Here is a 288,358-nt window from a genome sequence, read left to right on the forward strand (position 1 = left end):
TGGCCATTTAAGTTGCTTTACTACCAACACAAAAATATCAATATTCTTCAGGGGAAAATATGAGAATCTCAGGCTGCACAACCTAACATTCCAAATATTCCGATCATAATAAAAAACTGTTTAACAAGTGAAGAAACAGGAAAATGTCACCCAGTCTCAAGAAAAAAAGATACAGGAAAACAACCAAGAGATTACCATAATGTCAGAAATAGTGGACAAGGATTATAAAACAGCTATCACAACTATGCTTAATGAAGTGAAGAAAAATATGCTTGTGATCAAAATGATAGAAAATATCAGCAGAAAATATATATTGTTATCTTTTTTTATTATGTTCAGTTAGCCAACATATAGTACATCATTATCTTTAAAAACATAATGGAAATACCAGAATCAAAAAATACAACATATAAAATAAAATTTCACTGGGTAGGCTTAATAGCAAAATGGAAATGAGAGGGGAAAGATTCTGTAGACTTGAAGATAGAATAACTAGATTTATCTAATCTTAAGCAAAGAAAGAAACAATATTGGAAAAAAAACTCTGTAAAGATTTAGAGACTTATAGAATGACACTTACAGTTCTGACATCAATGTCACTGGAATTTTAGAAAGAGAGAACAGAATTGAGCAACAAATTTGAATATATAATGGCTAAACATGTCCAAAATTTGTTGAAAAAGTCAAGAAGGTCAGTGAACCTGAAGTAGTATAAATACAAATAAAACCATGCATGGGTACATTATAGTAATATTTCTGAAAACCAAATGTAAAATCTTGAGATAAATAGGAAATGATACCAGATGGAAACTGGGATCTTCAGGAATGAAGGGTGATCAAGAAAAATGATAAATATCCATGTAAATACAATAGGCTATTCCCTCTTAGGTTTAAAAAATATGTTATGAGGATTGAAAGCAAAAATTATAACACTATTTGATGAAAACTCCAATGTATGTAAATTTAATATATATAACAATGACTACAACATACAGCAGGGAGTGCATAGGGACCCCACTCATATGACAGTAAGCTTTCTACATTCTACTGCAAGTGATAAAATATAAATTATAGCTCTATAGTTGTGAAAAATCAAGGATGTTTATTTTAATCCCTAGAGCAACCACTTGAAATTATTTAGAAATCTACTGAAAATTCAATAGGTAAGTTAAAATGTAACACCAAAAATACTCAAATGATACAAAAGAAAGCAGGAGAGGAAAAAACATGGAAGCAAACATAAAAAGATAATAAAATTGCAGACTTAAATCCATGTACACCAATAATTAAATTAAATGTAAGTGGTCCAAAAGACAGAGATTGACAGATTACATAAAATTTAACGCAAACCCCAACTGTGATGGTTAATCTTTTGTGTTTACTTGATTGGGCAGAGAGAGCCCAGATCAAACATTTATTTCTGGATGTGTCTGTGAGGGTATTTCCACCTGAGGTTAGTCTTTCAATCTAGGGACTCAGTAAAGTAAATTGTCCTTCCCAGTGTGGGTGGGCATCATCCAATCTGATAAGAGCCTGAATAGAACAAAAAGTGGAGAGAGGAAGAATATTCCTTTTTCCCCCCTGTCTTATTGCTGAAGTTGGGACATTTTATTTATTTTTTTAATTGAAGTACAGCTGACACACAAGAATCCATTAGTTTCTCGTATATAATATAGTGACTCAACAACTCTGTATGTTATGTTATGCTCACTACAAGTATAGATAAGCTCTTCCACCATAAAACACTATTACAATACCATAGACTGTATTCCTTATGCTGTTTCTTTTGTCCCTGTGACTTACTCATTCCAAAACTGGAAGCCTACGTTTCCCACTCTCCTTCACCCATTTTATCTGTCTCCTACTTCCCTCCCCTCTGGCAGCCATCAGTTTGTTCTCTGTAATTATGGGTATGTTTCTGCTTTTGTTTGTTTATCCATTTGTTTTGTTTAGATTTCACACATAAGTGAAAGCATATGCTATTTGTCTTTCTCTGATTTATTTCACTTAGCCTAATACCCTCTAGGTCCATCCATGTTGTTGCAAATGACAAGATTTTATCCTTTTAAATGGCTGAGTAATATTCCTGTGTGTGTGTGTGTATGTGTGTGTGTGTGTGTGTGTAGCACAACATCTTTATACATTCCTCTATTGATGGACACTTGGGTTGCTTCCATGTCTTGTCTATTGTAAATAATACTACAATAAACATGAGTGTATAAGTCTTTTAGAATTAGTGTATTTGTTTTCTTTTGGTAAATACCCAGTTATACACAACTAATGAATCATTGAACAGTACATCAAAAACTAATGATGTACTGTATGTTGTCTAGTTGAATTTAAATTAAAATAAGTAAATCCTTAAAAATTAAAAAAATTAAGTGTGTATCTAGCCAAAGAGCTTCAAATATTTGAACAAAAACTGATAAAAATAAGGAGAAATTGACAGATGCATAGTCACTATTGAACACTTCAACACTCTTCACCCAGCAGCCAGTAGAACAATTATACAGAAAATCTGTAAGGACACAAAAGACCAGAATACATTATCAACAATTTGATCTAATTTCCACGTATAGAACACTTCACCCAACAACAGGTTAATACATCCTTTTCAAGTGCATGTGGAACATACACCAAGAGAGAACATATTATGGAGCACAAAACAAACCTTAAGAACTTCAATAGAATAGAAATAATGCAATGATCCCAACAGAATCATGGTAAAATTCAATAACAACGATATCTAGAAAATTTCCAAATACTCAGAAATGACAGAAAATACTTCTATATGATTGATGGTCGAAAAGGAACTCTCAAGAGCAATTTTAAAAAATATTCTGAACTGAATGAGTGAAAATAAAAACACAATACGTCATAGCTGTGGGATGCCATTGAAGCATCACTTAGAGGGAAATTCATGGCAGTTAATGCTTATCCTAGAAATAGGTAAGAACTAAAATCAGTAATTCCAACTTCCACTTTATGAAACTAGGAAAAGAAATCAAATTAAACCCAAAGGAAGCACAAGAATGAAATGATTAAAAAAGTAGGCCAGAAATCAATGAAATTAACAGAAAAGCATGAGAAAATCAATTAAACCAAAGCTAATTCATTGACAAGATCAATAAAATTGACAAACCTCTGACCAGATTGACCAACACAGAAAGACAGAAGACACAAATGACCAATACCAGTCATGAACAAGAGAATCTCACTACAGGACCTACAGGCATGAAGAAGAAAATGAATACTGTAAAGGACTTTGTGCCTTTGATTCTTCAACATAGATAAAATGGATCTTGAGTAGTCCTATATTCATTAAAGAATTGAGTATACAGTTAGTGCATAATCTAGGCTGGTCAGAGGGAATTTATTAGAAAGGATTACACTACAGAGATGACTACTACAAGTCCTTTTGCTATTTCTCTCTTATTCAAGAACTGACATTTTGTTAACTAGCAGGTTGTACATTAAATCTTTTTTATTGGTGAAATCAACACCATACATTTAGGATGAATGCTAGAAATGGGATTTTATTTGTAAAATTAAAAGTATTCAATATAGGGGTACCTGGGTGACTCAGCTAGTTAAGCATCAGACTCATGATTTTGGTTCAGGTCATGGTCTCAGGGTTGTGAGATTGAGCCCAACGTTGGGCTTTGAGCTGGGCATGGAGTCTGCTTAGGATTCTCTCTCTCCCTCTCCCCTTACCTGCCACCACTTACAAGATCTCTCTGTCCCTAAAATAAAAGGTATTCAGGGGTGCCTGGTGGGGCTGAGTTGGTTGGGCAGCTGCCTTCAGCTCAAGTCATGATCTCAGGAGTCCTGGGATTGAGGCCCACATCAGGCTTCCTGTTTAGTAGGGAATCTGCTTCTCCTTCTCCCCCTGCCCCTCTCCCTGCTTGTGCTCTCTCTCACTCAAATAAATAAAATAAAATAAATAAAAAAGTATTCAATGTAAGTGGATTAGCTAAAATAGAAGACACTCCATATCTTCACATGAACAGGTTGTAAGAATACCCCAAGGGTTTTGCCCTATACTCCATAGAATAACACTAGTGACTTGATCCCCAATGGGTCCTGCGCTCTGCTATTAGTTTAGGAGGATTTCTGACTGTGTGAAGCCAATGAGAAAACTACATACTATATCTTCCACAAGGATGTGCTCAGAGCACTTAAAAGGACAGAGATCTGGGACTTCATCAAGCTTATAGAAGAGGTTTTATGATGAACTATACTTACTACACTAATGAATAATGTCTGTATGAGGCAGAATTTTATTTAATTTTTTTTAACTTTTTAAAGATTTTATTTTTTTGAGATAGAGCAAGGAAGCAAGAGAGAACGGGCAAGGAGAGAGGCAGGGGAGGAGGCACCCCATTGAGCAGGGAGCCCTATGTGGGGCTGGATCCCAGGACTCCCAGATCAAGAACCAAGCAGAAGGCAGACTCTTAAAAGAGGGAGCCACCCAGGTGCCCCGGAGGCAGAATTTTATATAAGTCCTTGTTTTTATGGTAATCTTGTAGTGAGAATACAGAGGAGTAGCTGGAGCTCACTGCCTCAGACTTCTTTACCTACCATCCCTATATACCAAATCATACATGTACATTACCAACTGACTTAGGTCAGTATTAGCTAGATATTATGCTAAGCGTTTTGTGTTCTGTAACTCATTTATTCCTAAAAGTGATGCCAGGGGATGGGAACAAGTCATATGATAAAACAGTAAGGTGAGTAAGGTAAGGCTCAGAAAGATGAAATGACTTACCCAAAATTATACAGCAAGGTCAGGGACCTATGCTGTCTGATTTCAGTGCTCCTGTTTTAATCACTCCACTCCATTCCACTACCTGCTGTTTTGTTCAAATTCTATTTATTTATTTATTTATTTATGAGAGCCAGAGCGAGAGCAAGAGAGAGCAAGAGAGAGAGAGAGAGAGAGAGCACGAGCAGGGTGATGGGCAGAATGGGTGGGAGAGCGACAAAGAGATGCTGGGCTGAGCACAGAGCTTGATGCAGGGCTCAAACTCACAGCCCTGAGATCATGACCTGAGCCAAAACCAAGAGTTGATGCTTCATCAACTCAGCCACCCAGGAGTCCCCCACTACCTGATGTTTTAATCATCTCCTTGGAATATACAAAGTCGGATAGATGATATCAATAGGAATCAGCCTTCTGTGGATCTGAAGACAGGCTAAATTTACAGTTCCTGGATATTAGAGGTATGGGGTCTCAGTTGTAGATAGCTTAATATGGCAACCTGATGACACTTGTGGTTGAGGGTTTTTTTTATTTATTTAATTTATTTATTTTTATTTTTTTTTTTGACAGAGAGAGATCACAAGTAGGCAGAGAGGCAGGCAGAGAGAGGGAGAGAAGCAGGCTCCCCACTGAGCAGGAAGCCTGATGCGGGGCTCGATCTCAGGACCCTGAGATCATGACCTGAGCCGAAGGCAGAGGCTTAACCCACTGAGCCACCCAGGAGCCCCGAGTTTTTTTTTTTAAATAACACCTTTATTGAGATGTCATTTACATACCATAAAATCTATCCTTTTAAAGTTTGCGATTAAGTGGTTTTTAGGATATTCGGAGTTGTGTAGCACTTCTCCATAAGCCCTGGTTGGGGAAATGGATTCTTTGGTATTTGCGACATTGGTCAAATTTTGATTAATGGCCTATTGTTCGGCCATCTCCTCTGCAAAGAGTCAAGCCCTGAATGTTCCACCAGCTTCCTCCAGCCTTGGTCTTTGTGGAAGTCATTCAAAGGAGCATTTAGGGTGGTTCCCTGAAACATGAGCATTTTTTCATTTTTCTTTTGTCAGCTATTAACTAGCCCTGCCCAGACCTCCTACAGAAAATACATCTGGGAGGTACACGGAAGAGGCTCCGCCCTACCCTGCCGGCACGAAAGTATCTTGAGTATGGAACTTGCAAAGAGATTCAACTTTCTGTTTCAATCATTTCTTCTGGATAAAACATTTGTTCCTCCTCTGAGGTCACAACCAGGTTAACCAGCAATTCACTATGAATGAGGCACTCTGTCCTACACATACAGTCACTACTACTTCTAAAACATGGTTGATGTGATGGATAAAGCACAAAGCCTTCTAACCGCGTGGCTAAATTCCTAGTAGCTTTTTTTTTTCATAATGTATTTTCTTAATTAGCAGATAGAAGAAGTACAACTACTCTCATGGGATAATCAGAGACACTTTTGATGGACCAAAGAAGTCATGTGGACTCAAGAAAGTGGAGGGACCAGTGAGTTACAGACTCTTCTTCACAGGGTATCAAATTTTCACTCGGTAGGGTGTCAACTGTTCATCAGTCATTAACACAATGGTCTTAATTCGCTGGATTGCTTCTGGGTAGCCCATGAAATAATTCCATTCTAAAAGCAGAGTGGGGGTCAGAAATGGCCTCAAGCTGGTCAAGGGGGCTAAGAAGTTCAGCATTTGGAGGGCCATGTATGCTTGGGGGAAATCGATGCTTTTTGTACTGATGACAGTAGTCAGAGTCTGACAGATTAGTGTTTGGTTGGTACCACTCCAAAAACCAAACCCTAAATGTTCTTGTGTGTTGGAAGACACTTGGGGGGGGGGGGAAAGGGTGGTGAGCATCAGGGATGGAGTCTAAAATGAAGGAGACGGATCCCAAATGTGTGATCAAGACCACTTTTCTTCATCTGTTGGGAGGGCAAGGAGATGGTAGTATCTACCCCGAAATGTTAGCAAATGACTTTAGACTTCCTTTTCTTTGGAGCTTCTCTCTTCCCTTTGTTCCTTCCCAGAAACTCCTCCCCTGACACTTGCTTGCAAACCTTCCCCATCCCATCCAACCCCGAGTCCCACTTTCTATCCAAAGCCAATCAGCTTGAATTGTCTTCTGTTTTTCTGGAGGGGTTCCCTCTCCAAAGTTGCCAGAATGTCTCAATATTCTTGGAGCTTGTCCTCAGTTTCCAAAACTTTAGGGCGTCCCATCAGCCACAGTTCTGATTTCAAATGCACACTGACCTTTTCCTTTCAACCAAACACCCTCCCCCTTCCCCACTGCATTGCATCAGAACATTCTAGAGCTTGTTGTATTGCTCCAGGCATCCCCCAGCCTGTGGCTTGGGGTTAATATCTGGTCCTTTCCAATCCCACCCCATGTGATTGTGTCTTTGTTTCAGATCCAGGAGAGTAATCACACTCAGACTGGGTCTCCACTAGCCAAAGCAAAAAAGACATTTGAGGAAACAATTGGCCTGTCCCTGCAGAAGGGGATTTTGGGTTGTCTGAAAACCGGCCAATTGCCTCAATTCTCCTCTCTACCTGACATGACCTCGGGGCCATAAGTGGCTGCTTTCCTTGGCACTAATATGGTCAGTGCACAATGACTTCAGTTGCTTGAGAAGAGGCCATGTCCCAAGAGAGAGCTAATTTTCTTACAGTGAATTTTCTTAGAATTGCAAGAGAAAAGGCTCTTGAGAACTGGGCTACAAGCTTCATTGTCTGCCTCTCTCCAACTTCTTTCTGAGGGCCACTTAATGGCATAGGCAAGGGGGAGGGGGATGCTGAGGTCCCCAGGCTATAGTCAGGTAAACAGGTATGGTGTTCCCAGGGAATGTAAAACTATAGAACTAACTACAAATTAGTCAGACCTTTATTATCACCATTTTCCAGTACTTCTGAATGGTGGCAACAATCAAATTAATCCCTTGGGTGCCCCTCTGTGGGTCCCTCATCCCTTCAGGAGGGTCACATCTCAGGCTGAGCTTTCAGGTAAGGCTTCGGATTCATACTCCTTTCCCCCATCAATATTTCCACCTTGCGTTCCATCCCCTCAGGACTCCGCTCTCGACCTTCTTAGGGAAGAATTTGGAATTTGAAGGAATTTCTTTATAGGGGAGGACATGCAGTGGGTACCCAGCTCTCCTTTCCAGGAGTACCTTGTGTGGTAAGGGGAATCACCCACAGAATCCATGCTTCAGTCCAATGCTTATTCAAACTCTTTCGAAGCAGGGACTCCCTGTTTGCCAACAAAATATAGTGTGGAATCCCAACTCCTAAGTCTTCTTCAAGCCTCTCCTTTAATGTCATTTCCTCAGGGATTTCTGATTTCTGATAAGGAAGAGTCTTGATGACTTACACTGTCATGGCCCCCTTGGTCTTGCCCTTTCTTACCATCCTTGAGATTATTCTCTGGTAGATGATGAGCTCTGTACAGGCAAATGCCAGCTCTACCTTGTCTACCGCTAGAACCCCAGAATCAAGTGTAGTACATGGCCCTTTCTGGGTGTGCCAGACATGAGTGAATACCCGGAAGTGTTTCTGTTACTACAGCCTGTGAGTAAATGAACATTGGAAATAGCCATGTCACATGTCACACCGTGGGCTTTTAGTGAAATTATGGTCAACCACCCCCCTCCAGGTCATTTTTTCAGAACAACAGAAAAGGGGTCAGTCAGGTTTTCCTACCCTGTGGTCATGTGGTGACATTTTAGAACAAATGGCTGTGGCCACCATTCCCAGATTCCGGTGGGAAGATTTCTTCCTCCTCTCCTTGGCACTAAAATCAGATTCTTGCTCTTAACTAAAGCCTGGTGGAAGTCCTGTGAGGACACCCCCTCTCCTTTTCTATACGAGGACCCGCAGAAGTCTTCTCCTTTTTAGTTATCCCAGGTTGGCACTTATTTCAAAACCAGGCTCAGGATCTACTTTCTGCCTGAAATAAGTCAAGCCTTGGCTCCTTTCCCTTTTCTTTGAACGACTGGAGTTCAAGGACAAATGGCTCACTGAATTTTTAAAAATGGAATTTACTGTGCACTTGCTTTGTGCCTATCACAATCATGAACACAGTACATTATCTCATTTAAGTCCCACAAAAACCCTTCGAAGCTAGGACTATTCTTACCCATTTTACAGACAGGGAATCAGAGATTGAGAGATGTAATGTGGGGGGGCACCTGGTGGCTCATTGGGTTAAGCATCCGACTCTTGATTTCAGCTCAGGTCATGATCTCATGGGTTGTGAGATCGAGCCCTGGGTCGGGGGGCTCCACGCTTAGTGGGGAGTCTGAAAGATTCTCTCCCTCTGCCCACCCCTCTCTCTAAAATAAATACATCTTAAAAGAGAGGGAGAGAGATGTAGGGAACAGGGAGAAAGAGAAAGAAATGTGAACTGTTTGCATATGCTAATTCCCTGTGTTCTCTCGGTTCCCTGACAGCAGTGGGCTCCTCAATAGGTTTGACTCCAAACTTCTGTGATTTTATTATTAACTGGTGATTCTTTGAACAGAGGTGAGCCTCTTGACTACAAGACTGCAGATGGCTTGAGCCCTTCTGCAGTGTTTTCTCCCCCACCCCTCCCTCCTGATGAAGCAATCGCTCTCCTCAGATACGTTCCTGAATTTCAAAATTCACTGCTAAGTGTCCCCTCTTTGGACTAGCATATGGCCACAGCCCTGTCAGTGCTAATGCACAGCCTGCATCACAGGGAGTTGTCAACAATGCTTTTAGAGGAGCAGCCCCTCCCTCCTCACCTCCTCATGTCTCCTCCCCGTGGAAGCTTGGAAGCTGCTACTTTCCACCATAAACAAACCGAAACCGGGGCATTTTAGAGAAGTAACAAGTTCAGAAGTAAAAAGGAGATGAAAATAGAGAGGGAGGCAAACCATAAGAGACTCTTAACTCCAGGAAACAAACTGAGGGTCGCTGGAGGGGACAGGGTGGGAGGAGGGGATACCTGGGCAATGGGCATGAAGGATGGCACTTGATGGAATGAGCCCTGGGTGTGAGATGCAATTGATGAATTACTAAATCCTACCCCTGAAACTAATAATAATAATAATAATAATAATAATAATAATAGAAGTAAAAGGAGAAAGCTGGAAAGCAGGAGGAATGACATAGGGTTATTTTCAAGGGGAGGAGGTAGGGACTGTAGAGACTTAGGTGCAAACCTGTGTATGGCTTGCTTATTTGATCCTGCTTACTTCCTCTCACCCCCTCACCCCCAACACACACACACACACACACACACACACACACACACACACACAGCCCTCCCTCCTACTGTCTCCATTGCTGGGAGGTTTTCACTGACTCCAGCCCTCTGCTTGTAATTTTATAATTGGGGAATTCATTTTGTGGGTAATAAAGAGTAATAAAGTCTTTAAAAGTGAGAAAGTATCTGAGGGTTGAGCATCTCTCACTCACTTCACTCAGTGTTTCCTCTCTAAGGCCCAGACAGCTGCCCTGAAGGGATTCAGGTCTGATTGTCGAGGGAGGTCCTTAGTGGTGGAGCCTGGGGTGGGGAGTGGTCCTCGCCAGGGCCAGGCGGGCCTGGGTCTGGGATAGCTGGACACAAAGGGTCAAATAACAGCTCCAGACTGGAGAGAGAGTGCGTGATGAAACAGGGGGCTGTCAGTACAAACAGAGTCTCTGACATTTTGCCTCCAGCCGGCTCTTCACCCCCCTCTCCACTGCCCCACCCAGACAGGTGAAACTCCTTGCTCCCTCTTCTCCACTCCTCACCACCCACCCTTGCCCCCAGGACTGAGCTTAAGCAGGTACTAATTAGTACTATATATATAACTTGCTTATATTCAGGGTTCAAGAGGCTTGTGTGGACTGGCCCTGGAATCTAAGCATCAAATAAAATGATGTTTCTATAAGAAAATGTTGGATTCTAACCTGTGGGCCAACACTTCACTGCCAGATTGGGGACTGCTTAAACAACCAGGAGGCAGTTCAGAACTCTTGTCTAGATAACTTGAAGCTGGGCCTCGGGTTTCTTGTATGGTCCATTTTGCCAAAGCTCCATACACACCACGTTGGAGGCTAATTATTCTCACACACACACACACACACACACACACACACACACACACACACACAGACATGGATAGAGATATAAGTATTGTAATATGCACGATGGCTATTCCAAATATTATATTGCAATATAGATAGTCTTTGTAGAAATAAAGATACTATTTGTCATGCACAACATTGAAACCTTAGCAAGAATCCTTCACAGCTGTCCACAAATGTGGACATTTTGATTGAAGCACTAAAAACAAAAAACAAAAAACAAAAAACAAAAAAAAAACTATATGTAAATCTGTTATCTGTGAGTTATTTTAAGAGATGCCTTATGGCAAATCATTTTTCGAGGCAAACAAGCACTTTTCCATTTGCATCTGTTAGCCACATTTTATTCATTTTTCTTAGACCGGGTGACAGAGAAGATGTTCTGAAGGATTGCGTAGCCCCTGGATATTTAAGTAATCTCTGGACTGCTTTCTTTCTCAACCAGAGAAAGAATCTCACTAGATTGGCCATGCACTTGGCAAATAATTATTGAATGTCTGAAAGTGCTGGCCACTGGGTCTCTGGACTCTCAGTGCTCCCTGGTCTAATCAGGGAGACTGGGGCTAAGAAATGTGATATTTTTATGCACGCAGTTGACTCTTGAACAACATGTGTCTGAACTGTGCAGATCTGCTTCAACATGCAAATTTTGCATTGTACAGTACTGTGGATGTATTTTCTCCTCCTTAGGCTTTTCTTAATACTGTTTCCTTTTCCCTAGCTTCCTTTCTTGTAACAATCCAGTATATCTTACATATAACATACAAACTATGTGTTAATCAACTCTTGATGTTATTGGTAAGGCTTCTGGTCAACAGTAGGTTCTTAGTAGTTAAGTTATATGCCAATTTTTGACTGTAGTTGGGGGCTGTCCCCTGTAACCCCAAGTTATTAAAGGGTCCACTGTAACTGCATGGAAAAGGTGAGTGCCCTTAATGTCCTCATCTTTAAAACAGGGCCAATAATGTGACCTACCACACAGAGGATTAAGTAAGAAAATACACATGTCAACAGATCGTACTCCAGAGACTGGCAGGAGCTAAGTGCTTTGGTTGTTATTTCATAAGAGCATGGGGCAGGGCACAACCAACTGTGCCTGAAAGAGGTGGATAAGGTCTGAGATGAGCAATTTGAGTCTTAAAAGATGAGTAGGTATTCATTGAATAGACACATCAGAGGGAGCTGGGTGCAAAAGCACAGAAGTACTAAGGACTTCTAAGTACTAAGTTCTTGTTAGTACTTCTTAGTACTAAGGACTTTGTACTAAGTACCAAGTTCCAGGAGAATGAAGTGGGTATGGAGGGAGGACACAGTACATAAGGAGAAAGGATAAATGGTAGCAAATTAGGAAGGGAGCAGGTAATGCTCCACAGAGGAGGTGACATTTCGACTGAGTCTTGAAGGATGAGTAGGAATCTGCTGGGCAAAGGAGAGGGAAGAACATTCTACCGGTGGAAGGGCATATACAAAAGCACAACACTGTACGCGTGTATGAACAATTTGGGAGACTGTGTACTGTCACTGAAGCTCTACATTTAAGGACTCCTGTCCCCCACGGAAAGGTTTCATGGGTGTCTGAGCTTGTTTGGCTGAGCAGTGGGGTGGGCCCCCTGAAGTCAGTCTGTAGGAGGGATTCAGTGGGGAATGGAGGCTCTACATGGAACCATAAGGAAGAGGGATTAGGAGGACAATCTCACGTCAGTCTTAGAGGCTTATGCTCAGCACAGCCTCTGCATCCTGGCAATGAAAAGGCTGGAAATGGAACTTGAAGGATTCATTTCCATGCAAAAATCCAGGAGACCTTGAGGCACAAGAAGACCCCTGCCTTGGCCCACATAATACACACTCAAGAACTATGTGTTAAACTGGTTTCATGGAAGGTGGCAACATAAAACAACACGGGTGGGGAGAGAGAAGGGCATTCTCTCCATTTGTGCCCAGGATAAGGTGCCACTGGGGAAGACTGAGGATTCCAAAGCAGCAGCACCACCACTCCGCTGGCATGTCTAGGCCTGCAGAAGGAGCCCCCACCAGCCATATCCCAGTGGGCAGTGGTGGGGCATATCAGAAGACTTATGGTGGTGGAAGCAGTGGGTGGCCCACATGAAATGACCTCTGGAACTTCCTGGGAATCACCCGGGTGTGGAGACTACGAAGAGGAAAAGATCCTGTAGGAGGAGAGAAGGACAAACACCAATAAACATGGGCCACACCTAGAAGACCAAATTGCTAGGACTGAAATTTGGATGCAGGTGATCGGGGCAAGGGAAGAGTACCAAAGGGAGTCAGGGTGTCTGCTTTGAGTTCTGTGTGGTTCCCCCACTGGAGGTGGAGTAATGTGGGGATTTAGAGTCCATTGTCCAGAAGAATGTTTGCTGGGTTTTATAAGGGTGGGGTGGGGCAAGCTGACAGAGATGAGGGGAACTAGGTACAGCTAATGCACACAGTACGGGTTGGGCAACTGGAGGCCAAAATTCAGACGAAGCAGTAGGTCAAGGATTTGGGTTTCCAGGCTCGGCATGGGGAAATGGTTTCCCAAGCACCTCCTACACCAGGATAACAACACTGCTTTCCCCATTACCTTCAGTGTTTTCTTTCTATAGGGTCTCTCCCTTCAGTACTCACACATGGCTACATATCTCCCATATTCAAAACAAAAACTTTCCAGGGTGCCTGGGTGGTTCAGTCAGATGAGCATTTACTCTTGGTTTCCACTCAGATCCTGATCTTAGGGTTGTGGGATTGTGCCCCCTCACTGGGCTCCATGCTCAGCGGGAAGTCTACTTACCCTCTCCCTCTGCCCCTCTTCCTGCCTGTGCACACACTTTCTCTCTCTCTTCCTGAAATACAGATATAAATCTTTAAAAATCAAAAACAAACAAAAAAAAAAACACCCCGAACTTTCCTTGACCCCGTATCTTCCTCCAGCTACTTCCTTCATGTAATCTCTCCACTGTCTACAATGAAGCTTCTCCAGAGTGACTCTAACTTTTGTCTCCAATTCCCCATCTCCCTATTCACTTCTGGCTTCTGCTCCTATCGTTCCTCCAGCACGTCACCACCAATGACTTCTGTGTTGCTCACCTCAGGGCACACTTAAGCGTCCCTATATTATCTGATACTTCAGCTTTCTTGGCTTCTGCTATAGCACACACCTAACTGCTTTAGGGGTTTGAGGCAACTTGGTTTGGATCAACATAGATGACAAAACTCTCACCTTGCCCCCTGTGTAGCAGACTGAAATTGAGGCCGTCCTGAAACCCAAGTCAGTGGCCTTCTGTCCCCCCTTCTGTCCCCAATCTCTTCAGTTGTCTGGGCCATGGCTTTCCTGAACATCCATGGTCATAAATGAATGTTCACTGATCCCTTGACGTGCACTGGCTAAATTAAGCCTCACTGCGGGATTGCAAGCAAAAGGCAATAGTATCATAATTATCCCTGTTTTATAGATGGGGAGACCAACACAGCTGGGAAGTACAGAGCTGGGATTAAAAGCATAGGCAGTTTGACTGCAAAGTTCCCACTCTTAGTGACGTTGCCACAGTGGGAGAGAGAGAGCATTGAGCTGAGTGTGAAACAACCCCCTGATCGCCTGCTACAGGGTCCAAGGTCAACACCGACCAGGGACTCAATTACTCACACAGCATTCCTGCAGATGGTTTTTCAAAATTAACTTTTTTATTAATTTAAAAATCAAAAAATATGCCAACTACATAAATAAGTACCCTATTTAGGTACATGTCTTGTGAGAAGAACAAAAGGCTAATACTGTTATGTTAAGTTTACTCTTACTTGTTTACATGAGTTAACTATAAAATGGCTACAACTGATAAATGGTGCTTATGGTCTTTGTTGTTCCAAGTGTTTATGATACAAATAAATACACAAGAAGAACCACATCCATTCCTCTCCTAACTACAGGTGACTTGGCCTCTTCTCCCTATGCCCTACTGCCTACACCACACCGAACACTGGAAGGTTTCTCTGTTGGCCTAGCCCAGTTCCCCGGCTCCTGCTTCACAAAGCACTTTGGAAAGGTGTGTCCCAGCCCCTGAGGGCAGAAGTCTATCTAGGGAAGCTCTCTGGGTGTTCCCTTATGGTTGAGCTTTCAGAGAACACCTGGGTGGGAAGGCTTTGGGGTGAGTCATCCCAAAGGGGAAATTACCACTTGGCCTGAGGATCCAGTTACTAGTTTCCACACTATGGAAATGCTGCCACCTCTGGGAGGGAGGCAGCAGCTACTCAGCAGCCTCCTCCCCGGTAATGCTCTCTGGCCTCTGAGCCCTGGATGTCCTCCCTCCCTTTCCTGTAGAGCATAGGTATGAAGCGTTGGTCCCATGAAGGCCTGGGCCACGAGGCACCCCTGTATCTCTTTGAGAACAGACTCCTTTATGCCAGGTTGCCATAAAGATTTTTACATTTTTCCCTATTGGTGTCATCGACTGTAAGGAAAACAATGCTCCTCTCTCTTATGGTCATGGAGTGGGAAATACATGATGTCTGCGTCCTTGATACTTCTGAGTACTCATTAGAGTTCATTCATGCCCAGCAGAAGGGATGAATCTAGAAGGCAGGCTTGAGATCCTTGTGGAGAATTTATAGTTTTGCCACAAAGATGATGTTTAAAGCTAGGCCTCTGAACAGAGAAGTTCTGCTCTGGTATCAAGCTGCAAATAGACATTTTCTGAGCAGCCTTCTCCAGGATTCATGACTCAGATCCCCGCTCGCTGGGTGAGATGAGAACGGCAGGAAGGTTTAAAACAAAGATCCTTGTCAGAATGTCCACTTCCCCAAATGAGCAATAATTCTCCTAACTGAACAGCCAACCTTCAGAAGCTTGTGGGGACTGAGCCCCTTTGCAAAGTCAAAATGAACTCCTGTAATTGGAGAAGAAGGAAAACTGCCCCTTTAAGGAGCTGCTAGAATGTAATCATTTAACCTAAATTTTGGACTATAGAACTCTGACCTCAAGAAAATTAGTGAATATTGAGCTATTCATCGGGGACTCCTATTGACTTGAAAACACAGAAGGTTGCCTTGTTGACTTTCAGTCACCATTTTTTTCAACAATTATTTTTCTTCTGCGGAGTCAGTTTCAGAAGATTTTACCCAGTTCTAACTTCTTTACGGGGGCCCCGAGGGCTCAGGGAGAAAAGAGAAGTGGTATCACTAGGGAAAAGTTATTTACAGCTTCAAAGTCAATGTGGTCATGAAATGGTGTTCTTATTCTTCACCCTGCCACCATAGTTGGTGACTTCAGCAAACACACTGCTGACCCAAGGGCAGAACTTTCTGCTTGCAATTCCTTCTTTATCCTCCTGGGTACCCACAACTTCAAAGCTACTTGGGAGCCAGGTGAGGGAAAGGAGGGGAGAGACTATGCTGGCTTTGCCTCAGAAGAAAGGCAGCAATTTAGTCTCTGTGTGTGTGTGTGTGCGCGCGCGCGCGCGCGCGCGCGCGCAACCTTCCGTGTATGCATGCGTCTGTGTCAATGAGGATGGGGAGTTAATTTTTTCTTAAAAACACAAGACATCCTAAAATTCAAAGAGTATAATTTCATACACATATTTTCTCTGTACTTCACAACTTCTACTAAGCAAATTCTCGTCTCTTCTCTTTCATTGGAGTAACTTCCTAGATAGAAACCCTAGGGTTTTGTTTACTCTTTAACCTGTAAAGAAATGTGATTCTCCCAGAAACTAGAGCAGTGCTGTGGTGTTCTATTCCTCTTCCTTTCACAAATAATTCAAGACTCTTCTAGTCTCCTGGCAGGAGGTGTCTGAGGACTGACACACCACTCCACACAGAGGAGCGAGTTATGCTGTGCATGGCGTGAATAATGAACTGCATTTGAGTTTGGGGTTTTAGGACACTGTTGACTTAAGCAAAATCAGCCTGCAGTCCAGCTGCAGCTTGAGTTTTCTTGCTTTACCCTCTGCAATACCGTCTGTCTCATCTAACAGTGGCCCTTTTCAGACCTCTCCAGGTATAAAACCTTGACCAAATCTTCAAGCTCTGTTCTGCAAACACGACTTGAACACATCTGGCTGATCTGAGCTTCTCCTTCGGTGAAGATCTTCCACTGGCCTACAAAGCAAACACAGAATGGCCCAGACATATAAGAGGAGGACAGAGCCAATGAGGAGTGTAACCAATCTAGCTGATCCTTACCCACTTGGTCCCTGGGGGGTGGGGGGATCAGAATACAAACGTCAGGTGGTTTCAACAGTACAACCCCCCAAAACATGTTTCTGGGACAAATACAAAAAAGGGCCATAGAGCATTCATTTCAACACGCAGGATTTGTAAGAATCCCAAGAATAATACCTAACAGCCTCAAGAGTCAAACCCAAGTATTATTCTTGGAGTTTTTGCAGTGTATGTAGCATTTGAGAAATGCCCCACTATCAGGTTGTGAGCTAATTAGGTGGCCCACTTGGCACCAGGTCAAATAAAGCAGTACCTGTATGTTACAGAGGTTTTGCTTTTCGGAGGGCAGATACTGGTTTAGGGAACTTGATTATTTACTGCTCTTTTCTCTATTCACGCTACCTTTTGCTAACAACTGCCCACCTCTGTTTTATTCTATGCTCACATGCTGTCCTTACACCCCCTTTAGCACCCCTCAGTCCCCTCCTGTGGCTATCCCTCCCATTCCCTGTTTTCTCCTCTCCCTCCACAGATGTGCCCATACTTCCAGCCTGTTCTTACCAGTTTGCCCCTTCCCCATTCCATCATGCTAGTTGAGCATATATTTTTGAGTTCACACCCTGTGCTGACCACTGGTAATCACTCTAGATCATCCCTCTTCTGGACCAGTCCTTCTCTGACTTTCCTGATCCTCGAGTGTCAAGATTGTCCTTCTTTCGCTGTCACCTTGCCATGGCAATAATCTTCGTAACAAACTGCCCACACTGGATATCCTGCTCTGTCTTTCGATTCCTGTTCTTGTGGTGTTACAACCTAGGGAACTCCTGGTCCAAGGTCAGTAAGCTTCTCTTCATCCAGAATCTATTTTCAACCTCTTTTCTTTCCCTGGCCACAGGAGATCATGTCCCTCTTTGCTTACAGACTCAATGCCTCTGTTCCCTTTCTCCCCTGGATCCTTCACTTTTCTCTGTTCTCTCCAACTCAGTGGGAAAGGAAAGAAGGGTCGGGCAAGGAACCTGCTTCCCCCAAAGTCCTGCTGTGTGCCAGGATCTGATGGTCACATGACAGAAAGGGTCGGGCCTCTTTTTCTTTGTCCCCAGGTACCCCTGCTGGATCATCTCAGTGCCCACTTCCTTCAGTTGCACACAGCTGGAGGCACACACTGTCTACTTCCACTATACACCCCAAATCCTGTTGTGGACAGAGAGTTCATTTCAATCATCTTTCAAGCCCCACCCTCCACCCCAGTGCCCAGCACAGTGTTTGCTCACGGTAAAACAAAAATGTGTTCTTTGAAATTAATTGGTAATTTCAAAAGTCACATCACTGGTACCAGATCCTAGTCTCTGCCCCTTTTATTCCTAACTCACATGTAAGGACTCCCAACCCTCAGTCTGAATTCTCCTCCCTCCTGTTCAGTTTATCGTCTGTAAGTCTCCTACGTAATAAACAAGTGACCTCATCAACCCTATTTCCAGCTGCCCATAGGATAAACTCTGCTCAAATGGCCTTTAAGCATCTTCAGCTAAACATGTTCCAAGTGAAATGCATTTTCCCCCAACTACCTGCTTATTCTCCATTGTTTCCCATTACCGAATTAACACTATTCACCCTGTCTATAAAGTTGTTATTGTTGGGAGTCATTCCAAACTCACTTCTCTCTTTGTAGTGATGCTCATGATTTAACCTCAGAGGTGTCCCTCACAGTGACCTCTCCTTCCCTGCTGACCAACCTAATATAATGTAAGAGTTGTTTGTTTGTTTGTTGTTGTTGTTGTTGTTGTTTTATGGTATAAGGGCTTCCTAATTCAGAGTACCACCAACTACTTAATCACTGAGAGTTCACTTTTCACTCCATACAGTGGGCACTCCATTCTGAAAAACAGACCTGCATGCATTGCTCACTTGCTTAAAACCCTCCCCTGGGGTTCTCACGTCTGGAAAGCAAGTCCAACTTCTCAACATGGCATATTGGGCTCTTCGGAACACGGCTTCATCAAAGTATAAGTATCAGACAGATAAATCTGTCTGATAGCCAAGAGACATCTTCCTGAAGCACCATTTTCATCTCGCTAGGCCATTTGTGAGTCTACAGCAACTACCCATGCCACTTGCCTTCTCCGTGAACTTCTCCCTGGTTTCTTCCAGGGCCGCCCACCCCCACGTTTCTTGTTCACTCCTGTCTGAGTCTTCTCTTAGGCTGCACCCTCTCCCTGAATGGATTTCCTGACCTGTCGCCCCATCACACCTTTCTCTTTCAAAACACACCTCCTCCCTGAAGCCTTCCTTGACTAAGCCCCCTGGCTTCCTCGCAGATTTCCCTGAGTACTTAAGTATTTAACTCTTCAGAACTAGACTGATTCATAGAGAAGGCATTTTCATGTTCTGTTTTGCCCACTGGCATTCCCTTTGGATAAGAATTCTGGGTCTTTTATTCCTTCAGAAGTACTCCCCCCTTCCCCAGTGCCTAGCAATATCTAGTCCTCAGGCTCCATCCTGCATAGAAAGAGGGAGAGCTGCAGGTATTCCCCAGTGAGTGCCTGGATGCTTTTAAAGAAACAGGACAACTCAGGGGCAGTTCTAAAGAGCTGAACAGAGCTTTGTTGCACTGGGATGTGTTCTCTTTCTCTCTGTCTCTCATCCCCACCACCAGAGGATTCATCCTTCCAGATGGGACGTCTCCACAAATGAACCAACCAACTCCGGAATCTTGTGAGCTTTCTCTGATGCTTTGGAGACTCCAGGGTTAGCAGTGTTCATTAAAGAGAGTCAGGAAACCTAAACTCAAGGAAGCTTATGCTCAGACCACATCTGGATTTGTCTTCACCAGGTCCAAGCTCACATTCAGAGACCCCCTCTGCTGCTAAGTCCCCCAGAGAAAGAGACAGAACATCTTCTGACATTGACCCTGAGCCTGTTGATATTCACTGAGAATGAAAAGAGACTTTACTGGGGGCTCTGCTCCATGGAAGTCTGGAGGCATTTTCCAGGGGGGAGTCAAGAAACACAGGGTTACCACTTACTCAGGGTCGTCCTGGTCACCAGCTTGAAGTGATGGAGTTCCTCAAACATCCTTTTGGAGATCTTTTCAATATGGAAGTGCTGGAGGATGCCTGGGGCCAAGTGAAAAAGTGGGGCAGGTGGTCAGGCCCTCTCTATCTGGAATTACCACCCCCTTTTTCTGCTTGGGTTGAGCATATCATCTCATTACAGGGGCTTAGGAGTATCGAGCTGGGCTGTGTAATGTGCTTAACCAGGAACTTGGATGGCTCAAGGGTTATAATTGACTCCATCTGTTTCCTTGGCTCACTGGCCTCTCCTAGGTTCTCCAGAGAATAGAGATATTGAAGATAGTATTGCTGACCATGGGACCCCCTCCTAGGGAAAGCCACATGAATTGAGCATGGGTGCTGGTGGTAGCCTCTACCACCAAAGGTGGAATTAGAAATTCTGCCCTTGCTCCCATGTCCAGGTAGATTATGTCCCTGCCAAACCACTGGACTGCCCTTCTGGCCAAGCAGCAAGAGCCAGCAGTGGGACTGTAGACAGGTTGTTTGTGTAAACGGAGAAGCCATCCCTGTTCCCAAACTCACTGAAAAGCATATTTTCCTTTGGGAAATATTCAGAGCTCCTTTAGGTTTCCCTTGCAGAAAATGGGCAAAGTCAAAATAAGGGGCGGGGGTAGCAGGTACCCACAGTTTCAACTTTGCCTGAAAAACGTTTATTGGAATAACACCCAAATGGAAAATGGCCTCGCAATGAAGGAGCAACAAGTTACCAGCCTACTTAATCCTCAAGAGGTCTAGAGAGGCCACGTAATTGTAGCCTGGGTGTTTCTCTGCTCACTAAGCACAGCCTTTGGCTGCCCAGCACTGAACAAGAGGTCACTGAGACACTACACCAGCATGCTGAAAAACATCCACATGCCTCCAGGGAGTGAGAGGTGTGGAGAAAAAATAGTGGGTCCACTACAAGGAAAGCCAACAGAACAGGGTTTTAGACCTAGGTGACCAATTCTAGAGGAGTTAGGGAGTTAGAGCTGGAAAACCAACATTCCTTGGTATAGTCCAAAAATAAACACGGATGAGAAACACGTGTGTTCAGCATTTTTTCAGGGGTGGGGAGGAACTCACTCTTTCAGGCAAGAAAGGTTGGGAAAAGGAAGAGGAAGAAGCCCCACTAACACTCGGGCAGTTGTTTTTCAAAGAATGGTCCAAGTGCTTAATTAGAATCACTGGCTGTTTGGGACACACTGAGGTGCTACCTAAGGCCTACTGAAGTCACATCTCTTGGATGGGGCCGGGTAGCTATATTGTAGACCAGCTACTTGTATGATGCGAAAGCAGAATACAGTTTGAGTGCTCTCGAGCCTTAGGCAGGAGAGAGGAGAAAAAGGATGTGCATTATTTCCCAACTGAAATCTTACCTCTTCACTTGGATTCCTAGAAAAGCTGACCAGACTAGATCAACACTAGCCTTATATCTGCGGGATGGCCTGAAGAGCTATACCATCACAAGGAACACAACACAGCCCGCTATGGCAGTCAGTGTGAGTAATCAGGAAAGGAACTGGATGAACATAATGACTGGGATTGTCCCTTCAATGAGACTCTAAATCTTCTTGAGAGTGGGGGCAATGTTTTCAATGTATCTTACCCCAGACTACAGAGCATGATTTCAGAGATGTAGCTTCACACAACATGAATGGATTTTCATGTTGGTTGAGCTTCATGTTGGAAAGAATGGTAGGCTATAGTCTGGTTGGTGGTGACCTTAACTGCACATTAGAATCACCTGTGGAGCTTCAAAACACTTACACCAAGGCCCCATTCCTGGCCGATCCATCAACGTCTTTGAGGGTAGGGGCCAGGCTTTTGGTATTTATAGAAACCTCTCCCAAAAGATTCTGATGTGCAGCTGGGGTGGAGAAGCACTCCTCCAGCCTTTGTTGGTGTGAGAAAGACAACAAACCCTAAGGGTCAATGCTTAGCTTTTTGGACAGTTCATGACAAAAGTTAAAGGCCATAATCACAGATGTGTTAGTCATGTTTCTGAGCAATCAGGAGAACTGAGCCAAACAGAGGAAAAAGTTGAAGCAAAATTAAGGTGAGTCTTCCCCTCCTTCCCTATTCCCCCACCCCTTACAAAAAAATTAACAAAGAATCAATATTGTCTTGCTCACCCTTTCGAATGGTCCAAACGTGGACCTCTACCTGAGATGGTCTCTCTGTCTCCAGGGCTATTTTTCTGGTGGTCTCCCCATCCTCCATGAACACAGACTCATACACGGGCATTGTTTCTTCTCCACAAAAGTAGCCCTTGCTGTCAAAGTTCTGGCCTGGAAGTTCTTCTGGAATCAGGAAGCAAGCAGAGGTTTTCCATGGCTTTCCAAAACCAGAAGTGAACTTCTAGGCATTCAGATATCTCGTTATTCATAACACCTCACACTCATCAAATGTGGACAGTCAACAAGAACATTCTCACAGAGATAAAAATCCCACCCATATCTCCTCGGCTCAGTTTAGGCTGCCCTGTAACAGCCACAATGTCACAAAAGGACACATGACCTTTTAGGTAAGTCCACATGGTGACAGAATGCATAGCTTCACAGAACACTGACCCACCAAGCAAACAAGATCCCCCCACTGCCACAGAGGAGCAGACCTCATGAGGAGGAAGAATGTCGCCAGGTACAAATCTCTGAGGCACTTCAGGGTATATAGGATTTTCCAGGTTGGGTCCAGATCATGGTCTGTTTAGCTCATGTTACCAACAGAGACCCAGGAGATAGGCTGACAGAGCACCTTGGTTAACTTCCCTGACATCACTTAGGTATACTTAGAAAACATACATGACACTTATGTGCATATACTTGCCCAAAGGATCTATCCGAATTGGCTTGACATTTCTAAATGCTCTTTGATTTGTTTGTAAGGGGAACGATAATACCGGATCAACACCAGCGCCAAAACCTAGATGTCAGATTAGTCATATGTACACTATGCCAAATGAACGGTTGGGAGACATACTCACAAAAAAACTGGTCAAATCCCTCAACTATGGATCATTTACTGTATAAACTAAACTGTTGGATTTCGGCTTCCAGGCATAAAGATACCAGCCCCCTCATACTTCCTATTCTGCTCTGTCCTCCTCTTTCCTCAACTCCCAATAAACAAACAAACAAACAAAAAACACACAAAAAGACACAAAAAAATCCCAAAACAAAATAAAACAACAACAAAAAAAGTTTCTCTCCTGGTTGGTTATCCTTGAGTTAAGTTTCCTTGCTGGCTTCGTGATCAGCACCCTCCTCAGCTGGGTCTTTAAAGTGTACATTCAAATCAGGAACAACAAAGAGAAGCCAGGACAGTCCCAAAACTCAGGAGTATGTGCAGAGGTTCATCTGTAAGATTCTCTGATGAAAGCACTGAGTGCCAGGTGCTTTGGATCTGTGACTCCAATTAGGGAGACTCGTTGTTAGCCAAACGTATGCATGTGAACCAGAGGTTGGAATCAAATTGCTATTGTGTGTCCCTTGCTGACCTGATTAGCTTTCCCACCCCCACCATCACTTTGGCAGTGTAAGGACAAAACCAATCTTCTCTTGATGATTCCAGGTTGGACTTCTCAGTTTGCAGGTCCTCCTAGAATCAAGCTTCCTTTCTCCTTTTTTCCCTTTGTCATTATTTAATTCTCAGTGGGGCCAGTCTTTTTTGGGGGATATGTTAGTAATTAAGGGATGGGTGCTAGCATTTTTCAAGTGGGAGAAGTGAGTCTCTGGGTGTACAGAGACCTCTATGTTTTTTTTCACCTTTAAAATGAGAGCTGAGTTCATTTGTTACATTTCTTGCACCAGGGGCACCTGAATGGCTGAGTCTGCTAAGCACCCGACTCTTGATTTTGACTCACGTCATGATCTTAGGGTCATGGGATGGAGTCCAAGCACAGAGTCTGCTTGTCCCTCTCCCTCTGCTGCTCCCCATGCTCATGCTCTCTCTTTCTCTCTCTCTCTCAAATAAATAAATAAAACCGTAAAAAATTTTTTTTGCATCAACTTAATACTGACTACAGCTCTAACAGCCATGTGATCTCCATGATGGCACTGTAAATACCTGTGATGTGCTAAAAGTTCTCCCAGTGTCCCGAAGAGTCGTCTTGCACCACTCCCCTCCCCAAGAGTTTAATTTACTCAGCAGAAGGGCTCTATAAACAACAAAATCCATCAGTGACTCAACCCTGGTTGGCATTTGAAAATATTAAGAGTAAACAAAGTATGACTTTCAAGCTACCCAGTGGACAGCATCCTCCTCATTCCACACCGTCCACTTCAAGGTGCTTTCTGATCTTCCATTCGCTCCAGGTTCCCCTCGTTTCATTTCCTTCCAAGGAAGGCTTCTATGCTTCAAGTCATTTCTGTCCATTTCCGCTTCCTTTGAGAATGCTCATATACCAAGATCTCCAGAACCAAGAAATTGAAAAAGCATTTCTCTATGGAGGTGGAGATGACTGGTGACATATTATTCCTAACCAGATAACTTTTAAGTCTCAACAGGGGCGTTTTCTGCTGTAAACCAAAAGGAGCGTGTAATTATGGGAATTCCAGATGTTGGGGAGGTGCGAGGGTGGAGAGGAGTTGGGGAGCCTTCAGGAAGTGGAAGTTCTCCACAATCCTGTAGGTGGCCGCTGGTGCACAAAGCTAGGCCAGTCTCTACCAGAACAAGGGCAAGTGAGAGAAAGAAAACTCTCATCCTTTATTTTGGCCCTCAAGTATGACTGGAGGAGCCTGCAATCATTTGTCAGAATGAAACTTTTGGCCGGATCATCAGTGAATTCTACTTATCTCTCTTCCCTTCTCAACACAAATAACTGAAGTTCCTGTCTGCGGGTGTCGTGATCTTCCCCTTTCTCATTCCTTCAGGGCTTTACTCAAATATCACTTCTTCAGGGGCACCTGGGTGGCTCAGTGGGTTAAGCCTCTGCCTTTGGCCCAGGTCATGATCCCAGGGTCCTGGGATCGAGCCCCGCATCAGGCTCTCTGCTCGGCGGGAAGCCTGCTCCCCCCCCGACCCCGCCCTGCCTGCCTCTCTACCTACTTGTGATCTCTGTCTGTCAAATAAATAAATAAAATCTAAAAAAAAATATCACTTCTTCAGAGAAGCCTCCCCTGGCCACTCTTTTGAAAGTCCCCACCCTTCCCCTTCACTGGCCCTTGATCCTGTTTGGTCTTTCTTCACAATACCATCCCAACCTAAAATCACCTCATTGCTTCTGTTCATTGTCTTTCCTCTTCCACTAAGTTGTAAGGATGATGCTGGCAAGTGGCCTTAGTCTAGCTTGTTCACCTCTCGGAGTGCCTATAACTGTGTCTTGCAGACAATAGGCATGTAATACATATTTCCAGATCAAATGCCTGAGTGAGTACATGTTTCCTGATGTACTGAGGTTTCTGAGGAGCTGGAGCAGGTGCCCTGGCATCTGTGGCTAGTGATTCTCAGTAGGCAAAGTGACTATCAGGCATCACTCAATTTGCAGACACCCCTGTTTGCCTCACTGAGAGACTGGTACACAGAATGGGACAGACACTGTCTCCTGCCATGCTGCTCTGCAAGTTGCTCCACATCCCCAAGTGGAGTGGCAAAGCAGCTCTTCTAGAGAGACTAGTTTGGTCAATCAGATTCTTCAACGTATTGTCTGTTGGCATTCTGGAGGGCAGTTCTTTAAATAATAACTTCTTCTTCTAATTACTAAAGTAATACATGTTGTCAAAAATTTGAAAAATGCAGATAAACCAAAAGAAGAAAATGAGAACCACCTATGGTTCAATCATCCAAAGACTGTCATCATTAATAGTCTGCCATATGCCCTTCCAGCCTTTTATCTTGGCCTAAGTGTATTATAAACACTTTCTAAAACACAAGTGAAATCATAATGTTGTTTTTTTAGCGTGCTCTTTGTACTTAACCAATCTGTCACAAACATCTTTCCATGCCATTAAATCTTGGTCTACGATGATTTTTGCTGGCTGTATAATATGGCACGGTATGGCTAGACCATCATTTATTTAATCATTCTTGTTCTGTGTTCAGTTGAACTGTTCACTTCTTATTTGAATTACCTGTATCACTAAAGGCCTAAGCATAGAATGAAATGGGATTTGGTCTGAAGGGCCAAGATCAAAATTGGAATGTTATATAGTGGGGATGCTCAAAAAAATATATGTTGGCTAAGTTCATGGTTGCCTACTGATCATGAGGAATTGTGTCAGCTCAAGGAATTTAGCCATCTGCCTACTTTGAAAAAGTTTTGGCTTTTCATCTGTGTTTACAAAACCGCATATAGGTGTAAGAAATGATAGATAAATTCATGTGCAAGGAACAGACTCACTCATTCACACCTAGAATATTGGAGCTGGAAAGGCCCTAAGAAATCATCCGCTCTAACCCTCTTGTTTTGCAAAGGAGGAAACTGAAGCTCAGAAAGGTGTAGGGACTTTTTCTAGGTTACATAGGGAACCAGTGGCAGAGCCGAGATTAGACTGCTTGATTACCAATCCCCAATATTGTCAATCGCAACACTACAGACTATATTTTTACTCTACGTCATAGGCATTAAAGCCACTATTTAATTTGCTTTTTTTCTTATCAGTTCAATATTTTATACTGGCCTGGAAAAGACAATGGGCTGTAAGTGACCTGAATTCGAAACCTTGGTTTTATTATCAATTTGTGTGACTCAGGGCTGGTCACTCAATATGCTTCAGTTTTATCTTTAATAGAGCAATAATATCATTATAAAGTTGTAGTGTTGGGATGGGAGCTTTGAGATTAATTGTTCCAAGCTTTCCATTGTACAGATGAGGCTGATGAAGGCCAGGGAAGATTTGTCACATTTCCAAGGTCACACAGCAACTTCGCTCAGGCCCAGAACCCACGCTCCTTCCACTCTACCTCACCTGTCTCCAACCCTGTCTCAAAAGGCTCATGGATGCAATTGTGTTTGATGAGTTAAACAGTGACATCAGTGACAGGTTCTACTATTCTTCTGTACAATCCTCATAAACTACTATTATGAGTAGTAGTAGTACTACTACTACTACAGTTCTACTGTTCTTCTGTATAATCCTCATAATCCAATTTCTCTGCAATTTAGAAAAGCCAGGCTGAAGTCTGGCACTTAGGGCTACGTGGGCCCAAAGGTGTGGTAGACACAGGCACACCCCCAGTCTATTTCTGAGTAGTAAGTTTCTTCCAAGGAACCATCTTATCAGCCCTTCAAGAGAGGGGAGGTTGAGGTTCATTGTTAGAGCTGGTATCATTACAATGTTGTGGCAGATTGATTAGGTTTCTCGTGGTCAAAGAACACCGAGAAGGACTATATGGGGATCTCAGTCAAGCAAAGGCAGGGCTTCCAACCAACGCACCTTTTGCCTTTTTACCTGGACACACCTTGCAGCACTTCCCATCTATTTTTTGAGGATACTTGCAGGGGTATCGATTGGGGCAGTGGATTTTCTTACACTCTTGCTTGGTGACATTACAAGTACACAGCACACACTCCACAATGCCAAATGCTCGGAGGTTTGGGTGCCAGGACTCGCCATGGGAGTAGGTCTTTCCATTGGAAACACACACTGGAAGAGAACACAGGACTGGAAATTAAAGGCTAGGGAGCCAAAACAGGTCCCTGTGCTCAGAACCCAAGATCTGAACCCCTTAAAACATCAGGCATCCTTTGTCCTTTTCATGGCTCAAAGATGTATGTTGACAGAGCAGCTTCTGTAACCAAACACAAAAACCAAAGAAAACCCTCCAAAACAAAAAAAAAAAACAAAAAACAAAACAAACAAACAAACAAACAAAAACAACCAGCTCAGTTCCTGTTCTCCTGTTAGTGACTGTTCAGGTCCTTTAGCCTTCTGCCCTGGGTACCTGATGAAGAAACTCTAGTAGAATTTAGCCTTAATACCAGCAGTTTTACAAAAGATCTCTATGGCCCAAGTAGATAGGCTTCCTGGCATGAAAATTTCCCAGAGACGTTGGCTGCCCAGGGAGCCTAGCTGCAGAAACTATTGCTCTTCTCAAAGGGCCAGTATTTCCAGATCCTGAAGCAAATCCTTCCAAAATATCCCAGGCTATGAGAGTCTGATCCACCAACATAGATGGGTATGGAGCTAATGGCACTGGCCTCCCATCTGGCATGAGAAGGAAGGCGCTAATATAAGATCTAGAGGGAAAGGATCATGAAAGAAAGAGCCTTCCATGCCTCTAATCTTCAGCAATATCCTCTGGTCCCCACTTCACAGTGGCTGTAGAGATTCCATGGCAGTGAATCACTGCCTAGCCTAGAGATAGCCTTTGGTGGTCTTACATCTGTTGAGCAGGAAGTGAAGTCACAGGATCCATGTTTTCTAAGGTGCCTTGGGAGAGCTGTAGGCTGAGGGGCTGATGAAGGGAAGGGGCCACAGGAACATCCTCCCATGCAAACCAACAAAAACTTGTCCGGCTCCCACTGTAAGGCATGGAGCTAGGCTCCAGTATAAGAACTCTACTGGGCTTAAACGGGGAGGGCTGAGAATAAGTTCTCTCCCTTTTTGAAAGTGCCGAGACATTCTGGAGATTTTAAGCCATGACTGGGACTGGGTGTGTTTCTCATTATTCCCATCACCTCATTATACCCAGCGAGACCTGTCGGCATCCCGATCAACAACATCTCTAGTGTGGGTTGTATCACTTGAGGCTGGGCTAGGCTGGGAGAAAGAGCCCCACTTGGGGCGTTTCTAGGAACTGACTGATTTGGCCACAAGACAATGGCCTCAGAAGGATGAATCATTGGGCTATTTCTTTCTCATCAAGTCCACTGGGTCACATTTGGAAATATGGATGATGTTGGCTGCCTTTTCCTGTCCTTTGCAAGTACTGCTAGAGTCCTAGGCACTCTAGCAGGTCAATCCATGCAAAGATTTCCGAGAACCTGAGAACCTAAACAAGAGAAGCTCCCAAACTTACAAGGAGATAGGACAGGGAGTTGACACATGAACTGTGAGGCTCAGGGGTAGGGATGGAATCACGTGACAGCAGGCCAGATGTGTTTTCTTTCTCCTGTCCCCAACCCTCCTCTCTCCACGGAAGACAGTGACCCTCCCTTCTAGAAAATGTGATCAAGGTGGGCACATAGTCTGCTTCAAGCAAATTTAGGCTGGAGTCAAGTTCAAAATAGCTGAGTCCTATCACTTCTCCTCTTTGACTTAAGCAGGGGACCAAGCAGATGCATCCCAGAGGAGCACATCTGTTAGCAGGAAAGCTAAGAAGGACAAGCAGGACCCCCAATGTTATATAACCAGCTTTCCTCTCCCCTAAACATTTCGACTAAGGAAACAATCTAGACAAAGTGAGAGCCTACACTCTAAGATGCAGGAGTGGGAGGTCAGTGCTTTAGAGGGAAACACAGCCTTCTCCCCACCAATGAACTCTTGATATGATTTTGAATCATGCAGCTGGGGCATGAGAGTGGGGGGTGGGCACAAGTGATTCTCCAGTGAACTATAATAGAAAGGTCAGGAAAGAACCACTGCATCCAAATCAATGGGAGCAATGAAAAAATGTAAACCAGCTGGGCCTTTTGTAGGACAGAAAAAATCAAGGGATGAGCCTCTGCCCTAAAATGAAGAGGCTTGTGGAAATTATGGGATTTAGGATTTTCAAAGTCCATTACCCCACAGGTTTTTTTCTTTTTTTTTTTTTTAAGGCTTTGAAATAATTTCAGAGCAAATGGAATCTACTGGAGACAATTTCGGATTGACAATCAAACTGCATCTTTACCCCCTACTCCCCTGCATTTCATAAGTTCATATTGGAATGCCTTGGAATTTAAAAATAATACATTTCAAATCAAAGCCAGATCGATAGTAAATATTTCCAATTCTTCTAATATATCACCATTTTTTATTAAGAGTTTTATTTTGCATGTTCTTCTTTTAAGCCTGTTAGTTTCAAAAGCCATTCAATGTTTTTTATCTGTAATCTGAAATTTACATCTAACTCATAACAGATGTGATCAGCCAGCTTTGGTTTGACCAGCTTTGTTGAGATTTATAGTAGGAGCTCTTTGTAACGGATTGTTTTTCACCCGTGTTATTCAATCATTTGGTTTAATAATTTATTACTTTTAACCCGTTCAGGGAACTGGCTTTGATTTGTTTCTCCTTTAAAGGAAACAAAACATGTTTGTGGTTTCATAAAAGGGAACCAGCTGAGCTCTTGCTCTGAAGAGCTGGTTGACATGATGCCTAAAAAAGTAAGAAGCGGTCAATTGTTTGATTGAATTTCTCTTCCCCACTCCAACCCCAGCTACTGGGGTGGGGGTGGAGGCCGGGGAGCTCTGCGCAGGAAGGTCTTGGGCCACGGACATGTGTGGGTGCCTGTTTCAGCCAGCTGGTCGGCTGAGTGGGGCTGCATGTCTGTGTTAACTTGATCAGTCCTTCTGGTGCTTGGCCAGGATGTTTCTGGATTTCTTACTGGGTTACTCATTTCTAATGACAATCGCCTCATGTGAATTAGAATCTCTAAGCGTGGGGCCCGAGAATACGTATCTTTAGCAAGGGGCCTGGGAAGAATCCCGGGTACCCTGAGGAATGAGAATCACTATTTCCAAGGTGCGGAGCTAAGAGCTTCCAAAGCGTCTGGCGCTGAGTACCTGTGAATATCGGGTGCCTAATGGGAAAACAATCTCTCATTCCCTTAAGGATCCAATCAACTTCCCCCAAAGACCTGCAACCCCCTAGGGCAACTGCAAAAAGGCTGGGGGCTGTGTCAGGTTCACTGCTTTCTTGCCTTTCGATCTAAATAAAGACAGATACACCGGAAGTAGAAACTAAGCTCTTCCGGGCTGTGTTTAAGGAAATCCTGACAGTTTCTTGGAGTCGCTTGTCCACAGTTGCTTGGAGGCTTGATGATAAGTGATGCTCTTGTGACTGTCTGATATACATGGGACACCGTGCCCTTTCTAGGTCCAGCCCTCCAAAGATGGTGGGGAGAGGGGAGGTGGGGAGGTGGAGGTAAGGCATGGAAATCCTGCTGTGGATATGGTACCGAGGGAGTGTGCTCCTTACCCTGTCCGTGCTTGTGTTTGTTGTTGATGACAATCTGCACGATGGTGCCCGATGCTTGCTGGGAATCCATAAGAGCTCCTCGGTGGCTTCTGGCCCCAGGAAAGCGGGGCAGACCTCCAGCCTGTCGGCTTGGTGGAGAGTCATAGTGAGAGCGGTGGTAGGAATGTCTCTGCAAAATGACAAGGACGAACTCAGTCCCCCAAAGCCACCAGAGAGAAGGCAGGAAGGGACTGACACACACGGCTACAGCCCTTTCATGAACTGTAGCGATGACCTGAGCTCTGATCCTAAATTAACTACATGTCCACCCACACCAGTAGCCACATGAGGATATGAAGGAAGAGTAGCTTTGACGACACGCTGAGATTTCTCTCTCTCCTTCCATGAGACTGGGTGAGCATCACTGACAAACCTCGGAGGGAGCAAACAGCCAAAAAAAAAAAAAAAAGGGAAATAAAGTGTTCTTCTTGTCCCCAGGAATCTCATGTGTAACAAGTAAGGTACTAGCCTGCAACACAAGGTGGGACAGAGGCCACAGGAAAAGTATCAATTGCTGTGAAAAGTAAGAAGAGAAAGAGAACTGGTGGGGGAGGGTTTGTGACCTGGGCCATGATGGGTGGACAGAATTTTTTTTACAGGCAGAATTGGTGAGGAATATTCCAGGCAGCCATTTCCAAGTTGAGAATATGTAGCAGAGAACATAGAGTCCATAAAAGGGAACAGTTGAAGGATAGCATTCCAAAAGTGGGTTGCAGCCAGATCATGAAGCACTTGAAATGACAGGCTAATAAGGGGTGAGAACTTTATTCAGTAGGTGACAGAGGAGAAGGTGTGGAAGCCTTTGAGGGCTTTTTTTTTGTAAAGCAGGGAAATAATCAGAACTGTGTTTCCAAACATTGATCCCTAATCATGTATAGGGTGGACTGGAAAGGAAGAGATGGGACCTAAGGATAGTCCAGATAAAATGCACTGAGACTCTCAATGGAGCCAATGGCATGAGATCATAGGGCAGAGTACAGATAGATATCCTGGACATTTTGTAGGATAACTGACAGTATATGAGAGTACCAGGATGTTAGCCAGAGGTGAGGGTTTTGTTTTGCTCTCACTGCTAGATCTCTAGCCCGAAACAGTGGCCAGCATGTAGAAGGGGCTCATTAAACACTCATCGGATGAATGAATGAATGAATGAATGAATGAATGAATGCTGTGGTCCCTAATGAATGCTTAGAGTCCTGTAGTCTAAATTATAGAACCACTGCTCTCTAGGCAAGGGTTCGATACATGATGAACCCACCAAGCTCTTACCCACCCCTCTCCCAGGAGCTGAGGGAGCATGAAGGCAGAGGAAATTGGAAAGAATGAAGACTAGACCCTAAAGCAAAAAGCCAAATAAATAACATTGTGTTTTGGGGGCAACTGTTGGGGTAAAGGAAGGGTGACAAACTAAAAAATCTTTTGCAGGCTGTTAGATCCTTATATTCAGTGTTAGAAATGACAGGGGAGGGCACCTGGGTGGCTCAGTGGGTTAAAGCCTCTGCCTTCGGCTCAGGTCATGATCCTAGGGTCCTGGGATCCAGCCCCACATTGAGCTCTCTGCTCAGCAGGGAGCCTGCTTCCTCCTCTCTCTGCCTCTCTGCCTCTCTCTCTCTGCCTACTTGTGATCTCTGTCTGTCAAATAAATAAATAAAATCTTTAAAAAAAAAGAAATGACAGGGGATCTTGGACACACGTGTTGCAAATTGAGCTTTGGGAATCATTATTATTCTATTGGTGGGGGAGGCATTGGTGGGAGAAGGGGAGAGAGAACAGGAGCTGGAGTAAGAGAAAAAGAACATAACTCTCCAAATCTAAGAAGACTCCATGCTGGTACATCACTAGAAAATCTCACACAAATAAGACTTTGCATCAATTTATTATCATGTACACAGATGGGATTCTCAGTGCAAATATTTTTCATTCCCACAATGGCTTATATGTCTTTTTCACTCACATTCCACAAAGACCATTACAGATTGTTCTGTCCTTTCTGGAATTTGGCAAAGTTTTGCCAAAGGAACACAGAGATGACAGTTTGGCTGGTGGGTGTCCTACCGATGATACTAAAGGGAGGGAGTTCAACGGGGCTAGAAATTGCAAGAGAAAAGGTCGCTGACCCAGGATGAGCAGCAAGTACAAGAAGTTCTCTGATTCATGAGGGTGAGAACAAAGTGAAAAGCTGTTCTTTGGTACCAGGCCTGAGACCCTGGACATAGGGTAAGGGCAGAAAAAAAGATTCAAAACACAAACAAACAAACAAAAACCCTCAAGGATTTTGATCGTCTGCCAGAATCTCACCTTGTTTAAGGCTTTTGTTTTATAGACAGAGAAACCAAGGCCAGAGAGGAGCAGGGTTTTATTTAGGGTGACAGTGAGGATGGAGTTTTTGGAGATGGCAGGGGAGTAGGGACGGGGTGGGGGCAGAGTGGAGAGGAAGATGAACAGGAGGAAAAAAGGAAGGAGAGAGCGGGAGAGGGAATGTGTGGTCAAGCTCAGCGGGCTGCAAACATTTGGCTAAAAGCTGCTTTGAGGAAAATATCAAAGTCTGCTAAGACAGGGTGGCTCAGTTGGCTAAGCATCTGCTTTCAGATCGAGTCCTGATCCCAGGGTCCTGGGTTTGAACTCCGCATTGGGCTCTCTGCTCAGTGGGGAGCCTGCTTCTCTCTCTCCCTCTGCCCCTCCTTGTGCTTTCTCTCTGGGTGTGGGGGTGGCAATGTGTGATCTGGATTTGAGGGTAATGGCTCTTTTAAAGTTGTTCTCCTAAACAAAGGAACAGAAGAGGCTTACCAGAGACCATTCTGACCTTTTTCAGGGAGAAAGAGAAAAAGACATGAACAAACTGGAGCTTATCTTCAAACCCAGCTGTGAAGAGCCTGCTTGAGAGAGCAGGTCAAGTCTAGTCAGGTAGAAGTGGCCATGTAGCTAGGCTTTGTTTTATTCTGTTCTGTATTTTGGCATTATTTGATTTCCTGACTTGAAGTGCTGATAATTCTCTCAGGCTTTTTTGTTTGTTTGTTTTAAAGATTGTTCTGTCTGTCTGTCTATCTTACTTAAGACCTTTCTACACACAACGTGGGACTCAAACTCACAACCCGGAGATCAAGAGTCACAAGCTCCTCCAACTGAACTAGCCAGGCACCCTTCTCTCAGGATTTTGAGGTGGTTCTCACACACTTTTTTCCTGATGGTTGGACAACCCCCATTACTGCAGAAAGTTCTCTAGGAATTTCTTCCTTACTTGTCCTAAGAGGGAAGGGTTATATTGGCAGAGACAGGAAAACAGAACAGTTCAGGAAAAGTCTTCGAAGTGACTTCATGGCTGTGAATCTAAAGTTATCACAAAATAAAAAGTTTAATTTAAAAAATGTCTTCAGAGGGGCACCCAGGTCGCTTAAGTTCCTGCCTTCAGCCCAGGTCATGATCCCGGGGTCCTGGGATCGAGCCCTGAATCAGGCTCCCTGCTCAGCCCTTGGCTGCTCTCCCTGCTTGTACTCTCTCTCTCTCTGTCAAACAAATAAATAAAACCTTTAAAAAAATGTCTTCAGAATGTGTGGCAATTCACACGGCCGTGAGCCTGTTATAGCTTCATCACTGGCCCCCTGGGACCATTCCTGTCTGGGAGACACTTGGGCCAGTTTCCTTCCCAAACCATTGTTCTGACAATGTGAATGAGACATGGATTTCTATCTGTTTCCTATTGTTTCTATCCCTAAAGCTTTTGCTTTTCTAATGGTTAATCTCTGAGTAATCTTTTGGGGACAAAATCAGAGTTTGGCTGTCATCCAAAACAAAATTCTGCTTGCTTTCATGTTTTGGCTTTCCACCCTGCGTCTACTTCTCCCTCCCTACAACACACACGCGCGCACGCACACACACACACACACACACACACACACACACACACACACACACACCCATGGTACCCGGACCAGTAAATGTGAAATTATGAAGCCGAACAGAAACCAGTTTAGGATTTTCCAAAGGAGCCATAATTGAGCCACTGGTTCTCCTTCGTGTACGCTTCATAAAACTTAGTAAAATGGATGGTTTTCAACCCACTTGCCGAAATAGAGCCATCACCTGTGTTCCTATCGAACTGAGGTTTTCCACGGTTCCCTGTAAGTAGGAATGCTCTGTTAAAGTGACAGGCTACCAAATTGGCAATGTGTTGTTAAGGTTGCCTTTTTTGATCCCATACAGACAGTTGGGCCTGCAAAGGATATCCAGAAGGGGTTCTCCTACCTTCTAATTTTTGGCTGGTCAAGAGGCAGCTATGAGTTTGAAGCACTTCTCTCTTATATGGGACAAATTCCCAAAGCACATTAACATTCATGAGAAGCCCCTCACACATTTCACTCCACCTTCCACATCCCTTCCTTCAACACGTATTTCTTGGGTGCCTACTAGGTGCCAGGTACATATTTTTCTATTACTACAGATAGTATTTATTATTCAAATCACATCCCACAACATCTACCCCTTTGGGAACAAAGGAAAATATTTATTTATCATAAAGTGGAACCATCTGGATATTTTGGTCTACCGGGCCCCAATGTTTGTTTCTAAAGATAGGTCTTGAATTCCTTTGAAAATCAATAACTATTTCAAGGCATTCTGAACCTGACCTCTTTTGCTACAGGAAGTATGGGATTATGTTCAGCCCGATCTCCAGCAGTTTCGGAAGAAGGACGAGATGGAAGGACAAAGGTGGCGTTGGAGGCAGCATAAAATGAAGTCAAGAAGAAAGGCGCATTAATAGCCTTACCAGCAGGAGGCAGCATAAAATGAAGTCAAGAAGAAAGGCGCATTAATAGCCTTACCAGCAGGGGGACGCCTGGGTGGCTCAGTTGGTTAAGCCACTGCCTTCGGCTCAGGTCATGATCCCGGGGTCCTGGGATCGAGTCCCACATCGGGCTCCTTGCTCAGCAGGGAGCCTGCTTCTCTCACTGCCTCTCTGCCTGCTTGTGTGTACTCTCTCTCTGACAAATGGATAAATACAAAATCTTTAAAAAAAAATAGCCTTACCAGCAGGACCTTCGAGCTGGCTGCAACACTTAACATTGGGGTCCAAGCACCCAGCTTAAGGTGCCTGAGACCCAAATTCAGGGAGAATGGCACGTGGTTGGTGGCCACGAATTTAGTCATTCTCAACGTCCTCCCACAATAAAAAATGAGGGTGGATTAAAGGAGGAAATTCACAACACAGAAGATGGAGACTGGCATCATCTGTTAGGATTTGGAAGGAATCTCACTTCCTATAAAGCAGATACAGCTAGATGGAGAAAAGCTTCTTAAATTTTTTTTACGTTTTTATTCAAATTCCAGTGAATGAACCTACAGTGACATATGAGTTACAGGTGTACAATGTAGTGATTCCACACTTCCATACAACACCTGGCACTCATCCCCTCCTGAATCCCCACCACTTACTTTACCCATCCTCGGGGTCCTCGGGAACCTGCAAACTGGGAAGCCCACCCTCTCTTGCAGGAGTGCTGCTTGTTTTGAGATATCCATAGTGTTGTTCTCTACCTGACCCACAGGTAGAGAAACAGAAACAGCAGTGTCAAAATGACAGGACCAGAGAAGAAAGCACACAGATATTGCTTCAACTTGCACAGAAGACAGAAGCAACACTGGGAAGTTTATATTGGCCATTTTATTAGGTTCCCACAAACACCTTTCTCACACCTTCCTTATCCCTGGGTTTGCCCCATAATTCCTTAGGCTCTGGACTTTTACACAATGCTTGTTGAGAACTAATTTCACAAGTTAAAAAAAAACATTTAAATGTTATATACGGCAAAATTAATTGATGCTCATTGAAAAACATCCGATGGAGGTACCTGGGTGGTTTAGTCATTAAGCATCTGCCTTCAGCTCAGGTCATGATCCTGGAGTCCCAGGATTGAGTCCCACATCAGGCTCTGCTTCTCCCTCTGATCCTTACCCCACTTGTGCTCTTTCTCTCAAATAAATAAAATCTTTTTTTTTTTTAAAGAAAAACATCGAATGATACAGAACAGAGAGAGTAAAAAATCACGCTCTCTCTTTCCCCCTGCCCACTTCCACCCCTCTGAGATTACCACTTGTAATGTGTTGTTATATGATCTATCCAGATCTTTCCATAAGTATTCATTCATGCACACGCACACACTTACAATTTTTATATAGGGAAATGATAGTAGAAGTTGTATCTTGCACCTTGCTTTGTTTACATAATATATCTTGGGGATCCCTCCACTCGAGTACCCTTCAATGTTCTGCATTCTTTTTAACAACAGCACCGTGTCCCACAGATTGGGTGTGTTCAACCAAGCCCCTATTGCTTACGTTTGGGTTCCTTCCATTTGTTTTGCTCTTAGGAAAATAATGCTGCATTGAATGTCCTATACATTTTTTTTTGGTACCAGGGTCCAATGAATGTCCATATATGTACCATGAGCACCTTCATACATTTTGTACACTTTCATAAATCCTTCTGTATGATAGATTCCCTGAACTGGAACCTCTCCTTTTCAGATTTTAAGAAGTTTGAGATATGGCTGTATTTTGACATATGTTTTTGAGAAAAGGATGGCATTTTGTCAATTACTTTGAAATACACAGGGACGAGAGATGCTGTTGTATACACAGAGAGGCTTTTTATGAGGTTAGCACTGACAATGGAAATGAGATGCTGCACGGTGGAGAAATAGTATGCAGCCTGCTTCCTTTTCTCTCTTGCAGCTGTGTGACTGAAAGCCTAAGGCTTAGGAAAGGCTTTATGGAGATATGTCCATGGTACCCCTGTCACACTTGATCTTAACCAAAAGGCCGAGAAGTGATCATAGTACCTCTGTCAAAGGATGGACAGACCTACCTTACAGTCCCACAGAAGGTCCTCACTACTGAGGACAGAGGTAGTCACCTACTTTCCTTCCAGAAGACAGAGATTTGGCAAACCATCCCGAAAGGCTACCAACTTTGGATCTAGATGGCAGGTACCTAAGGGCTGGGGCTGTGATTTCTTTGTGTTCACATCCTGGCCCTAGTCATCAATTATACAGTGTACTTAAATGGCTGGAGTTTGGTGATAATGCTGTTTAATTTTCCGAGGAAAGGGAAAGAGCAGTGGTGTTAGAAATGGGCCCTTTTATGGAGTTGCTGGGATAATAGCCATGGAGAGAGGAAAGTTTGGCCTGGTACTGGGGAGGGTTGAATTATTTGAGCTATTCACACTTACTGCTTCTCTGTTGGCAGGTTGCCGGAAGATATCACCATCAGAATGTTCCCACGACAATTCTCCATCCCCTGTTTATTCCAAAATAAAGACAGAGTCATACATACTTAGAAGGGAAAACCATCACCCTTGTGACCTAGCCACATTTTTGGTTCTATGATCCCAAATTTCTCCAGACATTTTAAATGTAGTTAAGATGGCCATCCTTCTGGGCACCCTGGTGTCTCAGTCGGTCAGGGGTCTGATTCTTGATTTTGGCTCAGGTCATGATCTCAGGGTCACAGGATCAAGGGCCGCATCAGGCTCCACGCTGGGTATGAAGCTTGCTTAAGAGTCTGTCTCTCTGCCACTTCCCCCATCTCTCTCTGTCTCTGTCTCTCTCTCCTTCCTGAAAAAAAAAAATGGCTGTCCTTTATAAAGTGACCTGGAAAGATTTCTCTCTGGATCTGTCTCAATTTTCAAAAACAACTCTGAAGAAAGTTGTCACTTTTTTAAAATTTTATTTTTTTAAGATTTTTATTTACTTATTTGAGAGAGAGAGAGAGAGAAAGAGAGAGAGAGGGAGCAAGCACAAGCAACAGGAAGGGGCAGAGGGAGAGGGAGAAGCATGTTTTCCACTGAGCAGACAGCCAGATGTTGGACTCGATCCCAGAACCCCAGGATCATGACCCGAGCTGAAGGCTGTCACTTAGCTGACTGAACCACCCAGGAGCCCCATCCATTCACACTGTACAAAATTTGGGAAACAAAAGGGAAAATAATCACTTTCCATTGTGATATAGCCATCAGCCTCACTTTTGCTTACTTTATTCCAGTGACAGTTCAGTATCTTGCAGTTCGTACTTAACTTGTGTTTAAACTACCCTTCTAAAATGAGAATTTCAAGGATTTGGTCTGTCATGATTTGTTAAATTCATCCTGATGTCTCTGAGAAGTTACGACCTGGTCTGAAAGTTAAGGTTAATCTTGTGGTGGCTGGAATGTTTACCTAACCAATATCCAGGTTGTACTCCTCTGTTTTTGCCCGAGATACCTTCTTCTGGGTCTGTGTGTCCATTCTCTGAAGAGTTAACACTTACCATTGCCTCATTGCCAGAGTAACTTCTTTTGGGAGGAAGATCCTACCTTTAGCCTTGAGAACAACATACCACAGACAGTGATATTCTTCAGCCAATTAAAGATCACAAACCACAGGATAATTTCCAAGGATATTACCTTGTGTTACTGATGACCAAGTGAGTCGATGGGAAGAGCTGGGTCTTACTCTCAGTATCAGTTAAGCCATGTATTTCACAGGATAGCAGGAAATATCAGAAAGTATCAGCATGAAGAATTTTCTATTTGAATTTACCCCATGAGCTTTTAAAACCCACTTGGACATAGTAACATGTTACTGGTTCAAGGAGATTGTAGCACTGAGGGAAAATAAGGTAATATCATTGGCTTTTAGGACTTACAAAAGACCTCAAAATTCCTTTGATAGCAATGTTATAAGGTAGTGATATATAATGATGTTATGGCCTTAACCCTTCATGATTTAAAGATCATCCCATGGAAAAAAATTATGAACCATCAAGATGCACTTGGGAGAGAGGCGTCTGGGTGGCTCAGTCAGCTAAGCATCTGTCTTCTGCTCAGGTCATGATCCTGGAGTTGCCAGATCAAGCCCCACATTGGGCTCCCCACTCAGTGTGGAGTCTGCTTCTCCCTCTGGCCCTCCCCCCTCTCTTGTTCTCTCAGAGCTTTGAAAATGGCAAGGAACACACTGAAGACAGCCTACAAGGTGTGGCTGGAGTAGAAAGTTCAGGTGTGAAACAAGAGAAATGGGGATGGTGGAAAGAAAGGAAGAGGGGTGAAGAGGAAAGGGAGGCAAGGAAGGAGAGAGGGAGGGGGAGACTGGTCGTTGATGTAAATAAAGGTGGTAAATAATTGCTGTGTAGACTTCAGAAAGAGGCTGAAGAATTCACATTTTATCCTGTAACCAATTTTTATGTAGAGGTTCCTACAGTAAAAGATGGTGATGTGTGGCAGCTTCTCCTGGCGATGGAGTGTCTCCTACCTGGGGGGCAAGTGGAATCCGGGAGGCTGTTTGTAGTAACATGTGACAGGCCCTGAGAATCTCTGAAATCACGGGGAAGGGGCAAATCAGACAACTTCAGATAAAAAGGCAATGTTATGATCCTGATGGGAGATTTGATAAAAGAGGAGGATGGCAAAAGAGAAAATAGTGTAAAAGGATGCTATGGTGGTGGGGGGAGGGGGGGACACATGGGTGGTGCAGTTGGTTAAATGTCTGACTCTTGATTTCAGCTCAGGTCATGATCTCAGGTTCCAGGGATTGAGCCCTGCATCTTTCGGGCTCCATGCTCAGAGGGGAGTTTGCTTGAGGATCCTCTCTCCCTCTCCTTCTGCCCCTTCCCTGTTCTCTCTCTCTTTCTAAAGTAAATACATAAATCTTTAAAAAAATTTTTTTAATCAAAAGATGCTAGGCTTGCAAATCTGAACAGCTGGGAAATGGCACTGCCCTTGAAGTGAATGAATAGGGATGAACTTAAATGTACTTGGTCCCTTTTCACTGGCAGTGTGGTGAGTCCAAGCTTTGTCACAAGCCAGATGAAAATAGGGGACCCAAGAGAAGACTGGAAACCAGAAGAGATTCACCAGCAAATGGCAGAACAAAATGGAAAAGCCATGGAATGTGTTTTTGGGCCCAATCTAAGTAGCCCAAAGAGAATAAATCACAAAGGAAAAATGAGAGAAGAGCTCTCGCCACCAAACAAGTCCTTCACAAACATAGATTTAATGGTTGGTATTGACATGGAAGGTTTACTTAGTGTGACCTGTTGAGAAGTTCCATTTATTGCATTAAGGCCCTAGAGTCTTGAAAGGGCTTTTAGATAGTGTCCTGAAATACTGAGAGTCCAGGTAGAACCCTGAAGCAAGTAGTCCCTGTTAAGTGAATGGAGCGATCAGATGGCATGGGAGTGGATGACTAATGTCCTGTAACCTAAGTTCGGAGAAATGTGTCACAACGCCTAAGCTTTTATAGGCACACGTGCGTGCCTCAGTTGAAATCATTTCACTTCAGTTAAAAGCTCCTGGACCATTACTCCTGTACATATCCTCTCAAGTAGAAATGACTACTATTTTGGTTGCCTCTGAGCTTCTGATGCCATCAAAATGGCATTCTCTAAGCTGGAGTGTACTATATGTAAGGAGTCTTCTTTATCATTTGAACCATAGTTAAACTGGAGGAATCTTCTTTGGCATTCACATTTTATTCAGCTGTGACCTGGGCCAAATCTGTCTGGATTGCTGATAATAGTTCTGTCTGTTTAGCATCTTAGGTACTATAGTTTAGATATATCTCAGATATATCTAAGGGACAAAATACATCAAAGAAAAAATTAGCAGCAGTGCCCTAAAAACTATTCTGTTGCTTTTTTTTCCTCCCTGATTTGCTGGGCAAATTGTCTTGAGTGAGAGGGAACTTCTTTTTTTTTTCAGCCAGGGCTTTATCTGAAAAAAAAAAAAAAAAAAAAAAGGAAAGAAAGAAAAGAAAAAACAAAAACAAAACAAAACAAAAAACCCCACACTGATTCTAATGGAGACAGATGGATTCTAGTTAATTCCGAGAAGCAACAAGATGTAATTTTAACCAATTTTTAAAACCAAATGAAAAACAACTCTAGTGTACTGTATGTCAAACAATATTCATTTAACCTTAAAAGCCACATGTGTTGTTTATTCAAACCTCAATTATATTCTGAGTGGTATCCTATGGAGCTAAAATGGCTTGGCTTTCTGGTAATGAAAGAAATGAAGAACAAGCATTTCAAAAATGGTCAAAAGCTGGGCTACAATTCAGACTGTTTATAACTCCCATTGCTTCCATTAATCTCTGGTTAGCTTGAGTAGGTCACAGAAGTAAACCCTGTCCTCTCGAGAGGACTAAGTGTACAATGAGATTATTAGAAACCCATGAAGATAAGCCTCAGAAAGCAAAACTACGCCAGCATGTGGTCACATCTGAACCACATACAACATCATACATAACGTGTCCCATAGGTCCCGATGGATCTGGGACAACCCACTTTCATGCTTTTTTCTGGCAGACATAATTATTAAGATGGCCCTCTCACTTTCAAAAGTGTCTTGGTTTGGATGGGAAGATATGTAGTCACTCTAATCATAAGGCACATGGCAATGAAATGAATCCCCGAGACCAGGATGAGGCGGCGACATGATCCCTGCGACAAGGGAAAGTGATCTCTGTACTTTCAGAGGAACGCGTCGAAATCAGCAGAATCAGGGAAACTAGTTAAAGGGCTTTTGAGGGAAATCAGGAGAGTGTGGAGAGGAAGAAAGTGATCGTGACATCTCCACCTCCTACGTGCCAGGTTCTGGGGTGGACCACTTGATAGCCGGGACATAATACTCAAGCTGGAGATGAAAGACAGAGTAGAAGCAGATGACTCGATGGGGGTCCTCTGCCAAACATCTAATTCTCTAAATTCTGTTGAGAGGGAGCAGGCATGCTGAAATTTGAGTGAAGCTTTGAAGAACTCTGGTAGAAGGATTCCCCACTGGTAGACCTTTCAGCTAACAACGATATATAGTACTACAAGAAGTCCTCCGGTGTTTTGTAGATGGTCATGTGTTCTAGAAAATACTCTGCTGTCAAATAAAGCACTTTATTGTTTGGGCTGTCAATACAAGCTCTTAGCATTTTCAACAAACTATCTGCTTGAGAAACACAAAGACACAGACAAGGGGGAACTCCTGCCAAGAGTAGCTAGCCAAATCTGAAGAGGAGTACAAAAGCATTTATCCAGGAAAGTCAGAAATACATACTTTTTAAAAAGAGCATTATGGGAGTGGCCAGTGCTTGTGAGAGCCAATCATGAGTGAGGCAAAAGAGAAGCTATTAGCTGGATGATACCCACAAGCCACACTCTGCTCTTTCAATGACTATGGAGATCCAAGCTGATAGTTAGAAATGGGGTCTTTGAGTCATCCCAATAAATCTAATGGAAGCGTTACCATATCAGGCCCTGGGGAGCAGAGTTGTCACGAAGTCTGCTCCTTCCAGTAGCCTCAGAATTCAGAGTCCCCACAGTTGCTCCACATCCCCAAGTTGAGAGGCAACAAAGCAGTCATGGCTAAGAGAACAGCCCACACCAGCCGGACTGCCTGGGTCCAAAACCTGGCTCTGTCCCTTTTTGCCTGTGTGACTTTGGGAAAGTGATGAACCTCTCTGACCCTCAGTTTCCTTATTGCTAAAATGGGGACAATACAACCTAGCCTGGAGAGCGGTGGGGATGAAATGGATTAGTGTGCGCAAAGAGCTTAGAACAGGGCCTAGCCCACCAAGTGTTATTCCCCCTCTTCTTCCCATCCTTTCTCTCTGCTTCTTCTTCTTTCTCCTCAAGAGAAGCTCAACCCTGGGGAAAACCCAACTTAAGGAGTTCCATGAGCATGCATGGTAGCTATGAAGGAAAGGCTCTGGATTAAACAAACAAACAAACAAACGAAGCCCAACAGTAAGAAAAACATTTATGCCTGCACGTAGGAAAGGGAATCCTTTCATTTCGAAATCATTCCATTTTGAAAGCCAGGGTCTTGGATGCAGGGGGAAAAAAAGGCCACAGGGATGTTTTCAGCTTGTTCCTTCTGAACTGGCTAAGATTCTCTCCTAGTCATCTCCTTATTTTCCTCTTTGTCAAAGAGGCATTTGAGGGGCACCTGAGTGGCTCAGTGAGTTAAGCCTCTGCCTTTGGCTCAGGTCATGATCTCGGGGTCCTGGGATCGAGCCCCGTATCGGGCTCCCTGCAGGGAGCCCGTTTCCTCCTCTCTCTCTGCCTACTTGAGATCTCTCTCTCTCTCTGTCAAATAAATAAAGTAAAATCTTACTTATAAAAAAAAAGAGGTGTTTGAATTTTTACGAAATCCCTTATTTTTTTCTTGGCTCAAAATGAGGCTGAAGAGGACAGATATCTGCTTCATTGGGAGAGAGTGCAATTTTATGGTCCTAACATGGAGTGGTCAAAGTCCAAGTACCCCCCCCAAAAAAAGAGTCCTGAGCTACCACATCCATACATGGGAAAATAACAAGCGGATGGAGAAGGGAAGCTCAGAGATCTAGCAACGTTTACTGCTGGTCAACCTAGGAATGAATGGAAAGCAGTTAGTTTAAGGTCCTTCTATCCACAGATACTGCATTAGCTACCTGGCCTTATATCCAAAAAAGACCGGGATGTCTGGCGGGAGTAGCGGACATGGGGCTGGTTTTAATGGCTAAAGCCAAGGTGTAAATGGATGTAGTCATTCCAGTAATTTGCTGGAATAACGATCCTAGTATCCATTGTCTGCTTGCCCGGGCTATGGAGACTTGGAGTTGGTAAGTTCTTAAATTTGTAATGAAGGTAATATTGAAATCTGACTTCCCCTGCCTAACATAGCTCCTTTTGCTCACATTTCTTTTTTCTCTCTTTATGCTGTTCACTTGACAATTCAGACTAAGTTCTAGAAATACTGGGGTCTAGGCTCATGAAGGCTATTCCAATGAGAATAATGGACACAGGCAGGTGTTTCTGGGCAGTCATGGCACCCCCTGGAGTAGTTAGAAGGACAGGGCTGAAGAAGAGTGACTTTAACCTGTGAAGAAATACTTGCTCTGACGTGCTCGCTGGGAATTCCTTATTTTTACGGTAGAACCAGATGCCTAAAGACATGAAAAATGCTGCAATCCCAGAACAGGATGGGGGCATTTACAGCCAATTAAGATTTGGGGTTATTCATTTGTTAAACTCAGTATGAAAGTCAATGCTGTCTCATCCATGGTCTGAAGGGCTTTCTATGAAGAAACATACTAGACATAAGAGACATGCCCAGAAGGAACACAATGACCACCAAGGTTGGGAGTTCTGGGAGTATCAGCAAGCATGTGAAGATGAATTCTGAGCACAGGGGAGAGAGAGAGAACAAAAACAAGCTGGAAAGTTTCCATGGAAAAAGAAAGCCCCTGGTGGGGATTTAGAAGAAGAGAGGAAGGCCAAGGGTGGGATATCTCTCAGATGATCCTTTCTTCATGAACATGAATGGTTCACCTAAGAACAGGGTTCATTAACAGTGGTCAGACTCTTCTGTCACTCTGAAAAGATCAGAGTGTTTCAGCACAGTTTGAAGTTTAGGAAGGAGCACAGCAACTCAAAAACCAGAAACGATGGAGTTCATTTTTTTTTTTTGAGAAATGTGTCTCATTAATGATATTTCCTTCCTTATCATTATGACCCACTGATGGTTGTGTTCCTGCAGAAAATGTGGACCAAACCAAAAACAACGCTAGACCAATACATGAGTGTCTATATTTGGAGGTGCTGTTATTTTCTCCAGTTTTGTTTGATTTTGAGAACTTTGAAAACTTGGGTAGATTTTTATGATGTTAAAAATAAAATGAACTACCTTGTGCATCACTTCCCTCATGATCTCTGTGTTCCAGCCAAGATGGCATCACAGGTGTAATTTTGCTATTTTTATTGCAAAGAGAAATCACGAGTCTTAGGTACAATGGCACTTCTCTTGAGTACTGACAAATTGCTTTTAAACAGTTGCTTCCGTTTTCAGTTACCTCGTGGAAGTTCATAGAAATAGCTCAATTTCATGAAATGAGATTCAGTTTCCTCCTTTGGCTCTTTGCAAACGTGTTGGATAAATGAGCTTGGGTTGAGCATGTTAGGAGTTCAGTCATCTCTCCTGCCTCCCTAGGACTACACATGGAGTGCTGTCAAGAGCTTTTCATGGCTGTAGCTCTTTCTTTTTAATAAATCAACCACAAGAAATGCTTAACTCTGTGCTATGGGACACAGAGGAAGAAGGTGTTCCTTTTCCAGTTAAGGAAGAAAAACCCATGAAACAATGGAAAATACAAGAAAATATTTAAATGTTGGACTCTATAAACCAGACTAAGCCCTGAAAGTGGTCCAAGAAGGAGCTCAAGGAGGACTCAAGTTACCGGGTCAGGCTCTTTTGAAGGGGTACAACTCAGGCTGGGCTCTTGAAAGATGGGTAGGGTCAAAATCTGTAGAAGAGAGGAGGGAAGCTGTTCCAAGCTTGTGGAGGGAAGCTATTCCAAGCTTGTGAGAACTAAGAGAGGCACATAACAGGAATGAAAGTGGGAAGGAACATGGCATATTTTAGGACAAAGAGAACAGCCAGCCTGGAGTAGAAGGTGTGTGTGAGTTGGTGTCAGAGAAACGAGGATGAGTAGTAGGTTCAGGGATGGTCAGCTTGCTTTATAGAGTGCCTTTAAAAACAATCTGCGGACATTGGATAATGTGCTAAGACATGGTGGACACTGACCAACACAACCAAGTAGTTCTGTAAGAAGAAAAGCCTGGACTAGAGTAGTATGCACATGTACAATGGAGGAAGGACAGTTATAGACACTCCTACAGCCTGAGGTGGCCAGTTTCACGGGGAAAGCAGAAGTCAAGGATCCTGGGAGTTTAAGACTGCCATTAGCTTTGTCCTTAAACTTTGAGTCCCTCCTCTCTCACAGGCAATGAAAAGGAATGTGGTGTGTGTTGAGGCTGGAGAGACAGTCCAAGGAGTCTTCTTTCACCTCCCTCACAAGGTCGACCCCTCTTCATTACTGGCTTTTCCAACCCCTTTCCCTATAGCACGTGGCACAGTTGCCATTTCGTATCTACTTGATATTTGATATTATTTGATATTATCTATTTGATAAATGTGTCTTCTGCACTACAATCTGCTAGGCGAGGTCCCCTGTTCGTTTCGTTCACCATTGTATCTCCAGCACTGGGTACTTGGTGGGTGCTCCAGAAGGGTGAAGAAGGGTGAAAGAAGGTAGGTATTTCTGCTTTTTCAGCCTATAGGGAGCAGTGGGACAAAGGTGTCCCCTGCTGGTTCTGAGCGGGTAGGCTGAGGCCATGATGGGAAGAGCTCGGCAGTGTGGTTATTCTTCTAGGATTAAGTGCCAACATGTCAAGCATGTTCTCTCTCCCCATCTACTCCCTTGCCTTAGGAGAGGTCCCTTGTTGCATTCCCATGAATGGCTCCCACCAGGGAGTGTAAGAGTTTGGGACTCTAGAGCCAGGTTGACAAGCTTCAAATTATAGATCTGCCACTCACTGCCACGTATCCTTGGGCCAATCACATAACTTCCCTGCCTCAGTCTCCTTATCTGTAAAATGGGGTTAATAATTGTTCTAACTTTGTTGGGAGGATTAAATGAGGTTATCACACACATCAGTGCTTAGACCACTGCCTGCCACAGAGTAAGTACTACGTATGTACACTGTCTAATCAGGTTTGGCTCTTAATACAGCCAAAAGCCTACCTCCCCCCAAAACCTCTCCTTTGTCTAGAGTCCAAGTACATAGCCTGCCCCTTTGCTTTGGCAAGATAGGCAGGAGACAGGAAACAGAAATGGTAAGTGGTAGAGGGAAGCAGGAGGAGGGTGGGTTTGGGTTTGAGGCCTGCCTGCCCAGAATGTGGCAGTCGTACAAGATTTTTCTTCTGATCAAGTTTCCCTTCAGGTTCCAGCGGCTGTTTGCATGCCACTTCCAGTCCAGATGAGATTTGCTCAAGTTCCAGCAAGGACATGCCCCCTGTCAATGCCCTTTTGACCTGCCTCAAGCCTCAAGGACAGGTCAAAATCCCTGAGGCTGTGGTTGAGATCCAGTCTGCGGCTAACATTGCCACATGACCCAGGAAGAGAGACACGTACCCGTGTCTGTGGAAGGTGCAGAGAGCCTGTTTCCGTGCGGCCCTTTATGTGAACGTCTGCAAGTTCAGCACTCAAAAGGTTATTTCTTCTGCAGTACTTTTGCTGCAGTTAGGGTGGTCAGCATAGGGGAGAAGGGTGTCTGCATTCCCTGCTGTGTGAGTAATATGCTTATGCAAGACAGACCTTTGTAAAAACATCGTTTCAGCAGGAAAAAAAAAATAACGAGGTGCTTCCAAAATTAGCACTTCAAAGGAGATTCAATCACATTCTACACAACTGAAAGATGTAAAGAAATTAGGGGCAGAGAGAAAAGCATCAGTTTTATGAAAGCAGAGAACTGAGCCTTCACAGGGAAAGATGAAAGCGAAGGATTTATTTCGGCTGGAGGAGAGATCTCGGAGAAAGAACTTCACGAATTGGCAGGTGTGTGAAGGGACCGCGCATGATCAGTCGGAGCTCGCTTTTCTGTGTCACTTCTGAGGGCATCATAAAAGGAAAGAAATTTAAACTGTGACAAGGGTCGTGTTGAGAAGATGGCGAGTCCCAGGATCTGTTAACACAAGAGGGATGAGAAATGAAGTTCTATGTGTGGAGATTAAAGAAAAAAAGGCAAGACTATCAGACATAGAGGAGAGGGTGCAATCGTATTAACCCTGGGCTAATAAATACAATAATATTATATATGAAATATAATCATTGTCTCATATGAAGCAATAAGTGTGTATAAGACTTTCCCCTAGATCTCCACATCATCTCGGTTAATTTTTACAACCTTTCCATGGGTGACACTTATTATAATCTCCATTTTCAGGGCTGAAAAGAAGCAAAAAAACAAAGTTCTATGGGGACAAGCAGATTGCCCAAGGTAACATCACTAGTAGGCGGGAGCTCCATAACATCAAATCTGAGTCCTTGTGGCTTCCGGGTCTATGTCTGCTGCCCCACACATGTCTCCCAGAGGCAATAACACGTCTTTTGGCAATTCCCTTTCTCTTACAAATTGTTCCTCAGTTTAGATTTCTCACCGTATCCTTTTCCCCAAACAGAGTAACCTCAGCCCAACAACTGGATTGTTATGCAAGCAACTACGAACACCTCCGCTCCGTACAGACTCTCTTCCCTTCGGAGCAGACTCAAATGACATTGGGGCAAAGATGGTTAGGGAGATGAGGAACAAAATACCCATCTTTTCTGGCTTAAATGTCGTAGCTGTACTGGTGTACAGACACACACACTGTGAGAAAGCAGGAGAGAAAGATCCAGGGTCTTCTTGGAGCACAAACAAAACTAGGCTGTGGCTAAATCCACACTGGCTTGTCAGGACCTCTGGAAAGAGCATAGGAAAAAGGATGAGCATACACTGGTACTCGGAACAAGGTCATTTCTTCCTTTTTTTTTAAGATTTTATTTATTTATTTGGCAGAGAGAGAGAGAGCACGCGCGAGTGGGCACACACGAGCAAAGGGAGCAGCAGGCAGAGGGAGAGGGAGAAGAAGGCTCCCAGCTGAGCAGGGAGTCCAATGTGGGGCTCGATCCCAGGACCCTGGGATCATGACCTAAGCCGAAGGCAGAAGCTTAACTGATTGAGCCACTCAGGTGCCCCAAATTCATTTCTTCCTTGAAGAAATATTACTTACAGTGTCCTGAAGGGCAATGGGGGAGGAAAAACCAGTTGGGGATCAGAAATGACACCATGTAATTTCCTACTGACCATGAACCAATGGACAGCAAGTACCACCCCTACCACACTCTATCAGTAATTCAGAGGCAGAAAACACAGGAATAATATCATATGTTAGTTGTATCTAATTCAAGCTATAACTTTGGCAGTATTTCCAAGCTAGCATGCATTCATTCAAAGAGTGCTTACTCTGTACCTAGAGCAGGGAGGGGGAAGAAAAGATGAACCAGGAATAGTTCCTGCCTTAAGGAGCTCAGAATTGCTATGGAGAGTAAGACATGGGTACACATAATAAATTTAAAAATAAAAAGGTAACAAAGTGATTAATGCTACAGGAGCAGCACCCAGTAAAGGCTGAGGAGTCTCAGAAAGGAAGGAGGTTTACTCCTAACTTACAGGATTAAAAAAACAAAATGCTTTCGGAGGAGGTGGCAGATGGGCTGGTCTTTGGATAAGCAGGATAAACAGGAATTCGGGCTGGAGAAATGAGGGATGGCAGAGGGAAGGCAGAGAAGAGAGAAAGGTCTTCCATCTAATATTTATCATAATTCACCCAGAGGACGGCCTGTGTCAGAATCTGTGGAGGCAGTGTTTGAGCTATGTCTCGAGAAACCTGTAGGATTTCCAAAGGCAGAAATGGAAGGGAAAGGCTTTTCCAGAAAGAGGCAATTTTCCCTCCTCTAAGGTCCAGCTGTACATGTGCGGTTCTTAAATAGGCAGCCATTTTGTTCCCTTGACCTCCCAGTTCCTTCCCATGAAATGACTGTCACACATTCGTCTCAAAGTTGGTTGCCCAATGGTTGGAAGTAGATACTCTGACCATTCAGAGAGTAACATTTGTTACTTTTCTATTGCTTCCAGGATTCAGACTTTTAATATGATAAATTTAAGTGGACTAAAATCAAACAGAAACCACTATTCAGGGCTGCCTCCAGTCATCCATTTGGTCTCAAGAATGGATTCTCAAAGAGGAATCTATGGACCACCAGCCTCTGAGTGGACAGTGGGGCCTGCTGACATGCACATACCAGGACCCTACCCCAAAGCTGTTGAATTACGCAACTGTTGTCTGATGCTCTGAAAGTTCTCCAGGTGATTTTGAAGCACACTACAGTTGGAGAAATCTTGAGGGGGTAGAGTGAAGGCACAAAGACAAGAGAGCACAGGGACACTGGGAGTGGAACCTGAGGTGTGTGAATCGAAGAATGTGGGCCTAGAAAGCTAAGTTGAAGCTACTGGATAGAAGGCCTTCACTGTCTGAGGCAGGGGTTGGTGTGTACCCCTGGCAACAGGGAGCCATTCTTTTCAGCAGCAGAGTAAAGTGGGGAAGAGCCTGGCATCTGGACTCACTAACTCACTAACTCACTAACAAGGCTATTAACTTCTCTCTGCCTCAGTTTCATCATCCATAAAACGGGAATACTGATCATACTCATCACACAGGGTCATTATAGGAGTAAATGAGTTAATGTCGATAAAGTATTTAGAACTGTGACTGGTAGGGTGCCCAGGTGGCTCAGTCAGTTGAGTGCCCGAATCTTGATTTCGGCTCAGGTCATGATCTCAGGGTCATGAGATCAAGCTCCACATTGGGCTCCACACTGAGCGTGGAGTCTGCTTAGGATTCCCTCTCTCTCCCCCTCTGCCCCTCCCCGCACCCATCCCACTTGCATGCTCACACACACTCTCTCTCTCAAGGAAAAAAAAAAACTGACTGGCCTTAGTAAGTACAGTATGTATCAGCACAAATACTTTTTTTTTTTAAAGTAAGCTCTATCCCAACATGGGGATTGAACTCATGACCCCGAGATCAAGAGTCACATGCTCTAGCAACTGAGTCAGCCAGGTGCCCCAGCACAAAGACTTCTGAGTAGAGGTGTAGTATGGTTAAGGGTATCTTTCTGCAAGATGAAGCTAGCAGTAGTGTACAGGAGTCATCTACCTATCCCCTCTCAGTAAATCGTATCATTTCCCCCACCTCTAACTCAGTGCTTCTCAAATTTGGCTGCACATTGAAATCACCTCCCTCACCCTCCACCCCCAGCCTGAACATAAATCTATCAAGGTAATTCCAATAAGCACCCATGGTCAAAAAGCAATGCCCTAAATATATTTCATATTGATCTGTTTCTCATTCTGCAGTCCTCACCCTATATAAGACGTGGTGCTAGGTCATTTTCCTGCATGATCTCATTGAAACCTCATAAGCACTTGGAAGTAGGTGCTAACAACATTCTCCCTATAAAGATTGTTAGAAAGGCTGAACGCACTGCTCATGATTATCCAGCTAGAGAGTAGCAGGACTGGGCTTAGAGCCAAGGCAGCCTGATTCCAGAGGCTCCAGTCTGAACCACTATTCTCTACTGTGTCCCCCAAAACAGGCACCTGCCCTCTCACATAAGACAGGCTACTGCACTACCCTTCTTCCTGGCCTCTCCCCTTGCTTTGCTGCCTCCCTCTAATCAAGTGTAGATGCAATAGCCAATGAGGTCTTTTAAGACATCCACTGGTTCATGTTATGCCCTGCTCACAACTTTCCAGCGGCTTCCCAAGGTACTTAGAAACTGAATACAAATGCCAGCCCACAGCTTTGAAGGTCCTATATGGTCTGAGCCCGGTTCCCTTCTCCAGCCTCATCTCCAGCCAGGGTTGACTACAATCACTACAGGCCAGCTACAGATCCTCAGATGCCTTGAATGCTCTGAGCTCTTCCTTGTGTAAGGCCCCCGAATTTTCTTTTCTTCTGCCCAGAATGCTCTCCCCCCAGGAGTTTTGCATGGATGGCTCTTTTTCATCTTCCAAGTCTGAGCATAAATGTCACTCAGAGAGGCCTTCCCAACCACCTGATATAAATGCTGTCCTTATTTCCTATCTTATTTCCTATCTTAGTCCTTTATTTTCTTCATAGTACTGACATTGTTCCAATTTTTATTTGTTTGTTTATCATTGGCCTTCTCCGGTAGAATTTGAATTCCGTAAGAGCAAAGAAACAATCTTTGCTGCTATGCATGCCATGTACGGTTGTAGAGGATACTGCACAAATTTGCTGCACCGAAGGGGGTGCATTCACAAGGATTTTCTGGCAAATGGTTGCAAAATCTCTTAAGTAAAAGGATTCTCTTTGTAACTTGCATAAAGATGCAATATAGTCTGACAGTGCCCTGTATGTTTACTCTACTTGCCAGTATGTATCTAGCTTCTGGCACAGAGCTGAACTTAGAGTAGATGCTCAATAAATATGTTGATTGGATGGAAGGAAAGACGAAATTAGAATACTGCTAGAGGGCAAGCCAGAAAGGAGAGGGATATAGAAGACAACTGATAGATTTAGTAATTTGAGAAGAGGAAATAAAAGAGAAATGAAAGGTGATTATTCTTGATCTTCGAGAGAAAACAAATGGCACCACTATTAAAGATAATGGAAACCAAATAAGAAAACACTAGCTTGAGAAAACATCGGTGACATTTTGGCTATAATTTGCGAAAATGATGCCTTCTGCCTTCCATTTTGCTTTTCCTGAGTTTGTCACTGTTTGACTGTGGGGCTTTAAAGAATCTATCTAAATTTGAGGTTTTAAAGACTTTACCTAATTTGCCCTGTGCAGTCTCCAAAACGTCAGGGCTTTGCAAAGCCCGTTCTTCCTGTTAAGGTTGTGCATGGAAATGGCTTGCATTTCACACGACAGTAACATGGAGGCCTGGCTAGAAGGGATTAAGGCAGAAGCGACACAGACACTCACTTTCTCCATAAATGATGCTCACTCTCTCTCCTGCCACACACCAGGGCAATTTCTTTCAGGTAGTGGCCCTTAAAATCAGTGTTTCCTTCCTCCCTTTGGTGAATGGACTTAGCTTCCCCCCAACTCTGCTAAAATCTAAGGCGACCATGGAAAAATTCCCTTGCTTATGACACTGGCCAGGCATTTCCTTCTCCACTAAGTCCTGCTATCCAGTATGGCAACATCCCTCTGTCTTGGGATCTGGGACACATACCTCTGCACAGCCGGCAACAGGAATCAGGAACGGAGACTGGGAACGCACAGGTTAACTTGGGGCAAGTCTTGAGACCACAGTACACATTCCCCTCCTGCCAAGGAGAAACAGAATTAAAGGTCAGGGGGACCTGGGAATAAGCATAAAGGCTTCTTAGCTCGGGACCTGGGATGAGTAGGGACTCGAAACATGGCACTCCTTCCCAGTGTTCTCCCATGGTTAGTTCTAGACACTTCCTAAATGTTATTATGCTTTATTTTCTTCTGTTTACTATTTCTTCATGCCAGAGACTATGTTACTGAAGAGTTGGCCCTCCTTGTTGGGCCTCCTCATCTAAGATGGTACAAAGCGGTCCATGTAAGGGCCACCATCGGCCTGCCAAACCCCCAAAAAGGTCTTTTCCCTCTCTTTTCTGTTCATTGTATCCTCTGGTTCCCAACACACCCCAGCTGGATATTGGGATCTCAGGGAATGCAGATCTGCATGAGAGCCACATTTTATAGTGCTCCAAACCAGGGAGGTGAGCTCTCTGGGGTAATATAAAACTATACAAGATGATCTGAATGGACAGTTCCATTCAGCACAAGGCAAGGGAGAAGAGCAAATTTACCTGCTATGTCTGTCTTTACATAGTTTCCACTCCCTAAAGTTCTATGTTCCAAACATCATTCCTTAAACCTTGTTTTTTTAAAATACCTTATTCATTTATTTGAGAGAGAGAGAGAGAGAGAGAGAGAGAGAAAGAGAGAGAGCACGAATAGGCAGAGGGGCAGAAGGAGAGGAAGAAGCAGGCTCCCTGCTGATCAGGGAGCCCAACGCCATGGAGCTTGATGCCAGGACCCTGAGATCAGGACCTGAGCCAAATGCAGATGCTTAACCATCAAAGCCACCCAGCTGCCCCTAAACCTTGTTCTTAGAAAGATATTACTCTGGGGCTAGAAAGGTCCCTGAAAAGTCATTAGTAAGGGAAGGCCACAACCAAATTATCCCAAACTACCGAGATACCATATTTTTACTAAAAGTCACCAAGGGAAGAGATTCTAGAACTTCCCTCTGCATGCAATCCAGTGTTTAATGCCCTTACAAGCAAAAAAGTTCCTACATTGAACTTCATTCCCTCACACTTCAGTTGAAACAGCCATTTTCTTCCATTTTCTGGTTCCACCTCTTATATTTTCTGGACTGCACAATTCCATGAAGATATAATCAATATACTTTATTCCTAAGGTATATAAGGTTCTTCTGACAGGTTAGGTCAGAGGAATAATCATGTTTTGCTGACAGTGTTCTCACTGCAGGGCATCAGCAGCAAACTGATTGGGAGAATACATCAGATGGGAAACAAGAGATAGCCCCATTCTTTTGTGAATTGGACTGAGTGGCCTTAGATGGCACCAATGACTTTTCTGCCCCTAGCATCCCCAAGGCTTCAAACAGTTGAGTTCTTTTGATGAAGGCTTTGCTGGGGTCACCATTGTTAAAAGGAGGACAGATCAAGACCATCAACTCACATTTGTGCATTTAAACAGTCCTAACATTTTAATAAAGACCAGGATATGACTGTGTCTGATTTCTTTCACATAGGTCAGGATTGTTCAGGGCTCATGAAAATCAGGGAGTCTGGACTGACAGGATTAGGATTTAAATTAGGATTTAAATGCAATTCACCTTGGGGTGTCCTGGGTGGCTGAGTCGGTTGAGCGTCCAACTCTTGCTTTTGGCTCAGGTCATGATCTCACGGTTCGTGAGATCGAGCCCTGAGTTGGGCTCCATGCTCACCGGGGAGTCGGCTTGAGATTCCTTCCTTCTCCCTCTGCCCCTGCCCCTGCTTGCTCTCTTTCTCTCTCTCTCAAATAAATCAATTAATCTTTAAAAAAAAAAATGCAATTCGTCTTCCTTCCAAACACCTTATAGTGTAGGCTTCAAGTACAGGTGTAAGTACAGGAGGAGCTCTGGTGTTGGGGTAGGGCTAGCAGGGACATTAAGACACCAGGTCTTACCGAACAGCTGCACTGGGTACACTGATTGGGTTGCCGGTTCTGAAAGAGCCCTTCAGCCACGAACAGCTCACCGTGTTGGTAAGTGGTCCCGTTGTACTCACACGACTTGCTGGTCACCTTATTGTTCGCCGGTGGTAGGGAATCTTCTGGGACAGGGTGGAGAAAAACCATACCAAGTATTGGCTTCACTGCAAAGAATTTCATAAATCCCAACAGCAGATGGGGCTGTATCACACAGAGGGAGTTAAAAGATAATCCCTGATTCAGTGGCTGAATGGCAATGGGCATGACCATCCATCTATTCTTTCATTTGCTGAGCATTTATTGAGCACCTATTGTGTGCCAGGTACTATGATGGACATGAGAGAGAAATCGGAGAAGGACAAGGACCCTGCATTCACGGAGCTAAGAGACCAGGTGAATGACATGTTAACTTGACCGCAAGGACGGAGTCCTTTCAGAAGAGGAACCATCAATTATAACTGCCTTTGTAACTTTACCCCCTTTCATGTTTCATATCGCTTGGTGTGTGCTTGTATGCTTAATCTGGCCTCTGGAGTCCCTGCCTTATTTTTTTTAATGAAATATGGTTGACATACATAGTCTTTGCTTATTTTTAATTCCATCACTAAGCTCACCCTCTCCTCCCACTCTTTTCTACCTGCTGAAGTCCTGTCTGATTTTGAAGGCTCAGGAAAAGTCCCTTTTCCTCTATGAAGTATTCCCTAACAGCTCCAGCCCACGACCTAGCCCTCTCCAGACATGTGATTTCTGAAATACACAATCCAGCACTTGAATGTTACTGTAACTCCCATTTGTGACTTAGAGTCGCCTAGCCAACAATTTACGAAGAGATTTCACATACGTTTTGATAAGGGAGCCTCATAACAACCCTATCAACCACGTAAATCAGATCCCTAACTCCATTTTTCACTTGAGGATAACAAGACTCAGAGGTTGACTTTTCTGAAGTCCCAGATGTAGTAAGTGATGACCCCAAATTCCATCTTTTTCTCTCAACCTAGGTACACATGTGTATGTCCTGCTTTTTAAGGACTGGGTTGCTGCCTTATAGAGTTCCTCTTCTCTGTGGTGTCTAATGCAGGGTTGTCATGGAGCAAAATATTAATGCACCAATGCATTTGATGAGTTGATTCTAATCAATGGTCTCAAGATGTCTTTTTACACACTCAACGCGTGCACACACACACCCAGCAATGAACAAGCCCCCAGATTAAACTCATCGCTAATGTACAAACAATAGATATAAATGGGGCTTGGAAAGTACCCGCTGTAGAATAGCAGAAAAAGAGAAATCAAGGGAGTTGTGTGTTTCATTAGGTTAAGGCTTAGACAGTTAGACCATCCTTTCTTTCCCATTAGTCAAAAGTATGATGCAAATGAGTCCATCTTATGGGTTAGTTATACCTCAATACAACCATTTAAAACAACAGAATGATGCTCTGGTTTCTCTTGAGATCATATAAATCTTTCATTTTTTGAAAAAAACAGAATGAAATTATTGTTAGGATATAGGTGAAAATTATAAAGGGTAATGGTAATAGCAGTAATAATAATAATAGCTCACATTTACTAAGCCCTAATTAATATACAAGGAACAATGGTGAATGCTTTTCCATACGTGATTACATTGGCTTTTACTAGTAACATTCTGAAATGGACACGATTATGCCCATTTTGCTGATGGGGAAACTAAAGCTTAAGAAACCAACTATCTTGCCCCAGGTCTCACAATTAGTGAGCTTCAGTAACACCAACTTCTGAACTGATGTCTGACTGATTCTAGAATCTTCCATCCTTCCCACTATCAAGGTTTGATATGTTACCATATCAAACCTGTAACAAGGGAGGGACCGTTTAATTTAAAAACCAAAACCAGTGGAACATGAAGGCTGAGTTGTACCCCTAGAATGTTTTGGCCTACAATACCCAGGAAACTGATACCACATTTACTCTGGCTCCAGCAATTTGTGTAACTAACTCAATTCTATACTTTGCTATGTAAATTGATCTAGCTGTGAGTTCTGAGTAACTCATTCCTTGGGTATTAACTAATTATTAATGACTTCTCACAGAATACAAAAGTAGTTCCTTAAAAAGAAGACTTAGGGGCACCTGGGTGGTTCCATTAGGTAAGAGTCTGACTCTTGATTTTTTTACTCAGGTTATGATCTCAGGGTGGTGAGATCTAGCCCCACGCTCAGCAGGAAGTCTGCTTGAGATTCTCTCTCTCTCCCTCTCCCTCTGCCACTCCCCTCACTTGCATGTTCTCTCTCAAATAAATAAATCCTAAACAAAAGAAAAAAAAAAGAAGTCTTAGCTTCTAGAGCATGTTTAACTCTCCAGTTGACCCTAAGTGCATGCTCCGGCCCACAGGTACCAGACAGCTGCAGCTGGTACACAGGAGTAAAATTCACTGGAGAAAGGACAGGGGCAGGCCCATTCACCCCTCCGGGCTCTAATTATACCAAATCTCAGTATTTTGTGGTGAAGGAAAACTGGGATGACCTACAAAAGAATATCAACCATGACTCTTACAGGAGTCGACAGATCTTTGGAATGCCAAAAGAAAAAAGAAGGTTGGAATTATTTTGCTACAGAAGAATGTGGATTGATTTTTGAAATGGGCCTTCTACCAAGGGATCGACGGGGAAGCAACTGCAGGGTGAGGTTTTCCAGTGGAATCATGATCTTGAGAGTCTTTCTTGCAACAGTCTTCAGAGTAGCCTGGCATAGAGTCTATTAATCTACCCAACAGGAGATGGGGAGAAAGCAAAAGATAGAAAGACAAAACAGAATCAAAGAAAAAGAAACCAATTATGAGTATGCTTACCGCTAGTTTTACACAATACATTTATCTTAGTATCTTTCCATTTACTCTTATTTCATTCTTTTAATAACCCTAATAGAGTGGTGAGAGAATTACAGAAATGAAGTTATTGATATCCCAAAAGATGTGGCCCATGCCACCCAGATATTAAACAGGAAAGCCAACTCAGAAATAGTTTTCCTGTCTTGAAGTTTGTGCTCTTTTTACAGAGGTGGGTGTTACACACTGGCAGATGGAAAGGAAATGAAATCCATACCTGGAAGAGATATCTGTGTTTCCATGTTTACTGCATCCCATGCTCATTGCAGCATTATTCACAATAGCCAAGGTAAAGAAACAGCCTAAATGTCAGTCAGTCAATGAGTAGATAAAGAAACAGTGGTACATACATACAAGGGAATATTATTGAACCTTAAAAAAGACATCTTGCCACTTACAACAACATGACTGAACCTGGAGGACATTATGCTAAGTGAAATAAGGCAGATACAGAAAGAAAAAAAATTGTATGGTCACATTTTTTGTGAAATCTAAAAACACATTGAATATATAGAAGCAGAGAGTAGACTGTTTCCTTTGCTGTGCAAAAGCTTTTGATCTTCAACAAAACCAAAAGACAACTGACAGAATGGGAGAAGATATTTGCAAACAACATATCAGATAAAGGGCTAGTATCCAAAATCTATAAAGAACTTATCAAACTCAACACCCAAAGAACAAATAATCCAATCAAGAAATGGGCAGAGGACGTGAACAGATATTTCTGCAAAGAAGACATCCAGATGGCCAACAGACACATGAAAAAGTGCTCCACATCACTCGGTATCAGGGAAATACAAATCAAAACCACAATGAGATACCACCTCACACCAGTCAGAATGGCTAAAATTAACAAGTCAGGAAATGACATTTGCTGGCGAGGATGCGGAGAAAGGGGAACTCTCCTACACTGTTGGTGGGAATACAAGCTGGTGCAACCACTCTGAAAAACAGCATGGAGGTTCCTCAAAAAGTTGAAAATAGAGCTACCCTACAACCCAGCAATCACACTACTGGATACTTACCCTAAAGATACAAATGTAGTGATCCGAAGCAGCACATACATCCGAATGTTTATAGCAGCAATGCCAAAATAGCCAAACTATGGAAAGGACCTAGATGTCCATCAACAGATGAATGGATAAAGAAGATGGGATATATATATATATACACACACACACACACACACACACACACACACACACACAATGGAATACTATGCAGCCATCAAAAGAAATGAAATCTTGTCATTTGTGACGACGTGGTTGGAACTAGAGGGTATTATGCTTAGCAAAATAAGTCAATCAGAGAAAGACAATTATCATATGATCTCCCTGATACGAGGAAGTTGAGAGGCAATGTGGGGGGTTTGGGGGGTAGGAAAAGAATAAATGAAATAAGATGGGATGGGGAGGGAGACAAACCATAAGAGACTCTTAATCTCACAAAACAAACTGAGGGTTGCTGGGGGTAGGGGGTAGGGAGAGGGTGTTGGGGTTATGGACATTGGGGAAGGTATGTGCTATGGTGAGTACTGTGAAGTGTGTAAACGTGGTGATTCACAGACCTGTACCCCTGGGGCTAATAATTCATTATATGTTAATAAAAAATAAAAAATTATATTAAAAAAAAGAAGCAGAGAGTAGAATGGTGGTTACCCCGGGGGTGGGGGAAATGGGGGAGATGTTGGTCAAAGTGTATAAAGTTGCAGTTACATAAGATGAATATGTCTAGAGATCTAATGTATAGCATGATGAGTATAATTAATAATACTAGATTGTATCCCGGACATTTGCTAAGAGAGATTTCAGGTGTTCTCCCCACAAAGTAAATGATAACTATGTGAGGAGATGATGCTAATTAGCTTGACTTTAATAATCATTTCAATATATATAAATATGTATATCGAATCAGTATATTTTACACCTTAGACATATACAGTTTTTACTAAAGAAAAGATTGTTTTCTTAAACTTGGAGGTAGGATCATGGAGTCAAAAACCCCAGGGTGGGTAACCACTTTCCCTAACCTTGCCAAGTCACTTTACCCCTTTGGGCCCCAGTTTTTCTAAGAATGGGATGTATGGAATTGTTGAATCATTATATTGTACACCTGAAACTAATATAGCACTGTATGTTAATTATACTAGAATTAAACATATACACGAAAAAAGGCACCCCCAAACTTAGTGGATAAAAACCCCAAATCACCATAATAATAAATTAATTAAATGGGCATGAACACAAACGCTAGCTGTATAGTAAAGTGGAACAGCAAGGCCCTTCCATTCCCAATTTAGAACACAAAGTAAAGAATGCACACTCCTGGAAATAAATAAGAAAAAAGTAATTAAATTGGAGAAGTGACTTGTAATCTGCAGTTTTACTGAATGAAAATGGGTAGTTGCTTCATAAAAAAAAAAATGGGACATGAGACTCAAATCTCCTCTTGCATCTTTAGAATGGGCCAACACAGCATGCAGGGTGCCACCGAAGCAAAGAAGGCCACCTGGTACTCTACCCTCTCCCTTCCTAGATTTTCCAAGGTGGCTGGGCTTCTAATCAACTATTCCTGGAACACATTCGGTGTTCCTGACTAAATACTGGAAGAAAATCAGTCCAAGGCAAGCTGACCTCAGGGCCCCTCAGGGCAATGGTACTCTGAGGAGGAGTGGGACGAGGACATGGTGGGGTCAGCAGACAAGGGCGAAGTCACGTGACTACAGTTGTGCTGGGAAAAAAACTGTTCCTTCCCTCCTCATTAGGGATGGTCTCACATGTAGCAGAACTATCACTTCTGGGGGGCTTGGAAAAACGCTCCCCTATCCTCCCTATCTCTCCCTTCTTTTGAACTCACTGGTGCCTAAAATGTCATCACTAGAAGTCCATTCCTTTGGGATAAATGGTTGCCTTTTGCAATCAGATTTTTATAATCCCAGTATTTCTGTGAGAGGTTACACATGGTCCAGAACATCTCAGTATGAATAACTTTGCCACAAGTTTGTTTTGTTTTGTTTTTTTGCTCTTCAGAGAAACTGGCAAATTTTACCAAGAAGTCTGTGGTCCTATCCCACTTCCTTTGGTACACCATTCTCTCCCCTCCTGGCACTGGCCTTCTTCCCAACCTCCAGAACCCAAAATCCTCATGCTGGCTGCTGACTTCTCTACTCTCCCTACCCTCAAATTTCTATTTTCTTAGCAGGCCACTTCTTGGCAAGTCAGGAAGGCTGCTTGTATGTCAGGAGACAAATCAGCTCCCAGTGTTTATGAGAGAAATGCAAACCTCTCCAGAGCTTCCAGGGATCAGTTGCCAATCTCCTGGACTCCAAGTCCCTCCCTTCTCTCGCCCATCACTACTGTTACTTGGGTTCCTACTTGACACTTGATGGCTGAGCCTGGTGCTAATGTTTCCAGTCTGGTTCTCGGTCATTCTGCTGGTGTGGTCCCAGCACATCTGCAGACCATGTTGGAGGTGTGGTGGAGAGGGAATTTAGAGATGACGATAGAAGGCTTGAACTAAGAGTTTGTCTTCTCTTTAATTATGATGATACACACACAGAACACAGAACCATATAGTTCAAAGGGTTTGACCCTAGATCTCAGAAACATGAGAAGGAACAGGCCAAAGGAAGGGGCAAGGAAAGAAGTCCTGAAATGGGGTGTTGCTTGTAGGCAGTGTTTTCTGCTCTGTCTCACATCAACGCAAACAAAAAGAATCGAATCTGGTATCTGGGGTCTGCAAACATTAGGCAAAAAACCCAGCTTTGGCATGTCTTTGATCTGTGACCTTGGGAAGGTTACTTGATCTCTTTGTGCCTTGGTTTCCTTGTCTTCAAAATGAGAATGCCCTCTACCTTACAAGACTATGAGGTTTAGAGATCACTTATTTTAAAAAGCCCCAAAGTATCCAGTACATAATAATGTCCACAGTAAATGGTAAGTGGTGCTGGTATAGAAAGAAGGACCACAGAAGAACATAGAAGGATTTCCTTGCTTCCATGGATAACTGGACAGTTAATTAAATGGCGATTGCTTTGTGCTTATGTGTACGGTAAGCACTCTGGGGTTAACAACAGTTAAGAGACTATTTTCCTTTTTTCCCCCCTTCTTCATTTAACATCTGCTTATGGGGGATTTGACTATACCCAGCACAAACAGGTCCTCAAGCTTACCTTGACAATAATTGGTACTTTGCTGGGTTGGAGCTGCAGAGGTAAATAAGACATAACCCTGACTTCAAGGAGAATCCTGCTTTCATTGGAGGGGCTGGCATTAAAAGATGTTAATTGCTAACATACTTAGATAACTCATAAGCCTTGAGGCTGGGAGGTCAGATTATCACCAATTGCCAAACAACGTCAAATGGGAAGAAATGTCACCTGCATCACGAACAATTTAGGTTAGACACTAGAAAGTAATCCTTAACCGTATTTCTCATTCCAAAGTTCAGTTTGGAGAGTTTCTGTTGGAAAATAAAAATCCTACTTGAAGGCCAAAGGCTAGACTAGGTGAATATTTCGAGCCCCTTCCAACCATAGAAAATCAATCCTACCAAGCTGGTCACAGTTCTCTACTCCTACTCGTGGGACAGATCCTAGCTAGGACTCTGTGTTCCCAGTCCGACCACAATGAGATGGTTCTCTCTTCCCGACACTATTCAACACCTCTGGACAGTGGGAGCTAGTACAGCGCTTTCTGAAACAAATTATTTTAAAGCATATAAATTTGGGTCACCTTTTGGCCTTGGCCCAGATGGGAAGAAAGCAGAAGACTAAGGGTGCCATGGGAAACCACTATGCTCCTTCAAGAGGTGCTGCCGTAGCAGACGGAGGGACAGCTGGGTGCTGCGTAAAGCAAGGACAAAATAAATCCTGCAGAACGAATGCATCCCAAACAGTGGCTGTGTCTAGTCCCCTTCCAAATAGGAACAGGTGCTCAGCCTCCGAGGCCATTTGGGTTCAGGTGAGTTGTTCTCTGGAATGCTAAGAGCAAAGGTACTGCTTCAAATGGGTCCATCAGCCACACCTGGGATGCCTGCTATTTAGATTTCTTCCTTTCATTTTTTTAGAAGATTTTATTTATTTATTTGAGAGAGAATGAGTGAGAGAGAGCATGAGAGAGGAGAACGTCAGAGGGAGAAGCAGACTCCCCAAGGAGCTGGAAGCCCAATGATTTCTTCCTTTCATTGCTCCAACCCCTCTTACCTCTCTTTGCCCTTGGCCTCTCCAAGGGGCAGCTTAACTGCACCTGCTTTCCTGGGGCAGAGACCTAAGATTTCCAGATCTTTCTCCAACTGTCCTCTATGGAAACTTAACTCTTCTCTGGCCCATCACATTGAGGTCTTGGTAGTGAGGATTGGGACCTATCTATCTCCTTAATTCATACCAAGGTGCCAAGGGAAGACAACTTTTGGAAACAGGTTGTTTTTCTAGATAATGAAATCGTTATGTGGGCTTCTGGTGCTTTACCCATAACGAAGCTGTAGAGCATGAGGCAAGAGATACAGAACCTTCCAGAACTTAGGGCTTATGTGGGGGAGATGACTGAATACAGCCTCCAAGGTCTGTCCAACTGGGAGGAGAGGCCTGACTTCAGTTTCCCATTTGGGTCCAAATTCCAGCTCCACTATTAATTAGTTGCCACGGATTAGCTTAGCAACTCATTTCACATTACTGAGTCTCAGTTCCCTCATCTATAAAATGGAGCTGATAACAAGATCTACCTCATACGTTGCTGTGAAGCACCAACAAGATAATGTGCTAGCCATAGAACTGGGTGAGTATTAATGCTTAGTAAATGCTGCTATTGTTCTATTACTATTAGCTATAAAAAATAGAATTTCTGGAAGGCAGGAAGTAGGTCGCTAAGAGAAGAGATGTGGGGCTGCCTAATCTTTACGGCAGGTGCTTGCATTAGACTGAATGTCTATGTTCTCCCTGCCCCACAGATTCATATGTTAAAAACCTAATCTCCAGTATGATGGTATTAGGAGTGGGGCCTTTGCAGAAGACAGGAATAGACACTTTTCCAAAGAAGGTGCCTAGGTGGCTCAGTCAGTTAAGCATCTGACTCTTGATTTTGACTCAGGTCATGATCTTAGAGTCGTAAGACTGAACCCCACATTAGGCTCTGTGCTCAGCATGGAATCTGCTTGAGATTCTCTCTCTCCCTCTCCCCCTCCGCCTTCTTGCACTCTCCCCCTCTCTCTGTCTCTCTCTCTAATAAAAAAAAAATAAAATCTTAAAAAAAAAGGAAGATGGGGCACCTAGGTGGCTCAGTTGGTTAAGTGTCTGCCTTAGGCTCAGGAGCCCCCACATTGGGCTCCCTGCTCAGAGGGGAGTCTGCTTCCTCCTCTTCCTCTGCTCCTCCCCCTGCTCATGTGTGTGATCTCTTAAATAAATAAAATCTTTAAAAAAAGAAGACCTACAGATGGCTAACAGATACATGAAAAAATGCTCAATATGACGCATCATCAGGGAAATACAAATCAAAACTACAATGAGATAATCACCTCACACCAGTCAGAACGGCTAGAGTGAACAACACAGAAAACAACAGATGTTGGCGAAGATCCAGAGAAAGGGGAACCCTCCTACACTGTTGATGGGAATGCAAGCTGGTGCAGCCACTCTGGAAAACAGTATGGAGGTTCCTCACAAAGTTAAAAATAGAGCTACCCCATGATCTGGCAATTGCACCACTAAGTATTTACCAAAGGATACAAAAATACTATTCAAAGGGATACATGAACCCTGATGTTTATAGCAGCAATGTCCACAATAACCAAACTATGGAAAGAACCCCAATGTCCATCAACTGATGAAGGGATAAAGAAGTGGTACGTGTATGCAGTGGAATATTACTCAGCTACCAAAATGAACAAAATCTTGCCATTTGCAATGATGTGGATGGAGCTAGAGAATATAATGCTAAGTGAAATCAGTCAGTCAGAGACAAGTATCATATGATTTCATTCCGATGTGCAATTTCAGAAACAAAACAAAAGAGTGAGAGAGGCAAACCAAGAAACAGAGTCTTAACTACAGGGAGCCTGCTGATGGTTTCCAGAAGGGAGGTGGGTGGGGGTAAGGGGAAAATAGCTGATGAGGAGGAAGGAGTACACTTGTTGTGATGAGCACTAGGTGTTGTATGGAAGTGTTGAATCAGTAAATTGTATATGTGAAGCTAATAATACATTGCATGTTAACTAACTGGAATTTAAATACAAACTTGAAGGAGAAGACAAAAAAGGAGGTGGGGCCTTTGGGAGGGAATTAGGTCAAGATGGCAGAGCCCTCCCAAATGGGATTAGTGCCCTTATCAGAAGAGACCAGATGGGAGGGAGGTGATCTCTTTTTTCAGCATGAAGGTGGCTACCTGTAAGCCATGAACTTAGGTCTCACCAGACACCACATATGCTGGCCATTTGATCTTGGACTTCCCAGCCACCAGAACTGTGAGAACTAAATGTTTATGGTGAAGCTACTCAATCTCTGGTATTTTTGTTCCAGAAGCCCAAGCTAATACAATTGTTTTCCACTGCCCCTTAGAACTTCTCGAAAATGGCCAGATTCTGAGTGGTGACTAGAAAGTCACCTCTGAGCCATCACATTCACCAAGAATCCTCTTATGCCGGTACTCTGGGCTGACTGGCCCTTCCTGGTACAGCAGAGCTCCCAAAGGTGGCAAGCCTACTCTGTCCCTAAACTCTCTTCCACTTTGCTCCACCAGAATGCCCGACATGGCCCCAGGTTCAAGCATTAGTCAGAAAAGGGCTTTGCCTTTTTCAGAGGTTTAATGAGTTCACACTAGAGAGTACCAAAGACTGGAAAGGAGTCCCCTGATGAAGAGCACACCCATCATCACACCCACAGTGTGCTACCACTTCACACCCACTGAGGATGGCTATCATTAAAAAAGAAATAACATCAATTGTTGGCGAGGACATGGAGAAATCAGAAGCCTCATCCACTGCTGGTGGGAGCGTAACAGTATAAAGTGGTGTAAAATGGAAAACAGTCTGGCAGTTCCTCCAAGTTCAATATAGAGTTACCTCCTGAACCAGTAATTTCACTGCTGGGCATGTACCCAAGAGGAGTCAAAGCTGGGACTCAGATTAGGTATGCAAATCTTCACAGCAGCGATATTCACAATGGCCGAAAAGTGAAAACAACACAAGTGTCTATCAATACATAAAACGATCAGTATATCCATAACAGCACAATACTATTCAGTTAGAATAGATCACCCTCGAAAACATTAGGCTGAGGAATAAAGCTAGTCACATAATGTCTGTTTCTGCTTATATGAAAGGGCCAGAACAGGCAAATTCAGAGAGACAGAAAGTAGATCAGTGGATGCCAGGAGCTATGGGGAGGGTGGGTGGGGGGTGACTGCCAGTCGGTATGAGGTTTCTTTTGGGGATGAGGAAAATATTCTGGAACTGGACAGTGGTGACAGTGGTACCTTGTGATGACACTAAACCCAACTAAACCATACACTTTAAGAGCGTAAATGGTATGTGAATTATATCTCAATAAAGTTGTTAACAATAAAACGAAACCACTAAACATCCTACAACACGGACACCAGGGCTAAGTATGGGAGTGGGGCGGGGCCAGGACAAAATGAAGGTGCTGGTCAAGGTGACAGGGAGGCAGGCAAAGAAGGAAAGGTAAACGAAAAAGGAAAGAATCCACAAAGGGGAAGGGCTGGGGTGCGGTGGGGTGGCGAGCTCAATCCCAAGTCATAGTTTTGTCTGGTGTTCCGTGGCCATGCCACGGGGTACCCACCTTGGGAGACCGGGCAGGTCTGCCAGACTGCCGAGTGTAATGAGGGGGTGGGGTGATGGCAGGGAGGATTTCCCTGCTCAGAATCTTCAAGAAGACTGGATTCAGGCCCACAACTTCTGCAAGATTAGTGGCCTCCCTACTCGCGCTCCCCAGCCCAAACCCCAACACCCACCCCCTACCCCCCATGGGGGCCCAGGCCAGGAAATTCTTGCAGCAGATTCAGATCACTTTGCAGCTCAACACACAGACACAACACTCTGTCCCAAGCAAGAAGGTGCCGAGTGAGAAGAAACAGTCATCTGCTGGTCCAGCTGGAGAGCAGAGTGGAAGAAAGTGCTGAAAGCTCACGCCCTGGTATAATCCGTGGCTTTCCTCCTCACCCGGAACCCATCTGTGGGCTGTTTTTCATCCCACTTCCCTTAATGTTTCAGCTGTTGGCAGTCAGTAGCTGACCCTGCCTGGATATGCCCTCTTGTCAGACAGATGCCAGGAAGGATGGCTTGAGGAGAGGGTCTGGGCCCGAGAAGACAACGTCTCTCTGCAGCAAACATTGCTGGCAGCCTGGGCACCAGATTGGGGGCAGGGGGGAAACACACCTTCTTGGCTGGCTGGTACCACTGACTTGCTCCATTCTGTCTGCTTCTCTAGGTCTCAGTTTTGAAAGAACCTGCTTGCATTTGTGAGTAGGTGTAAATATTCATCAGGGGCAAGCGTTTCATTTGCTTCTACTTCACAGGGCAGGAGTCAAAATACACAAGATTACATTTTTTTGAAACGGCCCAGGGAGACAAGAAGCAATGCCCAACATGGCCGGTTGATGAGGATTATCTCCGGTTTACCAAGAGCATTCCATCGAAAGGCAAAAAGACAATTATCCCTGAGTCTGCTCCCATGGTCCAGGGTCCAGAGCTTACTATAGCTCATAATGGTTTGGCCAACTCCAAAAAGGCCCCTTGGTGTGTGATTTGCCGCTTTTCAGATAGCAATTCTAGCCTTGAGGTGTCAGTCACTTGCCTATGGACAAGCGTCCAAGGCTCGAAGCTCTACGTGGGTAGCAGCCCCGTGGCAAGGACCCAGCCCAGGGAACAAAGCACATCTCAAAGATCCATCCCCTTGGCTCAAGAACACTCTACTTCAGACCAGCTGGGCCTTGGCCCCGCAGTGCTCCTCAGCAAATGTGTGCTGGCTCACACTAGACCCCACCACCTCCCCCGGACTACACTTTGCTTCCTCATATTTTATCTAGCCCTCTCTGTTCACCCCACATGCTCTGATTTCCTGTAGCAGCTCCAATGGTTTGTCTGTACCCTACAGTCTAACCCCTGCTAACGAGGGTACTGTTTGCTAACTGATCCAGAAGGATAAAGGAGGCAAGACTTATGTCTTGACTTCTCTGTCTCCTGCTGGCTCCAGCCCTGGAACAGAGGAACAAAAGTTCACATAGTAATATAAGCTCGTAGGTTGCGAGTCTATTATTAATTCCCTTAAGACATATATGCGTCCAACCAGGAACAAGTTTATTCTTCATTTAAGTCCCAGAGAGCCAGAGAGCTAGAAGCAGGACTCTTGAAAGGGCTTCTGAAGGGAGTTACAGAATTTTGTGTATGAGGGTATGTGCATTCTACCAAGAAGAGGGTCCATGGGTTCCATCAGCTTCTCTGATCCCTAAGAGGCGCCTCTGTTAGTTTAAGATAAAGGGAAGAGCCTTTGGGGTTCACCTCAGCAGCATGGGAACTCTGTCGGCAATTCAGTTCCCGTTCTTGGGTTCCAGAGCTCCACTTGCTCATTTTCAGCTTTCCGTGCGTTGTGGAAAGCTTCCCATAATCCAATCTTTAGAAGGAACCACTATGTTCTGTCCTGTCAAAATGTCCTCTGCTTTGCTGAACAGCTTTATTATCAGCTCCATTATTCAGCTCATGGACCATTCCAGTCTCATTACATAAGCCTTCTTGAGTTGCCCGTGTGTATCACCACGAGGCAAGTGGAAATGGCCTCCTCTCTCAACAGATGCTGATGAAGCCCAGAGTTGCCAAGGGGACCCTCCCTGCCAAGTAGAGCCAAAGAAAGGACTCAGGCTTAATTTTACCTTGAGCCACAAAATGTGAAGGCAAAGGAAGCCTGCTAAAATCCAGTCCAACTGGGGGAAAGGGAAAACAAGTTCTTCTATTTTCAGGGGCTAACTCTCAAATCCCAAGTCTTCATCTGAATTTGGGATTATGCAGTCCAACAATAAGAAGACCCTTCTTCAGTGGCTCTGATAAGTTGTTCTTATTCCTATGCTACTCTACTATGGATTTTAAAAATTTTTTTCTAATTACCCAATGGTGTAACAAGTGGACTCATAGTTGAAATGGGAATGGGAAATCAACTAGGCCACATAACACCTAATTGTTAATGACAGGTTTTGTGGTAACATGTCACTCCCTGCCGTCCCCCTCTTTCCCCTAAATAAATTAAGAACGAGTTCTACTATTACTCTGTTAGTTCTAATCCTTCGGGAATAAGTCTTTTTTTTTTTTTTGAAGGTCAATGACCCTTTGAAATGAACAAATTAGTCACTACCCTCAAGCAGTATTTACAGAAACAATGTGAGGCATCTGGCTGAGACAGTGGGGAGTGTAGTCAAGCATTCCTTTGTATTGCCTACACCAGCATTTCCCAAGTCCGCTCTGCAGAGCACTCCTAGTCCGCAAGATGTCCTGTGCAAACAAAATTCTGTGCTTCAATAAAGTTGGGAAAAGATTCATAGTCTAGGTTCACAATATCCCTTTCAGCGAATTGATGGATATCCAAAGTCCCATAGTAAAGGACTCTGTTTCCTTACAAACCCACATTTTCTCCAACTGAATTTACCGAAACACTTCAATATTATTTTTTCCTTGATGGAATAGCTATGAACATCCTGGGAAATAACTAGTTATTTTGAGGATCTGCATATCTGCCATCTTGTGGACACCAGACACTACTGAATTCAGGACCCTGCTCCCACTCAGTCACTCAACCTTCGGCTAAGACCTAAAGTGTTTCTCCCTAGCCAGCTGTGTAGTATTTCCTAAGCCTTTTCTTTTTCCTTCCCTTTCCTTCCTTTCTTTCATTAGTGAGTCCTGTAAAACAAGAAAAAATGCCCCCTAGTGAAATACTGTTAACTTGAACCATACAGTTTGGCACTTGTGACAATGGCCCAGTGACATCCTCCCTGGCTCAGGCACCAGGGAGGATGGACGTCAAGCCCAAGAGTTTGGATTTTTCTTGTAGAGGAAAAGAAGCCAGTGAAGTGATTTCAGCAATGAAGTTACTCGGTGAGATTAATATTTCTGAGAGGCCAGTCTAGGATGACTGGAGGAGAGACCGTAGGTTGGGAGGCAGAATATGTCATGAGGCTAGAGAAAGGACCCATTGTTATCACATTACATACTCAGGGAAGAAAAGAGGCATTCAGTACTTGAGGATTAATTGAGAAAACGTATCCCCAAACATGGTTTGTTGTGTTTGGAAAAGTGTTAGTGGCAGGCTTCAGAAAGTGGTCCCTGGAGGCCATTGGCAGAGGCTGAGGGAAGGTGGTGGCAGACAAAGGTTCCAGGCTGCTGGAGAAAGTCGGAGTGCTCTGAGGAGAAGTCAGTCCGCCTCTTCCTGGAAACCAAAAGAGGCAGTTCATCTGCCTTGTCATGGAACTACCAGAGGAAAAGACAGGGTATCCTGTTTCCCCCTCAAAGGAAACCCTTTAAGTATGGAAGCCGAAGTCCCTATGTGGCCAAGGGTAACATAGGTAAGAGTGTACAATACGGAGAATGAAAAGGAAGTGTTTAGGGAACCTATATTCAAAAGAACTGCACCCCTGCTTGCCGTGGGTGGACAACTCTTCCTCAGGAAATGGATGCGTGAATGGTGAAGAAATATCAAAGATCCCTTGCAAATTTCCAATTGGAAACTGGGATTCTTCTCTTGACAGCCAGATGTCCACAGGATGGGCCCTGCTCCCACCCCATTTTCAAGTGAAGTGATTATGGGCAATGGTGGTTGTAGGGGTCAGAGGCTAAGCAAGTAGATAAGGTTTGCTGCCATCTTTGGATTTACCAGGATTGGAAAGTTATTTATGAGATTGGATCACTGCTTTGGGTCACTGATTCTCAAAAGTGCGGGGGAGGGGAGTGAGTCCCTTCATTCTCAAGAGGATCAGGGTCTCTGGTGGGAGTGGTTTCAAGGTTCACACCCTGGCCCAGCTCAACTTGGGAACCACGACATCACAACAGATGTCACCAATGTGAGTGTGGTATGAGCAGATACTTCAGAGGCCGAAACGGATCTACCAGCCATGGTTCCAATAACTACAGCATCAGTATCATTCACAACTGGAATTTACTGATGTGTGCTTCTCCTGAGCAGGTTCTATGTTCAGCACCATATAGGTTCGTGTGCATTAGCTCTGTTCTCTGGAATGCCACCCCAGGAGGAGGTAGGTGTTGGTATTATCTCCCTTTACAGGTGAGGACGCTAAATTAAGGAAGTGATTGAACTGGAACTGGAAGCAAGGTGGTGTCTAGCTCCGGAAGTGGAGCTACACTCTATTGCTCTTCAGATCCGTGCTGCATTGTTTGAAAGCACAGCTTGGCTAAAATAGCCACCCACACAAAACCCTGTCTGATGCTCGAATTGCTTCTCTGAAGTTCCCCTCTCTGAAAAGAACCCCTTGCCTCGCTCATGCTGACGCTCACACACTCTCTCTTTGCACAGAGGAGGTCTAACAAAATATAAGGATCGAAAGGAAGCACATGACCACCTCATCTCCAGTGAACCTCAAAGGGTTAGGGCCGGTGTGCAGAAGTCAGTGGGGGAGGCTACAACCCTGGGCTGTGCTTTCTTAAGAATGGTAGAAAAATTTTAAAAAACTGCAGATTGATTACTTTCTTAGTCACCTGGCCAATGAAATAATCTGGCAACAGAACAGGTCCCTCTATGGAATCGGAAAATGGCATCAATGGCCAGCTCTGCTTCGCAGAGACCACCCACCTTCTACTCAAATTGTGGTGGGGGACCAGCAGCATTAGGGTCACCGGGGAGCCCATTAGAAATGCAGAATCTCAGACCCCCCACCCAGCCCTATCAACTCTGCATTTGCTTTTCAACAAGAGTGCCAGTGATTCGCAGGCATGTGAAAGTTGGAGAGGCGCTGCTGCAGGGCTTCGGGTTCTAGAATCCATCTTCTTTCTAACCTTCGATAATACCCTAGAAATGGAGTCAGCTGCTCACAGGTTCATGAGGATTGAGAAGGCTTTTTCTCTTCCAGTTCTGGACATATACACGTGACGTTCGTTCCACACTGCCTCATTTTCTGCCCCATGGGAGCAGACGTGCAGGTGATCTTAAAACTGTGCTCCCTGCCACCCCTAACCTTTGTCTCTAACTGCCCTCTCTATGAGAAATGGCAAAATACATTTAATTAAACACCAGGATCCTGCGGGAAGTGAGGGTATGCATGCAAGGTCACCAATACTTTCAGACTATAGCAATGGTTCTCAACTGAGGACAGTTTCCCTCAGAGGACCTATCTGGCAGTGTCTGGAGACATTTTGTTGTTATTGTTACAAGTAGGGGCCAGTGCCACAGGCTTCTAGTGGGTAAAAGTCAGGGGTGCCACTAACCAACCACCAGTGCACAGGACAGTGACTAACAACAAAGAATTCCCTGACTCCCAAAGAGGTTGAGGATCTCTGGACTGGAGGAAATCATAAAAGCAAATGATCTGACCCATAAATATTCAATATAAAGCCAGGGAGAAATGGAACTTGAAAGGGCTTTTTCCATTCTGACCAAGAGCTACAGGTTGAACCCAAAAGCTCTAGCTGCCCTCGAAAGAGTGATGTCCTCCTTTGGCTTACAGAGTTGACCCCTTCTTTGACCAGAGGTTCTTCTCCAAAACCACCATATAATAGCAATGGCTCCAAGGCCACGATACACACTGAAAATCTCTTTCAAAAGTATTACTCTTCAAACTCAACATTAAAGGAAATGGAAAAAAAAATATCTTTACCTATTTTCTTTCTACAAGAAAAGGCAAATACCATGAAGTAGTTAAAAAAACTCAAATAGAAAAAACATGAACCAAGAAGTAACTATAAGAAATAACAACCAGGGTCAGCTGGGTGACTCAGTCATTTAAGTGTCTGCCTTTGGATCAGGTCATGATCTTGGGGTCTTGGGATTGAGCTCCATGTCATGTTCCCTGCTCAGCAGGGATTCTACCTCTTCCTCTCCCTCTGCTCATGCTCTCTCTCTCTCTTTCTCACTCAATCAAATAAATAAATAAATAAACTTAAAACGTCTAAAAAAAAAAAAAAAGAAACACCAAGCCATAGAGTTAGTAGAATTATTGAATGTGAGCATTAAAATGATTGAGTACCCTGGTAGCCAGGGCAAAAAGTCCCCCTTTTAATGTCTGCCTTTTAGTTTTTTTAAAGTGATTTATGACCAGTCTAGGATTCAGAAGGATTTGCCTGAGGTCACTGAATGTCATCTTTTTTTTTTTTTTTTAACTTTTCTTCTGCTAGCACACACATTCCAAACCACTGTACCAACAAGAATATAACTACCTTCACCTACGAGTTGAGGCCATGTGAAATACACTACAAAATATGAGATCTGGGGGGGGGGGGGAGGGTTGGCCTTTACCTTTATTTATAATACATGTTCTCTGAGGGCAACGTTATTCTCTCACTCCACCAAAGCCTGTGATGCTCTGTGAGTGACAAGCATTTCATTATGAGCAGGGTGTTAGTCAAGACTCCAGTCAGATACTTGGCAGCTCAAGCCCTTCCTAGGAAAAGTCACCCTTGCTTAAGACAAGTATACAGTAGTACACACATGTTGTGTATACACATGCTTAAGATAAGTACACAGAAGTAGACACATGTTGTGTATACACCCTTGCTTAAGATAAGTATATAGTAGTGTACACATGTTGTGTATATACATGTTGTGCTCATCAAACCCACTTTCTTTCTCTCCACCCATCCCTGCCCCCAACACCCAGCTACATTGCATTTTGCAGCCTTGTGTGCAGATAGTGGGGTGATCAGAATGCACTCTAGTCAACAGAATGTGGTGAGAAATGACATACATGTCTTTGAAACCTGACCTGCAAGCCTAGTTCACAACCCTCCCTTTTTTTCCCCTTGGCTGAGGGTCACATGCAGACAATCCCATGGAGGACTCCAAGACCCTAGAGGATGGCCAGTCCCCTACCCTGAAAAGGGCCTAGACCCCTGAATGACTACATGGAGCAGAGCCCTCCCTCCCCAAAGCCTGCCTCTGTGGTGTTTAACCACTGAGATGTTGGGATTTGAGAGCAGTTAGATCATCTTGACTAATTTTTTGGTCCTCACAAATACATTCCTTCCTCCAAAACTATGGGATGTAAGTTTTGCTTTAGCCTAAAATATTGCATTAATATCACTCTCTACCATTCACTTTTTTAAAAGATTTTATTTATTTATTTGACAGAAATCACAAGTAGGCAGAGAGGCAGGCAGAAAGGGGTGGGGGAAGCAGCCTCCCCGCCGAGCAGAGAGCCAGATGCGGGGCTCAATCCCAGGACTCTGGGATCATGACCTGAGCCGAAGGCAGTGGCTTAACCCACTGAGCCACCCAGGCGCCCCTACCATTCACTTTTTACCTCCCACTTCCATCTTGACAACTGCCCTCCATAGCTCTAAGGGCAGGAACCTCCTAGAGTCAATGTGCTTCGAACTTCCACTCCGATTCAAATTCCCATTAAAAGCAAACCAAAGTGAAATCAAACCCAGAAGCATGGGAAGTCCAGCTGTTCTCTGGCCTGCTGCTCAGTGACAGTCAATCCTTGGATCCAATGGCATGTAGGATCTAGTTGGAAGGCCTGCCTTTATGTTCAGAGTTGGTCAACATAGCATTTTAAGGAATAAGTACTGTCCCAATACTTCTAGTTTCTAGGATATTCCCTTATGTGTCAATGTCAATGACCAGCAGGAATAAGAAAGCCAGTCAGGCTTGGGCAAAGTGGCAAACCAGCCAGAAACCTAAAGGCTGGGCAAGAATGGATATGAAGAAGAAACCTGAAAAAAAAAAGTTCTTAGAATGTGTGGTAATAAAAAATAAATAAAATAAAAAGAACGTGTGGTACTCATTAGGGCTATTCATCAATATTCTTGTTCTGCTCCTTTCAGACACATGAAAAAGCATTGTGTTTCCCTGTCCCCTGAAAGTCAAAACATGGCTGTGTGACTTGCTCCAGCCAGTGACACATGAGCAGAAGTAATCTGTGTCACTTCTGGGCAGAAGTCTTTAAGAGCCAGGGCCAAATTTGCTCTGTTCCCTTCCCATGCCATTGGAACTAAATTCCAGATGGCAATGCTCGGTCAGCCCCAGGTCCCCAGATGAGGTAGATATGTGCCAATCTGAGGTGCACATGCACTTTGAAGCCACTGAGATTGTAGGTAGTGACGGCATCATAACGTAGCCTATTCTGATTGTTATAGGGTATCCGATATTTGACAAAGAATGGGCTTTCATATTCAAAATGGGAAAGATGAAATATACTCCCACAATTTTTAACATCTCTTCCCGCAAAATGAATTGGGGGAAAGAGTCACCCCTTCCTCAAAGTGATGGTCAAACACCCTAACAGGTCTTACCTACCAGTTTGACTCGGCCTGTTATGTCTAGAAGAGGGGTCATGGGCCGAATCTGACCTGCAGTTTGTTTCTGTAAGTAAAGTTTTATTGGAACGCAGACATGACTGCTCATTGACATATTGTCTATGGTTGTTTTCAACACAACAATGGAGGAGTTTTTGGAACAGAGGTCTACAAAGCCTCAAATATCTGCTCCCTGGACCTTTACAGAAAAAAGAAAATTCCTGTCCCCTGGTCTGGAAGAAGCCAACTGGAAAGAGAGCCATGGAGTGTCTGGAAAAGAAATCCTTCACACTGCCACTCAGAGTAAAGAGTACCCACTCCTGGCAGCTCTGTAGCCAAGGGTATACGCCAATCAAGAGTTGGTCCTAGCAGGACTGATTCGGTGCTTCAGGCCTTCTCGGAGATAGACAGAGGGAGCCCTGCCACCAATGAATTCCAGTAAGCACATCTTTAAAGCTCTGTTGTTTACCAACCCCTCTCTCTCAGTATTAGGATGGGGACAGGATCTGAACAAAGGATATACACAGTATATGTCAGGATTAGTGAACCTGACAGTCCTCAGGATGACTCAGTGGAAAGTTGCTTAAGTGCTTGCTCAAAATGATTCACTGCCTGGAGATTCCATGGCAAATGAGATTCTTAGGCTAAACGGGGTGGTACGGTCCGTCCACCTCCCTGAACTTAGCACAGAGCAAGCAGGCCGGCCCTATGCAGGGGAGCAGGCCCTCAGAGGGTCTGATGAGGGTCTCAGCCTGCTGGATGAATGTTAGCCTCTGCCATGGCCACTGGCTGCCCTCTGGGGGGGGGGGGTGTATATGGCGTGGCTGGAATGCTAGGAATCCTGGACTGGCTTAGCAGGGACTCCAGTTGGCTTGGCCCTTCTACATGCTCCAAAGATTTTCTCCAGTGTCCTTGGCATCCAATGACTATACTTGGGCTTAAGATTTTAGGGTTGGGCGGGTCCCTGGAAGCCTTCTATCTCAATACCAGATCGCTCCTTCATTAGGGGGTACCAACAAACGGGCTGGCCATTCCCCTGCAGATGGGACGCAGGCCATTTGCTTCCTTGCTTCAGCCTGGCTCTTGGCAGGTCCGCCTGGAGGAACCAGCTGCTTGGCCACAACTCTGCCTTTGGTGGCTGTTAACAGGTTTCGCTTCAATTCAGCTATTTCTGGGTTATTGTTGGTTGGCTCTGGGTTGGGGACAAAGGCCTCGGGTGGGAAACAGAGAGAGAGGAAAAGAAAGGGGAAAATGCACACTTTTCTTCGACCTATGAGTTGAACTTTCTACTTGTAGCAGTCGATTCTAAAGTCAGCACTGTGGACTGGCTCTCTCCTCTCAGTTTCTAAGGTGACCAGTTAAGACACAGTTCCCAAGTCCTGCTAGTGGTCCCTGGAGTTCTAGGTGATTGTGTTTTGCCAGAGAAAAGTGGAGAAGGAAGAGAGTTATGGGCCTGATGTTCCTGGTTACCATCAGGTCTAGTGAATTCGGAAAGCAGATGGGTCCCAGAGCACAAGTGCTACAGGATTTTCATCGGCCTGCCAGGCATGTTCCAAAGGTTCTCTGGTCTATAAGGGAGTACCTGCATGGGCCACGGCCAAGTCCACAGAGCAAAGGCCCCGCCTCCCTGGGCTAAGACTGCATGAGCACTAGCTGACTCCAACACCCTGAAGGAGAGAGAAACAGATTTTTCTTAGAAAATACAACTTAAAAAAGAACAGACACCAGGAAGGCCTAGAGAATTAATTTGTTCCATCAACATTTGATTCATCCAGAGCCTACATTGTGCCTTGGCAAATCAGGAAATAGAGATAGACTTGGGGTCCAAATGATGTCCAAATATCAGGGCATTAATCTCTGTCATCAACAGTAAAGAGAGTGGAAAGGAAGAGGGATATTTCCTATTTTTGAAACTCATCTGCAAGGGAGATGAGGCAGAAGCACAACCCAGGAAGCAGGGAGCCCTGGGTTCCAGGCTCACCTACTTGGAACCTACGCTGTGGTTTCAGGTAAATTATAGAGTCTTTCTCCATATCTCCATTTGACAAATGTGAGCGGAGGGAACAGGACAAAAAAAAAAAATCTGTTCAAGACATGATTTTCTGTGGTTGTAGAGTATATCATTGTTGTCCTCAAGAAGTTTATGACCTAATTGCAAGACACTGAGCTGATGCGTGAAGGGACAAAATTAAAATTTAGTGCAACAGGAAAGAATCCAGTGAAAGATACAGAGCCATGCTATCTACAACAATAGGTGCTAATTCTGTGTGCCTGTGTGCATTTAAAATTAATGGACATTAAAGAAAATTTTCAGTGCAGTTCCTCAATCACACCAGTCACATTTCAAGAACCCAAAGGCCACATGGGCTGCCATCCTGGACAGGGCAGATAGAGACTAAGTTTGATCATCACAGCAAGTTCTACTGGACAGCACCAGTATAGACAACCTGGAGCCAAAAATAACCAGAGAACACAGGACTTCCCCTCTGCGCCTTCTAGGCCTGGGCTCATTGTGGCCATCCAGCTGTGACCGAGGCTGTCATTCCCAGATGGCGGGCTGTGCTCTGGCCCCCATTATTGCCTTGCTCAGAGAACTCAGCTGCTCCACGCTTCCTCCCCTGACTCCACTCCTTTGATCTTTTCCCAGGGCCTTTAGGAAAGCCAATAGCCATCCAGTCCTTTCATGAAAAATTCCCTTTCAAACAGACCTATGAATAATCTAGACAATTCAACAATGTGTGCATCTTTTAGAGGTCCCTGGGCTATGGGCCCAAGAGGGATGGGGTGCAAAGCCTGACAAGGACCAGTTTGATTGGTCCGTCAGCATTGTATTTATTATTTGTATTTATTATTTGGCCAGGATGTAGGATAAAGTCCTTACATGCTCCCTCCGCAGCACTATTAATAACATGAAAAAAAATTATCCCGAGTAATCCCAAAGACTGATTTCAAATCAAAACAAAGCAAATGAAGGAAAGCAAAACAAAAGAAGAGCAAGACAGGCACGAGGGCTCCCCAGGGTCATCCTCTGGCGCATGGGATGGGTGTGGGTATGAGTGCGAGGGTGGTGAGACTGTGGTTGTGAGGGTCACATGTGTGTGAGTGGGGATGGTTGGGGAGGTGGGGGGCTGGGCTGGCTTGGAGGCTTGCAGACAGAGGGCTTTTCGGCAATCCTGACTCAGAGGAGGAGTCTCCACTTCTTTTGGTGGGGAGAGGAGAATTTAACTTTTTTCCAACAACCTCATGCCCCATTCCCCTGAAAGAGGGGCAGGGAGGACAGTGTCCTCACACAGATAGTGGGAACAACTGCTATTTTAACAATCAGATTTGCTGCCGGCCCCCACCCCGCACCAGGGTGCCAGGAGAAAATGGAACGGTCTTAACTGCAAAGGGTACAATTAAAAAAAATCAAATAAATAGCTGAAGGCACACTTGCATTGAACTTGTGCCCAATGCAGTGTCAATCAACAAATTTCCACTGAACGCTGGACAAGCCAACCCATCTTCCAAAGAGAACACAGAAAACATTGCAAGTTCAGTTTGGGGGCAGCTGGATGATCTTTATGTATCCTGTCTCAGTTTTTTTCCTCCCTTTTGCTGCTTCCCTTCTCCAGCTAAGACTTTTGTTTCTTCATCCAGCCCCTCCCAAGTTAATTTCTTTCTAATGCATCTCTCTGGCTCTGCCCCTAAGTGCTGTGGTTCTTCCATTTTGTGCTCCCACACATGAGGACAGACCGTGGACCCGGGCCTCCAAGGCAGGTCTGCACAACCTGTGAAAGGCCAGTTTCCCACTTGCGTGTGCAAAGAGGGGAGATGAAGAAGGCAAATCCGAACATACACAGAATAACACTATGGCTCCCCTGGAGAAAATTTACATTTTGGGAAGCCCTGTCCTAAGACATTACCCGGTGCCTGGGGCAAGGATATGGCCTAGCTAAGGCACAGATTTGAAACCAGCTGGATAGAGCCACTAAGGTTCACATCAAATCCTCGTCTCCATCCTGGCCAGCATGTTCTCCCCTCCCCAGACTGAACGGTGCGGCCCTGCACTCAAAAATAACAAAAGGAGCTGGCATTTGTTGAGAGCGGGCTACGGGCCTGGCTTGGAGCTAAGGTCCTTCCATGTATTAAGGCACTTAATCCTCGTACGGGTCCTTCGAGGTGGGAACTATGACCCCCACACCTGCTCATACACATATCATCTCACCCGCTCACACACGCTCCTCATGCGCTTTCACATTCGTGACGAGTGTGTGTCCACTGAGTGAAGGCCCGCTGCACTATCTCCTCAGGGCTTCCGCCTTCAAAGTCCTTCCCGGAAGTCTCTCCCCAACATCTGGAATTCTACGACTTGTGAGTTATTTTACAGAAGTATGGGCCTCTCTGCTGCTGCAGGGCGAGTGCCCCTGGAAAGGGTCACCCAGCCTTGTTCTCCTCAGGTGTTAGTGACTCTCTGAGCTCTATGACAGCCGAGGGGTGGGGACAGACGTGAGGATGTGGGGAACTGAGAGAGAGGAAAGGGAGTGCAAAAAGATGCCTGGGGACACTAGAGACAAACTTCATCTATCCCTGATGTTTGCAGTGGGCTGGTGTCTAACTAAAAGACATGCGAAGCCCTTGGAGACTGGGTCACCACCAACCTGACCATACAAGCATCCTCCCTCCCTCACGGCCCACACCCACTCCAGACCCTGTCCCACATGTGCCTTCACACATGTCCTTCCCTTCCTCTTCCTCCATCTGGAAGACCTCCATTTGTCTGTCAGAACTTAGCTTGAGTACTGACTTCTCTCTGAGGAGCATGCCTCCTGGCTCTTGGAGAGTGTCTCTCTTCCTTCCCTCTCTGCCGCCCAGCCCTGTCCACACCTCCACTCAAGTACTCATCACATTGTGTTGTAGTGAACTCATTAGGCCTGTCTCCTCAACTAGCCTGTGGGTTCTCGGAGGCAGGGACTGAAACCTCAGCACCATTCATGGGACCTGGCCCAAAGCCTGTATTCAGTAAACGTTTGTGAAACGAATGAACAAGTGAGTGAGTGAGTGGACACAAACCACCAGCTTCTGACTGGGAGGAGATTCACTTCCCTGGGCTTCTCTGAATAAGGCTACTGTCCAGTGTTTCTCGATGGGGTCACCACTGCAATTCAGATGCGACATGTCTCCGCTGTACTGTGTTCCGGCTCACTGTGGAATATTGAGCATCCCTGGTTCCTGACTACTAAATGCCAAGGACATTCCCCAATCACTGTTGTGACCAAAATAGTTCCCCAAGATTTCCAAAGCTCTGGGATAAGGGCAGGGAGGCGCTGATCCTCCTGGGCTGGGAAGCGACACTATGGCGATAGTTCTCTTCTCTGATCCTGGTGGTCTGAGAGGCCCCCTGCAATAAGGTCATGCTGTGCTCCAGCCAGAACATGAATTCATAAAAGAGTAGGGACTGGAGCATCCATGGCCTGCTAACAAGAATTATGACAGCCTAATCAGCACTTGACAGTACAGAGCGAAGAAACCTCCTCAACGTAGTTTACAACTGAAGGCAGGGGGCAAGGTCAGGCCTAGCCAAAAGGAAAACAAACAAACAAAACAAAACAACCTAGTCAAGCTTTCAGGGCAGCCCAGGGATTGTTACCTTGTCTCCCAATGCATTCTGGGCCTGACCCCATGTTTCTGCTGAATGCCCACTCTGCCTTGAGAACATCAGCATTACTAAGCAGCACGCTAACTCGGGGCACCTCTGAAAAGAGAATCAGAAGGAAATAGAAAGGAAAAGCAGAGGGGCACCTAGGTGGCTCTGTCAGTTAAGAGACCAACTCTGGATTTGGGTTTCGGTTGTGATCCCGGGGTCCTGGGATCAAGCCCTACACTGGAGCTTAAAGATTCTCTGCCTCTCCCTCTGCCCCTACCCCCTGTGGCTCAGTGGGTTAAGCCTCTGCCTTCAGCTCGGGTCATGGTCTCAGGGTCCTGGGATCGAGCCCCGCATCGGGCTCTCTGCTCAGTGGGGAGCCTGCTTCCCTCTCTCTCTGTGCCTCTGCCTGCCTTTCTGCGTACTTGTGATCTCTCTCTCTGTCAAATAAATAACATCTTTGAAAAAAAATAGCAGAAATGGTGCCACTTATTTTACAGCTTCTGCTTGACACTCATTAAACCTCTCACCGATTTCCCTTAGACTCCCCACAACTTCTCCCTAAGGCTGGAGACATACAGTCAGTGTCTGCTTATGCCACTGCTGTCACTGAGATCTCTGGGAACACGTACCAAAATGCCCGAGTTTCAGGCTTTGCCCACATTCCCTATTCCTGATACAATCTGGGGACCTGGGGTTCAAATTCCTTCTTTTCCCTGCCAGACACCACCTTGCTTATACATGCACCTCTCTCACCTCTCTATACTTTCCAAAGCAATCTCCACATCGACTTTGTCTTCACTGTCAATGTGAACTTTAGTGGAAGGGAGGAATTACCACTCTCATTTTACAAGTTAAGTAAATGGCCGCCAAGAGGTCAGTCACCCCTGTGCACGTTCCACAGTGAACTGGAGAAAAAGCAGGGTAAGACCCCATCTCCTTTCTGGCCCTGTGCATTCCTCCCCCCATGATAGCACAAAACAGCCTCATGGGGTGGGGGGAAGGGAATGTGGACCCCACAAAACCAAAGATCTCCTTCCTTCCCAAATGTGGTTTTGATTCTGAAAGCCAGATGGGTCCTCTGGTCAGTGACACAGACCTGAAGCCAGATGGCTTCATGTAGATGCCTCCATACCGCCCCACTACACGCTTCAGAAGACAAAGTCCCAAATGCCGGCAAATCCCTTCTGATTAATTCCAAGGGCATACTGGGAGGACAGAGAGCACACTCTTTGTCCAGGCTTCAGTACTGACCTGCTTTGGGGGCGGGAGGTGGGGAAAAGACTGGACCGGAACAAAGGAAAACAAACCCAACACCAAGGAGATCAAAATAATGTAAATAATGGAACAAAAATCACAGATCCCAAACAGTCATATGCGTAAACACAATCCTATGCTTAACTGTAACATTTAAAGGTTTTTGGGTCACTGTTTGCCCCCAATCATAATCATCCAAAGGAAAATGAAATGGTAATGCCATTTAAAAATACAAGATGCTGGGAAATATAACTTCTGTCGCTAAAACATAAGTATACAGCTGAATTGGTGGCTTATAAGGCAAACAACCTTGTAACTACCATGCGGGTCAAGAAAGACAGTATTGGGAACACACTAGAAAGCCCGTTCTCTCCCCATTGGCAGTAACCACAGTCCTGAATTTTGGGACAATCATTGCCTTGTTGTTGGTGATAGTTTTATCACATGTATGTACCTCCTTAGTGAATATAGTTTAATTTTCCCTGTTTTGAACTTCATATTAATCGAAATGCATCGTACACGCTAGTATATGTACATGTGTATGGCTTTTACTCAATGTTAAGCTTGAGTTGTTCTATGTTGACTTTTAAAAGACTTCTGCTCCCGGGGCACCTGGAGCCCTGCCTTCGGCTCAGGTCATGATCCTGGGGCCCTGAGATCAAGCCCCATGTCAGGCTCCCTGCTCAGCAGGGACTCTGCTTCTCCCTTGCCCTCTGCAACTCCTTCCTGCTTGTGCTCCCGCTCTCTCACTCATGCACTCTCTCTCAAATAAATAAATAAAATCTTTAAAAAAATACTTCTGGAGGATCCCCTTATCCATGCCTAGAAGTAGAGTTGACCTTTGAACAACACTGGTTCGAACTATGAGGTCCACTTATCCACAGATATTTTTCTGATAAATATGGTAGAGCACCATACATGAATTTTCTTTTTCTTCTGATTTTTTTGTAAGCAGACTCCACACCCAGCATGGAGCCCAACATGGGGCTTGAACTCACAACCCTGAGATCAAGGCCTGAGCTGAGATCAAGTGCCGGACGCTTAACCGACTGAACTACCCAGGCGTCCCCTTATGATTTTCTTTTTTTTTTTTTTAAAGATTTTATTTATTTATTTGAGAGAGAGGCAATGAGAGAGAGCATGAGCGAGGAGAAGGTCAGAGGGAGAAGCAGACTCCCCATGGAGCTGGGAGACCGATGCGGGACTTGATCCCAGGACTCCAGGATCATGACCTGAGCCGAAGGCAGTCGTCCAACCAACTGAGCCACCCAGGTGTCCCCCTTATGATTTTCTTAATAAATATTTTCTTTTCTCTGGCTTCTTGTATTGCAAGAATACAGTATATAATACATGTGACACACAAATATATATCAATTGACTGTTCCTGTTCTCAGTAAGGCTTCCAGTCAACAGTAGGCTCTTTGTAGTTCAGTTTTGGGGGGAGTCAAAAGTTATACACAGATTTTCAACTGTGGGGCATCAGCACCTCTAGCCCGTGTTCAAGTTCATTGTTCCATGGTCAGCTGTGCTTCTTGGGACTTGACTTTCTTATGCTAAAAGCCCATTTCTGCCCACTCCCCACCTTTGGAGGTAGAAAGAGAAAGCTGATCAGTATCCTTAGGACCCATTTCTCTTTCAGAAGATTGGTGAAGTCCCTTCAGTCTTTCTTTCATGGAGCTCAGTAATTACCCTTTTTCTCCAACATTGCCTCTCAGGTTTGATGCTCTGATCCTTTAATAATCTTTCTAATAAAATCATACTGAAAGGCTCCAGACGTGATTTCCCTCAGAGAGCCATCTCAGAGGACATCCTTTTGGAAAGGCACTTCTCCAGATAAAGAGAAACAGGGACACAGTTCTACCCCTATGGATTTCTCCAAAAGATGACAAAAACTGCCTGTCCTCAGCTGCTAAGAGATAATATGCTCTGAAGTTCCCCAGGAAATGTTAATAAGGAATACATCTGTCTTTCAAAACCCCAGGCCTTCAAAGAGTCATTACTGCCAGTTCCTGCTTGTCGTGGCTGTCATTGCTCAAGACCATGTGGTCTCTGGAGTCTTCCTCAGCCGAGGAAAAGTACTCTGAAAATTGACATCTGCTAGATGCTTCTTGGTTGTCTCCTGACTTCAGCTGCTCCTCTGTACCACCAGCCACTTCTGAAATTTCTTCTCAACCTACTTCCCCATTTGGAAAAGGAGACACACCACAACATGGATGGACCTTGAAGACACAGCCCTAAGTGAAAGGCGACAATTCCACTTACAGGAGCTACCTGGAGCAGCTGAATTCACAGAGACAGACAAGAGAATGATGGTTGCCAGGGACTGAGGGAGGGGGAATGCAGATTGGTTGCATGCCGACAGAGTTTCCATCTGGGAAGACAGAAACATTCCTGAGATGTATAGGATGATGGATGCATAACAACATAAATGTACATAATCCCACAAAACCGTACACTTGAAAGTGGTTAAAATAGTAGGGGGGCCTGGGTGGCTCAGTCGGTTAAGTGTCCGACTCTGGATTTCAGCTCAGGTCATGATCTCAGGGTCCTGAGATCAAGGCCCAAATTGAGTTCTGTGCTCAGCAGGGGAGTCTCCTTGAGATTTCCCCTCTCTGTCTGCCTCTGCCCCCTCCCCCTACTTGTTCTCTCTCTCTCTCTCTCAAAAATAAATAAATCTTTTTTTAAAAATTTTATTTATTTATTTATAGACAGATTACAAGTAGGCAGAGAGGAAGGTAGAGAGAGGGAGGGGGAAGCAGGCTCCCTGCTGAGCAGAGAGCCCTATACGGGGCTCGATCCCAGGACCCTGAGATCATGACCTGAGCCGAAGGCAGAGGCTTAACCCACTGAGCCACCCAGGTGCCCCCAAAATAAATAAATCTTAAAGAAGTGGTTAAAATGGTAAATTGTTATGTATATTTCACTACAACAAAATTTTTAAAGATTTATTTATTTGAGAAAGAGAGAGAGAGAGATTTGAGAGAGAGAGAGACAGAGAGAGCAATTGAGACCATGAGCGGGGATGGGAGGGGGCAGAGGCAGACCCCAACACAGGGCTCAATCCCCGGACCCTGAGATCATGACCTGAGCCAAAATGAGGCATCTTTCACTTAACTGACTGAGTCAACCAGGCTACAATAAATTTTTTTTTTTAAATAAAAAAAACATTAAGAAAGAAGAAAGGAAAGAAGGGAAGGCGGGAGAGAAGCAGGGAAGAGAGAGGGAAACAAGGAAACAGCTAGGAAGAAAGCAAGCCAAATTTCCCTGCCTCTCTTTCTCAACCCCCATTTTTGTCCTATTGGAATAAAAGAATACACCATACAAAAGGTATAATGGTGAGTGTGGACTCTGATTTGGCCTTAGATCCCTGAGGGTATGATCTTGGGAATGTGAAATAAAATCAAAGCTGCAGGAATTTGCTAAAGGAAAGAAAAATCGGGCTTGCGGGGACACTTACCTTATCTTGATGTTTTAAAAATAACCTCTACTCCCAAGTTTGATGTTTCACACTTTCTCTCCAATAAAAAAAAAAAATCTAACCGACCTTCTTCCACCCTGTCCTGTCCACAACTTTATTTATCCATTTCTTTAAAGACACAGTACATATACTTCATAGTTTCTCTCCCATTCAGGGAGCACAACCCTAAAAACAAAACAAAACAAAACAAAAAACCTGTCTCAGCAGCCACATATCCACTGCTGAACCACCTCCCACTCTCTGGGTCTCAGCATATAGGTGGCAAATACAAGAGACGACATGTCAAGACATTTATACAATAGCCTGTTTTGATGGCCAAAAATGGAGTCCTGTGAGGAGGTGGATTTTGGAACAGATTTCAATAACTGACACCCTAAGTCTGCCAGTTTCTAAAATCACTTTTAGGGAATAGCTGACGGTGTAAAACTTTAAATACAAAAATCAGATGAAAATCATTGTAATAAAGACTGTTATTTATCTTAGTGGCTGCAAATAATCTGGTAAACCTTCTGGGTTATAGTCATTTTGCATCCAAAACCCTGGAGTGAAACCCTTTGGCTCTAGGCAACAGATAGCAAGGATATTTGGTTACTTCTAGAACATATTGGTTTTACATTAACAACCCCAAAGTGAAAAACTTGAGAGCTGGCAACTCATCCTAGAAACTACTGTGTCCTCTGCCACAAATAAAGAATTTATCCTTGATATTAAAGAGAGGCTTGGCGTCCCACGGGACTGTGGAAAACATAGAGGCTGACTCTTTAGCCTCCCGCTGCAACCTCCACACCCCAAAATTCCTCTGGGTACCTGGGCTAGTGGCCTTGGGAATCTCCCCCAACCCTCCCCCACTCTTTACCATCAAATTCTGCCCTCTAGTTTCTCCGTGCAGATGAAGTTGAAAAGGTTAGTAAGAGTTAAGTCACCACTTTCAAAGACAGAAAAACTTAGCAGGGATCAAAGCCTGAATTAAGAAGGTGAAACGGGGCGCCTGGGTGATTCAGCCCATTAAGCATCTGACTCTTGAATTCAGCTCAGATCATGATCTCAGGGTTGTGAGTTCGAACCCCATGTCAGGCTCCACACTGGGCTTGCGGCCTGCTTAAGATTCTCTCTCTCTCCCCCTCTGACCCTCCCCACCTCTTTCTCTCTCTCTCTAAAATACATAAATTAAACTTTAAAAAAAACTTAAAAAAATTAAGAAGTTGAAGCTGTAACAATGATAGCATTTTTGGTGTCAGGCAACTTGGCAGGGAAATGGGGAAGGAGAGCAGAGGTTGTCGCTGCACTGGCCAGACAGGACTTGGAATTGCAGGTGACAGGAAATTGAAGTAATAATCACTCAGAAAGCATGCTCTGGTTTAAGAAGGCAGCCTTGCCACCAGGAAGAGGGCTCACTAAAGGGCATTTCCCTAAGCCTTTCCTTAAAATACCCTGGATGTGACTCTGATTTCGAATGAAGTTGAAAACAGACTAAGCTTGAAAACACTGATTTTATTTCAAACTATGTTGATTGCTTTTCCCTTTGAGAGTTTCATTTGTTTATCAGTAGAAATTCCTGGGCTAATTCCGAGAAATGCCATTCATTTCTTGCCAATAACAAGTCATGGACAATGGGGGGGGTGGGGGGGGTAGCTCCCTACGGAGGGTCCTTCTTTCTGGACAGGAGAGCCAGGGGGTCTGAATGTGGAAGGCTGCAGAAGAGGAAGGCTTTAGGTGGGAGCTCTGGGAAAGCAGGGGGGCTGGCCAGATGGAACAGTATGCACATGTAACTTTAGGGCTGGTCTTGGGAAAGTGTCATGCAGACAAAGTACATTTCTGGGGTACTCATGCTCCCCATTATCAAAGTCAATGTTGTTGTATTGCTCCTGGCCCTGTGCCTATGCATAGGGTCCTCTCCTGCAAGATCTTGCACAGCACTGCTCTCTGTAGGCAGTGCTCTTGATCTCCTTTATCAAGACCTTCCCTGGGACCTAAGGGCAGTCCCTAGTCCATCTGCATCAGAATGAACTAAGGTGCTTGTTTAAAGTGCAGAATACCAACTGAATCAGAATTTTTAGTGTAAGGCCTGGGAATCTGCATTTTATCAAATCTCCCAAGGTACTCCTTTACACAAAAGTTTGAGTAACACTAGCTTGGGGTCTTGTTCTAAAAGGGTTTGATACATTTAATGAACTTCTCCAAACTGAGATACTCTATATACTAATAACTTATTGCTAGAATATAAATACCTTCTGTAAACTAAATGGCATAATCCAAGACTTCTTAAAACATATACTAAAAAACACCAACTCTTCAAAGTGCCTTACAGAAATAAAGCTGAATAAGTTTGAAAAATATTGCATCCCATACACCTGTCTTATAGAGTCATAATGCATATTAACATATTAAAGGTTCTGAGAAGTCCTGCATTACAAGCAAGCTATTTAACTTTCCCTCATTCATAAACTCTCACTTATCTGCCTATATCAATGTTTTCTTTAGTAAACTCTATTATCATCCCATTAAACTGTGTTCTTTGCAACAAACTTTGGAAAACATTACTTTAATCCAGAGGAGTGACTATAATCATAGAGGTTTCTTTCTTCCTCTCTTCTTTTCTTTTCTTTTCTTTCTTTCTTTCTTTCTTTCTTTCTTTCTTTCTTTCTTGAGAGAAACAGACATAGTGAGAGAAAGCATGAGCAGGAAGGAAGGGGAGAAGCAGATTCTCTGCCAAGCAGGAGGAGCCCGATGCGGGGCTCGATCCCAGGACCCTGGAATCATGACCTGAGCCAAAGGCAGATGCTTAACAAACTGAGCCACCCAGGAGCTCCAATGGTGGATGTTTCTTAAATATAGAAAATAAATGAAAATTTGTTTGGGACAATGGGGCTTCTCAATATCCCTTGATGAAGTGTCACCTTCTTTACCTTTATGTGGGGCCAGCATTGCTTAATGTCCACTGAAAAAAAATAGAGGGGTTCTACCCTATCATGAAGCAAAGGCATAGTTTTCCTAAAAGTCTTGTTCTTACATGCTAACAGGAAATCACATTCTTTTTCTATTTATTTATATATTTATTTATTCGAGAGAAAAAGAGAGACATAGAGCTTGGGAGTGGGGGAGGAGCAGAAGGAGATGGACAGGCAGACTCTGCATGAGTGCAGAGCCCAGTTTGGGGCTCAACCTCATGACCCTGAGATCATGACCTGAGCTGATATCAAAAGTTGGGTGCTTATTAAAAAGATTATCCACCATGACCAGATAGGATTCATCCCTGGGTTACAAGGATGGTTCAACATTTGCAAATCAATCAATGTGATAGAACAAATCAATAAGAGAAGAGAGAAGAACCACATGGTTCTCTCAGTTGATGCAGAAAAAGCATTTGACAAAATCCAGCATCCGTTCATGATTAAAACGCTTCAAAGGATAAGGAGAGAGGGAACATTCCTGAACTTCATAAAATCTATCTATGAAAGACCCACAGAAAATATCATCCTCAATGGGAAAAAGCTCACAGCCTTCCCGTTGAGATCAGGAACACGACGAGGATGTCCACTCTCACCACTCTTGTTCAACATATTATTAGAAGTCCTAGCAACAGCAATCAGACAACAAAGAGAAATAAAAGGTATCCAAGTTGGCAATGAAGAAGTCAAACTCTCTCTCTTCACAGATGACATGATTCTTTATATGAAAAACCCAAAAGACTCCACCCCCAAACTACTAGAACTCATACAGCAATTCAGTAACGTGGCAGGATACAAAGTCAATGTACAGAAATCAGTGGCTTTCTTATACACTAACAATGAACATACAGAAAGGGAAATTAGAGAATCGATTCCATTTACTATAGCACCAAGAACCATAAGATACCTGGGAATAAACCTAACCAAAGAGGTAAAGAATCTGTACTCGAGGAACTACAGAACACTCATGAAAGAAATTGAAGAAGACACAAAAAGATGGAAGATGATTCCATGCTCTTGGATTGGAAGAATAAACATTGTTAAAATGTCTATACTGCCTAGAGCAATCTATACTTTTAATGCCATTCCGATCAAAATTCCACCGGTATTTTTCAAAGAGCTGGAGCAAATAATCCTAAAATTTGTATGGAATCAGAAGAGACCCCGGATTGCTAAGGAAATGGTGAAAAACAAAAATAAAACTGGCGGCATCACGTTACCTGATTTCAAGCTTTACTACAAAGCAGTGATCACCAAGACAGCATGGTACTGGCATAAAAACAGACACATAGACCAGTGGAACAGAGTAGAGAGCCCAGATATGGACCCTCAACTCTACGGTCAAATAATCTTTGACAAAACAGGAAAAAGTATCCAGTGGAAAAACGACAGTCTCTTCAATAAATGGTGCCGGGAAAATTGGACAGCTATATGTAGAAGAATGAAACTCGACCATTCTCTTACACCGTACACAAAGATAAACTCAAAATGGATAAAAGACCTCAACGTGAGACAGGAATCCATCAGAATCCTAGAGGAGAACATAGGCAGTAACCTCTTCGATATTAGCCACAGCAACTTCTTTCAAGATATGTCTCCAAAGGCGAAGGAAACAAAAGTGAAATGAACTTTTGGGACTTCATCAAGATCAAAAGCTTCTGCACAGCAAAGGAAACAGTCAACAAAACAAAGAGACAACCCACGGAATGAGAGAAGATATTTGCAAATGACAGTATAGACAAAAGGTTGATATCCAGGATCTATAAAGAACTTCTCAAACTCAACACATACAAAACAGATAATCATATCAAAAAATGGGCAGAAGATATGAACAGACACTTCTCCAATGAAGACATACAAATGGCTATCAGACACATGAAAAAATGTTCATCATCACTAGCCATCAGGGAGATTCAAATCAAAACCACATTGAGATACCACCTTACACCAGTTAGAATGGCCAAAATTAGCAAGACAGGAAACAACATGTATTGGAGAGGATGTTGAGAAAGGGGAACCCTCTTACACTGTTGGTGGGAATGCAAGTTGGTGCAGCCACTTTGGAGAACAGTGTGGAGATTCCTCAAGAAATTAAAAATAGAGCTTCCCTATGACCCTGCAATTGCACTACTGGGTATTTACCCCAAAGATACAGATGTAGTGAAAAGAAGGGCCATCTGTACCCCAATGTTTATAGCAGCAATGGCCACGGTCGCCAAACTGTGGAAAGAACCAAGATGCCCTTCAACGGATGAATGGATAAGGAAGATGTGGTCCATAGACACTATGGAGTATTATGCCTCCATCAGAAAGGACGAATACCCAACTTTTGTATCAACATGGACGGGACTGGAAGAGATTATGCTGAGTGAAATAAGTCAAGCAGAGAGAGTCAAGTATCATATGGTTTCACTTATTTGTGGAGCATAACAAATAACATGGAGGACAAGGGTAGATGGAGAGGAGAAGGGAGTTGAGGGAACTTGGAAGGGGAGGTGAACCATGAGAGACTATGGACTCTGAAAAACAACCTGAGGGTTTTAAAGGGGCGGGGGGGTGGGAGGTCAGAGGAACCAGGTGGTGGGTATTATGGAGGGCACGTATTGCATGGAGCACTGGGTGTGGTGCAAAAACAATGAATACTGTTACGTTGAAAAGAAATTAAAAAAAAAATTCTTGGTGTAAAAAAAAAAAAGTTGGGTGCTTAACCGACTGAGCCACCCAGGTACTGTACTGTTGAGTGTTCAAGGACCAAGTGTACATGGAGAAGAACAGAAATAAAGCATGGAAGACAGTGAAAGGGTCTAAGATGTAAGAGAGCAGACAGTATAGACATGGAAGGGCTAGTGATCCACTGTGAATATTTCTGTGGATAACTCTTAACAGCTGGTGTGAGAATACAAACAATAAAATAATAAAGTACAACTCCTGCTATCTGGAGACCAATATTCTAGAATCCTCAGGGCTTTGGATAGCTCTGGAGCCGGAAAGAGTTTTTTGAAAATGCATCAATTTTGGGAGATGGCCCCCCACTGCTCACCTTGCACACTATCATCATCATAGCTGCGATTAAGAAGAAAGAGCATGATAGTTGGCCATGAACTTTATTTTTTAAAAGGAACTGACCCTTTTCAATAAAATCAAAGGGAGAGGTGAATAGAGAATTCAGAAAAGAACAAAAGTGGAGAGAGAGGGGCGCCTGGGTGGCTCAGTCGGTCAAGGATCTGCCTTGGGCTCAGGTTGTGATCCCAGGGTCCTGGGATCAAGCCCTGAGTGGGGCACCCCACACAGTTGGGAACCTGCTTCTCCCTCTCCCTCCACTCCTCCCCCATGCATGCACATTCTCAAATAAATCAATAAAATCTTTTTAAAAAGAGAGAGAAGAGAGAACAATGGAGATCAGACACAGATGATGGCACAAGCCTCACTCAATAGCTATGATGACGGCCATCAGCAGTTACTCAAAGAGATGAACCAAAAGACAATGGGGTGGCTCTAAACTCGGGACAAGATTCCTCAGTCAGTTACATGCATAATTACCACACAACTCAGAAATCCCACTCCTGGGTATATGCCCCAAGTACCTAAAAACTTACACCACAGAAAAACCTCTGGAGTTATGTTCATAGCAATGCTATTCCCAACAGCCAAAAGGTGGGAGCAACCCAAATGTCTGTGAGCTGCTGAATGAATAAACAAACTGTGGCAGATCCACACACTGGAATATTACGCAGCCCCAAAAAATAATGAGGTACCCATACACGCTACACCATGACTAAATCTTGAAATCATTATTCTGAGTGAAAGCAACCAAATGCAAAAGGCCATATACCATATGATTCCATTTCCGTGAAAAGTCCAGAAGAGGGTAGATCCATAGAAACAGAAAGCAGATTAGTGGTAAGCAGGGGCTGTTGGAGGGAGGGGATACTGACAGTTTAAAGTGTTTCCTTTTGGGGTGGTGAAAAATTTCAGGAAGTACATTAGTGGTGATGGTTGCACAATATTGTGAATGTTCTTAATGCCACAGAGGTGTACACTCTAAAATCAGAAACGTTAGGTTATGTATACTTTACCCACCATAGAAATTAAAGAAATCCCCCACCTTGAACTTTTGCTCTTAAAAAAAAAAAAACACCAGAGAGAGCAAAACAGGACCGTTTACTTGATTGTTATAACAGTGGAAGTCATAGACATGGACACAGAGTCATAGAACAGGAAGAGGTACACAACATGTAGGTAGGTCAGCAACTAAAGACAAAAAAAAAAAAAACAGAATTGGAGTGATCGAGTGACCAGCAACCGTCACTGGGAACTGTCAAAGGCTAAATGCCATAAGCTTACCTCATCTTATAGAGGCTATTTCCACTGTGGTATAGATTTGTGTAATCCTAGCTTGTTTGGATGCATGTGGTAAATAAGAGAATGCTACTGGCATAAAGTAGAAACTGCACTGGTTCCTACGTGAGTTTCCCCGCACATTAACACACTGCACCACGGAGGGACAGCAGCTGAAGGCCAAGTACGTGAACACAGCTGAAATCAGCAAACCATGAAAAAATACAGTACTCTCCAATTCCCATTCATCCCACATTCTCCAACTTGGCTCGGTTTGGCCATATGCTCTGCCTCTAAGTGCTTGTAACATGATTCTCTCTGATCTCTGGGCATTTTTCTCCTGTCTCTATAACTCAGCAGCTTCAACCCCTCCTTAGTCCCTCTTCCCTCAAGCTAGTGTCATCATTTAAAAAGGTGAAGTCAGTACTTACTGTAATTTTCTTTTATTTATTAGGACTCTAATGTGCCCTTTTAAATCATGCTAGTTTTTTTATTAGTATAGTTCTTTTTTTAAAAAGATTTTATTATTTATTTTAAATAGAGATAGCAGAACAAGAGAGAGCACAAGTTGGGAGGAACAGAGGAAGAGGGAGCAGCAGGCTCCTTGCTGAGCAGGGAGCCAGACTCAGGGCTCCATCCCAGGACCTGGGGATCATGACCTGAGCCGAAGGCAGATGCTTAACCGACTGAGTCACCCACATGCCCTTTTATTAGGATAGTTCTTTTGTTAGTACTCTGGTTACAAAGTTGTGTAAGTTTCCAGTTATTTTCTCCGATCTCATTTGTTCCTTAAGCCTTGTTATTTTTCAGAGTCTAATTTTGCAGAACGTGAAGATTTTCAGAAATGAATATATAGTAGCCATTCTGGAAAACAGTGTGAAGTTTCCTTAAAAAGTTAAAAACAGAACTACCCTACCACCCAGCAATTGTACTATTATGTATTTACTCAAAGGCTATGAAAATACAGATTTGAAGGGGCATATGCACCCCGATGTTTATAGCCACACTATCAACAATAGCCAAACTATGGAAAGAGCCCAAATGGCCATCAACTGATGGATGGATGAGGAAGATTTTATATGTGTGTGTATGTGTGTATGTGTGTATATATATAGGGGTGTGTGTGTGTGTGTGTGTGTGTGTATCTCACACTGGAATATTACTCTCACACTGGAATATTACTCAGCCATAAAAAAGAATGAAATCTTGCCATTTGCAACAATGTGAATGGAGCTAGAGAATATTATGCTAAACAAAATTAGTCACAGAAAGACAAATACCATATGATTTCACCCATATGTGGAATTTAAGAAACAAAACAAACAAACATGGGAGGAAGGGAACAGAGGCAGACCAAGAAACAGACTCTTAGCTACAGAGAACAAACTGATGGTCACCAGAGGGGAGGTCGGTGGGAGTATCAGTTAAATGGGTGATAAGGATGGAGGAGGACACTTTTGTATATGTGCTGCCAAAGACATCACAAGGAGGAAACTTTTGATAAGCATGGGATGCTTTATGTGTTAAATCATTATATTGTACACCTGAAACTCATATTATACCATGTGTTAACTAACAGAATTTAAATAAAAATTTACAAAAAAATTCTTTAAAATTAAGAAATGCATATAGCGTATTAGAACAGACAGGTGTGTATTTGCCAGCTAGCTCACAACCCAACTTCTGTCCAGACACAAATGGCATTGGGCTTCCAGCTTCTCCCTATAGGAATACACAGACTAGGGTGCATTACCGGAGAGGTCATTTCTTTAAACTCCCTTGAATTTAAAAGACTATGGTGAGGGGTGCCTCTCTTGGCAAAACCACACCATCACTGTCCCTTAAAACCATTTCATAGAACTAAATTTGTTCACACCTAGCCAAAAGGGAATGCTGTGGATTAGGTTGCTGGTAAGAGACCAAATCAGATATTTTGGCAATTTTATAATAGCACTTTAATGACCCAAGAATGCTGGAATACCCCCAAGGGAACCCAAATTTATGAATTCTGAGTAGCAAATTCATTAAGAATGGCCATTAAAAAAATCTTAGGTAGGTAGGGGCACCTAATTGGCTCAGTTGGCTGAGCATCTGACTTTTGATCTTAACTCAGGTCTTGATCTTGGGGTCATGAGTTTGAGGTCCATGTTGGGCTCCATGCTGGATGTGGAGCCTACTTAAAAAACAACTTAGGTAATATCATGATTTAGGCTCCTGGTCACTATGAGTCTTCTTTTCATAAAATTATATATAAAGAACAAAAGGAAAGCAGTCATGTTCTTTCTCTTCTCCACCCTTCTTTCTCTCCACTTCCCAAACAAAGATATGGAATTTCATTCCTATAATCTCCCCTTATCACAATTTTAGAGGATCCTGTTCATAGACTGGGATGGATTTAGTGACCCTTCTAACTTCTCTGCAGTCTTGACTTTGCCATTAAGAATGTTCTAACCTCCATGGAGCACCAGCCTTTTTGGGCTTAGTAGAGCACCCTGTCATATGGGACCAAGACCCGACTTCTGCCATGAAACTCGAGGAAGTGCTGATGAAAAAATTTTCATTTTCTCTTAATGGGAATCAGTATGGATTTCTCTCTGGTAATTCTGGGAAAGTAGTCTGCAAACTTTGATTGCCATAGTTCAACGGGAGCTGTAGGAGACAACCTCAGTTACAAGTGGGGACTTTGTAAATTTTTGGAGTGGGGAGTTTAGAGAACAAAACCAGGGGAAACACAGAAGTAGATGGGGGGGGTCCTCTATCTCTTCCAATGGAAGATGAGCTCTAGGTATGTCCCGCAGGATCCTCCCACTGAATCCATCTCTAACCACGTGGATGCTCCCTGAAGTCAACCCTGCTGTAGGACAGTATCTAGAGCCCACACCTTGGGCATATGGCTTCCTTATCTGTTTTCTCTTTTTGATACAGAACCCGCTCATCATCTTGACTACAGATCTCCTATTTTTAAATGAAGATATTTTCATCATGGTGCCTCCCCTTGGGTTAAGACAGAAAATCAGAGCCCCTTCCTTTGACCAAACATTCCGGTGTCCCTGAAGGCATGAGTTTCCTCATGCCTAATAATCACTGGGGTGGAAGGAATACAGGGAGTCATCACAGCCATTGCCCAGTCTCAAAGCAGAACTGTGACAACTCTCAGATGGGTGGATACCTTTTTACTTACAGAAATATGTTGTACAGAGGCTAAAATTCTCTTTAGTCCTTTATACTAGGATTGAACAGCCACTGTGTCCCAAAGTTCATCATTTTACCAAACTCCATTCTTCTCTGCTATGGTTGAAGATTTAACCTTCAACCTGTTTACTCTTGTTTTATCTTCAATATAAAGAATAGCTGGTCTGCATTCCAGTTCAATATGGCAGGGAGAGACCAGGTGAGAACTCCTTGCTCTTTTCCCACCAAAGAGTGAGGGGAGAAATGGAAAACTCACAGTTTTATTTAAAAAAATAAGTAAATAAACAAGTGGGTGAGTGAGTAAATAAATAAATACAACTTTAAAACTGCAAAATCAGGCTCAGAAACAAAAGGAAACTCCTTGAAAAATAAAACACAGAAGGAAAAATATAGAGATAAACAGAGGCCAAAGCCATGTGGTCCACTGGTGCCTGGGACTGGATACAGATAGCCGGGCAAGAACTATGGACTCCAAGTGGCTTCTCATGTAAAGGTGAGGACTAGGACCACACTCCTCACATGTAAATAGGGGCTGACATAACTCTTCCCACCTGCAGCTGAGATCCCAGTCCAAGACCATTATCAGGGACTAACACTGTACAAGAAAACAGAAGCAGAAATTGACCATCCAAGCAAGAGGGAGCCCAAGCTGTGACACTAATACATGACCTGGTTAAGAGCTAAGTGACCTACATGGCCTGTAACAAACTTCCCCCCAAGAAGGAAGGACATATGCAAGAGAACCCCCCAGTACACACAAAGACAATGAGCTTTTAAACAAAGATTTTAGAAAAGAAGGAGAAACTAACAACTAAGAAAAGCTGTCAAGAAACCAGTAAAAGTGAGAATTCACACCTGAAAAATATATAGACATGGAAACAATCTAAAATGGACTCAAAATAAATAACTCAATATCTTAAAGAAATAAAAAAAGAAGATTCCAAGAAACACAGGTTTATAAAATAGCAATATAGAGATATTTAAAAATGTATCTAAAAACGTGGGGGGAAATACAGTTATTGAAAATAAAAGAAGAAACAGAACCAAACAGATGGCCTAAATAGGAGGCATGAAAAAGCTTGAGAAAGAATGAATTGGAGGACAGAACTAAAGTAATATATCATTACGGGGAGTGTACCAAGATGGAAAATGCAAAGGAAGCATTTAGAGACACAGAGGATATAGGCACCTGGGTAGCCATCAGTTAAGCATCTGATTCTTGGTTTCAGCTCAGGTCAGGAGATCAAGCCCCACATCAGGTTCCATGTTCAGCATGGAATCTGCTTAAGTTTCTCTCTCCCTCTCTCTCTGCCCCTCCCTGCCATGCTCTCTCTCTCTCTTTCTAAAATAGATCTTTAAAAAAAGAGAGACACAGAGGATAAATTAAATGAGCTGCAAAAACGTATACCAAAGGCAACTTAGAGAATGAGGAAAAAAGAGGGGTAAGATACAGTTTTCAGAAAAATAATGAGTAAAACTGAAGAGAAATTAGTCAATTGGCTGAAAAAATCATGTACTAAACAGGCTCAATGAAAATAAATTACACATCTATTTATTTCATCGTGTGCACCAAAGAAAGAGAGGAAAAGTTAAAAGCTAGAAGAAGAAAACAAGCTACCTACAAAAGAACTACAATCAAACAGTAGATTTCTTATCCGCAAATGGAGGAAGTCCACAGACTTATTTGTTAGTTTCTTCTAAGTGCTAAGGGCAAACAAGCATGCACCTATAATTTTATACCCAGCCAAATTATCACTCAAGGATGGGGGCAAAATAAAGAAATTTTGCATATAAGGATTAGGAAACTTTGGTACCATTGCTCACAGAAAGAACTGGCAAAAGTTAGAGTTAACAAGAAGGAAAATGAACTCACAAGGAAGTCACTTGCAAGAACAAGAAGGAAAAGAAAATGAATGATTATTTCTATACTCCATAAAATGGGGTTTCTAAGTCTTACAATTTTCTCTTTTCTGCTATTTCTGATCTCAATTCCTTTAACACTTTCTTTTTCACTCAAAGGAACTGCTGGCTTCTACTTTCTCTTTTTCTCAATACTTGCTTCCTATTCTGTAGCTGGTATAGGTGATGGCTATATTGCACTCTACACTCTTCCATTCTGTGCTTTGGGTCTGGGTCATGCCTCAACTTCCTCCACAGGGAACAACAATGTCTACATAGTTTAGATAAATTCCTATGGCGTTAGACCACTGTTGAAGACTTCCAGGGGGAAAGAAGTGGAAAAAATCTCCAGATCGCCCTTTTAAACCAGAAATTTCTCTCCCACCTACCAAACCCTTCCTTTGTAATCCAGTTTAAGTAGAAGAAGCAAAGAAACACATATAACAGCAGTCAGCCTTATTTGGGGATTTATTCCAGAAGCCAACTTTCAGTTAAATCTTATGCCACATCAGCCTCTTACATTTGAAGCATATATTATCATTACCAACATTCAAAATGATAAACGTGTGACATGACATGATCTTTTGTCATCTGGGAAAGACTCCCCTGTGTTCATCAGAGTGTATATACTGAGGTAGGAAAGTATAGTTCACAAAGGTAGTGACCAAAATGGTTTGGGGGCTTCTTCATTAAATACCTCCATTCCTGTAACTGAAATGTTAACTGAATTTTCACTGAACCATATTCCTAGCCCCATTCTTACCATTGCTGCCCGGACACTTTTGGTTACTCTCTTCCAAGTTCCGAAGGTTCCTTACTACTTAAAAGCACCACCTATGCCCTAGACCAGTGGTTTTTCATGTTTTTAAGGTCATGTATACCCCCTTTACAAATATAATAAAGCTATGGATTCTCTCTAAAGCAATTTACACGTATACATAGTTACACCAGAAACAAAACAATTTTAAAGGGTTCACTGACCCCATAAAGCCCACCCACAGACTCCTACTCCAGAACGTCCATCCTAGAGGGAAATAGGATCAGCTTACAGGACTATGAGGCTTCTAATGTTCAGAACCTGAGGCTGTCACCTAGCTTTTTCTAGGACTACTGTCCAGCCCACAGGCATTCTCTTAATCATTCCATGCTTGTATGCCTCTGGTGTGGGAGCCGGGCCCCAGTCAGATGTGAACAAAGTGTCACTGAGGGAGCCCCTGCCTCAGACAAACACCCTAGCCGCAAACCCTCGAAGTAGACATCCTAACAGCCTTGTGAAACAGTCTCTGCCCGCCTTCCCCTTAGATTAGCTCTTAACAATGTGTACATAATAACTGTGCAGTCTGGACGAGGTGACTTTTTAGCGGGCAGGCAGCTTTATATTGTCATAAACCTCACTGGTTCAGCTCCTTTGATTTATGCAATCCCAGCACTAATTGCTTGAGACACGTGCCGCCATGCTACAACTCCCCTGGTGCCCACTGCCCATGGTAGGAAGAGGCTGTTTATGGCACAAACTCTCTGGGCCACGATGCCCTTCCCCCAACTGACAGCCACCTTCAAATGATTAAAAGCCCAATGAAAACCTGTTACTGGGTACCCAATAACTTATTAGAGCCTAGAATGGGCCTCGCTTGGGCTATAAACAGTATTTAGGGGCCAGCGTGGGCTGCCTGAAAGTGTCCTATTGTTATTCCTGTCTGGAAGTTTCGCTTCTGGGGAATTAGGCAGATGGAGTGGGTTGGGGGGAAGAGGGAGGAAGGAGAGCCCCAGCTGGGAAAGAAAGAGACGATCTGGTTTACCTGGGCAGCGCGGGCAGCACAGATGAGGAATATGCACAGGGGAAAGGCAATGGAGGCTTGGACATCTGACTCGGCTGCAGAGCACATTTCCATTCTGGAAGAGAAGGCAAACTATGAAAAAAAAAATAAGTTCTTTCAGAAGTTACCTGCACCCTTGCCGGTTTGGGGAACATTCATGCAGAGACTTACCCAGACAGTGAATGATGCATTCCCAAGAAGCTGAAAGAAATCAGCATTTTCTTCCCTTTTCTCATCACTAGCACCTCTGCTGGGTTGGTTGATAGCTTACTGGCATATTTTTCTAAACCTGGGGTCACTCTTGCTCCAGTTTTCAAAGCCTCCCTCCAACTGTGGAAGGCCCTTCCTGGCCTGCCTTTGTGGTGTTTCCACCATTTCTGGCTCCAGTCACACATCCACAAGAGCCTGGTCTAATTACAGGATCACCTGCCCAAGGCCACAGAAGGGAAGAGATAATGAGCGATGGTCCCCTGAGCTGCTAGCCACCCCTGGGCAAGGAGACATCGCTGGCACGTGGGTCCTGGATTCCATATAACTCTGCCTTGGTCCAGCAGGCTGGGTGCCTTCTCTCCTCACTTCCTGTTTCTGTTGTAGGCTTTCTGAACACAAGCTAGGCTTTGGAATTGAGCTGATTACCTAGCATGTCTGGGTGGGATGACTGAGTCCCTGCCCGACTTACAATTAAAAGATTCCTAGCTCTGACAGCTCTCAACCATGGCTAGATCAAAGGAAGGCTTTTGAAATCAACGTTGCATTAGCATTTCCATGCATAATTCATTCCAAGCAAGAGTGACTTGTATCTATCATGCTTTTGTGGGGGAAGAGGGTGACAAAGAGGATGGGGAAAGAGAAGATGCTTAACACTGGAGCTGTCGACCCTGGGATCTTATTAACATTCTCATTGCCCCGCAGATGGCAAAGCTTAGCCCCTAAGGATTAGCTCTCCATTCCAATGTGTTGGCTCAAGAATCTGACACAACCATGTCATACCAGACAGCTAATCAGTCCCCAGATGCTCTATTTAATACTTGCTCTAGCCATTTAAAGACACAGGCTTCTTTTATCCAAGGCTGAATAACCTTACCATAAACCTCTTTTTTTTCTCATGGACTTTCTAGAATATGTTTTCAGAGTGTTGCATTTGGAAACACCACAAAGCCTCCTCCTTTGTCACACTCCTGAGAGCCAAGTGGTATCATCTTGAAGTGAAATCACCAAGCATATGAGAAACCATTCCTTCTGGCTGAGGCCTACACTGATGCCTCCTCAATGCCTTAAACTGAATTCTGTTCTAGACTTAACAGATGAATAAAAATAATAGCTGTAATCATAGCACAGATGAAGATGCAGACAGCAGTTAATATCTCTTGAATGCTGGCTGTGACCAAGCACAGTTTTTGGCGACTGAAATGTATTAGTGAATTTAATCCTTACCACAATCCTATGAAATACATAGTATCATTATCCCATTTTAAAGAAAAAGAAGCTGAAGAGATCTCAGAGAATTTAGGTAACTTGTCCAGTGTAACATGGCCCCTGGGCAGCAGATCCAGGGTCAGAAACATGGTCTGCCTTGACTCCAGAGCCCAGTAGCCTTTTAACATTACTTTCTACTGCCTGAAAGTTAGGTTTCCACATGCTTCAAATTCGAAAAGTCCAATTTTTTACTTAACTGGCAAAAGAATCTGGCATGCAAGTGAGTGCTTGTGTACTACCTGGGCACTCAGGAAGAGTTACAATTCTTCCACAAGGTCTCAAGTGAGAGGCTGGTCTTGAAGATTCTTTCCATATGCTGGGAGTTCTCCATTCTCAAGGCCTGGCACAAGGCTTCCTTACCCAATTGGTTCTCTACCAGGGGTCCTTTTGCTCCCCAAGCAACTTTGGCCATGTCTTGGGACATTTTTGGTTGTCACAACTGGGACAGGTGCTATTGGTATCTAGAGGGTAGAGGCCAGGTGTGCTGCTAAAGATCCTACAATGCATGCGACAGCTCCCACAACAAGGAATAATCTGTTCCTGAATGTCAATAGACCAAAGGCTGAAAAACCCTGGCCTAATACAAGATGGTAGAGGCTTATTCAGAAAGATGAACCACAGCTGTGTTCCTGGGTCAAGGCCATGGAAAGAAATTGAGAGCACTTCCTTTTGCCTATTGCAAAGATGACAATAAGTGTCCAAATGCCCTTCTGACTGTCTAGACAGGAGCCAAGGCCAAGCCAAGAGAACACTAATGGTCACCAGGTACAGGCCAATGTTCTGCAGCCTCGATCCTAATTACTGCTACTGGCCCAGACAACATCAAATACGCTCTCCCAATGAACTGGTATATGATCTGTCCTAATCTCTTTTCTAAAGACCAGCCTTGAAAATGATCTTCAAAAACGATTTTGTCATATAACCCAGGCATTACATTGAGTTCTATTTCCCCTCTCACGCTATCAAACTATTATTCTATCTTCTCCCACCACGGCCCATATCTTTTGGCTAGGAGACCATAAATATCTGTCCATAGCAAATACCTAGAGATCCCACAAAAAATCCAGCCAAACGGCAACAAGAGGAAAAAGTCAGGAGACCTTTATTTATCCTTAAAAGCTGCTTCTCCCTAACTTCTTTTAGGCTTTCACCACCCCTTATTCCTGGCCATCAGGCACTGGAAGGGCCTCTGCATGCCGAGGAGCAAACTGGGTATCACACTGTACCTCTGAGCAGATGCAGTTGACACAGTAAACCAACCCATAAGGTTCCAAGTAAGGATGCCATCTCTCGCCCACTCTGTACTTCTTGTCTTGAAACACACAGTATGTCTCTGAATCTGTGAGGAAGGAGATGGAGAACATGCCTGTTAGACACCATGGACAAAGTCATAAAATCCAGAGGCAATCGCACTTTCCATCTGTTTTTGTGTTACGTCAAGAGCAGAGGCACAGAGAATGTTTCCAGAACCCCTCCTATGGGTGCAGTGTTTCATATGCTGCACTTATTCAATCCTATGATAATCTGGTATGGTTAGGCACCACTGTTAGTCTCGTTTCACAGATGAGGGAAATCAAGTCACACAACCAGTAAGTAACTGACAGGAGATTCAAAACCCAGCTTTGCCCATGTGAAGCCAAGATCTGGGTTACTGCTCTGTTACAATGGTAAGATAAGGAAGCATGCTGTGTGTCCTTCTGGAAAAGGCTGTGCTCCCTTGCTGAGGAAAAGCAAGCTCAGGTCTGAAATGCTGATCTAACTTTCTCAGAGCTGCCTGGAGATGGTGTAGGAGTCATGAACTAAGCATATTGTATTAAGTTCTTATAAATGGCTTTTGCCCATGCATGCTAATATCATCCAATCAGGAAGCAAATGTTGGGGCACCCAACTCTTGGTCAGGCCCTCCGCTGACTGCTGGGAATAGAATGGTGAGCTAAAAGACCCACAGTCTTTGCTCTCCTTCAACTTACAGATTTTTCTTACTTAACTACTCTCAATTTACTCAAAAGCAATGCCTCCTGCCCCTTTGATAAGGAGCAATGTTGATAGGCACAGCTTATCTTGTGCTACAATTCCTTGAGCACACTATGTTACTTGCATGTCTTTACACGTCTTATTTCTCCATTAAAGTAAAAGTTCCTCAAAATCTCAGCTTATCATACAGTTCAGCACACTGTGACCAATAAATGTAATCAATTAGCAAACAACTGGTCAATGAATTTCCAAACTATGTGATTTGCCTTCGAATCCTATCCACATCTCACCTGCTTCCCATCACACAAGGTCAAAGCAAACTAAGACTCTTCCTGTAGCAAACACATTCGTTTCCTCCACTCTCCAGTGCACATTTCTCTGATGATCAAAATTTTAAGAAAAGACAGCTAAGCAAGAAACTGGGAGAAGATGTATTTTTAAAAGATTTTATTTATTTATCTGAGAGAGAGAGGGTGAGAGAGAGAGAATGAGAGTGGGAGGGGCAGAGGGAGAAGCAGGCTCCCCACTAAGGAGGGAGCCCAATGTAGGGCTCGATCCCAGGACTCTAGGATCATGATCCCAGCCAAAGGCTGACACTTAATGGATTGAGTCACCCAGGTGCCCCACGGGAGAAGATATTTCCAACAAATAAAGAATTAATATTGGGAACACTTTCTCATCATTTAAATTAATAAGTAAAGGGCCAACCAATCCAGCAGAAAAATGATCTATTCCTCCAGGACATGAATAACAATTTGGGGGAAGAAGAAATGGGAAACAGGCAATAAACATGAAAAGATGCTCAGCCTCACTAGTAATCAGAGATTCAGATTAAAACTGCATTAAGATCATTGTCTCAAGTCACTTACTGCTTTGAAGACCCTCAATGATTTTTTTTTCAGCTACCTGCAAGATAAATTCCAATTTACTTTTCAAATCTTGATTTCCAACTTCATCAGGATGATGAGCTGGGAGTCAGAAAATCTGGCTTTGAATTCTTTTTTTTTTTTATTGTGTTATGTTAGTCACCATATAGTACATCATTAGTTTTTGATATAGTGCTCCATGATTCATGGATTGCATATAACACCCAGTGCTCCATGCAATCTGTGCCCTCCTTAATACCCACCACCAGGCTCACCCCATCCCCCACCACTCTCCCTTCTAAAACCCTCAGTTGGTTTCCCAGAGTCCATGGTCTCTCATGGTTCGTCTCCTACTCTGATTTCTCCCCCTTCATTTTTCCCTTCTCCTAATGACCTCCATGCTATTCTTTATGTTCCACAAATAAGTGAAACTCTAACCAGCTCTAGCTGTGTGACATTGGGCAAGTCATTGAAACTGTCAATCTTAAAAAATAAAATAAAATAAAAATAAGGGTGCAGGGTGGCTCAGTCGGTTAAGCAACCGACTCTCAATTTTGGCAAAGGTCATGATCTCATGGTCATAGTATCAAGCCCCACATCAAGCTCTGCACTCAGCGTGGAGTCTGCTTAAGATTCTCTCTCTCCCTCTCCCTCAAACTTACCCCCCCTCAAAAAGAGAGTAAAAAAATTAAAACATAAAAAATAAAAATAAAAAAATAAACTGTCAATCTTAGCTTTCAATTCCTGTGAAATACAGATTATCTGTTTCTCAAGGAGAGTTTGGAGGATTAAACGAAATTCTCTGTAAATTATAGAGTACTGCATAGGGGAACCTAGGTGGTTCAATCATCAAGCATCTGCTTTCAGCTTGGGTCATGATCCCAGGGTCCTGGGATCGAGCCCCACATTAGGCTCCCTGCTCAGCAGAAACCCTGCTTCTACCTCTTCCACTGTCCCTGCTTGTGTTCCCTCTCTCTCTGTGTCTCTCTTTGTCAACTAACTAAATAAAATCTTAAAAAAAAATAAAGTACTGTAAAATGTAGAGCATTATTTTGTATTAATTATTTTCTTTTTAGAAAAGAAATACACACTTAATGTAGAAAACTGGAAAACATTCACAAAGTTCCAAAAAGAACAAAATAAAAATATAAATGTGTATATATGAAAATCATTATACACAATTCCAGCAGGAGACAACCACTTGTAATATACTGGTAACTTAAAAACAGCCTGTGGGTTGAAGAAAAAAATCAAAAGGGAAATTGAAAAATAGTTTGTACTAAATGAAAATAAAAACACAGCATATCAAAACCATTGGGATTCAGCTAAAGAAGTACTTAAAGGGAAATTTTTATCACTAAAGTACCTATGTTAGAAAGGGTGGAAAGTCTCAAACCAAGAAACTAGAAAATGTAGAGCAAAATGAACCAAAAGCAAACAGAAGAAAGGAATAATAAAGAAGTCAGTGAAACTGAAGATAGAAAATCAACGGAAAAAAAATCAGTGAGACCAAATCTGTTTTCAATAAAATCAATAAAATTGATTAACTTCTTACAAAAGTAGCAAGGATAAAAAGAGAGAAGATGAAAACTCCCAATATTAGAGACAACAGAAAGCATTTTATTTTATTTATTTTATTTTTTTTTAAAGATTTATTCACTTATTCGACAGACAGAGATCACAAGTAGGCAGAGAGAGAGAGAAGGAAGCAGGCTCCCCGCCGAGAAGAGAGCCCTGTGTGGGGCTCGATCCCAGGACCCTGAGACCATGACCTGAGCCGAAAGCAGAGGCTTAACCCACTGAGCCACCCAGGCGACCCCAGAGAGCATTTTAAAGAATAATAATAAAGGAATATTATGAATAACTTTATGCCACTTAAGTTAGCAACCTATATGAAACAGATGAATTCTTTGAATGACACAATTACCAAAGCTCAATGTAGAAGATATAGATAACCTGAATATTCCTATATACATTTATTTGTTTGTTTGTTTGTTTGAGAGAGAGAGACCACACAGAGGGAGGGACAGAGAGAAAGAATCTAAAGCAGACTCCCTACTGAGTGAATAGCCCAACATGAGGCTCGATCTCATGACCCGGAGATCATGACCTGAGCTGAAATCAAGGGTTAGAGGCTAAATGACTAAGCCATCCAGATGCCTCTTTTATATCTTTTAAAGAACTTGAATTTGTAGTTAAAAAATTTTGTCACAAAGAAAACTCCAGGGCCAGATGGCTTCACTGGTGAATTCTATCAAACATTCTACCAAACATTTCAGAAAAAAAAAAATCAAGAGGAAGGATTACTTCCCAACTAAATCATTGATGTAGGCATGACACTGACATGAAAACAAGATTAAAGTTATTACAAGGACAAAAATAGTACTATAGACCAATATCCCTCCTGAACATAGATGCAAACATTCTCGATAAAATTCCAGTAAATTAAACCCAACTATATATATATATATATATATATATATATATATATATATATAAATGATCCATCCATGTTGCTACAAAAGTTGGGTATTCATCCTTTCTGATGGAGGCATAATACTCCATAGTATATATGGACCACATCTTCTTTATCCATTTGTCCATTGAAGGGCATCTTGGTTCTTTCCACTGTTTGGAGACCGTGGCCATTGCTGCTATGAATATTGGGGTACAGATGACCCTTCTTTTCACTACATCTGTATCTTTGGGGTAAATACCCAGTAGCGCAATTGCAGGGTCATAGGGTAGCTCTATTTTAAATTTCTTAAGGAATCTCCCCAAAACAATTCTGACAAAGTAAGATTTGGGAGGACATATATGGTGTGATTTCATGACTTAATGTAAAATTATATTTTTCAAGGCAATATGTTTTTGGCAAATTTTAGACAAATATATCAATTGAACAGAATGATGAGTCAAAAAATAGACCCGCACTTAACACAGTCAATTGATTTTCAACAAAGGTGCAAAGACCATTCAATGAAGAAACAGTATTCTTTTAAACAAATGCTTCTGGAACATTTGGACAGTCATATACAAAACAAGAACTAAAATAAATCTGTAACTCAGACCATATACAAAAATTAATCCAGGATGGATCATAGACTTCCGTGTAAACTTTAATATCTTTAAACTTCTAGAAGAAAATGGTGAAGGCTATCTTGGTGTTATTGGGTTAGGCAAAGACTTCTGAGCTATGACACCAAAATCATAATCCATAAAAGAAATTTAAAATAGGGCCTCGTCAAAATTAAGAACTTCTGCCTTTGAAAGAGTGGTAAGGGATGCCTGGGTGGCTCAATTGGTTAAGCGTCTGACTTTGGCTCAGGTCATGACCTCAGGGTCATGGGATCCAGTGCCATGTAGGCTCCCTGCTCAACAGGGAATCTCCTTGTCTTTTTCTCTCTGTCCCTCCCCCTGATTGTGCTCTCTCTCTCTCTCAAATAAAATCTTTTATGGGGCGCCTGGGGGGCTCAGTGGGTTAAAGCCTCTGCTTTCAGCTCAGGTCATGATCCCAGGGTCCTGGGATCGAGTCCCACATTTGGCTCTCTGCTAAGCAGGGAGCCTGCTTCCCTCTCTCTCACTGCCTGCCTCTCTGCCTACTTGTGATCTGTCTCTCTGTCAAATAAATAAATAAAATCTGTTAAAAAAATCTTTTAAAAAACAGTGTAGAGAATAGAAAGTAAAGCCATGGGATGAGAGAAATTATTTGCAAATCATATTTCTGATAAAAGACTTTTATCCAGAATACATAAAGAAATCTCAAAACTTGAAGATAAAGAAACAATCCAATTTTTACAAAATGGGAATATAACTTGAACAGACACTTTACCAAAGAAGATTCACAGGTATCAAACATATAATTAACCAGCAGGAAAATGCAAATTGAAACCATTTTCATGGTTTCATCATGAAACCATCACAATGGCTAAACTCAAAAAAACCTAACCATAATAAGTGCTGGTGAGGATGTGAAGCAACTGGAATTCCCCTTTGGTGGAAACGCAAAAGAGTATAGCCATGCTGGAAACAAATTGACAGTTTCTTATAAAGTTATGCAGAATGCTTACTATACAACCCAACAATTTCACTCCTAGGTGTTTTTCCAAGTGAAATGAGAACATACACGCAGTTCATGAGAACTCTGGCCCTTTCATCCGCTGATGCAGGTTTAATAAAGTTGTTGATGAAATATTATTGATCAAATGTCATTAACCTGCATGTAAATTGTCCCCAAACACTGCTAACATCTACATCAATAAAATGTTCATCATAACTGAATAAAAAAATATTCACACAAAAACCCGTACCTACATGTTTAGAATCGCTCTTTTCATGGTCCCCCAAACCTAAAAGTACCTCAAATGTCCTTCATCTGATGAATTTATAAACATCCACACAATGGAATATTAGCAATAAAAAGAAATGAACATAGATGAATCTCAAAGGCATTATGCTAAATGAATAAAGCCAGACTCAAATCCCATATGGTATAATTCCACTTCTTTTCATTCTGGAAAAGGCAAAACTATAGGGACAGAAAACAGATCCATAGTTACCAAGGACTGGGGTGGAGGAAGAATTTTAACTGCAAAGGGGAACAGAGGACATCTGTTGGGTGATGGACTCATTTTTCTATCTTGTTTACAGTGGTGCTTACATGGCAGAATGCTTGTGTCAAAACTCACAAAACTGTACCCTACAGAGAGGGTGAGTTTTGTTGCATGTAAACTGTACTTTAATAAAACAATTTAAAAAATAGAGAAAAGAAAAATCATATATAATTCCCCTACCAGAAGATAACCACTTTTAACATTCTAGTAAGGTCATGCCCATTTTTCCCCTTTTTAAAACTAACAGACTTTGTTTCTTACAGCTGTTTGAGGTTTACCAAAACATTGAGCAGGAAGTACAGGGTTCCCATATATCCTCTCTTGACTCCACCCCCAAATACCTTGTTATTGACATCTTCAGTTAAGTGTGGTACATTTGTTACAATTAATGGACCACTAGTGAGATATTAACATTAACTAAAGCACATGAACATGCACTTTGTTTTGCACCATGGTATGTGTTATGACAAATGTATAATGATACATATCCACAAAGGAATAATTTCAGCACCCTAAATATCCCCTGTATTTTGCCTTCTCATCTCCTCCCTCTTCTGCCCCCCGTCCTGAAAACCACCAATTCTTTTTTTTTTTACTGTCTTTATAGTTTTGTCTTTTCAAGATGTCATATAGTTGGAATCATAGGGTGTGACATCTCTTTAAACTTGCTTCTTTCACTTAGAACTATGCATTTAAGGTTCCTCCCCATCTTTTCATTACTTGACAGCTCATTTATTCTGTCACTGACCAGTATTCTGTTATATGGATGTACAGCTTATTTATCAATTCACCTATTGGAGGACATCTTGGTAGCTTCCCATTATTGGAAATGGTGAATAAATCTGCTGTAAATGTTTCTGTGCAAGTTTTGTGTGGACATGTTTTCAACTCACTTAGATAATGCCTAGGAGTATGGCTGCTGGATCACGTAGTATGGCAATGTTTAGCTTTGTAGGAAACTGCCCAATGGTCTCCCAACATGACTATACTATTTTACATTCCCACCAGCAGTGAAAGACAGTTCCTGTTGTTCCACACCTTCACCAGGATTTGGTGTCCTCTGTATGTCTGGGATCAGCCATTCTAATAGGTGTGTTGATTTAATTGGTAATTTCCTAATGACATACGATGTGGAGCATCTATTCACGCACTTATTTGCCACCTGTATGTCTTCTTTGGTGAGGTATCTGGTTAACTTTTGGCCTATCTGTTAATTGCATAGGTCATTTCCTTTTCTTTCTTGTGTGAGATTTAAAGAGTTCTTTGTATGTTTTGGATACAAGTCCTCTATTAGATACGTGTTTTGCAAATATTTTCCCTCAGTCTGCGGTTTGTCATTTCATGCCCTCAACAGTGTCTCTTGCAGAACAGAAGTTTTTACTTTTAATGAAGTCCAATTTATCAATTTTTTCCTTCATGGAGCACGTTTTTTCTGTTGTATCTAAAAGCTCACTACCAAACCTGAGGTCACCTAGATTTTCTCCTATGTTATCTTTTAGAAGTTTTATACTTAATGTATTTTATATTTAGACCTTTGATCCATTTCGAGTTATTTTTGTGAAAGGTTTAAGGTCAGTGTCTACATTCTTTTTTTTTTTTTTTTTGCATGTGGATGTCTTGTTGTCCTGACACAATTTGTTGAACAGATTGTCCTTTTTCCAGTGAAATGTCACTGCTCCTTTCGTCAGAGATCAGTTTGCTATGTTTGTGTGGGTCTTTTTCTGGGCTCTCTATTATGTTCCATTGATCTATTTGTCTCTTCTTTCAACAACACGATGCTGCCATAATTACTGTAGATTTGTAGCAAGTCTCAAAGTTGGGTAGTGGCAGTCCTCCAACTTTATTGTTCTTCAGTGTTGTGTTAGAAATTCTGGGTCTTTTGCCTTTTCATGGAAACTTTAGAATCACTTTACTTCCACAGAGTAAGTTGCTGGGATTTTGACTGGTATTATACTGAATCTATGGATCAAGTTGGATGTACTGGTATCTTGATAATATTGGGTCTTTCTATCCATGAGCATGGAATATCTTTCCATTTATTTGATTCCTTTCCTGAGAATTCTGAAGTTTTCCTTAGAGAGATCTTGTACACATTTTGCCAAATATTTGCCAAGTATTTTCATTTCTTGGTATTACTGTAAATGGAATTGTGTTTTTTAATTATAAATTCCAATTGTTCATTGCTGGTATATAAGAAAGCAATTGATTTTTATATATTAACCTTATGTCCTTCAACCTTGCTATAATCGCTTATTAATTTGGGGAGTGGTTTTTTAAATTGATTCTTTAGGACTTTTTACACAGGTAATCATGTCATCTGTAAACAAGGGTAGTTTTGTTTCTTCCTTTCAAACTTTATACCCTTTGTTTCCATTTCCCATTTTAACACATTAGCTATGACTGCAAGTACAATGTTGAATTAGAGTGGTCAAAGGAGACATCATTGCCTTGTTCCTGATCTTAGGGGGAAAACACCTAGTTTCTCTCCATTGAGTATGGTGTTAACTATAGATTTTTTTTTTGTATATGTTCTTTATGAAGTTGATGAAATTCCCCTCTATTCCTAGTTTGCTGGATAGTGGTGGATTTTGTCAAATGCTTCTATGCATCTAGTGCTATCATCATGTGATTTTTCTTCTTTAGCCTGTTGGTGTGATGGATTACATTAATTGATTTTTGAACACTGGAACAGACTGGCACGCCTGGAATAAATTCTGCATCTTGTGGATTTTTCATACATTGTTGAATTCAACTTGCTAACATTTTGCTGAGGATTTTTGCATAAGAGATATTGATCTGTAGTTTTCCTTTCTTGTAACCTCTCTTCCTGGTTTTGGTATCAGGGTAATGTTGGTTAGGTAGTATTCTTTCTGCTTCTATCTTCTAAAACAGACTGACGAGTGTCAGTATTACTTCTTCCTTAAATGTTTGGTCAAGTTCCCCACTTTATCATCTCAGCCTGGTACTTTCTGTTTTGGAAGGTTATGAATTATTGATTCAATTTCTTTAATAGATATAAGCTATTCAGACTATTCCTTCTTTTGTGAGTTTCATTGAACTGTATCTTCTAAGGTATTGGTCCACCGTTTCTAAGTCATCAAATTTGGGGACACAGAGTTGTTCATTATATTCCTTTATTATCCTTTTGATATCAATGCATCAATAGTGATGATGGCCTTTCTTTCATTTCTGATATTAGTAGTTTGTCTCTTCTTCCTTTTTTCTTAATTAACCTGGCTAGAGGTTTGTTATATGGATCTTTTCAAAGAACCAGTTTTGGTGTCATTTATTTTTCTCTATTATTTCCCTGGTTTCACTTTCATTGATTTCTGCTTTAATTTTTTAAAATTTATTTTCTTTTGATTACTTTGGATTTGATTTGCTCCTATTTTTCTGATTTCTTTTTTTTAAAGATTATTTATTTGACAGAGAGAGAGAGAGGGAGCACAAGCAGGGGGAACAGCGAGGGAGAGGGAGAAGCAAGCTCTCTGCTGAGCAGGGAGCCAGAAGCAAGGCTCCATCCCAGGACCCTGGAATCATGACCTGAGCCGAAAGCAGACCCTTAACCAACTGAGCCACCCAGATGCCCCTATTTTTCTAGTTTCTTAAGGTGAAACTCAGATTATTGACATTAGATCTTTCTTTTTCTAATATACTAATACTATGCTATAAATTCCCCCTAAGCACGGCTTTTGCTGCACCCTGTGAATTTTGATAAGTTCTATCTTGACTTTCATATAATTCAAAATATTTTAAAATTTCTCTTATTGCTTTGACTCATATGCTATTTTTTAAAGATTTTATTTACTTATCTATTTGAGAGATTGAGAGTACACACGCAGAGAGGAGCAGAGGTTGGCAGGGGTGGAGAAAGAATCTGAAATAGACTGATTTGAACACAGAGCCTGACACGGGGCTCAATCCCATGACCATGAAATCATGACCTGAACCAAACCCAAGAGTCAGAAACTCAACTGACTGAGCCACCCAGGCACCCTGATCCATGTGCTTTTTCAAACTGTATTATTTAATCTTTAAATATTTGGGGATTTTACAGCTATCTTTCTGTTATTGAATTATAGTTTCATTCCAGTGTGAACTAAGAGGATATTTTGCATAATGTCTATTACTTTTAATTTTGTAAGGTGTGTTTTATGACCCATGAATGTGGTCTATCTTGGTAGATGGTTCACGTGAGCTTGAGAAGAATGTATATTCTACTGTTGTTGGATAAAATATTCTATAGAAGTCAATGAGATTTGGTTGATTGATGGTGCTGTTCAATTTAATTACATCCTTACTGATTTTCTGTCTTCAGGACCTATTAATTATTAATAGAGAGGTGTAAAAGTTCCAACTATAATAGTAGATTTGTCTGTTTCTTCTTGTAGCTCTAATAGTTTTTGCCTCACATACTTTGGGATACCCTGTTGGATGCATACACATGCTTCCTTGCTCTGAAAGTCTGCTTTGTCTGAAATTAATCTCACTACTCCCACTTACTTTTGATTAGTGTCAGCATGCTATAACTTTCTCTGTCCCTTTACTTCTAATCTATATGGACTTTTATATTTTTAAAAATGACCTTATTTATTTATTTATTTGACAGAGATAGAAACACAGAGAGAGAGGGAACACAAGCGGGGGAGTGGGAGAGGGAAAAGCAGGTTTCCTGCCAAGCAGGATGCCAGATGCGGGGTTTGATCCCAGGACCCTGGGATCATGACCAAGCCAAAGGCAGATGCTTAATGACTGAGCCACCCAGGCACCCCTCTGTTACGGTGTTTCTGACTTCTCACATTTCCTTTTGTTTCTTTCTTAAGAGTTTCCATCTCCCTGTTTTAATTCCCCATCTAATTTTGCATATTATCCACTTGCCTGAGTAGAGTCCTAAGCAGACTACTCACTGTTATTCCAAATTCCCAGTCTGATAATTCCAAAATATTTTCTATAACTGAATCTGGTTCTGATGCTTGACTTGTGTCTTCAGACTGTTTTTTTGCCTTTCAGCCTACCTTTTACTTTTTTGTTGAAAGTTGGACGTGATGCACTGGATAAAAGAAACTAAGGCAAAAAAGCTTTTAGCATGAGGTTTTATGTTAACCTACCTGGAAATTAGGCTACTTGTACTCTTTGCCGTAGCTGTGATGTCAAAGCTAAAATTTGCTCTAATGTCCTTGTTTATTTCCCCTCCTATTGTTCTGGGCTTCCCTAGATTTAATAGTGTCTGAGGTGTGTAGTTTTATCACCTGTAATCTCCTGTTATTACACAAGGGCCCTATCAATGTGGTAGTAAATTGTGGCAGAGGTTGGAGGGTGGAGCATTCTATAAATCATACGATTAGTTCTCAGTCTTTTAGTGAGTCTTTGCCTCTGAGCTGTGACCTTCAAATGTGCTAATTGCATTTGCTCTCCTCCACCTGTGTAGATAAGACAAGAAGGCTAGTGGAGTTGGGTATTTTCCTTCTTTCCAGTTCATTAGACTCTGATAAAATGCAAATCAGGGAGGCTCTGGTAAAATCTTTTCCCTTGAGGGAGGGCCTTAATTTAGGAGAACAAAGAGCTTTGGGCTTATTTCAGGATACGTTTCCCCTCCTATGCCTGGAGCCGGAAGAAATTTTTCTCCAATCTTCATCCTGAGAACCTCATAAAACTCACACAAAAAAGTTTTCTCTCAAGCTAGACATACTCCTTCTCCAGCAATACCCTTGCTCCTACCAGGACTCAGAAGTGGTGATTATATTCACCAAGCTTTCCATATTTCAGAGCAAAGAATATAAGGCAGTTTGCCCTGTGACCTCAATTTTCTACCTAATTCAAGAGGAGTTGTTCCTTCAGCTTTTTTGTGTGTGACAATGGGAGTGACAACTTCTAAGCTCTTTACGTGTCAGACCAGAAACCAGAAACTCTTTTCAGTTTTTTTTCTGTGCATTGTATGTATAAAAGTTTTATCACAAAATTAACAACATATAGGTCATATGTTTTATAAACTATATTCTAAACTTAACATATCATGGATGTTTTTGTGCCATTAAATATTCCCTTATACTTCATGCTTAGTGTCGTGATTCTAAACCAACGCTGTGGAACCATAATTCATTAACCAATCACCTATTTGGGGGGTATTAGGTTTTTGCATTTCCTTTTCTTAAAACAAATTCCATGATAAACACCTGTTAAATAAATTTTCATATGCAATGGGGGTTATTTTCTTAATATAAATTCTTAGAAGTAGATTGATTAGTCAAAGGTTTTGAATGCATCCAAATTCTTGACCTGTACTGTCAAACAGCCTTCCAGAAAAGCTATACTAGTTTATCTTCCCATTTGCAGTAGGTGAGAATGCCCAACACTGGATAATTCAATTGTATAAAACTTTGCCAATTTGGACACTCAGGATGCTTCCATAATGTGGCTACTGTAAGTAACTCTGAAATAAACTTATGGGTGCACGTATCCCTTTGAATTAGTGTTGTTAAACTATTTGGGTAAATACCCAGTAGTGTGATTACCAGAAGGTAGGGTAGTTCTATTTTTAACTTTTTGAGGAACCTCCATATTGTTTTCCACAGTGGCTGCACCAGTTTGCATTCCCGACAACACATGAGGGTTCCTTTTTATCCATATCCTTGCCAAGAGTTGTTTCTTGTGTTCCTGATTTTTGCCATTCTGACAGGTATGAGGTGCCATTGTAGTTTTGATCTGTATTTTCCTGATGCCAAGTGATGCTGAGCATCATTTCATGTGTCTGTTGGCCATGTGGATGTCTTCTCTGGAGAAATGTCTGTTCATGTCTTCTGCCCACTTTTTAATTAGATTATTTGTTTTTGGGGTATTCAGTTATATCAGTTCTTTATATATTTTGAAAACTAAGCCTTTATCAGATATGTCATTTGCAAATGTCTTCCTCCATTCAGTAGGTTGTCTTTAGTTTTGCTGATTGTTTCCTTCACTGTGCAGATTTTTATTTGGTGTAGGTCCAAGAATTTGGATTTACTTTCAGCCATAACAAAGAATGAAATTTTGCCATTTACAACAACATGTATGGAGCTAGAAAGTGTAATGCGAAGCAAAATAAGTCAATCAGAGAAAGACAATTACCATGTGATTTCACTAATACCTGAAATTTAAGAAACAAAACAATGAGCAAAGGGGGAAAAAAGAGAGAGCGAGTCACATCAAGAAACACTGTTACTATAGAGAAGAAACTGATGGTCACCAGAGGGGAGGTGTGTGGGGGAATGGGTGAAATGGGCGAAGGGGATTGATTAAACATATCATGATGAGCACTGAGTAATGTACAGAATTGTTGAATCACTATATTACATACCTGAAACTAATACTGTACCTAACTATATTGGAATTATAAATAAAAATTTAATAAAAAAATAAAATAAAACTGCCAATTTGTTAGTGGAAAACAGAACCAGTCTTTTTCGTTATCAGGATGGTTGAATATATATTCAATTTTAATAAGTATTTTTATTTCCCCACTTGTGATATTACTATTTTTGATATCATTGTTATATTAATCTATGCTTCTGAGCTCAGCATAGGTGCTCAAAATCATGTGTTAACTGAAAGAACTCAGAAAATCAAAATTACTTTCCAGGCAGAGCTTGCGTGCTTCTCAGCCAAGTCTTAGAAATACAATTTTTTTGGTATAGACACAAATTAAGACTCTTGATCCACAATAGTCTAGAATTGAGTAGGAAATATTTTAAATATTTTAACAATCCCAGGATCTTTAACCAATGAGGAATGATCTTAAATTTCCCCAAACAAACATTTAAATGAGGCACCTTTTGTTACTTTCCACATGTGAGTGAAAGGGGAATGACTGTTTTTCTACGGTAAATTTATAATCTCACTCTCAAATACCTAGGTGATTTGCATTTCACATATATGACTTATCTAGACACTTCAGAAAGAATCTGGGTATATACTTAGAAGCAAATCCATGAAGGGGGCTATTCAAGTGTCATTATTAGGCTAACATAAATAATTCTACTCGTCTAAGTCTGCAGCCACTAAGACATAAATGTAGCTAAGCTAAAAGTTAGTTTGCTGATTTAAATCCACATTGCAAAGATGGAACCTTGTGTATTATGCATTTGATTACAGATTACTGTACTTGCTTGAATTAGCTCCCTCAGACTTTGACATTAAATCTACTTACTTAAAATATGAAGTTGGATGAGCTTTCACTATCAGCTCTGCCGTTTGCATGGTCAGGTGATTTGCTTCTTACCAGATGAAAAAAAATGTGGTAAGTCCAAGATTAAGACCCCTGAATGACTAAGGAACCACGAAAATAAGACAAGCTGTCAAAGTGTGGGTTACAAGTGCCTTTACATATTTTTTAAACTCACAACCAAATTATTAAAAGGTTTTAACTTGCAAGAAAAGAAACAATATACATTTATGCCACAAGGAGGGTATCCTTTACATGTTGATATTAAGCAAATTGCCATCTCATTTCTGAAATATCTTTAAGGTAGGTTATTTCACAGGCACTATTATTAAATGGGTCTTTTAGATATATCTGAGCACCCCCTATTCATGAAATCCATACATCTACCAAAAATAACTTGTTTCAGTCAATAGATTCCATTTCCCCCAAAGTCAGTCTCTAAAGAGTGTTGTTGGACAGCATATGAAAACTAAACAATCTGAATTTTCCTGCTCTAAATGTGGCTCAAAGTTTAACGTAGCTGGTAAACGTAAAAAGTGACTAGGGCCTAAACAACAGCCAGATGAGAATGGTCATAGCATTCACAACAATAACAAAACAACCACTAGTATTTGCCAGGCTGGATTCTAAGGTTTCACATACACGAATTTACTAAATGCCCACAACAGCCACATAAGGTAGGTTCTATTATTAGTCCCATTTTACAGATAAGGAATCTGAGGTAGGGGAAGATTTGGTACCATACCCAAGTTGATGTGACTGGTCAGGGTATAGAGCTGGGATTCAAACCTAAGTACCCTGACTTCAGACCCAAGGGCTGTAACCACTAGAGGATTCTAGCTTTTCCAGCTACACATTTGCAAGGTACACATCACCCACTTTAAGAAACTGGAAAACAAAAGGCTTCCTCACATTCTTGCCTAACATTTTCTCAAGTTACTCTTCCATAAGACCTTTGAAACAGCTTTGATCATCTTCTAAAGAATCAGGTGTTATCCACAATAAAGTCAAGTCATAACCCAATAGACTGTATAAAATGGTACAGCTGGGAGGCTTCATTCTGAATTTTTTGTACCTATCACTATGATAAAGGCACAAAGTATAATAATATCCACACTTGTTTTGTTTTTTAGCCCATAAGAGTGAAATCACATGATGTTTGTCTTTCTCTGTCTGACTTATTTCACTTAGTATAATATCCTCTAATTCCATCCATGTTGTTGCAAATGGCAAGATCTCATTCCTTTTTATGGATGAGTAATATTCCACTGTGTGTGCTTGTGCATGCAAGCATGTGTGTGTGTGTGTGTGTGTATCCCACATCTTCTTTATCCATACATCTACACTTGGGTTGCTTCCATATCTTGGCAATTGTAAATAATGCTGCAATAAACATAGGGGTACATATATCTTTTTGAGTTAATGTTATCATTTTCTTTGGATAAATATCCAGTAGTGAAATTACTGAATCATAGGGTAATTCTATTTTTAATTTTTTGAGGAAACTTCATAAATTTTTTGACAGTGGTTATTAAATAAATATGTTGTACAACAGAAACAAAACATTGTATGTGAATTGTTCTTCAATAATTTTTAAATGGGGATGCCTGGGAGGCTCAGTTGGTTAAACGTCTGCCTTCAGCTCAAGTCATGATCCCAGGGTCCTGGGATTGAGTCATGAATCAGGCTCCTTGCTCAGCAGGGAGCCTGCATCTCCCCCTGCCTCTCTCTCTCTCTCTCTCTCTCTCATTCTCCCTCTCTGACAAATAGATAAATAAAAATCTTTAAAATATAATTTTTAAAATGTGTTTACAAGACAAAAAAAATAGTACCCATGCTGTCAAGGGGTTTAAAATCTAATTGCGAAGCTAGATTAGCCAAGCTGGAAGTTCTTTTTCATTCTCTCTAAACTTAATAATACTCACACGGCATTTCTTCCATATTATGGTACCAAAGTCTGGCAAACTATGCTTCTTGATGAAAATCTTACTCAAACACTAACTTCTGATGGAAACATAGCCCTAACTGCAAACATAATAGTGTTTCATCATCTCAACAATATAGGATTTGGCCAATTATGCCCCAGATAGAAATCCACAAACTCTTGGAACTGGAGGCAGACATGGAATGGAACAGTAATGCCACTAGAGTTACTAAACAAAGTTCTACAATTACTGACTCTAATTTTTTTTTCAAGCACATAACAAAAGTAAACACTATAAACCTTAAGACTCATTTTATCATGGGTGTCTGGGATTAACACAGTTACCACTGATTGCTCGATGAGTACACTGAACAATGATCAATTTTAAGAAACTATGGCAAAGTCAATTTTAGCGCATGCTTAGAAGTCTGAACTTTTACAAAGTTTTTGGCGTTAACCCAAGGGAAAATTTAATGAGTTGCACAGCATAATCAACCACACCTAAAGTCCCAGTATATCATCTTGGACAAGAAGCATATGTGAGCTGATTTTATTAAAACAATGATGACTCGCCAACTTTTAGAAGATATAGGCAAGAAAAAGTAAGCTTATCACTTGCCAGTAGCTGACAGATACCAGCTGGAGAATGCATGGCTTACCACTAACTAATGGTATCTGTGAGCAGAACTTGCTCCCAAAGGAACTGCAACTAACATTTGAGATGGACATTCAACCTGCATTGTCATAGCTAATTTTCGAATGGTGCATCTGACCCTAATTAAAAGTGGCGATCCCTGCTACTTTAGGGGCCCCCGTTAACAAAAATAATGACAATTAAAAGTAAACAACGGGAGCACCTGGGTGGCTCAGTCCTTAAGTGTCTGCCTTCAGCTCAGGTCATGATCCCAGTGTCCTGGGATTGAGCCCCGAATCAGGCTCCCTGCTCAGCGGGAAACCTGTTTCTCCTTCTCCCACTCTCCCTGCATTTGTTCCCTCTCTTGCTGTGCCACTCTCTGTCAAATAAATAAATAAAATCTTTAAAAAAAAGATAAAAGTGAAGTAAACAACAGAGATATGTCACTATGCCATTGATGTTTTGACCAATCATTACCATCTAGCACCCAGGACTGGTTCAAAAGGTCAATAACTTCATCGTCAGTCTAAAAGCAAGAAAACATTCTTAGGAACTGTTTTTGATAAGAGCTATTACTGTAGACACATCATCCTTCAAGTATTACAATAATATTTATTTCATTATAACACATACAGTCAGTGAAAAGAGCAATGAATCTTTGCTGTTCATTATATGAGTGGACAAATCAAGTACACAAGTTCCTTTTTAATTATTTTTTAAAAGGCTACTTTAGACTATAATAAAGCAGAGGAAAAAAGAGCGCAAATACTTCTGTCATTTATCAAACTTGAAGCCAAGTGCAGAAAGGGCAAAACAAGATATAGTAGTTACAGATGAAAAAGTGTCCTATTTCTCTGGCAGTTGGGTTATTAGGATTGAAGTCTCTATCAGATTTCCTCCGGGCTTTAAGACTTCACTTCCAGGTTATGGAAGCCAGGAAAAAGCCAAAGTCTCCATCCCGCATATTCAGCTTATTACTGTGTGTCTGGAGTTAGTTACCTTATTCCTACTTAGATCATTTGCCCCAAATTAATTCAAATTCATATATATTGAGCAGCCTCTACCATCCTGGCCTTCCCACTATCTGCGCCTTGGTGGCTATTTCAATTTTCTACTAGCAGGTGGGCAAACTCAATGAGAAGAAAAGTGTCCATATTTCAAAGCGTTCTGACAGCAAGTAAGGCCACAACACTGACTCAGATAAGAACTGGAGACTTCTATGAAATCTCAATTTATTGTGCTTTTCTAGCCCCCCACTAGCACAGGTAACTGGTAGTTGGTAGTATTCTCCACAGTCCTTACTATGAGGCCACATGGAGATCCTGTCACAGAAAGGCTGCTTGGCTGGTGAGACCTGACCTGAGTATTTTCCTGGCTAAAATCATCTCTTACATGTCATCTGGCACAGGACTTTGGGTAAAAATCAAAGCTCTTGTTTGAACAAACAAGTTGTTCTTCCTATCAGCACCTCGGCAGTGTAAGTCTCTGCTAAAGGAGGTTTGCTTTCCATTTGGTCAAGAGCTCAAGATGTGCTCTTGAACTTTTTTCACAGCAGGGTCACGTTTACATGCCCTGCGACAGATATAGAAAAAAAAAAAATCCAGCTTTCGCCTCAAACAACATGGGATCTATCACCATTGCAGGTGCATTTTCAAGAATCTATTGTGAATTGACACAATAAACTAAACTGGTTATGAGGCAGGGCTTCATTTTTGTGAAATAATGTATATGTATGATACTACATATATATATACATATATAGCTGAGCATGGAAAAAAAAAAACACTACGGAGCATGAGCAGGGGGAAGGGCAGAGCTAGAGAGAGGCAGAGAGAGAGAGAAGCATGTCTCTGCTGAGCAGGGAGCCAGATGCGGGACTCAATCCCAGGACCCTGGGATCATGACCTGAGCCGAAGGCAAACACTTAACCCACTGAGCCACCCAGGTGCCCCCATTTTCTTTATATTTTATGTGTCTTCTGAATGTTTAAATGAGCATCTCTTTTATTTTTTTATTATTTTTTGGAGGTGTCTTAGCTTTTTATTTTGGCATCTATTTTAAAATCAGAAAAAAAAAACCATGTTAATGTAAAGCTTGCTTAGGGTGTCTAATAACTGACAATCTAGTCTATGTCTAGACCAACCGAAGTTAAAAGGATCTAGACCACACTGCCTTCACACTTACAGAAAGACTTTTATTGAGTTATAATTTATTACTTGCCCTCTTCTTTTACAGAGTCAATAAAGAAAGGCTATTCTTCTTTCTTCTCTGAAATCAAGGTTACAGATGGTATCCTTGTACCACCCAAATGTGCCTTATTCAAACATCCCATGATCAGTACTGCCCAAATGGGCAGGAGGTAGGAATGATATCTGTAGATGAAACTGGAATTTCATCTTGCCAGCCACTCCAGACTCCCTCTTTTTATTTTTTCGGAAGCACAAGCCAAATTTGGAGTGGGAATGCTACAGTGCACTAAAGCAGGTGTTCAAAACACCTATGCTTCCTACTTTCTTCAGAGGTGCTCTATTTCATTTCATCTTTTAAAATGTTAGCTTGCAGCTATTCTTTCATATATAGCCTGTACCTAATCTTTTTTTAGAAGCAGCCAGGCTATAAATCTTAAAGGAATAATGCTCTTTTCAATGACCTTGGGACAGTGATAAAAGTCCAGGTGTGCTCCAAGGACCCAAAGCCAGAGCCTCATTTTCCCTCATCCCACCTCCTCAGTGCCTACTCTGGCATCCTTCACTTTACCATCCAAAGAGCAAGAATTCTCAGCTTATAAGTAGAGAATCCTTCATTCAGAGAGCATGAATGACTCAACCGATACCACACAGCAAGCAACAGAACTGACCAGAAACCAGGTCTCCTGCTCTAAAGCACAGTCCTCTTTCCATTAGACTCTGAGGACATTCCAATCCTACTGAGAAGTCAGGGAAATCTAAGAAGCATGGACACAGAGGCACATATTTTTAACCTTCCTCACAAATTTCCTTTGGCTTAGCTTCTTCAGGTTCCTGAATAACGTTCATGCTAGACCCTTTTAACTCCGCAGTAGTATACCGCCTCTCCTAGGAATTCTGGTTACAAAGTTCTTTATTCATTCACTTGGATCACCCCTTATGTGGTAAGTGGCTGCCTTAAGCAAAGGAATGGGCTTCTATTCAAGAGTATGAACTTGCTTCCCTTAGAGAACTGCTAGAAGCAAACTAGGGTCGTGAACAGAATGCTGAATTTGAAGACCTGGGGTTTGGATCTAAGCTGACTCCAGAGCCTCCACATCCAGCCCCACTGGCACCCCCGACATAAAAAAAATCATTAAGAATGTACTTTGTGGGACACCTGGGTGGCTCAGTGGGTTAAACGTCTGCTTCAGCTCAGGTCATGATCTCAGGGTCCTGGGATTGAGTCCTACATCAGGTTCCCCATTCAGCAGAGAGCCTGCTTCTCCCTCTCCCTCTGCTGCTCTCCCCGTGCATACTCTCTCTCAAATAAATAAAATCTTTTTAAAAAAAGAAGAATATACTTTACAAAACATAAAGGTATCCAAAGTTGAGGTGTTCTCCCTTTCATCTACTTCCACCTACAAGAGCCTCTAAGACGTAAAGCAATCTACTCTTGCTTGCAATTCTTTCTGCAGTCTAATAATCACCTCAAATGTCCAAGCAAGAAGCTAGAAGAGGAAAACTCAAGTCTGTCTGGTTTGTTTGCATGACAGAAGCTCAGGGTAGGCTCCGAAACAGGTTTGTTTTCAGCCAGATATTGGAAGCTTTTCTCCTGAAGAGAAAAAAATGAGTGAGATTCTAGTCTCCTGGAAGATCCAGCTAACACCTTGTCCAGCAGGAACGGACTCCACAAAATACACAGACAATCCCTCTTCCCAGAACCTTTGCCGGACCTGGCCCAGCCTGGTCCTTTGGAAATACACAACTGAATATTCCTCACAACTCACTTGTTCCACCTCACTTTAATCCATCGTTCATTAACCACGTTAGAACTGCCAAAAGAGGCAAACTCTTCAGTGTGCCTGCCCCATATTTGCATGAATTATCATGCGCTGAATGTTACGCTCCTTTGAACTTCAAAAGAGCTTCCTGGCCTCTTTGACTACAACTTCAACAACAAAGCATAATGGAGTTCCTGAAAGAACCCCCCTCCTCCCCAACCCCCCAGCCGCCTCTGCTTTGGACTTCAAACCTTGCTGCTTCTGGACAGTAACAGACTTTTCTATAAGCCACACATGGCTCTGTCATCCATTGCAATGCGCCATCAGGACTCCCTGGGTTCCAGAAGCCCCCTTGTCTCCTGCGAGAGCAACATAACTAATAACTAATTGGCTACTAGCAAGCGGCAGCCCTCCCTTTCCTTGTGAAAACAGCCTTCTGCAAATATGGCCTTTTCTCCAGACCTCTGCAGATACTACACCAACAGAGTGAGCCTCTTTGACCAAATGGCATGCCCCCCTCCTTCCACCCTGATGCCCAAGACAGGAGAGCGAACAGACTGCAGTGTGTGCATTGATATAGGAGCTTCTACTGAAGTCAACCCATGAAGGGTCAAAACCCTTGTGTAAAATGGCACCAGACAGCAAGGAGAGACGTGACAGTGTATTACCTTTACACTTCTAGGTTTCCCGGAGTTTTCCCAGGTTTTTACCCCTGTCATAAAAGTCATACTTGCCAAATGTGGAAACTCCAGAATAAAAAATTAGCTCTCCACTGCACACTATACATGATTATAAATTTTAGATGGAATAGATAACTATGGGTAAAACCCCACATTATGGAAGCAGTAGAAAAAAATATTACAGAGTGAGTGGTTAGGACCTCCCTAGGAAGAAGAAATTGGGAAGCCATAAGGGAAATAAATAACTGATCTGACGACACCAACACTTAAAACCTCCCCATGGGCAAATCCATCTTAAAGTTTAAAGCAAAGGGCAGATGGGAAAAATAGTATTTTAAATACAAAAGGTCACTAACAAGTTTCGATATAACAAAATGTTCATAAGTAAGTTCTTACCGATCACAAAGACAAGCAACCTAACCACAAAATGGGCCAGTCACTGAAGAAATTCAATTGGATCGAAAACGAATTGCAAAGATATGCCAGTAGTAGGAAAATACCACAGCAAAGCTGTAACATGATTCCCCCCATTAAATGGGCCACAAGGTACAAAGATTAATTATACTTTTAGTAAAGGAGGTAGAAAAGGACACTCATACGTAGACAGTGGAAGTATAAATGGATGCAACGCATTCTGGAGGATAATTTGACAGTGCTCACCAAGGTGAAGACCCAACATCCACTCTGACCAAACGATTCCTCAAAAATACTTGCCTAATTGTCCAAAAGGTATTCGTCAACACCTTAGTTTTAATAGTAAAAACTGGAAACAACCTCAATATATACAACTACTGACTGGTTAATTAAGCCACGGCACACTTACACGACGGGAAACTACGCAGGCATGAGAAAGAATATGGCATGGTTATATAGCAAGGCTCTGAAGGTGGAAGGAGGCCCCAGACACATATCTGAATAAAAGTTATAGAAAATACATGTCGTACCCCATCTTCGTAAAAGAAAAAAAAAAAACAACAAACACATACGTGTGTTTTTAGGACACAGAGAAAAGAGTTTGGAAGATCACATAGCAAACTATTAGTAATGGCTACTACCCCTGGGAAGGGGATTGGTAGCTGAGGGACGAACTTTCTTTATAAAGCCCAGATACTTTCAGATCGTTTTGGATGATGAGTATTATTAATTTTAAAATTTAAGAAAATTAAAAAGGACTTAATTAAGCATTTCACGGGGCTCTCAAACTTATGATATGCACTGTTTTTAATGGTAGCATGAGAGTATGTTACATACATCGTTTATGTAACCAACCCCAACTGGACGGGCATTTCCACTGCTTCTGACTTCTCCCTATTAGAGCTGCAGTATAAATCTCCATGCATACCTTGTATGTATGCATGTGTGTGTGTGCGTGTGCGTCTGTGTGTATCAAGGCAACATACAGAGGGCATATGCTTTGAGATTTCCCCTTTAGTGGAGATAACTTAGCACATGTCCTCAAGACAGTTAGCTTGGGCATGGCCACACAGAATGACCCTGAACCGCTCATTCAGGGAACAATCATACCCTTAGCCTCATCATCTGACTATATCCCAGAAACACTAGAAGAGAACTGGGGGGTCTAGGCCATATACTATGTAATCATTTGACACCAACAGAATATTAAAAGGGCTTGGGACAAATTAATGGGCAGGAGGGGCCTGTAAATATTTTTGAAGTCCTATTTTTCTTTGGTTTGTCAATTAAGCTCAAGATTGCGTGGACAGTAATCTTCAAGTCTTCATACCTATGGAAGACTTCCCAGAAGAGATGGTCTTCCAAGAGTTGCAAGCTTTCCCTTATCAAGCCATCAGTAACAGTTTCTTCCTAAGAAAGCAAGGATCTTAGGCCCAGCTGGGTTGTAACCGGAGCTGAGGATGAATGGACAACTTTCCTATCACAGCCACTCAAAGGAGAGTTTTCTGGCAGAAGGAGGTCATTTGAGGGAAGCAGGAGAGAGAGAGAGAGACTGATTCAGAGTTTCCTTGCTGAAACGTGGGCCCTGCTATACTTCTTCTCGTGTCTCCAACACGCTAGATATCACCACAGGTCACTCGTGCTCAGAAGCCTAATCAAAAGCACCCCTTCTCCCGGGAAGAAGACAGAGAGGACTATGAAAAGCACAGGGGGACAGAAACACACGTCATGGTGGAATGGATTTGGCACCGTTCTCCCTGTCAGCAAGCCTCACGCCGGCTACAGTCGACTTCCGCTGATAAAGGAGATAAATGTTTCAGTGATGGGCTTCAGATGCTGCTGCAGCTCCTACCAAGAAGATTTTCACAGTTCCTCCTCATGAATAAGTTCAGTGGAGCAGAGAATGCCCTTCTTGGCCCGTCTCCATTTTGTGCTTCTTTTGATGCAGCCAAAGAGGGGAACCCGAGCAATGGCTTTTCCTTCCAATTTAGAGCAAGCGTCCACCCCAGAGAGGCCTGCAAGTGGCCCCAAGAAGGTGAGGCTCGTACTTTCAGCAGAAAGCTCGTAACAAGAGCAGCGATGTCAGCGGTTACACATCAATCTCCCAAACGTGGGTAATGATACCCCCTTCCTGCCACTCGGCTTTCTCCAACGTGTTAGCCCATCACACGGATCGCTGACTTTCTAGAAATATTCCCTGGCTTTGCGGGGACGTTCTTTCAATAAACAGCATCCAATTTGCTCACGGTCCCTGGAATCTCAATTTCCTCAAAGGATTTTTCATCTGAATCCAGTTCATGTGAAGGTTTTTCCCTTCTTCGTTTTGTGGCATAAGGGAATAGGCAGAGCCTGCCTTACTTTTTCTTTTTCTTTTTCTTTTTTTTTCTTTTCTGTGTTATTCTTTTTCATAAACTGAAAACCTCTGCTGAAGAGTCTGAAATTTGGGAAAAAATCCAGCTCATCTGTCAGATATTTCTAGAGTTACGTAAAATGGAATGAGATTTGTACAGTTTAGAACAGGAAAAGGAAAATAGGCTAATGTGTCATGTGTTCTAGGAGATGAAAACTATAGGATAATCAGAAAAACAGCCCTAAATTTAGTTGGCCCGATGCAGAGCTCCCATTCTTTTATCAACTCATGCGTAAGTCAGTAACATTCACTTTCTTCTCTTAGAATAATTGTATGGCCATAATTGGGCTAAATCACAATCCCTACAGATTATAAGCACATTTTCAAAGAAATTACAAGAAAGTATCATGTTTTTTAATCTCAAGACACTTACGTTTTACTTGCTCTGTTTTGCTTCCTTCTAGGAAAAGAAAGAACAGCAAGAAGGACAAGATATATTTCACACCTCCCATTTTCCACTTCTTTCTCATCTTCGCCACTGCAAAAGACCACTCAAAAATTTCAGGGCCTGGTGTATTGAGGCTGCTGAGAAGAAAGCAGAAAAAAAAAGACTTAGGTCCTCAGAAACTTTTGACTCACCAGGGGGGAAAATGTTGGAGAATTTATGTTAAGTGTAAGCACTGTTTTCCTGTGTGAGAAAGAGCACTTGTCTCTCCTGTCTTGCAAAGATTGCGGGGGGGTGGGGGGGATTCAAGCAGATGAGCATGCATTCCTATCCAATTCTAAGGCTAAAATCCTTATAGACATATCATAGGAAAATAAAAACAAATTTTGAAATCATCCTTTCTAACAGAATTAGAGTTGATTTCTCAAGAGATTTTTCTTCAGGAGAAAAGGGAAATGGGTTTGCAAAATGGGTCCTTTGACAACAAAGATAAAAATAATAGGCATGGGATCCAAACAATTTCTTTCTTTTTTTTTTTAAGATTTTATTTATTTATTTGACAGACAGAGATCACAAGTAGGCAGAGAGGCAGGCAGACAGAGAGGGGGAAGCAGGCTCCCCGCTGAGAAGAAAGCCCATGCGGGGCTCAATCCCAGGACCCTGAGATCATGACCTGAGCCAAAGGCAGAGGCTTTAACCCACGGAGCCACCCAGGCGCCCCCAAACAATTTCTGAAATGCAAGTTAACTCATCTTAGCTTCAAGACTACTGCTACTATTAATCCTTCAGGGAGGAGAGGTAAATCGGTCAATGTTTCTCCTGCATCTTCTAAGAGATATATAAAGATCTACAGTTCGGTTACTTTTGTTGGAAAACATGGATGTAGTTAGCAAATGGATACAATTAAACACCTTGACGGGTCAGACTTATTGCTCTCACATGAAATCCACTGCAAAACGGAAGGGACATTAGGCCAATTTAAATAGACAATGTGTTTGCACTGCACCACCACGCAGAAGACCATCAAAGCAACTACAATTCTTTAAAGTATGAGACTTGCATTTCTTGTCTAAGGAGTGGAAATCCTAAGCTGTTTGAGCCTTAGAACACAGAAAGTTTGCTATCACTCAGGCCCAGCCACAGGTCATTTCCATAGACTTTAGAGTTTGTAAAACCCATCCAGTGGATGGCTAGAAAACATTTAAGTGTTCAAGACACTTCAAATTTCAATCTAGGGTTAATCCCAAATGGGAACTGAGCGCATTGATGGTTTCTGAAGGGCCAACCTAAATATTGAGTATAAAGAGCTGCCAGAAAGGCAAGACGATCCTTCCTGCTCCTTAAACAAGGGCCAAATTTTCATAGGACATGTTCCTAGCCTCCTGAAGACATCATTCTGACATCTTGGTCCCCGCTGTAAGCTTGTGGTCCAGCTTTAATCGCTCAGCACGTCTCTGTCCTCTGAGAGCTACCAGGTACCCTTGAAGCAAATCAACACAGCTACCAACCCCAGCGAGGTTCTATCTGAGCCTACTTTAATAAGCTTATCCCCCAAGCCTTCGAATGAGAAAGATTTTCTAACTGCTGAAATCCAATTTATCACAATCACATATGGATCTCAGGGGGTATTTTTTGAAACCACAGTTTTCGGGTCTCCCCATGCAAGAACCAACAGGGCTGGGTTTTTTTGTACAATGGTTGGGCGATTCGGTGAACAGTAGCATTGCTTCATAACTCAAGCTGGCAAGAAAATGGCTCTCAGAATTTTTTTGCTTTTCTTGGGTCCCAACTGATGTTATGAGCAAATAGAAAAGTTGGTGACGAGAGAGCAATTAATCTCTTTTGGCGTTTCCTGTCATCTGCGTGGCCTCCCAGGCTGTGATGGAGAACATCAGAAAATGAATCGCTTTACAAATATTCACTTTTGATTTACAAGATCTGAAGTCCTGTCTTTGTATTCTGTGCAGAAATATAAACTGAGAAGAATTCCCTCCCCAGGACTCCTCCCCGTTCAATGTCGCCTGATCCCTGTAACTTTTTCTTTTGGGGGAGGGAGGTGGTTTCAAGGCATTTGTTCGGACTGCATCAAAAAACCTAAGCAAGCATTGCTCAGCAAACATGCCGACTCTTATACTTGCAAAGAGCCAAACTGTCCTTAATTTTTCAAATTATACTTTGACCCAGTTAACTGGAGTTATTTCTGCATTAACTCTCTGCTTCACTCGGGCTGTTGTGCCATCGAACTTGCACTGACTCTCTTACAGGTTACTTAGAAAAGTAGCCCACAGACCTGTTTTGGGGGATCTAGCCCCCACCCAAGAAAGCATGTAAGAACACAAAATCCTGCAACTAACACTGGGAGGGGGCAGGGGGGCCTTGCAAAAGAACAAGAAACATGTCAGAACCTAAAGAAGTATATCCATTAAGGAACCTCTATGAAACAAGCATTCACAGAGTTCATTTGCAGCAAGCAAAGGGACCGAAGGCTCCTTGCCCGGCTGGAATTGCAAGGCAATCTGGGCCATCAAGTGTCAGAAGTTGGGACCTTCTCAGAAGAGGTCTCCTGGGTAGAAGAGAATCAAAGAGACATTCCCAAAGGCTGGCAAAGGGATGAGCACGGCAGCCAGTTCTTCACTGCCCACAGTGTCTCTTTAATCCTCCCGAGAGGCTTGACTGCCCTTGTAAATTCACATTTGCTGTCTTCTGTGGGTCAGCCCCGGGGGTAGTGATTCTCTCTGGGCCAAACAACAAGAAGACACTGGGGTCTCAGGCATACGCCCATCCACTGAGATCCTCTCCCCACTCCACCACCCAACAAGAAAAGCTCAGTTCACTGGTGGTGGGTGGCCACCGAAAAAATGGCAGTTCTAGCCCGGGGTGTCTCTAATCAGAGTCAGTGCTTTCACTGCTGCTTATGAGTGACAAACAATGCCTTACATTTGGCTTACAAAACACCTTGCTAGCCATCATTTCGTTTTATTCCCCACAACTCCACCTTCAAAACGGGCACCCTGGAGCCCTGAGAACTCAACTGCCCATTCTCATAGTGGCAGGGACAGCTGGGAGGGTCTGAAAGGCAGGTTTTCCAGGCCCTAAGCTCTGGCAGTACGGTGCTGCTTCCTGAGTCCAGCATCACAAGCTCTGACCCCAGTGGTCTGGGCCGGAAAATGAGACAGATGTCCAGAGGGTAGAGGAGCCTCTTGCCTCCTCTGCCCTGTTTCATTAACTTAGCACAGATTTATCACCCCCAGGTCCAGGGCACTTCAGCAAGGGAGAAAAAAGGCTCTCGAGACACAGGCAGTAACTAAGGGGACTGCAGAAGCCCTTAGGTGGCTAGCCAAGTGGCCTCCCCCGGGCGCTAGAGCCTGGAGATAAGCAGGCCCAGCAGGGAGTGGCAAGTGGTGAGTTCGAATCCAAGGTCCCTAACCTGCCCGGGTCGGGCGCCTGGGAGCCCACCTCCAGCCCGGCCGCTGGCAGCTGGACCCGAGAGCAGCGAGTTGGGATGGCAGGTCCGGGGAGAGCAGGGCGTGGGGCGGGGGGCGTCCAGGGGCGGCTGGAGCCAACAGAAGACACCCCACCTGTGCAAAAGCTGGAAAGGAAGGTAGGGGGAGCGGACATCGAGCACTGCTCACTGACCTGGCCACTGGCCTGCTCCGTCTTCCACGCGTGCACGCGCTCCGAGCTCCCCGGGGCGCTCCTCCGAGGTCTGGGGCTCGCAGGTTGTGGCGAGAGCTAGAGTGCGCGCGAGGGGGGAGGGGGGACTCAAAAGTGGGTGGGAGGAAAAACATCACCGCCCTCACACCACGAGGGAGCGGCGGCTCGCTAAGCTCCCTGGGGCAGAGCTTAGGCGCGGGCGCGGCGGCCCGGGGCCACCTGCCCGCCCGCTGCCCGCCGCCCGCCGCCCGCCGCCCGCCGTCCGCTCCCCACTTGGCCTGAGAGGCCAGCCGCCCGGCGCAGGCGGGAAGTCCGCGGGCACGCAGCAGCCGCCAGCCCGCAGCCCGGTCTCCGCCCCGGCACAGCGGCTTTCCTCCTGCTCTGCGGGCCCCAAAGTTAAGAAATCGGGAGAAAGTGTGAGACTCAACCGGCGACTTTCCCATCACGCAGCGCCCCCACCGCACCCCCCTCCTCTGGCTAAGCCGGCGTTGGGGTCTTAAAGGGACCGCACCTCTCCTCCAGCCCCTCCTCCCCCTCAGCGCTGGAATGCACCTAGGAGCTCCCCATCCCTCGCGCGGGCGCTGGAGACCCCGGCTACCTCTGACCTCCCTGTCTGGAAGCCCTCAACCCTTCTCCTCCGGCACAGGGCCCCTCTGAGTGCACCTGGTCCGGTCCTGAGCCGGTGCGCGGGACGCAGGAGGAGCTGGTCTCTAAAACTATGTCCCAGCAAGCTGCTTATCATTTCGGGGGCGGTTCCCAAATCTACACGGGGGCTAGAAGAGTGGCAAAGTGTTGGTGTCCTTACACGCGGGGGGTGTGTGGGGGGGACTTGGGTGTCTGTATGAAGGGAGAAGGAATGATTTAGAAATCTGCTGCCTCCCACAAAGAGGGCCCCTGTGCCCCATGCAAAGGGCATTTACCATTAAGGGTCTTGAAGAAAACTTGAGGTGCCCCACCACAGCCACCACTGTTCTAGCAGTCCCTGGGATTCTGAGTTGGACCAGGAACCCAGCCTTAAAATCACAATAGCACTGCAGCTAGTGCAAAGGTGTTTATTCGATGGACAGTAGTTACAAAGAATTCTCAGAATCCTCCAAGAGCCCCAAAGTGCTGCCTTGGCAGACAGTACCCATTTATATTTTAAGCCCGTAAATTTGGAGGAGAGCTACAGGGATTTTTTTTTTTTTAACATGGAACTGGACCATATTGATATTACTAACATCTATGTATCTTTATGGCTTGCAGAGTACTTTTGTATACATCATCATTACTTTTTAACCCCTTACAACCAACTTTGAACTATCTGTGGCCTCAAGTGTCAGAGTCGGTAGGGATCTTCTGGACCATGGAGCTCAACATCTTCATGTCACAGAAGAGGAAATGGATGGGGTGGAGGGAAGTGATATGTCCAAGGTCACGCAGCTGGTAAATGACAGATTTGAGATTCCATGTCAGGTTTCCTGACTTTCAACCCACTACTCTCTGATTGTTAACCTCCAGCCTAGAGAAAAGGAAATGGATGCTCAGGGAAATTGTAGTTTGCCCCAAAATCATATATCATGAAAGTAAAACCAGAAAAATTGTCCCTGGAAATTACCTCCTTTTTCTTTCTTCAGATGTGTTAATATCATCCAACTAGCCCCTGCATTTGCTGGAGATATTTATTTTACTGTTAACAAAGGAAAAGGGGCCCTTTCTAAAGTGTTGCCTTCAGGGTCCAAAATGTCTAGCTCCATCCCGCTGTTTGGGTAGCCATACATTGCCACATGCATTCAATTTGTGCCGTAGTATATTAGTTTGAACTTGCTGATCTGTTGCCTTATAACTGTTCTCGTGCCATTTAATGTGCTGATGTTTTGTCTCACGAGACTCTGAGTTCTTCAAGGCAAGGACTGGTTGTTCAATTTCCTTTGTGTCTGTGTTCCCCAACTCCCATTGTCACTGCCAACATGCCTAGAGAGTATATATTCAGGAAAATGGGTTTCAGGAACAACAAACATGGATCCTAACATGGAAAATCAGTAGACTCACTGAAATTTATAACTCGTCTGTTTGGCTACAACCACTCACTCCCTGTGCTTGATGTAATATTCCAATTACAGTGTAATAAACCATCCCAAAACCTAGTGGCTTAAAAGCTTAAAACAATTTTTTAAAATTTTATTTATTTACTTGAGGAGAGTGAGAGAGAGAGCATGAGAGGGGAGAGGGTCAGAGGGAGAAGCAGACTCCCTGCTGAGCAGGGAACCCGATGCGGGACTCGATCCTGCAACTCCAGGATCATGACCTGAGCTGAAGGCAGTCGCCTAACCAACTGAGCCACCCAGGTGCCCCAAAACAATTTTTTATAAAAAGCTTAAAACAATTTATCGTGATCAAATGGTTCTTTTCAACTGGACAGTTTTTGCTCAGGATCTCTTCTATGCTTAGAAACTATATAAGAAAGCTGCCAGAATTTTCTGAAAGGTTCTTCATTCGTGTAAATGCTGGTGGTCCTTGTATTAGTTGGTCCCGATTTCTGAATTGCAAACTCCAATTTGGGTGAGTCAAACCTAGACTTCCTATCAGGTCTTATTTAAACTAAACCAAGGATTATTTCCATGCCTTATTTTTTCCTATTAAATGGGGATTAGAGCACAGATCATGTCATACTCCCTTCTTAAACTTTTTTATTTGGAGACAATTGTAGATTTACAATTGTAATAATTTGGAGGGATCCCAAATACCCTTCACCCCCCTCAATGGTAACATCACGCATAGCTGTAGTACAATATCTAGACAACCCATCCACCTTATTCCAATTTTATTAGTTTTTCACCACCCATTTGCCTGTGTGTATAGTTCTATGAAATTTTATCATGTGTTGGTTCATGTGGCCACTGCCACAGTCAGAATACTAAATAATGCCAGCACCATAAAGATTCCCAGTGTTCCACTTTTACTGTCCCTCCTAGTTTCTCTCCCCATCTACTCACTGGCAACCTCTAAGCTGTTCTCCATCTCTGTAATCTTGTCATTTAGGAGTATGAGAAATCCAGTTTCTCTGCATTCTTGTCAACATTTATTGTTGCCATTATTTTTTAATTTTAGCCTTTCCAATAGGTATATAGAGACATCTCATTGTGGTTGCATTTCACATTGTCCTAATAGCTAATAGTATCTCCCGTTTTGTTCATTTATTTATTTGACATTTATGTATCCTCTTCTGGGAACTGTCTCTTTGTTGCATTTTGCACATTTTTTCATTGGAATGTTCTCTCACAGTTGAATTTTGAAAGTTCTTTATATATTCTAGATACAAGTTTTTTCTTGCATACATGATGTGAAAATATTTCCCGGTCTACAGTTTCTCTTCTCATTCTCCTCCAGTGGGCTTTCATAGAACAGGTTTTAATTTCAGTGAGGTTCAATTTATTAATTTTTCTTTTTATGAATCATGTTTTGATGTGAAGTCTAAGAACTCTTTGCACATCCCTACATCTCAAACAAAAATATTTTTCTTCTAAAAGTGTTAGCGTTTTAAGTTTTACATTTAAAAAAAAAAGTTTATTCCTTTAATCTCTACACTCAACGTGGGACTCGAACTCACAACCCCCAGATCAAGAGGTGCATGCCCTTCTGCCTGAGCCAGCCAGGTGCCCCTTAAGTTTTACATTTAAATCTATAATCTTTTTTGTGTTAATTTTTACACAGGTGTGAGACTTAGATCAAGGTTCACTTTTTTGCCTATGGATATCCAATTGCTCCAGCATGATTTGTTGAAAAAATATCTTCCTGCCATTGAATTACTTTTATACCTTAGTCAAACATCAGTTTGGCATATTGGTGTGGCTTTATTTCTGGTTTCTTTATTCTGTTCCACTGATCTACGCATCTGTGCTCCACCAACAACACATGGTCTTAATTATTGTAGGCACATAGAGGCTTTAATATCAACTAGAGTGGTTCCTCCCACTTTTTTCTTCTTTGTGAAGACTGTTTTAGCTCTTCTGAGTCCTGTACCTTCCTGTATAATTTTAGAATAAGCTTATCTATATCTATAAAAATGTGTTCATATTTGGATCAAAATTGCATTATATTCATAGATGAATTTGGTGAGAACTGACAAATTCCATGTGTTCCATCTTTCCAATCCATGGACACAGTATGTCTTTCCATTTCTTAGGTCTTCTTTGATTTCATCCATCGTGCTTTGTAGTCTCGAGCATATACACCCTATACATGTTTTGTTTGGTCCATCCCTACCTATTTGATTTTCTTTGGAGCAATCAGAAATGTTATTGTGGTTTTTAAAAATTTCTTGATTGATGTAGAGTTGACAGAAAATGTCACATTATTTTCAGGTGTATAACATAATGTTATTGTGTTTTGATTTTGGTTTCCAGCATTTGTTGCTAGTGTATGTTAATGCAATTGCCTGTCTCTTGTGTCACAGTACTGTGTATTGCAGAACTTGTACTCATTTTATTTTTTCTAGCTTTATTGAGGTATAATTGACGTATAACACTGTATAAGTTTAAGGTGGGCAACATGAGAATTTGATATATTTATACATTGTGAAGTGATTATCATAATAATGTCAACACATCTGTCTGCTCACATAATTACAAATTTTTATATGTGGTAAGAACATTTAAGAGCTCTCTTAGCAACTTTCAAGTATATCATATGGTATTATTAACTAGAGTCACCATGATGTACAATACACCCTCAGAACTTGTTCATCTTATAACTGGAAGTTTGTACCCTTTAACCAACATCTCCCCATTTCCCCCACCCCTCAGTTCCTGGCAACCACCATTCTACTCTGTGTCTGAGTTTGGCTTTTTTTTTTCTAGATTCCACATAGAATTGAGATCATACAGCATTTGTCTTTCTCTCTCTGACTTATTTCACTTAGCATAATGCTCTCAAGGTCCATCCGTGTTGTCACAAATGGCAAAAATGAATGTGAAAGTAGACATATTGAGAATGCTGAATACTGAACACTGTTTTGATAATACAAATTTTAGTCTTTTAAATGCTTCTTGTTCCATTTGAAATTGGAAAAGTCAAGTTACTTGATTACCTTTCCAAACAATGGTAAGACCCATAAAGATTGATGAGGAGTGTATTATGGTATAGGTTTGTGTCTTTATACAGAAAATCAGACTGACCTTGAGTTTGTATTAATCAGATACTTGATTCAATATTTAAAAGGGGACAAGTCACGTATAGACCTTTTAGGGCCCTGAAGCTATATTTTAATATGAACCTCTTTATTACTTGCCTATATGCTTGTGTGTTACTAAATTTTTGTCTCTTTATTGTATTTTCTTCCTGCTAGTCATTTCTAAAAAGTGCAATAATACAGAATTTGTTGTCATTGGTGTGGTTCATCTGATATTTCCAGCTTTCCTCCTTTCAGGTTCATGGTCGAACTTTACCCCTCTTTCCTATTCTGGGTTGAGTGTGGTCATCTGATTTGCTATGGCCATTGAAATCAACAAAAATGATGTGTCACTTCTAGGTGGAAACTTTAAGAACCAATCCATCATGTACCCCCATTCCCTTCTCACCACCGCAGGAATCCTGAATACATATATTCAAATGAATCCTGAGTTTTTGAATGACTAAGATGAATATAGCCCACAGCAGACTCATTTTGATATCCAAAGTGAGTAGTAAAATGAACGTTGGGGGGGCACCTGGGTGGCAAAATCGTTAAGCGTCTGCCTTCGACTCAGGTCATGATCCCAGGGTGCCGGGATGGAGCCCCACATCGGGCTCTCTGCTCAGCAGGAGGCCTGCTTCTCCCTCTCTCACTCCCTCTGCTTCTGTTCCCTCTCTCTCTGACAAATGAATAAATAAAATCTTTAAAAAAAATATGAAAGTTGGGTACCTGGGTGGCTCAGTCGGTTAACCATCTGGCTTTGGCTCAGGTTGTGATCCGAGGGTCCTGGGATCGGGTCCTGCATCAGGCTCCCTGCTCCTTGGGGAGCCCGCTTCTCCCTCTGCCTCTGCTACTCTCTCTCATGAATAAATAAATAAATAATTTTTTTTTAAAAAATGGAACTTTGTGAATTAAGCTTCTGGGATTTGAAGGTTACTTATTTTTTCAGCATAATCTGGCCAATTCTGACCGATTTCACCAATTAAAAAAATTCTGTTTCCTAGAACTTTATGAAAACCACAGAAGCGAACAGAGAGAGTAGCTTATAGAATTTCAGAAACCAAGTTAATAGAAGCAGGTTTTTTTTTTTTGGTTCAGTGTATTCTTCCTAGTTAAGCTGTCATTTTCCATTTATGCTTATATCCCACAAAGAGAACCCGAGGTATTTTTTTTAATTTGTGCTTTGTACTGTATCTGACAGTGTTTTGATAGAAATGATTTTCCTTTTAAGTGATTTTAACATATTTGTGGAAATATTTTAAGTGAAACACTTCCAAGGAACACATAGGTTTATCATAAGGGCCATCAAAAAGGCAAGATTTGGCTTTTAGAAAATTTTGTGGAAAATATTTATTTTAAAACCCAAGGTAAAGGGCATATGGGTGGCGCAGTCCGTTAAGCATCTGCCTTCGGCTCAGGTCATGATCCCAGAGTCCTGGGATCGAGCCCCAAGTTGGACTCTCTGCTCAGCAGGGAGCCTGCTCCTCCCTCTCCCTGTCCTTCCTCCTGCTTATGCTCTCTCTCTCTCTCTCTCTGTCAAATAGATAAATAAAATCTTACAAATATAAAATAAAACCCAAGGTAAGTTCATCTCAGTGTGCAGGATGATAGTAAATATCCAAAAAAATAAAAGGTGGTACATTCCTTCATCCAAAATTATAGGGTGCCCACATTTACCATGAATGAGTCAAAAGGACAGAGCATAACATACACCCACTTCTGATCGAAGATTTGTTTCATATCATTTAACTGCATTTTTGAGTAGTCTTACAAAGGTGTGTAAAACTTGTTAATCAGACATGTCATTAAAACAAACTGGAGTTATAATGTGTCCAAGTGTTATATTGTGCATAGAAAAATGCAACCCAGAGGGATAGAAACTGCCTTTCTGGAAGCTCTATTGCTATGGAACCTTAATCGCTTTCAACTGCCTTGAATGAGATAGTTTACTGTAGGACCCCCCAGGTTCCCACAGTTCCCTAGAACAACCAGGAACATCCCAGGATATCTGTCTTTATTCTAAAGCAGGGTAGCAGAGCTATCCACTAGTGTTTTCTCAGGAGAATGAACAGAAGTGACTATCTCATTTTCTTGACCACAGCATCTAGCCTTCCTCGGGGAGGTGGCACAATGCCCTCAATCAAGAACCAAGGGTACCTGAATTTGAGTCCCACCAAGTCACATACCTTTTTGGAGTCTGCCTCCTTATGTGTCAAAAGGGAAGGCCAAGAATGTTGCCATGGAGATTCAGTGCCTGACACAATGCCTGACATACAGTAGGCACTCATTAGTTGTTTCCATCCTTACTCTTCCCTCCCCACCCCCATCCACTGAGCCCAAATATGAGAGTTATTCCCCATTCACTAAAGTCCTTTATTAGCTACTCAAGCTTCAGTTTGCCTGTCTTTAGAAGAGAGTGGGGATAAAAACAGGAAAAGAAAACCAATAATTAGCCCAAATTCCCACCCCATTCTAGGCAGTGAGTGAGTTGGAGAGTAGGGTGCCAACATGCCTTCCAGTGGAAGAGTTAAGAAGCCGATGCCAAAATGGAAGACACACTCTCCTCACACACACAGGTGCACGAGCACCAGGCATTGTCATAAAACGTGCCAGCAAAATATCGTCAAATGTTAGATGCACATTTGGGCCTGACATCCTCTTCTCTAGCTTCATGGCATATGGACTAGAAAACAAGACACAAGTCCAAGTGGAATCACAAAAAGCCACCTGGGTAGTCTCAGATCCAAAATTCCCTTGTTCTTTCAGTTCACGAGGAATGCAAGCTTGCTTTTCGTTCAGTTAGGATACTGGCCACTCAGCATCAGAGCTCTAACCCACAGAATACGAGCAGGAAACAGAGGGTCCAGGGAGTTAAAATGGCAAACTGCTGACCCCCAGGTCAAGGAGAGCCAGCCGGCAGGTTTTGCCTGGATTGAAGAGGGATTTTTAAAAAAAATTTTTCAAAATCTGAATTGGTTCCAAATTACCTTTAATTTTCATCATTCGGAGATTTCACACAAAAACCTCGGTTTTCGGTTCCTCTTGAGAAATTAGAACTGCTGGCAATATGGGGTTGACCTCCCTGCCCTCTAACGTAGGCTGGAATTAGAGTATTGCCTGCTACTCTTACACAACATAGGTGCTCACCAATTTTCACGGTCCCCAAGGCTCCTATGTTCCTCTTGTTACCGGAAGTCCTGTCCTAGTCACTCAGATGACCTTTCTAGGCCCTTGAAGTACTTGGGTTTGAACCCCACTGTACACTGTACAGTGATAACTGGGTAACAACTGGCTCCCTGGGGAGGAAAAAAAATCCTGATTTGTAGCAATTTCTGATTTCTGTTATGTAAATATCTCCAACATGGCCTATCTCAAACTACTGAAGGGTTGTCCTTGAGTGTGGAGTCAGTGAGAGATGTGCCCAATGGCCTCTTGCAAGCTTGTGAGAGCTGGCCCCAGAACACCACTGGCTGGGATCCACGCAGGGAAGCTTCAGCGGGTAAATGGGATGGTCAGGAGCTGAAGCCAGGAGCTCTTGTTCACAGGCTAAGAGTCAGAAATCAACCAGAAAGAGTCAGATTCAACACCCGACATGGAATCCATCATTAAGCCAACACTATTTCCTTGTTCCCTACCTCTTTTTAAAAATCCCACGGGCCAGTTATGCAGGGTTTGGGCATGGGTGATCTGGGAGGGAGGTGTGGGCTGATGAAGGGTTGACGCTAGCCTGATGAGGTCAGATGACAAAATACAGGTCCTCTTGACAGGACTGCTGAGTCCTTCCTGTCAACTGAATACTGGACTCCTTTTCTCTTTAGGGGAAGGAGCTGGAGGGAGGGGACCAGGGAAAGCAGTGAGCTACCAGTTTAGAAGCCACATTGAGAGTGAAATGAAAATAGGCTGGGAATTACATCCTGAAAGCTCTTCTCACTCTAGAAATGCAGGGCTGCTGACCTCACGTAGATACGCAGCTGGCAAAGACCACAAGCATGGACGTCATCCTCTCCCATCCCATACTGGAAACTGACTGAGTATGTATACAATAGTACCCTTGAAGATGAAAATTGTAAGGCATCTTAGAGACAATTTAGTCCTAATCTGATTAATTTACAAAGGGAGAAACTGAGGCCCCGGACTCGGGGAGGTGGGAGCGGATTCGTGTGTAAGTGACTGTACTGGGTCTGGAAGCCAGGTTTTCTGCCAGCCAGTCTAGGGCTTTTCCTTCTACCCCATGCTGTCTCTCAAGGAGTTAAAAAGGAAAAGATTCAGTCCACCAACTGTTTGTATTTGCCAAACCAGCAACATGAATAATATTTTTTGACTGAATCAACTGTCTGTTTAGGCATCATGTAGACAGAGTTGAACACTCATCTCTGGTTTTCTCTGTGTTTAGATGATTTTAAAACCTAGCAAGGAATCTGCATGTCCAGAGAGTTTTGCCAAGACAATCTGAAAATCTAAACAGCCACTCACACATTGGCCCTATACCGGAGTGTCCACACCTTTTTCCCCCTTTTCATATTGGAGACAATATGATGTTCTTGAAATAAGAGAAGGAGCAGCAGAACCAGGCTTGATCCTTAAACTGAGAACTAGGACTCTCAGCTCTAATTCTGTCTCTGCCTCGGAGAGATGGTATCCCAGCCTCCTGCCTCCTATGGGCCTCAGTTTTCCCATCTGTAAAATGCAAGAGCAGAACTCTCTGATCTCTCAGACTCCTTCAAATTCAAGCATTCCTTGTCAGATCGTATTCCAGGTGCCTATTCACTCAGCCTATTGGTCCCTTCCAACCTGTGTTTCTCTGGCTCCAAGGCATTCTAGAACCCAAGTGTCAGAGACATCGCTGAGACTCTGGAAGCCAGAAAGACTTAGTAGTTGGAGCAGTTAACTTACACTGGCAGCCCCAAATGTCTGTTCTCATTAGGGACCCCTCCTCTCACTGCTTTTGAATTTCCTCGGTAACCTCTCAGTCATAAAAGCCGCCTGTAATCGGGGGGAAAAAATCTCCAAGAATCATATCTTTAAAAATAAAAAGCCGAAACCCAAATGAACCTTTTACTAGATTATGGGCTCCAGTGCTTATTCCTCAAGGGACTCTTGTGAAATCAGAGACAAAACCTCAAGAACAATCAGACAAAGAGAAATGTCAAACTAAGGTTTGGGTTTATTTAATTTTGTTGTTTTCAATTCCAGCATGAGTTGGGGGAGGGTTTAAAGAACACAGAGAAACCCACTCCCAGCTACAAAGTCCGAGTTCTCAACCATGTTTTTCTGTCACTTAGAGTTCAGCTTTCACCAATATTAATGGAACTTTAACCAAACAAGAGTTTCTTTTATGCTTTCGGCCCCCGCTCCCTGCTTGCTAAGTCCTGTGCAAACTTGCAGCAGTTTCCAAGCACACGGCTGTGAAATTAGCAGGGCTGGACTAATGCCAGTACAAACCAATTTATTGGGGTCCTGAAATTAACTAAAACCTAGAAAGCTTGATTAATTATGGCACAGCACAGCAAGGAGCATTGGCGGGGGTGGCGGGCATCAGGCCAGAGCATACACTGGGCGACTCTGTCCTGCCCCTCTATTTGCGCTACATGCAAAAAGGAGTTCCTTCTGTGGACAGGGCTGTGTCCCCTCTTACTACTTCTCCGTCCATAACAAAAACGCCATTTTTTTTTAGTCCAGAAGGGAAAATGGTAGTTAGCAGGTCTTAGCTACCTATGTAATCAGCCAATCCCATAATAGTAGTTCTTGGGATTAATTTCATTTAATTTAATTATCATCTTCAGACAGCCCATTTGACAAGCTTGACTTTTTTTTTTCCCCTGAAACAGCACGGGCTAAATATGCCTTTGAAGAGTCACTTCAAGATCCAGTACTCCTGCAGTTTCTCCAAACACCTCACCACATAAGGTAAGAAGGAGAGTGACGACACAGCAAATCATCGGGGTTTAAAAAAATGTTGGTGTCCGGAGCAAGCATCTTTCCCTTCAGTTCCTATTGCAAACAATGCTAGATCCATCCTTCTCACAAAAAGGACGCCCCATCTCAAAAGTAGCAAGCACAACGTCTAAAGGCTCCTGTCTTGCTTGCCAGGTTAAGCCCTTGAAGGCTCAGGAAGGGGCGGCAAGGAACCTTCTCGGCCTTGGGAACAATGAATGCATTGCTGTCAACTGATCACTTGCCAGCAGTTTGGGGTTTCACACTTCTGCCCAGCTGTCTTGAAACCCTGGCGTGGGCACAGTTGTCTACCACGTGGGCTTCTAGACGGCCAACTCTGGCTGGTACCCACCCCTCACCATCCCCAAACCCCTGGTGAGGCCCAGATCTAATGCCCTACCTGAGTATACCCAGGCTGACATTTCATAGTTGGCTCTGGTACAGCTGTACTGTTGTTGGAGGGTTGAAACCCTTCTTCGTCGCTGGGTAAACTTCCGCCATCCCAGGAGTCCCCCAGAGTCCCCTGCAGCCTCCACCACTCCTGGGACCCCAGGACTCTCCAAAGGGCTAAGGGCTAGAATCACAGAAGGCTTTCAGTGCCCAGCGCTCATGGGCCTTCTGGCATTTTCTCCAATTGGTTATTTGCCCATGCTGGGCCAGAAACTGACCACTTTGGCTATAACCCGAAGTACATCACAAAATGGTATCTCTGTTGCTGGCGGTGGTGGTGGGAAGAAACTGAAGGAAAGAAAGCATCACATGATCTTCAGGAGTAAAACAATGGTGCGTTTCACTTCTAAGAGGAGCCCTGAAGCCAGGAGCGCCACCATTGCTGCCAGCTCCCCGGGTAGAGAGTGAGGAAGCTGCTGTTGCTGCTCTTTTTCTCCCTGAGCTTCATTCAGGACATGCTGGTTCCAAGGGACTGAGATCTGCCCAGGCTTTTGTATTCAAACCCAGATGGGGAAAGGAGGGTGATGGGACACAGAAGAGCGAAGTGAGCCTCAACACAATTCTGGCAAGTTGTATAAGTCTGGGCAGTGGGGTAAAAGACCTCAGAAATTGACTTTGGGAGACCAGGCCGTGGTCTTGGTACTGTCCTTAGCTAGCTGTGTGCCCCCAGACAAGTTCCTTTACCTCTCTGGGTCTTGGCATCTTCACTGATACCATCAAAGGACTGAGGTACATGATCTTAGGGGTCCCTTCTCATTTTGGGATTCTGTGGACTTGTGATTCATTCTTAATAACTGGGCCACTATCAGGGCACCTGGATGGCTCAGTCAGTTAAGCGTCTTCCTGTGGCTCAGGTCATGATCCTGGAAATCTGGGATCGAGCCCTGCTTTGGGTTCCCTGCTCAGTGGGGAGTCTGCTTCTTCCTCTTCTGCTGCCCCTCTCTCCTCTCCCTCCTCCCGTCTCTATCTCTCACTCACTCTCTCTCTCAAATAAATAAATAATATATTTTTAAAAATACTCAGACTGCTATTATTCATGAGGTACTCATTGCATGTTGGGCATAATACTAAGCATGCTTACACGTCTTTTATTTTGACCTTAGAACTACCATATGAGGCAGGCACTATTTACTATTATCACATCTTTTAAAAGTCAGGAAGCTCACACAGCTCATAACTCGAGACTCAGACCCATGTCTACCTGAATTTAAGCCTGTGCTCTGAACCCTTCACTGTCCAATCCAGTCGTGTGTCCGTGTGTTCACGATGGTAGGCTATGTGTCTAAACATGGCTTGGTATAATCACTGCCTCTCTTCCTTTTTCCCATCCCCCCTGACAGTGAATCCCTTGGCTCCCCTCTCCCCAGATTCCTAGCTCACCAGATCTGTGCCCACCATGTCTCATTCTACCCACCTCACCATCTTCATGTTGTTTCACAGGCAAATAAATAAAATAGGCCGGGGGCCAAAAGTAATGCACAGACTCCTAAAATAATAAATAGAACCACCGTCCCTCTTTAGAGGTTGCTGTAGGAGAGGAAGGCTATCTGATTGTATTCATGACCCTAGAAACTGTTCTCAAGCAGAGACAGCCAAGCCAATAATATTTAGAAAAATAACAAAAATGGACTGTATTTAGCCCTGTAGAGGAGTCCTGCTGGTTATTCATGGTTAAATATTAACATCTCAGCTGTTTCTGGCCATCTGAGTGACAGGCTATAGATTTGGATAAATGAGCCTCTATGAACCCAATTTGGCTCTAAATGTTTTAGAAGAAAATAAGAGTTATCTTCATATTAACAGTTAGTGAAACCAGAGAATATTTGTTGCATCTAGTGCATTTGAAGTCCAAAGAATCCCATAGGAAAGTTCAGTTATAGATGGTTGGAGCTGAAAAGGTAGGTGTAGACATCATCTCTTTCCCTTGCACTATGGATGAGAAACCAGAGGACAGAGAAGGAAAAAGGCACTTCTAAGGTCATGCATTGAACTACTGACAAGGTCAGAGCTTGACCTAAGCTCTAGCCACCACTCTTATTTTACATAAATGAAACGGAGACCCAGAGATTTGCCAAAGTTCACACAGCCAGTTATGGCACAAAGACCAGGCTAATCTATATGCTTTGCTGCCGTATCTCATATTCCCAGGTCGCCATTGGGGTTGACTGGACACTGTATCCATGCAGGTGTTGCATATCCTAGGCCACAAGCTCAGCTGTGTAAGAAATTTTCTTAAATCTTCCACAATGCAACCTAATGTCTGTGTCAAGTCTTCCTTCAAACCCTTGGTAGACTATCAATCTTAGGCACTTCTGTTTCTCCCAGTCTTTTTGGGTGCCTCCTCTTCCTCTGGAGCTGTATCTAAGTTCTGAGGCACTTCCAGAGTTTGCCCCAAATGGGTTTGGGGAGATGCAGGTGTGGGGTCAGTGGGTGAGATACCAAAATTTGCTCGCATGTGATGCCTTCTGCTTGGTCCTTGGCTGTAGATTCAAGTGGGTCATGGTTGCATTGTCCCTTCTTCCCTGCATGGGGCTCCTCCATGTCCTGCTCTCTCTTAACCTCCATGCTCCTTGAGCCCATGGATGACAGCATTGTCCTCTCCATCCCTTTGGAGCTTCAGGAAATTCACTGGAGCTTCCTGAGACCCATCTGTAGTCATTGCTTCTGATCCCACATACCTCTGGGCTGTGGGTAATTACTTCTCTGTCCTTCCCAAACTCACAAAATCAGTCTCCTCTAGGGTTCCCTAAACTAGTTGGGAAGCCCACAGTTCCTCCTGCTTCCAGAACTTGTCTTAGTGAAGTGTCAGATCCAGAACCTCCACTCAGGGCTCCTCACTGTCTCCCTGACTCCCCCATTTGGAAGAAATGGATTCATCATAATCCTTGTTTCAAGATACACCCTCATCATTGGTCCACACATGAACCCCCTTTGATTTAACTAGTTGTTTATCTTTAATAATTATGATAGACACTCAAAACGACCCATTCAAAGCACAAGCTAGAAAGTTAGAAGCTTAACAATAACCTACATCTAACCATGTGTTCCACCTCCATCCTACCCCTTCCTCCCCCACCCCCCCCACCTGAAGTAACCATTATCTTGAGCCCCATGCTTATCACTCTCTTGCTTTCTTTTTATATCATTTTATCGCATCTATATATCTTACAAAAAGTCATTTTTAAAGTCATGGTTACTTTTAATTTTATTAAAGGGGTTTCACGTATTTCAGGACTTCATTTTCTTCACCTAGTATAATATTGCTAACTTCATCAACATTGTGTGTGACTCTAGATTATTCATTTTGATGGCTGTACAATATTCTACCCTGTGAAGATATCACAGTTTATTTATCCAGGTTCACACTGATGAGTACTTGAACTCTAAAAGCCAACAACTAACTCTTTTCTTTCTTTCTCCCATTACTTACCTTGTGATGTTCATATTCTGAGGCAATGGATGCTGATTCTGAATGAATCTTCCTGAGTGGGGGAAGGGTAATGGAATAAAAGGAAATGCCTAGAAGGATATCACACGTTGGTTAATAAATCAAGAATTACGCAGATACGAACTCAAAGGTTTTCTTTTTTAATTTTAAAGTTTTGTTTTTATTTTTAAAGAGAGAGAAAGAGAAAGAGAGCATGTTTGTAAGTGGGGGGTGGGAGAAGGGGAGGGGCAGAGGCAGAGGGAGAGAGAGAGAAAGAAGAGCCTGATATGGAGCTCAGTCTCACAACTCTGAGTTCATGACCTGAGCCAAAATCGAGAGTTAGACAACCAACTGAGCCACCCAGGTGCCCCTCTTAGGCTTTTAACTAGTAAAACCTTAAGCATGACACTCGGTCAACAGAAGCTCTCTGAGAAGGAGAGGAGGGTTGAGATGGCTCCCTGCAGCTGAGCCAGGTACAACTTGAATAGCCAAAGGAATGTTCAAAAGGAAAACCAAAGCCAGTGGCGTCATGATTCCAGACTCCAAGCTTTATTACAAAGCTCTAATCATCAAGGTAGTATGGTACTGGCACAAAAACAAGCATGTAGATCCATGGAACAGAATAGAGAACCAAGAAATGGACCCTCAACTCTATGATCAAGTAATCTTCTACAAAGCATGAAAGAATATCCAATGGAAAAAAGACAGTCTTTTCAACAAATGGTGTTGGGAAAATTGGACAGCCACATGCAGAAGAATGAAATGGGATGATTTCCTTACACTATACACAAAAATAAACTCAAAATGGACAAGAGACCTAAATATGAGACAGGAATCCATCAAAATCCTGGAAGAGAACACAAGCAGCAACCTCTCTGACCTCGCCACAGCAACTTCTTGTTAGACACATCTCCAGAGACAAGGGAAACAAAAGCAAAAATGAACTGCTGGGACTTCATCGAGATAAAAAGCTTTTGCACAGCAAAGGAAACCATTAACAAAGCCAAAAAGCAACCTACAGAATGGGAGAAGATATTTGCAAATGTCTTATCAGATAAAGGGCTAGTATCCAAGATCTATAAATAATTTATCAAACTCAATATTCCAAAAAACAAAAATCCAAGTCAAGAAATGGGCAGAAGACATGAACAGACATTTCTCCAAAGAAGACATCCAGAGATGTCAAGAGACACATGAAAAAACGCTCAACATCACTCAGCATCAGGAAAATACAAATCAAAACTACAATGAGATACCACCTCACACCTATCAGAATGGCTAAAATTAACAACATGGGGAACAACAAATGTTGATGAGTATGCAGAGAAAGGGGAACATTCTTACACTGTTGGTGGAAATGCAAACTGGTGCAGCTTCTCTGGAAAACAGTAAGGAGGTTCCTCAAAAAGTTAAAAATAGAACTATCCTACGACCCAGCAATAGCACTACTGGTTATTTACCCAAGCCACTACTTCAAAGGGATATATGCACCCTGATATTTATAGCAGTATTATCTATAATAGCCAAATTATGGAAATAGGCCAAGAGTCCATCGACTGAGAAGATGTGGTATATATACACACACACACACACACACACATATATGTATATACATATATGTATATGAGAAAATGTGATATATATATATACACACACATATATATGTATGAGAAGATGCGGTATATATATATATATATATGATGAGAAGATGTGCTATATATATATATATATGCCACATCTTCTCATTCAATAGACTCTCTCTCTCTCTCTTTATATATATATATATATATATATATATATATATGGACAATGGACTATATGTGTGTGTGTATGTGTATATATATATATATATATGTGTATATATATATATATATATATAAAACTCAGCCATGAAAAAGGAATGAAATATTGCCATTTATATATATATGCCATATATATATATATGGACTATATGGCAATATATATATTGTCATATATATATATGAACTATATATATATAAAACTCAGCCATGAAAAAGGAATGAAATATTGCCATTTGCAACGACATGGATGGAGTTAGAGGCTATTATGCTAAGCAAAATAAGTCACTCAGAGAAGGCAAATGCCATATGATTTCATTCCTATGTGGAATTTAAGAAACAAAATAAAAGAGAGAGAGAGAGAGAGAGACAAACCAAGAAACAGACTCTTAACTCTAAAGAATAAACTGATGGTTACCAGAGGGGAGGTGGGTGAGAAAATGGGGGAAATAGGTAATGGAAATTAAGGAAGGCACTTGTGATGAACACTGGGTGTCACATGGAAGTGTTGAATCTGTATATTTTATACCCAAAACTAATATTACACTATCTGTTAACTAACTGGAATTTAAATAAAAACTTAAAGAAAAGATGGGGAAAAAAGAGTGATAGAAATACATCCAAATATATCTGTAATTACAATAAATATAAATGCCTACAATTTTACTTTAAAAAAAAAAAAGAAAAGAAAAGAAAAGAAAAGAAAGAAAGAGGGACGCCTGTGTGTCTCAGTCATTTGAGCAGCTGGCTCTTGATTTTGGCTCAGGTCATGATCTCAAAGTCCTGGGATCAAGCCCCCTATCAGGCTCTACGTTCTGTGGGGCGTCTGCTTGAGGATTCTTTCTCTCCTTTCTCTCTCTCCCTCTGCCCCCCTTCATGTGCTCTCTCTCTCTTTCTCTCTTTCTCAAATAAATAAATAAATCTTAAAAAAAAAGAGAGAGAGAGAACATTTCAAGGGACTTGTTTCGTAGGAACATTGTCTCTATGGTAAAAACACAGTATATCATTTTAGCCTCTTTTCTCCTCCTCTTTATCCTCATAGTTTTGCTCAAAAGACAGGATAAGTGGGGTGGAGAAAGCTTAAGAAAGAATGTGGTTCCTGGCTCAGCATGACCATTAGTATTCCTCTAGTCATGTTTTAGATTATCTCACCATTTCCTCAAGAACACGGGCTCTGCTAAAATTACAGCACCATTAGTGCCAATGCAATCCCAATCTAGATTTCTTAACATATTTCCCTTTCTCTGTCACAATCCTGTACCTCATGATACTGACAAGTGCCACTTAAAGGCAGCATGCTGGAAATGAGGAATTTTACTGGAGATTCTGGGTGTGAAGGGCATTGATAAGAAGAAAGAAGGTGGTTTACATAGTTAACAAAATTATTTAATGATGGGGTTTGCCTTGAGAATCTTCTCCCCTTTCAATCCATAAATTTATGACTTATGAACTTTGATTTAGGGAAAAGATCAGGCGGCCTGTTGGCAGGTGGGAGAGTATGTGATACTCACTGTTTATCTTCTTGAGTCAGTGGGCAGCTTTCTACTCCTTTAACTTCCAATGTCAATACAAAGCTTGTTCTTCAGACTGATGCCATGTGCTTACAGCACTAAGAAACATTTGCTGGCAGCTGGGTAGGTGTTTCAAAGGAGAAAGCGAGGTTGAAAGTTATTTTTGGATACTATGTTTTTTCCTTGATTCACCTCCTCCACTGCCAACCCACATGGGAATTACATAAAGTAGAGGGGAATATAAAAATATGGTAATAATAATGGTAAACCATATATATGTGTGTATATATATATATATACACATATATATGTGTGTATATATATATATGTGTGTATATATATATATATATCTCCAAGGGAAGGTTTATTTCGGTTACTGTACCTTGCAATTATATTCTAACACAGTTTTCATTTAGGAATAATTTCATATTTACAGAAAAGTTGCAAAAACTATACGGAGGGCTCTCATATACCTTTCACCCAGTTACATCTCACGTTGGCATCTCACATAACTATAGCACACTTTTCAAAATGAAGGATTAACACCTGGTACATTAGTATTAACAAAACTCTGGGCTTTATTCAGATTTCACCAGTTTTTCTAACATCCTTTTCCATCTCAGGCTTACACCCAGAATATAACACTGTATTTAGGGAATTATCCTTTAAATGGGGAGAACCAAACAAAATAGACATTTGAGAAAAGGCCCTTAATGCCCAAAGCAAATTCCTTATTAGATTTTGCAGTTGCATTATGAGTTTTGGAGGGAATGACAAGATGGAAGGGAAGGTGGTGGGAGGTGGGATGACAAATACATTTCAATTCAAGGAGGCTTTTAGAAGATTCCAATAATTTTGGATGGTTTTGTCAGAAGAGCTTTTTCTTTTCATGAGGCTCACCATGATGGATGGCTTCAGGAAAATGTGTAAAGCAGTGAGGGCAGAAGGAAGCACTGTGGTATCATGAAAGTTTCAGACCCTCAGTGAGAAATTTGGGTTCCAGCCTAAACACAATCGTTCATCATTTATGTGACCTGAAATTCACTAACCAGTTCTCTCCCTCTGTTTTCTTATCACTAAAATAAAAACAGAGTTTTACTTAACCTCATTCATCTCAAGGAGTTGTTTGGAGGAGCAAAGGAGATACTGTCCTTTGGGGGAAGAGTGGACGAGAAGCGACTCATATGCAAGGTCCACTTACTCATAAAAATAAGAAGGTGATTGTGTGAAAATCAGAGTCAGCTGACTTTCCATCAAGACCCATTCTCGAAGTTGAAGCTTAGTGTTCTTGGTTTTGTACAGAATGTTTCTAGCTTTCTACGTGTTCTTTGTGCTTCAGTGACAAATCGATCGGGACCTACTGAGGCTCAAATGTTTCCATTTCTAAAAGCATGGTATCAGATTTTTAAAAAAATGAAAAGAAAAAAATGCAAAATTGGGCTTTGTCTACATGTCACCCAAGGAACCTAGTGAGAAGTGAAAAATTAAGGGGTGCCTGGGTGGCTCAGTGGGTTAAAGCCTCTGCCTTCAGCTCAGGTCATGATCCCGGGGTCCTGGGATCGAGCCCCGCGTCGGGCTCTCTGCTCAGCAGGGAGCCTGCTTGCCTTCCTCTCTCTCTGCCTGCCTCTCTGCCTACTTGTGATCTCTGTCTGTCAAATGAATGAATAAAATCTTAAAAAAAAAGAAGTGAAAAATTAAGCCAACCAGATATTTCAACTGTGTAATCAAGCTGAGTTCTAAGTGATTTTTTCATTGCATTGTCTAGATACCCTAGGTGTTGGGCATAATGAAGGCAGCTTCAGAAGCAATCTTATATCAATTTTCGCATTTGTGTACTGGTTGTATATTAACACAGTGAGCGGACACTAAGAATTCCCAGTGAAAATGAACTCCACCTACCCCTCTCCTATTTTCAACGTATATTTGATGTTATATAGATTGCACTTTAATTAAAAAAATCACAATTATCAAAACCCATTTGATCCTTCTCTGTACTTTCTCGGTCTTATCTCTTTTCCTGAAACGTTCGAGATTTCATTCATTTTTCAGCTGCTTCAGAAGCATAAATACAAAAGCTAACGATAAAGTGTGCCTGGGTGGCTCAGTGACTTAAGCATCTGCCTTCAGCTCAGGTCATGATCCTGGGGTCCTGGGATTGAGCCCCTTGTCAGGCTTCCTGCTCAGCTGGGTGCATTCTTCTCCCTCTCCTTCCCACTTGTGCTCTTTCTCGCTATCTTTGTCTCTCTCAAATAAATAAATAAAATCTTTTTTAAATTACTCTTTCACTTCAGAAGCATAAATACGAAAGCTAACTATAAGGGATGGCTGGGTGGCTCAGTGGGTTAAGTGTCTGCCTTCAGCTCAGTTCATAATCCCAGGGTGCTGGGATAGAATTCTGCATCAGGCTCATTGGGGAGCCTGCTTCTCAGTCTGCCTGTCACTTCCCCTGCTTGCTCAGTTTCCACACCTCCCCACTGACAAATAAATAATAAAATTAAAAAAAAAAAGCTAACTATATGATCCTAATCACTCCCCTGCCCTCTGATGCTCTCGAACGGTGCATTTGGTGTCTTCGTTGTAGTTCTTAAGTGCAAAAGAAAACAATCTGTGGATGGGCTCTAGGCACATGTTAATAAGCAGATGAACCTGGTGCAGATTCGAATTCATTCATGTATTAAATAAATATTTATGCAGCATTTAATATTTGTTAGACTTTAAAGTTCTTTAAAACCCAAACCAAAAATAATAACAAATAATAATTTAGAAAACCAAAATCAATGAGTGATGGTGATTGAAATAATGATAATTGTAATAGTAATATGTGCCACACATATATCGAGCTAAACCTGATTTATCTCATTTACTCATCATGGCAACCTCAGGAGCAGGGTGCTGTTTTTTTTATCCCCATTTTATGGATGAGAAAATTAAGTCTTAAAAGGGCTAAGTAATCACTGAGTCAAGGTCGTATAATGATGAAGCTAAGATTTGAATCCAGATCATTGGTAAAGTTTCTGTATTGTTCACTACTTCACATATAAACTTCAAGCACTTGACTTTCAATGAATCAGTCAGCATACCTAGTTCCAGTTCAGACAGATGTTCATTCAACCTGGCATTGAAGTGAACTCCTAAGATCCTAATGGTTTTGAACCTCCTTGAGTACTTAGTTTCTTCATGCTCACAAAGCCTGTGTTTTGTGTGCGATGGGGGGCAGTTTTAATTAAGAAATCAATTTATTTCATAGTTATGAGGCTCTTCAATTTGGGTTTTTTTTAGTTGGGTCTTTTTCTTAATTTAAGTTTTTTACTTTATTGGGGCAAGAACACTTAGCACGAGACCTGTCTTCTTAACAGTCTATAGTAGCAATACTGTTAACTATAGGCACGATGTTGTACTGCAGATTTCTAGAACTTTCTCATCTTGTGTTACTGAAATATTATACCTATTGATTCCTTCTCCTCTGCTCTGTGAGTTTGACTGTTTTAAATATCTCATATATGTGGACTCAGGCAAAGCCTGCTTTGACCTATTTTGCAGATAAACTGAACACTTCAATGATGTGTCTCACTTGAGGTACATTTGTCTCTATAGGAAACTGAACCTCAGGAAAGTTAAGTGCTTGTCCAAAGACATACAACTTGTAATTACAGAATGTCACACTCTAGCACCCAGGCCTTTAACCGTTTTGATAACTGCCTTGATCCAAAATTGCAATGGGATCCTAGGTTTGAGCTAGTTCATTCAGTAATAATCAAATGTTATCACTAAATAAGTTAGCCTCTACTTTGGTTCATTCATCCTGTCCACAAGTATTTATTGGACACCACCTACATGCCAAACATTGTTACAGGCTCTGGGGAACATCAGCTAACCAAAGAGAATGGAAGGGACAAAATTTGCCCTTACAGAGTACGCATTTTTGGGGGGGTTGGAGAGAAAGATAAGCAAAATATAGAATATGTTAGCTTGCAGCGTATACTATGTTAGATGAAGCAGAGGGAGGTAGGGAGTATATATGATGAAGGTGGGAATGGACTTTGCAATTCTGGAATGGGGTGACCTCACTGAGAAGGAGACATTGGAAAGGACCAAGGAAGTGAGCCATGTGGATATCTGGAAAAGAAGTGTTCCTAGCAGAAGGAACAACAATTTCAAAGGCCCTAAGGTGGATGGCACCAGGTGTGGTCAACAAACAGCATGGAGAGCAGGGTGGCTGGAGGGGATGGAATGAGGAAGAGAGTGGTAAAGAGATGGGGTTAGAGAGGGAACAGGGCCAGATCACGTAGGACTTTGTAGGTCACGGCTGGGATGCTGGTTTTAACTCTAGGGAAGATGGTGAACAGTTGGGGGATTTTGACCAGAGTTGTGTCATCTAACTTGCATTTTAATAGGATTACTCTAGTTGCTACATTGAGAATAGACTTAAGGTACCTGGAGCAGAAGAAAGATTATCAACTAGAAGTTCTATTGTAATCACCCATATAAGATATGCTGGTGAATTGGGCCAGGGTGGCAGAGTACTGAGAAGAGGTCAGATTCTCAATAAACTTTGGAGGTAGAGTCAACATAATTTTCTGATAGATCAGATAAAAACTCCAATCTTAACAAAGGAATAGAGTTGCCATCTACTGAGATGGGAAAGATGGCAGTAGAAGCAAGTTTGGTAGAGGAAGATCAGGAGCTGAGTTTTGGACATGTTAATATTTAAAATACCTAACAGACAGCAAGGGGCAACTGGGTGGCTCAGTCCGTTAGACATCCGACACTTGACTTTGGCTCAGGTCGTGATTTCTGGATCTAGTCCCGTGCAGAGTTCTGCACCTGCCATGCCACTTGCTTAAGAGTCTCTCTCTTCCTCTGCCCCTCCTGCACTTCACTCACACGTGTGCATACTCTCTCTTTCAGTATCTCTCTCTCCCTCTCTCTCTCTCTCTCTCAAAAAAAAAAAAAGCACTCAAATGCCTCTTTAAATATAATATTATAAATATTAAGACCTGAATGTGATCCTTTAAGGACTGGATGTACATAGAAGAAGAGGTACTAGGACTGAGCCCTGGACACTCCAACATTTAGAGTACAGGAAGATGAGGACAAATTAGCAAAGGAGACTGAGAAGAAGTGGTTATAGAGGTAAGAGGCTGAAGAAGTCAATGTAGCATCTTAGAAGCAGAGTGAAGAAAGTATTTCAAGGAGTGAGTGATCAGCTGTGAAAATGTATGCTGATGGGTCCAATAGGTTGAAGACTTAGAACTGATCCTTGGACTACTCATGTGGATGTCACTCATGACCTTAATAAGAGCATCTTTGGAGAAGTGGTGGAAAACCAACACTTGATGACAGTAGGTTCACGAGACAGTAGGAAGAAGGAAGTGGGGAACTTAGAGTATGGAGAATCCTTTTCAGGAGTGGAGTCGAGAAGAGTGTTCAGTTTAAAGATGGGGGTAGTAAGATGTTTTTTTTGTTATTGGGAAAGATCTAGTAGAGAGAAATTTCTTCATATCCCCTTCCATCAGGTGTTTACTAACTTGTGACAAACATACCAACCCATGAGCAGTGGTTCTGAAGCTTTGTCACATGTTACAATTACTTGGGGAGCTTCTCTTTTTAAAATCTCAATGCCCAGATCAGTTAAATCAGAATTTCTATAGTTGGGGCTCTGCAATCTGTGCGTGAGTGTGTGCATACGTGTGTGTGTGTGTGTGTGAGAATGTGTAAAATTATTATTATTATTATTATTGGCCAGGCCCCCTGTTTGATGATTCAAGGAGCACTAGAGAAGTCATTTGTCCCATCTAGCTTCTTTCCCACCTTTTAGATCCTTAGGGTTAAAGCCCTGTCGTGCTCATTTGCAGAGGGCAAAATACTATGCCATCATCATTCAATAACATCTTAGAGGAGATTTTCCAGACTTTTGTCAGTGCCATACAGGACTTGGAAGGGATGAGAAGGCACAAATCATTTTTGCTTGGGGAGAGAAATCTGCATTTCTCATTCCTTTGATTCTACATCATGATAATCGTTGTTCTTATTGATTCGTAAGCGTCCTTTGCTTTTCACTTGTCATTGCAAGAATACAACATACGCTGGGGGAGCAGCAGGCCTTCTCTCAGCTACAGTGCCTTCTCATAGTTCAGAGTTGGAGGTTGAGGCTTGAGGTCTCTGCCCTTTGCCCCTCGCCACTGGGAGCGTGGATGTACTAGTAGATACAGAGTCCCACAGCGTCCTCTGAAGAAGCCACATTCAAGACAGAGGCACTGAGTATCACCTGAGAGGTCTAAACCAGGTGCCGTGGAAGCAAGGAAGAAGGAGCCATTCATTCCGACAGGGATAATACGTTCACATATTAATTTAAGAAATGTTTACTGAACACTTATTAGGTACCAGGTACTGTTCTAGGCACTTGGAATACATCAATGAACAAAACGTGCCTTTGTAGAGCTTATTCCAATCGATGGAAGGCTGAAGATAAACAATAAACACCATTAGTGTGTTAAAGTAAATATTTCTCTTCCAATTTGCACCATCCCCCACATCTGTACTCTCTGCCAAGTGACTCTGTTATTTCTCCTACTAGAGACAGAGTATATTATTAGTTTATATGAGCCCATTAATGTTGATTTTGAGCACAAGACTTGCATTAGCCATTGGCATGTTCTTGGTGATGTGAAGAGTTGAAATGTGCCTGTACTGTTGGCCCTCACTTTCTTGTGCTCCTACCGCAGGCTTGAGAAGGATATGGCCCTGGTCACCTCCTGATCCAAAGAAGATGAGAGGCAAATGGAGGAGAACTAGACCTGAATTGCAACTTGGAGCCAACCCACAGGCCACCCAGAGATAGTGGAGAAGAAATATTTGGTAATGGTAATGGAGAAGAAATATTTGTTTTTTGAAGCCTTTGAGATTTGGGATAGTCCATTAACACAGAATTATTTTGTCAATATTTGACTTATATAGCAAATTATATATTGTATCAGCATGAGCACACACTCACATACTATATATATTTGGAAAACATACACATATGGAAAAATACAGTAAAAGTGTAAGGGAAACCAGGAGTGCCCAGGTCAAGGAGTGACATGCCATATTAGATGGAATGATCAGTGTGACATGAGCAGAGTGAGGGATGGGGAAAGTACTATACGGGCTAATGACTATGTTGAGACCATATCATGCTGGGCCTTGCAGGCCACTGAAAGGTCGTTGATAGCTGTTTCTCCAAGGAGCCCAATTTCCCACACAAAAATGTTATCTCACAATCACTCTCTGAGCACTAAAATTGTTTCTTGCTACTGGAGTCATTATTGTGTCTTTGGTTTAAGTAAAATGCCCTATCAGGTTATGCTGACCATTCCAATTCATACTCAGGATGATGTGGGATTTTATTAGTCTCTTTTTACCCTACATCTCTATCTCCCTTCTCCCACACTGGAAATACTTTCTCAAGGATAGCAGTGTTGAGATAATTAGAGTATTACTCATTTACCCATCTGCTTTATTCCACATTATGTTCAAAACTGAACTGTGCAGATATTTTAGGCCCAGAAATTTCACATTTAGGTATTTATTCCTAGAGGAGTGGTCCTCTATGGTCATAAAGAGGCAACTAACAGGATATTCTTTGTGGTGTACTTTGTCAAAGAGGGAGAAGAGTGGGAAAATGTCCATCAGTAGGGTAATGGGCAAAAAATTTCTAGATGATGCCATAGTTATTTCATGCAGCAGGATAAAATTATACAAATTTATAGATATATTCAGGACATTAATAAAGGGGGAAAGTGACTTGTAGAATAATAATGATGGCTAGCATTTATTGAGGGCTTAATATGTGCTAGACATTATCCCAAGTTTTTTATACATATTGATTATTACCATCATTTCAACCCTACCTATGAGGTAGGTAATATCATTATCCCCATTTTACAGATGATAAAACTGAGGCACAGAATGTTTAAGAAAATTCTCTAAGGACACATAGACAGTAAGTGCTAAGATGGGGATTTGAATAAAGGCAATTTGACTCTAGAACTTATCATTTTAATCTCCATATTATACCACCTATATCGTTACATAACTAAAGCCCTCCCAAATTTTGTATTAGTATATATGTACATGTATTTTATTTCAAAGAGAATGATCTGGAAGGATGTGTTTCAAACTGATAATAGTGACTTATGCAGTAAGTTATATATCATATGATTATTGTGGGGCAAAGGAGTGAGATGATGTCAGCCAAGAGACAACTTAACTCATTTATGTGATTGGAAATATTAATAAGGAAAATAAAGAATATAGCTCTGTGTTATTTCTGTAACTTAAAATATTTTCAAAAGAAGCTATTGAGTTCTATTTCTGATAATGGCCAATATAGCACCTGCCAGACCAACCCTCCTGAAGATAAAAAATGTAAACTCTGGACAAAATTTGAAAAACAACTCCTTTAAGAGACTGAAAAGCAACAGAAAGCAGGCAGATTCTGGAGTGGAGTCAACACTTAGTCAAAGAGAATGGCATATGGCAAGTTTCCTTTTTTTCACAGTATCTTGGCCAAGGACAGGCCCTTGTTCTTGCCATGTGGAGGCAGCTAATGCTCTGATAGCAAACTGACAATTTTTCTGGATTGAGTAACCATAGCATAGGATTTGGGGCAACCATAGCTGCTAGGGAGTGAAGGAAAACTCTGAGAAAGGAAATCAGCAAAGAGGAGAAGGTATGAATTCTGTCTATAAATTCTTCCCAAATCTTTGTTGACCACTGAACTTTGGAGGTGCAGAGTGGACTCTAAGAAGTTCAGCTAAGGATAAAACAATTGATCTGAGATCAAGCTGTCACCCAGGAATCAGAGATAGCAGTTTAAGTCCAACAAATTTAGATGCCTAAAACAAAAATATCAGCACTCCCCAGGGAAATGCAACACTACCCAGAGTTCCCACAATGTAATCTTCATGAAGTCCATGTTACAGTCCAAAACTTATGTGATAGGGAAAGTATCAGGAAACAATGCCCCAGTCTGTAGAGAACAAACATTTAATGAAGAGCAACTCTGACATGATTCATGTTGGGATTAGCAGGCAAGGGTTTTCTAAGCTGCTATTATAATTATATTGCTTACTAATGTTGTAGGTAAATGTGCTCAATGAAGGAAGATACCTAAAATGAATGTGAATATTGGGAACATTTGCAGAGAAATAGAAACTATAGAAAGGAAATAGTTGAGGGGAACCTGGGTGGCTCAGTCAGTTGAGCATCTCTCTGTCTGTCTGTCTGTCTGTCTCTCTCTCTTTTAAGATTTTATTTATTTATTTATTTGACAGAGGGAGAGAGAGCACAGGCTGGGGGAGGTGCAGAGGGAGAGGGAGAAGCAGCCTTCTGGCTAAGCAAGGAGCCCAACTTGGGACTCAATATCTCAGGACCCTAGGATCATGACCTGAGCTGAAGGCAGACATTTCACTGACTGAGCTACCCACGCATCCCTAGGGTCTGACTCTTCATTTCCGCTAGGGTCATGATCTCAGGGTCATGAAATCAAGTCTTGCATCGGGCTCTGTGCTGGACATGGAGCCTGCTTAGGAGTCTGTCTCCCCCTTTGCCCCTCTCCCCCAACTCACATGAGTTTGTTCTCTCTCACACACACACAAAAATGAAACAAATGAAATTTTTCACACTGAAAAATATAATATCTGAAATTTTTAAAAAATACCAAATGGACTTAATAGCAAAATGTTGGTGACAAAATGAGGGAATGGACTTGAAGGCAAATCCATAGAATTGATCCAATCTGAAGAAAAAAGAAAAAATAGGGGGAAAAAATCCTAAGACTAATATGTATCCTCGAGGAACTGTGGGACAATATCAAAAGTCTTAATTCATGTGCAACTGAAGTTCCAGAAGAAAAGGAGAGAGGAAGCAACTGAAGCAGAAGAAAAACTTTCTGAAGAAATAATGCCTGAAAATATTCCAAATTTGATGGAAGATACACATTTACAGATTCAGGAATCTCAGTGAATCCCAAACAGGATAAATACAAAGAAAGCCACACTTAGGCAAATCACAGTCAAACTGATGAAAACCAAAAAAGAAAAGAGAAAATGAGACATTATGCAGGGGAACAATGATTCAAATAATCCAGAAATGACCTAAATGTTGGAATTAGTAGGGAAAAAAAAGGAAATGCAGAAAACAGTGGAGTAATATCTTTAAAGTGCTAAAAAGTAAAAAACAAACAACAAAACACCTCTTAACCTAGAATTCTGTATCAGAGAAATCCGTCAAAAATGAAATTGAAATGAAAATGGCTTTACATAGAAAAAAAATAGGAGACTTTGTGTCCAGTAAATCTATACAACAAAACATGAGAAAGGGAGTTATTCAGGCTGAAAGAAAATGATGCCAGATGAAAACTGGAATCTTCAGGAACAGAAAGTATCTAAAATGGTTACATATCCAGTAAATAGAAAAAAACTATTTTCCTCTGAATTTCTTTAAAATACATATAACCTTTTAAAGCAAAGATTATAACATTATCACATTGAATTTAAAATGTACAGAGATATGAGGCACCTGAGTGGCTCAGTCATTTAAGGCTCTGACTCTTGATTTTGGCTCAGGTCATGACCTCAGGATTGTGCTATCAGGCTCCCGCACAGGGCTCTGCCCTGTGTATGAAGCCTCCTTAGGAATCTCTCTCCCTCTGCCTCTCCCTCTGCCCCCCCCCAAATCACATATGTGCACTCTCTCTCTCCCTAAAATTTTAAAAAATAAATTGTACATAGATATAATGTCTCTGAGAGCTGTAGCACACAGATAGGAAGGGAGGTAAATGGACTTAAACAGCTGAGAGAGTTCTATATTTTATGTGAGAAGGTAAGAGATGAACTCTAGGTAGATGAAGAAAAGTAAAGGATATATATTATAATCCCTTGAACAACCACTTAAAATGTAACACAAGGAAAATATAACAACTAAAATGTCAATGGATAGATTTTAATTTAGAATGGAATTGCAAAAATATTCAATTCTCCTCTGGCATTTGGTAGAAACCTACAAGCTAATTCTAAAATTTATTTCAAAACACAAAGAATATAGATATCTAAAGCAAGCTTGAAAAAAAAGAAGTCAGAAAACGTGTGTTACTTGACTTCAGTGCTTACAGTAAAACCACCATAATCTAGACCGTATGGTATTGACATAAGGATTGACACATAGAGCAATGGAAGAAAATTATAAAACCCAGAAATAGACCCACACTTATATGTTTTTTTAAAAAGATTTTTAAAAAGGTTTTATCTTTTTTTTTTTTTGACAGAGAGAGACACAGCAAGAGAGGGAACACAAGCAGGGGGAGCGGGAGAGGGAGGACAGTCTCCCCACGAAGCAGGGAGCCCAATGCGGGAGCTTGATCCCAGGACCCTGGGATCATAACTCGAGCCAAAGGCATATGCCCAATGACTGAGCCACCCAAGCGCCCCGGTCACTTGATTTTTGGCAAAAGTGCCACACAATCCAATAGGGAAAATAGTCTTTTCAATAAATGTTGCTATAAAACTGGATTATCTAAATAAGAAAAAAAATGACCTTCATCCCTATCTCAAATCATACACAAAAATTAATTTAAGCAGGATCATATACCTAATTTAAAGCTTAAGCCATAAATCTTTTAGAAGAAAACACAAGAGCATATGTCTATCACCTGGGGGTAGATGAAGGTTTCTTAGATAGGACACAGGGGAGGAGCAAGATGGCGGAGAAGTAGGAGACCCTGTTTCAACCAGTCCCCTAAAGTGAGCTAATTATCTACAAGAACACTCTGAACAACAGCAAAAAAAAAAAAAGACACAGAAAAGAATAATCATATAATAAAAATATTGATAAATTAGACCACCAAAATTAAAAACAGCTCTTTATCAAAAGATGCCATTAAGAAAATAAGTACATTAACCACATAATAGAAGAAAATACTCACAAAGCATATATCTAATAAAGGACTGGTATTCAGGATATATAGAGACAAATAATCTAATTAAAATGGACAAAATATCTCAGCAGAATTTTCACAAAATAAGATACGTGAATGGCCAATAAATGTATGACTATGTACTCATCATTAGTCATTAGGGAATTGCAAAATAAATTCATAATGAAATACCACCACACATTCAAAAGGATGGCTAAAATTAAACAGAATGAAGACACCAAATATTAGCAAGCATGTGGAACAACTGGAACTTGCATAGATTTTTGCTGGGAGTGTAAAATGGTATAACCACTTTGGAAAAAATATCTTGCAGTTATTTATAAAACGAAATATACAGCAACCCTAATACCTAAAAATTCTATTCCTTAGTATTCCGAAGAGAATGAGAAATTCCCAAGAGAAAATAAATCATTTGTCCACATGAAAACTTGTATATGAATCCTCATAGCATCTTTATTTATAATATCTCCAAATTGAAAACAGTTCATGTGTCCATTAATAAATGAATGGGTTAAAAAAAATAACCATGGTATAATCATACAATGGAATGTATCCATTCAGCAATAGAAAGGAATGAATTACTAGTACAACGACATGGATGAATCTTAAAAATATTATGCTGAATGAAGGAATCTTTACATAAACAAGTATGAACTGTATGGTTCCATTTATAGAAATTTCTAGAACAGGCAAGATTAATCTATGGTAAGAAAAAAAAAAAAAGAACAGTGGTTGCCTGGGGCAGGGCTTAGGGTAGAGACTGACTGTAAAGGGACACAAGGAATTTTCTGAGGTGATGGTGGTGGTGTGTATCTGGAAAGGGGTTTGGGTTACATATGTTTATTAATTTTGCATAACTCACTGGTGTTTCAATCAAGATTTGTGCATCTCATTTTATGTGACTTCAACCTCAAAAGAAAAATGTGCCATAAACAAATTCTGAACTCTAGCTCATGATAGGCATGATAAAGTATTCAGGGAAAATTTATTGTCTGCCATTTACTTTGCCATGTATCAAAATGATAAGATGATGAACGTGCATAGAGGGAAGGGGAGGTGAAGTGCATGGTAATGCCAAGTACAATAAAACGTAAACTGTAGAATCTAGGTATTTGGTTTCTGGGTGTTCACTATGAAATTCTTTCAACTTTTCTGTATGTTTTAAAATACTGATAACAAAATGTTGGAAAACAAAAATGATGGTTGTTATGATCGCCTTGAAGTATATTTTTCTCCCCACACCTCTTCCTGTGTCTGATTTCCCCATTCTCACCCATATTTAGCATTTGACTTGCTCTCTCCAATTTTGTTCTCTGGGTTATAGTTTGTCTCCTCACACTTCTTAAGCACCCCCATCCCCCAGATCCTCTAACTCCCATTTCCACCACAACTCCATTTCATACTGCCCTCTGATAAGGGGTGCAGTCTGCTTGTCCACTGGACTTCTTCAATGGCCTTGTGCCAACTGATTGAACCTCCCATCTCAGGACCCAGAATACTTCTCTGACTCCCACTGAAAAGGATTAGCTTCTAGTCTCATCATTTACAGAGATATAAGCTCATAGAACAGGGGGAATCACTGGTAGACACACAAAGGTATCCATTCGGCCTTGCACAGTTGAACATGGCCTTCTATGGAGTTTTTGTCTTACCTTCCCTTCAGATCAAATGTGATGACCTCAGTTTATTGCAAAGACAGTTTGCACAAAAAGCGGGGCCCAGGCAGTGTCATCAGGGCTTTCCCTGACAGGATATGTTTGTTTGGAAAACAAGAAGAAGTCCAGAGATCTTAGAAGAAATCCAACTAGCTTGATCACTGGTACACATTCTAGTTAGTTTCTCGAGTAAAGATTGTGAGCTAAGCTTAAAAGGAAATAGGTCTCCAAAGCCTCCAGATCTAGATGTTAGGACATCTAGCCCAGTGGTTCTCACCCTTGACTGCACATTACCCAGGCACTGATATTTTTAAAGTCTCCCCAGATGATTCTAGTGTGTAGGCCCAGCAAGGCAGATAATTAAATCAGGATTCACTGGCATAGCCATACCAGTTGGGATGATACTGAGGATGCTTTCAGTGACGTTGGTAAATACCATGAGACACAAGTGTCCTGGACACCTCCTCTTTTCCAGCCAGAGCCCCCAGACTTCCCTACAGTCAGTAACTAAATGGTTAATGCCTGGCCCAGCAGGAGTCCTCCAGAACCCTGCTTCAGCAGTTAGCCAGATTCCATTCTCATTAGTCAGTGCCCAGCACTGTACCCATTATTAAATATTTTGAATACCAGTTCTGCAGCCAGCGTTGAAAGCCACTGATCTAGTCAATTCTGACAAGCCTCTAAGTATTTCATCTGTACCTCACCAAATAGCCAGTTTGATTACATTTCTATGTTTCTGTGCACATAACTAGGCTTGTGACCTTAAGCAAGTCATTTCCTGGCTCTGAATCCCATCTGAAAAATGACACGGCTAAAACAGGTCCTTTTAAAGCATGCTTCCAACCCTGAATTGTGAGATACTGTGATTCTGTGAATCATGAATTAGGCAAAGCTAAAAAAAAAAAAAAATGCTCCAAGAGAAGGGAGAGCCAAATGGAACCAGCCTTTCATAAGCTGATCCAAACCAGCCAAAGAAAACCCCCCAGTGTGTGTTAATTTATGTGGCTCTTCTTAGGAGACACGAATCCTTCGTGAAGCCATACTCCCACCCACCAAGTTATATGGGCTTCGAACCTGAAGCATAAAGATGAATTCTCCCTAACTGAGGCCAAAGATGCCAACGGTACTAGAACTGCTTATGAAATTAGCCCCATCCGCTTTGAAAGGATGGCCTCACCATTTCCATTTACAGCTCCTTGCAGTAGTGACTTCCACAAAGACATGACATACTGCAGGAAGACATTATCCACTTTACTTGTCTCATGTTTATTTGCCATTGGCTTCATTGAGTAACACTTGTTTGTGGATTAGAGGGAAGAAAGGAGTCAGTTGGTCTTTATTGGTCTCTCCAGACATTTAAACAGCTTCAAGCTGTCCTCTCCCAGTCCATGCCTCTTTTGGCCAAGTGTTCCTTTAGCTTTATAGTCACAAAGCATTTCTCAGTTCCATGGCTGTTCAAGCACAGCTTGCTTTATCTGGATCTTTTCACTTTTCTCTTGATCTTTCCCAAGGCAAGTTTCCCAAGTGGTAACTGGAACCATGTTTACAATAGTCCCAAGTGAGATGGTAAGTTGGCAATTAGGTAGTTCATGCAGTCATTGTAGATGGCTGGAATATAGCCAAGATCACTTGTCTATACTGACAAGTAAACAGCATACTTCCTGAATCGCTTCAATTTGCACAGCAGAGGTGTGCCTGATCTACACTCATGACTCTGAAATGTACTTTCTAGAACAGGTCTTTTTGCCCCATGTCTTGGGCCAATATCTTTCAAAGGAGTAAGCTCAACTTGTGTTGTACTGTGAAACCTCAGTGTAAAACTCCGAGCCTTCATCTCTGTGTGCCCCCAATTACCCTATCCCAAAGCACACAATGGTCCTCCATGCCCCACTACTGAGTTGTCCTGCGTCCCTGAAGCCAGATACCAACAATCAAAGATGAGACTATTATGTGACAGTGCAAGGAGGTATATGATCTATTACCCAGTCAGGGCAGAGGGGACTGAATTAGAATGGAAGGAAGGATCTGGACCCACTTATCAACAAGAGGCCTGGTTGGGCTGGGCTGCTCCTTGGCAAATGCTTGTGAAGAGCTGGCCAGATAGGTCAAAGACCTCCCTGCCTTTGCTTCATTCTGGGACTAGATCCTCTTCTCCACATGAAACTATCTCCCTCACAGCATGTATCAGAAATTTCCAGTGTGCTCTGTACAAACACCACTTGTAACAGAGCCACCTGCCATATGATTTAAAATGTGATTCCTGAGCCCTATCAAGGCAAAGGGAGACAGCCAAAAAATCAAAGAACTACTGCTCTTTATGTAGAGCAAATGACTTCGTTTACCTGAACTTTATTTCTTCAATTAACAAATGGCCTTCCTATTTTACAGGGCTGCTCAGAGAGCATTTCCACTTATATAATCCATCATTTTCACTTTAGTGTATCTAAACATAGAGTCTTCCTTGTGTCTCTCACTTGCTTCCTTGTGTCTACTTTTCTGTGTACATCAGGGACACCACCATACTCTCAGGATCTCAGAATCAAACCTCAAAGTCCACAGCAAAGAATTAGGATGAATCCATTGTTTGTTTCTATTTTTGCTGTTCTCTATGGTTGATTTTTTTTCCAAGAGAAGGAAAGGGTGGTAGGTTAAAGCTTGTTTTGTTATCATTGCATAGACATTATCACACCATCAACTTAAAAAAAGATTTTATTTATTTATTTGAAGGAGAGAGAATGAGTGAGAAAGAGCAAGCATGAGTGAGGGGAGAGTCAGAGGGAGAGGGAGAAGCAGATCCCCCACTGAGCAGGGACCCTCATGTAGGGCTTGATCCCACAACCCCCAAGACCACAACCTGAGACAAAGACAGACACTTAATGGACTGAACCACCTAGGTGCCCCAGAGCATCATCTTTTTAAAACACAATCTCCAAGCCCTTGTCAGAAAGACACCCTTAGAAGGAAATTTGAAGGGTTCTGCAGAAATTCTTTTGCAAGAATTAAACATCTTTGTAAGGTACCAGTTGGATGTACCAAATAACTATTCTTCCTTTGGGTCAGTTTCAACCTGACCCATGAAATGTCTCCTCCTATTTGGAGTCTCAGCAACCACTCAATATATAGCTGAAGCCTCTCTTGGTTGAAGTCAAAGTCCAAAAGTTCCCACCTTCATTACATAACAATTGCCCTTCACTATTACTAATTGAAAGCTTGTATTTAGGGGCACTATTTATTTGAGAGAGAGAGAGAGCGCGAGCACAAGCAGGGGGGAACAGCAGGCAGAGGCAGGGAGAGAAGTAGTCTCCCTGCTAAGCAAGGAACTCAGCTCGGAACTTGGTCCCAGAACCCCAGGATCATGACCTGAACCAAAGGCAGACACTTAACCAGGTACCCCTGGAACTTCATATTTTTAAACCTATGAGGAATTTGTATGTGTATATGGGGGAGCAAGTTCGGGAACCAGAGGGAGGGTAAGAAAGAAAGAAAACCTAGAGGAAGAGTCAATATTTAAATAAGCTCAAAAATCAAGAGAAGGGGAAGAAAGAAGAATAAGAGGAAATAAGAGCAAAAAATAAAGAGAATAATAGGGTCTAGACACATAAATACACACACTAATGGACTTAGAAGCAAGATAGAAAAAGAAAGAATGATATAAGGAAAAATGAAGAAGGGAGATTGAAAGGCAGTGAAAAAGATGTAAATAAGAGCAGAAAGATAGTAAATACCATTAATTGAGGGCCTACCCTTTGCTGGACACTGTGCTTTATAAGGATTATCTAATTTACTCCCCCCACCAGTCAACCCATGAGATGGGCATTGACAGGCCCATAGTCTACAGATGAAAAAGATGAGCTTCAGAGAACTTGAGAGACTTACATGAGGTCACACAGTTTGATAAACTGAAATTTGGCCCCAGATCTGAATGACCCCAAAGGTTGGGAGCTTAACCAGTGGGTTCACTGCCTCCCATAAAAAGCCATGAGAAGAACAAAGAAAAGAGATGGGGAAGGGAGCTGAAATCCTCACACCTGTTCAGGCCAACCGGGTAGCATATGTGGGGGGAGGAGGCTTCTGGGCTTTGTCAAAGGCAGTGCAACTCAGCTCCCACTGATTATTGTCTTGTAGAAATGGGTATCAGGTTTACCAGATACTGTTTTTCAAGTAAAGCTTGAAATTCAGATTTTTTTAAAAAGGGAAATCTCATGATTATTTGATGTTAGCAAAAACTACATAAGGAAAAAACTACCTTGTAGGCTAAGCAAAACCCAATCATCGGCTGAATTTGGCTCATCTGCCACCAGTTTCCAACCTCTGATTAAAAATAGCAGATAGAGTTTGCAGACCAAAAAGGAAGAAGAGAGAAATACAGAATCGGTGAGAAAGAAAGAGAGGAAAAAAGAAAGCAGAAGAAAATGAGAAAGATTTAAAAAAGAAGCAACCAGGGGCACCTGGCTGGCTCAGTGGGATAAGCTTCGGGCTCTTGGTTTGGGCTCAGGCCATGATTCTCAGGGTCGTGGGAGGGAGATCCACAGCAGCTCCACACTCAGTGCAGAGTCGGCTTGAGATTCTCTATCCCCCTCTCCCTCTGCCCCTCCCCACCACAAATAGATAGATAGATAGATAGGTAATAACTTAAAAAAAGAAAAGAAGCCACTAAAGAGTGAAGGATCAAATCAAAAGCAAAAAAAAAAAAAAAAAAAAGAAGGTGATGAGGAGGGCACTGTGGGAAGCCCAAGAAGTGGAGGGATAACAGAAGTCTGGCAGATTAAATAAATAAAATCTTAAAAAAAAAAAAAAGAAGTCTGGCAGAGAAAAGATAAGAACACGGACCAGAAGAAAAATGGGACGCGGGGAAAAAGATGCAGGGAAAACACGAGAGAAGTGTGAATGAGCACGCAGATGAGAGGGGAAGAAGGGCATACAGAAGAGGTTAGAAACTACCCAGTCATCTTGGGGGAACCTGGGCCAGTTGGTGGCTAGGGAGAGGTGTGGGTGGTGGGAGACGGTCAAGCCACCCCATGGGTTAGGAGAGCTCTCTCTCACTGAGAGGTGGAGCTGTTCCCTCCCAGGACATAAGGGAGCAGCAGGGGTAGTAGCAGCAAAAGGTGAGGCCCCTCAGGGAGGTCCACGGGCCCTACAGAATATTCCACAGAATAGATGCCGCAGTCTCCAGTCTGGACCCCACGTGTCTCCCACAGGACGCTTTATTGGGTCAAACAGTTGTCAGACCTCAAAAGGTTAGAAAGGATTTCAAAGATAATTCCTGCATAAAACTCCATCATTAAATTTTATCCCCACGCCTCCCCAAATGATAGTTTTTAGTATCACCCAGGGGCTTTGCAGAGAGCCAGACTGACAGGAGCCATTTCTGGGGACTTGATTCTCCACATGTATGTTAAAATATGTATTTTAACAACCAAACGGGTTTCTCAGATTGTGATTTATCTTCAGTGTTTACACTGCACAAAATTACACTTTAAACTACAACATTTGCACTAATTTGTTTCTATCTGTTCACAAAGAGTTATTGGTGAAGGTACTTTTGGATAGAGGCAGAATTTCAGAAGCTTCACCATTAACTAATGTCACAGGATTTTTGATCAAGACCAGAGACTGCTGTGCCAGTTAAGGGTTTGGCTGATGACCCTCTATCGCTTAATTCTAATTTAAACTTTCCACTGCAGATAGCTATGCTCTACAATATATTTCTGCTAATAATGAGGTGATTTCCAGGTTTATGTAAAAAAAAATTCATAGTACAGTACAGATAGTGGGCATGGGGATGAGCCAGAACTTCAAGGTTGTGTGATGAATATCTTCTTTTTGTCACATCACTGTACACTGTACATCAAGAAGCTCACTAGATTATAAGTCTGGAAGTCTAAAATTGAAATCTTTTATGAGTATGATGCCCCAGATTGAATGTCCTCCGTTCCTTGTCTCCCACCTCCATGCCTTTTGGAGGATTATTTACTTTTTTAATAGTGGACCCTTGGAAATAAAAAGCTTCAAACAAATCTTGATCCATGGGATCATAGACACTAGAATGGGGTGATGGGCTTAGGGTCCTTCAAAAGACATCATGGAATGGCTACGTAGTCTTGAGGCACATCCTACCTCTTGCCCAAATCTAAATTACGGGGCCTGAGAGCATGACTGGCCCTTTTAGTGACCTTTCTTTAAAATTATGAAATGATTTAAAAATCTGAGCTTATAGATACAGAGAACTGATGAGTGGTTGTGAGGGGGCAGGAGGTCAGGGATAGGTGAAATGCAGGAAGGGGGTCCAAAGGTACAAATTTCTGGTTAGAAAATACATAACTCAGGGCGCCTGGGTGGCTCAGTGGTTTAAGCCTCTGCCTTCGGCTCGGGTCATGATCCCAGGGTCCTGGGATCGAGCCCCACATCGGGCTCTCTGCTCAACGGGGAGCCTGCTTCCTCCTCTCTCTCTGCCTGCCTCTCTGCCTACTTGTGATCTGTCTGTCAAATAAGTAAATAAAAAATCTTTAAAAAAATACATAACTCATGGGAATGTAATGTACAACATGGTGACTATAGTTATAATACTGTGTTGCATATTTGAGAGTTGCCAAGAGAGTAGGTCTTAAAAGTTCTCCTTACAAGAAAAAAACTTTTCTGAGGATGTATGGGTATGGATGTTAACTAGGTTCATTGTGGTGATCATTTTACGTATACACAAATATTGAATCCTTACATTGCATACCTAAAACTAATATAACACTTTTGTTAATTATATCTCAATTTAAAAAATAAATACAAATTGGGAAAAAAAGATGAACTATTTCAAACATACTGTTATAAATGACTGCCCCATCTAACAGCTTAAAACAATCCTGATTTTGGGGTGCCTGGGTGGCTCAGTGGGTTGGGCCGCTGTCTTCGGCTCAGGTCATGATCTCAGGGTCCTGGGATCGAGTCCCGTGTCAGGCTCTCTGCTCAGCGGGGAGCCTGCTTCCCTCTCTCTCTCTCTCTCTCTGTCTGCCTCTCTGCCTGCTTGTGATCTCTGTCAAATAAATAGAGTCTTTAAAAAAAAAAAAACAATCCTGATTTTATGCCCATGGAATCACTGGGTCAGGAATATTGGAAAGGCACCACGGGGAGAGCTGTCTCTGCTCCTTTGGTCATTCCCCTGGGAAAACTTGAAGGCCGGGCATGACTTGATACCCAGGGGTGGGACTCATCAGAAGTCTTTTTCACCCACATGCCAGGTGCCTAGAGGGACTCAAAGACTAGAAATCCTATATGTGGCCTGTCCACACGACTGGTTTCCTCACTATCCAGTTGCTTTAGGGTGGTCAAAATTCTCACATGGTGGCTCAGGGCTCCAAGAGTGAGTGTCCCAGCAAGCACAGTGAAAACGGAAATCACCTTTCCTCATCTGGCCTCAGAATTCACAGTGTCACTCCTAAAACACCCTATGGGGGTACAAGTGAGCTTGCAAGATCCAGCAAGAATCCTAAAACTTGTATGGAACTGCAAAAAGATCTCAAAGAGCCAAAGCAATCTGGAGAAAGAACAGATTTGGAGGCATCACACTTCCTGACTGTAAAGCATATTATGAAGCTATGGTAATCAAAACAGTTTGGTATTGGCACTAAAAACAGACACATAGACCAATAGAACAGAAGAGAGACTCCAAAAATAAACCCATACGTATATGGTTAACTAATCTGTGACAAGAGGACCAAGAATACACAATAGAAAAAGGATAGTCTATTCACTAAATCATATTGGGGGAGCTGGACAGCCACATGAAAATGAATGAAATGGGACCTATACACCACTTGCAAAAATCAACTCAAAATGAGTTAAAGGCTTTTAAATATAAGACTGAAAACACAAAATTCCCAGAAGAAAACCTAGAAGAAAACTCTGACATTTGGATATGACACCAAAAGCAGAAGTAACAAAAGTAAAAATAGAGAATTGGACCCATGTCAAACTGAAAAGCTTCTGCCCAGCAAAGGAAACAAGCAATAGAACAAAGGGGCAACTTATGGAATGAGAGATAATATTTCCAAAATATATACCTGATAAGAGAGAAATATCCAAAATACATAAAGAACTCATTCAAATCAACAGCCAAAATTAATTAGATTCAAAGGGAGGCAGTGGACCTGAATAGATATTTTCCCAAAGAAGACATACAGATAACCAACAGGTACATGAAAAGAGGCTCAACATCACACATCAGGGAAATACAAATCACACCTGTCAGAGTGGCTGTTAGCAAAAGAGACAAGAAATGACAGGAGTTGGTAAGAGTGTGGAGAAAAGGGAACTCTCAAGCCCTGTTGGAGGGAGTATCAACTGGTGCAGCCACTAAAGAAAACAGTATGGAGGTTCCTCAAAAAATTAAAAATAGAACTACCTTTGCATGGGGTGTCTGGGTGGCTCAGCCAGTTAAAGTGGCTGCCTTCAGCTCAGGTCATGAACCCAGGGTCCTGGGATCAAGCCCTACGTGGGGCTCCCAGCTCAGCGGAGAGCCTGCTTATCCCTCTCCCTCCGCCTTCCACTTTGCCTACTTGTGTTCTCTCTCTCTCTCTGTCAAATTAATAAATATAATCTTAAAAAAAAAAGAACTACTCCCATGAGATAGCACTTCCACTTCTGAGTATATATCCAAAGGAAGCAAAATCAGTTTCTCAAAGAGATATCTGTACACCTATGTTTATTGCAGGTTTATTCACAATAGCCAAAGGATGGATATATGTCCATATATATATATATATATATATATATATATATATATATATACACTTACACTGTCTAAGTGTCTGTTGATAAAAGAACGCATAAAGAAAAATCTCTCTCTCCCATGATCCAGCAATTGCACTACTGGGTATTTACCCCAAAGATACAAATGTAGTGGTCCAAAGGGGCACCTGCACCCCCATGTTTATAGCAGCAATGTCCACAATAGCCAAACTATGTAAAGACTCCAAATATCCATCGACAGATGAATGGATAAAGAAGATGTGGTGTGTGTATGTGTATATGTATGTATGTATATATATATATATATATATATGTATATGCACACACAGTGGAATATTATGCAGCTATCAAAAACGAAATCTTGGGGCACCTGGGTGGCTCAGTGGGTTAAGCCTCTGCCTTCGGCTCAGGTCATGATCTCAGGGTCCTGGGATCGAGCCCCGCATCAGGCTCTCTGCTCAGCAGGGAGCCTGCTTCCCCCTCTCTCTCTGCCTCTCTGCCTACTTGTGGTCTCTGTCTGTCAAATAAATAAATAAATAAAATCTTTAAAAAAATGAAATCTTGCCATTTGCAATGATGTGGATGGAACTAGAGGGTATTATGCTAAATGAAATAAGTCAATCAGAGAAAGACAATTATCATATGCTCTCTCTGATAGGCAGAATTTAAGAAACAAGGCAGAGGATCATAGGGGAAGAGAGGGAAAAAATGAAAAAAGATAAAACGAGAGAGGGAGACAAACCGTAAGAGACTCTTAATCTTAGGAAACAAACTGAAGGTTGCTGGAGGGGAGAGGGGTGGGAGGATGGGGTGGCTGGGGAAGGCATGTTTTGTGGTACGCGGTGGGTGTTTTGTAAGATACATGACTCATAGACCTATACCCCCGAAACAAATAATGTATTCTATGTTAATTTTAAAAATAATAATTAAAAAATAAGAAAGGATTTATAGCAAATATAAGTATAAGTTTCATGGGAAACACTTAAAATGCAAACCAGGAAATCGCAAACGTCCAACTATAGACTATCTCTGTGTCAGCCAAACACTTGCCAATATTCAACAGTGGGTAAATGTCAGATTAACAAATTTTCCTGTTAAAAAAGAGTAGAGAGGGCACCTGGGTGGCTCAGTTGGTTGGGCAACTGCCTTTGGTTCAGGTCATGATCCTGGGGTCCTGAGATCAAGACCCACATTGGATTCCCTGCTCTGTGGAGAGCTTTCTTCTCCCTCTGCCTGCCACTCCCCCTGCTTGTGCTCGCTCTCCCTCTGTGTCAAATAAATAAATAAAATCTTTTAAAAAAAGAGTAGAAAGAAGAAAATGTACCTAAGGATTGGATTAAGAGTGCTATAAAAATAAACTTTCTTTTTATTAAAAAAAATCTCTCTCTCCCTCTCTCTGTCTCTCAATGGAATATTGTTTAGCCATGAAAAGGGAAATCCCAACATCTATGACAACATGGATGCAACTGGAGGACATTATGCTAAGCAAAATAAGCAGGCAGAGAAAGACATATGGATTTGCTGAGAGAGGTGATCTTAAGTGTTCACACAACACACACACACACACACACACACACAAATGGTAACTATGTGAGGTGATGGATGTGTTAATTTGATTGTGGTCATCATGTCACAATGTATCTGTAGATCAAATCATCACCTTTGTACGCTTGAGATGTATACAATGTCATTGGTCAATTATACTTCTATAAAGCCAGTGGCGGGGAGGGGGGCAAGAAATACCAACAATAAAAAATTCAGCAACAGGGGACAGAGATCCCACCTATGTATAGGAAAAGTGTCAATGATTGTGGGGCCAAGTTTTAAGACCACCACACATATAAAAATATAGGGAGTAATACAAAACACCCAAGTATCCCATGAACAAAAATGTATGCACTGATATTCTTGCTAGGTTTATTTCAGATGATTTTTTTAAACCAATGAAATGTCTATTTTAAAGAAAGGAGACAGCATATTGAGTTGCCTGGTTCAGTATCTGCATGCTTCTTATCCAGAATTCTCCAGAAGAAGGAGGAGGAGGGGGAGGAAGAAGAGGGAGAAGAGGAAGGGGGGAGAAGGAGGAAGAGAAGGAGGAGGGAGGAGGAGAATTATGACAGGTATCATTTTTTGATCTTTGGCTAGGTGCCAGGCACTGTACTTTTATGTAGGTTCCTCTCAACATCCCCTTTAAGTGGATATTATCACTATCCTCAGTTAACAAATAAGGGTGGGGGGGTGGGAGGAAGCCTGAGGCTTAGAGAGGCAAGTTGCCCAAGAACACAAAGCTGAGGGTTCTAGTCAATTCTACAAATATTTATTGAGAACCTCCTGTATGTCAAGCCAGATATGGCTGCTTGCCTTATTTATAAAATTTATAATCTAGAGGGAGTCAAGGCGTAACAGTAAAGACTGTAGAAAATACTATGAGAGAAATAGAATAATGTCTTAGGGAAGCCAGGAGTACCAAGAATAGAGTCAATAAATCGAACCCAAGCAGCCTAGTTCTAGAACTTGCACGCTCAACCCTTGTACTATACACAGCCAAATTCTTTAGTTTGGTTTGCTCTTTGAGACCTAATAAAGTTAGGTCTGTGGCATGTAGCATCCTTGCCTCTAACCACTAGATAGATGTATCTCCTCCCTTTTGCCTTCATATAAATTACTTTTGCCAGCAGTCATGGCTTCATGCATATTTAGTTTGTTTTTTGTCTAGATTGTTTCCTGGTAGAACTCTCTTGGCAGTAAGCAGGCTTGTCACAGGGAGATTCTCTAAGGCAGACATGTTTAGACTATCTTTAATAAAATAAAGTGGCCTCCCCCCATAATTAACAAGGTTGAGCATCTACTTAAACCTTACAATTCCTGAAGCCCTGATTCATCCATTCATTACAAAGGTACAAGGCTGCTTTTATCACTCTGTAAAATAATCATTGAACGATTTTCTTGGAAACTCTAAAAGCCGGGAGGGAAAATTAAGTGGTTTGGGCCATTTGGGGATTATAATTAGATCTTCCAGGACCATTTGAATAGGTTATGTTGCCTGAGGGCTTAGGAGAAAATAAAGGTTGATGTTTTCACCCAAGTTGAACTCATGCATGTGATACACATATTTGCAAGATTCCCCATTATTTGCTAGTCCAGGTTTGCACTTTGTCTTGCAATTTAATTTTATGCCATTGACATGGTGGGTCTTAATGAAAACGTCACACTTTTTTTATGTCTTTCGAAATAATGACACAGGAAATGAGTTAGGTGCCCCTATGTGGCAAGCAAATAAATTAGAACAAATCCAGCAAAGACTCTTTCTTTGCCTGCACCTGCTCTATGCCTAGTTTCCTGGGGCTTAATGGAAGAAAAAAAAACAAAGGTCCCAACTTCTCAGATTGACCAATCTTATTGACTCAGAGTGGGTTTTTCTTTTTAAGCTTTGAAAATTTGAGATAGAATTCACATAGCATAAAATGTACCCAGTTCAGTGGTTTTAAGTATATTCGCAGAGCTGTGCAACCATCCCCATTATATAATTCCAGAACAATTTCATCACCCCCAAAAGAAATCCTCACACCCACATTCCATTCCCACCCACCTCACCCCCTGGCAACCACTAATCAACTTTGTCTCTAGATTTGCCTCTTCTGGACATTTCACATAATGGGACCAGGAATATTTTGCCTCTTTCCCCCTTCACCCTTCTTCCTCTCTGACTCCCTGCAAAGTCAGTCTCCTGGAGTGCTAGAACAGCCATGTAGGATAATTGTAATTATATTATTATTTTAAAATTATTTTATAATCATTATTTAACTAACACATAATTATATTTATATAACTTTATCTATTACATATAATATATAATAGTTTTATATAAAAATACAGCATGCAGATATACAATTCATAAAACAATATAAAATACATAAAATAATATATGAAATAATATGCATCAAGAAGAGCTGTGCTCATAGCTTTACTAACATTAACTCTTTTAGAGAGAGAGAGAGAGAGTAGGCAGAGGGGCAGAGGGAGAGAATCTCAGACAGACTCCACACTGGGCACGGAGCCTGACTTGGGGCTCGATCTCACCACCCCGAGATCATAACCTGAGCGGAAACAAGAGTCCATCACTTAACCCACCGAGTCAGCCAGGCACGCCTTACATTAACTCTTGATAAAATAATGGAAGGAGGTAGGTATTATTACTATCCTTCCCATTTTACAGAGGATCAACCAGAGGCATAGAAAGAATGAAGGACTTTCACGTAGCTAGCCAATGCCAGAGCTGGGATCTGCATGGTGTTCTGTGCCAGGGGCAGGAGGTAGAGGTGGCAGGCAGGGTGCTGAAAGAGAAGATTGGCTTCCTGTCCTAGTGAGCTGGGAAAGGAACAAGATCTGTCACACACAGGCACCTGCGCACGCGCGTACACCATTTCCAAGCGACAGCGTCAGGCCGCGGTTTTCAAGCATCAGCGTGCCTCAGAATCACGGGGAGGTTTACCACAACACAAATCGGCCTCCAGAATTTCCAGTTCAGTGGGTCCCAGGTAGGGCGAGAGAAACGCTCCTTCTAGCAAGTTCACGGCGCCGGTGCTGATACTGCCCACCAGGAACCTCACGGGGAGACTGCGTCTTCCAACACAGCTGTCACAGAGCGCATCTGCCGCTGGAGCTGCCGGAAGTACAGTGACTCACACTTAGGAAAAGTATGAGCCGTGCGGTGATGTCTGTGTTGCAGGAGGAGCTGGTTTACCTGAAGGAGGTGGTGAAAGGGAGCCCATCAGGGGACTGGTAGCATTAGGTCTCTCCCCCGCTTACAACTTTGCACTGTTTGCCTGCCTTTGGCTCCAGGCACCCGAGGCCCTTCACCTCGTGGCCCCTGTGGGCCTCTGCAGACTCACCGTCTGGACCTCTCCGCTCCTCCACTTTACAATCCCACAATCCCGAGCAGCTCTGAGTTCCCAGCCTTCCACCTGCTTCATCCCTGTGGCTGTCTCCCCTGCCTGAAAAGTCCCCACTCACGTCCTCCTTGCTCCTGAGCCAGACTACCTGGATTCAAATCCCAGCTCTGCCATTTACTGACCAAGGGATCTTGGGCCAGCTGATGACCTCTGTGCCTCAGTGTCCTCATCTGTGAAATGGGAATAATAATAGTCCCTTCTTCACAGGGCTGTTAGAAGGATTAAGTGAGGTGACATTTTTTGGGTTAAGTTTCTATTTTCATTCCAGTGTACTTAACAGACAGTATGATATTAGTTTCAGGCCTATAATACAGTGGCTCAGGAGAGAAGGCAGCGTATGAAGAAGCTCTTAGCACAGTGCTCAGTACTTAGGGGAGGCTCCGTAAATGTTTGCAAAGATCATTTTCACTTGCCACCATGGGACTGTAAGAAGCAAAGAGATCATTCCTTCTCCAGATAAGATCAGGATGCCTTTATTTCAGGAAGTCATTGGGAGGACTCGATGGTTTATCTATTGGTTCTTGCTTGTGACTTGATTCTCGTGTCCCTTGACTTGACCTTTCCCTACCCCTTGTACCTCCTTCTCTTACTATGCTCAACAGCTCCCACCTAGTTTCCCAGCACTCACTACACTGTAAATAAGTTTTCTGCTCAGTCCGTTTCCTCTGCCTGAAATCCCCTCCCCTCCATTCTTTCCTGGACCATAGCGGCCCATTCGCTAAGACTCAGCTTCTGCTGCCATCAGATCCAGGATTCCCCTGAGCCGCTGAATTGAAATGGGTGTCCTATCCTGTGCTCACCCCATCATAGTGCTTAGGATATTGTCATATAGGGTTTTGTCGTTGTTGTTATTTAGACATCAATCTCCTCCTAGACCGTGCCTTTCTTTAGAGCCAAGCCTTTTTGGCTTCAGCATTGTACCCCTGGCACCTAGCGTGACAGAGTATCGGCACTTATGGCAGAATATGGGCTCAACGACTATTCAAACCCCATAGAGGACGTCCAGCTGCATCCAAACAGGCTTAAGATTATTGTTAAAATGTCCACAAGTGGCCAAAGACAAGTTACCTTTCCTGAAAGTACAGCGTGGGCATTCTCAGTGGTACATTCTGGGCATTCTTCCGGCGGCAGAAACAATGGTTAACTTGACCTATGATTCATGGGGAAGAAAAAAAAAAATGGCATTAAACCAACCTGGCCTCTCTAACTACTCAAAACCTTGAGAAGGCTGCCACCTTGTGACCGGAATTCAGAAATGCTGGAAAATGCGACCCGCCGCTCTCCACCAAGACTGACTCCTACACAGAGCCAAGATAAATGGCCAGTTTCTCGGGGTAAGGCAGGTTTGTGATGTGCGTTTTCACCCCATAGATCTTGTTAATTGGGAACAATCAAGATCTGGGTATCTCACTTGGTAGTCACATCAAGTCCTATGAATGTGGTTGGTTGCTGATGAAGCGGGGAGTTTTCCAGGAGAGTCCAGATGGAAACTGTTTGGGTCTCACTGCCACAATCAGTGTCAGATAACATACCTTATTTTTTCAAATGAAAGCACGGTTGCCAAAGAGCTGCTTTCAGGCCTTATGCAATCTGATTGGCTGCACAAAGCAGTGAAGGAATAAGACACCATTAAATTTGACTCAAGTAATTTGATTGGCTGTCATATGTGTTAAAGAAACATATCCAAATGTATGTATGAGAGTCTGCAGTCAACCTGGAGCTGTGTACACTTTTTCTATGAACCCTGAAACATTTCAAAAATATGTCGCCCTTGGAATCATCCTGAACCTGTTCTAAGAAACATTATAATCTACCACATATGTGTAGCCGAATGTGTACTGCATTTGGAGTCAAACAGACTTAGGTTGGTATTGCTGTTCGCTTACTAGTTGTGTGACCTTGGGCAAATTTCTTAGCTTCTCTGTGCCTCAGTGTCTTCATCTGCAAAATACAAGTGAAAATGATCCCCATCTCATTCAGTTTTTGTGAGTATTAAGGAAAGCATACATAATAATGAACTTAAAACCTCACTCTTTACAGTTTGCAACTACTTGCATTTCTAACAAATAATTTCCGTGACTCCCTTACTACTCTGAAATGAAAAAGGAAACTCTTAGACAGTATAATGTACCCACCCTACACATAATTTTATGTATCTGTGTATGTGTGTGTGCATGTGTGAATGGGTGTACGAGACAGAGAAAGGCCTAGCTGTAGTGCAAAAGAGAAATAAAAGTATTTGTGATTAATCATGAGTCCCTCTGTGGAGAGGTTGAGGCCATACCATGGTAGAAGACCTAAGGCAACAGGCATGAACTTGCAGGAAACTGCAGGAAAACAAACGCTACAAATGCACAACCATACCAGGGCATTGATTTAATTACTACAAGCAGTGTTACTGTCGGCCATGGGGTCTTCAAAACTGTGTAACAACTCTTGGAAGAGTTCTGAGCAAAACAACATACAATTTTCCTTCCGTTTACATGGTGGTCATAGTCCTAGAAATTTCGTCCTCAAAATTTCAGCATATACTAAGACTAGGCCAAAAACAAACAAACAAACAAACAAACAAAAAACTTTGTGTCAATGTGCAAGGCAGAGTGAACTTCTAGGCACAGATCATTACGAACAGATTTTTTTTTTTACCTAAATAAATAACTGTGTGGGGTGGGGCATTCAAAACTTGGGCAGAATACAGGACATTCTTCACCGTATAAGACCATTCAGCATATTGGGAAGGTCAAGCCTTCCGCCCACTAAATGTCAGTAGGGTGCCCCTGTGTGGAAACCGATCCCTGCCTTATACACACTTGCATTCTGGAAAAACCCTGATACAGACACCAAGCTTCAAGGGCGAAACATTACAGGGCTAGTCTGGAAGAGAGGAATTTGGGGATGAAGGCTCAGCTGTGGGTAGGACGTGGAGAAGGGTCTTAAAACCCACAGATTTAGAGTCATGAGCCTGGATGAGCCCTGCAGGGAAAAGGGTGCGGTGGAGCTCGAGGGGTCTGGGGAGGGGAGAGCGGCACTGGGAGAGGACAGCTATTTAGACACTGATGATTGGAGAAAGTCTGGGAGTCACTGCCAGGTGGGCAGCCAGGGCCAGGATCAGGGCCTAAGCCAAAATGAAGCCTGTGGAAAGGCAGCAAAACAGGAAGCGTAAAGAGGTACAACAACCAGAATTGAAACAGCAGGCAGAACAAGGGAAGAGGGTCTGAGAACAGTTTGTCTTCCGTCCAGCTGATTAAAAGCACAGACTTGGAGGCAGACAGTTCTGGGTCCAAATCCCGGCCCTGCTACTTACTGAGTGACTTGAGGATAATTCCTTCAACTCTCAGAGGCTCACATTCCTCATCTCTAAAGTGAGCATACTGATCAGCGCCTGCTTCCTCACTCGCCTGGTGCGCGTGTCATGAATGCGAGCTGTTATTATTACCTTCCCCTGCCAACCTGCTCTTCCTTCTGTGCCCGAACCTCACTGAGTGGCCTCATCATCCACCTGCTCAGCCACCCAAGCCAGATGATTATCTTTGAAGAAGTCTGGAAATGGGCTCTGACCTCCTCTTCCTCATGCCTCAAAATCCCGCTGATTTTGCTTAGAAATTTCTTTGGCATCTGCAACTTGTCCTCCATCCCCACTGCTGGGCTTTCTATTTCAATCCCTGATGAAGACCCCCCATCACCTGTTTTTGGAGCCCATCTGGGGAGCATGGCTATACCTGGGGGGGCAGGGACAACTAGTTCTGGGATTCTGCTCCGGTGAAGTCTTGGTACCTGGGTGGCGATAGGTGGGACATTGATCCTGAATGGGTGGGAGGAAATGAAACACAGCAGAGAGGCCCCTGGGTGGCTCAGTCAGTTACACATGCGACTTTTGGTTTCAGCTTGGGGTCGGGATCTCAGGATCATGGGAATGGCCAGAGGTCGGGCTCCGCAGTAGGCATGGAGTCCGGTTGGGATTCTCTCTCGCGCTCTCCCTCTGCCCCTCCGTCCACTTGCATTCTCTCTCTCTCTAAAGTAAATAAATTTTAAAAAGAAAGAAACACAGAGGAGACTATGGACTAAAACTTAAAAGAGAAGCCCAGGGAATGGTCAGAGGTATTGCATGACAGAGCAGGCTCAAGCGGTGACTAAGGCCACGGACTGCGGGGTCAGGCTTCCTGGGTCTAAATTCAGACTGTGTTTCTTGCCAGCTGTTTGACCTTGGGCAAGTGACTTTATCTCTCAGTGTCTCAGTTGCCTCATCTCTAAACTGGAAATTAAAATAGTATCTATGTCAGAGTTGCTGTAAAGATTCCATAATTTATTATATGCAAATAGCTTAGAAGGGTGCTTGGTACATAGCCATTGTGAAAATTATTTGTTAGAAGACTGAGAAATTTAAGAGAGAATTAAGCCTGGGCTATCAACAAAGTGTGGGCCCAGGATGGCATTTCTGATGGGTGATGGTGACCCCACATGGAGCAAGAGCAGCCAGCTGGCTTGGAGGCACCCTGTTGGAATAGGCTCAATGGTGCTCTTGCCACTACTCCCCCCACCCCTACCCAACCAACTTCAGCCCTCCTAAGGGCAGCCTTTTTCAGGTTAGTGTGACAGAAGGCTACAGCCCTTGGCAGTGCATCTTCCTTCCAAACGAATTGCTTGCTCCCTGGGGCTTAGCAGCAGCAGGGCAGCAAGTGCAGAGAACTAAAACAGTGCCCAGTGGAAAGCAGGAATTGCTGTATATCCTGAAGGGCCCTGGAGGGATCCTTTTCCAGATTAGTGGATTCCTTTCTCACCTGACTCCATGCCGATGATTCAGACAGGGAGAGAGAGGCCAAGGAACCCTCTGTTTCTAGAATGTTCATTTAGCAGTGTAAGTACCTCCACAGCAGGTCCGGAAACAGCTGAACCACAGATGGCAGTACAGGAGTGATCACAATGAAGCCCAGAAACAGAGGGTCTCATAGGATCTGGAGCAGCCGCCGTCTGAAAAGCTGAGATGTGGTGCAAACTGCAGGCCATTATCAGACACAGAAACTGTCTGCAACATGTATAAAATGGCGGAGTTGGTTTTGGTCCTGCTCCTGAATTTGATCAGGGATGTACTTGATATGGAAGTCCAACTTTGCACTGCCCTGAGTTCCCTAGGGGTTCATCCAGGAGGTGGGAAAATACTGGAATTGTGAAGGGTTCCATAAGGTCACGGAAGTGATATGGCAGAGTCCTGGCAGACCTAGAGTTCTCAATTTTACTCTCTACAGAGTACTGGGTCCCTGCTGGTGGGGTTAGGGGGACAGGTAGCTGGGTTGATGAAGCTTGGCAGGACTTCGTGCAGGAATGGTTGTAGAGGCAACTGCTGGCAAAATCTTGAAATGCATAGGCCAAAAGAGGCAGGGTGAAGCTGAGAGGTAAGGTTTGTGGGCAGCATTATATCTGCCCAGAACATTCCCATGGTGGACTCTTCTGTGTGCCTCAGGGGTTGTTCATGTTCCGAATCACGTTTTGGGGTCTGCTCATGTCGGGGCTGCCTTGAGCCATGTGCATTGGCTGGGGAAGGGTCCCCAGAGTTCTCCAAAGCCCCTTAGCCTGCCAGGAGTCTGGAAGTTGTTACCAGATGTCCTGGGTTTTGCCAGGGTCCAACACACTGTGACTGGAGGTGGGGTGGGGGAGATTGGGGTTCAGTTAGGGTCTAGAGCAGGATTTTTTTTTAGTGTAGTTACCCTTTTATCAGAAAGCAGTGCTGGGCTTCTTGATGGGCAGGCTGACTAAATGCACATAAGAGGCACAGAAAATGTTCAACTTCAATGACCTTATCCAGAACTCTGCAATCAGGAAACCTAGAAATAAGTCACAGGAAATTCAGCAAAATCACATACACTTCGGTTTTACTTTTATTTTCAGTTTCATATGAGGGAGACACCGAGTCTTTTCAGTGCTCTCAGGCTTTTGAGGGTTCTAGTGGGGCTATGCCAACAGACACCCCAATCTCAGAATAGTGACTGTTACTGTGATGGGCTCCTATGGAGCGGAGTCCCCTCCTGGCCACCAACTCGTACAATGGCGCCATCTGGTGGTGTATGCTTGTACTGTGGCGTTTTCAACCCAAGCAGAGCTGTTCCAGCTTCCTGGGAGAGGAAGGGTGGGCTCCTGCAGCAAAGGTGAGGGCTGGCTTCATGATATGACAGCTTCTACCTACATTTATGTTTTATCCTGCTTGTAGTTTAAGCATTCCAGAAACCCAGCTTTCCCAGCATAGGCCCCAAATGCAGACCATCCCTCCAGTTTCCTGGGCCAGAGCTAGAGAGAACTCCTAAGAGCTAGGATTCTTGACTCTGGGGCGCATGGAGACCTTGGGAAGATCCATGAAGCGGACAGAACCCATTTTTAGAAGCACGTTTTTAAGTGAATCAAACAAGCTAAGTAGGAATAAAAGGGAAACACATTATATTGAAGCACAGTTCTCAAAATATTAAAAGTGAATTTGTGGTAGAGCAATTTATGCGCTGCTTGATCACAGGTAAAATGACAAGATCTAGTGGCAGGTCTCATTACTGCCATCATTCCGTAGCAGCGACAAGCAGGATAGTTACTTGGAGATGGGTGCGGCTGTTTCAATGTGATATGCAACCATCTGTGACTTCCACTGATGACAAAGTCAGAGGTACTGCTTAGACCACTGTGGGCTGTTGTTTATGCTTATAACTGGAGGAAACGGTACACTGAATGGAAGGAAACTGAAGTTAGAACTTAGTCAAGACAAGGATGTGCTTTTCTGCATCCGAGTTTCCATATCCTCTCTGCAGATAAACCCCATCGGTGGAGGCTGGGCTAGGGAGCCCTGCATTAGAGCATCTCTGGGCCAGTGGGGGCTGGAAATGGCAGCTCTGGTTAACCCCTCTGAGACAAGCTCTAGGGGATAGCCCTCAGGACATGCCTAGAAGATCCTGAGAGGGAACTGACAGGCTGCTAGAACAGCACCCCCTCTCTGCTTCCTGCTCCCCTGTGCTCAGGCTCTTGTACAAAGAGGAATTGCAGGGGTGGGGAGGGGGAAGGGAGGTCAGGTACAGTAGTAATTCTCAGGGTTTTCTTTTTTTCTGAGACCATTTCCTCTTCTTTCCAGAGGGTGGCATAGAGGCAGGGCTGGAGATCCCTTGGCAGCCGCACCCTGAGGCGTCATCACCCACAGAGGAGCAGCTCTGGCCAATCTGTGGCTGACTTAGCTGCCAGAATGAGCACCTGCCAAGAACAATCGGCCTTTTCCTGTCCCCAGACAGCAGGTGATGGCTCTGCAGAGCAGTCCTGAGTTGGAGGCAACCTGTTGGAGGCTCCCCATCCCTCAGAGTCTGGAAACCAAGGATGGCCCAGCCAGAAGAGGAAAAAGCAGCTGCAGTTGAGGTTTGGTCCTGCAGGATGAGAGGAAGAGGGGGCATTCTTCCTGAGACGTGCCAGACCACAAAACCTGGAGGGCCATCCAAGGCAGATTCCTTCAGAGAAGAATAAAGGTGGGATTCTAGAAAGATGCAGTCTCAAACCAAAGTTTAAGGTCCAGGGATTGTCCAAGAAGCCAAGCAAGGGATCTGAACAGCCAGAGGGTCACCCAGAGTAATTCTGTGTGAATTCAGCAGTATGAAACCTGAGGCTTTTAGACTCATTTAAGTGCTCCTCCTGTCTAAGAAAGACACACAGCAAGGTGTATGAGCGTGCAGGTACTGAAGCCACACTGCCCAGCGTGTGTCCCAGCCCTGCTTCTTACCAGCTGTGTGGTCTTGGGGAAGTTGTTTAACCTCTCTGCACCTCTCCTGCCTTATCTATAAAATGGGGATGAAAATAATACCCAACTTCCTAGGTTTCTGTGAAAGTTAAAATTAGGCAAGGCAGGTAATGTGCCTGGGACAGTGCCTGGCAGACAGTATGAATTCAGTACATACTATCTTTTATTATAATATCCTGCCAAAGGCAGGAGGGCTGTGTAGTTAAACATGTAGGCTCTGGCCTCCGAGCAAGTTAGGTCCTAGTGCTCCGCCATGCATTTTCTGTGCAATTTTAGGGAAATTTCTCATTCTCTCCAAGCCTCAGTTTCCTTATCTGCGAGATGGGAATAATACTACCTAACCTCCCAGGACCATTGTGAGGATTACATGAGATACTAGGTCTAAAGTGACTGACATAAACGTAGGACTTGCTCAGTGTTAACTCGAAGTATTTACCTGTGGATTGCAAACAGATAGATTCCAAGAGTGGCCCCCAAAGTCAGTAATTGATTAAAAGAAATTGGAAGAAAACATGAAATATTATTGATAGTGGTTTCCTTTAGAGGGAATGACTAGGGATAAGGGGCAGGAGGTGAGAAAGAAGTCCCTACAATGAATTTTGTGCTTTGACCTTCTTGTATTTTTTTTTATTACCCTGCGTGAATTACAAAATTCAAGAAATACTAAAGGGTGTCAATAATTATGGACCATCTGTGATCACTTTATAACTTTTTGTATTAAGGGGGAAAGACCATGAATTAGGACCTATGACGAGAATTTGGTGCTGAGGACTGAGATGCAGCCCTCTTCAGAAGGCAGTGTGGTAGCGACCAGTCCTTAAGACATCTGGGTGCAAAGGAAGATGTGGGTCGTCTTTGTGTGGATGTGGACGATAACCACTGTTTTTGTGGCCCAGAAATGGCGTTGGTCTATTAGAATGTTCAAAGTAGTAAATTTCAAATGATGAGCTGTGGATCAGCTGCTGCAAAATCTAGAGGTCCTAGTTGAACCTCCCCAGGACCCTCAGGATTGGAGTTTCTGTGGGTTTGGCCCAGGGACCTGTATTTATAACTAGCTCTCCAGATCTTTGTGAGGCAGAGTAACTTGTGAGATCCACTGATGTAAAAGTTAAGAGTGGAAGCTTTTATTTCAGACAGACCTGAGCTCAACCCCCAGTCCAGCTACTCCTTAGCTGTGTTGAAGCCCCTACCCCTAACTGGTGTCATTGCCAACTTGCTTCTTGGGTCCCAGGATCCCCTGTTACATATCCCCAGCCCAACAGCACATGCTCAGTTGTATAGCTGCGTCTTACCCAACTGTGGGCAGAAGAAAGTCCTCTTCTGTGTGTGTAACTATTTTCCTCCCTCCCCCACCCCCCGCTTACTGCACATGTACAGTAATCAGGTGGACAGCCATTTTTCCTCCTTTCCTCCCCAGGCCCCTGTCATGAAAGAGCTGCCAATCCTCCTCCCCAAATGTGGCTGCTGTGTTTGAAATTTGCCCCTCTGACCAATCAGGGAGCTGATAATGTTTACTTGGTTATTGCTTTCTCCAGCTCATGCCCTTGTAGTAATCTCTACTCAAGTGTACACATACACTCAGGGGCACAAGCTTCTCTAGGTCTCAAGGTGTAGGGGACAGTATAAAGGAGGATAATGAGAGTGCTCAATTAATGAGATTGTTGGGATTATTGCATGAGATAATGTATATAAAATGCCTAGCGCCATTCCTAGCTACTGTGCAGGATCCCATTTCTTCTCTCTGGGCCTGTCTCCACATTCCCAGTGCCATGAAAGGGAAGTTAGGGTCATGATCTCTAAGATTCTTCTCTGCTCCACCATTTTAGAATTCTCCATGAGGAATTGTCCCAAGAACAACTTTGAGTTGGCCGTAGGGAAGCTGCCGAGGCAGGCAACAAATGCTTCAGAGGGGGGTGTTGAAGAATGACTAAGATTCAGCCTGCATATACTGCTGTCAGAGCAGCTCTTGCTCAAGTGACCAAAAGTTGGACCCCGTGCAAACCTTGCTTGCACTTTGCAGCTACTTAACTGCATTCTCTTCCCCATGATCCCAACCTACACAATGGCCCTGATTCCCAAAAGCAGTTCTCTCAAACATCCTTTCCAAGCAAGCCCTCACAAACAGATGCAGATATCCCTTTTACCTTTTCTATCTCCTGGATGTGCCTTAACAAAGGACAGGTGAGAGCTGTTTTATCAGTTCAGCTAACTAGACTAGCCAATGGCTTCTAAACTGTAATTTGCCTAAGAACCACCTGAGGGCTTGCTCAACTCATGGATTCTCAGGTTCCACCACAGAACTTACTCAACCAGTATCCTCAGGGGTAGGGTCTGCGTACAGATACTAGGCATCACAAAGTGTGGTCAGTCCACAGAACACCTGCATCAGAATTACCTGGACTCCTTGCTTAAAATGAAGATTCCTAGATTGGGCCCCAGATTCTTGGGCTTAGGGATGGTTATGTGGTTGGACCAGAGCAGTGATTCTCAAAGTGTTCCCCCCACATTCCCCACAGCATTGTATCATCTGAGAACTTGTCAGAAATGCACAACCTTGGGCCCTAGCTCAAACCTACTGAATCAAGAACTCTAGGTGTGGAGCTTGATCATTTGGGCTTTTCCCAGCCTGATCATCAGTGCTCCATGTGATTCTGATTCTGACTCAAGTTTGAGAGTTCCTGTGCTAGGGCATCACCATCCCCTCATTCCATCCATGAAGTGCCACATCATTGTGATGCTGAGCTCTCACTGGTCGCTGCTGGCCATAGAAGTCAGTTACTGCTGCCACCCGATGGGATTCCAGCAGTTAGACTTATAACATTTTCTGGGCTGCTCCTTCTCAGGAATTCTCTTATGCCAGACTGGTCACTGTAGCAATGGGTGAATGAATCATGGGTGAGCCAAGTCAGGGTGTGCAAGGATTATGTAGAGGGGTCTAGGCTTCAAACATTCCTGGAGACCTGGAGTCAGAGAAAGCCTCATCTTTACCTTTTTTTTAGAAAATTTATTTATTTATTTTAGGAGAGAGAGAAAGCACAAGCAGGAGGGGCAGAGGGAGAGGGAGAGAGAGAGAATCTCATGCAGACTTCACACTTCACGCAGAGCCTAACGTGCAGCTGAATCTCACAAACTTGAGTTTATGACCTGAGCTGAAACAAAGAGTTGGACACTTAACCGACTGAGCCACCTGGCTCCCCTCTCATCTCTTCTTATAGAGGTCATCCATTTAAGCTGGGAAAATGGACAAGATCCCCAGTGATACTTATCACCTCCCCCCGCCCCAAGAATCTTTTATGCCTTTGCTGGTTCAGGAATCTTGCCATGTTATATCTGAGAATGCCATGTCCACCCTCAAGCACACATGGCTTAGTTCATCATCTGGGTTTTCAAATTGCATCTTAGACGATATTTCATAATTATTGGTTTTACATGCCACTTACACTTTCTATATGCCAAGAACTACACTAAGGGCTTTACATAGATTATGTCCTTAAAATTCTTACATCAGCCCTATAAGTCATGCAAGAAATTGAGGCTCAGAGAAACTTGCCCAAGGTGACACTGCTAACAAGTGGCAGCACTGAGATTTAAAACGAGGCTCATCTGACTGCAAAGCTCATGCTCTGAACCATTCATTCATTCACTCCATCATTCATTAATTTATTAATTCCCATATTTTTTTATATCCCTTCATACTATGGTACAGAACAAACACAGTCTGGTTCTTGGGTGGGCAGCAGTTAACATGATCAAAACAGATAAAAATCCTTCCTGTCGTGGAATTTTCACTCTAACACAGGAGATGGACAATCAGCTAGAAGAAACATATAGGATGTAAGATCATTTTAAGTGCCAAAGGGAAAATAATTAAGCAGAGCAGTGGTGATCTGATGTGTTTGTAGGTAAAAAGCAGGTGGCTAGGAAAGGTCTCATTGAGAAAGTGACATTTCAGCAATGGCCAGAAGGAAGTGGTGGAACAGCCCAGGAGCTTTCCTGCAGAAGCACTGCCCTAGGGGACAGTGAGTGCAAGAAAGCTGAGGTGTGGGGAGAGCTGATAAGTCACAAGAATAAGGACGTAGCCATTGTGACTGCAGCAGAGTGGATGCAGGGGAGAGTGATAGCCGATGAAGTCAAGGGAAGTAACTGAGGGCCCAGACCATATAGAGCTTCCAGGACTTTGTCTTTTACTGTGTGAGAGACTAAGAAATACCATCTGAATGCCATTATTTGAATCGCCCTGGCTGCTGTGCAAGGATAAACTGAGGGGGAATATAGGCAGAAGGAGAGAAAACAATTAGGAAGCTATTGAAATAATTCAGGTGAAAAAGGATGGAGTTGGAAAGCAGCCTGGCACTTCGTCAAAAGACTAACCTCAGACTTACCACATGACCCAGCAATTCCACTCCTAGGTGGACACCCAAGAGAAATGAAAGTGTATGTTCAGACAAAAACTTTTACCTGAATGTTTGTAACAGTGTAATTCACAACAGTCAAAAAGTGGAAACAACCCTGATGTCATCAACTGTTGAATGGATGCAATTTTTTTTTCAGAGAGAGAAAGTAGGAGAGGTTGGGGGAGGGGCAAAGAGAGAAGGAGAGAGAATCTTAAGCTGGCTGACTCCATGCCCAGCATGGAGCCAAACATGAGGCTCGATCTCATGACCATGAGATCATGACCTGAGCCAAAATCAAGAGTTGGATGCTTAATCAACAGAGCCACCAGTTGCCCCTGACTGTTGAATGGATAAACAAAATGTGGTCTAGCTATATTAGAATATGGTAGAATATTACTCAGGCACGAAAAGAATTTAAGTACTAATTCATGGTGTATATGGCTGAATCTTGAAAATATTTTGCTAAATAAGAGAAGCCAATCACAAAAGATCACATAGTGTATGACTCTATATGGAAAGTTCAGAACAAGCAAATCCATAAATATGGAAAGTAGATGAGTGGTTGTTTAAGGCCATGGGAGGTGGGGGGATAGGCAAATAGGTGAGTGATAGCCAAAGGGTACAGGATTTCTTTTGGGATTAATGAAAACGTTCTAAAATTGATGTTGGTTATGGTTAACTAACCACTGGACACATTAAAAAAATTAAAATCTGTACTTTCAGTGTGTGAATTGTTTAGTCTATGGATTATATCTCAATAAAGCTGTTTTAAAAATGGAAGATAATGGAGGTTTGGACCATGATGAAAATAGTAGAGGTGGTGAGAAATAATTTGACTGTGGATATACTTTGAGGGCAAAGTAGGCAGGGTTGGCTGATATGCTGGATGTGGGGTGAAAAAGAGCAGAATCAAAGGTGAGCCTAAGGGTTTTTTTGCATGAGCAACTTGAAAGTTGCCATTAATCGATATGGGGAAGCATATGGGAGGATCAGTTTTTTTAGGGAGAGAGATTGAGTTCTATTTTGGACATATTAAGTTTGAGATGCTCTTTAGATATCCAAGTAAATAGTCAAGGAAGTGATTAGAAATGTGAGTCTGGTGCTGACAAGAAAGGTCCAGGCTGCAGACATGAATTTGAAAGTCAATAGCACAGAGACAGAATTAGAAGCTACTATAGGGGTGCCTGGATAGCTCAGTTGGTTAGGCATCTGCCTTCCTCTCGAGTCATGATCCCAGGGTCCTGGAATAGAGCCCCATGTCATGCTCCTTGCTCCTTGGGGAACTGCTTCTCCCTCTGCCACTCCCCCTATTTGTGTGCTCTCTCTCTCTCTCTATGTCAAATATATAAATAAAATCTTAAAAAAAGAAAAGAAGCTACTATAATGAATAATCTCTCCAAAGTATGAGTGTAATGATGTCATCTTGTCTCCCATGTATTTGGGGCCTTCTGTAGTCACCCCAGAACTGCCTACACCAGCATCTCATGGGAGAGCAGATCTTGGGAGTTTATCAGTATGTTCTTGAAGAAACCGATTGGCTATAGTCTCATGGATGAGACTTTGGGCTGTAAGGTGTGCGTATGTCATTGGGGCATTGCATATTTCAAAGAAATCATCAAATAATGTAATTATCTCTAAGAAAGTCCAAAAATTCTGTCTTTCATTCATTTTCTCCCTGATTGAGATGGGATCATGTGCTGTAAATACATAGTCTTCTAAGTTGATTGGAAACTCTGGAGCTGAGCAAAAAAAGTTGTGATCTTGTCATCATTGCTTTGATTTTCTAAGAATTTTAGCACACCCTCCTCTTTTTCATAAAAAGTACTAGGATTTGGTGAGGGAAAGTAGAGAGTCTCATTCATAGATTTACTTTAATTATTCCAAAACCATAGGTCTGTGATTGCCCAGATGCTGTACTACCTTAGAAAGAATGGGTATAACACCTTATCTCCAGACAGAGGGAAGGGCTGTGGGAGCTTACCGCTGCTATTCCAAGGAGGTCGCTGAGTAACTGCATTTCTACCTGGCTAGGTAGACTCTGACCACCGTGGGGGACTTGTGTGCACAGCCCACAGCAAAAAGCTGAAGGTCCACAAGCCTAGGATCTGTTAGTGACAATGACTTCTGGTTAGGAAAAGTCAATTACCAAAAGCAGAGTTGTTGGATTAAGGATAGTTCTAGATGCTCAACATGTTCTCTAAACCATATGCTTCTTGAGGACAGGAACTGAGTCTTAGTCATTTTCATAACTGTGAGCTTCCACTCTCAGCGTGCTGGGGTGAACCCAGTCCAGGGTATGTTAGGCAAGTGAGCCAGTGCTAGAGTGTCATGTAGAGCAGAAGACACTACCTCTCTCACCCTGAGACAGCCAGGAATATAAAGGGCCAAAAACAGAGAATAAAAACCTATAGAATACAAAAGGTAAAACCAAGAAAATCAAGTACAGACTTCAATCACCAAGGGTAAGAATGGAACCAAAACCAAGAAATAGCATCCAAAGTCAAAATAGTACTGACCTGGCAAACTTGAGCCAACCATACTGTCCAATCCAAGCCCCCAGGACACCACCATCTGGGTCTGTCACATCTTCTCTCTACCTCTTAACCATCTGGGGAAGAATACCAGACTCAATGATAAATGTATAATATGGAAGAAAAAGCATAGGAACTCACTTGCCATTCCAACGATGCGTGAAAACTCCGTAAATTCTTCCACTGGAACCAAAACAGAGTCTGTATCTTTCATGAGTGGTTCATGAACAAGGTAGTAAGGATCACTGAGCATCTTTGCTCCACAAGGAAGGACCAAGAACCTTTCATATTCAATGTATTTGTACCTGCACCTTGTACACCTGGTGCTGAAGAAGAACCAGATAAGTAAAGGCAAGTAGCACATTTTGATAAGGATTCTGATAAAGGATGCTGATATAGGGTGCTAAAGCATGGGATAGGACAGACCCAGAGGAAGGTCTGATCACTTCTTGGGGATGCCTGGATGCTTCACTGGGTCTTAATCTAAGTTTTGAAAAACAAGTAAGTGCCCTACAGGTGGTGGGAGCAATATGAATAGAGGTACAACGGTATGGCCCTTGAGGGGAGCTGTAAGGAGTTCAACATAGCGTGAGAGTCTAGAGATGGAGGTCAAATCACATAGCTTGTAACCTTTCTTCCATTGCTATGCTGTGAAATCGATTTGGTGCATCATGAACAACATTTTATTAAATGATATGGACTGTAAGAGAATAGAAAACACAACACATTGCCCATAGTTAAGGTAACAGGGGTTTTTTGTGAAAAAAAAATTTAGTTACTTATATCCATATTTATACAGGTGGATACTGGATTATAGTGTAAAATGTATTCTGTACTGTGGGTCACAGTAAAAAATGTTGGAAAGCCACTGTCACAGTACAGCTTGTCAACCTTGCTAACATGTTTAGACATTTTCCAATAGGCCATGGCAAGCTGCTGAAGGATTTTAAGCAAGATAATGACATGATCCAATTTGTGTTTCATCAAAGGTTTAGCCACCTTAGATCAAATTAGCCATGGAAAAGGTGTTAGAACCAAATTAAGTGCAGATTGACAGCTGATCTTTTCAAAATTAAATGTTCAAGCTCATTTAATCTATGTGTCATAAGGGAGACACTTCAAATTGTACACATTCATTTATTGGAAAAAACATTTTGGAGAGCTTAGCATGTGTCAGGCACTGGGCTAGGCCCTGAGGATACAATACAATGGTGAACAAAAATCACCCCCTCCTTCCTGGAGCTCAACTTAGTGAAAGAAATAGTAAACCAACAAACCCAACTGAGTGGGATTAAGTGCCACAGGGAAGGTTACAGGGTGCTATGAGAGAGAAGAATAGAGAGGGGTTAGCGGGGAGAATAGTGATTTACTCTGTGGGGTCAAGTTTAGGCTCTGAGGAGGTAACCTTTAAACTGAGTCATGGGGATCCTGTGATTTACTCTGTGGGGTCAAGTTTAGGCTCTCAGGAGATAATCTTTAAACTGAGTCATGGGGATCCTGGGTGACTCAGTTGGTTAGGCATCTGGCTTTGACCCAGTTCCTGATCCTAGGGTCCTGGGATCAAGACCTGATCTCCTGGGCTCCCTGCTCAGTGGGGAGCCTGCTTCTACCCCTCCTCCCTGCTCATGCTCTCTCTTGCTATCTCTGTTTCTGTCTCTGTCTCTCTCTCTCAAGTAAGTAAATAAAATCTTAAAAAAATAAACTGAGTCATTAAGGATGAATAGGCATTAGAAGTGAAGTATTTGGGGAAATGGCATCTTGGGAAACAAACAACAAGTGCAAAGACCTCATTGTTGTTTTTACCTGGAGGAAAAAAGAAAAGAAAAAGAAATGAAAAACAAAACAAAATGAAAGGAAAAGAAAAGAAAGAAGAAAAGGAAAGGAAAAAACAAGTATGGCCTGTCCAAGTACAGAAAGGAGACTACTGGGGTCAGAGTATGATGATCAAAGTAGGACCAGGGAAGGACAGCTTGTGCGACTTGAAGTAGGTGATAGGCAGGATAGAAGCTGGAAGAATTGGCTTGCGTTTCAGTACTTCCCAAGGTCTTTGGCATGGGTATGCCGGGAGCAGTTAAAGTGATTCATGTGTAAAGAACACCATTCAGTCTTTACAGATTTCTGCTCCAGGTGGAATGAGCCATCATTCCCTTGGAATTTGCCCGGTAGAAGGTTCTAAAGTATCTCCGAAGATCCAGAGCTTTGAGTGTTCCGTCTGCAAACTGTTAAGTCATGCTATCCACTGCCCAACTCTGAGGGCACTGTTTAGGTTCTTTGATTATTTCTGGGTGTCAATTTCTAGAGCTTTCCTTGAACCCAGAAACACTTGCATAGTAAACTCATGCTTAACTCTCTTATGTTCCAGGATGCAGTGGTCTAAGAACACACCAACATCAGGTGGCCTCGGTGGTCAAACAGCTTTGACTCCAAAAGAAGCTTCCCAGAGAAATAAGCATGGGGGGGAGGTCACTAAGTCCTTTTGAACAGGGTTGCTCTCACTGCAATGTGTAATTCTTTTATCTGCCTAGGGTCAGATGATAACAAGAGTGGACAGGATAATAGGGGTGGATGCAAAAGGTCAGGATACAGACAGGGTCCTCGGTTGTTTGATGAGTCTGGTTACCTAGGGAACCATGATGAACAAATAAAGATTGAACCTACTATCCAAGAAATCCCGTGGGATGAGTGTTGTCTTAGGTGAGTGGAAGTCCATAAAGGCTGACACATACTACTTTAACTCTGACAATGTGGCCAAATAAATCTTGGCTAAGGAATTAGAATTCAGAGCTTCTAAATAAGTACCTGTCATGATTGGTCCAAAAGGAGGGAGAGTTGAGAATGTCATCCAACTAGACAATAACATTCTGCCCAGGTAGTGGTGTAGAATACTGGTTATTTGTTGATGGAGAACAGCTGGGTATTACAAAGATCAAAAGGCATGGTTGTATACTAAGACCAGCTGGGAGATTCTTATAGGCTATCGCTTCCATGTCGATTTTCCTAACACAGATGAAATTATAGGCAACAATATTAGAATCAAGGCAGTCCTGGAAGAGGCAGAGTTTTGAAGTATTTTTTAAAGATTTTATTTATTTACTTGACAGACAGAGATCACAAGTAGGCAGAGAGGCAGACAGAGAGAGGAGGAAGCAGGCCCCCCACTGAGCAGAGAGCCAGATGTGGGGCTCGATCCCAGGACGCCGGGATCATGACCTGAGCTGAAGGCAGAGGCCTTAACCCACTGAGCCACCCAGGTGCCCCTTGAAGTATTTTTTTTCAAAGTTTCATTTAAATTCTAATTAGTTAATATATAGTATAATATTGGTTTCAGAACTAGAATGCAGTGATTCATCACTTACATATAATACCCAGTGCTCATCGTAACAAGTGTCCTCCTTAATACCCATCACCCATTTAGTCCATCCCCCACTCACCTCCCTCCATCAACTATCGGTTTGTTCTCTATTGTTAAGAATTTCTTATGGCTTGTTTCCCTCTCTCTTTTTCTTCAAGAGACCATTGGATTTCTATATACTAACAGTGGACAATCTAAAAAGGAAATTAAGAAAACAGTTATATTTACAATAACACCAAAAAGGACAAAATGCTTAGAAATAAATTTAACCATATAAGAGCAAGACTTGTACACTCAAAAGTATAAGATATTGCTGAAAGAAATGAAAGATCTAAATAAATGAAAAGACATCATGTGTTCATGTATTGGAAGACAATATTAAGATGTCAATACTCTCCAAAAGTGATATACAGACTCAATACCATCCCTATCAAAATCCCAATAGTTTTTGTTTTGTTTTTCAGAAATGGAAAAGCTGATTCTCCAATTCATATGAACTTCTAAGGGGCCCCAAATAGCCAAACAATCTTGAAAAAAAAAAAAAAGAACAAAGTAGGTGCGCACACACTTCTTTATTTGCAACTTACTGCAAAGCTACAGTAAATCAAACCAGTGTAGTACTGGCATGAGGAAGACCTATAGCTCAATGGGATAGAATTGAGAATCCAAAGACAAATTCATACATCTATGGTCAATTGATTTTTCTGTATTGGTGCCACATCATACAATGGGGGAAGTATAATCTTCAACAAATATCACTGGGACAAATGAAGACCAAAGAATGTCATGTACAAAAGCATGAAGTGGGTCTTTATCTTATACTATATACAAACATCAATTCAAAATGGATCAAAGACCTAAATATAAGAGTTAAAACTATAAAACTCTTAGAAGAGAACACAGGGATAAACACTCATGTCCTTGGGTTTGGTAATGTTTTCTGAGATCAGACACCAAAATCACAAGAAATGAAAAAAAATAGATAAACTAGATTTCATCAAAATTAACACTTTTGTGCAAAAAACATGCTATCGACAGAGTGAAAGAAGAGCTACAGAATGGGAGAGAGTATTTGTAAATTACATCTGACTAGAGTCTTATGCAGAATATAGAAAGAACTCTTACAACTCCAAAAAAAAAAAAGTGAGCAATTCATTTAAAATAAAAACAGAGATGGGGATTAAGGAGGGCACTTATGATGATGAGCACTGGGTGAGGTGGGGAAGAGTTGAATCACTTTATTGTACACTTGTAACTAATATTACACTGTGTGTTAACCAAATGGTATTTAAATAATTTTTTTTTAAATGAAGAGACTCTTAACTCTAGGAAACAAACTGAGGGTTGATGGGGGTGAGTTGGGGAATGGGGTGCTAGGTGATGGGCATCAAGGAGGGCACTTGAAGTAATGAGCACTGGTGTTGTATGCAACTTATGAATCACTAAATTCCACCTCTGAAAGTAGTAATACATTATATGCTAATTTAAAAATGAAGTTCTTACAACTAGAAAACAAAATAAAATAGAAGATGGACAAAGGATTTTGATCAACATTTCTCCAAAGACGTTAAACAAAGGACCAAGAAACACATGAAAGGTTGTTCAACAGCAGTAGTTATTATAGAAATGCAAATCACAACCATCATAAGATACTACTTCACACCCACTAAGTGGCTATAATTTTTAAAATAACAAACAGAAAACAAGAAGTATTGGTGAGGATGTTGAAAAAAATGGAATCCTCATTCATTGCTGGTGGGAATATAAAATAGCATAGCTGCTGCAAAAACAGTTGGATGGCTCCTCAATAAATTAAATGTAGAATGACCACGACTCAGTAATTCCACTTTCAAAGGAATTGAAAATAGGTACCTTACAAATACTTGTCCACAAATGGTCATAGTAACACTATCCACAATGGCCAAAAGGTGGAAGCAGCCCCAATGGTCATCAACAAATGGATAGATAAACAAATTGTGGTATATCCATACACTGCAATATTATTCAGCTTTAAAAAGGAATGAAGTACTAATCCCTGCTGCATGGCTGAACCTTTGAAACAGTGTAAGTGAAAGAAGGGAGTCACAAAAGGACACATATTTTGTGATTCCATTTCTATGAAATATCTAGAATAGACAAATTAATATAAACAGAAAACAGTTTAGAGTTAGCCAAGAGGTAAGGGAGGAGGGAATGGGGAGTGATTGCTTAATGGGTATGGAGGTTTTGTTTGGGGTGATGAAAATGTTCTGGAACTAGGTAGTGATGATAGTTGCACATCATTATGAGTATACTTAAGGCCTTTTTCAAATGGTTAATGGGGTCAAGTTTTGGCACATTTTACCATAATAAAAATAGAAATAAAAAGGAGGGAGCACTGAGCCTTCATTTGTGGAGGTGGAGTGCTTTATGACTCCCCCAATACATCACCATACTACTACAAACAATGGCAATAATAATGGTAGTAATAATACTAGCGATTGTTAAAATTAGACTAATAGCTAGCATTTATTGAGGGTTTATTATGTACCAGAAACTATGCTAAGCACTTTCCTGTGACTCATGTAATCCTCCCACTCATGTAATCCTCCCACTCATATAATCCTCCCACCAACTTCACAGGTAAAGAGAAGGAATCAGAGGGTAAGTAATTTGCTGAAAGTGGTGACAAATGGAAGGTTTGAATCTGAATCCAGATCTGTCTGATTGCAGAGGCTTCACTCTCACTTATAAACAGCAGGGCATTAAACCAAATGACCAGCAGGACCCTAAGCGAGTTATATGAATTAGTTCATAACGATTCTTGGAACAACATTATGACAGCAGTCTCTCATAATTATTATCCCCATTTTACAGAAGGAAATTGAGGCAGATTTTGTCACATAGCTAATGAGGGGCAGAGCCAAGACTCAAACTCTGGTCTAATCAACCTCCAAACTTCTGTGTTGAACCATCAAGCAATATAGTACTTGTTGCCCACATTACAGAAAGCCTAGATCTTTGACTTAGAGGGGGATATGGATAGTTGATAGGTACCTGAGCTCCGGAGACAGGTTAGTGTTCTTAGTAAAAATGCTTCTTGGGTTCTGCACCTGGGATGGACAGATGGGATAGAGCCAAGGAGAAGGGCTAACAATGCAAAGGCAAGAACATGGTGTTTCCGGAAAGTGGCTGAAAGTTGTGGGCTTCCAGCACTAAAACCCCAAAGGACCAAGGGGAAAGGTAGACACTGGATAAAATATTGTTTTCACTGTTGATCCTGAAAAACATTTGAAAGCTACTATCATCAAAGGCCTTGGAAGCTGTGTTAACTCATTTTGACATTCCCACATAAGAAAGGGTGAGCTATTAATAGATATAAGCAGAGTGGTAGGTAATCCAATTTGTGTTTCATTAAAAGTTTTACCATATTTGATAAAAATTAGATAAGAAAAATGTCTTTTGATGTGCTCCCCTACATTCCTCCTTGATATGGCCGTCTTGTGGTTCACAGGCTTGGCCATCAAGAGTTATTTGTCATTGTTATTCCCTTATAAGGTGGCTGGAGGAATAGGTCATTAATTTACAGCTAGTAGAAATGGAAGCCATGCTCTAGGTACATGCAGAAGACATGAAGAGACAAGCACAGACTCTCATCTCAGTGAGTGCTGGCAGAAGCCACACAAGGTCCCTGGTTCTGGTGGGGCAAATTTTGGTATCCTTGAATATGTGTGAGTGCCATCTTCTTTCTATGCCTAGGCTAGATGCTGGGACAAAAATACTTGTCACCTATGTTTTTAAGAGGTGCAGTCTTCAGTTGGTAACTGGAAGTGGTAACATCTAGTGCTGCAAGGTAACTAAACACAAATTCTTCTGGATGAAAGCTGGAACTCAAGACACATAGGTAGCAAGAAGAGGGGCAGAGACAAGAGGTTTGCAGAATTGGGAAGAAGGCAAGCCTAGAAGAATTTTTCTTCACTCATTCAGAAGCAGCTTTACATGCAGTGCATATGGCCTTGGGTAGAGTCATGCTGGCCACATTTAGAGGAGACGTGATATTAAGGGTAGCTGGGGTGTGTCTGACTCCCCTCCTCTGCTGCTGACCTCACTTGGCATGTGGCAGGGACAGAAGAGTTAAGAGTAGAGCTTCTGGAGTCAAATGAATTTGGTTGCCATCCTAGCTCTGTGTGTGTCTATCAGTATGATCTTGACAAGCCACTAAACTTTGGTGAACTTTACATGTCTCATCTATAAAATGACAATAATGATAGTATTTCAGAGTTTTTCAAACATTAAGTAGATAATGAACATATGTATAGCACAATGCCTGATACATAATAATAACTCCATAAGTTTAACTCTTCCTCTCTCACTTTTGTTCTTCCCCATTGTGATTGTTGCGTTGAATGGAGTCCAGGGGAAGTTACTTGAAATACTGTCCTAAGGAAATTCCAGATTAAAGCTGTGGATAGAGTCCATAATCAAATTTCTAATCTACATGGGTCTAAACCAAGCTGGAGAGTGAAGGTATGAATTTGAGGGAGATCAAAACTGAATGAGCAAGAGATGTTATAGAGCTGGAGGGAGGGGTGGCATGTAGGGAAGAGGGAGAGCCCTGGAGTAATGACTATGTCAGAATGCAGGTGACTTCAGTGGATTTTCATCCAGGTCCCATGACCACCAAAATGGTTCTTCTGGAAGCATTAAAACAGGTGACAACAGAGCAAACACTATTCCCTTCCAAATTCATTGACAAGTGATGTATTCTGGGATTTTCCTACCTTTGTCTTATGAAGACCTATTGCTGACCAAAAGTGAGAGGTAAATTCCCAAGAAAAGTCCTTTGGCTGTTACCCTCCCATCAGGGCAGGCATAGATCTAGCCTTACTATCAACATGAGCCTTCTACCTGTTCTATGACATACTCATCTTTTTCAGCTTAGGTCATCTGGGAGGACCACTCAAGTGCTGAATGGAAGATGAGATCTTAGTGGGTCAGGTGTAGCAGGGAACATGAGGGTCGATGTTCACCAAAGGGCTTGGAGTCAGAGAGATGCTGGTGTCAGAGAGCTCCAGGGTTGATGACAGAGATCTTAAACATTCCCAGGCAGTGATCCCTGAGCTTCTGTGGTACCTATGTGCCTAGAGGCAACCTAGACATTGTCTTCCTTATCGAGTTTCCCATTAACTTTCCTCCACTCTGTGCCCAGTACCAGTAAGTCTATCTTTTGGATTGGTCTTTGGCTCACCAGAAGGTGCCTTAGGGGGTTTTCTGGGCATCCTGTAGCTCCCCTGTGGTGCAAATTGGCAGCAAGGATGTCCATGATACTAAAAGTGGAAAAAAATAGTGAGGCGAAGGCTATAGTTGCTATGAAATGAGGTGTTTGCAAAGCAGGAGTACAGTGAGATGTTACAGGCAATTTCTGCCATGGTGGAGTAGGTGGTTTGGTCATGTGGCTGGTAGGCGGTATAGCAGCAGGGAAATTCTTCTAGCATTGGGCTGATTAAACTCTTTGACTCAGTCTGTAGGTGGATGGCACACAGATGGATGAAGCTGGGCCAGATGGCTGGGAAGTCCACAGAGGCAGGGGATCTTGTAAGATAAATAAGATGGTAGTGGACTCTGCCTACCTTTACATCTTCATTTTGAACCAGTCTTCCAATTCACCATACTTCAGTTTTTTCTTTCTGTTTCTGAAACCGAGGCACTTTCCTGCCATTGGGCCTTGGTATTTGCTCTTTCTTCTGCCTTCATGTCCCTTGAACAGCTTGTTTCTTTTTGCCTTTCCAGTCTTACCTTCTGGAAGAAGTCTTTTCTGATTACATCGTCTAGAGTTGACTCTTACCAATGACTTTGTTTCATATTATTTCATTAATTTTCTTGGTGGAATTTATCAACATCCGCAGATTGGATTGATTGATTTAGCTATCTGTTTACTTGTTATTGTCTCCTCTTTCCCAGACTATTACACCTTGTGATCAAGGACCTTATTGCTCCTTTTCAATACCATTTCCACAATATTCAGAATACTAGGCAATCAATACATATTTATTGAGCAAATAAATGAATGGATGCTATGGATGGAGTCAGGAGATAAACATGAAACTTTTTGTTAAGATACCTACTGCCATCACAAGGATGGCTTTTTAACTATGGAGAAAGGCCAGAATGGGAATGAATTTGAATGTGATGGTGTCCCAGGAGCATACTGGTATCAGGAGTGGAAGATACTTGCCTTAAGGTTGCCTGAACTTACCTCTGACCTGGATACAGGTGTCAGAGTTCACAGTGTTCTGGAGAGGGTCCAGGATTTCCATAGGCTCCATACTTAAGGATTGGGATGTGCCACAAACATCTGAACAGCTGGAATAGTGTCAGGAAGTGGGAACCACCAAAGGCCAAGTATAAGTGACTCTGAATCTCAATGAGGTGCCACTCTACATAGTCAATTTTTTGTGACCCCTGCTAAACCACTTCTGCTAGTTGTGGCTGGTTCTTGACAACAACAAAATTCCTTGTTACCTAAATCTCCTTGGGTGAAGTTGCCTTCCCATCTCATAGTACTCCAGATTCTAGGATCCCCTTAGGAATTCTGGCTGCTTAGGATATAGCAGATGGCAGGCTCTAACCACTTGAGTAATGTGACACATGGCAGCTAGATTATAAACCTTTAGAAGCCCTAAGCACAGAAATTTATATACTTTGCATCTATAATTGAAAATACAAACAATGCTAAACTGTAAATAGGCATTAGAGAAGTACAAAGTTATTTTTCTTGAGATGCTATTTTGGTGTTTTGTTTAGTATCAGAAATTTTCCAAATATAGTTCTTAGTTTATTGGAACCTCTGCCTTGCTGGTATCCTAAGTTCATACCTCATGTGTCCAGAGGGTAAACCAGGAGTAAGAAGCCACTGTGTGTAAGTTGTTCTAGACTTTCACGATCTGAGTATTCTGTCACCAAACACTGGGGCCCTTGAGGATGTGACAACAAACTTCTTAAAGAGTTTTGATGGTTAGTAGATTTCTTTTGCAAGGATATTGATGATGTCCACAATGAGCCTCCTAGAGAATCAGACAGGGAAAATGGGCACTGGTACTGAGATTCTTCTGTGATAGAATGATTCCCTATTGATACTGATGGAATCAGCTTTACTAGGGTATGTACGGTCTAGTTGGATAGCCCAGAACTTGAGCAGAGGTGAACAGAGCCTTTATGGCCATGACTATGATCAAAGATTAGAGGAACCCGTTCCCCTTAGATAAAGGTCCACAATTAGCAATGTCAGGACAGAGAAATGGTAGATAAATGCTCAGAAGAATTGGGTAAACTTCAGGCATTTATAAACAACCTTGATTGACCCAAGGGGATGTTATACCTGGATGGGTCTGTACTGTTGGACTGAACATGTCTCTGGTGGGAGACAGCAGTACCGCTGTAGATCAGAAAACAGGGACTAGTGGTGTCTTAGTAAATGTCTAATAACTAGCTTTCCTGAAGGAAAAGCCCCAATTTGTTGTGTTTGCTCATTTTCATGTTATAAGTATTCTGACTATGGCCAATTTTGAGTCATCGTGCTTCAAGCTACCAACATGGCATCAGTACACATGGAGTTAGGAAGCAATAGGCTGTAGCACGCTATTATAATCTATTTCTACCATACAGATACACTAGCCATATACAACCTCCAGAGCACAGATGGTGGAAAATGTGAAATAATTAGAAAGTGGTAAGTTTTGAGTATTTATTACCTTTGTGCTTAGGTATTTTAGCTGAAAGTTTGTATGATTCAGTTTTTAATGCTGACTATTCTCACAGCCAATTTGCAACATTCCTAAAACTCCAACAGTGGCTCTCATAAGCAAGTACAAGGCAGCTCTAGTATACGACTGGACCAGACCCTCTGGAAAACATACATACCTGCTTTCCCCAGCCTTTGGACACACATACTTCACAGTTGCCAATGAGTGATGTGTGAGAGCAGCTGATTTTAGTGTGTGTTTGATGGGGAATATTGACAGCTATACTGGAAAATGCAGGCCACCTTTTAATGGGTTCTATTCTTGGGTATGCTAGATTTGAAATTCAAGGGGTGGGATTTGGGATCTGTACCCTTGAGATCATTTCAGAACTGTGTTCATGAGGAAAAATCATTTCATACCAGCCCTGCCAGGAACTGAAACTCACTACCAGAACAGAAATGCATTGCTCAGAAAAGATCTTCCTGAATACAAGTGTCAAGCACGTGTTGGCTCTGTTGAAGGGTCAACTGTCATGCTATAGCAGGAGACTTGCTAACTTTATTGTGTTAGTAGGCAACTATGTAGTTATATAGTGCTTAATGTAGTGGTTAACAGCATAACATCTAGAGATTGATGGTCTGGGTCTGCCTTTTGATTCTACTAACTGCAGGATTTGTGACCTCAAGGAAGTTACTTAACCTTCTTGTGCCTCAGTGTCTTCTTCGTCTGTAAAATGGTGGTATAGTAGTACCCATTTTAGGGTTGATGTGAGAATTAAATTAGTTAACATACGTAAAACACCTAGAATAGTGATTAGTTCATAGTAAGTACTATGTGAGCATGTGTTATCATTTTTGTTATCTGCCAGTCAAGAGACCAATTATATAATATGTCCCACATTCCCTGCAAACCTAGAACAGAATGTCTTCCGAGCAAAATAGGACTACCACTCTCAATCACCAGTGATTTTGTACAAGAGTGGGAGTTTTGGCATCAAAGGCTCAGGGTTGGATACTGAAACTCCATAGTTCTGATGCTGGTTTGTCACTTGGCAGGGTTTCTATGTATACCACTGCCACAGCCCTCATCTGGCAAATGCAAATAGAAACCCCAAGAAGCCAGATGGACTCCAGAACTTGTCTGATACACTGCTTCTGGCAAGCTGAGCCCGAGGGATTATTGTAGTTCTGATCAGAGGGAAGTTCCTTATACCTAGACAGGCCAAAGGGATGGGATGCCTCTTGTCCCTTGATATGATCATTTCAAATCAAAAAGCAGTTCCCTGAAGCAACTACCTCAAAAATTGTAGGTTCAGAGAAAAGTATCTTTTCCAGACCATAAAACCAAATAAGATTTTTCAAAGTTAGGGAGGTAAGGTACAAGCAATGGTTTGCTGGTCATTGTGTAAATGGCCGTTTGGGGGAGGTGGGGCTCTGATTTGTAGTGTTGTTGTTTTTTTTTATTTTCACGGTATAAATACGCCTATTGTGGATAATTTAAAGACACAAATGTGACATCACTAAATGCAGAGTTAAGAGATATGTGCACTCTTAACTCTCTATTGAGTATCTGGCTCCACTCAATAATAATGTAGTCTGAAAATAGCCAAGTAGAAGAGAGACTCAGCTGGTGGTAAAACATAGACTTGTTCCCAAGTTCTAAGATAGGGAACAGCAGTAGTATGGCCATGCAAGAAGTTTTATTTTTATTTTTATTTTTTTAAAAGATTGTATTTATTTATTTGCTAGAGAGAGAGAGCAGGAGAGAGAAAGCAAGAGTACAAGCAGGTGGAGTGGCAGGCAGAGTTGGGGAAAGCAGGCTCCCCACTAAGCAAGGAGCCTGATGTGGGACTTGATCCTAGAACCCTGGGATAATCACCTGAGCCAAAGGCAGATGCTTAACCAACTGAGCCACCCAGGCATTCCTGCAAGAAGCTTTTAAAGGACATAGCAACAGTGTGGGCAATTACCTTTTCTGCAACACATCCTGTTTTCTGCCTTGGGTCATTGGGCCAGTTGAGCAGCAACCCAGAAGAAAATGAGAATTGTAAAAATGTGCAGGGGAACAGTGTAGAAATGCTATAAAGCTGCCATGTATTTTAAGGGCTTCAGGTAGCCATCCTTCAGTTGGGGACACAGACAATGGGAAAGATCCTTTGGACTCAGAAACTGGACAATATTCCTCTTGTTTTCACCATTGGCCTGCCAGAGGGGAAGCCTAGAAGTTCTGTTGGTTAGTTTATATATCCTTTAGGTTCTGGCCAGCAACTGGAGTTACAGAAGTGCTAAATTGAAAAAAAACTAAGTGCTCTGAAAGGGAACGTGCCTCTGGAAGGTGTGCAGTGGCTTTCTCTATGTAAATCTCATGCCCACTAGGTTGGGAAACAAATGTACTTGCTGTGTGTAGGAAATGTAGCACAGAGGGATGCCTCCAAGAGCTCATTTAAAGGATGCACTTGGCCGCCAGTCTGCAGATGATGACAGGTATATGCAAATGTGGAGAGCTTTGAATAGCACCCCGAAGGCAGGAATCCAAATTTGGCTTTCTAATGAGAGATCAGGTGGATGTTAAGTCCTTTGGGACAGAAAGTTTTCTTCATAATTTTGGTAACAGTGCTTGGTACAGCTAGGATACTATACAAAGGCAGTGAGTAATACACCACTTGAATAATAGCATTCTTTGCTGTTAGAATTATTCCCCAGTCCCTGTTCAATAGTGAGGTCTCAAAAGAAACTGGCTCCTACAGCAAAGGGGTACTAATGGCAACTCAAGATTGACTTGGACTGTGTGGTTAGCTGGATCAAGTCTTCATTCATAAATTTGCCAAGTCATGAAGGGAGGTGCCACTGCTCACAAGTCTACAAAATCAAAGCAGGGTGCAGGAATGGTAAAGAATTAGGCCCAACCAATCCCATAGGCTAATATGGCTCCTCCAACTGTTTTCCATTGTAGCCCATCTCCTGCCCACTCTTTTAGTAGGTATCGTGACTATAGAGAAAAGCTATTGGTGGGCCAAAAAAAAAAATGCTACCATGTTAAAATCTGAATTCCCAAGAGACTGAGAAACTTGAGTACATTTTCTATCCATTGGGCAGCCCACTGAGACCTTCCTAAAACTGGGCCTTCTTTGTAAGCTATTTTAGTTACTTAGGAACAAAAATTCACTTGTGTATGAGACTATTGAGAGTATCCTCCCTTTCATTCTAGACAGAATTAGTAAATTATGGCACTGAAACTTAACAGATTAAGAGGATCTACATGTTTCTGGAGATACAGGAAGATAGTTAAAGAATAAGAGGACCCTAGGCTCATCTCATCCCACAAATACAACTAGATAACTGCCAAATCATCCTAAATACCCTGGAAAATGACATGAGGAATGGCAGAACAAATTCCATAACTAAAAGTAGAGAAGAGGCCACATTGAAGAAGGTAGGAAGTGAGGAATTGCAGTTTGGGAGAGAAACAGATTATGGCCACTGCAGTGGGGAGGGAGCCACGGTCTCAGGGAAAGATGAGAGACAGACTAGCACACAGGGGAGAAAATGGGGAAAATCAATCCCCATAAAAATTGGCTTGGAAAGTGACAAAGGCCACATTTTGTGAGTTCTTGCAACCAGCGGGGCTTAAAGCCTGGAGTTCTAAAGGTCAGTAGGCTTGGCTTGGGGTGAACCCAAAGGCATTGGGGCTGCTCTTGGAAAGAAGGCAAGCAAACAACCTGCAGACATACAGCATGGAAATATGATCTGAAGAGCACCTAGGACACATAGTAAAGAGGTTAGTTTCTTCTCTTGGTGCATGTCCCAGAGAGGCAGCATTCACAGAGAGATCCCTCTGGGAACAAAGGAACTGACAGAAAACATTTCCCTCCCCTGCCTTTCAGCATAAGCACAGGGCCACCCTCAGGAACCAGTGCAGTACAGACACTACCTAACCTGTTTACACCAAGCCCTGTCTCCCACCCCACTCCAGTGGAATTGGCCCTCCCAGTCATGTTTGCCTCATCCCAGCAGGGCAGGACTCCTCCCCAAGAAGACTGGCCCAAAGCCCTGCCAACACCACATCTACTCACCCAGGAGTTTTGCGAGGCACTGGTTCAGGTGGCAATAGCAATAGGTCTCATTTCAAAAGCAGACGAGAGCACACCTAGTTAAAATGTGCCACATTTGGGCCAGGGACCAAATACTGCCCACAAAAGGCAAAGAGAGCTTCTACAGACAGCTGGCCTGAAGGATAAAGCAGCCAGAACATAACAGCAGAGCACATGCAGCACATATTGGAGATACTTCCTGAACCATCAGATCCTGGGGAACAGGGAATACTACACTGCAAGGCACTATAGGACTTCTTCTTTATAAGATAATTACCCTTAAGAAGAGGAGACATAGCTGACTTTTTGAACACAGAAAAACAGGTACAGAGCATTAGACAAAATGGGAAGACAGAAATTTGTCCCAAATGAAAAAACGGGACTATAGCCAGATAACTAAGCAAAACAGATATAAGTAATATGCCTGATGGAGAATTTAAAGTATAAGGATACTCACTGAACATGAGAAAAGAGTGGAAGACATGAGACCCCTAACACAGAGATAAGGAATAACATAGCAGAGATAAAGCACTAAAAGAAGAAAATGACATACGTGCTTAATGGGATGAACAGCAGGATGGAAGAAACAGAGGAACAAAATAGTGACCTAGAAGAGCAAGTAATGGAAAGTAATCAAGCTGAACAAAATATAGAAAAGAAAATTATACAAAACAAGAATAGACTCAGGGAACTCACTGACTCCATCAGACATAATAACATTCATATTATAGGAGTCCCAGAAAAAGAAGAGAGGGAAAGGGGACAGAAAATTTATTTGAAGAAATAATAGCTGAAAACATTCCTAATCTGGAGAAGGAAACAGATATCCAGATCCAGGAGGCACAGAGAACTCCTATCAAAAACAACAAAAGCAGATCCACACAAACAAATATTGTAATTAAATGGCAAAATATAATGATAAATAAAAAAAATTAGCAGCAAGACTAAAGAAGACAGTAACTTACAAAGGGAAAACCCATAGGGCCAGCAGGAGATTTCTCAGCAGAAACTTTGCAAGACAGAATGGCATGGAGTGATATATTCAAAATGCTGAATGGGAAAATTCTGCAGCCAAGAATACCTTATCCAGAAAGACTATCATTCACAGTAGAAGAAGAGATCAAAACTTTTCCAGACAAACAAAAACTAAAAGAGTTCATGACCACTAAACCAGTCCTGCAAGAAATATTAAAGTAGACTCCTTGAGTGGAAAGGAGAAATCAAAATGACAGTATGAAAGTAGGAAACATAAAAGAAGTAAAAATTGATATTTCTGTAAAAAATCAGTAAAAGAACACACAAAATAAAAAGATGTAAAGTATGAAAGCATTTACCCCAAATGGGGAGTTGAAAATAAAAGAACGGGTTCAAATCCAAATGATCATCAAGTTAATATAGACTGCAATATGCAGAAGAGGTTATATACAAAGCTAATGTTAACCACAAATCAAAAACCACTAATAAATAGCAAAAAATAAAGAAAGAAATCCAAATATATCACTAAAGAAAACCAGCAAACCATGAAAGAAAGAAAGACAAGAAAGGATAAGAGAAAATCTTCAAAAACAACCACAAAACAAATAATAAAATGACAATGAATACATATCTGCCAATAATTACTTTGAAAGTAAATGGACTAAATGCCCCAATAAAAAGAAATATGGTGACAGAAGGAATTTTAAAAACTAGACCCATGTATATACTGCCTACTCATTTTCAACCTAAAGAGACTCATTTTCGACCTAAAGGCACCTGCAGATTGAAAGTGAGGGGATGGAAAAATACCTATCATGCAAACAGATGTCAAAAGAAAACCAGAGTAGAAATACTTTTATCTGACGAAATGGACTTTAAAACAAAGATTGTAACAAGAGACGAAGAACTCTATATAATAATAAAAGGGACAAGCCAACAAGAAGATATAACAATTATAACAATTTATGCACCCAAAATGGGAGAAGCTAAATACCTAAAACAGTAATAACTAACATAAAGGAATTAATACTACAATAATAGTGGGGGACTTTAACACCCCACTTACATCAATGAACAGATCATCTAAACAGAAAATCAACAAGGAAACAATGGCTTTGAACGACACACTGGAATAGATGGATTTAATAGATATATTTAGAACGTTTAATCCTAAAACAGCAGAGTGCACATTCTTCTCAAGTGCACGCAGAACATTCTCCAGAACAGGCGATCACATATTAGCCCACAAAACTAGCCTGAACAAATTCAAGAAGATCAAAGTCATACCATGCATCTTTTCTGACCACAACACTACAAAACTAGAAGTCAACCACTAGAAACAAATCCGGAAAGACCATGAACACATGGAGGTTAGATAACATGCTACTAAACAATGAATGGGTCAAGCAGGAATAAAAAGGGAAAAACTGAAAAGTACATGGACACAAATGAAGACAAAAACACAATGATCCAAAACCTTTGGGATGCAGCAAAAGCAGTTTTAGGAGGTAAGTATATAACAAGACAGGTCTACTTCACGAAACAAGAAAACTCTCAAATAAACAACCCAGGTTTACACTTAAAGGAGCTAGAAAAAGAACAACAAACAAAAACTACAACGAGCAGAAGAAAGGAAATGATAATGATTAAAGAAGAAATAAATGATATAGAAACTAAAAAAAAACACACACAATAGAACAGATCAATGAAATGAGGAGCTGGTTCTTTGAAAAAGAAAACACAATAAAATTGATAAACCTCTAGCAAGACTTATCAAGAAAAAAAGATAAAGGACTCAAATAAAATTACAAATGAGAGAAGAGAAAGAAAAACCAACACCACAGAAACACAAACGATTACAAGAGAATATGAAAAACGACATGTCAACACACTGGTCAACCTAGAAGAAATGGATAAATTCCTATTATAAACTACTAAAACTGAAACAGAAAGAAATAAAAAATTTGAACATATCAGTAACCAGCAAAAATTTGAATGAGTAATCAAAAACTCCCAACAAACAAAAGTCCAACAGCAGACAGCTTCACAGACAAATTCTATCAAACATTTAAAGAAGAACTAATACCTATTCCTTTTTTTAAGTAAATACCTATTCTTCTCAAACTATTCCAAAAAATAGAAAAGGAAAGAAAACTTTCAAATTCATTCTATGAGGCGGTCATACCTTGATTCCAAAACCAGATAAAGACACCACTAATAAAGAGAACTACAGGCCAGTATCCCTGATGAACATAGATGCAAAACTCCTCAACAGAATACTAGCAAACTGAATTCAACAATACATTAAGAAAAATCATTCACCACGACCAAGTGGGATTTACTCCTGGGTTACAAGGGTGGTTCACTATTCACAAATCAATCAACGTGATGCATCACATCAATAAGAGAGGATAAGAACCATATGATCCTTTCAATAGACACAGGAAAAGCATTTGATGAAGTACAACATCCACTCATGATAAAAAATCCTCATCAAAGGATGTTTAGAGGCAACATACCTCAACATGAAAAATGCCACCTAAGAAAAACCCACAGGTAACATCATCCTTAACTCTTTCATGCAGAAGAAAAATGACAGTAGATGGAAATACAAATCCACACTGAAGAGCCCAAGATTGGTCACCATATGTGCAAGTATATAAATTATTGAAAACTCCTTAAATTGTTTTAAAAGATAATCGACTATATACACAATAATAGCAACATATTATGAAAAAAAATGCTATGGGTTTATAACATATGTATAAGAAAAGTTCATGACAATAATAGCCTAAAAACAAAAATGGGAGAACCAGTAGTTTACTATTAGAAAGTTCTTATACTATATGCAAAGTGTATAATAACTTCTAAAACTCAAATAAGAAGACAAATTGATTTAAAAAAACAAGCAAAAGAGTGGAACAGAAACTCACCAAGAAAAAAAAATACAAATGAACATTAAGCATAGGAAACAATGCTCAGTGTCATTTGTTATGAGACATAAAAATTAAATCCACACTGAGATAACACTTCACACCCAAAGAATGGTTATAATTTAAAAGACTGGTAATACCGTGTTGGTGAGACTATGGAGCAACCAGAGCTCATTGCGGGTAGAAATGTAAATAGTACAACCATTTTATGAAACAATCTGGCACTTCCTTACAAAGTTAAACATACACTTACTATTTGGTCCAGTAATTCTAAGTATTTATCCAAGAGGAGTAAAAAGATATATCCACACAAAGACTTGTACATGAATGTCTATAGCAGCTTTATTTATAATAGCCAAAAACTGGAAATAGCTTTAATGTCCAACAACATGTGAATGGAAAAACAAACTGGTGCACCCATACAATAGAATTCTGCTCAGCAATAAGATACAATGTAATACTGATACATGCTACATGGATGATCTTCAAAAGTATTATGCTGATTATAAAAAAAAAGACAGAAAGCCACATATGTTTGATACCATTCATGTGAAACTCTAGAAAAGGCACATATAATCTGTTGTCTAGATAGTAGATTACTGGTTGCCTGGGGATAACTGAGAATTGGCATGAGGGAACCTTTTTGGATGATGGAAATGTTTTATGTTTTGGTTTTGGTGGTGGTTACACAGATGTGTACATTGGTCAAAACATCAAACTGTGTGCCTTAAACAGGTACATTTCATTATATTACTTATGTAACATATGTAATATATATGGTTATATTTCCTATATGAAAGTTATACCTCAATAAAGTTGTCTCTGAAAAAAGGAACAAGCTGTTCCACACCAACCACAGTTTCTACATCTACTACCTCTGAATACCTGGACAGAACCATAGAACCATGGGACAACCTCTAACATTCCAAGGAATGTTACAAATCCTAAGCCATCGTGGGCACCTGGAGATATAATCAAGCTTGAGACACTGTTTGCTTCTCCTCCTGCTATAGCTGTAAAATCACCCAAATTAATTTCTTTTTCTGGGGTTTCTTTTAAAAAATATTTTACTTATTTATTTATTTATTTGAGAGGGAGAGAGAGTGAGCGAGAGTGCAAGAGCAGGGGGAGGGAAAAGCAGACTCCCCTGTTGAGCAGGGAGCCAGAAGTGGGACTTGATTCCAGGACCCTGGGATCATAACCTGAGTCAAAGGCAGATGCTTAACCGACTGAGTCACCCAGGCGCCCCTTTTTCTAGGCTTCTTAATATCCTGAAATTATTCAGCATTGTACCGTTCAGTCTTGATCATGGCTTGTGCACATTCACCCTATCTTATCTTTTTCATATATTCCTTGCTTATCAAGAATTCTCTTTCCACTCTTTATTCCTATACCTTTCCCCCACCAATACACACATACATACACACACACACTCACACACACACATACATATTCTCCCAACTAATCCTGAGATCTGGAGATCGTAGACTCTTGTTGACCCTATGAGCTCTAACAGTGGGTCTGCAAGAAAGGGTTTTTACTCAAATTCTCCTTTACTGGGGGGTCAAATATATGTACCTGGTCTATTTTATAAGATAGCTGTGATCAGGATTGGGTTGGGTTCTGCAGGGCCAAAGTATAAGAGAGTCTTTTTCTTAAGATGTTATTTATTTTTATTTTGAGAGAGAGAGAGAGAGAGCAAGCGAGCGAGCATAAACAGGGGGGAAGGTCAGGGGAGAGGGAGAGGCAAACTCCGTGGTGAGCAAGGAATTGGACAATGTGGGACTCCATCCCAGGACCCTGGGATCATGACCTGAGCTGAAGGCAATCACTTAACGGACTGAGCCACCCAGGTGCCCTAAATGAAATCTTTTATAGCTAACCCAGTGTCCCAAGAACTAGAGGGACAGGTAAACCACCATTCACTAGGAAGAGTTGAAAGTTTAATGCCATAGAGACCAGGCCTGTTCCTTAGCAGAAATCAAGACAGTGGTTCCAATAAAAGTTCAGAACTGGTAGAAGTAGAATTAAAATCAAGGACAAGGTTTGAAGTGAATAATCAGGACTAAAGCATGATTTCTATGTAAACTAGTAGGGGGTTTGTGATTTGCTTTTAACTGAGGAAGTGGGACAGCAGTGTATGGATGGGTTAGGTTGGCTTAAAGGGCTGTACAGAGGGAAGACAAGAAACAAAGAGGGACCCGAAGAGTCAATGTACTGCCCTACCTTCCACCAGATATACCCAGGGAAGCCCTAGCCCTTATTAGCAAAGGGGTTTGGTTATGGGGAAGGGTTGAAAGAGTTTGCACTGCTTCCTGGCTTTTAAATTCATCCATCCTGCTCACATTCCAATCACCAACCAGACTAAAATGAAGGCCCAACACCATGAAAAAAAAAATCAGTCATTATTGTTCCCCAAACATCCACCCAATTATGTTTCAACTACTCTGTCTTTGCTGTCATTTCAGCCTAATTTTGAAACGCTTTGTTTGTAAACCTCCTTCCAACCTAACTCTGACCCTTTGGACTTGGTGTTTATGTATGTCAGCCACTTGGTGGGCACCCCAGTCATCCTAGCCACAGACTTTCCTGTACTTGAGTCTACGTTGGGGTTGAGGTTGATTTCAACAAGTGGGAATGCTAGTCCTAATAAAGAAGTCAAATCCAGTACCTGAGGGAGATTATCAAGCTCAGGTTTAAGGACATAGTGAGAGGTTCTAAATAAGAGACAAGACAAGGAGGTAGGAGTCAAGGAGATGTGGCACAGGTTCAGAAGTGAAGCATAGCACAGGTCATAGAGAAGTCCTTCAGGATGTGGGAGTGAAAACATCAGGGATATATGATGTCATTATTTATTGAGTGTTAGTTTCATGATGTTACCCTCCAACTCATGCCCCACACTGCCTCCAGAGTATGAGTATGCTGAGTATGCTCTGTAAAACATTTACCTATTGCTCCATTGCAAAATGTGACTCCATTGCACCATGTGCAAAGCTCTCTATGAACCCCCATGCTAGCCTTTCTCTTCATGTCTCTCAACTTTTTCTCTATGCTCCAGGAATACTGACCTAACTTTTTGAAGTTCTCCCTAAGTGCTGTTTCTTCTCTATGTACTTTCACAGGCCCTACTTTGCCTGGAATGATCCAGCCCCCTGTTTTCCTGAGATAATCTTACTCATTCTTCAATACTTGGCTGAAGTATCTGTGAGATTTTCTCTGCCTACTTCCCATGCAGAGTGAATTATATTATCCCTGGTGTCGTCATTCTTAGATGCTGCAGATAAGCAAGACTTTGAGAAGACAGAATCTATAAGTCTTGGTGGTTGAGTGTGTGCTCAGGTTGGTAGAACAGTGGGAGAAAAGGATGGTTGTAAGCAAGAAGGCAGTCAAGTGGATGGTAGTGCCATTCACTTACCTAGGGAACAGAGAATGAGGAGCTAATGGCGCGGGGAAAGAGCTCAGTTTTGGACATGCTGAATCTAAGGTGCCAAGGAGATATCCAAGTGTAGATGTCAAGTAGGCAGTTGAATATCCTGGTGTAGAACACAGGAGGAGAGAAATCTGGGGTAGAGAATATGAATTTGGGAGGCTTTAGCACATGGATACATGGGAGTAAGTGAAATTGTTCAGAAAGACTGTGTAGAGTGGGAAGAACAGAGGGCCCAAGACAGAGGCCCAAGGATCACTGACACTTAAGGGACAGAAGAAGAAAGTCTTAGAGGCAGAATCTATTAGGGGCTAGGGATAGGCCAAATGGAGTCTTTTTATGACTCAGATTTGGGCACTGCAACGAGCAATGTTTATGAGAAATGTTCTCTGTCGTGTGTATAAAGTCCTTAGGAAGCCTAGGCTCCACTTATATAAAGTACTTAGAGCGATCAAATTCATAGAGACAGAAAGTAGATGGTGGTTGCCAGGGCCTGGGGGGGGGAGGGAGGAGTGGGGAGTGAGTGTTTATGGGCACAGGGTTTCAATTTAGGAAGAGGGAGAGAGTCCTAGAGATTGGCTGTACAGCAGTGTGACTTACTTAACACTACTAAACTATGCATTTAAAAATGGTGATGATGGGAGCACCTGGGTGGCTCAGTGGGTTAAGCCTCTGCCTTTGCTCGGGTCATGATCTCAGGGTCCTGGGATCGAGCCCCACATTGGGCTCTCTGCTCAGCAGGGAGCCTGCTTCCCCCTCTCTCTGCCTGCCTCTCTGCCTACTTGTGATCTCTCTCTCTCTCTCTCTCTGTCAAATAAATAAAATTGTTTAAAAAATGGTGATGACGGTATATTTAGATTATGTGCCTTTTGTCAAAAATTTTTTTAAAAAATCCCTAGGAAGGAAGAATCTCAACATAGATTAGAGGTGGAAGGACTTAGGGCTTTCTTCTCTTTACCTCAGTGGTACTTTAAACACCTAGTAATGCTCTATGGCTCTTTCTCACTTGGCAGGACTATGTACCCCCACCATCCTCTAGCACCTGGGTACCTCATTCAGTGTTTAATAGAATACATTGTTTGACAGTCCTTCTAGCTATTGACTACAGTCTAACTCTGAAATAAAATGGCCTTCCATTTCAGCTGATTAATATAGATTTCCTCAGTGCTTGCAAATGTAGTTCAAAATACGAACCTTGCCATTCTCAAGAGGATTCATTTCCCTGAGGTGTTCTCCTGTTTTATAGACAGCAGCCTGTGTTTCCTGCTACAGTGAACACGGGCAGAAGCAGTAGCCTTATATGGGCCATGGCAGGCAGAGGCATCTTTGGATATTGACAAAATGCCAATCACTCATCCGTGGGCTCCAAAGAGAACAGCAAAGGACACTCAAATCCACTTGGTAAAAGTGGGGCCAGACCCTAGCCTCTGTAGTTTCCAGGGAGACCATGTCTTTAAATGGGTTGGGGGCTCCCCATGAAATGGGTAGACTTAGGTTATAGAAAAAGGCTGGGCAGCAGGGTGTTGTGTAATGGGTTGGAATAGAAAGATATTTTTCTGCAGGATGCTCCTGAATGGGCCTGCAGCATCATTTCGGGGCAGAAACAATTCCAGGTTTTGTGTGATCACCGCAACCCCATCCCCTCACCCATACATACACACGTCCCTCCCACACACACACCCCACAATCCTGTTTCTCTATGTATTTGTTGACAGGTTCCTAGACACCCAGACCAGTGCTAGGGCTTGTGAGGAGTATAGATATAGATTCCTGGTCGATCTTGCTCCCAATAGCCATAATATCTAGTTGGAGAGTAGTCCAGGCCCGATTTCAAAGTAATCCATTTTCTAGGTCTCAAATACAGGAAGTGTACTTGAAAGTCAAAAGGAGAAGAGCCCCATGTGAGCTGCTCTCCAACACTGGGACTTCATTCTGACAGAACAAATATCAGCATGTCACCAAGTTGTTTTTGTTTTGTTTTGTTTTTCCATGCGAACCCATGTGTGCCTTCATGCAAATGACAGATAGCCTTCCTCTGGGTGGGCAAATTGCCAAAGAGCCCCTTTTCACTAGCCTGACAAGTAGAGGATGGGCTTTCTGTTCCAACTAGCCCACTGTTCCCACTTGGCTGGGGGCATTTGCGGAATGCAAGAAATGCTCATCTATTTGTGGTGGCCCTGGCTAGCCAGTAGCCCAGAGTGCAGATGCTGGGACTTTCCCAGCCTTATTTTTAGCCGTGGAAGCTAATCCAGAAAGAAGCTGAAGAATGTTAATTCTTTACTCTGTGCCCAGGAGAGTACATTGTTAGCACCATATATGAAGAGTAGGACCAGGCCCCCAGGAAGCATGGGGAAGAGAGCTTCCCAGGTTGACATGGTGGAGAAGGAGAGCTTATAGTGATGAAGCTAGAATTTAGGGTCAGACTGGCCAGTGTTCAAATCCCACATTCAGTCCTTGCCAGCGGTACGACCTTAAACAGCTTTACCGTTCTCCCTTCCACTGAGCCTCATTTTCTTCTGTAAAATAGGAACAGGATCTCCTAGGGTTGTTGTAGGGATTGAATCAGACCCACTCTAAGGTGCCCAGGGTAGAGCGAGCACTCAGTAGATGGGAGCAGTGTTAGTTATTGTTCCTGCTCTGCAATTTCTTCCGACATTACGCAGTAAGGCACTGATGCTTTTGCAGTGACTGTTATATTTTCATCCCAGGGGACCCTGGGAACTGGCAGGCAGAGGCTAGAGAGAAGTCTCCGTGTCATATCCTCAAACAGGACGTGCTCTCACTTCAGTTAGCACGTGCCATATGGCAGGCGGTGGGGTGAGGAAGATTGGATTTGAGGAAAGTCTTTCTTCTTCTGGGCTGGGGTCTCCTCACTTGGTAGGCATTTACTCTAGCAAAGAAAGAGTGGCAAGCTGATTTCCAGATGTTCCCCTAGCTTGGGTATGAGTCACATGACAGATCTCATTTCAGCAGCGCAGTCTGCTAACTCTGGAGAGTTGAGATTTTTTTTTTCTCTTTCGCTCTTCAGAAAAGTATTTCTTGCTAAGAAATGAAAGCTCTGTATTTGTGTCAATAGGGCCAGCTTTCAGCAAAGCTGAGAGTTAGTTGAGAAGTGTGTCTTTGGCTGCTTTTCATTTTCTTTTCCATTTCTCTCCTCTCTCCTGAATTCTGCAATCCCATGGTTTATTCCCACAAGTCCTTAATCTTTGTTCACTTTTTTAAAAACCTATGGTGCAGGCTTATAAATTTTTTTTAAGATTTTATTTATTTTTTTTTTGAGGGGGAGGGGCAGAGACAGAGAATCTCAAGCAGACTGTGCACTGAACACAGAGCCGGATGTGGGGCTGGATCTCATGACCCCGGAGATCATGACTTCAGCCAAAACCAAGAGTCAGTCACTTAACAGACTGAGCCACCCAGGCACCCCCAGGAATACAAATTTTAAGGTGTGGCCCCTTTAAGACCTTTTTTCCCAAAGAACTTGGCAGCAGATGAGAGAGGTCTGTGATAAGGATTCTGTGTGCCCACGGGTGCCCTCGGGTCTGGGAGGGAGGCCCCACAGATTACCCTGGATCTTGCCCACTCTGCCAAAGCCATGTAGGACTTTGACTCCCAGAGCAAATTCCACTCTGGGCCTTCTAGCTTGTTGTCCCTCTCCAGTCCTTGACTGTACCTCATTTTTTTCTTTTAAATCCAAGTGCCATGAGTCCAAAGAAACTAGAAGAGTGAAAGAAACCACCAAAGGTAGGGCCTGAAGGAATTAAGAAGGAGGGCACAGTTGGGAGCTGTTTGTTAATTAGCATTTACTGAGCAATTACTATGAATCAAAAAGTGCCCTTGGCACTTTCTCACTCCTCACCTTATTTAACACTCCCAGCACCCATAGGAAGTGAGTCCTTTTGTCTTGATTTCACAAATGGGGAAATTGAGGCTAAGAGCAGCTATTCAGTGGCAAAGCCATTGTCTGAAGCTCAGATCCATGGGCTGGGCCACCAGAGCAGTGAGTACCTGTGGCTCTGTACCTCACAAAACACCCAGCAGTCACGTAATTCATCCAAATTTCTTGAACAGCTACTCTGTCTAGCACTGTGCTAGGAACTAAGTCTACTACTTAAATGACAAGAGTTAGCCTAGAGTGACCTACCATCCCAGTTTAGTTTCACTCCAGATGTGGGACACTGAGTTCCAAAACTCTCAGCGCTAAACACTGGGCTCTCCCTTCAAATCACTCATGATAACATTCCTCCCTGGCTCTGGTTCAGTGACATCATGTTAATAACCTGACATTGTCCATGCTCAAAGTACTCATTTCACATACATCAGGAAACTCTAAATCAGGGCTTTCCCACCCCCCCCTTTCCTTTCCCAGGAAAGCTAATTGTTAAGCATCTCTCAACACATTATTACTTACAGTCTGGTAGGAAATACTTCCAAGGAGATTGGCTAGTATCTATGCCTGATATAGTATCATATACATGGTATTAGCAAGAGCTAGTATGAGTTGAGATCTTCCATGTACCAGGTACTGTTCTGAGTGCTTTATTTTACTTTTTAAGTTTTTTTTTAAAAAGATTTTTAAGGGGCACCTGGGTGACTCAGTGAGTTAAAGCCTCTGCCTTCAGCTCAGGTCATGATCTCAGGGTCCTGGGATTGAACCCCACATGGGGCTCTCTGCTCAGCAGGGAGCCTGCTTCCCTTCCTCTCTCTCTGCCTGCCTCTCTCCTTACTTGTGATCTCTGTCTGTCAAATAAATCAATTTAAAAAAAAAGATTTTTAAGATTTATTGAACAGAGAAAGAGAGAGAGAGCACAAACATGGGGAGTGGCAGGCAGAGGAAGAAGCTGGCTCCCTGCTGAGCAAGGATTCCCAATGCAGGACTTGATCCCAAGACCTTGAGACCATGACTGAGCCAAAGGCAGATGTTTAACCAACTGAGCCACCCAGGCATCGCCTGAGTGCTATAGATATATTAACGTCTTTAATCCAATACTTACAACAACCCTATGAAGTAGGAGCTACTGTTATTCCCCCTTTGCTAGATGAAGAAACATGTTCAGAGTGCTTATGTAAGTTGCCCAAAGTCATACAGCCAATAAAGTAACTAAGCTAGGACTCAGATACAAATGTGCCTGGTTCCAAATCTGTATTCAAGGTAGTCTGTAAAGATAGAAGATCCAAGGGTAGACAGAGTAGTGGTAGTTATGCCAGCTGGGCCCCTGAGACAGAGAAGCAATGAACCAGTTTTGTAAGATGGTGTTAGAACACACACACACATACACACACATACACATGTTACTTAAAACAGTGCATGGGACATACTAAGTGTTCTACCAAACCTTTGTTGTTAGTATTGGTGTTGTGTTGGGGTCCTATGAGGAAAGTGGATCAGAGTTGAAGTCCATGGTAACAGTGACATAAGATGTGTAGATCTCTCCCTCCTGGGCATAGTTGTTGCTATAAAGGGAATACTGAAGGCTGCTGGGCATAGTTGTTGCTGTAAGGGAATACTGAAGGCTGCTGGTTTGGACATGACGCCAGAAGAAAGCCATATAGGTTGTGTTTGGGGCATTGAATGAGCTACTGAAATCTGCTGGAGTAGCTTTAAGGACCTGAAGTTGTGTCTCTCTGACTCAAAAATATTAAAATCCATTATAGATAAGACTTAAAGACAAGTCTTCCTTCACCTTAAGAGCTCCAGGGGCATTCCTCAAAACTCTGACCTGCTGTTTCTGCCAGGTTATCTCCAGCAACTACAGTGAGCCTAGAAAGCCTAGAAAGAAATTTCTTAGGCCAGAGGTATTGCTCCTCTGCTAATTCAGCTTCTCAGAGAGAATTACCCTTGGTTCTTGTCTTCCGCTGGCTGGAAAACCATATCCCACTTTCCTGACCACCATCCCGCTCCTGTCACTTGGAAAATCCATACCCTCTGCATTGACTCTGTGTTATGCTGTTTGTACCCTCTGGGGCCCAAGTCATCTGTCACCTGACCACGTGGGCCAAGAAGCATTTGGGAGCATGAAAGAAGAATAATTGCTGTCTTATGAATGTGACTGGGAGATCTTCCTGGTATCCAGGGCTCATTCTCTGGCAAACACATAACCTTGGATTCCAAAACCCAGTCCTCCTGAATATCTATAGAAGCTAATTTGTGAGAGAGATGCACCAAGCCTCCTAACCCCCACAAAAGCTTTGGAGATCCATGTGAGGAAGAAAAACAGGCAGCTTCATTGCTGCCAGCATTCCTATGGCTGTAAGATGCTTATTCCTCTGATCACTGATGTCTCAGAGCCCAAGGCTGCCCTCTGGGAGGCCTACATCTTTGACAGAGAGATTGAGAAATGGAGGCCACCTTTCTCCACGTGCCTTGACCAGTCTGAATGCACTACTCTGCTTTTGACCTGAGTGATGCCTGATCCATTATGTAAATAGATCGGTGCTAGACAGCATAGATTCCAGAAGTAGGCTGTTAATTCAGATTCTGGGCCCACCACTTGTGCATTCTTGATCAGAACACATAAATTTTCTCCTCTTTTATATTGATGACTATAAAATGAACATAATTATAATAATGGCGATGGGTTACTATGAGGAATAAATGTGATAATCCATGTAAACTCTGAATGTTGCATGAGCATATAATAAACAATAAATATTAGCTAGCATTATTTATTTTTACTTTTATTCTCTCACACAAGGGTCAGCAACCTTTTTCTTCTGTGAAGGGTCAGATAGTCAATACTTTAAGCTTTATGGGCCAAGAGCAAATTTAAGATATTATATAGATGCTTTTATAATAAAGGAAACGAATTTCCATGAATTTTTACTGACCAAATTCTAAACATAATAATGATTGAGCATAATTTTTGATAATACAGGCCTACCAATGAGAAATCGGAAATCTTTTTTGGAGTGACATTTTACTTCATTGGGTTTCAAAGTTAACATAACATTTCCTACCATTAAATCAACTGCAAATATTTGTCTATAAAAACCATTCTTAGCTTGTGGGCCAAATAAAAGTGAGGAATGGCTTGATCTTGACCCACAAGGCACAATTTGCTGAGCCCCGATTTTGCATGACTTCTCCAGCAGGAAGTTTGTTATCTACCTGGAGGATACCCTAATTTATTCCCACGATCTGACCTCAAAAGAACTTCAGGTCTGGGCAGTTCTGAGCCATCTGAAGCAGTACCACCTCAGAGAAGACCTTGAAAAGTCCAGAGGTGACTTCCTTAAACCAAGTCCTGGCCACCCAAGTTGTCTACATGGTATCTAATGAAGTGCCATCTATACCAGATTGGGACCCCTCTGGTCAACCAAAGTGGTCTGTTGCTATCTGAAGTTTCTGGAGTATCATTGCCACCTTATACCCCTTTTTACCACACTTACCTCCAGATCAGCCTTCTCAGGAGAGAAAAGGGTTTATCTGGTTCTTATCAAGGTCATAGTCTAGCAACTGGAGCCACTTTTCATTTCTGATCTCACCCTGGCACCCTAAGCCTAGATGGCCCTACACCATTGAAACCAATGTGACCAAAAACAACTATGGATACCTGTCTAACTTAAGAGGACCTTGGCTACATCACTGTCCTTTTCTATGCCTGCTTCTCCAGGAAAGAAACATCCCTGCCTGGGTTTCACCAACTTTGAGAAGATGTAAGGACCATTAGCCATCAAGGTACCTAAAAACATAGAGACTTTACTTCAAAGGTATCGAATACTCACAACAGATATTCATTTACTACAATAGGCTAGGGCAACTGAGACAGACCCGGCAGCTCAGCCTTCCAAGAGGAAGTGGGTTATCTTTTTTGAGTAATTCATCCTCTCCATGATGGATATAGTGGGCCCTATTTTGAACTGTTCCTGTCTGCAGTTTTTATATATCAGGCAGCCAGGACAGCTGGGAGGATACTCTCTATATGAGCTGAGTCAATGCCCTTTCTAGCTCCTTATGCTTACGCTGTGGTCAAAGGCAGCCTATAAAACTTGTTTGTGTGAATGTTCCACAGCTCAGGGAATTCTTCCAGGCTCCTCCTCTACCCTCTGTTTAACAGCAATGACTAACATTCATTGAGAACTTATTGTGCACCAGGCACTATATATATACTAAGCACTTTATAAAGATTAAACTATTTCATTCTTGCAAACACTCTAAGACTCAACATGTTCTTTTCATCTCTATTGTCACAGATGAGGAAACCGTAGAATGGAAATATAAGTAATTCATTCAAACCACCAGCTAAGGAAATGGCGGAGTCAAAATATAAACCAGGTTTAATTAAGATGATCAAGGCCATTCACCTTGTATATGGTGGAGTCAAATTGTAACCAAGCCCTCTCTAGCTCTTAAGTAATTCCCCCACTTTCTACTTGGTAGCCTGGATCACAGGTTCCTTTGCTCTACCCTGTTTATTTGGACTGACATCTAGATTTGACTCTTCTTGTGGCTTTGGTTTCAATTTCTCCGCAGAAAGCTGCATTTTTAATTGCCCAACTGTGTTCCATTCTCCCCAGGCTGTAGTTCAGCTCAGTTTTATCCCTGTGGACAATGTAGTTTCCAGTGGCAGTACATTCTAGTTTAAATGCAGTCCTCTAGAGCTCCATTTGTTTAGAAGGAGGGATCCAACATTACCTCAGAAAGAACCGGAGTAAGGCAGAAAGATGGAGAGAGCCTCACTCTGGTAGATTCTTCAATAGACCTTCTGGTTTATCAAGCCCCAAGAAAAATAATAACTAATGTTAAACCTGTGCTCCAAATACTGGGATAAATACTTTACACAAAGTGTTTCATTTAATACTCAGAAAAATTCTTTGAGGTCAGTACTATTATCATCACCGTTTTAGTAATAAGGAGACTAATGTTTGAAGAGATAGTGGCTTGTCTAAGTTTGAAGAATTCGGTGTTGGATTCAGATCTATTAGACATCAAGCCCTATATTACTATACTCTACAACTAACTAGCATGATCCAGACCAGGCTGCAGATGGATGCCTACTTATGGCAGCACCTGGATGAGATTCAGGCCCCTGTAGTGACAGCACCAAGAGGTAGAGAATGTTGGAATCGCCTACTGTATTAGAGTGGGTGATTGTATTTCTCAGATGGAGAGGCTCACACACAAGTATTTCTCTTATACTGTGACCCCACCCTGCTGGGTAGTGTGATCTACTGAAGTCAAGACCTTGAACATGGTTTTTATTAGTGGCTCCCTCTCTGACACATCTTCAATGAGTCATCACATATGATAGCTACTTCCAACTCAAAGACTAGACCAGAAGATCCAAGAGAATTCTTCATCCACTTCAGATCTCCAAACACCTCCAAGATACCATTTTACAGTAAATTATTTCTAGCATATTCCCTTTCATAACTCCACAAAGTCCTCATAGTGGCAGATGTCCTGAAAAAAATATCATTCATTGCATACTCAGCACCAGCTCCATATCTACTCCAGCTATGATAATTTTATCAAAAGAATATTCTGGTTCCAAATTATCCAGCTATTTGGTCTCTGATTATTGCCCTCAATTGTCATCCCAGTACTGGAGGGCCCTGCTCAAGACCCTTCACATTAGTATATATTTGTCAACTGCCTGCTGTTGGTAGATACAGAGGTAAGATTAAGAATACCAACCAAATACTAATTAAAGGAGTACCTCCACTGTTTTACCTTTTTTTTAAAACAAACTTAATTTGCGAATATTACACTGGTTCCCCTTACTATTCTTATCATGCCTGAGTTTTTCCACAACTTGTCACATTTACGCAGCTAGAAATACATATTTTTACAGTAGTTATGACTTCCAGCCTACTGCTTTCTATACTCCCCCCCATGCCATGTGGACATAAGGAGCTGTAAGCTACCAGAATGCTGAAGGTCAGGACATGATGTATGCTGAAAAATGCTGGTTCCTTGAGGAAAGCATCAACATGGGAGACAAAGGCACACAGCCAAACACCACCATATAAGACGCTTTAAAGTAATGAACATTATCAATATTGTAAGTTTTTTACTCCAGCTACCCACTTTGTGTGAATCCACCCCATATGCCACCATTCTTTGAGATAGCTAACCCATTGAGACTTCTCCCTGTATCAGTGGCTAGGTCTTCAGGTTCCAGGAAAGCGAAGTCAAGAATCAAGTTGGGTTGCACAGTGGGTGATAGGCAGCAGTGTCCAGTTACACCCTCCTATATACTTATGTATGAGTTGATCTTAAGGGTCATGGATGTACCAATCAGAAAAATTCATTGTTGGTGGTTCAGTTCATACTGATGAGTGTCTTTACTGATGAGTATGGATTGAGTGGGCATCTGGGTTCATTTGATTGGGATTTGGTCTACCACAATTTAAGGGCCCTGAGTTTATTCTATCCTCAATGTAGTGGCAGAGTGCATTGGCTCCCCTTTGCAAGATGGACCACCAAATATATTTCTCAGATTAGTTAAGAGACCAGGTAGTTTCTGAATTTACAAGAGGCATTAACCTCACTCACCCATGTCTCTAGGCATGCAGGAGACAAAGAAGGCATAAAAAGCAGCTTTCTGTGATTCCACTGTGCTGAATCATTGAGTGTCTTCATATATAGCAGAATTTAGAGCCCAAAGTTGGTAGCATGGATCTCTATCACGATAGGGCATGTGCCAACACAGTGACCAAAGCTTCCTCCTGGTAGCTGGTAGATAAGCATTTAGCCTTGAATCCATGCATAAGGAGAAAGTTGCCCTCTAAATACTGTTTGATGCCCTTCCCATAATGTGGAGGCTGGAAAGGAGAGTATCCCAGGAAGTTAGTCTGGCAAGACAAGGATCAGAAACCAGAGATACTTCTTCCCAATGTCCCTGGTCATGGATCTTGAGAAAGGAAATAGCAAAATTGTGTCCAAAGGAAAACTTTATCTAAAATGAGTGGCCATGCATGGGAGTCTTAGAAAAGCAGTAGAAGTCAAGGGGCAGTGCCAAATGGAGAGAACTAGGAAAGGCAAGAGGAATACCATCAAGCAGGTCAGAGTGTGCAAATCAAAAACATGGTGTCTGAATGGATACCAAAGTTACCCAGGGACAGATGCTAGGATTACACCTGCTCCAGATATTACTTGCATGAATGGACCCAAATCCTTTATAGAAGCAAGAATGACTATCAAATTAAACATTCAAATGAATGAAATAAATAATTTTTAAAAGTGCACATACTCTCTAATTCAGCAATATGATTTCAGAAATTTATCCTATTGATATACTTGCACAACAGCATCAACATGAAGATGTCCATTGCATCATTAATTGTATTAGTAAAATACTAGAAAGAACAGAATGTCTATCAATGCTGGATTGGCTAAATAAATTATGGTACATTCATACAAAGTAATATTATTCAACCGCTAAAGAGAATAACAAATCAATTGAAAACCAAACCAAAAGTGACACAGATATTGCAATTAGCAAAGACATTAAAAACGGTTATTTTAACTGTAGATTGTATGTTCAAAGTGTTAGTTGGAGACATGGAAGATTTTTTTAAATGACTCTAACAGAACTTTAGAGATGTAAAGCATAATATGTGAGATTAAAAATGTCCTAGATGGGATTTATAGCAGATTACACATTACAGGAGAAAAGATTAGTAAACTAAAAAATGCAGCAATGAAAACTATCTACAATGAAAAAAAAATGGGGAAAAAGAATCAGTATAATGCAAGACACATCAGTGAGCCATGAGACAACTTCAGGCAGTCAAATGCATGAGTAATTGGAGTCCCCCAAAGGAGAGCAAAGAGACAACAGAAAAATCATTTGAGAAAACAATGGTTGAAAAATTTCCAAACTTGATGAACTATATAAACCCATGGATTTGGGGTGCCTTGGGTGGCTCAGTCGGTTAACATCTGCCTTCAGCTCAGGTCATGATCTTGGAGTCCTGAGATTGAGCCCTGTGTTGGGCTCCCTGCTCATTGGGGAGTCTGCTTCTCTTTCTCCCCATCCCCCACTCCTGCGCTCGCTCTCTCTCTCTCTCTCTCTCGCCCCCCCTCAAATAAATAAACAAATAAATTTTTAAAAAAATAAAACCATGGATTCAAGTAGCTCAGAAAATCACCCCCACAAAGAACATGAAGAAAACTATACCAAGCCACATGCTAATTAAAATGTGTGTATATATATATATATATATATATATGTGTGTGTGTGTGTATATATATATATATATATGTATACACATATATATACACATGTGTATATATATATACACATGTGTGTGTATATATATATATATATATATCAATTGAGAGGACCATGTGGTTCTTCTCTCTTCTCTTTTCAAATATAGTAAAAACTAATTGTTGGGTTTATAAGAAAGCAAAAGTCAAATGTGTGATAACAATAGCATAACAGCTGGGAGGGAAGAAATAAAATGTTAGTGGTATAAATTCACTTGAGGGTAGATGGTATAACTTAAAAAATATTTTCTATAAACCCTGAATCAATCTCTAAAATAACAAAACAAAAGCTATAGCCAAAAAGCCAACAAAGGAGATAAAATATGATCATAAAAATGTATAATGAGTGCAGAACAAGGTGGAAAAAGAGGAAAAGGGGAACAAAGAACAGATGAGACAATTAGAAAACAAATAATCTGTTACACTTAGAACCAACTGGATCAATAATCATATTAGAAGTAAATGGTTTAATCTTACAAACTAAAAGACAGAGATTGTCAGACTGAACTTAAAAAGGCAAGATGCAGCTATATGCTGCTTTCAACATACACACTTTAATTATAAAAATGCAAATATGTTAAAAGTAAAAGGGTGAAATAAAGCATACTATCACACTATGCTAACTCTAGACAAAGGAAAGCTGACACAGCTGTGTTAACATTAAACAAAATGAATTTCAAAGTGAAGAATACTATTATCAGTGATACAGAAGGTCATTTCATAATGATAAAGGGGTTAATTCATCAAGAGGACATGAAAACCCTTAATGTTTATGCCTCTAAAAAATATATGAAACAAAAAGTGAGAGAACTATAAGGAGAAATAGGAAAATCTATAAACACTGTTGAATAGTTCAATATTCTCTCAATAATTAATAGAAAAAGTAGACTGAAAATCAGCAAAGACATAATGGACTGGAGCAACACTATCAATGAACTTGACTTGATTGACATACATAGAATAGTCCACTCAACAACAGCAGATGACACATTCTTCTCAAGTGCAGATGGAACATTTATTAAGATAGATCATATTCTTAAACATAAAACAAGTCTCAATAAATTTTAAAAGAATCAAATGACACAATATATATTCCCTGAGCACAATGGAATTAAATGAAAATTTAATAACAAAGCCATTTGAGAAAAGTTCACATGTATTTAAAAACTGAACAAAACACTTCTAAATAACCTATGAGTCAAAGACATCAAAACAGAAATTTGAAAATATTTTAAATTGAGTGAAAATAAAAACACAACATATCAGAATTTGTGGTTTGTAGCTGGAAGTGCATTAGAAAGATCTCAAATCAATGACCTCAGTTTCCACTTTAAAAAAAAACTGGAAAAATAAAAGCAAACTAATTAGAAACAAAGTAATCATGAAGAGTAAACTGTAAATCAATAATAGGAAAGAGGAAAAAGACAGCAAAAAAACAATAAAACAAAAGGTGGTCCTCTGAGAAAAATCAAAGAAATTAATAAATCTCTAGCCAGACTTTTCAGAAAAAAAGGACACAAATTGCTAATATCAAAAATGAGAAAGGGCGCAGAAATACAGACTCTGCCAATGTTAAAAATGTAATAAGGAATTATTATGAATAACTTTGTGCTGATAAACTTGACAACTTAGATGAAATGGATAAGCTTCTTAAAACACACAAACTAGTGTTACCTGCCTAGCTCAGTCTGTGGAGAGTATGACTCTTGATCTAGGGGTTGTGACTTCAAGCTCCATGTTGGGTATAGAGATTACTTTAAAAAATCTAGGGGTTGTGACTTCAAGCTCCATGTTGGGTATAGAGATTACTTTAAAAAATCTTTTTTATTTACTTTAAAAAATCTATCAAAGCTCCCTCAAGAAGACATAATCTGAATGGTCATTCATCTATTAAAAAAAATCATATTTGTAGTTAAAAGCCTTCTCATAAATATATTTCCAGGCCCAGATGCCTTCACTTCAACTATATATTTAAGGAAGAAATAATACCAAATCCACTATAAATTTTCTTCAAGAAAATTGAAGAGGAAGTGCTGTTTTTCAAATCATCATTCTATAAGCATTACACTGATACTGAAACCAGAAAAAAAGATGTTTTAAAAAAGACCCACTACCAATCACTATTCTTCACTAATATAGACAGAAAAATGTCTTTAAAAAGTTTGCAAATAAAATCCAACATTATATTAGCAGTATAAACGTCATTGCCAAGTGGGATTTAATCCAAGAATGCAGGGTTGGTTTAACATTTAAAAATAAATGTAATTTACCATATTAATAAACTAAGGGAGAAAGTCATATAATCATCTCAATAAATAAAAAAAAAGCACTTGACAAAATCCAACAACCATTCCTGATGTTTTAAAAAATTTCCAATAAAACCAGAAATAAAAGTGAATTTCCTCAACCTGAAAAAGTGCATCTAAAAAGTCTACATACAACATCACATGTAATGATGAAAGGCAATGTTTTTTCCATGAGATCAGGAATGACGAAAGGATGTCCGTTTTCACCACTTCTATTCAACATTGTACTGGTGCTCTGGATAGTGCAGATAGGGAAAAAAAGAGATATAAGATATCTAGATTGGAAAATGATGTGATTATCTGTCTAGAAAATCCAATAAAATCTACAAAAATCTATTAGAACTTACCACGTTTTGCAGTGTTGCTAGGTAGAGAATCAATATAAAGAAATCAAGTAAATCAATCAATAATTAAAAATTCAAAGATATATATCTACAATAGCACAAAAATATGAAATGCCTAGAGATGAAGCTGGTAAAAGTCATGAAAGAACTGTACAACCACAAACTACAAATCATTGTGGAGAGAAAATAAAGATGATTAACTAAATGAAGAAATACAACTTCTTCATTGATTTGAAGTCTCAAGATTGTTAAGATGTCAAGTCTTCCCAAGTTGATTTATAGGTTAAATGCAATTCCAATCAAAATTCCAACAGAGTTTTTGTTTGCTAGAAATCGACAGGCTGATTCTAAAGTTGATACAGAAGTCTAAAGGACTGAATATAGGCAAAATAACTTTGAAAAATGAAAAAGTTGAGGAGCTAACCCTAAATGATTCCAAGACTTATTATTAAGTTATATTAATCCAAACAATGTGGTATTGGAATAAAGAAAGATAGAGCAATGTAACATAATGAGTCCAGATATAGAGCCCACATTTTTATAGGTAGCTAATATATATAAATATACATATATACATATATATATGTGTGTATATATATATATTTTTTTTACAAAGGTGCAAAGGCCATGACAGGGATGAAGGATAGTCTTTTCAACAGAGGGTACTGAAATAATAGGATATTACTTGCAAAACATGAACTTCAAACCATATACAAAAATTAAGAGTGAATCACAAACCTAAATGTAAAATCTAAACATATAAGCTTTATAAAAGAAGACATAAGAGAAAATCTTTGTGATCTTGGGTTAGGCGAAGAGTTTCTGGATACAGCACCGAAGACATGATCCCAAATAGAACAGATTAGTAAATTAATCTTCATCAAAATTTAAGACTTCTGCTTTTAAAAAACAGTCTTTTCTAAGAAGATTTTTTTTAAAGTAATCTCTACACCCAACATGGGCTTGAACCTACAACCCCAAGATGAAGTCACATGCTCCACCAACTGAGCCAGCAAGACCCCCCTCAAAATAACATTCTTAAGAGAATGACTGGGAAAAAGTCTTAGCAAATCATGTATCTAAGAAATAACTTGTGTCCAGGATACATAGAGAACTCGCAAGTCAAGGATAAGAAACCATCAACTCATTCCCAAAATGGACAATGGGTGAGGAGAAATTTAATATTCTTATAAACTGCTTATTCATATGTAATTTGATATTACCCATTTGGAGGCCAATTTGGCAGAACTGAAAGAAATTTTTAATGTACTTCACTCTTCAATACAGCAAGTCTTTTAGAAGTACTGTATTTTTCTAGAAAAAATTACTTTCTGTGTGCACAAATAGACATGTGCACAGATGTTACTGAAACTTTATTTAAAATGGCAAAAAATTGGACATAATCTAAGTGTCCAGCAAAGAAGGCTGGTGAATACACCATGATTCATCCATCATCCTCATTACGCTGAGCTGTAATTCATCAATTAAATGAATGAAGTAGAGCTATGTGTCCTGACATGAAAAGAATTTGAGTGCCATTGGTAGATAAAGAAAGCAAGTTACAGAACGAATGCATGATGTTATCCTAAAATAAAATGAAAACCATATATTTGTATATGTACCCATATGGATGAAATCTCATTTAAAGGATCTGAGGTGATATCTATTAGAGGTCCTACAAAAAGGAGGGAAAGGGACATTTACATTATATGCTATCTATTTTTATAACAGCTTTATTGAGATATAGTTCACATAAAATACAGTTCACACATGTCAATGTGCAATTCAATGGTTTTTAGTATATTCACCACCGATTTCAGAACACTATCGTCACCTCAAGAAGAAACTCTGTCCATTAGCAGTCACTCCCTATTTCCAGTCTCTATGGGCTTGGCTATTTGAAACATTCCATATGAACGGAATTATATAATATGTGGTCCTTCATTACCAGCTTCTTTCACTTAGCCTAATGTCTTCATGTCTTATCTATGAATCAGTATGTAATTTACTTACATTGCTGAATAATATTCCATTGTATGGATATACCACTTTTTATTCATCCATCATTTGATTGGCATTTGGGTTATTTTCCCTTTTTAGCTATCATGAATAATGTTGCCATAAATATTTAGATACACATTTGTGTGCATCTGCTATGTATATTTTAACTTTTCTAATTTTTTACAATGAAAATATATTCATATATTACTTGCCGAAAAATCAAACATGCAATAAAGTGTGCTCTACACATACTATTATATGCAACTCTATGAGGATGGGACTATTGTTTTCTGCATTTTACAGATGAGGAAACCAGGCTTAGGAAAGTTAAGTGGTTCATGCAAGATCACAGCTAATAAAGGAGAGATCTTAGATTCAAACAACTGCTTTCAAGCTCCAAAGCCCAATCTCTTAATCATCACACTGGACTGACAATTGGGATGGCCTTCTGGTAAGGGTATTCCCTGCAACCAAGATAGTATTAGGATTACAAAACAGGGAGAAGGTTTATGATCAATCAAGTAATGGTATCAGGAGCAGGTTGGAGGGCTGGTAATGGGTAAATTAGTCTGTTGGACCTTCCAGATCAATTTTTGATCAGAGTGCAAGGGCTCCAGGGGCTGGATCAAGGGCTGGCATTGTGGCAGATGTGGGGCCTCCATAAGTCCCTGCACTCAAGGTTTATATAGACTACTGTGGAAGAGTCAATACTTCTACCAGGTTATATTGTCAGCCTATAGTTATCCTCTATTCCCCTTGCATTAGAATATTCCAGCCCTTTGCCGGGGTTCCTGACTAGGGGCATCTGCCTGTGTCTGTTTCATTTGTCTCAATCAGGTGCAACTGACTAATGACAGTAAAGCTCTCAAGTCAGAGGATTTCTTATGGTGGGGCCTTGGCTGCTCCCATACATATGTGATTGGGCATCTACTCAATAGGACACCATGTATGTGACTTTTCTAGAACAATGACATTTCACCTGCAAAACTGAGCTTTTAGCTTCGCTTCAACAGCATTATGATGCACAGTGTGTGCTATATCATTACAGGTGCAGAGACACCCCCCTAGCCCCCACCTTAAAGGTACTCCTGATTACCAGCAGTTGTTATCCCTACAACATGTAGTTAACCTTAACCTGGGCCATTTTCCCGGAGAGGGAGGCATATGGGTGAAAGTGCCTGGGCTGTGGTCTTCTTTTCATAGGATCACTTCTACCTCATTATTGGAGGTGTCAGTTTAAATTACATAAAACCAGTTGGCTTAGGTTAGGCCAGGATCAAGACAAAAATGTTTTTTAAAACTGCTTTATTGAGATGCCTGGGTGGTTCATTCCATTAAGCATCTGTGTTCAGCTCAGATCATGATCCCAGGATCCTTCAATCAAGTCCCGCATAAGGCTCCTTGTTCAGTGGGGAGTCTTCATCTCCCTCTGCCTGCTTCTCCTTCTGCCTGCTGCTCCCCTTGCTTGTGTCCCGCCTCTCTCTGGCAGATAAATAAAATCTTTAAAAAACTGTTTTATTGAGGTATGAGTGCCATAAAATATATGCACAATCTTCAAATAATTACCATTTATTTCTATTTTTTCTAATCTTTTTTTTTCTTGTTTCATTGCACAGGTTGGAACCTTTAGTATAATGATGAACAGAAGTTATTCTAGGGGGCATCTTTCTCTTGTTTCTGATCTTAAAGGGAATACTTCAAGAAAATACTTTAAGGATAGAATGTCTGCTGTAGTTATTGGTAGAGATGCCCTTCATCAAGTATAGGAAGATCCCTTCCTATACTAATTTACCCATTCCCAGTTAACGGAGGGACTGCTTTTTTTTTTTTTAATTTGATTTATTTATTTGACAGACAGAGCTCACAAGTAGGCAGAGAGGCAGGCGGGGAGCGGGGGTGGGGGGGGGGAAGCAGGCTCCCTGCTGAGCAGAGATCTTGATGCAGGGCTCGATCCCAGGGATCCCAGGAGCCTGGGATCATGACCTGAGGCGAAGGCAGAGGCTTTAACCCACTGAACCACCCGGGCCACCGAAGGGACTGCTTTTTAAAATCATGAGTGGATCTTAAACATTATTGAATGTGTTTTATGTATATTAGTAAGGTTATTATATGGGTTTTTCCTCTATAATCTGTTAATATGATGAGTTATGCTAATTAATTCTCCAAACCAACCCTGCATTCCTAGGATAAACCTGAGTTGATAAATATTCATTATCTTGTCATAAATCACTGAATTTAGTTTGCTAATATTTTTTAAAAATAATTTTTAGGGGTGCCTGGGTGGGTCAGTTGGTTAAGCAACAGCCTTCAGCTCAGGTCATGATCCTGGAGTCCTGGGATCGAGTCCCACATTGGGCTCCCGGCTTGGCTGGGAGTTTGCTTCTCCCTCTGACCTCTCCCCTCTCATTCTCTCTCTCTCTCTCTCAAATAAATAAAATCTTTAAACAAATAATTTTTACATCTATAACCATGAGCAAGACTGACTTGTAGCATTCCTTTATATATATTTTATATATATTTTAATAAAGTCCTGGTCAGGTTTTGTTACCAAAATAACTTGGGGAATGTTACTTATTTCCTTTTCTAATCAGATAAAATAGAGTTTAGATAATATTGGAATGATATTTTCCTTGAATGGTTGGTAGAACTAACCTATTAAGTGCTGTGGGCTTGGTGGCTTTTTCTGCGGGAACAATTTTATGTACTGATTTCGCTTTAGTGCTTAGAGGACTTTTTCAGTTCTCTATTTCTAAAGTCACTTTTAATAAACTGTATTTTCCTAAGAACAAGTCAATTTTTAAATCCAAGTATTCAAATGTACTGAAATGAAGTTCTTCATATTATCTTACTATTATCTATTTATTTTCTGCAACATGTATAATTATTACTTGCTTATTTTATTCCACAATGTGCATTTGCACTACCTGTGCTTTTTGCCCTTTGATTAATCGTGTCAGAGATTTGTGTATTTTATTAGTGTTTTCAATGAAATAACTCTTGGTTTTGTTGATAGTTGTATGTGTTGGTTTTATATTTCATTTCATCTTACTCATATCTATTATGTCTTTCTGCTTTCTTTAAGATTATTCTGATATTTTTTCTCTACTTTCTTTTTTTAATATTTTATTTATTTACTTGACAGAGAGAGAGAGAGAGTGCGCACAAGCACGTGAGGAGCAGCAGAAGGAGAGGGAGAAGCAGGGAGCCCAATGCAGGGCTTTATCTGAGGATGCCAGGATCATGACCTAAGCTGAAGGAAGTCACTTAATCAACTGAGCCACCCAGGTGCCCATTTTCTCTAATTTCTTAAATTAAATGTTTAACTGATGAACTCTGAGTCTTCTGTCTTTTCTAGTGAAAGATTTTTTTAAAAAGATTTTTTATTTATTTATTTGACAGACGGAGATCACAATTAGGTAGAGAAGCAGGCAGAGAGAGAGAGGAGGAAGCAGGCTTCCCGCTGAGCAGAGAGCCCGACATGGGGCTCAATCCCAGGACCCTGGGATCATGACCTGAGCCGAAGGCAGAGGCTTCCCACTGAGCCACCCAGGCGCCCCTCTAGTGAAAGATCTTAAGTCTATTTCCTAAATATCACTTTAGCACATCCCCCAAGTTTTGATATGCAGCATTATCATTATCTTTCACTTCTAAACATTCAGTTCCAAATCTGGTTTTCAATATGATCTTTCTTTTACCTATAAGTTGTCTAAAAAGTTGTTTTAAGTTTCCAAACATACATATTTTTTTCTAGTCGTATTTTTAGATTGATTATAACTGAACTATGTGTAATTAGATGGCTGATAGGATATCAAATCTTTGAAATTTATTAAAGCTAGCATATAGTCAATTTTCGTATTATGCTCCAAATGTACTTGAAAGTAATATGTATTCTCTGTTAAAAATTTTTCTATATATGTCTATTATATCCAGCTTATTAATCACGCTCTTCAGGTCTTATTTTTTTTTTAATCTTTACTGATTTTTTTCCTGCATGATCTATCAGTTACTAAGAAAACTATGTTAAAAATCTCCCACTGTGATACTGGGTTTATGAATTTCTTCTTGTAAATTTGTCAGTTTTTGTTAAAAAAAAAAAGCTTTGGCATGTTAACAGGCAATTACACATTTAGAAATGTTACATCTTCATGGTTGAATTTACTTTTTCCATTATGAAGTGTTTTTTTCACCTCTAGTAATGTTTTTACTTTACATTTTAGAAATCTGATATTAAAATAGCTACTTCATCTTCCTTTTGGTCCATTTTCACCCAGATATATGTGTGTGTGTGTGTGTGTGTGTGTGTGTGTGTGTATGTGTGTGTATCCTTTTACCATTAGTCTTTCTGTGTTCTTACATTGAAATATATATGAAGGTATTCTCTTATAGACAGTATATAACTGGAGTTTGTTCTTTTATTCATTCTGACAATCCTTGAAATCTTAACTGAGGACTTTAGTCCATTTATATTTAGAGTGATTACTGATAATATTTGGATTTATCCCTACCATCTTATTACGTGATTTTTCTTTGTCCCTTTTAGTGTTTCATTTTCCTCTGTCTCTCTTTATAAAAGATTTTTATTTGTTTATTTGTCAGAGAAAGGGAGAGAGAACAAGCAGGGGGAGTGGCAGGCAGAGGAAGAAGTAGGCTCCCTGCTGAGCAAGGGTCCTCATGTGGGAATCAGTCCCAGGATGCTGGGATCATGACCTGAGCCAAAGGCAGACGCTTAACTAACTGAGCCACCCAGGTGACCCCTCTCCCCTCTCTTTTCTTGAGTTCTTTTGGGTTAAGATTTTTAAAATTTCATTTTTCTCTCTGCTGATTTGAAAGTTATATATTTCATGTATATGCTTTTGTTAATTATTCTTGCTATTTTAACTTTCATACTGCAAAAAGTCTTAAATTAATCCTTTTCCATTTCTTTAATAATTTAACTTTCAAAGGGGCTACATTACCCATATTCACCATATATTGCCTTCAGCATCAATATCTGAAAGCCATGGATTATGTAGCACTATCCCCACAAGCCTTCAGTCTTTCCCAGTTTTGCAAGGAAATGTGTGTTAAAAAATTACTACCTGATTTTGTAGATCAAGAAATTGGGCTCTGAAACAAACAAACAAAAATGTCCATAGAAATAACTCATCTATCTAATCAGGAGGAAAACCAGTCCTCCTATTTTCCAGTTATGAAATTCAGAAGATTGCTTGGGAAAACTTTTTTTCCACATGTCATTGTTAAAAATTTTGATACGCATTGCCACCTGACCCTCCAGAGAACTTATACTAATATACATACAGCAGTAATTGAAATCCATGATCAATTAAATACTCGGTTCCTTCCAGTTCGTAGAGGACAGGGACCACACCTTTTTTTACACTTGTATTATAGGAAATGTTAAACCTTTATGGAAATAGAGAGACTAGTTAATAAATCTTGTGGAAACTTTTTAATACCAAGTAACTGTCAACAGCATAGGCAGGAAGCATGGCAATAAATCAGAGGGAAGCAAGGTTAAATAGGGTTAGGTTTTATGTTCTATTTTTATAGTGTCAGATTATTTTAAATCCTTTCTGTATTTTGGGATTATAGTAAAGGCTTAATAAAAAGGACCCCAGCAAACTGGAAACCTTCACTAACTAGATTATTTCTTGGTACTCTACTTTAAGTAGAGGATCATTATAATATGCTCATAAGAAAGGTTTATTCTAAAAACACAAGATTCATGGAATGATTGCTGAACAGCAAATGGGTCAAAGAATAAATCAAGTGGTAAATTAGAAAGTATCTTGAAACAAATGAAAAGGAAAACACAATGTAACAAAACGTATTAGATATACATTAAGAGGGAAGTTTTAGTGATGAGTGACTACATTAAAAAAGATGAATTCAAATAAACAATCTAACTTTATACTTCAAAGAACTAAAAAGAGAAGACAAACCAAGCCTGAAATTAACAGAGGGAAGGAAATAATAAAGATCTGAGCAGAAATAAACAAAATAGAGAGTATAAGCACAGTAGAAAAAATAAATGAAACTAAGAGTTGATTTTTGAGAAGATAAATAAAATTGACAAATTTTAGCTAGACTAAGAACAAAACAGAACTCAAATAAAGTAGGAAATGAAAAACAAGGCATTACAACTGATACAACAAAAATAAAAAGGATCATAATAGAGCACTGTGAGCATTTATACATCAACAAATTGGATAACATAGAAGAAACAACTAAATTCCTAGAAACATATACCTTACCAAGGCTGATTCATGAAAAGATAGAAAATCTGAACAGACTGCTAACTAGTAGAGATTGAATCAGTAACTGAAAACCTCACAACAACAATCAAAAAGCTCAGGACTAGTTGGTTTTACAGATGAATTCTATGAAAGATTTAAAGAAAAATTAATGCCAATCCTTCTCAAAGTCTGCCAAAAAATTTAAGAGGAGGAATCACTTCCAAATTCATTTTATAAAGCCAGCATTCCCCTGGTACCAAAGCTAGACAAAGATACTACAAGAAAAGAAAACTACAGACCAATATCCCTGATGAGCATAGATGCAAAAACCCTCAACAAAATACTAGCACACTGAATTCAACAACACATTAAAAGGATCATATACCATGATAAAGTGGGATTTATTCTGAGATACCAGGTTGGTTCAACATATACAAATCAATTCATGCTATATATCATATTAAAAAATTGATGAGTGGATAAGAAGAGGTGGTATATATACACAATGGAATATTACTCAGCCATCAAAAAGAATGAAACTTGTCATTTACAATGACATGGATGGAGCTAGAGAGTATTATACTAAGTGAAATAATTCAGTCAGAGAAAGACAAATACCATATGATTTCACTCGTATGTGGAATTTAAGAAATGTAGCAGATAAACACAGGTGGAAAAAAAGAGAGAGGCAAACTACAAAACAGACTCTTAACTGTAGAAAAAACTGAGGGCTGCTGGAGGGGAGGTGGGTGGGTAGGGGGATGGGTTAAATGGGTGATGGGTATTAAGGAGGGCACCTGTTGTGATGAGCACCAGGTGTTGTATGTAGGTGATGAATCACTAAATCCTATGCTTGATACTAATATTACATTATATGTTAGCTAACTGGAATTTAAATAAAAACTTGGAAGAAAAAATTAAAAGGATAAAAGATAAAAATCCCATGATCATCTCAATCAATGCAGAAAAAACACATTTAACAAAATTTAACAAAATTCAAAATCCTTTCATGATTAAAAAATCTCCTCACAAACTAGGAATAGATGAGTATGAAGTTTCAGTTATGCAGGAGGAATAAGTTCTGGTCATCTAATATATAGTATGGTGAGTATAGTTAATAATTCTGTATTGTACACTTGACATTTGTTAAGAGAGTAGATTTTAAGTGTTCTCATCACACAGAAACAAAAAGATAACTGTGTGTGGTGATAGACTTATTTTAAGTAACTTCTCTACCCAACATGGGGTGGGGCTTGAACTCATCACCCCAAGATCAAGAGTCACATGCTCTACTGACTGAGGCAGCAGGCATCCTAGTTGATGTTTTAATTAGCTTTATTGTGGTAATAATCTCACAAAGTATACATATATCAAAACATAATATTTTGTACCTTAAATGCATACAATTTACTTCTGATTATGCTTCAGTAAAGCTGGAAAAAAGAGGGACATCACCTCAACATAATAAAAGACATATATGAAAAGTCCATAGCTGACATCATACTCAGTGGTAAAAAATGGAAGGCTTTTCTTCTAAGATCAGGAACAAGGCAAGTATGCCCACTCTCACCATTTTTATTCAACATAATACAGGTAAGCCTAGTCAGAGCAATTAGGCAAGAAAAAAAAAGGCTTCTGAATTGGAAGGGAGGAAGTAAAATTTTTTCTGTTTGTAGATGATATGATTTTATATGTAGAAAACCCTAAGGATTCCCCCCAAACCGTCAGAACTAATAAACAAATTCTGTAAAACTGCAGGACACGAAATCAATATATGGAGATTGGTTGCATTTCAACACACTAACAATGAACTATCCAAAAGGAATTTAAGGGAAAAAAAACATGTACAGTAACAACGAAAAGAATAAAAGCATTAGTAATAAACTTAACCCAAGAAATCGAAGATGTGTACATTGAAAGCTACAAGTCATTAAAGAAAGAAATTTACAAAGGCATAAATAAATGGAAAGGCATCCTGTGTTTAAGAATTAGGAGACTTAATATTGTTAAAATGTCCATATACCCAAAGGGATCTACAGATTCAAATCCCAATGGTATTTTTTACAGAACTAGAAAAAACAATCCAAAAATTCATATGGAATCAAAAAGGCCTAGAACAAAAGCTGGAGGCATCACACTTTTAATTTCAAACTATATTACAAAACTATAGTAATTAAAACAGTATAGCACTGGCATGAAGACAGACATAGAGATCAATGGAACAGAACAGAGAGTCCAGAAATAAACTCATGAATGTATGGTGAACTGATCTTCAACAAGGGTGTCTGGAATACACAATGAGGAAAGAACAGTCTCTTGAAAAATGGCATTGGTAAAATTGGATATCCAGATGCAAAAGAAAGAAATTGGATCCTTATCATGCTTCATGCCTAAAAATCAGCTCAGAATGGATTAAAAATTTAAACATAAGGCCTGAAACTATGAAACTCTTAGAATGAAAACATGGAGGAAAAGCTTCAGGATGTTGGTCTTGGCAATGATTTCTTGTATATAATACCAAAAACAGAGGCAACAAAAACAGACAGATGGGACTGAATCAAACTAAAAAGCTTCTGCACAGAAAACAATAGAGTGAAAAGGCAACTTAGAGAATAGGAGGAAATATTTGTGAATTCTGTATCTGATAAGGGGTTAATATCCAAAATAAGTAAGGAACTCCTACAACTCAAGAGCAAATAACAACAACAACACCTAATTTTAAAATGGGCAAAGGACCTGAGTAGACATTTCTCCAAAGAAGACATGCAAATGGCCAAGAAGTATATAAAAAGATGCTCAATGTCACTAATCATCAGAGAAATGCAGATCAAAACCACAATGAACTATCACCTGACACCTGTTGGGATGGCTATTATGAAGCCAAAATGAAAACGAAAACCATACCAAACCAAACCAAAAGATAAAAAGTGTTGATGCGAATGTGGAGAAACTGGAACCCTTGTACACTGTTGGTGGGAGTATAAATTGTACCACTGCCATGGGGACCAATATGGCATTTCCTAAAAAAATTACAGCAATTCTGCTTCTGGGTGTTTATCAGAAAGAATTGAAATCACGATCTTGAAGAAATTCTTGTGCTCCCAAGTCCATTGCAGTATTATCCACCTTAACCAAAATGTGGAAACAACCTAAATGTCCATTAATGGGTGGATGAACTGTACACACAGTAGACTATTTTTTTTAAGATTTTACTTATTTATTTGAGAGAGAGACAGAGAGAGCACAAGCAGGGGAGCAGCAGGCAGAGCAAGAGGGAGAAGCGGACTCCCCGCTGAGCAGGGAGCCTGATGCAGGGCTTGATCCCAGGGCTCTGGAATCATGACCTGAACCGAAGGCAGCTGCTTAATGGACTGAGCCACCCAGTCACCCCCATAAAGTGGACTATTATTCACCCTTAAAAAAATAAAGGAAATCCTGCCATATGGGACGTAGATGAATTTTGGGGGACATTACTCAAAGTGAAATAAGCCAGTCACAGAAGGACAAATACCACATGATTTCACTTACATAAGGTATCTAAAACGGCCAAACTCATAGAAGCAGTGAGTAGAATGGTGGTTGCTGGGGACTGGGGAGGAGGGGCAAAGGAGGTGTGCTATTCAGTAGATATAAAGTTTCAGTTATCAGGATGACTCAATTCCAGAGATCCTCTTTACAACATTGTGCCTCTAGTTAACAACACTGTATGGTACACTTAAAAATGTGTCAAGAGGGTATATCTCCTGTTAAACGTTCTTACCACAATAAGAAAGAAGAAGCTTCAGGGAGCGACCTGGAACTGTCCACCCCCTAGACTAGTCTCATACCTCTAATTCTTTAAATTAAATCCAATTAGCCGGCATATACTAGATACATCATTAGTTTCAGAAGTAGTGTTCAATGATTCATCAGTTGCATCATACTTTGAATTTCATTTTCAGTTTTAGGTGCTTGGCATCACACAGATCATTCTGCATGTTTGTCTTATGTGACGTGGTTATCAGGGACAAAATAATCTGTGGTGAGAAAACTGAATAATTTGAGGGCACCCAAGGTATTTTTACTCCCCAGAATGCCTGAACTATATAGCAACAGTGACCCACTTCACTGGCCTTAGCGTTGTCTCCGCCCACTAATCTTCCTTTTGCTAAGAGAAGTACACAAAGGCACTTTCTTGTAAACAAGGAGGTCAGGTCACTTTTTCCCCAGTTGGGAAAGGCAGGGATTTTGATGTCCGGTTATTAGAAGTGCGAAGGAAAGCGTGCAACACAGAGAGACTAGAAGTGTGTTGGAGGCAGATTTCATCTCCTTCACCATTTTTCTGCAACTTGGCTCTGAGCATTGTTATGACTCAACTCTGCTTGGCAAAGGATAGTCAAACAAGGATAGTCTCTGGTATCAAATCAGAACAGGAGTCCTTGGCTGAATGGAAGATCCAGGTATCTCTGATATATTCTGAATGGAGTCCTTTGCTAGGTCTTTTGATAAATAGGAACTTGTGTAAAGGACCCCAAACTCCCCTTCCGAGTAAGTCATGTACCTTGTTACAAAACCACTAGCAGGCACGAACTCTCAACCTGTCCCAATAACCATGAGTATAGCAAGAATCTGTGTCACACTTCCCTGTGCAATCCTAAATGGCCTCTTCATCATCCTCTTTGGATGGATCCTCTTCCTTTCTCTGTTCCCTCTGGTCTCAGTATTTACAGAGAATTCCTCATCTCTATTTATTTATCATGCCTACCTCCCATCATCAGCGCTTGATCTCTCCTATCCTGGGGCACAGAAATCTCTTTCTCTGTGTTCGCTGGATGTCAAGGTCCTACTAGCAATAAAGGAGTTCTGCTTTAATGGACAAAGACCCATGAAGACAGTTGTCGCTTTTCTCAAATAATAATACCTATCGTGTATGGAGCCTCGCTCTGCCTAAGGCACTTGTTCCACTGCATTTTGTTCTCACACCTCTCCACCTATTTGACAGGTGGGTCATTGATATAGAGTCATTTCCCCAAGATTTTCCAGCTGGATCTGTCTGACTCCAGAACGGAGCTTTTTGCCAGCTTCACTCACCAGCTTCTTTTGCTTGTATCCACCTGTATGCTCCTGGGACTGCCCAGGCTGCTGTGTGGGAGACAGGTTTCCTCCCTTGGTGGCAAACAATGATTCATTCTCATGACTTAGAGGATGTAGATCTAGCTTGTGGGGGAAACATCCACAAGATTAACACCCCAGGAAATGCAAATAAGCCCTCTTTGGAGTGTCCTTTCTCTACCTTCATTTCAAATTATGATTATGATAGCTGGCAACAGAAGCAAAGGAATAATTATGTCTGCTGACTGGAAACTGAGGCCCAAAAGTCTTCGACTCATTTTTGCACACTAGCTTGTGAGTTGTACATAAATGTATGCATCTAAGTGAAAATACGTTCTTGAAATATTTTAATTAGCAATTTCAACTTAGTGAAGGCACAAAGCCATTTACCTCCAACATGGAGATAGATAGATGAGTTTGAAATGTTTTTCCAAGATGTAATTTTTAAAAAGGGAACTTTGGCCTGTAAACCCGAAGATCTGGGTCCCAGTTCCTGATGTGCCACTTCTTAGCCTGTAATGTCAGGCAAAACCACTTAATCTTGCTGAATCTGTTTCCTCATGCATAAAATATGAATAATGATATTTTCCTTGTCTAATTCACAGAGATGGTATGGTAGGGATCTTGTTATTGGGAAGTGCTTTGTAAATTCCAAAGTACTCTACAAGCATAAACCATGGGCAAGATGAAGTGAAAACCTTAGAAAGGGACCGGCACGAAGACTTTCAGCAGAGTTCTAAGCAAGGATTTCAAAAACGATTGAACCATGTGGAAAAGTTGTGCTTCTCACAATTGGTTTCCCCTTATCTTAGCTTTAGAGGTCCAAGTCCAAATGGGGTCTCCAGTTGGGTCTATGATGATCTTCAACAATGTGACCTCCAGGAAACCAGTCTTGGTTCTCATCTAAACTGAATATCCCAGTCCTAGAGGGGGACTGGCACGAGAATTAAATGACCCTTGACACCAGGGAAGCCAGGGACCTGGATAATGCTGCCTAGGTAAGCAGACTAAAAAGTACAGAACTGATTGGGATGTCACCGTGGTTACAAGTGCAGAGATGTTGCACTGGAATGAGACACAGGAGGAAGGGTGGAATGTAGGTGGATCTTGTATGAAGTTATGGGCACCTCAAACCCATGAAAGTCAATCCCAAGTTAGAACCGAAAATTGCCTTCTGGGTAATGGAAACAGCCGGCCCAGCACAGCATGAGTGCTCGCTCAACACAATGTGACATGGGTAGGGACTGTCCTCGGTCTCCTGGTCGCTATCTGTTATTCACTTTGGCCCTAGGCTTGCCAGAGACACTTGCGGACGCAAGCCATCAGTACCCAGAAAGAAGACTGAAAAAAGAGGTGCGGGCGTTGACGGCAGGCCCTGAGCCCTGGTACTGAACCCCTTCTCCCCGCCCTTGCTCCTTCACCCCCCACCCCCCACCCCCCATCCCCCATCCCCCATCGCTGGGTCGGCACAATCAGGCTTGGGAGAGTGAAAGGGTTTCACTTCCGCCTGGCTGCAGGAACCACAAGTTCCAGACTAGGTCGGAATTGGAATAATCACAGTCAAAACCACCCAGATGCTCTCACACACCCAGCCGCGCGCGCATCCCAGGGCCGCGGGGCGCACGTGAGCCCACGCCCCGCGCGCCCGGCCCTGCCTCCCGCTGGAGCATCCTAGGCAGCGGCCGCAGACGCAGCCTCCTCCTCCTCCTCCTCCTCCTCCTCCTCCTCCTCCTCCTCGTCGTCGTCGTCGTCGTCGTCGTCTTAGTCCTCCTCGCGCCGCCGCCGCCACCGTCTCCTTTCCCCTCTCCTCCTCCTTCCTCCCCCAGTTCCTGCTCCTCCTCCCGTCCGTGGCAGCGAAGGGCAGAACCCTGAGCAGCGGCTGCCTGCGCTCGGGCCGCCGAGAGCCTGGAACAGGTCTGTTCGGGGGGTGCTTTGTTGCGGGCAGTTGGAGCGCCCCTGGCTCCCAGAGTCGCCGGGAGGGCGCGCGGCGGGAGAGGGGATCGACGATTTCTCCGCGTTGGTTTTTTTTCTATGAATAGACGGGGTGCGATGGGACGGGAGGGCAGCTCAGTCCCTTGGCCAGTTCGCCGTCCCTCCGACTTCGGGGCGAGGGAGCCCCGAAGCTGCATGGACTCCCGCCCCCCCGCCCGCCCCTCAAGCTCTCTTTCTGTGCACCCCCACTCCCCGCATCACTTCCCAGAGCTGAGCTTTCTCTTGTTCTGGGAGCTCGTGGATGGGGGCGGGGAGAGATGGATGGAGCCGATCCAGCTGGGCACCTGGGTGCATGGGGCTTTGTTATATACAACAAAAACCAGTCCGCACCAGCTTCCAGTTCCAGGCTAGGCTACAGTCTGCCGGCGGTGTGGGGTGTGGGCCGGGCACACTGGGGAAGTGAGAGAATGCGAGGGGGCACTCCCTGTGTGTGTGACTGGGCACACAGGAATGCGGTGGCATGTGTGTGTGTGGGGGGGGATGGTGCGGGTTTTGTGTGGGATGCAGTTGAGTATGAGTTGGAGTGTGGAGTGTAGTGTGTTTGTGTGTGTGTGTCTGCGCCATGGGGCTGGGTTACTCCTGGCATTACATGTCCTTGGGTATCATCCCATGCCAAGCCAGATTGCAGTAACACGCAGGCAGATCAGGTCCAACCTGTTCTGCCCACATTGGAAGGATAATGATGGTTTCAAGGTGATGGAAATCCCCCCAGCTTGGGGCTGTTGCTTAGGACATTCTGCTTGTGGAATTTCCAGCCAGGTTGACCAAGTCCTACTGGACATCATTATTGTTCCCCCAAAGACGCCCAACTTTCTTAGCAGGTTTCCCTCTCTCAGCCAATGAGGATCCAAAGCTCTTACAGTAATCCCTGCAGTACCTCCCCCAGCACTCCTTTAATTAGTGGATGCTCATGTCGTCTTTACTGCAGTGATGTTACTTTTGAGCTAGGATGTAGCTGTATGTTTGGAGAAAAGTGAATATACTGGATGCACCTATGAATTAGTAGTGAATTTGGGTTAGAGGGTTTATTTTTTTCTCCTGGAACTGTAAGATGTGAATTGGTATTGTCTTTTTTTTTTTTTAATCAAAGAAAGAAGAAATCAACAAACATGAACAAAACTGCTAGGCCTTCTCTTGTATGTTTTACCTGAAGTTTTAAGAAAGCATTATTTGGGGGTGCCTGGGTGGCTCGGTGGGTTAAGCCCCTGCCTTCAGCTCAGGTCCTGGTCTCAGGGTCCTGGGATCGAGCCCCGCATGGGGCTCTCTTCTCAGCAGGGAGCCTGCTTCCATTTCTCTCTCTGCCTGCCTCTCTGCCTACTTGTGATCTCTCTCTCTCTCTCTCTGTCAAATAAATAAATAAAATCTTTAAAAAATAATAATTAAAAAAAGAAAGCATTATTTGTCAGGGGCCAAAAATGTACAGTTAAGGGTAGTGATTTTTCAGTCAAACAACCAACATTTATTAAACACCTGCTATGTGCCAGTGGTAATGCTAGGTATTAGAAGTATATAAACGAATAAATGAATAAAACATCATCTCAGCTCTCAGAGAGTACACCGTCCGGGAGGCAAGGTAGAAGTGTGTAAGCAGATGATTACGGCAGAGTATGACAAGAGATAGGCTGGGTACTGTGAGAGCACAGAGGAGGGGTGCCTGGCTGGGAGTGGGAAGTGTGATCAGGAGAGGCTCTGCAGCACCTGGGTGGCTCAGTCAGCTAGGCGTCCAACTCTTGATTTCGGCTCTGGTCATGATCTCAGGGTCAGGCTCCACGCTCAGCAGGGAGACTGCTTGAGATTCTCTCTCTCCTGCCCCTCCTCCCAACTTTCATGTGCATGTGCGCATTCTCTCTCTTTCTCAATAAAATATTTTAAGAAAGAAAGAAAAACAGTTAGATAGGCAGGCTGGCTTCATGGGGGACATGACATTTGAGTGAGTCTTGAAGGATTAATTCACCAGGTGGTCAAGTTGAAGGACGGGCATCTACAAAGGCAGAGGGGTCATGGTTAAGCAAGACTGCTGGGAGTTCTCTGAAGTATTACTATCACAAACTCAGAATGAGTCTCCGTGGACTGGGATGGTGATTAATGGTGAATCCAAAAGGAGTCAGTATTGCAGATTGATAAGGATCAGCATAGCTCCCCATCTTAAGAAAGGTCCAGCTCATTGAAAAATATTAGTGTTTTGCTTTAAGCAAATCTTCTGTGGGTAAGTATGTATTTACAAGGCAAATGACCTAGAAGGACAGTATTCACATCGCAGAATGTGTTGCTTTACAAAAGGCTTCATAATCAAATCAGTTTAAATAACAGTGCCCCTCTGACCTTTACAGTGAAGATTTTTACCCCAAAGCCATTTACAGAGAATCTTCTGTGTAGCCAGTGGATAGATAAGGAGAGATATACTGCACTGCATTTGCTTTGTGCACAAAAAGTTACCAATGTCGGTGTGGGTACCTTCTCTCATGGTGTGGGTGTTTGAGAAACACTGACTACTGAAAGCATGGAAATAGTAGTAATAAATATGAAATCCATTATCTGTTCTCTTTTAACATTTGGATTATATGTAAAATGCAAATTAACCAGGACAGGGTCTTCAGGGACTTTTACATTTTAGATACTGTTAGTGGTGTCACTGGTAATTAATAATAGCCCAGGATTTCCGTCCTGAATATTAGGTGTATAGTCAGGAACGGCTGTGTGAGGACTGACTTTAACACGTCCACAGTTAGTCCAGAATAGGGGCCCGTTCTGAGTCTCCCGTTTTGTTGTGTTGGGGTCTATGGCACGGGCTGATAAATGGCACTGGAAACGAACCTAAAAGATTAGTGATTTCTGCTGGAAGTACCTGGTCGGCACACAATCACAGTAGTTAAGCGTGTGGGCTCTGAGGGCTTGGACCAGCATCCTGAGCATCTCCTCCCTGAAATGAAGACTAAAAATAGCCCTGGGTTCTGTTTGAAAGGAATGCAAGCAGAAACAGTTGAGCTTGAATTGACTATCCCCCATCCCCCTCCCCACCCCCAGCCTGGCCAATGCCCCGAGGCAGAGGAGATGACGGCCTGGGGTCCTTTGGGTGCACCAAGGTCCTTTGCTCATTGGCTGTCAGTAGCAGCAAGTATCAGGCAGCATCTCTAAGGCACATTCCCCCACAGCTCAGGATGGAAGGGAGAGGACGTGTCTGCTGTGTCTGTGCTCAGGTAAGTCTAGTGGCTGGACCAGGGGCTTGCCAGTGTGGAAGCTGAAGAAGCCTAGTTCCACCGGATGTCAGTAGGTGTTACCCACTTACATCCAGACACGGAGTTTTGTGGTCAAGTTAAATTTGGGAAATTCTTGCTTAAACAAAAACAGGTTTGTTTACTTCATGGCTCCTAAAAAGCCTTCCCCAGGCTCTTGTGTATTGTGAGTCGCCAGTGTTCTGACAGGCATTTGGCCGTACTGCTATTGAGAAGAATATTCGCTGGGCAATGCCAGGCAAGGGCCTTTCCCGCAGAGTTCGGAGGCTGTCCATATCTTACTGGGTAAACTTGGACGCCTCGCTTGGCCCTCTAGGCCTTCCTTCCCCCATGTGTCAAATGAGGCTGATCATAATCATTGCTCTCACCGTCTGTGATGGTGTGATGACAACCGAGATAATATCTGTGCAAGTATTTTGAGCTCTTTAGAAGAACGGCTCTATATAAACTCGAGGTTATTATGAAAGGGAAGTGCAGAATTAAGGCAATTATCCTGATAATTCAGGCCCAAAGCCTGTTTTTCTGCTGCACTGTCGGGCAGACTGCCTCAATTCTCTGCTCGGCTTTGACTGCAAAGACCTATCCTCATTCAACCTTGGGTGACTCAGTTCTTTGCGCTTACTTCCTTTCACTTCCTGAAGATTCCAGCGTGGCCTCTCATTTCCTGGGCCGGGGTATCATCAGCACAGCCGTAAGAAAAAATCCCATCAATTTGAACACACCCTGCTGACCAGAGAACCTTGGAGGTGGAAATTAAGTTGAGTTGGAAAGTTGCTTTTATCCTTCAGACTCATTCCCCTGCAGAAGTAGTTCCGGAGTGCCACCTTGGTCGCAGACACTGTTGGGTTCATGTTCAGTGGTCCCCATGCCCGGACCGTGTGGTCAATAGGAAGGTGTGGCCAGCTTTAAGGAAATTTAAAGGCAGAAGAAAAAGCACTCATGTGACTATTGACCCTCTCCGATTCCCTTGGCTCTTCATTAATTCCCTCAACCTCTCTTCTTTTAAGCTGCCTTGAAGGAAGAGTGCCTTTCTTGAGAATTAAGAGCTAATAACCATTGCCAGCAGCGTCGGGGGTAGAGACTGATGGGGAGGCCTTAGAGTTGCCCATTTCACTGTGCACCTTACACACAACTGGCCACTCTCCGAATGAAAGCAACAAGCTTCAGTGGCAGTAGGAAAGGTTTACGTTAGCCATGAGAGGAGACACTGTGACTTTAAGCCTGCACCACTGGACAGCGAGAGCAAAGTCCTCCTCTTTTCTGGAGAGTTTGGCAGAAATACCTGTCCAATAGGGGAAGTTCATAATGGTAGCACTGCAAATGCTTTTCCAAGTTCATGCGGTGCAAAGCTTCTGTTTTGGACAAGCAAAATGCTAGAGAAGTGCAGTGAGTTCTCTAGGCTCCCACAGCTATCACGTGACAGAACAGAAGTCATTCTAGAGCCTAAACTCAGATCTGCTGCCTCCTAGTTCTCTTTCCACCAGACCAAACCATCTTCTTGCGTACTTCAGGGGAGTGCAGGTTTGCTCATTCAGTGGGACTTGGAGGTCACGTCCAGGTCTGAGTTGTGTGGGCTCTCGTGTGGCCACTTTAGTGGAGAGACGGTTTTCTAGTGGAGCCCGAAAAGGCCATGCATGTTCCCCTGTCTCTTTCTTTTTCTTTTGAGTGTCCGGTTGTCTGATTCACCCAGTCAAGCGGCCGGATGGAAACCTCGGGACCGGGTATTCTGCATCGATGCTCAGTGGATGATTCAATTACCAAGTCCTTCTTCCTTGGTGATGATTCACTTTTTTTGTGGACCCATGACCTCCTTGAAACTTTGATGAAGGCCATTGATGAACTCCCCCACAAAATGGCATGGAATTTGAGGGTGGTGTAGGTGCAGGACTCCCACTCTGCCAGCTGTTGGTGTTGGTACACAGCCTAAGGTCACCTGTAGATGCTCCCTAAATACAAAAGATTCCCAGAGTTGGACTTGTCAGCCTTAACTGGGGGTGGCGGTGGGCGTGTAGTGGGGATTGGAAATACTGGGGTGAGCCTTATGCCGAATAGACTGGGGGAGGGAATGGATTCAGTTCCTGAGGTAAAAACAGAAGAAGAACTGAAGTGAATGAGCATGTCTCCTTCTCCCAAGATTATGGAAAACCTGCGAGGCAAAGGAGGCAGGGCAGGAAGAATGGCGGGAAATGTGAAAACATGGGAGAGGGTGTCCATTTCACCCCAATAGCATGAAAGGAAACTCTCTTAAAATGTTGGGGGCACCCCCTTTCACTTCTTTCTGGTGTTTTGTAATTTCTAAGTAGCAAAAGCCTGTAGCTTGGGTATTAGAAATTATCTTAGATGCAGTAACACCATGTATTTGAAGAGGAGATTTTTAGAGGCTGGGAGATTGTGGGGGAGTGGCACAGCTTGTCTTACTTCTTGTTTCAAAAAAACTCTTTTATGATTAAAATAATACATGTTTGGAGTGCCTGGGTGGCTCAGTCGGTTAAGTGTCTGCCTTTGGCTCAGGTCATGAACCCAGGGTCCTGGCATCGAGTTCCACATCAGGCTCCCTGCTCAGTGGGGAATCTGCTTCTCCTCTACCTCTGCCTGCCACTCTTCCTACTTGTGCTCTCTCTCTCTCTCTCTATCAAGCAGATAAATAAAATCTTTAAAAAATAAAATAATATATGCTTATGCCTGTAAAAATAGAAGTCTGGAATAGATGGAATGTTCTGGGCCTCTCCACCACCTGATCCTTACCCTCTTCACTGTTTGGCATTTATCATTTGTGCATGTTTTTATGAATATTCCTACATGTATTCTTGTGCATGAAATAACAAAGGATGTGACCAGCATTCTGAATACTGTTCTCCAACATGCTTTTCATGGAACTCTTTGTCTGGATATCTTTTCCTGCTAGTATGCCTAGAGCTGTCTCATTCTTTTTAAGAGCTGCATAGTACTCTAATTTCTGTGGTTGGGACATAATGTCTTTAATCCAGCTTTCTTTTGTGAATTTTTATGTTATTTCTAATTTTTAAAAAGAATTACTAAATATTGGGACAGGCGACTTCCTTTTACTTGCACCCCTGTGTACTCTTGCAAGGGTTTTTGTAGAATAAATGCCCAGTTGTGAAACCGGTGGTTCAAAGACTTCGGTCAGCACATCCTTGATTTTAATACAGCCCTGCCCAAATTGCCTTCTAGGAAGATTATAGCCACTTATCTTCCCACCAACAATGGCCATGTCTCTAGCTCGGCTCTTCCTTACCAATTTCAGATACCCTGGCTTTAGAATCTTTGACAATGTGGTAGCTGAAAACAACCCCCATTTTCTTTGCTTTTGGTGGGGGTACCAGAGAGGTTAAATACATTTTTGTGTGTGTGTTGGCCTATTTTTCTATTCTGTTGTTCTTTCTCATCTCAGTAACTGCAATCTCTTTGCATATTTCTGACAGCAGTTAACACTTACCTCTGTTGTAAGTAGTTTAAGAGGTTTATTGTTTACTTTTTCGCTTAGATTTTAAAGTGTCTTTCAGTTGTACAGAAATGTTTCAAACTTGAAAAATCCCAATTGACCCTCTGTTCTTTTATGAGCACTCAAACAAGGCCACAGTGAATGTCCTTGGACTGTATCATATGCATTGGGCTCATTATTTCCTTAAGATAAATTCCGAGGATTGGCTTTGTTCAGGTAATTTTTTTCCCTAGATCTTGCCAAATTGTTCTCTGAAGTGTTCTTCTTTCTTTTTTTTTCCTTCTTTTTCTTTTCTTTCTTTCTTTCTTTCTTTTTTTAACTAATTTACATTCCAACCACAGAATATAAAAGTATACTTCACTCCTCCTTCCCATAATTAAGATTTCGGCTCTTAAATCAAGTATTAGGGAGGAATTCATATTTGGCACCAGAAAGGCTTGGAGCAGAAATCCTAACTGCACACGAAACATATGTAATACATGGTTCACCTTCAATTATTTTAGCAAACAGGCTTTTTAATTCATTTCCAACTAGAACTGTGTCAAACGCATTTTCCTGACATCGAGTCCCTCTAAATTCGCTGTGAAATGAATGGCCATTTAGGGTCATTTTTGTTGGCAGTAGCTGCGGCAGCAGACAATGGCAAATTGACTTTAGAGATCTACCTTGTAAGACACTTGGGAAAAAAGCTACTGCCGCATCTTTACCGACCTCTGAGGTCAGCTAGATTGGTTCCAGAATTTTCCAGAGGCTGAGTGCTGAGTAGGAGTCAGCTTCTATCCAACTTGACTTCCTGCAAAGAGGACAAGTTTGAGACCCTCCCATGAGAAGTTATTCTCACAGAAATAAACAGTGATGTCACTCTCTGCAAAGGGAATAGTGGCAAACGGGAACAGGTGTAGTTTCTCCCCTCACTCCGCCGCCACCGCTTACTTCATCTTCTGCCTCTCATTTCTGCCCATGTCCACATATGGCCCTGGGGAATTTGGTGTCTGCTCTAGGCCACCAGTAGGTCTGAGGATTAGGAGAAGATGGAAGTCACAGGGGTCAGTTGTGTGGTTTGAGAACTCTCTTTTGTCTTAGCGTGACAGCAGCAACCTTAAAATTCCTTGAGGGGTGGCAGACCAGCGTGAGGCCCACAAATGGATGGTGACAATGGTTACCCATTTTACAGATGGTGAAGACACAGCTGGAGAGGAGACAGTGCTCTCAGAGTCGGACATTGCTGGGAAAGGCTCCTGACCTACCCCCACTGCTTGCTAGCTAAAAATCTGGCACCTGGTCTCCTCTAGGGATGGACCTCAGTGCCTTTGAGGTGCTGTTTTCCAATCAGATAGATTTAAGAACACCCTTTATACTTACCCGTCATTCCCTTTACCTAGTGTGGTACACACACAGCTGGTCGCTGGGATGCTTTTGAGTTGTCAGAAGATGGGGGGGGGGTTATGGTACCCAAAGGAATCATTAGGATTATTTGAACTATTGACATTTATGATTTGTGGTTTCCCACTTACCTCAAAATCTTGGTATTTGGCCAATGGCTCTAGGTCCTATCTAATATTTGTTGGGCTTTTTTTCCTTTCTTTTAAAGGTTTGGAATAGTGTAAAGAGAATTCACCGGGGAACTGATGACCAGATAATATAATTGTTCATCTTTGCAGCCTTAAAAAAGAAATACTTTTCGTTGTTAAGCTCACGAGTGTCCCATCTTAAAGCTAGGGTATCTCTTCTTCTGTGCTGAATAATTAAAAACTGAAGCATTGTAGCCACAAATATGGTCTCTCCACATAAATCATGTGTCCTATTTCTCCTTATGGATGGTCATAAGGGGAAAGGCCAGGTTTTCTTTTCTTTTTAAAACTATGTTTGATGCTTTTAGTAGAACTTGGAATCATGGTGTTTTGTTTTTACTAAATTATTTCCCAAAGGTAGCATTGCTTTTGAACTCTGATTAGAACCAAGAAGGACACCCTTCTGCGTACTTAAACTGGAAAGGAAAATTCCTGCTGAGAGGCAAAGATAGTCGGTAAATGGAGCATACAGTGAATGGGGAGGCCAAGACCCAGGTTCCGATTCTGGTTTTGGTACAGATTAGCTGCATGACCTCGAACAAGGGCTTAAATGTCTCCGGGAATCTGGTTCCTCACATATAAAATGAGGACCTAGGAATCACAGATCTATTTTGCAGCGCCTTCCATTTAAATAAAGCATGCTCATGTCCAAAGTCGGAGCGTGCTTTTGTGGCAAAATCACTTGGGGCACATTCAAAGCTAGAGTCCCCACCTCAAGCCCCTGAATCTGCAACTTCAAGAGGGGACCCAGCAAGTCTTATGTCTTAACCAGCTTCTTAGGTGACTCAGAGAAGGCAGGAACCCCCTCCTGTGGTATATTTCAGGAGGCGAGAACCCTTGGGCTTTCTGGCCTGAGGGAATGAAAGCCATTTCCCAAAGCGAGAAAGTTCTGGCCTCCCAATATCTCTGGCTTACAAACCCGAGACACCAGGGGTGCCTGGCTGGCTCTGTTGGTAGAGCGTGTAACTCTTGGTTTTGGAGTTGTGAGTTCGAGCCCCACGTTGGGTGTAGAGATTACTTAAAAATTTTTAAAAATCTTAAAAAAAAAAAGGAAAGAAAGAAAGAAACCTGTGACAGGAGACTGCATTCAAGGAGGTTGGTTTTTGACCTAGTTCCCTGGGGCTGGTTTCTGCCTAGGTAAGTGGAGAGCAGAATGTTCTTTTGAATAAGAGCAGGCCTGGATGAACAGACTGACCAGCTCTTCAGTAATGAGCATATTTCAGGCCCTTTGGCACAAAATCTTCAGTAGCAGCATTTCTGAGAAAGGACAAAGTGGTTTCCAGAGCTCAGACCCTTTCTGTCCAAGCTCTCCCTCAAATCCCTTTTGACGGTTCTACCCCTCCTGTGACTTTTTACAACTTTTATTTCTCTTCCCTTCCTCAAACTCCCAGCGTGTCGGTGGGTTCCCTCGTCTGATGGGATTTCAACACCCCAGCTTTTTAGGCCCTAACCTCGCCTCAGCTTCCACTGCACCCCTCAGCCCTCCCTCTGTCATAGCACTGATTGTATTTCTTCCAACCTGAAGCACGGCCTCAGTGCCCTCCTGTTCACTAAATGCCCACGGGAAAGGAGTCAGCATCAACGTACACGCATTTACCCCACTTACACTCTTGTGGCTCACCCTTCAGCCCTTCATTTCATTGCAGGGGAAATTGGAGCCAGAGACATGCCTCTCCAAGGCAAACTTTCAGAGACAGCAAGACTTCCTTTTTATATATAGCTGCCATTTATTGAGCCGTGTGCCAGACCCTGTGCTGCTCTCATGGTGGCACAAGCTGTCGAATCTACACCCTCCCACAACTCTGTCGAGGGTAGGGACTAGCCGTCTACTCATCTTTCAGAGGAGGAAACTGAGTCCCAGAGCCGCTAAGTGACTTGCACACCAAGTTCATTCAGCTGGTGAGTGGCGCAGTGGGTCTGGCTGCCTGGTCCTGGGGCCTGAATGGTTAAATGGAGTATTCAGCTATGAAGCGTTCCCCCGCGGTAATAAGGCAGTTATGCCAAAGGCAAGTGTGTGCAGCAAGAGATTTTCTTGGCTGTGAAGACTCAGCCCTGAAGACTGAATAACTTCAGATACCAGGGAAGAGAGGCGAGTTCATTTTAAGGGCAGAGTGATGTGGCCAGGGTCATGTATCTTTGGAAGGCTGGGGCCAGGAAACAGGCTTTGCTGTTGACACATCGGGAACTGAGTAGCACTGTGCAGGCTGGCATTGGGAGAGAAATTCCCGAGACCCCGTGACTTTCGTTAGTTTCACAGATTACCGGCCGGGAAACCTACCAGGTATTTTTCTCCTCCTAATCCTGTCAGGAAGCTGGCACCAAGGCTAGAGGGGACCAGAGGTCAGGAGGGAGTTCCAGGATGCTCTCAGCTAATGGGGGTTTGGATTAGGGGGGAAAGCCCGGGGGAGGGGGCAGAATAGGCTTGGATTCTTGCATTTTCAACTTACCTGAGTCCTTCTTGGTTGATTGTCATTATCAGACTTGGGCATAGAGCAAGGGGTATTTGGCAGCCACCAATTCAGACTCACAGGACTAGGATTGATGGGTCTCTAACTCATGAGCACAACACATCCAGGCACAGAGATTTCCAGAATATGCCCATGGGACGGAGTCTATCCTCAGACCCTAAGCTAATGCCCCATTTGAAGAAGCCCAACTCTTCACGGTGACTGGAACTCATGCACTCAACCTTGCTGCACAAAAACAATTTTTCCCCCTCTTTCTTGGCTCTTTTTCTGGCAAGGTCTTGTATTAGTCTCTAAAAATCTCTCTTGAGTTGGAGCTCTCAGATGAAGACTTCCACCCATTTTCCGCAGAGTCTGTTCTCTTTATTGTTATTCCCAGTCCTGAGAGTCAAGTAGGCCTCAAGGTCCTGAGTGGCTCAGTCAGTCAGGTCTCCCAACTGTAATGATCCTGACTCTCCCTTGTCCGTGGAGATCACTGAGCAAAAACAAATGGGCCAAGCTATGCGCTTGCGGTTGTCTTCAGGTTTTCCCTGACCAAAGAGCTATTTTGAAGAAAAAGAGAAGTCAGTGTAAGGGCCTGGAGCTGCAGTCACTTGCCCAAGTCCAAATCCCGGCCCTATCTCTTGGCTGTGTGATCTCGGAAAGTTTCTTAACCACCTAACTTCCTTTAACTTTGTAAAATGAAAAGAGTAATAATTTGTACCTACTTCATGGAGTTCAGGGAAGGAATTAAAGCAATCATATAGATCAAGGGTTTGCCCCAGAGTTTGTGCTCAGTAAATGGCTGCTTATTTTTTTAAGGTCTTATTCATTTATTTGAAAGAAAGGGAGAGCGAGAGAGAGGAGGAGCAAGCACGAGCGGGGTTGGGGGGAGGGGATGGGGGGGTAGAGGTAGAGGAAGAAGTAGGCTCCCCGCTGAGCAGGGAGTTAAATGTGGGACTCTATCTCAGGACTCTGGGATCATGACCTGAGCCCAAGTCAGAGGCATTATAACCGACTTAGCTTCCCAGGTGCCCCGACAGCTTATTTTTTGTTTTATTATTATTATTAGGTGTACACATAGCCCTGTGGAAAGGTGTGGGTCCTGGCCCAGGCACTTTGGACAAGTGGCTGACCCTCTCTAAACTTCAGTCTCTTCACCTGTATAATGGAGATAAAAGAGTAGGTACTTATTAAGGTTCCCCCCCTCCACACATTCAGGAATAAACAAGATAATTCTCACAAATTTCTCAGCGCAGTGCCTGGTACATAGAAGTACTTGAAAGGTATCCTTACTGTCAGCCGGTTGCCAACTTCAGTGACCCTTGTGGGCCCTTTGGTCCCTGGTTTCTCAGTGTCTGGGTCATCCTTAGGCCTCGCTCCTGGCCCAGCAGAGGTTGCTGATGCCCATGCGGTACGCGTTGTTTGGGGCAAGCAGGGGACAGGGCCTTTTTGCGTGGGGACGTCCTGATGCTGACAGGGCTTCCTGTAACAGTACCCCCAAAGCACCCGTGGGCCTCCTGGACAGCTTCTGATTCCCAGGCCCCGAAATGGCTCACAAAGTAACAAAAATGTTGATGAGGCAGACCCCGTGGTTCACAAAGTAACAAAAATAGGGAGGAGGCCTGCTGGACAATGTCCACAGGAGCAGGGAGAGCACAGGGTTCTGCTGCTTGCCCCCCCTCTCCTCCCGTGGCAGCCCCAGCCAGCATGTATTCCCTTCTGGCATTCCTCCAAGACAACAGGCGGGAGAGCCCGCGCCTCTCCTCCCCAAGTAATACATCAGGTACGGCAACCAGATGCTGCCATAGTGACAGTTCCTACCTGATCAATGGAGCTGGGAATTGGGCCCTGGTGACAGGGCCTGCCTTGAGGGGGGCCACCTCCCAGGGCATCACCTGCCTCAACCTGGTGACCAAGCAACCTGTTCCTGCCCGCCGCCCCACCCCGCCGCACTGGCTGTGTGTACTAGTCTCTGAGCTTTTCTCTCTAAATGAATCCCCACCTCTGGGGCCCCGGAGTGACCATTTCAGGCATGCACACCTTCAGCGGGTTCCCCAACGTCTGTGCCTTAGCTCAGCCCTTGCTACTCCTTCCCTGAACTATTGAGTATTATTGCCACTGCCATCGTGCTATTAATAACAGCAGTAATAGCTCACGCTTATTGGGTGCTGATTATGTGCCGGGCATTTCCATGTGTTATTTCATTTAATAGCGACAACAATCCCATGGGAGCATAGGTACTATTATTAGTCCCATTTTACAGAGGAGGAATCATAACATCTAGCATTCAGTGAGTGCTTACTGTGCGCTGGGCACTAAGCTAAGGACCTACCATGTGGTAACCGTTTTAATCCTTGTGATAACATTTTGAGGCCGGCCCCACTATTGCTACTAGATGTCTCTGTGGACTTGAATAGGAAGGGTCTAGATGGGAAGCGAGACCCCTACAGAATAATCAGAAGGGTTTGCATGACCCAGGAGGACCCAAAGGTTTGCATGTCCATTGACGACAAGTCCTTCCTCACCACCCCTTCCCCTTGCTCATTCCCAGTCCTGCGGGGCCCTTGGCCGTGGCTGGAGATGGGAGGAGGAGGGCCCGCACCACCTCTAACTGCTTGTAGCCATGGAGGAGGAGTGCCATCTGCCCACCCTGGGCTGTTTGGGGGGATCCATGGGACCAGATTAAGGTAGTGGCCTGGTGGAAAGTACCAAATCAAGGTCCTGCTGCTTAGCCTGGAGTTTCAGACTTCTTACTGTATGACTACAAAGGACTCTCACATGCATTTCCGATAGTATTGCTTTCACACAGACCCCACACTCTACTCATACATGCCCCATCACCAGAACATACCTTGTGCACGAATACCCATTTCCAGGGCTTTGCTCCGGGTATTGTCCTGCTGGTTCTTCTCCAGAAAGCCTTCTCAGACCACCTCACTTCCTTATGCCTTTATTCTTTCATCCTTTCAAACAAGGACACATACTGAGCATCTATTTTTTTAAAGATTTATTTGTTTATTTTAGAGAGAGGGAGAGAGACGGAGTACAGGGCAGAAGGGCAGAGGGAGAGGGAGAGGGAATCCCAAGCAGACTGCGCAGAGTACAGAGCCTGAGGTGGGGCTTGATCTCATGACCCCGAGATCACGACCTGAGCAGAAACCAAGAGCCAGATGCTTAACTGACTCAGCCACCCAGGGGCCCCTCGAGCCTCTATTACATATCAGATGTTGTGCTAGGCACTTATAACGTGGTTTTAAGCAAAACAGACCTATGCCCTGCCCTCACAAAACTCATGGTCTAAAGGAGGAGATGGACATTACACAAATAAACCCAGGCACCTATAATTATCAATTGCAGTGAGTGCGGTGCAGGGGAACAACAGTGCAGCAGGAGAGACCATAATGAGAGAGACTTAATTTAGGTGGGTGGGGAATCACGAAAGGCCTTTCTGGGGCAAGTGACATCCAAGCTGAGATCCAAAAGATGGATAAATACTAACAAAGTGTTCCGTGCAGAGGAAAACAGCTTGCATGGACACCCTGAGGTGGAGTCTCACCATCTTCAAGCGACTCCAAGAGACCAGTGAGCTGGGGAGAAAGTGGTGCTCAGTGAGGTCAGAGGCCAGGCTGGATCTGGCAGGCTATGGGAACGAGTTTTGTCCCTATGCTGAGTGCAGGAGGAAGTCACTGACATGTTTAAGTGAGGGATCAAAGTAATCTAATTTATACTTTTAAGATAGCACTCTAACTGCTATACAAAATTGGACCAGAGAGTGGCAATGAGAAACACACGGGGTGGCGGTGGCGGGGGGTGCGAGCTAGGAGGTCAGGAGAGGACACCAGGCAAAGAGATCGCTGGTGGCCTGGGCTAGGCGGGTAGCAGTGGCCATAGAGAATAGCAAGCTGATTTGGGATCCATTTCACAGCCAGAGCCAAAAGGACTTGCAAAGGCACTGGATATGGGTGGGGGAGGGGCTGAGGGGAGGGAGCCATCTAGGAAGACTTCTGTGTGTCTGGCTTGAGCCAGGTGTCTGGCAGCACCGCCGAGGGGCATGGGGGGGTGTCTTTTGAAGCAGGTTCCTATCTCAGCCCTCCCGCGCCACGTGTTCATCTCTAATGCACGTTCAGTATGGATCCTGTACTCCTTTGTTTTGGTGATAGTTAACATGATAGTGTGTTTGTTTTCTCCCTAGGTAGGCTTTAAACTCTTTGATGACACTGGCTATGTCTTACTCATGTCTGTATTCCCCAAAGCATCCAAGCCATGATGTATTGAAGACTGATGGATGGATCAATTAAGGGAAGGAAGGAACTCCTTCTTTCAACTTTACTCTTCTCGCTAAGGCTTCAGACGTGACTCTGGATTAAGCCCTTAAAAAAAATGACATACTCTCGGAGAGATAGGGGCTTTGATACAGACTTGGAGCCACATTCAACCATGAATCACCTTTAGAGAAATTGCTGTCGTGTTCTCAGGATACGCCGCGTACCCCAACCTTGGTCCCTGGAGCATCCTTTAACAGTGCGGGGAAAGGCTCTGTGTTCACAGAATAACGGCTTCACGGGTGTGTGGAGGCTAGCTCAGGATGGGCAAAAGGGAAAATGAGAAGTGGCCTCACAGCCTCAGTTGTTCAGGCAGGTGTGAGCCTTTGTGGCTTTTTGCATGTGGCATCTGAAAACACAGACTGGGGACGCCTGGGTGGCTCACTCAGTGAAGCGTCTGCCTTCAACTCAGGTCCTGATCTCAGGGTCCTGGGATCCAGCCCCCACAATGGGCTTCCTGCTCAGCGGGGAGTCTGCTTCTCCCTCTGCCCCTCCCCCTGCTCGTGCTCACACTTTCTCTTCCTCTCTCTCTCAAATAAATAAATAAAATCTTCAAAAAAAATGAAAACTCAGATTCTGGATAACATGCTATAGAACCTTAGATTCAGTCACAAAACAGACAAAATATAGCTGGTGACCATGTCCAAATGAGACAAAACTAAAGGGAGGTGTCCCTACTGCCATTTTTGGGGGGATTCTTTCAGTTCCACAGAGAGCTATCCGATCCTGCAGTGCTGAGGTAGGAGCCTCGAACTCTGAATTTTTTTACAAGCATCCCGGGAAATGCTGGTGCAGGTGATGCAGGTGACCCAAGGATCACACTTTAAGACGTCCTGGCTTTAGAGATCAGCCCTGGAACAAAATCAGAAACAACTTGCTCCTTGAGTACAACCCAGCCCAGCCCTGCTCCCTTCTCAGGGGAAAGTCCAGAATCATTCTCAGGTACCCAGGGAACTTCACATACAGTTGTAGATATGCAGGGATGCTCAGATGAATCACTAAAAAAGAGATGTAACAGTCCTCACTAGCAGAGTGGAAGGGCAAGGGCAAGGAGAGTCCATAACCTTCCAGCAGCACTTGGGAGCTGACACTAGAGGGCCATTTTAGGAAAAGCCTCAAGGGGGCGCCGTGTGATGACTTAGTCTGCAGAGGTGGCACCCTGCCCAGCGCCCTTTAACTTCTGAGGTTGCTTTTAAAAGAGGAGCTGAGGGGCGCCTGGGTGGCTCAGTGGGTTAAGCCTCTGCTTAATCAGGTCATGATCCCAGAGTCCTGGGATCGAGCCCCACATCAGGTTCTCTGCTCAGCAGGGAACCTGCTTCCCCCTCTCTCTCTGCCTGCCTCTCTGCGTACTTGTGATCTCTCTGTGTCAAATAAATAAATAAAATCTTAAAAAAAAAAAAAAGAAGAGCTGAGTTGGGCTGTACCAGTTCCTTCCATAAGTGTGGATACTAACCCTTTATTGGATACATCATTTGCAAATATCTTCTCCCATTCAGTGGGTTGCTTTTTAGTTTTGTTGGTTGTTTCTTTCGCTGCCCAGAAGCTTTTTATTTTGATGTCCCAATAGTTTCTTTTTGCTTTTGTTTCCCTGGCCTCAGGAGACAGAAAAAATGTTGCTAAGGTCGATGTCAGAGACATGACTGTCTGTGTGTGCTTCTGGGGTTTTGATTGTTTCCGGTCTCACATTTAGATCTTTAATCCATTTCAAGTCTATTTTTGCGTGTGGTGTAAGGAAGTTGTCCAGTTTCATTCTTTTGCATGTAGCTGTCCAGGTTTCCCAACACCATGTGTTGAAGACACTTTCTTTTTCCCATTGCATATTCATTCCTCCTTGTCGAAGCTTAATTGACCATACAATCATGGCTTCATTTCTGAGTTTTCTGTTCTGTTCTATTAATCTGTGTGTCTGTTTTTATGCCAGTATGATGCCGTTTTGATCACTGCAGCTCTGAAATGTAACTGGAAGCCCGGAATGGTGACCCCTCCAGTTTTGCTTTTCTTTCTCAGGATTGCTTTGGCTATTTGGGGTCAGTTGGGCTTTACCCCGTACTCTAGCACCCAGCCAGGGGTGCTGAAGGGGGATGGGTATGGATTTCGCATCTCAGTGGAATTAAGGGTACCAAGCAGTTCCCTGTCTCCAGTTTCACCTTGTAAGGGACCCGATCCTGGTCCAGCCAGCCCAGTGGCCTTCCTAATCAAACTTTGCTCTGCATCCACCCCCAGGAATCTGGACAGCTCTCTTCCAAGTGTCCAGGGAGTAAATTCTAAGCAGCTCCATCATTACTGCTCACCACTCCCCCTGCCCTCTACCTCTCCTGCGGAGACCTAAGACTGACCTGGTCAGCAGTGCAGAACACGCAGAGTGTGCAACAATACACCTTAGGGGTCCACTTCCTGTTCACTTCCAAGGCCACCAAGAGAAACCTGCAGGCAATAATCATATCTCCACCCCCCTTGGGCCCAGTTGTACCTCCTGAATCCCCCAAATCTGGACCCGGCCTGTGCTGGCAACCAGTACTTCCCCAGCCAGTTTTGACTCTAGGACAGCTTCACCCCAGTGATGTCATTCTAGAGGGGGTCTACTCAGACTTTTGAGACATCTTCATTCTTCTTCACGCCTCTCCATTCAGGCCATCCTTGGTCACCATCCGAGACGGGGAAGCCCCTTCCATCTCCCACCAAGTTCCATCCCCGTACATGTTTCTGCATTGTCGTCACACCCAGACTTGTCTCCCAGCTTTTCTTCCGTGTCCTTTGAGGCCCACGTTGCCTTCAACAAACTCCTCTGGCCCTTCCCTTCTTGCAGCGTCATCCGCCTCAGCACGTTGCAGTGCCGGCCACATGGTGGCATCCACTGGGGAGCTTTTTAACAAGTGCTAAAGCCTGGACCCTGTCCCCGGAGATTCTGATTCAACCAGCCTGAATGTCTTTCTTTTGAAGATTTATTTATTTATTTTAGAGAGAAAGAAAGAGTGAGAAAGTGCCTGTGAGCGTGGGGAGTTGGAGGAACAGAGAGAGAGGGAGAGGCAGAGAGAGAGATAATCTCAAGCTGACTCCATGCTGAGCATGGAGCCCAACATGGGGCTCAATTCCACGACCCTGAGATCATGACCTGAGCCGAAACCAAGAGTCGGAAGCTTAAACGACTGAGCCACCCAGGGGCCCCTGGCCTGAAGTTAAGAGCCGGGACAGGCGATGCTAATGTTTAGCCAGGTTTAGGAACCGCTGACACCTGCTGCTTGCCTTAACAGACACACAATTTCTCAAGCAACTTTATCAAATGCTCGTTCTCCCAGGGTGCCCATGCCACAGAGCTGACGACTGATGGCCACCTTCTTCTATTCTTTGGCACCATTTTTAGGCCTTTTGTGTCCATCCTAAGAAAAGAAAAAAGAAAAGAAAAGAAAAGAAAAGAAAAACACAACATGTAACAAAACGAAATAAAAACTAAATTTGCTGTTTAAAAAAAAGATTGTGGGGCATCTGGGTGGCTGAGTCGGTTAAGTGTCTGCCCTCAACTCAGGTCCTGATCTCAGGGACATGGCATGGAGACCTGCATCGGGCTTCCTGCTCAGCGGGGAGTCTGCTTCTCCCTCTCCCTCTGCCCTTTCTCCCACTCGTGTGCTTTCTCTTTCTCAAATAAATAAACTTTAAAAAAAGAGATTGCTGTAAAAATGAAATTAAGTGAAAGTAAGTAAAATTAAATAAATGATCCTTGAGGCATATGGCATCTGTATCACCCACTCTTCCTTTCATCAGCTCCTGTCCTCCTCATTCACCCACACTTTCCCTGGATTTCTCACACCTGGTTTACCGTCTTCCTCTCCAGCCTGAGTCCTGCTCTTCTTGTGGGTGACTTGCCCCTGTGTACAATCCATTCTATATCCTGGACTCAATCATTCTCTTGACAAATAGTTATGGAGTGCCCACTGTGTGCCAGACACAGTTTTAGGTGTGGTGCGGGGGGTGTAGCAATGAAGAAATGGACAGAAATCCCTGCCCTCAAAGAAGTTATGCTCAAGAGGGCAGGGTTGGGAGAGATGATCAATCAAATAGTAAACAAGTAATAATATAATAGGATGTCAAATTCTGTTTGGAAGAAATTTAATCTGGGGTCAAGGTAGGGAAAGCTAGGAGAAAGGAATTAAGTTTACATATGAGAGAAGGAATTTCAACAAGGATAGCCCTCATTGAGCAGATGGATTTGAGCAAAGACCTGGAGAAAGAGAGGGAGCTACCATGTAAATATCTCATGGGAGAGTATTACAGATAGAGAGAACAGCAAGTGCAAATGTCCTGGGGCAGGCATGTGCCTGGTGGGAAGGAAGGTAGTATGGCTGTAGCTGAGTTAGTGAGGGGAGAGGTGTGGATGAGGTCAGGGAGGCATGACAGAACCAGGTCTTATTGGGCCTGGTAGGAAATTGTAAGGAGTCCCGCTCCTACACTGAATGAAATGGTGACCCACTAGAGGGAAGGGTCTGTCTAGAGTACAGAATCGAGTCTGACTTCTATTTGAATTTTCATTGGTCTTGCTTATCTTCATTCACCTTCATCTCTGCCCCAGTTTTGTCCCCTGTCCCTATTGCCAACCCCTTTATTTTGTCATTGCCCCAAACTGCTTTACCTCTGAAATTGTAAACTCGGGTATTGGGATAACAAGAACTTGTACAACCCGTTCCTTCATTCTACTTATACTTTCTCTTTCTCCCTCCTCTAAATCTCTCATTTCTTGACTCTGTTGAGGCCTTTCATCGATATCAGTCCTTCTGGTTTCTCTTCCTTCCCTCTCTCTCCTAAAATCCTGGTTTCTTGCCTGGTTCTTCTTCTACTACAGTAGCTCAGCAAAGCCCAAACTATAGACAGTCCAGGGGATCCGAGTCCTGGCTGCACATTAGAATCACCTGGGACACTTTAAAATCTGTAGGTGACTGATTCCGTTGGTGTAGGATGGGGCCCACATCATGTAGATATTTTTAAAGCCCCTTCAATAATTCTAATGAGAAACCAGATAGAGACCTCCTGGATGAACCGGCATCTGCCTCTTCCCTTTCTGGAATCTGCTCACCACTCCCCCTGCCCTCTACCTCTCCTGCGGAGATCTAAAGCTGAGAATCTGGAATCTTTCTGGAATCTTAGTTGCTCCCTTTACACTGTTTGGAAATCTTACCAGGTGACCTTAGTCAGTGAGCTACGTCTCATACGCCTCTCAGGGCTTAAACCGAACTTCATCGCCCTCCCCCCGCCTCCAACCCCACTTCTGTCCCTGTCTCTTTCAGAATATGGCTTCATTTTCCATTCTCTCGAGAAAATAGAGATGCCCGGGGCCTCATCCTTCTGTCTGCTGCCTCAGACCTTGATGCCTGTGCGTCCATTTTCATTCTCATCTCTCCTTTGCCTCTTCCAAAACTTTCCTCTATTTGCAGCTCTTCAAATTCTTACTTTATCATTGGCTCCCTTCAAAATGCCTGCAGTCCCTTTCATCTTTATAAACCTTCTCTTCACAGGTGCCTGGGTGGATCAGTCCTTGGGCGTCTGCCTTCAGCTCAGGTCATGATCCTGAGTCCTGGGATCGAGCCCTACATCAGGCTCCCTGCTCAGTGAGAAGCCTGCTTCTCTTTCTCCCATTGGTCCTGCTTGTGTTTAAACAGAGGTCAAGGTAGGGAAGGCTAGGAAAAAGAAATTAAGTTTACATATGAGAGAAGGAATTTCAACAAGGATAGCCCTCATTGAGCTCTGTCTCTTTCTGTCAAATAAATAAATAAAATAAAAATAAGAATAAGAATAAAATAAAAACCTCTTCGGGACACCTGGATGCCTCAGTCGATTAAGCGTCTGCCTTCAGTTCAGGTCAGACTATGCACCAGGACCAAACTCCTTGATTTAACTAGGCCTCTTGGGCTTTGTGTCTGCTGATCATCCTGGGTGTCTGAGGACATTTTCCAATGGAGTGAAAATTCTGAAACCAGATGAAAAATTTGAATGCCATTGACCTTTGTCTTCACAACAAACTCCAATAAGGTCACTGTTTATCAGGAATAGAAGAGCATTTCATATATCAAGGGGGGAAAGCTTCAGAGAGCTTGTGTTTAGGCACTATGTCCCCTCCAGATGGGTACATTTGGTTGCCAGGGTCCAAGACTGAGGGCCCTCACAATCTGATGTGCATTTCTGGGAGCATTATAAGGCCCTTCTTCTTTACTTTGGGGTTGCTTGTCCCTGACATAGACATGAAGATCGAAGAACTTTGCCTAAAGAACACCCATGGCCTTGATGACAGTATCATCCTGGGTTAGCCTTAAATACCAAGCTATCCACTGTCTGTGACTTGCATTGCTTTCTCTATTTGAAATATCTCTGATATCCTTCCAAGTGATTTAAGAGTCTTCTTGAGAGTGGCAGAACAGTCTACTGAATCAAAGATTGTTACATATTCTGGTCCATTTCTTGGAACTGGGAGGACCTTATAAGGCCCCGACCAGCCCGTAGGCTTTTCATCTGCATTCAGGAAAGAGGACAATGCACGCTCTCACTTATGAAAACCGAACTTTGGCAATGACTGGTCTGGTGGTTCTGAGTCCCAGGCTGGTCTTAATTTGTCCGATTTAGAGGAATGTTCATGGGTGAGTCATCTGTAGCCATCCATGCCCTGGCTTGACCTGGGTCTCTAGTGTCTTCTCTCCCTATGCAAACACTCCTGTCAAAAGTGCTATTAAGTAAAAGCACTGAACTGGGAATTGGGTGTTAATGTTTATTGTGTGTGACCTTGGGCAAGTTACTGAAGGATCCTCATCTGAATAAGGAGGGTGTTGGACCAGATCTCCAGGGTCCCCTTCAGCTCTGTTACTCTGAGTCTTCGATGCGGAGAGATCACAGGGGTGAAAATGCTTTGAAAAGTTCACAGTGTTATATGGATGTGGGGTGCTAGTAATTAAACCCACTGCTTTCAGTTCCCATAGCAGCAAAAGGAGGAGAGGGCACCTGGGTGGCTCAGTTAGGTGTCTGCCTTTGGCTCGGGTCATGGTCTCAGGGTCCTGGGATTGGGCTCCCTGCTCAGCAGAGATTCTGCTTTTCCCTCTCCCTTGCCCCTTCCCCTTCTCGTGTGCTCTCTCTCTCAAATAAATAAAATCTTTTTAAAAAGGAGAAATAGAGGGACCTTCCTGATTCCAGTACGACTGGGCAAGTCAACACCTGAGTCATCTGCATTGGCAGGATAGTGTTGTTTACCAGGGAGCAAAATAATAATAAGAGCTATTATTTCTTGAGACGCGACCATATGCCAGCAGCCTGCTAGTAACTTCCATTAATATTCATTATTCAGCTTCATAGTAGACCTATCATTATCATTATTTTCGCCCTTTTACAGATGGGGAAACTGAGACTCAGGGAGGTTAAGGGACTTGGTTGAGGTCATATAGCTAGGGATTGAGAGAAGCTAACATTTGAGCTGTGAGTTTCTGATTCAACAGCGTGAGCATGCTCTAGTATGTGAAAATTTGAGACTCAGGGCCCTGTTTTTTAACCCAGTACTTCTCCACCTTTAATGTGCAGATGAATGACCAGATTTTGCTAAAATCAGATTGCTGATTCCTAGGTCTGGTGTTGGGCTTGAGCTTTTCCATTTCTTTTCTTTTCAGTTTTATTTACTCATTTTAGAAAGAGGACGAGCAAGGAGGGAGAGGCAGAGGGAGAAGCAGACTCCCACTGAGCAGGGAGCCCTGAAGCGAGGCTCTATCTCGGGACCCCCGATCATGACCTGAGCCCAAGGCAGCCGCTTAACCAACTGAGCCACCCAGGCGCCCCCTAGCTTCTGCAGTTCTAAGAGGCTCCCAGATGCTATGGTAGCAAGTCCAGGGACCCTATACTTTAGGCAGCAAGGGGTCAAGGGGTTTGGAGCCTTTCTATGGGAATCCCCTGGTCTACATTTGCCCCTGGGGCAGGGCTACATGGGCTGTGCCCTGCACAACTCCAAGGGACACCATTTGCATTATGCTCTCTGTGTAGCCTGCTTCCCGGGAGTTGTGTTCTGTGGGGACCCCCCTGCCCCTCCCCACCCCGGAGTGAGAACTTGGTAAATAGCGAGTCTATCCACATACTCCTCTTCCACTTGGGCCAAGTCTGAAGAAAAGAGAGTGCCCTTTCTCCCACGAATGAAAAATTGATCCATGCTGTTGAGAAAAGAAATGCAAAGCCCGTCTGCTACAATGAGGGTGGCCCATTTGGTGTTCGAGGCAAGATAGGGATGGGGTAGAAAACGAAGCTGGCTGGCTGGCTCCTGGCTGGCTGGCGTGGCCAGCTCCATTCTTATGCTAACAAAGCCCTGATTCCAGGCTGCAGCTGCTGCCTGGGCAGAGGCTCAGGCCATTCAGAGCAGCTTGCTTTCCGAGTGCCAGACCCCCAGAACAGGTGCGGCCCCGCTCGTTATTTTGGACAGCCCTCCCCCTCCAGACAGGGAGCTGATTATCACTGCGAATCAGGGCTTACTGCTCATTTACCAGCTTCTCCCGAACAAAGGGGCCGGCCTCGAGACAGCTGTCTCTTCTGGCCAGAGTGAGGCCGGGACTTGCCCTGAAGGCCATGGGGACCTTGGGGAGGTGAGATTGAAATGGAAATGGAACAGAGGAAAATCAGATTCAGGTAGCTGTTCTTTTGAGATGAGTCAAAATGTCTGAGAGTCAGAGAGCTGGGGGCTTAAGCCCCCAGTCCCTAGGTGGGAGATCAGAAGCTATTGAGATATCCCCCAAACTCCCCTTCTCTGGTTGGGGGGCTGCTGCCGTGAACCCCCTGTCTGAGGTCTGCTGCAGTGGCCAAGGGCCCGGGAAGGCCAGAGGTCTATCAGGGGCCCTCTTCCTCCTCTTCTCAGCCTCAGCACCAGGCTTTGGGAACAAGGGCATCAGCTTTTAGCCACAGAAAGGCAGGAGAACTTAGGGCATTGTTGTTAAGATGCCCAGCTCCAGGGGCGCCTGGGTGGCTCAGTCACTTAAGCGTCTGCCTTTGTCTGGGGTCATGATCTCGGGGTCCTGGGATCGAGCCCCACGTCTGGCTCCCTGCCCAGTGGGGATTCTGCTTCTCTCTCTCTCTCTCTCTCTGTCTTAAATAAAGAAATAAAATCTAAAAAAAAAAGAAAGAAAGAAAGAAAAAAGAAGCCCAGCTCCTGCGTGAGGCAGCCTGATATCCAGCCACCACTTGCTTTCTCTAAGATCTGGTCGCCTCTCATAGAAGAATAACAATAATACCTCCACGGGAGGGGTGTGTGTGTGTGTGTGTGTGTGTGTGTGTGTGTGTGACTATCATGAGGATTAATTATTAATAGTGCTCGCTAACATTGAAATGCACCTGCTGTGGACGAGGCACTCTTCTCAGCCCTTCACAGGCTGGAATTTGTGAAATCCTCAACACAACCCCACGTGATTGGTACTCTTATCCCCATTTTATAGATGTGGGACCCAAGGAGCCAAAGGGATAAGGCACTTGACCAAGGGCACTCAGCTCAGAAGTGGCAGAGCTGAGAATCGAGCCCTCCTGAGGTCACCTCTTAAGCCCTGTGCTTTATTTCCCTGCAAACTCCCGTAAGTGGAGTGGTGAGCACAGTGCCAGGCACACAGAAGTCCTTGGTAAGTGAGGGCGGTTATGGTTCACTAATCTGATGTAGCCTCGTGCTCGCTTCGGCAGCACATATACTAAAATTGATGTAGCCTCACTGTTTGAACAAATGGCTCAATCTCGATACCTAAGAAAAAAAAAAGGGATGTATTTTTCTAATATGGAGAGTGGGTTTCCGCAGCTGAAGTCTCCAGAATGGAAAGAAGGGTGGTTTTTGTTGGTCCCAGGACTCCAGCTCCACTCACTGGCACACAAAGGAGGGTAGGACAATTCCTTTTGCCATTTGGCTCAGCAGCCCAGTTTTAATTCCCAAATTCCCAGCCACCAAGGAGCTTTGCCTCTCTACCCGCCAAACCTCCTCCTCTTTAGTCTACACCTTCCCGAGGCCCATTGCTTGCTTCTTACACATCTATCCCTGTCAATTTGGTTCATGTTGTATGTCAAAAAGAGAGAAGGAGAGCAAGAGGGAAAGAGAGAAGGAAGAAGGGAAAGCGAGACACAGAAAGAGAGGGAAAGAGAAAGAGAAATCAAGGAGAAACTCAAAAAATGAGGAGGAAAAGAAATAGGACCAAGAGGCCCATTAAGATCGAATCTTCAACAGCTGTTTTATAAGATTTAGTGACAAGGAAACATGTCCATTACATAAGATTAAGTGAGAAAAGCAGTGTGACGAAATCTATCAAGGGTGACACCATTTTGGAGTGTGTGTGCCAGTACACAAATTGAGAAAAAAGACCGCAAGGAAACACACCATAATGTTAAATGGTAATTATCTGTAGGTGGTGAAGTTACAGTTTGTTTCCTTAAAAATGTTTTTTGGGTTTTTTTGGCAATTTCATCAGAATTCTAAAATATGAATTACTTATGTAATTAAATCAAGTTCTAAGAAACAGAACAAAGTAGGTACAGGATCTGCCTGCGCGGTCTGTGTCTGGGGTGGTACTTGCTCCCTAGAATGCCCAGTCCTAGACAGAAGCAACTGTATCCTATGCGTGCCGCGTACTCCCTGTGCGTGCCCCGCACTCCCTGTGGACAAAGCAAAGCGAGTCTACTCAACAGGGTCTCAGAGCTTTGAGGTGGATGCTCAGTTCTCAGCCAGCTCTGGGAAAGTCTGACCTTCCTGCTCATACAGGTAGGTAGAAACGGAGAGCCCTGCCCTCTGATGTGCCCCCTTAAGACCCCCTGTATTCCCGACCGTGGTTCAAGAAACTCATAGTACAGTTAGCATCCCAAAGGCTTGCCCTATGGGGCAAAACCTGGAACAGGACTAGGGGGGACAAAAGCAGACAGATCCGGGACTAATGAGTAAGGGTGTTCAGAGGTGATAACGGAAGGGTAGAGACCTAGTGTTCTTCCCTAAGCTGAAGAGTTCTTATGCTTGCTTATGCTATTTGAGGGCTTGACTATGTTGGAATTGGGATAAAAAAAAGTTCAGGCAGGCATAGCGTTGGGGACAAACTCAAATACCTGAGGGCTAGGCTGGTGGCATAAATGACCACAGGGACCTGGGTCAGGGGGACTGTGATGGCTGGAGAGAGCAATTGCCAAGTAAAAAAGCAGCAGGAAACTTGGGAATAGGGGCCCCAGGTTTCCACGTCTTACTCAGAACTTGGAAAGAGAAGCTAGAAATCCAGATATTTACATAAAATCTCTCAACTCTTTTTTTTTTTAATGCCGTGACACCACAGGGCAAAGTAATTATGAAAGCCACAGCTTTTTAGATTGTTTATTTTTAGATCATTACAGATTCCCAGAAAGTGGTAAAAATGTTATGGAAGGGTCCCGCGTATAGTTCACCCAGTTTTCCACAATGGCTACATCTTACTGAACCATTGTACAACATCAAACCAGGAAGCAGACATTGACATAATGTGTGGGCGCAGCTCTGTGTCAGTTTATCACGTGTGTGGGTTTCCATATCCAACACAACACTCAGATGCAGAAATATTCATTACTGCAGAGATCTTACTCCTGCTACCCCAGAATAGTCACACTGATATTCCTCTCCCCACCATCCCTAACCCCTGGCAAATACTAACCTATTCTCCATTTCTATAATTTTATCATTTCAAATATGTTATATAAATGGAATAATATAACATGCAACCTTTCGATATTGGCTTTTTTTAATCAGAATAATGCCCTAGAGACCCATCCAAGTTGCCGCATATATTAAAAATACTTCTTATTTATTTATTTATTTATTTACTTACTTACTTACTTATCTGTTTGTGTGTTTGTTTGTTTGTTTGTTTATAAGTAGGCTTAACACCCAGCATGGAGCCCAATGTGCAGCTTGAACTCATACCCTGAGATCAAGACCTGAACTGAGATCGAGAGTCAGATGCTTAACTGACTGAGCCATCCAGGTGCCCCAGTAATACTTTCTTTTTGAGGGGTGCCTGGGTGGCTCAGTTGGTTAAGGAACAGCCTTTGGCTCAGGTCATGATCCTGGAGTCCTGGGATCGAGTCCCACATCAGGTTTCCTGCTCGATGGGGAGACTGCTTCTCCCTGTGACCTCTCTCTCATGCTTTCTCTCTCTCTCAAATAAATAAATAAAATCTTAAAAAATACTTTTCTTTTTAATGCTGAATAGTATTTCATGGTATGGACAGACCAGAGATTAAGCGTTCACCTATCAAGGGACAGTTCTGTTGCTTCCCATTTGGGGGTATTACAAATAAAGTTGCTGTGAACAATTGTGTGCAGGGCTTTGTGTGGATGGATGTTTTCATCTGTAAGATAAATGTCCAGGGGGTTGATTGCTGGGTCATAAGATGAGTGCATGGTTAGCTTTATGAAAAATGGCCAAAGGGTTTTCTAGAGTGGCTGCACCATTTTACGTTCTCATGAGCAATGTATGAGCAATCCAGTTTCTCTGCATCCTTGCCAACATCTAGTGTTATCATTAATTTTTTACTTTAGCTAATCTCACAGGTATGTAGTGATATATTGTAGTTTTAATTTACATTTTCCTAAGAGCTAATGATGTTGAACACTGAACACACTTTTTCCTGTGCTTATTTGATATCTCCATATCCTCTTCAATGAAATACTTATTCATGCTTTGTGACCATTATCTAATTGATCTAGTCTTTTACTATTGAATATTGAGAGTTCTTTATATATTCTAGATACTAGCCCTTTGACAGGTTCATATTTTGCAAATATTTTCTCTCACTATTTAACTTGTCTTTGCATCCTTTTAACAGAATCTTTAATGGAGCAAAGTTTTCATTTTTTGTGAAGTCCAATTTGTTAATTTTTCCTCTATGAATTGTGCTTCTGGTGTCATGCCTAAGAGCTCCTCACCAAAGGTCCCTAAGATTTTCTCCTGTATGTTTTCTTCCAGAAGTCTTCTATAAACTATACATAGTTTATAAAACTATACCTATGTATAGTTTTACATTTGAATCTATGATCTATTTTGAGTTAATTTTTGCATAAAGCGTGAGGTTAGGTCAAAGGTCTATGAATGTCACATGACTCCATTATCATTTGTTGAAAAGGCTGTCTTTCTTTAACTGCTTTTGTACCTCTATCAAAAATCAGTTGAGTATGATTGTGGAAGTCCATTTCTGGGTTATCTGTCCTGTTCCATTAATCTCTGTATCTACTCTCTGCCAATATTACGCTGTCTTGCTTACTGTAGTTACATATAGCAAGGTTTAATATTAGTTAAAGCAATTATTCTCACTTTATTCTTTTTCAGAATTGTTTAACTATTCTAAGTCATTTGTCTTTCCAAATATATTGTAGAATAAGAATAAGACTGCCTAAACCCACAGAAGTCTTTCTGGGGGCTTTGATAGGAATTGCATTAAACAGTTTAGTGAGAATTAACATTTTTACTCACATTGAATTTCCTAATCTATGAGCACAGTATGTCTACACATTTATTTAGATCTTTGATTTTTTAAGTTTACAGCATACAAGTCCCGTACAAGTTTTGTTAGATTTAAACCTGAGTAATTCATTTTTTTAAAAAAAGATTTATTTATTTTTAGAGAGAGACAGAGTACACATGCACCAGTTGGGGGAGGGGCAGAGGGAGAAGGAAAGAAGAACTCTCAAGCAGCCAAAGTGGGAGCCTGATGCAGGACTCCATCCGATGACCCCGAGACCATGACCCGAGACAAAACCAAGAGTAGGATGTTCAACTGACTGAGACACCCAGGCACCCCTAAGTACTTTTTTTTTTTTGAGTGATTATAAATGGTGTTGTAGTTTTAACTTCAGTTTTCACATATTCATTGCTAGTATATAAAAATACAATTGTTATTTTGTGTAATGATATTGTATCCCATGACCTTTCTAAAGTCCATTATTAAATCAAAGAGAATTTTTTATAGGTTCTTTAATATTTTCTTTTTTTTTAAAAGATTTTATTTATTAGAGAGAGAGAGTGAGCATAAGCAGGGGGAATGCAGATGGGGAGAGAGAAGCAGGATCCCCATTGAGCAGGGAGTCTGACTCAAGGCTCCATCCAATGACCCTGAGATCATAACCTGAGCCAAAGCCATACACTTAAAGGACTGAGCCACCCAGGCACCCCAGTTCTCTGATATTTTCTATGTAAATGATCATGTAATCAAAAATAGAGACAGTTTTTTTTTCTTTGTTCATTTGTAAGTCTTTTATTTCCTTTCTTGCTTTATTGCGCTGGGTAGTTCTTTGTTGAATAGCAGCAACAAGAATAGAAATCCTTGCCTTGTTCCCAATCTTAAGGGAAAAACATTCAGTCTTTCATCATTAAGTATGATGTTAGCTATAAGCTTTATCTTTTTTTCAGCTTTATTGAGATAAAATTCACATGCCGTCCAGTTCACCCACTTAGACTCTACAGTTCATTGACTTTTAGTATATTCACAGAATTTTGAATTCATTACTACAATCAATTTTAAATATTTTATTTATTTATTTGAGACAGAGCAGAAGATGTGGGAGAGGCAGAAAGACAGGGAGAGGGATAAGCAGACTCCCTGCTGAGTGGGGAACAATGCTGGGCTCAATCTCAGGATCCTGAGATCATGACCTGAGAGGAAGACAGACGCTTAACTGACTGAGCCACCCAAGTGCCCCACAATCAATTTTAGAACATTTTCATTACCCCAAAAGAAACCATACACCCCCTAGGTGTCACTGCCCAACCTCCTATCTCTCCCAGCCCTAAGCAACCCCAAGTCTACATTCTGTCACTAGATTTGCCTGTTCAGGACATTTCATATAAATGGAATCATACAACTTGTGGTCTTTTGACACTGGTTTCTTTCACTTAGCATAATGTTTTCAAGGTTCATCTATTGTTGTAGCATGTATTCACACTTCTGTTTCTTTTTATTGCTAAATTGTATGCCATTACGCACATGCCATGTTTTGTTTATCTGTTCATCAATTGATGGACATTTAGGTTGTTTTCACTTCTTCACTGTCATAGTCATAGTTGTCTTTTTATTATTGGGTAAGTGTTCTTTATATATTACAGATACAAGTCTCTTATCAGATATATGAGTATATGAATTGTAAATGTTTTCTTCCATATGGTGGATTGCCTTTTCACTTTCTTGGTGGTGTCCTCTGAAGTACTAAAATTTTTAATTTTAATGATATTCAGTTTATTTGGTTTTATTTTCTTTTGTTGCTTGTATTTTTAGTGTCATAGCTAAGAAACTATTGCTTTATCCAAGGTCACTAAGATTCACACCTATGTTATCTTTTAAGTTACATAGTTTCAGTTTTATATTTATGTCTTTGACCCATTTGAATTAATATTTTATATGGTGTGAGGTAGGAGTCTGACTTCATTCTTTTAGATGCAGGCACACAGTTGTCTCAGCACCATTTTTGAAAAGACTAATCTTTCCCCATTGAAACTTCTTGACACAGTTGTCAAAAACCAATTAACCATAAATGTGAGGGTTTATTTCTGGTCTCTTGATTCTATTCCATTTGTCTATATGTATGTATTTATGGCAGCGCTATACTTATCTTGATTTCCATTGCTTTGTAGTAAGGTTTAAAATTGGGAAGCATTTGTCCTCTAAATTTGTTGTCCTTTTTCAAAATTGTTTTGGCTCTTTGGAGGACCCTGGCATTTCCATATGAAATTTAGGATTATCAAGTCAATTTTTATAAAGTCCCAGGCAACTGGGATTTTGATTAGATTGTGTTGAGTCAATAGTTCAATTTTTGGATTATTGCCAAGTTCACAATATCAAGGCTTCCAATCCATGAACATGGGATGTCTTTTCATTTATTTAGGTTAGGTCCCATTTATTTGTCCCATTTACTTATGTCTTTAATTTCTTTCAACAATGTTTTGTATTTTTCAGACCATAAGTTTTGTATTTCTTTTTTTTTTAAAGATTTTATTTATTTATTTGACAGAGAGAGATCACAAGTAGGCAGAGGGGCAGGTGGAGAGAGAGAGAGGAGGAAGCAGGCCCCCCGCCAAGCAGGGAGCCTGATGTGGAGCTCGATCCCAGGACCCTGGGATCATGACCTGAGCTGAAGGCAGAGGCTTTAACCCACTGAACTACCCAGGCGCCCCAAGTTTTGTATTTCTTTTGTTAAATTGAATCCTGAATACTTTATTGTTTTGGCACTATTATAAATGGAATTGATTTCCTGATTTTCTTTTTGATTTGCTTATTGCTACTGAGTGGAAATAAAATTGATATTTTGTATATTGATCTTGTGTTTTGCAACCTTGCAGAACTTGTTCATTAGTTCTATTTTTTTTTGTAAATTTCTTAGAATTTTCTAAATGTAGGTCATGTCATCTGTGATCAGATATAGTTTTACTTCTTCTTTTCCAATTGGGATGACTTTTAAAAAAAATTTCTTGCTTGATTGCCTTGACTACTACCTATAGTACAATGTTGAATAGAAATGGCAAAAGTGGGGGCGCCTGGGTGGCTCAGTGGGTTAAAGCCTCTGCCTTCGGCTCAGGTCATGATCTCAGATTCCTGGGATCGAGCCCCACATCGGGCTCTCTGCTCTGACAGGGAGCCTGCTTCCCCCTCTCTCTCTGCCTGCCTCTCTGCCTACTTGTGATCTCTCTCTCTCTCTCTCTCTGTCAAATAAATAAATAAATAAATAAATAAATAAATAAATAAATAGAAATGGCAAAAGTGGACATCTTTATCTTGCTCCTGATCTTAGGGGGAAAGATTTTAGTCTTTCACTGTTAAGTATGATGTTAGCTGTTGCTCATTAATAGATGTTCTTTACTAGGTTGAGGAAGTTCCTTTCTATTTATAGTTTGTTGAGTGTTTTGAAGATGGGGTATTAAATTTTGTCATATACTTCTTACTGTGTCTATTGAGATGAACATGAGTCTTTGTACCTTACTCTCTTGAAGTAGTATATTACAGTAATTGATTTTTGGATGTTAAGCCAATTCTGCGCTCTTGGAATAAATCTCAATTGGTCATGGTTTATAATCCTTTTTAGATATTCCTTGGTCCAATTTGCTAGTTGTGGGAGTCCTATTTATTTTTTGTTTTTGTAGATGTTCTTTGTCAACTTGAGTAAATTCCCCACTATTCCTAGTTTTCTGAGACATCTTTTTTTAATCATGAAAAGTGTTGAATATTGTCAAGTGTGTTCCTGCATCAGTGGTATAATCATATCATTTTTCTAATGTAGCCCATGCTAAGTTGATTTTCAGTGTAGCTTGTTAAATTTTCATTTTCATTCTGTTCTGTAGGTCAGAAGTTCTGGTACACTTAATACAGTTTTCTGTTTAAGGTGTCCCCTTATCTAGAGGTTGTGAGAATGAGTTTACTTCCAAGCTCATTCAGGTTTTTGGCAGAAATCACCTTCTCAGGGGTATATTCTGAAGTCCCCATTTCCTTGGTGGTTGACGGCCAGTGGTTGCTCTCTGCTCTTATAGGCCACCTACAATGTTGTTATGTGGCCCCTCCATCTTCAGAGTCAGTGGGCACATCAGATTCTCATGCTTCAAATCTTTCTAACTTCTTCTGCTTACTAGCCAGGGAAAACTCTGTTGTTAAATGACTCATGTGATTAGATTAGGCCCACCCAGGGGTTCCTGGGTGGCTCAGCCAGTTAGGTGTTCCACTCTAGGTTTTGACTAAGGTCGTGATCTCAGGGGTCTTGGGATTGTGTGATCAAACCTTCTGGCAGGTTCCACGCTCAGTGGGGAGTCTGTCTGAAGATTCTCTCCTTCTGCCCTTTTCCCTGCTCCCTCACTCACATGTGTGGCACGTGTACTCTCTCTGTAAAATAAATCTTAAAAAAAAAAAAAGATTAGGCCCACCCAGATAATTTCCCTTTTGCCATATAATGTAATATAATCATTGGAGTGATTACTCATCATATTGTTGAGTTCCTCCAACACTCAGAGGGGAGGGGATTATACAAAAGCCAGGATCATTGGAGGTCATATTCAGAATTTTGCCTACCGCAGTCATTAAGTTTTAAAGAGTGAGCTAATTTAAAGAAAAATATTGAGTAAATGATATGGCCAAAGTTTTGAGGAGTGCCTGGAAACAATGTGGGATGTGGTAGAGTAGTTCATTTTTAGGTGCCTTCCATATTCTGTGATTCTGTAGCTAAGAAGTTATGGAATAGTCTGCTTGTCTGTCTGCTATGAGGTAAAGCGTATAAAGTCAGAAGCCACTGTATTCCTCAAAAACATCAAGGACATGAAAGACAAGAAAGACTAAGGAACTGTTTCCAATTAAAAGAGACTAAAGAGGGGTGCCTAGGTGGCTCAGTCCGTTAAGTATCTGCCTTTGGCTCAGGTCATGATCCCAGGGTCCTGGGTTTGAGTCCCATGTCTGGCTCCCTGCTCAGTGGGGAGTCTGCTTCTCCCTCTCCCTCTGTCTGCTGCTCCTCCTGCTTGTGATCTTCCTCTCCCTCTCTCTCTCTCTGTGCCAATAAATAAAATCTTTAAAAAAAGAGAGAGACTAAAGAGACATGATAACTAAACTCAAGGATTAATCTATGTTTGAGTCCTATGCCAGATAAATTTGTTGTTGTCATTCTAAAGGATGTTAATTGGGATATTGGTGAAATTTGAAAGAAGCTTTTGATTAGAGAGTAGTGTTATATCAATATTTACTTCCTGGTTTTGAGAACTGTACTACCGCTTATGCAAGAGAATGTCCTTGTATTTTTAGGAAATATACACTGAGTTATTTGGGGATAAGGTTATTTAGCTTACCTTCAAAAGATTCAGAAAAAGAAAAAAAAACTAATAGTGTGTGTATATGTAGCTAGGAACTGAAAGAAAAAGATGAAGTAAATGCAAAATGTTAACATTTGGGAAATGTGAGTGAAGGGCATATGGACATTCTTTGTCCTATATTTGTATGTTTTATATTAACAGCTTCACATAAGAATCACAATCCTGGCTGACACATTGATTTCAGCCTGGTGAGTCCCTGATTCAGGCTTACTGTGCCTGGACTTCTGAGCCGTGGGAACTTGTGAGATAGTAAATGTGTGTGTGTGTGTGTGTGTGTGTGTGTGTGTGTTTAAGGTGAGCCAAAAGGTGTGTAAGAAACATTTGAAATGGAAGAAAGGAGAGAAAAATCACCACAATTTGGTGCCTTACTGGATAGATGTGTCCAGAGAGAGAAGAATTGGGGATGGTTCTAAAGGTAGGAGCCTGAAAATTGGGATAATGTGGTCAGAAAAAGGCAAATCTAGAGGGAGAGCTGGTTGGGAGGGGGGAAAAAAGTGCTAGGTGTGTTAAGTTTGAGTGAAGAGGGCCCATGAGTAGAAAGAAGAACAATGAATGGAGAGGAGCTGGCTAAGTATTGAAGCTGGTGAGAGAGGTCAAGGCTGGAGCCAGACTATGGGGAGTCATCACAATGGTGTTGGAGATATTTGGAACACCTGCTACACCACTACAGGGTGGTGATGAGCACTTGCTCTGCGATCAGGTCTGGATTTGAGATCCTGGTTTTGCTCATTTCTAGCTGTGTGACCTTAAACAGGTCCCTGAATGTCTATGGAGTTTAGTTTTTTAAAGCTATGAAGTGGGGATGCTCATCACACCTGCCTTGCTTCAAGGATTGGACGAGATCAGCCATATAAAGCACTGAGCTGAGCACACAGAGCTGAAGAAATTGGAGCTGTGATTGTTACTGATTGCTATTTCCTTTCATGTGCTCAGCTGGATTAGGCCCCACGCAGTTCGGATTACCACGTTTTGCTGGCCAGAATGAGGCAAGGCGTCATTCAAAGGTGTCTTTTGCTGATGGAGGGCAGGCCCATCACCAATCCCTGGAAGGGGAGGACTTCTTTCCTCTTCTGGCAACATGGGCAGATTTAAGAAGAAGGCGCAAGGAAGTGAGAGTCAGGGCTGGGACTGTTGTATTAAGGGCAGGCCCCAAAGGCCTGCCTGGAGATCACCAGGAGTGATTCATTCCTCCTTAGCCTCCCCTGGGCCAGCCCAAGAAAGGGATATTTGGGGGAGAGGGATAGGACGATCGAGTGTGAAAGGTGGGCATGGTGTGCAGGGTGACAGTTTATACTTATAAAGGTTGGGGGTGCCTAGACTGCTTGGTATGGATCTAGGGAAAAGTGGGTTCTACAGGAATGTGCCAACCCAGGAAATGAGGAGACTTGACTTCACCCACTGGCATTAATTCCACCTACATAAGATGCAGCCCTGGGTGCTACACTTTTAGCTTAACTCCCATCTTCCTCGCTGCCCTGGTGGCATTAATCAATCTGTTGTCTTCTGCTGCTAGATGTAAATGCAATCAACGAGATCACAATGACCTTAAGATTTCCTGATTCATTCCTACCCCCCACATCCCCAGGCAGCATTTCTTACTCTAATTTCTCAGTGTTTGGCTCATTTTCTCCACTCACTTGGCCTTGTTCCACGCTCCAAGGACCTTTCTCCTGCACTGGGGAGAGGGTTTGGTCAAATGGCAGGGGTCCGGTCTGCCTGGTGGTGGCAGATGGAGAATCCCTGGCCTTGAATGAAGGCATGCTCCCCAAAAAGGAAAGTTTTGGGGTTTTGATAAAAATGGATCTCAGAAAGGGATATTTGGAAATGGGGTGTGTGTGTGTGTGAGAGAGAGAGAGAGAGAAAGAGAGAGAGGTTCAGATTGAGATTCAAGGAGAGGTATTAGAATCCTGTAAATAAATGAGGAATCTTGAAAAATTGGCAGGAACAAATTGAAATCATTATTTCATCCCAGATCAAAGGAGACAGAGAAACAACCTCCTGAGGCAAAGATAAGTATCAGGGATTACTGATTTTCCAGAGGGCTCTTGTGCTTTGAGATCCTCAGTGGGAAGGAACTTAAAGATACAGAGACTGATAGATCTGGTACTTAGAGGGACAGCTGGAGTTGATGCAAACTGCCCGAAGGATTTGTGATTTTCCCCTTATGGCGTTCCTCTTCCCCATCAGTACCACCTAGTTAAGGCAATACCACTCATCTGCTTGCTTCAGTCAGGCCTCTAGTCATTATCCTGAGTTCCCCTCATTCACTCACGGGTCACCTCCTAGCCATAAGCAAATCCTGTGGATCCACCTTCAAAATACATCCTGATTTTGCCGACTTCTTGCCAATTCCTCAGCTGCTACTTGTTGTGAGCCACCATCCTGTCTGTCTTGGACCAAGGGAACAGCTTCCTAGTTGGTCTCCTTGAGCCGACTTTTTGCTGCCAGGGCTGCCACGTATGGATGTTCAAGTTGTATACTACACAAAGGCACCATAGCTATGGATGTGCCATTTTTATCACAGACACGTACCAGCTTACATAAGACAGTATGCAGATGGGTGCACACATTCATGTCTTCTTGGCTCTAAGTCTGAGAGCAGAGGAAGAGAGCCTGCTCCTACAAAAACCTGTATTGGTGCACAGCGTCTTGTAGAGACTCTGGAGAAAGCAAGTTTTTAACTCAAGGAAGAGGCATCTTTCTGTAATGCACACAAAGACACTGTATCAGATAGTGGCAGCCCTGGCCCCCAACAACCTCAACTCTGTATAGCAGTCAGCAAGAACCTTAACAAACATTCAATGTATTGATTCTTTGCTGAAAGCCTTTCATTTATTTCCCAATGTTCTTAGGAGGAAGACAAGACTCCTTACCTGGCCCACACCTTCCTCGGCAACCTCCTGCCCATACCACCGTCTCTCATGTCCCGCTCCCCACCCTAGCCACACTGACCTTCTGTCCCTGGAGCACGCAAGCTCATTCCTGTCTCCTTCACTGTATTTTTTTTTCTGTCTATCCAGAATTCCCACCCCCTGCTAGAGCATTAGCTCTATTAAGCAGGAACTTTGTCTTGTTCACTATTGTATTTTCATCACTTAGCGCAGTGCCTGCCGTGTAAGAGGCAGGCAGTAAATATTTGCTGACTGAATAAATAGACGAACAGGGCAATGGGCAAGTTCAACCCACCTGAAGGGCTCTAAGATGAACCTCAGCTCAACCCCATCTTTAAAGTGTGCTTTCTGAGATCCTCTGGTGGATTGAGATGGCCAGAAAATGCAGAACTGTTACCCATCAGAAAGTTGCAAGACCGGTTTGGCAAGGAGGAATGGTAGTGAGACTGGCCAGCAGTTAAGGAGATACTAGCATGGGGTGGTCACTGCTCTTGACACTTCCTTGATTAATCTCCCCAGGAACCTTATGAGGTATAGCCTCCTATGGTTCCCGTTCCACGATGAGCAAACCGAGACCCAGGAGGTCAGTAACTTGATTTAAACTCAGGCAGTTTGACAAGAATCTCTCTGCCATACTGTGGAAGAGTGAGAATACTTATTTCCTCCTGGCTTCTTTTTTGGCAATGCCCGGGGAGCGTTTTCCCCTTTCCCCTGCGCACTCTCATGGTCTTGAACCCAGCCCTGGGAAAGTAGGTGGGAGAGGGATGCCAGCCACTTCACCCAGCAGCAGCAAGAGCGGATCTAGTTAGCGGGCCCCACGAGCAGAAGCCACTTTGGTGATTGACAATATGAATTAAAAAGCTGAGATATTTTGTACTTTCTTGATATTGAAATCTACAAAACCATCAAATCCTCAGCCAGCCTCATGGAACTAGAAGGGGTTGCAGCCACAAAGCAAATTTAACACCTCTTCCCATTTTTCTGACATCCAGAGGAGCTCTTCCAGGGAGGTGAGAATGGCATTAGCTTGAAGCTCCGCGGTGCCAAAACCTCCGCGGTTACAGGGCTAGATTGCGTGCACCGCCTTCACGCCAGAAGAGAAATTTACTGGGGGTGGGGGGGTGGGGGGGGTGGAGGAGGCAACTGAAGAGGCAGGCTTTGCAGCCCAGACCACAGGAACAGTAAATGAAAACTAAAGCAGAAAAGGCGAAAGGCTCCCGCTCCCGCTCCTGCTCCTGCTCCCCCTCCCCTCCACAATGTGGAAAAGAAAAAACAAAACAAAACACAACATGGAGTTAGTTTGCCTCTTCGGGCTCGGAGCCTGAAGCACAACTTCGTGGGCTATACTGGGGGCTTTCCCTACATTATCATATCAGAATCCTAGGACCAAAGAAAGACCTACCAGAACATTTTGTTCAACCCGTTTACTTTCTGGACAGAGAAGAGTATCTTCTGGCCGCGAGAAGGGTATCTTGCTTTTATTTTCACCAAGCCACCACCGGTGTGTGTGTGTGGGAGGGGGCGGGTGTACATTTGCCTCAGGAGTTGTTAAGAGGAGAGACAGAATGACCTTCACTGTCAAGGGGGAAAGGGTGAAGAAAAATGTTAGAATCGATACAGTGTTTGATAAATAGCCAGTCATTTGTCACATAAATATATACACATTGCAAACAACACCCCTCTCTGTGGCAGAAACAGAGGGGTTGTTCTCAACAGAGGGAGGGCCTCAGCTGAGGAGGCTAAATGAGGGTCATTCATCCCTCTAGCCCCTTTCTGCCATGGCCAAGATTGGTCCAGTTCACCACCTAGTCTTTCTGTGGGCGCTCAACATTTTTTTTTAAAGATTTTATTTATTTATTTGACAGGCAGAGATCACAAGTAGGCAGAGAGACAGGCACAGAGAAAGGGGAAGCAGGCTCCCCACTGAGCAGAGAGCCCCGATGCGGGCATCGATCCCAGGACCCTGGGATCATGTCCCGAGCCGAAGGCAGAGGCTTTAACCCACTGAGCCACCCAGGCGTGGGCGCTCAACATTTTGCTGGGCAGAGACTTTCAAAAGCGGCTTCGCTAGTGGTTGGTGACATGTAACCTCCGTGGGAGGGATAGGGCCTTTTTCTTTCATCATGGAATCCATTATTTTTCTTTGAAGCACAGTGCAGAGCTTTTTACAAATTGCATGGCAAAAATAGAAATGCAGCACGTGGAGGAGGTTTGGGGCAACTTGCCCCTCAGGTAGTGTGTATCCAGAATGCGCTCCTTTCAGAGCTGGGTGGTAATCCCGTAGGGAAGGAGGCGGAAAACCAGCCCTCTCTCCCTCTCCTTCCTTAAAGGGAGGTAGACTTGAAACGGAGCAGAGCTGGGAGCTCTGGAGAAAGCCAACTTAAGTGCAGCAGTAGCCCCTCCCCGTGGGATTCAGAGTGCTGCAGCCTGGCTTGAATCTTCTGTGAGACCGGGGGTCTGTCACCCTCTTTGGGTCTCTGGTTTTTCATCTGCCTCTCCTGCCTCACAGGATACCCAGAAGGTATAAGTGTGGAAAAAACAGGCACACTTTTTTTTTTTTTTTTGGAAACAGTTAAAACTCCGTATGAATGCAAAGTATTATTGTTGGGTTTTGTCTGTTCTTTGCCTCTGGTGGTCGGACCATCTTGGTGTATGACTTGGAATTTGAATTGGTAAAGAAGACTCCGAGAGAGGTCCAAGGTGCCAGGAATTACAGAGGAGAGAGGGTGGGAAGAGTCTGGAAGCATAGGAACAGACCCCTCACCCTCAGGAAATCACAGCCTCACCCTTCCTTAATCTCCTCTGCCTATATGTCTTGCAACAGCTTAATGGACTTCTCTGAGCCTGTTTTCTCATCACTAAAGTGGGGTGGTTATGAAGATAATAAGCCAAATAAGAAATGGAAAGCTCTGTTGCCAGCAGCTCTAGCATGAAATAGACTTTTAATAATTATTATTATTGTTAGCGATGTTACTTGCTTCTGGGCATTGAGAATTGGAATTCCTTAATGCCAGGGCATGGCTAGTCCTTGGTAAAATATATATATTTCTGAGCCTCATCCCCAAGGAATTCTGATTCCATGGGTTTGGAATGGAGCCCAAGAATATGTACTTAACAAGGACTTCGAAGGATTCTGATGTGAGGCCAGGTTTGGGAATTAAGGGTCTCGAGCAGTGTTTTTTCAAGCTGCCAATTATTACCTACTGCTTGGGAAATCAATTTAGTGGGTAGTGACCTGCACTGAAAAAACAGAAAAGGAATGGAATAGGGAAAAAACAGTGTGCATTGCACACAGTAAGGGTAAATAAGTATTGCTTCATGAAATACTGGCTGTATGCTTACATATATAATTCAGTAATGTACTCTGTATGCATGGCAAATGTATTTCTTACAGTAAGTCATTGTGAAAAAATGTTTGAAATACAACAGAGAACACTATCTTCCATTTGGAGACACAGATATCAGGGGAAATAATCTCTCAGGTCCCAGCCCAGACAAGAAGAAATGACCAGCAAGAGAATGGAGTAGGATCTATTTCTCTTCTCTCCCCATCTGTCCTCTGCTATGCTTGGGTCGACAGAATTGGCTTGTTCTCTAATTAGAGTGAGCTTTCTTACCGTGTAATGGACCTGGCCTGAGATGAAGGGCAAGTGAGGGTGTTGCTACAGGTATCAGGCTATTTGTGTTGACCCCATTAGACAGTTGCTCTTGGTAAGTGAACGCCTTGTAAACTCATTTCATTCTTCTCCTTCTCCCAGACTTTCTCCTTGAGGATTTTATTTATTTATATGAGAGGAAGGGGAGGGGCGGAGGGAGAGAATCACAAGCAGACTCCCCACTCGCTCGGGGTGGGGCCCCACAGGGGGTTCGATCTCACAACCCTGAGATCACAACCTGAGCTGAAATCAAGGGTCCGACCCTCAACTGACTGAGCTACCCAGATGCCCCTCCTTGTCCCAGACTTTGGTATTCATATTCGCTTTTGAAACCCTTTTGTTGCCCTTTGTGAAATCACATAATAAACGTAAAACTGTTTCATTGCACGTCAACCCACGTCAGTGTCTTTTGACTCTCCACTTGGTATGTGGAGGATATTAGCACTCCTAAACCTTCCTGGGCCTCATTCCCAAGGAATTCTGATTCCATGGGTTTAGAATGGAGCTTAAGAATATGTATTTAAAAAGGACTCCAAGGGATTCTGATGTGAGGTCAGGTTTGGGAACCAAGGGTCTCAAGCAGTGTTTTTTCAAGCTGCCAATTATTACCTACTGCTCAGGAAGTTAATTTAGTGGGTAGTGACCTGCATTGAAACCCTGAAAAGGAACGGCTGTGCCCCATCCAAAGGGAGCAGCCACTCCGGGGCTTCAGCCCGCTGTGGTCCTGTGGGGATGAGGTCACCTCGTCAGAAAGACCTTCTTAGACCACCCTCTGTAAACTGTAGGCCTTGTGGATCTGCCTACCCCTATCACTTCAGAACCTCTCCCCCCATCTTTATGTTGCCCCATGGTGCTTATCACAACCTAACACACCATATTGTAAATAATAAACATAAAGAGAAAAATAACCCCATATCTCCAGATCTTTTTTTTAGAAAGAGTTGGAAATCAAATTTTATGTGAAGTTTTCCAAATTTGAAATGTGGCTAGATCTTCTGATTTTTCTGGAAAGCCCGGGATTCCAAACATTTATGTAAAAACTTTGGCGTTATAAACGTCTTTGTCACTAGATCAAAAAGAAAAAAAAATCCAACGCTATTTAGGCCAAAGAGAATACGTCTGTGGCCCAGATTTGGTCTGCGGATCACCAGTTTGGGGCATCTGTCGTAGATCTACAGACCGTTGGGCAATGTGAACTCTTGAAAATGGATGTTTTTCTATTGAGAAAGTGCAGCCTGGGGTCAAGTACTCGCCACAAGATCACAGGCTAGCCTGTAGCAGAACTGGACCTTGAACCTGGCTCTCTGGCCTCCCAGTGCTCTCTCAGAGCCACCAGGCTGCCTACGAGGCTCCTCTCCTGCTGGGGTAGAGTTCCTCTGCCCCACGTGGAAACCAGCATTCAGTTCAGTCCCCTGCCCTCCTCACAAAGAACCCAACAGAGTCATCAGTACCCATCTGATAAGCCCCAGTCACTTCTCACCACAGAGTGTATGAATTTACCTGCCTTCCCCATCTCAACCGTGGATATTGCCTCTTGGTGTTGTTTATTGCTTTTGCTCCAGTGATAGAATCAAGACGAGGTCTTTACAGGAGTGTTATTAGCATTGCTCCCAGCCGGCGGATGCCCTCAGGTAGAGTAGATGTGGGCTGGTGCAAAGAATCTGGGGCTCAGAGTCCAGAGGGTGGGGCTCCACGGCCCTGAGACAACTTACTTAACCTTCCCGGCCCTCAATTTCCTTCACTGTAAAACAGAGAAATGCGATGTGCCTTTCTTACCTCCCAGAGCTGCTGTGAGGTAAAACCGAGATAATATAAACAAGCACCCTTCGAAAAGAGAAGATTTGGGACTCCTGGGTGGCTCAGATGGTTAGGTGTCTGCCTTTGGCTTAGGTCATGATCCCAGGGTCCTGGGATTGAGCCCTGCATCGGGCTCCCTGCTTGTTGGGGTGTCTGCTTCTGGCCCTGACAACAGTTTCCACCTCAGAGACCTGTTCTGAGCCTGTGGATGGTGATATGTTTTCTTTTTTTAATTTATTTTTAAGATTTTATTTATTTATTAGAGAGAGAGAGAGAGAGCATGAGCAAGTGGGAGGGACAGAGTGAGAGGGAGAAGCAGACTCCCTGCTGAGAAGGACCCACCCCTCCCCACAAGTGGGGCTTGATCCCAGGACCCTGGGATCATGACCTGAGCTGAAGGTAAACACCTAACGACTGAGCCACCCAGGCACCCCAGGTTGTGGTATGTTTTCATATGGTGAGTGCTAAAGATGTGTTAGCTGCCATTATCATCGTCTGTTTCCATCTTACAGTGAAGTCAGGGCGCTCGGGAATCTGCCTGAGAGTAGTTGCATTACCTTTGGCAAGTCAGATCACCTACTGTTTCACAGTTTCCTGGTCTTCCATGAGGGATTAGTACTAGGGCTGCCTTGGGGATTAAATGAATGAATGTAAGTCCAGTGCTTATCCCAATGCCTGGCACAGAGTAAGCCCACGCTGGATGTCAGCCACTCCAGCTCCTAAGGCTGTGTAATTGCCAATGTAGTATGGCCACAGACAGAAACTCCAGAAACATAAGATCATGAGGGCACCCCAAGTCTTATTGCTGAGACACCAGTCCTTGTTATTACTTTGAGATCCAGGTCTTAAATCGGAAACTTCTTCTGTCAAGAAAACCAAGACTGAAGAAAATGGCGGGGATCTGGGAATGCAGCGATCATTGCATGAAACCTTCACTGAGTATCTCCTCTGGGCTGGCCAGTGCTCCATGGGCAGGGTTTCAACCACACCAATGGCACAGGCAAGATCCCTGCATTTAAACAACATATTGGCCCATAGAAGGAGACAGAAGAGCAAAAAAAGTATAAAATAGTATGTTGCATGATGTAAAGTACTATGGGAAAAAACCCTTAAGATGGGGTGGTAAGGGGATGCTTGGGGGCTCAGTTGGTTAAGCATCTGCCTTCAGGTCAGGTCATGATCCCAGGGTCTTGGGATCGAGCCCCATATCTGGCTCCCTGCTCAGCAAGGAGTCAGCTTCTCCCTCTCCCTCTGCTTCTCCCCACTGCTTGTGCTTGCTCTTTCTCTTTCAAATAAAAAATCTTCGGGAAAAAAAAAAAAGCTGGG

At 42.5% G+C, this 288,358-nt stretch overlaps 1 protein-coding gene across 1 annotated transcript; it reads right to left on the reverse strand.

The window, feature by feature from the left end:
* Nucleotides 1-14,521: 14,521 nt before the first annotated feature.
* On the reverse strand, nucleotides 14,522-128,306 carry CHRDL1 (chordin like 1; the record flags this gene model as incomplete). The annotated part of the gene is made up of 11 exons (XM_080795347.1): nucleotides 14,522-16,944; nucleotides 20,031-20,120; nucleotides 22,221-22,357; nucleotides 27,431-27,640; nucleotides 31,118-31,286; nucleotides 38,382-38,449; nucleotides 53,804-53,897; nucleotides 55,804-55,949; nucleotides 100,685-100,778; nucleotides 103,405-103,517; nucleotides 128,210-128,306. 10 exons carry the CDS (start codon nucleotides 128,304-128,306, stop codon nucleotides 20,046-20,048), a joined length of 1,203 nt encoding a protein of 400 aa, XP_080651473.1. The 3' UTR covers nucleotides 14,522-16,944; nucleotides 20,031-20,045.
* Between the last annotated feature and the right edge of the window lie 160,052 nt (nucleotides 128,307-288,358).

The sequence above is a fragment of the Martes martes genome, assembly GCF_963455335.1.
Source record: "Martes martes genome assembly, chromosome: X".
In the NCBI taxonomy this organism is placed as follows: domain Eukaryota; kingdom Metazoa; phylum Chordata; class Mammalia; order Carnivora; family Mustelidae; genus Martes; species Martes martes.